The sequence below is a fragment of the Erythrolamprus reginae genome, chromosome 2 (assembly GCF_031021105.1).
Source record: "Erythrolamprus reginae isolate rEryReg1 chromosome 2, rEryReg1.hap1, whole genome shotgun sequence".
NCBI lineage: Eukaryota > Metazoa > Chordata > Lepidosauria > Squamata > Dipsadidae > Erythrolamprus > Erythrolamprus reginae.
Genome location: NC_091951.1, coordinates 239,294,347 through 239,582,704, shown reverse-complemented (window position 1 = coordinate 239,582,704; position 288,358 = coordinate 239,294,347). Strand labels below are relative to the sequence as shown.

At 43.0% G+C, this 288,358-nt stretch overlaps 4 protein-coding genes across 7 annotated transcripts in view; 1 reads left to right on the top strand and 3 right to left on the bottom strand.

The window, feature by feature from the left end:
- PIGG (phosphatidylinositol glycan anchor biosynthesis class G (EMM blood group)) overlaps positions 1 to 11,427 on the bottom strand; it is a 97,120-nt gene extending 85,693 nt beyond the window's left edge. For all 3 annotated transcript variants that reach the window (XM_070742319.1, XM_070742318.1, XM_070742320.1), the window contains exon 1: positions 11,110 to 11,427. In XM_070742319.1, coding sequence (XP_070598420.1) covers positions 11,110 to 11,263 — 154 coding nt within the window. In that variant the 5' untranslated portion in view covers positions 11,264 to 11,427. The remainder of the gene's footprint in view (positions 1 to 11,109) is intronic.
- A 37,832-nt stretch (positions 11,428 to 49,259) lies between these two features.
- Positions 49,260 to 159,820, bottom strand: LOC139162208 (cyclin-G-associated kinase-like). Of its 2 annotated transcripts, none has more exons than XM_070742316.1 (28): positions 159,380 to 159,820; positions 135,172 to 135,233; positions 133,091 to 133,150; positions 131,455 to 131,569; positions 129,583 to 129,725; positions 127,651 to 127,776; positions 124,784 to 124,873; positions 121,793 to 121,928; positions 121,059 to 121,171; positions 120,087 to 120,198; positions 112,944 to 113,067; positions 99,361 to 99,410; positions 99,102 to 99,250; positions 94,769 to 94,891; positions 92,757 to 92,890; positions 90,608 to 90,802; positions 87,610 to 87,727; positions 86,803 to 86,882; positions 83,604 to 83,797; positions 82,957 to 83,112; positions 80,257 to 80,745; positions 76,637 to 76,801; positions 66,135 to 66,257; positions 63,117 to 63,236; positions 58,315 to 58,551; positions 53,747 to 53,895; positions 52,318 to 52,494; positions 49,260 to 49,960 (listed from the first exon to the last, which is right to left on the bottom strand). In XM_070742316.1, the coding sequence occupies exons 1-28, from the start codon at positions 159,519 to 159,521 to the stop codon at positions 49,859 to 49,861; spliced, it is 3,984 nt and encodes a 1,327-aa protein (XP_070598417.1). In that variant the 5' UTR covers positions 159,522 to 159,820; the 3' UTR covers positions 49,260 to 49,858. The 2 variants fall into 2 exon arrangements, with proteins under 2 accessions (XP_070598417.1, XP_070598418.1); XM_070742317.1 differs by having other exon boundaries at positions 76,637 to 76,798; positions 159,380 to 159,645.
- Positions 159,821 to 180,951: 21,131 nt separating this feature from the next.
- On the top strand, positions 180,952 to 183,344 carry LOC139162204 (tigger transposable element-derived protein 1-like). Its single transcript, XM_070742310.1, has 3 exons — positions 180,952 to 181,038; positions 181,427 to 181,887; positions 182,231 to 183,344. The coding sequence occupies exon 3, from the start codon at positions 182,473 to 182,475 to the stop codon at positions 183,325 to 183,327; it is 855 nt and encodes a 284-aa protein (XP_070598411.1). The 5' UTR covers positions 180,952 to 181,038; positions 181,427 to 181,887; positions 182,231 to 182,472; the 3' UTR covers positions 183,328 to 183,344.
- A 39,935-nt stretch (positions 183,345 to 223,279) lies between these two features.
- Positions 223,280 to 264,954, bottom strand: LOC139158883 (cyclin-G-associated kinase-like). Its single transcript, XM_070736222.1, has 6 exons — positions 264,914 to 264,954; positions 242,560 to 242,621; positions 240,475 to 240,534; positions 233,002 to 233,116; positions 231,097 to 231,239; positions 223,280 to 223,306 (listed from the first exon to the last, which is right to left on the bottom strand). The coding sequence occupies exons 1-6, from the start codon at positions 264,945 to 264,947 to the stop codon at positions 223,280 to 223,282; spliced, it is 441 nt and encodes a 146-aa protein (XP_070592323.1). The 5' UTR covers positions 264,948 to 264,954.
- Positions 264,955 to 288,358: the final 23,404 nt, after the last annotated feature.

Sequence of the window (288,358 nt, the reverse complement as noted above, 5' to 3'; positions counted from 1 at the left end):
AATTTGTATCCTTGAATTTTTGGGAGGCTCCTAGCCTGGCAGAACACATCCCTATCTTACTATCCCCATTTATCTATATTGACTTCATTTGTTCATGTGTATGTTAATACCTACATTTGTCATCTTGCTCATGTCTGACAAACAAATGAATAAATAAACACAATTGTTACTCTATCCTGGAGTGGTTGAGCCACCATGATTACACCAAAAGCCAGGGTTGTAATACTCTAGAAATCTTAAAGAATTCTGGGATAATGTCAAAGGCTAAAAGCATTTCTTGCATTGGTGAATGCAAGTGTTCATGATTCCATCATGAAAAATATTGGACAACATAGTGTGTGCATGGCAGGGTTGAAAGGAGAAAGACATTTCTCTTCAAAAAGGCATTTGTCCATCTACTGTCTGTGAAAGACTACATAGATAAGATGGAATTGTATTGGGAGGACGTTCAGAAGATGGATGAGATTATAATAGAATTTTCAGCTTGAATGAAAAGTGTTGCACTGCACAAAAGGCAAAAACATTGCATTTCAGCTTTATTCCTCAACAAAAAGTGACAGAGGCAATATCATGGTTGGGCTTGCTTTGTCCTTCTAGACAAAGATAAGTAAACCATCACTGATATAACTATGAATTCTGAATTGTACCACTAAATCCCAGAAGAAAATGTCAGGGTATTTATCCCTGAACTGAAGCTCAAGAGAAAATGAATCACGCAGCAAGATAGTAAGCCACAATTGCAGGAGGTTCGTCCATCGTGTTTGGAGAGGACCTTGACATCTAACAGGTTGTGGGGCTGTCCACAGGTGGCTGGTAAGACCTATATGGGCACAGAATGTTCTGCCACATGTTGGGCAGACATGTGTGGGCACCATTGTCACAGCATTTGCAGCTCTGGCCTTGCAAAGTGCTCACTTCTCTTCTGCTATGATTGTTCTTCTGCCGTCAGATGTCTGCACGCCTTGGTGGATCAGCATACACAATGTTGATCGATCTTGTGCCAGGGCTTCCCAGGAGGTGATGTCAATATGAGGGACTTTGAGATGGCTTTGTATCATTTCCTTTATCCCCCGTGCAATCACTTTCCTTTAGACAGCTCATCATAGAGAAGCTGTTTAGGGATGCAATGGTCTGGCATCCTAATAACATGGCCTGCCCAGCGTGTGTGGGCTTTCGTCAGCAGGGTGGGAATTGATCACAGGCCTGCTCTGGAAGGACTTCTGTGTTTGGCCCCTTATTCTGCCAATGGATCCTCAGAATTCCAGTAGCAAGATAGTAAACGTAAATTGCATGACCATGTCATACATTTTGGATTGACAAGTCAAAGTTCTGACCTGAATCCTATAGGAATTTTGTAAAAGGACCTCAAGTGATCAGTTTATGTGAGGAAGCCCACCAACATCCCTGAGTTAAATATCAAGTTTTACGACTTGAACAAGTCGTGTTTTAGGTCATTTTTAAATTATTATTATTTATTAGATTTGTATGCCGCCTCTCTCCGTAGACTCGGGGCGGCTCACAACAATAACAAAGACAATATAAGAACAAATCTAATAATTTAAAAAACACTAAAAAACCCACTATTAAAAGCAAACATATACACAAGCATACCATGTGTAAACTGTATAGGCCCGGAGGAGATGTCTCAGTTCCCCCATGCCTGACGGCAGAGATGGGTCTTAAGAACTTTACGAAAGGCAAGGAGGGTGGGGGCAATTCTAATCTCCGGGGGAGCTGGTTCCAGAGGGTCGGGGTCGCCACAGAGAAGGCTCTTCTCCTGCGTCCTGACAAACGACATTGTTTAGTCGACAGGACCCAGAGAAGGCCAACTCTGTGGGACCTAACCAGTCACTGGGATTTGTGCGGCAGAAGGAGGTCCCGGAGATATTCTGGTCCGATGCCATGAAGGGCTTTATAGGTCATAACCAACACTTTGAATTGTGACCGGAAATTGATCGGCAACCAATGCAGACTGCAGAGTGTTGGTATAACATGGGCATACCTTGGGAAGCCCATGATTTATTTATTGGATTTATTGGATTTGTATGCTGCCCCTTTCCAGAGACTCGGGGCGGCTAACAGCGACAATAAAACAGTGTACAATAGTAATTTGGTATTGATGATTAAAAATCAATTAATATAAAAACCAAACATACATACATACATACCATGCATAGAATTGTAAAGGCCTAGGGGGAAAGAGGATCTCAATTCCCCCATGCCTGGCGGCAGAGGTGGGTTTTAAGTTGTTTACGAAAGGCAAGGAGGGTGGGGGCAGTTCTAATCTCTGGGGGGAGTTGGTTCCAGAGGGCCGGGGCCGCCACAGAGAAGGCTCTTCCCCTGGGTCCCGCCAGGCGACATTGCTTAGTTGACGGGACCCGGAGAAGATCCACTCTGTGGGACCTAACTGGTCGCTGGGATTCGTGCAGCAGAAGGCGGTCCCTGAGGTAATCTGGTCCGGTGCCATGAAGGGCTTTATAGGTCATAACCAACACTTTGAATTGTGACCGGAAACTGATCGGCAACCAATGCAGATTGCGGAGTGTTGGTGTAACATGGGCATATTTGGGAAAGCCCATGATTGCTCTCGCAGCTGCATTCTGCACGATCTGAAGTTTCCGAACATTTTTCAGAGGTAGCCCCATGTAGAGAGCGTCACAGTAGTCAAGCCTCGAGGTGATGAGGGCATGAGTGACCGTGAGCAGTGACTCCCGGTCCAAGTAGGGTCGCAACTGGTGCACCAGGCGAACCTGGGCAAACGTCCCCCTCGCCACAGCTGAAAGATGTTTCTCTAATGTGAGCTGTGGATCGAGGAGGACGCCCAAGTTGCGAACTTTCTCTGAGGGGGCCAGTGATTCTCCCCCCAGGGTAATGGACGGACAGATGGAGTTGTCCTTGGGAGGTAAGATCCACAGCCACTCCGTCTTATCCGGGTCATGCACCCTATATGCAGAAATATTGAAAATTCAAAAGAGTTCAGAAACTTTTAAAGGACCACTGTGAACTTTGACATTTAGCAGTAAGACTATTAAGATTTACCTAAATGGCAAGAAAAACAATATTCAGAACAATCCAGAGGATTTTCCCACCACCACCCAGATGGTTAATACGCAGTTCTTGAATGAAAAGGAACAAAAGGCCAGAATTAAGGTCAAGGGAAGGGAAGGGTTTTGCCTTCTCTTTCTGCTCAAGATCCCCATGGGCCACTGTGTGACACAGAATACTGGACTCAATGGGTTTTGGCCTGATTCAGTATGGTTCTTCTTATGTTCTTATGTTCTTATCTATCCAAGATTCTGCCATTATGACATGAGAAATTAAAATGTAACCCAGGGGTCGACAAAGTTGTTCAGAATCTAGGAGCCAGCCAAAAAATTTAGGAGCCAGAATTTTTTTTAAGCAAACTTGGTTTTTTGCCGAGTCTCCACCTGACATCGCTTTCACCCCCTCCCCCCCGGCGCAGGCCTGGCTCCGCCGAGCCGGCTCTGCTGTACTCCCGTCGGGATCCGAGGGGAGACCGTTAGTCAGAAACCGAAACAGAGAAGAAGGAAAGGGAGACCGGGCCGGGGACGCGGGGGAGGGGGGGAGGGGGGAGGAGGGGTTACTGGTCGGAAGTCACCGCGCACGCGGCCGGAGGAGGAATGAACAAAACCTCACGCCGGGAGGGGAGGGGCTTCCGCTTCTCTCCGAAGGCGGGTGAGCGGCCAAGATCGGAGCGTCTGTGTGCGGTGGGGGGGAGTGAAGGGGTTCGAGTAGGAGGCGGAATGGAGGCAAGGGGGGGAGGGAGAGACGCACGCAAGCGCAGGGGACGCTGGGAAAGCAGCTCGCTCCGAGGTTGATGGGCGGAGCTACGGAAGCCAAGATGTACCATTTCTGGGCGTAAACACAAGGCGGGAAAAATATACTGTATACATACAGTACAGCAGGCAACATTTTCTAGAGGTCCCCAACCTTTTTTGCACCAGGGACCGGCTTTAAGCTAGACCAGTTTTCCATGGCCCGGTGGGGGGGGGGGGAGCTAGCTGTCAGCGGCGCCGTAAAAGGGGCGATCAAGAGAGGAATGGGTGAATGAATGGACGGAGGGTGGGAAGGAAGGAAGGAAAGAGGGAAGGGACAGGAACAAAAGAAGGGTGCAAAGGAAGCAAGGAAAGGTGTGAAAGGGGAGAGTAAGAGAGGAAGGAGTGAAAGAAGGGAATGAGGGAGGAAAGAAGGGAGGAAGGAAAAGGAAAGCAAGAAATGGAGGGAGGAAAGGAAGGAAAGAAAGAAAGGGGGAAGGGACAGGAACAGAGGAAGGAAGCAAGGAAACTTATGAAAGGGGAGAGTAAGGGAAGAAGGTAGGAAGGAGAAAGAAAAGAAGAAATAGAGGAAGGGAAGGTAAAAGAGAGAAAGAAAAAGAGCAAGAAACAAAGCAAGAAAGAGAAAGAAAGAAAGGCAACTTCAAAGAAAGGCTCACTGAGCATCTCTCACTCTCTCTCTCTTTCTATCCCTCTTTCTTTCTTTCTCTTCCTTTCTCTCTCTCCTCTTCCTTTATCTCCTCTCTCTCTCCCTCTCTCTTTCTCTCCCCCCTCTCTCCCCCTTTTCCTCTCTCCCTTTCTTGCTATCTCTCCCCCCTCTCCCTCTCTCTTTCTCCCTCTCCCTCTCTTTCTCTCTCTCCCCCCTCTCTCTTTCTCTCTCTCTCCCCCTCTTTCTCTCTCTTCTTCTCACTTTCTCTCTCTTGTTTTCTTTCTGTCTCTTTTGCTTTCTCTCTCTCACACTCTTTCTTGTTTTCTTTCTCACGCTCTTTCTCTCTCTTGTTCTCTCTCTTGCTATCTCTTTCTCTCCCCCCCTTTCTCACTCTCTCTTTCTCACTTTCTCTCTATCTTGCTGTCTGTTGCTCTCACTCACTCTCGTTCTCCGTTCTTCTCAGCGATGACGCGCGCACGCCCTGCCCGCCTCACCTTTGCGAGAGCACTTTCGCCCCGGGCTCTCAGCAAGGGGGTTTGCAGGAGAGGCGGGGCCGGCGAAGGTGATATTGAATGTCGGGGGAGAACGAGCGGTTGCACGCGCTGCCTATCCCCCTGCTAGCCCACTCGGAATATTCAAAATAAGAAAAGCCTTCGCCGGCAAAGGCTTTTCTTATTTTGAATATTCCGAGTGGGCTAGCAGGGAGATAGGCAGCGCGTGCAACCGCTCGTTCTCCCCCGACATTCAATATCACCTTCGCCGGCCTCCGCTGAGGAAAGCCTTTGCCGGCATTTCCTCTCGGCGTCAAGGAGGCGCAGCGGCGGGCGGAGAGAGGGAAGGGGGGGGCAGCGGCGTCCCTCCTGGCCTTGGCGGGCCGCCCAACCCTCCCCACCTCCTGCAAACGCGGCGGGCGGCGGGGGGAGAGCGAGGAGCCGGTTCCGGCGGGCGCGGGGCTTGGCTGGCTGGCGGGGGGAGCGCTGCTGGTGGTGCGGAAAGGCCGAGGGGGCCCTTGCGCCGCGGACCGGCTGAAAAGCCCCAACGGCGCGCTCCCGGTCCGCGGACCGGCGGTTGGGGACCTAGGCGCCAGACAACATTTTCTAGGCGCCACTGGCGACCAGGCGCCTGGGTTTGTCGATCCTTGATGTAACCAATTCAGTAATTAATTCAGTGAAGGCTAAACACTTCCATTAATTGTTTTCTTACTTATTTTACTCTGAATTCCAAAGTCTCTTGAGGCAGAACTAGTATACCTTTGACTGTAGCACTGGGAATATGCTGAAACAGTATTATTAGTGGTTTATTCCCAGAGGTATTTCAAACATTTGCATTCTTCGACAGCTGCTGAAGCTCCATCATCTTTATGGAACTGTTGTTGATATGCAGTAGCCCTTGAAACGTGTGAGCTCCCACATGGCCCAACCCCACAGGACACACAGCATAAAAGAGGGATGCCTTTTACTCAGCTGAAAAGCAAGTTGTGATTGTCAGAAACAACGAATGCTTCCATTTGCTTATCTTCTCTGGCCCTTGTAAGATATAGTAACGAGCAGGTCCCTCTAGCTAAAAGATGACAGGTGAGTGAGTAAATGCTACCACCTCACTTTTGTTCTTGCCATTGCCCACTTAATTTAAGAGGCATGTAAGGCCAGGGAAAACATACAAGTAAGAAATAGTTTTTGCCTTGTAAAAGTTGCATTCTGGGTAACATAGTGATCCAAGCTTCTACAGAGAATACAACGGATGAGATAGGAAATAGAAGAACTGGCATTAGCGAGACAGTACAAAGGCAAATTAACCAACATGAAAAGTTATTTTTTTTAAAAAAAAATTCAGGACTAATATGTTTATAATTTGGCACGTATTCTCCATTTTCTGAATTGTTTTAAGAGCCTGATTCTTGAACCATTAGCAATTCTTGTTGGGAAATACTGAGACATCAATTTTATATTGAGTAATTCTGAGTATTATTTACGTATTTTTATCTGCTGATATTTTGACACTAAATATGTTTCAATGACTAAAGGTGGATTAGAACCTGAATGTCCCTATTCCTAATCAGCTTTACCACTACACCACACTAAGCTTTCATTCTTAAACTTTTCTTTAAAATATTTCTTTTAAAAAACAAATATACAGTAACTGAACATAATGGTATATATAACAATATGGCACTTGTTAATATAGGAGTGAGCAACAAATTATCAGACTCAACAACTGATTTTTCCCCCCTAAAATGTAAAGATAAAAAATGAATCAATGAATAAAGAATTTGACGTGATCCAGTATAATTTTAAAAAGTTGTATGATTGTTTTCCTCACAGATTAAGACAAAATATTTCAAATATCCACAACAATTAATTCCTACTACTGAATTCCTAATAATTTCCCAATAGGTATCTGCTTGGCCATTCCTGTTCCATTAAAATTAATCTGAATTAAAGTTGATAAAGTGCTTTTTAGGATATAGTAATACATACACACACAGTCACACAGAGAGAGAGAGAGAGAGGAAGGAAGGAAGGAAGGAAGGAGAAAAAAGAAAGAAAGAAAGAAAGAAAGAAAGAAAGAAAGAAAGAAAGAAAGAAAGAAAGAAAGAAAGCCTCTGCACAACATTTAAGTGTACCTGGATGTTGTTGTTATATTTTTTGCTTGGTAAATCACTTAAGATCAGTGTTCCTAAAAGCATTTTGAATAAATATGCTTCTAAAAGAAAGTCTTAGTACAGGTATTGAAAAGCATATATTCAGACTATTTCAAAGAAGATGTCAGGCCAAAACCATTTTAGTTGAGATCATTGGCCTGCCACATTTTATAGTACAGTATTTTAATATGGGAATTTGGGAGGGGGAATTGCATGAGGGCTGTCTGTATGTAGCCATAACAAACTCTTTCTAGACAGTCAAGGTCATTCTTTGTCTTCCCACTCCTGCACCTGTAATGAAGGAGATGGGTTGATTCTTGCCAGGTTTGGTAACTGACGATTGGTCAACGTGATGGACTTGGGGATGTAGGGACAAGGGCTTGAATTTTCAACAGGGTGGAGAAACCCTGGAGACTTCAGATTCGGATTTCTCCCAGATGTACCAACATGGCTCTTCTAATAAATTGGAACTTTGAGGAATACTTTGCCTCAGACTCTGATTTAGTTTTGGATGCTATTTGGAAACCTAACACAAGACTGCACTTTTATTAGAAATAATCATTATAGAAACTTCCAGGCTAGTGACTAAATTATAATCAAAATCTTTAAATTAAGCTTTTCTGACTAGCGACTTAAATACATCCTGCAGTAGATAACATTGACTAGTTTTAGCCTGGCTCCCGGAAGGCCTACATGGTTGCATTCACCAGCCTAACGGATAACTTTTGCAGGAAATCAAAAGAGGAAGTTTGAATTAGCAACACTTTATCTTTTTGCAGATTGTTTTTCAATAACTATTCAGGTAGTTCTCAACTTCCAACAGTTCATTTAGTGACCATCCAAAGTTACAACTGCACTAATGAAAGTGCGTTTGATCATTTTTCACACTTTTGACCGTTGCAGCATCCCCATGGTCACATGATCAAAATTCAAATGCTTGGCAACTGGCTCAAATTTATGGCTGCTGCAGTGTCCCAGGGTCCTGTGAGGAAGCCAGATTCACTAAACCACCATTGTACTAACTTAACAACTGCAATGATTCTTACCACAAATTGTGGTAAGAAAGGTTGTAGAATGGGATCAACTATACATTTCCAGAGCAGTAATAGATCTTATTTTAAACTAGATCATACTTTCTCAAAAAGACAAAGTATGTACAATGTTTCCCGATGTCTTATTTTGCGGGAAACAGGGTAGTAACCAAATTCTTCAGGTCTCCAGACAGAGGAAATGGCCCTCAGCCCTGTTCATCATCACTTTGGAGAGATAGACCATTTTTCTTTTCCCCAAGGAAAGTAACCACATATAGCAATATCAACATTTGAGTATTGTATCGTAATACGTTCCACAAACCTATTTTGGAATCTAAATAAGAAGTTTCCATTGGTATAGAACTCAACAGCTCAGCTAATCTTAGAATTCAGAGAGAGTACATTACACAAATATTAAAAAACATCATTTTGACTGCTGGATAGTTTCGAACTGAAATCAAAATGCTGGTTATTAATATTTAAGGCCTCTATGGATTTTGTTCAGGTGACTAGCAATAACCTATGTGAGGTTCATTTACATTTGTTACAGGCTCATCAAGCTCAAGTCATTTGGGTGAGGATTGTACCAACACTTCTAACGCACTTTCAAGCAAGACTTTTGTTGTTGATTTTTAGTATCACAGGCTTTATTAGTTAGTTAGTTATACAGTACTTTATTTTTATTTTTATTTATTTTATTCATTTTTCCAATACACAAATACATAGGAATAATAATAGATATGTAGTAATATACATAAGGGTAAAGTGAACTTAGAGGAGGGGATATATGAAAGAAAGAAAATATATATGATAAGTGAGAGAAAGGAAAGACAATTGGACAGGGGACGAAAGGCACACCAGTGCACTTATGTACGCCCCTTACTGGCCTCTTAGGAACCTAGAGAGGTCAATCATGGAGAGTCTAAGGGAGAAATGTTGGGGGTTAGGGGTTGACACAATTGAGTCCGGCAATGAGTTCCACGCTTCGATAACTCGATTGTTGAAATCATATTTTTTACAGTCCAACATATTTTTTAGGCGTCCAACTCCTTCCGGACTCTAGGCAGTGTATAACATATAAAAAACAATATAAAACAGTCTAAAACCCATTAAAAGAAATATTCATATCCTTAGTGGCTGGATCAAAATGGTCACCCCAAGCCTGCCGGCAAAGCCAGGTCTTCAGGGCCTTCTGGAAAGCCAATAAGGTGGGGACAACATGGACCTCAGGGGGCAACTGATTCATTTCCATGTTATTGTTTGTACTTTAAAATATGCCACAATCTGTACAGTTGGCAGTACAGTAAATTAACGAAATAGGCCGCTGCTCCCTGACCTTCTCTCTCCCAAGCCTGAATAATTTTTGAGGTTGTGCTGGTTTTCTCCAATCTCTACCACTGGCATGGCATATAACTCACATTCTACTTTTGGATTATAAACCCAAAGCCTAATGTTTCTTCTTCCTCATTTTGGCCCTATAATCCTACCCATCTTGTCCAAGAAAAGAAGGAAGACATTCTGCCAAGGCAGGGATCTCCAAACTTGGCAACTTTAACACTTGTGGGCTTCAACTTCCATAATTCTCCAGCCAGCTATGCTGGTTGGAGAATTTTGGGAGTTGAAGTCCACAAGTGTTAAAGTTGCCAAGTTTGAAGACCTCTGTGCCAAGGAAACCATCCAGGTTTTTGTTCTGGCAAAAGCCACCCTTTTTCCAATTGCTCACTTCACCTGCTGGGCAGGCAAGTTTCCTGATGCCTTTTCTTCTCTGAGCAGCACGGCAACCAAGGCAGACAAACAAACACTGCTAAAAGCCCAAGCAACCTGCAAGAGAAATTGGAGGGCAGGCAGAGGTTTCTCCCTGCAAGCTGATCTAAATGTAGTTCCTAAAATCACATACCAAAATGTCCTTCCTGTTAATGACTGCTTCACCTTTAACCGCAGCAATAAACAAACATGTTAATTCAAACTAAATGTAAACCATTCCAAACTCGACTGCAGAAAATACAACTTCAGCAACAGAGTGATCAATAAGTGGAATGCAATACCTGACTCTGTGGTTTGTTCTCCAAACTCCAAAAACTTTAACCTTAGACTGTCTGCACTTCGACCTCTCCCCATTTCTAAGTGCTCTGTAAGGGGAGTGCATAAGCGCACCACTGTGCCCACCGTTCCTGTCTTACTGTCCTATTGTCTTCTTTTATTGTTATTTTTTTATTTACAGTGGGGGGGTAGTATTTAGTCAGCCACCAATTGGACAAGTTCTCCCACTTAAAAAGATGAGAGAGGCCTGTAATTGACATAATAGGTAGACCTCAACTATGAAAGACAAAATGAGAAAACAAACCCAGAAAATCACATTGGATAAAATTTATTGGTGGCTGACTAAACACTTTCCCCCACTTATTACTTATTTATTTATTTATTTATTTTATTTATCTCTCTCTCTCTCTCTCTCTCTCTCTCTCTCTCTCTCTCTCTCTCTATCTGATTGGTTGATTGATTGATTGATTGATTGATTGATTTGTATGCCCCCTCTCTCCGAGGACTGGGGCGGCGCACAACTTAATAAAAATAAAAAAATAAAAAGTATACAATATGAAGTCTAAAACCCAATTTAACAAACTACTATTATCCTATACATGTTTGACAGCAAACAAACAAACAAAAATAAATAAGAGCAAATTCCTCAAAACCCCTTGCAAACAAGCTGGACGCCTCCTTTCTGAATTGCGGGAGCTGTCACGCCACAACCACTCCGCTAAATAATCCACATAGAGAAGTTTCAAGCTTGTTGGAGTATCTCATTCGTCCTTCTGCCTTGCTTGGAGGCTGGAGGGGCGATATGCCATGGAGAGAAGTGAGGAATGGTGTGTGTTTGTTCCCCACCCCACTTTGAAAGGGGCCTGCCTTATCTCTTCTGGGCAAACCCGGCACACACCTCGCCTTCCCTGGCGAGATCCCAAGAAAAACACGAGCGAGGGAGAGGCGCTGTACCTGTCTGGGGAGGCTCTGCAGGCACCTGGCCGAAGCTCCCGCTCGGAAGCAGCGATCTGACCGGCACCGGGAAGAAGCCTCTCAGGAAAAGCCCCACGCCCAAGGCCTGCACCAACAGGCAGAAAGAAGCAAAGACTCCGGAGCGCACCCGCATCCTTCAACTCCAGCACGGGCAGACAGGTGAATCCGGAAGGAAGCTAAGCAGGAGAGGGACACACCTGCGCGGCGGCGGCCGAAGCCCCTCCCTCCAGCAAGCCAAGTAGAAAAGCCAGGCAATCATAATAGGCCCAAAACGCTTCGCTTGCACTCGGATTGGTCAGGGGTTGACCAATCCGCGGGAATTTAGCCGCTCGGCAACCGCGCCGAATTGAGAACGCTTTGAAGAAGAGGAAGTTTGAAGCGGACTACATCTCCCAGAAAGCCTTTGCGGCATCGCCTTGGCGATCCAGGGAAGCCACTCGGCCGGTGTAAAGTCGTCAATTTACAGTTGGATATTTATTACAATTGCTTGGCTTTTTCTCGTGCATGCTGGTTTTTAGAAGTTGGAATAACTTTATAGTCACCTTGAATGTACCCTAATCGGCATACATTAAAATGAAATATCACTATTGAAAATAAGAAACAGGACTGCCACACATCGTCCAATGTTTTTATAATGTTTTGTTTATGTTTGTTTATGTATGTTTATAATGAAATATTTTTGTTAAAAAATGAAATTTCATTGCAAACAGCTCTAAAAGGGTCACCACCTCTAATATACGCTACACATACATACATACATACATACATACATACATACATACATATTCCAAACTTGCAAAGAACTGATAAATAAAGGGAGCCTAGCAGTGAAGGGCCGCTCGTTTTACCTCCTAATGGTGTTGATGTGTTGTAGATTAGCGGTGAGATCTTGAGTAGTTTTTACATTAAAACTAAAAAGTAGTTTTTAGGTTAAAAGGTGTTGTTGGGGGAACTTTGATCTTGGGGTGAAGGCTTTGAAACTAAACTCATAATCTCTGCCTTCCAGTCTCAATCGATTTTGAATTAGCAATTTTAAGCAAATTTAATTTGCTAAATTTACTGCACACCTGGAAAGAGGGTGGCAAAATCTAAGTTTCTTATCTTGATGAATCACTACAAGGCTGAAGAGGGAGGGAGGAAGGGAGGAATAGTGCTTTTACAGCCTCTCTAAGTAGTTTACAGAATGAGCAAATTGCCCCCAACAATCTGGGTCCCCATTTTACCCACCAGGGAAGGATGGAAGGCTGAGTCAACCTTGAACCGGTGGTGAGATTTGAACTGCTGGATTACAGCTACCGTGTTTCCCCGATAGTAAGACCCCCCCGATTGTAAGACATATGGGGGGTTTCAGGGGGGTTGGCTAATATAAGCCATACCCCGAAAGTAAGACATATGTCTTACTTTCGGGGAAACACGGGGGTATTGCCGGGGGGGGGGGAGCCCGATGACCAGCGCCGTCCTTCGCCACCGCCTCTTCCCCGGCTTGGCAAAGCGAAGGACGGCGCTGGTCCCCGCTAAGCCTTCTGCGCCTGACTCGGCGAGGCGAGAGGGAAGAAGGAGAAAGGTTTTGATGCCGAATGCTAATTCAGCAGTGGATTCGTCTGCTCAGCTATATAGGTTGGGTCTGTACAACCCAGTATTTCAAAAGAAAATCTCCCGATCCAAATTGCTTTTGAGCAGACCGGATTCGCGAGTGCCGGTGCATCCGCTCAGGTGGGGAAAAAATAAATAAATGTTAAGGTGCGGAAGGTAATCCGATCGGTTTGAGAGCCGGCTTCTCCTTCGCGCGCCCTGAATTCGCTTCGCCTGGCCTCGCCTCCCTCAGCCACCTGCGCTCTGCATATGCCTCCGAGGTGCAGACCCCCTTTGAGCACGCCGGGTTTCCCAGAGGCTGACAGCCCAGCCTCTCGTTAACCCGGCTGCCGACGGGAGGGCAGCCAGTTGCGAGCACAGTGGAGGGAGGCGGAGGGAGGGGAGAGGGAGCCCGCCTCCTCCTTCCCCGAGGTTGGACGGCGGTAGAGGTTCTGCAGGCGGCAGCGACGGGATCATTTCGGGACTGGGCGGGCTGCTCTGTTGCTTATTTCCCAGCCGCTACTGGAAGGGCCCGGGCAATGCCCCCAGCCGCAGGCGCAGAAGGCGCAGAAGGCTTAGCGGGGACCAGTGCCGTCCTTCGCTTTGCCAAGCCGGGGAAGAGGCGGTGGCAGCGAGGCGAAGGACGGCGCTCCCCTCCGCTCGGCTCGCTTCGGACCAGCGCCGTCCTTCGCCTTGCCGCGGCGCCACCGCCTCTTCCCCGGCTTGGCAAAGCGAAGGACGGCGCTGGTCCCCGCTAAGCCTTCTGTGCCTGACTCGGCGAGGCGAGAGGGAAGAAGGAGAAGCACAAGTGGATGTGGAGCGCCCGGGAGGCATTTATCCGCCCGGGAGGCATTTATCCGTCCTTCGCTTTGACGCCGCTGGTCCGCCCGCTCGGCTCGCTTCGGACCAGCGCCGTCAAAGCGAAGGACGGATAAATGCCTCCCGGGCGGATAAATGCCTCCCGGGCGCTCCGCATCCACTTGCGCTTCTCCTTCTTCCCTCTCGCCTCGCCGAGTCAGGCGCAGAAGGCTTAGCGGGGACCAGCGCCGTCCTTCGGTTTGAGAGCCGGCTTCTCCTTTGCGCGCCCTGAATTCGGGGCTGGGGGTGGGTGGACGCCTAACGCCGCCCGCCCGGAGGAGAAGAGGCCTCGCCCGGGCCAAAGCCCGAAGACGAGCCGGCCCCGGTGCCCAGGACAATATAAGACATACCCCCAAAGTAAGACACAGTGGGGCTTTTGGGGGTAAAAAGATAGTAAGACACTGCCTTACTATCGGGGAAACACGGTAGCAGTTAGCTGGTGTAAGTAAGTAGGTAGGTAGGTAGATAGGTAAGTAAGTAAAGTAAGTAACTAAGTAGAAGAAGGGAGGGAGGGAGGGAGGGAGGGAGGAAGGAAGGAAGGAAGGAAGGAAGGAAGGAAGGAAGGAAGGAAGGAAGGAAGGAAGGAAGGATTTTTTGCTCTGGCCCACTATTGATGAGATGTGATCACCAAAGGTTTATTTCTGTGGGACAATGTTCCTCATCAGAAAAATATTTAGCACTATGACTGTCAAGAACAATTATCCTTTGGGAAGCCTTTTGCTTCTTGACTGCTTGCCTTTAGGACCCAGCTTTGTTGGTGCATGGTGTTTATGCTGCCACTTTTTCTTTAAAATTGAACTTTATCTTCAGCTCTTCAAGGCAAACAAGCTGCAGAAAAATTTTCAGGAACAGCTATCGACTTTTGAATATCAAATGGCATCACAGCCCACCGCTCCAGCTTTACAAAGAGAGAAATTGAATTTGGTAGATTTTGGATCGAGAAGAATAGAAAAGTTAATTTTTAGGATGGGAAATAATATTTAGAGAGATTTTCAATCAGTCCATCAGAATAGAGTTGAACAGGACTTTCAGATCTTCATAGTCCAATCCTTTCTTCAACCAGGAGACCCCCCCCCCCTCTCTCTCTTTCTCTTACTCTTATATTTTGCTACTTGTGACAGAGTGCGGAAAGGTATTTCATAAGGGAATACGTATAAACATACCTGTTAATTTTTTGCAAATAGATATAGTGTGATACCAAACTAGACATTTCCTGGGTGGTTCGATGAAAATACTCTGCAGTTTGACATTTTATAAGAGGTTTTAAGGTGTAGGCTAAAGATAGATTGCTAACTACTGTATAACAAATGGGCTGATACAAATAGAAAATGATCTACTCTTATGCATATTTTCAGTACTGGCAGAGAATGTCAAATAGTTTCTTGCACATACATTATTCTTGCCTTTGTCTTGTAGATTGCTTAGACCTAATATATCTGGGTTGCATCTATGTTTAAGACCACTAGAAGGCAGAGTTAAACATTTTTCTTATTACCATGTACAGTAGTTGGCCTTCAGATACGATATGATGTGATATGATGATACACCAACAACTTCCTATATGGTAGGACTAGCAAGTAAGCTGAATTATGCCTAAGTATGGTTCATTGAATAACATAAATAGATTGGGTGAACTGATAAACAATATGGAAATCTATCAGCTTCTATAAAACCAGCATTTAATAAAATTTGTAATTGTTGTCATTTAACACCAATGAAAATTATGAAGATATATCAATAATTGTATATTGTAGAGGTCTGTAATCCCTTTTAGCATCCTGGAGTTCCACAGGCTACAGGGATGTGCCATTAAAAAGAAGTCCAGGAAAGATCCTTACAGACCCCACCATGTTCTTTACCTTTGAGTAAAGATTGAAACAAAAAGAAAAACATCAGACAACGAATATTTCTAAAATAAGGGGAGAAATCGCATACATATATAGAACCTATTGGCAAAATCTCAGTCCTGATGCATTCTGCTTCAGTGGCCTGTGCTTAAGAAAAATAACATGTTAACGAACAATAAAATAATTGCAAACATCACAACTTATGAACCCCACATTAACCTTTGTTAACCAGCGCAATTATAAATAAATGGAAAACATTTCACATATAACAAGATCGGAAAAAATCTCAATAAATGAAAGCCCAATACCAAGTTAATTAAAACATCTATAAATAGAGCCCATTGACACAATAAATGCAATTAAACACAGTCTGTATAATTAAACCCCCCCAAAGTTTAAAAAGTTGCATCCTGCATTCAACCTCCTATCGCTTCTGATTACACGTTGTACACAAGGACATAATTATGTGCCAAAGATAAATAGCATAACATTACCAAGATAAACCACTAATATATATATATTTATATATTTATATGTATATATAAAATCTTCATACTGTTACTGCACAAAGAACATGCGGAGATGTGGCTACATTCAAATTGTTAGCTTTAGTTAAAAAAAACCTCAATAAACAAACAAATCCCCCCCCCCAAATCAATTACATGTGGAGGAGGAAAACTGCAGGTGCAGAATGCTTAAAACTCAACAACTGTGTGAGTGAAAAGGCATTTAAGCTTAAGTGCTGCACTTAATTGTATATGTACTTGAAAATCCAACCACCAGATTCTAAATACCAAATATAAACATTTTGTCTAAAATTCAAACACATCTTAATCACAAAAACATGGAATAACAAAGTAATTGGAGTGATGTAATAAAATGAGGAACTTTACTAAGATCTTTTCAGGCTGTTTATTTTAATCTTATTATCCCATCTAGCCTCTATTTAAAAAAGAATCTTATCCTTATAAGCTGGGATGTATTTTAAATCTGCCAAGGAAGGTTCTAAAATAGTCCGCTATAACCACTCAAAGGGCTTCTGCATTCACAGGCATCCATTCCTAACCACCAATGGGACAAAGTTGTGAAATGTATGTCATGACATTGCAACACATCTTCTATTTTTTCTACTTGCATGTCATCATTTGTTCCCTCTTCCAGAAGAAGGTGACAGTATAGCAGTCTTCCAATGTTTGAGGGGCTACCACAAAGAAGGAGGAGTCAATCTATTTTCCAAAGCACCCAAAGGCAAGACGAGACAGAATGGATTGAAACTAATCAAGGAGAGAAGCAACCGAGAACTAAGGAGGAATTTCCTGTCAGTGAAAACAATAAACCAGTGGAATGGCTTGCTTTCAGAAGTTGTGGGTGCTTCATCACTGGAGACTTTTAAGAAGAGACTGGACAGCCACGTTGCGGACCCTCTCTGAGGGGGTCAATAATTCCCCCCCCCCAGGGTGATGGATGGACAGATGGAATTGTCCTTGGGAGGCAAAACCCACAGCCACTCCGTCTTATCAGGGTTGAGTTTGAGTCTGTTGACACCCATCCAGACCCCAACAGCCTCCAGACACCGGCACATCACTTCCAACCTGTGAAGTCGTCACAGCTACTCTCCTTCAGACATTGTCCAACTCACACGTTTACGTTCAGAGTCCTGATATCAAAGCACAGAGTCCTTGGAGAATCCGGGGAGTCAAGCCACATCCACTATCACAAACAGATAACCTTCCACACAGAGAGGCTGGCCCGCTGCCCATTTAACAGCAGCCCTAATTAGTTGAACCACACCCAACCACAGGTGAACTCTCTTATCTCTTGTAATACCTACGTAGCTGCTCTCTTCTGTTCATGGCCCTTCGCATGCGTGCGTCTATAACTGCTTCTTCATCAGAGTCCAGCGAAGATGAGGAGGAGGATGAATTGCTTCCTAATTGGCTGTCTGCCATTTCACAGTCACTCCTTGCTTCCGACGATACTTTGCTGTCGGCAGTAAAACAGGCCTTTGACACTGGGAGCAATGTTCCCTCTCATTTTTTTTCGGTGTGGGCAGAAAAGTATAGTGTCTGAGCGGCAGTCCCTTTGGGACTGGGCGGCATAGAAGTATAAATAAATAAGTAAGTAAGTAAGTAAGTAAGTAAGTAAGTAAGTAAGTAAGTAAGTAAGTAAGTAAGTAAGTAAATAAGGAAAAAATTCCCTTCTTTTTTATTAAAAGAAATTAATAATAAAACAAAATCAAAATCTATTACTATTATTACTATCTTTTCCTCTTTTTCCATCCCTGTCTCCTCCCCCCTTGTGTGTGTGTGTGTGTGTGTGTGAACTCTTGAATCATTGCCAATAACAGGTGAGCTATTGGAAATGGTTCAAGAGTTCACACACACACACACACACACACACACACACACACAAACGGCTGGGTTTTTTTTTCTCTGTTATTATTTGGGTGCTTTTTACCATATGCTTTAAATCAAGAGTCATTTCTCTCTCTTTCTCCCTCCCCCTCTTGCTCTCTCTCTCTCTCTCTTTTTCTCATTTTCTCTCTCCCTCTCTTTCTCTCTCTCCCCCTCTTGCTCTCTCTCTTTCTCTTTCTATCCCTTTCTCTCTCTCTCTCTATTGCTTTCTATCTCTCTTGCTTTCTTTCTCTTCTCTCTCTTGCTATCTCTCTCCCCCCTTTCTCTCTCTCTCTCTTTCTCACTTACTTTCTCTCTCCCTCTCTCTCTCTCTCTCTCTCTGTGTCAGCGAGGGGGCTGCGAGAGCGTTTTCTCCGAGCGCTCTGGGAACGCCTGCCCTGCCTCTACTGCAGCCCCCTTGCTGAAAGTCCGGGATGAAAGCGCTCCCAGCGAGAGGGCTGTGAGAGGGGTGGGGTGGGCATTCCTGAAGCGCGGGGAGAAAACCCTCTCTCGCAGCCCCCTGGCTGGTAGCACGGAAGAGAAGGAGAAGAAGCCGCAGCCACCGCCGCGGGAGAAGTCGCGCCCCAAGGCAGGAGGCGGCGGAGGAGGAGAGGGGGCGGATCGGGGGGGTGGGGGGCAGCGCCGAGAGACCAAGGGCGCGAGGGGGCAGGAGGCACTGTGGGGAGGCAGCGGCAGCCCTGGCTCCCTTTCCTTTAACTGCCGGCGGGTTAGGCAGTGTGTCAGGTTTTGTGCAGGTAATTCTTAACTTACAACCACAACGGAAATAAACATTTCTGTTGCTGGCTGAGACAGTTGCTAAGTGAGTTTTGTCCCATTTTACAACTTTTATTGCCTCAGCGATTAAGTGAATTATTGCAGTTCAGTTAATAACATGGTTGTTAAGTGAATTCCCCATTGACTTTTCTTGTCAGAAGGTTGTAAAAGGAGACCACATGTCCCCGGGACACTCCAACTGATTAAATATGAATCAGTTGCTAAGCATCTGAATTTTGATCATGTGACCATGATGATGTTACAATGATCATGTGTGAAAAATGATCATAAATCACTATTTTTAATGCCGTAACTTCGAACGATCACTAAATTAACTGTTGTAAGTCAAGGACTATGCATGAGGAAAGAATAACTACATTAAGGCAGAAGCAGAGGGTGGAATGTGTCTGAGGGTTTTCTCCTCACTCATCCCTTTCCATTTGGAACCCAGTTTGAAGGCACCAGAGGTTCTCAATGTAGAAGATCAAAGATAGAAAAGAGGACCTATGTGCAGAACTAGACATGATGACAAAACGTTTGAATAATCAAGTTGAAACAGAATTTTACAAAATATGGGATAAAGTATATGAATGGTGGAATTTTAAAAATAGTATTAAAAATTAAATAAGTAAGAATTTATAACTATTTGAACTTATTATTTTGAAGTTTTATAAGATAGAGTGAAATAGTTTAAAAACAATATAAACTGTTGTGGTTCAGCCTGAGGCTGCTCAGGGACCAGCTGTGTCTCTGCTGGCTTCATGCCCGGAGGAGGAGGACAGCGAAGAGGAGGGGGCTGAGCAGTCGGACAGGGGAGAGGAAAGTCAGGAATGGGATGAAGGAGAACAGCATGAGAGCCCCGGGGGGAGGGGGCTCTCCCCAGCCAGTAGCTTGGAGTCATTAGGGGATGAAGCACAAGCCGTCATTGACTTGTGACAGAGACATTCAGATCAAAGAAAGGAGCAATTAAAGAAGTATTATCAGCACTGAATTAGGAACAGCTGGGCTTGGGTGTGGTCCTCCTTAGCAGGGTTTAAAAGGCAGGCAAGCCCTTGAAGCCATGTGGAGTGTTATCAGTTGGAGTTATTGTGACCTGCTTTGTTCTCGGCGTCTCTGTTCCTGGCTTATGGCCCAGCAGTTTGGAAGACCCGTGGGAGGTGTAGGTCTGCTATCTACAGCCTCGTCTTGGCAGCAAGAATCCTGTATTGCTGCATGTACTTTTGCCTTCATGGATATATTTGAAGATACAGCATTTTCCTGTTTGTAAGGACATTTTCTGTTACCTATGTTTTTCTTGAATATTATAAACTGCCTTTGCCTTTTACCGGTGCGTCTGGCTTCTCTTTTTGGGTTGGTCTTGGCTTCCGGAGTGACCCAGACAGAACAATAAACATAGAGTTTTTGTTCTCTTTTCTCTTTTTTCTTTATATTATGATAAAGTTAGAAGTGTTATTTTCTATATTTTATTTTTTGAATAAATATTTGATATTTTATAGATAAAGAAATTTAATTAACATAAAGAATATAGAGTTAAACTTAACAAGAATGTAATGTGCACGTGTGACATTTCTGTATTGATCTGACTATAGTTAGGGGGGGGGTCTGTATTAGTTAGACTTCTATGACAAGCGGAGCAATGGTAGCTCCTTAAATGTTTAATGTTGTTTGTTTTAGTCTGTCTTTTGAAAAACAATAAAAAATATTTTTTTTTAAAGAAAAAGAAAAGAGGACCTACCGTGTTTCCCCGAAAGTAAGACAGTGTCTTACTTTCTTTTTATCCCCAAAAGCCCCACTATGTCTTACTTTCGGGGTATGTCTTATATTGGGAAAAAAATGTCGAATTTTTTGTTTTAACCATAAAATTAACATTTATTAACAACCTGAACAGTATTGTATTCACCACAAAACAGCAGATGATACCCCAGTATGCCAGTGTGTATGTTTTACTGATGTATGATTAATAGTGTGCATTACCGTATTTTAAGCAGGAGGCGGCAGTGACAAGTGCAGGGGACGGCGCGGTGACGTATGGAGAGGCGGGCGGCGCGGTGACGTATGGAGAGGGGGGCGGCGCGGAAGTGGGCAGGAGGCGGCGCTCATTTGGATCAGACGGAGGTGGCAGATGCAGTGACGTATGGAGGGGGCGGCGCGGAAGAGGGCAGAAGGCGGTGCTCATTAAGATCAGACGGAGGTGGCAGACGCGGCGACGTATGGAGAGGGGGATGGGCAGGAGGCGGCGCGCAGCTAGATGAGAGGGAGGCGGCAATACCCCCGTGTTTCCCCGAAAGTAAGACACATGTCTTACTTTCGGGGTACGGCTTATATTAGCCGACCCCCCCTGAAACCCCCGATACATCTTACAATCGGGGGTGTCTTACTATCGGGGAAACAGGGTATCAATTGATCTACAGGTAGATAAATTCCATGAGTTTCAAAAGGAAAGGACAACAAACCTTCTGTTCACAGGAAACATGACCTTGAAGGGGATTTCATCCAAATACAGAAATGGTGTGTTCCATGAGAACAGAAGATTTTTTTATAACCCAATATGAGAAATATTCTTAGTGCAGCTGAAAGCAATTATCAATTTGAATTAGGCACCTAGGAATATTCTGAACCAAGTCCCAGTATTTGAAAATAACTTTAATGAACCTAGTAATTCTGTGATTACATGGTAAACTGAATACTGTATTAACTCTATGATGTATGTCTGGACTTGATTACTTCTTTAGTACTATCTCCCACTGCTGATTAGTAGTTTTAGCTCTTAGCAGACAAGGGATAACTTCTGCATATTAAGTCCGTCTGTAATTTATCTAATTCTGCCACTTAGAAGACCAGTGCCTGAAGGAGTCAGGAAATGATTTCATTGCATTTTGACAGTAGTGGTTTAGAGTTAATCCAGTGACTCTATCAAAGGAATTTGAAGATGGCTTTCACCTTGAGATGTCAAGTTGGTCAAAATACTCTGTAGTATTCTGAACATTGCAGCAGTCCTCTAAGGCAGTGTTTCCCAACCATGGCAACTTGGAGATATTTGGACTTCAACTCCCAGAATTCCCCAGCCAGCGAATGCTGGCTGGGGAATTCTGGGAGTTGAAGTCCAGATATCTCCAAGTTGCCAAGGTTGGGAAACACTGCTCTAAGGTACAGAGAAGAAACACAACTTAATTTAGAAATGTGACTGATTATCTGGGCCTGTTTGAGCCTTCTGCCCCACTTCATCCCACTCCTTGCCTTGCTGAAATTATCTGAATGTTCTGTACTAAAATAAGCACAGTTGAGTTCCGATACTGAGAGACAGAAGGCTGGTATGGCCCTGGGTCCTCTTACTTCTCTTTTCTGCTCCATTTTGAAAACCTCTTCTTCTTGTTCCACAACACCTTTATTCTGGTGGCTCAGTGTTGGCATCACTTGTAATCTCATGCCTTCAGCACTCATTTTGCCAGGGGCTGAAGTGGCCTTCTGGCAATCAGGGGTCTAGAAACCAAAACGGGAACTGTGCATGGATAGCCTAGAGAAAAGGAGGGCCAGAGCGGACATGACAGCAGTCTACAGGTTTACGAGGGGTTGCCATAGAGAGGAGGGGATCACTTTATTCTCCAGGGCACCGGAGGGCCGGACAAGGAACAATGGCTGGAAGCTGACCAAGGATAGATTCAACCTGGAAATATGGAAGAACGTCCTGACAGTCAGAACGATCAACCAGTGGAACAACCTACCAGCGGACGTTGTGAACTCCAATACTCTGGACATTTTTAAGAGGAAATTGGACTGCCATTTGGCTGGGATGCTATAGGGTTCCTGCTTAGGCAGGGGGTTGGACTTGATGACCCGCATGGTTCCTTCCAACTTTAACAATAAACAAATAAACAAATAAACAAATAAGCAAATAAGCAAATGAACAAATGAACAAATAAACAAACAAACAAATAAACAAATAAATAAATGAAGGGCTACCAAAAATTTTACTATCATACTGTGGGCGTGGCTTATGCAGGATGCCCTGCATTTTCTTTCAACAAGTGCAAATTAGGTGCTTTGGGGTGGAGCTCCATTTTCACTACCCCACTGCATCCCCCCCTGGTCCGGGTAGTAGCCCACCCCTGCCTTCCGATAGAGAACCTCAGCAGCCTTGTTTGAGTTTTTTGCTGCCCTGGCCTCATTTTTCAGCCTCAGGTCAGCTCTGGATAACAACTTCTTTTGCAAACTCATATCACGACCCCCCAAATGAATTGGCTCAATAGTGCATCATCCAGGAAAGTGTTGAATTGGTCGCCGCTCACTTCAAGGCCGTCTCGTAGTCTAAATGCTCTCTCCTTCTTGTTGCACTCTCTCACTGTATTGATAGCAGCTGACCCCCTTTGAAGGGGCTGGGTCAAAATGCTTCTATAAGCACTCCTTTGGTACCACCCAGGTGTTGTGTTTGGCCTTGGGCCGGCTGCTGCTCCCACGTCTGTGAGAGATGCGTCACAGAGTGATTGCAAAAGCATGGCTGACAGCCAGGAAAACGTGGCAGACAGCTCAGAGGATGTAGCAGATGGTTCAGAGGAGTTGGCAGACAGCTCAAAGAAACTGGCAGATAGTCCAGGGGACTTGGCAGGCAGCCCATCGGATAGCCTCTCTTCTCTGGATTCGGATGCCGAACAGATAATTAATATGCGTAGCCAGAGAGCAATGCAACGCAGGGCTCAATTAAGGGATTATCAACGGTGATTCTGGTGTCACCTGTGTTTGGGTGTGGTTCACAGAATGAGGGCTGGGTGTGGTTCCCATAATGAGAGTTACAGTTACAAAAGGGAATAGAGGCAGAGGCAAACTGTGGATGTTTATCTGTGTGGTTTGTGTGGCTTTGTGGTTCCTGCTTTGAAGTCTCTGCTCTGGCCTTTGGATTTCAACCCAGCATTGTCAGGCAAGTGGGAGTTGAAAACTCTGGGACTAGCTGCTGCTCTCGTGCTTTGAAAATTCAGAGAACTCTTGGAACATCTCTGCTACTTGAATTTTGTATTTGTTTGCTTTTTCATGAACTTTGTATCTAGCTGAATTTTCACCTCGAACTGTGTTTTACTCCTGACAATAAGGACAGTTTTCTTTAGCCTTTTCTTTTATGTTTAATACAAGTTGGCTGATTAGCAATGCAAGTGTGTGTCTGACCTTCTTTCCTGGACCGTTAATTAACGCCTGAGCCCAGTCAGGCAGAACACCAGGCAATGGTACTGGTGGAGTCAGGTTGAGCTAGGGCTACCGCAACCTCAAAAAACTTTGGCCTGCAGTGACTTAAAAACATCGCTCTTGTTTGGTTGTCTGGGAGGTCCAGGAAATTATTGGTTTAACAGTTGAACTTCGCCATGTAACTTTCCCAAGTTTCTTCTTGCTTGGTTGAAAGAAGACAGGTGAAGGAAGGAAAGTGACATGGCAGTTAGCACAACAGTCTTTGTTCGATTTTTGAATCTGGCGCCTCGCGTGCCACACTTCCAGCTGGGCTGGGTTGCTATTATTTGTTCCAAAATGCTTTCAGTATCCCATCCTTGTCACCAATGTTGAGTTCCGATACTGAGACACAGGAAGCTGGAGGAGCGACTTCAGCTCTTTATTTGGTTACAATGAGCAAACCTTGCGCTGGCTTAATTTGAAACAGAAGAAACTTACAGATCATTATATTATTTATTATTTATTTTTTATTTATTTATTTTGTCCAATACACAATGAGGGTTTTAGTGGGTATATATCTATAAACACATAGTAAAATACATGATGAAGGTTATAGAGGAGATACTCATAGTAAAATATATCTAAGAAATAATAGAAAAGAAGATATAGTAATAGAACATATCAATGAAAGAATAGAAGAAGAGATATAGGAATAGAAGAAAGGTATAGGAGATATAGGAGAGCAATAGGACAGGGGACAGAAGGCACTCTAGTGCACTTGTACTCGCCCCTTACTTACCTCTTAGGAATCTGGATAGGTCAACCGTAGATAATCTAAGGGTAAAGTGTTGGGGGTTTGGGGATGACACTATGGAGTCCGGTAATGAGTTCCACGCTTCGACAACTCAGTTACTGAAGTCATATTTTTTACAGTCAAGTTTGGAGCGGTTAATATTAAGTTTAAATCTGTTGTGTGCTCTTGTGTCATTGTGGTTGAAGCTGAAGTAGTCGCTGACAGGCAGGACGTTGCAGCATATGATCTTGTGGGCAATACTTAGATCTTGTTTAAGGTGTCTTAGTTCTAAACTTTCTAGGCCCAGGATTGAAAGTCTAGTCTCGTAGGGTATTCTATTTCGAGTTCTATCAACAAAATAAAAAACATTAAAAAAATAATGAGTGGGTTGTGAGGTAAATTATCATTTAGATAGCATTTGGGGTTTTGTCAAGTTTATGTGTAATGATTTTAGGGATAGCAAGAGCCAAAGATGTCAGAATTCTCTGCCAGGCAACATTTCACATCAAGAAGGCTGTCACTGACTACTCTCATTTCCAAGCTGTTTGTGACACACCTGGAACACTCCATGAGCAGATAATAACTTTATTTCTGGAACGGAGATGCAGCAATTACCTGCAAACACAATTTCTCCTGGGGCATCACTGAGCACAGAAAGCAATAATGCCAGCAAGGTGGGGGCGCAGTTTAGTGAAATTTGGAGTACAGTAGTTGCAACTTCATTGCTTGTTGATATCAGCAAAGGCTGGGTTCACACATTGCACTACTAAGCCGTTGTCTCATGAATAACTTTAAACTGGCTGTGTCTGCATATTGTGTGAAAATTATAAAGCCAGATTTATAGACTACGCTTGCTGGATTCACACTATATAGTAAGACAAAAGCAAACAAATTATGTTATGGTTTATATCTATGAAGCCAGCTGATTGTTAACCCAACTAAGCCATCTACTAATTCATGGATTACATAATTCATCTCCAGGTTCTCTCTCACACACACACACATATACACATAAACATCTTGTTTCAATGGCAATAAAAATTCACAGGTTGCTGCAAAATAAATGTTGACATTATATTAAATATTATATTACTGTTACTTTTGCTGTTGTGGCTGAATTTATTTTGGTTCAGGTGATCAGCCCTTTGCCCTGTATTCATTACTTTTTCTGCCTTAAAGAATATTTTGAAATTTTAGTTGGCGCCAAATTCACTGTATGTGAATGCAGTAGGAGGTGCTGTTATGTTTGTTTCTGGTAGAAGACATGTTATATTTTGCTCCATTGATTACCAATAATAAAAATTATGCGTACCAAAAATATTATAACAAATGATGAATGTCTCATTCACACTGACATTACCAGTTTGTTTATTCACCCAATTCAAGATGCTGGCATTATTAAATATAGATAGGAAAGTTTATAATTACTTATAGACCTGCTATGTAAGGAGAGGAGAATCTGAGATTTCTGATATATTTTTCAACGTTCAACCAAGGTGGACTTTTAATATCGGTGTGAATGAGACATCACCCAATTCAAGATGCTGGCATTATTAAATATAGATAGGAAAGTTTATAATTATTTATAGACCTGCTATGTAAGGAGAGGAGAACCTGAGATTTCTGATCTATTTTTCAATATTCAACCAGGGTGGACTTTTAATATCGGTGTGAATGAGACATTCGTCATTTGTTATAATATTTTCGGTACGCATAATTTTTTTATTTTTATTATTAGTTTCTGGTAGTTATTAGTTCGCTTCCTCTTCTATATTTTAATTTTGGACTAAAATAAAATAATAAAATAAACCAAAAAAAGTAAAAGAAAGAGATCCTAGTATTGACCCTGGGGGACTCATATAATATGGGAACAGGTTATTTGAGGTACTGCATCTCCCATATTTCATCTATTTATCCTATCTGATGTAACAGAATGGGCATGTTATGGGTTCTGTTATCTAGGAAGCTACATTTGGTGGGCTGTAGACAACAGGCTGCCTCTGCTGCAGCCTCACCCTGTGGAATCTCCTCCCCTCAAAACCTAGTTATACCAGAAAGGTCTGGGAATCCCAGGGATGGGTGAATTAATGAGGCAATTCCATTACTACCATATTAACATCTCTTTATCATTCTTGTTTTAGCTGTTTCTATGTTTTCTTGATATTTTTAATATTTGTCATTGATAATGATTTTAGATATTGTTTTATTTTTGTTGTATGCCAGACCAAATTGCCTTCTTGTGAGATGGGTTGCTATATAAATGAGAGAAATAGATAGATAAATAAAAAAATATTCATGTGGGGTTTCCCCCAAAAAGTGAGGTCATACCAAAAAGTTCCATAGCAGGATGGGCAGAATATAAATTATTATTATTATTTTATTATTTATTGGATTTGTATGCCGCCCCTCTCCATGGACTCGGGGCGACTAACAACAGTGATAAAAACAGTATGTAGCAATCGAATAATAAAACAACTAAAAAACCCTTATTATAAAAACCAGACATACATACAGACATACCATGCATAAACTGTAGAGGCCCAGGGGGGAAGAATATCTCAGTTCCCCCATGCCTGACGGCAGAGATGGGTTTTAAGGAGCTTACGAAAGGCAAGGAGGGTGGGGGCAATTCTGATCTCTGGAGGGAGTTGGTTCCAGAGGGCCGGGGCCGCCACAGAGAAGGCTCTTCCCCTGGGTCCCGCCAAACGACATTGTTTAGTTGATGGGACCCGGAGAAGGCCCACTCTGTGGGACCTAATCGGTCGCTGGGATTCATTTATGTAATAAATGTAATAAATAAATGTGCCATTTTTTAAAAAAATGTGATTAATGAAGTAATATCTATTTCATTCAATGATCGTTCTAATTACAATATTGATAAGACAGGAAAAAGGCTTGAGTCATTCAAGGTGCAGTCACATTTCAAATTTATACACAACCGTTATATCTTAGGAATTGTAACCTGGGAAATGTATTCTTCAAATTGAAATGAAAATTGCATTGATTAAAATTCCATTACAATATTACAGCTCTCAGGAAAACTTAGAGTATTCGTTTGTCTACCTGTGGTGTAAAAATATGTACTGTACATTATTTTGAGTTTCATAAATTCAAACCATCTAGATTCTGAATTGAATATGTAATTATTTCAACCCTAGGACAAAAGCATAAATCTGTAAATCCCCAACTGTCTCGATGAAAGATGTTTCATTTTTCCAACACATCCTAAGATCCATATCATTTTGTCATTTCCATTTCATTTCAATGATTGCTTTGTAAACAGTTTGACAGCAGATTTCAGGATAATGTAGAACAAGCTCTTCCTGTTCACTGCCACCCAGTTTTATTCCACAGATGGCAATGCAGTTTTGCTGCTTTTCTGAAAGAATGGAAGTCCTTTGAATAATGGAGGCCCATATTCCCTCAAATGGTGCCGTCCTTGTGATTAAACAACAAGTTTCTCAGTGCAAGTTTGCAGTGCAAAGTAAAACTTGTTTATAGAAAGGGCAAGGCAGTTGAGCTAATAGAAGAATTGCACTAAAATGCTTGGTTTTGATACTGACATCCTCCTTCCCAGTCAACCAAAGGTGCTTTTTCAAGAGGCATCTGGACCACTGGCCCCTCTTCCTTCCTTCCTTCCTTCCTTCCTTCCTTCCTTCCTTCTTTTTCTTCTTTCCTTCCTTCCTTCTTTTTCGTCTTTCCTTCCTTCCTTCCTTCCTTCCTTCCTTCCTTCCTTCTTTTTCTTCTTTCTTTCCTTCCTTCCTTCTTTTTCTTCCTTCCTTCCTTCCTTCTTTTTCTTCCTTCCTTCCTTCCTTCTTTTTCTTCTTTCCTTCCTTTCTTCCTTCCTTCTTTTTCTTCTTTCCTTCCTTCCTTCCTTCCTTCTTTTTCTTCTTTCCTTCCTTCCTTCCTTCCTTCTTTTTCTTCTTTCCTTAATTCTTTCCTCGGGCTTCTATCCCTTATTCAGATGGTTGCTGTGAGATAATAGAGTTCTTGAGTTTACATATCACAGCTAAGCCCTAGAATGGCTCATTTGGTTTGGGTGTAGCATATGTAAATTAACTCTAGTTAGGTTTAAAAAAATAATGTAAAGCAAACTGTAGTTTCATGCTATGTGCAAACTAGGCCATTGCATTGAAGTGATAGTATGAATTATTTTGTAGTGCTGTATGAAAGAAAATGATTAATGGATGACAATCATTAACCTTTTGAAGGCTTTGGTGCCCTTCAAAATTTCCAGAAATAACATTTGCAGTGAAATTGAAAACAATTGCTTTTCCTCCTCTCTCTGCTAGCCCCATTCGCATTATCCTTGATATCAAGAGGGTTCATTTCCAAGGCATGGCTAATTGTGTTTACTGAGGGTTTTAATGAGTTTTAGATCAATTCAGCCATCAAATACTGAAAAGAAGAAACCGGACATCCGACTCAACTGTTAACCCTTTTATTCCTCAATATCTCCCATACCTACTACCAAATACATAACTCTACTTAACCTGATTTACTGGTTTTTATGTGGCAATTTTGTTTTCAGTTGATATGGTCCCCTGACTAATCAGTAAAAACTTACATCTGCTATTACGTCAACCAAGTAACATCAGTTGTGAGTAAATGACAGCAGCAATGTTTTTCTTTCAGAAATAGTCTATCTTCTCATGGAGTAATCAAGTAAAAATCAGCACCACTCAATAGATGTTTGAATGTAGCATATTTTATAATTGAATTTACCATTTCACTGATTGCTTACTGTCTAAGGGTTTAGCAGCCATATAATAGGAAAATTTTATCCAGCAATCTATAACTACTCCACTGCAAAAACATATGGGCCTCAAAACTTGACCAGGGCAAAACAATAGAGGCAAATTGTACAGACTTCTGTAAAGCCTTCAACTCAGTGATTCATGATAAACTACTACTGAAACTGAAATCCTACAGCATCTCTGGACCCCTACATGACTGGATAACTGTGTTCCTGTCAAACAGACAACAAGTGGTCAAAATAGGGAGCGCCCTATCTAATCCCGTTCCTATTAACAGTGGGGTACCCCAAGGCAGTGTACCAGGACCAACACTCTTTATACTCTATATAAATGACCTTTGTGATCACAAGCAACTGCGCTCTCTTCACTGATGATGTAAGACTCTTCAACACCACTGCTACCTTCCAAAAAGACCTTGACTCAGTGTCAGAATGGTCAAACCCTTGACAACAACAAATCTCAACCAACAAATGCTCTGTCCTACACATTGGCAAAAAGAATCAGAACACCAAATACAAGCTGAATAAACAAGACCTTGCAGATGGCCCTCACTCTGGCAAAGACCTTGGAATAGTCATATCAAATGACCTAAGTGCCAAAGCCCTCTGCAACAACATTGCCAAAAAGGCTTCAAGAGTTGTTAACCTAATTTTACATAGCTTCTTCTCCAGTAATATTACACTACTAACCAGAGCATACAAAACATTCAACAGACCAATCCTTGAATATAGCTCATCAGTCTGGAACCCACATCACATATCGGACATAAATACATTACAAAGTGTCTAGAGCAGTGTTTTTCAACCAGTGTGCCATGGCACACTAATGTGCCGTGAGACATGGTCAGGTGTGCCGTGGGGAAATTAAACATGGGTCTCCAAACTACAGCCCACGTGCCGGATACGGCCCACCGAGGCCATTTATCCGGCCCGCCGCCAGCCACCTCCATCCGAACATAAACATTCCCCTCACAATCCCTCCAGCTATCAGCGACAGGAAGAGTGGAGGCACAGGGAATGCTCACTGACCAATCACCTTCTAGGATTCATCCCGACCACTAGCAATGAACCAATAGCAGGCCGCCTCTCATCCACACCCAGGAAGGTTGCCGCTCAGGCTGCCATTCTGGTCAATAAAGCTATTTTGACATTGCTCCCATTTTCAACCACATATCTATGTGAGCTGAGTTTCTCAAGCTTGACTGCGATAAAAACTAAAAACAGAGAGAGACTGAGAACTGTTGAGGAAGAGCTTCGTGTGTGTCTTTCTACCATTCCTGCCAGGATATTCCTTTCGTGTTCATCGAAACAGGCCCAGGTTTCACACTAAGTGAGTATAAATACATTTAGAAACTATATTATTAACTATATGTATAATATGTACTTTATTACATTTTGTGTCATTTTGGTTGGTGGTGTGCCCCAGGATTTTGTAAATGTAAAAAAAATGTTCCGCAGCTCAAAAAAGGTTGAAACTGGTCTAGAGATACTTTACTAGAAGAGCCCTCCATTCCCCTACTCACAATGGAATACCTTTCGCAACCAGACTTGAAATCCTGATTTAGAAAGTTTAGAACTACATCACTTTCGGCATGTGCTACAATGTCCTACCTGTCAGTGACTTCTTCAGCTTCAACCACAACAATGTAAAAGCACAGAGCAGATACAGACTCAAAGTGAACTGCCCCAAACTTGACTGTAGAAAATACGACCCCAATATCAAATTTAGAAGTAACAAACTCAAATACTATTTATATACACCAATATACCATAGCACCATTATACCATTGAAACAAGAAGGATATACGATTGATAAAATGATATGAAAAATTGGAAATGTATTTATGTAACCGATGTATAACAAAGCAGTAAAAGGAAGATTTTCCTTTGCAGATCAGACATAAGCTGCACACCAAATTCACTACTCCTAGAGTAGTTTCAATTGTAAATAACGATATCAAATATGTAATACATAAAGCAGAGTGCTTTATTTTCTCTCTTTTCTCTCTTTTCATAACTATCTCTTTTTCTACTCACCTTCCCTTTTTTCTTTATTTAAATCTTTGTGTATATACTGTTGTATTGTTGTTTGTTGTGTGATTTTAATGTAAATACTTAATAAACTTTTTCTAAAAAAAAAAAGAACTACATCACTTTCGGCATCTGCTACAATGTCCTACCTGTCAGTGACTTCTTCAGCTTCAACCACAACAATGTAAAAGCACAGAGCAGATACAGACTCAAAGTGAACTGCCCCAAACTTGACTGTAGAAAATACGACTTTAGTAAGAGTGGTTAATGCCTGGAACTCGGTACCTGACTCTGTGGTTTCGTCACCAAACCCCCAAAAGTTTACCCTTATACTGACCACTGTTGACCTTACCTGATTCCTAAGAGGTCAGTAAGGGGTATGCATAAGTGCACCAGCGTGCCTACCGTCCCTGTCCAATTGTTCCCTCTTATCACTACACATCTTATGTACGTAAACAATGCTATATCTACGTATTTATATTACAAATACAGTGATACCTCGTCTTACAAACGCCTCGTCATACAAACTTTTCAAGATACAAACCTGGGGTTTAAGATTTTGTTGCCTCTTCTTACAAACTATTTTCACCTTACAAACCCACCACCGCCACTGGGATGCCCCGCCTCCGGACTTCCGTTGCCAGCAAAGCACTTGTTTTTGCGCTGCTGGGATTCCCCTGCTGGGATTCCCCTGCAGCATCGCAAAAACACAGAAGTCTGAAGGTGGGGTTTCCTATGCAGAGGAACCTCAAGGGAATCCCAGCAGTGCAAAAACGGGCACTTCGGCTGGCAAAAGGGGTGAATTTTGGGCTTGCACGCATTAATCGCTTTTCCATTGATTCCAATGGGATACATTGTTTCATCTTACAAACTTTTCACCTTAAGAACCTCGTCCCGGAACCAATTAAGTTTGTAAGACAAGGTATCACTGTACATACTTGACAAAATAAATAAAATAAAAGTAAAATAAAAACTATGAATAGAAATTTGTGAGTTATAGATGACTTCCCTTTCGTATCAAAATGCCCCCATTTAAAAAAAGAAAACTACCTCCTGATAAGTGTTCGTGCAATGTTCATATTACATATCATGTAATCCTATGCAGATTTACTCAGAAGTCACAATTTACAATTCAAGGAGAAACCTCTACCACATGTATATGCATAACTCTAAAATCAGACGTCGTAGACCACTGAGGTGGTTTTTGTGATCTTCGAATGAATGATGGTTAGGCCTGGATTGTTTTTGTATTGTAGGTTACCAAATCTTTGGTGTGGAGGCTAAACTGGGAAGCTGAGAAGACAATCCCCCACCCCAAAAAATGACAATAGCAAGCCACTTCCCCATTGCTGTCAAAAAAAACAACCCAACAGGGATGTCCCTACAAAGCCCCTGGAACGAGACTTAGCTTTAAATAAGGTGAATAGATAGCAGATGCAGTTTAATTATCATGTAAGGCACCACTGAGGTAAAAAAAAAAAATCACATCTATTCCTATCAGGTCTGAGTTCTTGGTGATTGAGCAGGAAAAATAGATCTGAGGTTAATACTGGGTAGACCAATTAAATGTCAGCTTTGCTAGGAGAAATGCAAATTTTGTATTAATTATGGAAGAGGTCAAAAATAAACTGAAGAGAATGGCCTCCAACAAATGAATGGGACAGCAATGGCGTGTGCAGTTCTAGTTGTGCCTTCTGCAGGAAGGATAATTAAAATAATCCGCAACCAGGAGCAAACTGAACAGACAAAAACAGACAATGTATAGTTAAATTGTGAGATTGGAAGATGTAGCACAGCTGCTGATATGGACAACCTGAAGTGGACTTGGACAAATTCATGGCAGACAAAGCTATCACTGACTACGAGTCATAATATCTATTCCATACCTTGGATCAGAAGTATCCTTTCTCTTAAACCAAGGATCCCCAAACCTGGCAACTTTAAGACTTGTGGACCAACTTGTAGCTGCCATAACATCTTAGGATAGGATTACACTATATCTGGACTTCTAACGTAAATGCCTTATATGATTCCATTAGCCAGGACAGGACTGCACGTAGGTCACATATTGAGTCTGCACTTCTGGTGAAATCTGCTTAAGGAAATGACTGGCCATAAAAACGGTTCAAGCAACTCTCCTCGGATAACAAGAATGTGTCAACAGGAAAAGAACTGTGTGATCAAAAGACGCAATTTACATTGCCTGGAGTAAACAGGACGAAGGCTGTTAGATTTGTATGCCGCCCCGAGTCTTCGGAGAGGGGCGGCATACAAATCTAAGTAATAAAAAATAATAATAATAATAATAAATAATAAAAATCCTTGCTTTGTGGTAAACAGGAGATAGCTGTGTTAAACAACAAAAGGTCCAAGGAAATTGGCCATGAGAGACATTTGCTTAGTAGAAACTAGTTACGTGCCATATGGAGATAGGAAGGACTCGGAAGTTGTGTCATATCTTAGAGTTACATTATTGGCTGTTTGTATATAACTTGACATATACGTGTAATCATTCCCATTTGCATATCCCCCCAATAAAAGGAGGTGCACAGCTCAATACTGTGTCATTTCACCCAGAGAGAGATGTGTCCAAGTCTTCTTTCTAGGATTGGCGTTCGTGAGTGACCCCCCATGGCTGGGTTGCTCTAAGTCCCTCTGAAGACATCGTTCCCCTCAGGGACTTTGCAGCACCTCACCAGCTCCCAGAATTTACCAGGAGCTGGTTGGAGAATTTTGGGAGTCGAAGTCCACAAGACTTAAAGTTGCCAAATTTGAAGACCTCTGTCTTAAACAGCCACAATAGGATTTTACACAGTCTTCTGAGTCAAGCCATCATTATTTTCTTTTTATATATATAATTTGAGGATTTCAGCTGGAGGTGGTATTGATTATGTTACAGCTTTATTGGTTTTATACTTTATACAAGCTGCTGTGTATCTCTATTACAACATCTGGCAACAAACAACACGCAATATTTGATGACAAAGTATACTTCTTCAAAATCTCTGGAAAGACAAGAGTTGCTATTTTTGTTTTCATCTTGATGGTTACAACTTCACCTTAAATTTCACAATTAAAATATGCTAAGTTTTCTTTTCCTGGTATGATTTTTTTCCAGGTATAAGATTATTTCCTTGAACATTAGCTTTTATGCAGCTATGCTGGAGTTGTTTTGTGTTAATATTTTCTTCACCTCCTACTAGTCGGTTTCTGCTGTTTTGTTTGTGAATGTTATGGAGTAATTTTTGAGTATATGGCTGGGTATTTTAAGGATGTGAACAGTAAGCCTCCAATTCCCACTGTGAAGAAAAAGCTACATACAATTGTTTGCTCTCTATCATGTGGGGATATAATTCCATCAACCTTAAGATTCTGCAGCCTACCTAATTGTCAAAAAGTAATAGACTCAGAAATAGTCTATTTGGTTTAGAAAAGAACTTTAAAAAAAGCATATGGCTTGAAAAGCTCGCCTTGGTAAAAGCTGTTCAACTTTTCTGTTTGGTTTTTCAAATAGACATGACAATGCCAAGGACTGAACATTGACTGAATGTTGACTCATCTACATGTAGGCCACCACTGGCCCATAACCTTTTCCTTATTCTTAGTGCTGGGGCAGAAGTCCAAGCTATTAAATTATATCTTGCTTAAGACTACTTTGTTGAGAAAAATCACAATTAGCTGGTTTCACCATCACAATAAACACAAATGCATATACATTATGAATTAACATACACTGCTCAAAAAAAATAAAGGGAAAACTCAAAGAACACATCCTAGATCTGAATGAATGAAATATTCTCATTGAATACTTTGTTCTGTACGAAGTTGAATGTGCTGACAACATATAAAATTGATTGTCAATCAGTGTTGTTTCCTAAGTGGACAGTTTGATTTCACAGAAGTTTGATTTACTTGGGAGTTATATTGTGTTGTTTAAGCGTTCCCTTTATTTTTTTGAGCAGTATATAATGTTAATACTCAGGGCTAAGTAAGATTCCAGCTATCTGCTTTTCATGGATCTGTCTTATTTTATGCTTACCAAGGTGAGCAAGCTGTGGTTTTTGAGACAGAAGAATGAGATGTGTTATCAAAGGAAGGAAAGCTAAGAACCAATGGGGGATTCAATTTTTTTACTACCGGTTCTGTGGGCGTGGCTTGGTGGGCATGGCAGAGGAAGGTTACTGCAAAAACCCCATTTTCTTCCCAATCAGCTGGGACTCTGGAAGCAGAGAATAGTTGTGGGCGGAGCCAGTCAGAGGTGGTATTTACCGGTTTTCCAAACTATTCAAAATTTCCACTGCCAGTTCTCCAGAACTGGTCAGAACCTGCTGAAACACACCCCTGCTAAGAACCAGGAATGCTGGTTCCTTTGAATAATACTGAGCATGGGGAGAAGATAGCTAGTTCTGGTATAATAGTTAAGGATTCAAATTCCAGATAATTATGGATCACATCATAAATTTTGGCTCCGTAATCTCTCAGCCTAGCCTATTTGATATTGGTCATGAGCACAGCATTAGTCAAAATGGAGCTGGATTCCTAGCATATGGTTAAATCAAACCAAGCTAACTATGTTATGACTTAGCCTGAGTAATGTGCAAACACAGCCATTAAATCCTTAATTTGCCATACATAACTGAAAATGCCTGACAACATATTGATTTTTAAGTGCCAATTTAGAGACAGAGAAGTTAAGTTAAAGCCCAATTATAAAAAGCTGGATAAAAGCACTCATTATGGTGACGGACATTAAACGGTTATCCCTTCCATATTATTTCACAATCTGCATCTGCTGCAGACCAACAGGTTGGGAATTCCTGGGATTCACATCCATCTTCAAAATTAAGCCAATAGAATCTGAACTTACAAGAAACAACAGTTTGGGGTTTTTTTTAATTTTGGTTCATAAATCTGCCCAACTCTTATCTGCATGGTTTTCTATACATCCTCAAGGTCAGTTTTGAAATGGAGAAACCACTGCCTCTCTTCTCTCCATCCATTAAAAAAAAAACAGCAGTGAAAAAGATAGACAGATGGAACCTGCAGCCAGAGATGATCAACCTGAAGTCAAATAACCTATTAGCTGCTGCCAGAGAGGATGCCAACATCACTTAATGTTACAGAAATTCATAGTGAAATTGACAGGATCCAACTAATGGGCATTAACATGAGAGATTAGAAATGAGTATTGGAAGCCTGGCTAAGGCACCATGAAATGACAGGAAAAGGAAGGCAAGGACTGGTTTTGAATGAAATTAGTTGAATCCAAGTGAGGTTTGTAACAAAATGTTGCAGATGGAAGGCATCCAGTTCAGTTGTTTCAATGTCATTCTACTCTTCCATTGATCTCCTTGATGTTATCAACATTTTGTGACCCTTGGATACTTTTGTGTATCCTCTCTTACTCCATTAAGTGCTCTCTCCCACCCCATTTCTCATTTTTGGTACTTGTGAACTTTAGGATTCAGATAAATTTGCACTTTAAAAAAAGTCCTTTTCTGTAATTTTTTAAGCATCATCTTGTATGGACACGTTGCAATAATGAATGACATTTGATTTTGCCTTAACCTGCATCGTGCTGTTCTGGTAGATGTATAATATGACATCATCATCATCATTTATTTATTTATTTATTTGATTTTTATGCCGCCCCTCTCGTTAGACTCAGGGCGGCTTACAACATGTTAGCAATAGCACTTTTTTAACAGAGCTAGGGTATTGCCCCCACAATCCGGGTCCTCATTTTACCCACCTCGTAAGGATGGAAGGCTGAGTCAACCTTGAGTTGGTGATGAGATTTTTAACCGCTGACCTTCAGATCTACAAGTCAGCTTCAGTGGCCTGTAGTATAGCACTCTACCTGCTGCGCCAATTATTATTATTATTATTATTATTATTATTATTATTAATTAATTAATTAATTAATTAGATTTGTATGCCGCCCCTCTCCGTAGACTCGGGACGGCTTACAACAGTGATAAAAACAACACATAATGACAAATCTAATAATTAGAATCTAAGATAGCAATTATACATATAAAATCTAAAAGAGAAACCCCAGTAAATAGAAGCATACATACAGTCATATTGTGCACAGAAACTACATAGGCAAGGGGAAAGTGTCTCAGTTCCCCCAAGCTTGACGACAGAGATGGGTTGAGGAGTTTACGAAAGGCAAGGAGGGTGGGGGCAGTCCTAATCTCCAGGGGGAGCTGATTCCAGAGGGTTGGAGCCGCCACAGAGAAGTCTCTTCTCCTGGGTCCCGCCAGACAGCATTGTTTAGTCGACGGGACCCGGAGAAGACCAACTCTGTGGGACCTAACCGGTCGCTGGGATTCGTGCGGCAGAAAGCGGTCTCACAGATACTTTGTTCCAGTGCCATGAAGGGCTTTATAGGTCATAACGAACACTTTGAATTGTAACCGGAAACTGATCGGCAACCAATGCAGACTGCAGTGTGTTGGAGTAACATAAGCATATTTGGGAAAGCCCATGATTGCTCTCGCAGCTGCATTCTGCACGATCTGAAGACATCACATTTACAAGAATATATAGATACCAATAAAAGAGATTTGTAGCTCATGGTTGAAGTGAAGCTCTCTGAGCTTGTTTTCTTATAGACATTTCATTACCCAAATGGAGTAACACCATCAGTGCTAGTTTGGGTAACGAAAAATCTGTAGAAAACAACTAAGCGCACAGAGCACCAAGGACCCACCTCCCATAGAAGATAGAAATCAGTGCAATTTCCAATTTCAGAATTGCTGAGCTGTAGTTCCCATCCTCTTTCATCATATGGGAATCTCAAAACCCTGACCCTTGTGTAGGGTCACCAGATACAAAAGGAGGCGGCTTCAATTGCAGGACCCCTCACTCTGCAAATTTTGACAGCGCTGCCTTTTCATCAGCGTGCCATGATTATATGGAATTATAACATTCCAGATGTTGAGTTGCCTGTTCTCTACTTTCTGGAGTAGAAAAATAAATTCTTGAGGTATATAATTACAGTGGTCCCTTGACTTTCGCGGGTCCGACTTTCGCGGAAGGTCTATACCACAGGTTTTCAAAAAATATTAATGGAAAAAATACTCTGCGGGTTTTTTTGAACATTACAGGTTTTCCCCCGTCTGTCCGATATAGATATTTTATGAATATTGCATTAAAAAATTACAAATATTGCATTAAAAAATCACAAAATTTATAAAAAAATATTACAAATATTAATTATAACACTAAAATATGTAAAATATCAGATATCTGAAAAGTATTGGTGGAAAAAAACTTAATACGTCATCGTCAAACTTTCGTCCACCATTACTTGAGTGGAGTGATACATCCTTTGGTGACATCTGGATGCTGATTGGCCAAAATAGCCGTTTAACACATCAACTGGTTGAATACGCGCTAGGTAATAGTACCAAACAAGGAATCCTTCTCACATACCTACCAACCTTCGTCCCGCTAGTACGTACATTAAATTAAATAATGCGTCTCCACTTCGCGGAAATTTGACTTTCGCAGGCGGTCTTGGAACGTATCCCCCGCGAAAGTCAAGGGAACACTGTATTTCTTTACAGTTCAGTCTGATCAACTCCTGAAATTTTCTTCATCTTTGTTTGTATATGGGGTGCAGTCAGTTCCATCAATGAAATACCTTTGACCCGTTTACTTTGAGTTAAGAAAAAGATCATAATCAATCTTCTAGGCCAGTATTTCTCAACTTTGGCAAAACTTTGGCAAATCTCCCAGGTACAGAACAAAGTCGCCAATGTTGAGAAACATTGGACTAGGCAGCATATCTTTTGGGAAAGAAGCAAATTATAATCTGCTTCTCTCAACCTTTTGGAGAGCTTTTAGGAGGAAGACTAGAGAGCAAAGCAAGAATACTTCTGAACGATCTGCTCACCATTATATTTTTAAAATTATTTTACAATCCATAGCTGTGTGTACCAACTTAACTGAAGCTTTATGTTTTGATGAATCTGAGACTACTAAATAAAGAGAATGAGATGCCATGATAGATTTCTCTTCTAATAATTTAGATATGTTCACTATACATTGTGGTAAACTATTCCAAAAATGTACTGTGTCTTGCATTACATACATGCTTTGGTCTTAGGATATCACTATCCACCTTCTTTAGAAGATCTCCAATATTTATATTAGAAAGCAACAGGAAGAACATTTCCTTATTGAGAGTTGGATTTCGCTTATGTCTATTATTCCTTTCCTTGCCTTAGATCAGTGATGGTGAACCTTTTTTCCCTCGGGTGCCAAAAGAGCATGCAGTGCCCACGCCCGTAATTCAATGCCTGGGGAGGGCAAGAACAACTTCCTCCACCCCCTGGAGGCCCTAGAGGTCGGATAATGGCCTGTTTCCCAACTTCTGATGGGAAGGTAGGCTCATGTTTTGCCTCTCCAGGCTCCAAAGGCTTCCCTGGACCTGGGGGAGGGTAAAAGGCCCTCGCCCATCCTTCCGGAAGCTCTCTGGAAGCCAAAAACACACTCCCAGAGCTTCGGTTCGAGCCACAAATCAGCTGGCCAGCACACACATGAATGTTGGAGCTGGGCTAGGGCAACAGCTACCATGCCAGCAGACATGGCTCTGCGTGGCACCTATGGCCTATCACTGCCTTAGATCAATTCTGAAAGTACAAACCTTGCCCCAGTCTTCAGATAGGAGTGGGTCCAAAGGCAGTGATTCTTTATTGAGGAATGTGAAATAAACAAACCATGTAGACACCTATATGAACGGGAAGGGTCTGAACAAAGTTTCCAGTTCAAAATGGGATGGTCTGACCATTCTGGAATGGCTCCAAGCTTGCAATGTTCTATTTTGAGTTTAAATAGGAATTGTGAACCTTGGCAGGCCTGGTTTTGAATACTTTCAGAAAAATCAGAACAGAAGAAGGTTGGAACAGCTGTTTTTAACTCAACGTGTTTATCATGCCAGTAATGAACAAGGGCTTTGAGTCTTCCAATGCAAGGTTACAGTGTGATTTTATTAAAGGGCAGCACCTGGGGTCCTCCTACTAGAGAAACAGCCAAGCATGTGGCAATGCGACTGGATTACAAAAAAATGAGCCATCTACTCTTTGTGACTATGAAAAAGGAAAAGCTATATTTGATTTTTTTTTTTAAATGACGGAAACATGGCCATTTCAAAACAGAAGACTTTGATTCGGTACATTATGAGCAAAACATTCACATAGATTATCCACCCACAATTGTTTTACAAAGTATGACCTTAAAACAATGCTCGGTTTATGTATGTACACATTTATACATTTTTTTTCATTTGAACTATTACCAAAGGTACTTGGACCACAGTGAAAATAAACAAACAACAATCTCTCCATCACTTTTATCTAAATTCAACACCATCCAATCCCCATCCCCATGCATATGAACAGCAAAACAGACAATTTAAGACACAAAAATCTGGTATGTGTTTTAAAAAAAAAATCATGGAATGAGCAGGATCTTCATTTGTTGTTCTTCAGTTCCATAATATACAGTACATTCACCAAAAGTTTAGGAAAACAAATAATGTTCACAATGCCTCTAAGTTCCCTTTTTTTAAAAGTTAACAAATGTAAATGCATCCTTCATTGAAAACAGTTCCATCGATCATTTTAAGATTTTATTCTGAGGTTTCTGGTGCAAAAGCCATATGGAAGTTTAAGGTATCTGAGAGGATACAGAAATCAGCTCCCTAAATTAGGCTGCCAGACCTACTCTAATTTTTATTGCTGTAGGCTTGATCCCCCCTCCCCACTTTTAAAAATCTCATTGCTGTTACTTCCTATCTGGGTTACGCTCAAATCTGGAATGGAGGATTAAATTCTACAGCAATGTTTCTCAACCTTGGTTACTCTAAGATGGCTGTACTTCAACTCCTAGAATTCCCCAGCCGCCCACCTTAAAATTGCCAACTTGGGAAACACTGCTTTAGAGGAATTATTTGCAAATTGCAATATAGGAAAAAGAAAAAAGGAAAAGTTATTTTGATTGCTACTTGAGCAACATATTTATGAGCATTATACCTAAAATAGAATTGGCTAAAGAAGAATGCAATAAATCATTGGTTGAAGCATGGGGGAAAAACCAAGCACCATATTTTCACAGGATATTCCCAGCCATGCTTCCACGATTATGTGAGTTACAAAAGCATCTCTATGTCACAAAAAGAAAATGCTACTATTATTGTGTGGGAAAGCAAGCATTTCTTTCCCCCAGAGGAAAAATGTTATAGAATTGCTGCAATAAATCTGTCAAATAATGTGCTGAATACTGCTGCCTTTCAAAACATCGAAATATCTTCTAAAGAAAATGGGGCAGGGGAGGTAAGGAATGGAATTTCTAAAGCAGTTAGCAGAACCAGCCAACTGGCATTATTTTTCTGAACACTTAAATCCTCTTTGGGGATAGCATGGTTTCCATTGATTTCAATTGATGCTAGAGGGGTAGGAAAAAATACCCAATAAAGAAAGGCTTATAGAGGTATCCATTCACTTGAATTAAAGCACAGCTTTGATATTCGAGCTAGAATTCTTTGGCCAAAATGCTAAAATTCCAACTGAGCAAGAGCCCCGCAAGTTCACAGCCAACAATCTGCTAAAACTCTTCTCGAATTGGAAGTTTTCCATAGAATATCAGAAACAAGCTAGTGAAACATATACTCAGTGGAAGAGTACATACGTACTCTTTGTATAAAGTTCCGGTTTTGCTATCCCTTGGAACAGCTGAGGACAAACCTGCCTAAAATCTTACGAAGTTGATTTTTGAGATAAATAATATTACATATTAACAACTATGTTTTTAAGCTCAGTTTCCGGTTAAGAAGAGATCATCAAGTTGGGGGAAATCTGATGCCACTGAGTAACAGTTGAAATGGACTGCCAAATTGAGTTGGTGTGGGGTAGATTTCTTATGTTTCCCTTAAAATATCCACAGCAGGTATATATCCTAAATACCTGAAGGTAACCATAGAATAGCAGCTGCATCAAAGAAACTAAATTGAATTTCAGCAATAATCTGGAAAAAAAAACCTTAATTCACATAAAAAATTATATCTGTATTATATATACACACACACTGTACACCTATTATATACCAGGGTGATCCAACAGAAAGAACATATAGCCCCTCCCTGGTACAAAGCTGAAGGGATCAGATCTGGAGGCCTAGAGGTTAATTCTCTGCCTTACAAGGCAAAAGCTGCCGGATCAAATCCCAGTAAGGGTATGGCTAGCTGATGAGGCCATAATAAGGCCGAAATAGATCTATCCTAGTCTCCTTTAATTTTCAAATTCAGCAAAAAACAATACACACACACACACACACACTTCTCAAAAAAATAAAAGGAATACTTAAACAACACAATATAACTCCAAGTAAATCAAATGTCTGTGAAATCAAACTGTCCACTTAGGAAGCAACACTGATTGACAATCAATTTCACATGCTGTTGTGCATATTCAACTTTGTACAGAACAAAGTATTCAATGAGAATATTTCATTCATTCAGATCTACGATGTGTTATTTCATTGTTCCCTTTATTTTTTGAGAATATATATATATATATACACACACACACACACACACACACACAATGTGTGAGTACAGATCACATAATGTACTACCATTTTACCACTTTACAATTTACACATTGTAAAGCAATCAAGTAGCCTGCAAGTTCCAACTACTCAGGATATCACGCCTAATCTACAATCATTAACTAATCAGCATACCTCAGCTACATCAACGACCCCAATTGTTACCCCACTGACTCACCAGGAAGTTTCTACACAGCAGGCAATTGCTGAGCCATCAAACCACACCCAGCCACCAGTATTTATAGAAGGAAGGCAGCTCAGGTCTCGCAGTGTTCGCCTGAGAACAAAGACAGAAGCACCAGCCTGAAGATGACGAGTGGGACCTCGTCGAAACGTCGCCAGAAATTTCCAAATTCTACACGGGAAGAAACCCGAATACAGTGATCCCTCGATTTTCGCGATCTCGTTCTTAGCGAAACGCTATATCGTGATTTTTCCCACCCGATGACATCACTCTCTTCCTTCCTTTCTCATCTTTCTTTCTCTCTCTCTTTATCTTGCTTCTTCCTCTCTCACACTCTCTTCCTCCCTCTCTCATCTCTTTCTTTCCTTCTCTCTCTTTCTCTATCTCTCCCCCTCTTGCTGGTGGGCGGCGGGCGGCGGGCGAGCGGGGGCATCAGCGAGGAAGACCCAGGGAAGGTTCCTTCGGCCGCCCAGCAGCTGATCTGCTCGGCAGCGCAGCAGCAGCGAGGAGCCGAATCGGGGTTTCCCCTTTGCGTGGGCGGTGGGGAAACCCCGATCTTCGTCTGCTCGCTGCTGCTGCGCTGCCGAGCAGATCAGCTGCTGGGCGGCCGAAGGAACCTTCCCTGGGTCTTCCCCGCCGCCCACGCAAACTCCACCATCTGCGCATGTGCGGCCATGAAAAAAAGGGCGCGCATGCGCAGATGGTGTTTTTACTTCCGCAACCCTACATCGCGAAAAATCGATTATCGCGAGGGATCTTGGAACGGAACCCTCGCGATAATCGAGGGATCACTGTATATGTACACACACACAGTAAATGTTATCCCCAGTTACCAAACTATTAAAATCTTTTTCAATGTTGTTGGTTTAACACTGATTCAAATTTGCATTTTTCTGAACTTCAGTACTAAGTACCTCTAAAAAGAAATGATTGTAGGTTAAAGTTGCTTGAAATGTAATTTTTAAAAAAATCACCAGGCATTTGTTTCCAGGCATCTACTATTATAATGACCTTATAATTCATCAGAGAGGGAAAATATCATGAAAGAAAACACCACTACCATCCAAATTAAAACTGGCTTACACTTAACCTATGCAAGGTTTCTACCCCAACTGTTAACTCAGATACCTTTCTTGAAATACAGACTGCAAATTATTCTAGGCAAAGCCATGAATAATTTTTTTCCTTATGTTTGATGGTAAAGTATCATCAACATTGACAGAACTACAGCAAATTGTTATCTAAAACATCACAAACTGCTCTCTCGCTCTCTCTCCCTCTCTCTGGAGATCACAGCAACTTAATTTAAAGGATTTATTTGTGAGGAATCTGACTCTGGGAATCTGATACTTTCTGATCACTGTAGCAAAAAACGAAGGATCTTAGAGCAGTACATTATGTGATCTGTACTCTATGTAGCTTGAATGTTTGCCCTAAAGATATGCAGTAGAACCTGTCTATACACAACCATTTTACCACTTTGTGGTCAGAAGGAATATTTATTAAAGAGGATGCTGAGTCCCAACAAGATCCTGGAAGAGTCATAAAAGCTGACGTTTTATCTGGAGTGGGTTATGCTAAGACGTTTGCAGTTTTCACTCTTAACGGCACATCTAAAAACATATTGGAAATTCCACTGAGTGGGCCACACCTAAGCTGAAGGTGGCTTATAGCTAAGTGTGATTCAATAGAAATAGAATTTCAGAGAGGGAGAGAGAAACGGTAGAAAGGTACCAGTATTTCCATTATTTCCAATACATTCCTGAGACTTTAAATTGGGTCCCTTCCCTGGATAGGATATACACATCCATGCAGATATTCCTCCTATGTCATTTGTCCATAAAAAAATTCCTAGGAGGACATGGTTTTACTATATCTTATGACCTGAACATAGAAGTATATTTTGAATGGCAAGCTAAAAACCAAAGTTTCTTCCAACAAGGGAGTGCCAAACAGTAGCAAAACATCCCACATAGGTTTCTTATGAAAGGCTTCAAAAAGGACAAAAGCCCTTTGAATCCAATGCAACTCTGTGTTATGACTAAAATACATGTTGAGGTTTGACCAAAAAAATATATCCTGGATACTATGAGTACGTTGGCCAGCAGATTAATTTGCAGTTCAGGGTGGGGAATTTGTAGTGGGTGGGACATTTTATTCTATTTTTTTATTCTATTTTTTAATTTTATGTATGGTGGGACTGGTCTCTGGGTGTCACACAACTTTAGTTGCCAATGACAATTAGTTGTTTTGACAATGACAATAAATTTATTATTATTATGTATATAAAATGTGCCACCAGCATATGGCAGAAACCATAGGGCTTCAGGTCCTTTTTCTAGATTAATTCTAGTATAGATCTAGACTAGCAAATTTAAGGGGCAGACAGATGTTCTTGACTTCCATTAGACCTGTCTTTGTGTTTTAGGAATGGCCCAGACTGTACAGCAAGATATATTCTAAGAGTTAAGAGACAGCATGTGCTCTATAATCTGGCAATTACAGTACAGTGATCCCCCGTTTATTGCGTCCCCAACCATTGCGAACAGGGTACTTCGCTATTTTTCAACCCGGAAGTCAAAAATACCATCTACGCATGCGTGCCGGGCACGCATGCGTAGATGGCAGCGGCTTCCCTGGGTCTTCCCCCTCTTGCTGGCGTCAGCGAGGAGTTTCCCCACCGCCCACGCAAACTCCTCGCTGCCGCTCGCCCGCCCTTCGCCTGCCCACGCTGTTCGCTCCCCCCCTCTTGCTGTCGGGAGGGCGAGAAGCCCTCCCCAGCACCCGCTCGCCCGCCCTTCGCCCTGGCGGAGAAATTCCAGCCCCCACCTGGTCCCGCCCGATCCTCCTCCCTGAGGCAGCTCGCCCTCCCATGGCCGCTTCCTCCACCCTCTATTGCAAGCCTCTCTCCTCCCATATTCTGCCCCCCTCCCAGCTTCCAAGCCGCATTCGCCTTCCTCCGCCACCACCAGCATCCAGCTCCCGGCCAAGCAGCCAGGAAAGCCGAGCCGGGCGTGGCGGGAAACATCGGCGCGGGAGGCAGGAGACGGCCGCCGTCACCGCCATATGCGGCTCGGCTTCCCTGGCTGCTGCTCCGGTCGCCCGATCGTCTCCTGCCTCCCGTGCCGATGTTCCCTGCCAAGCCTGGCTCGGATTCCCTGGCTGCTTGGCCGGGGGGGGGGGGGCCCTCGGCCGAAAGGAGCTGGAGACGCAGAGCTGAACACACCCCTTCATCCCCAAAGGCCGGCCTTTTTGTCTGGGAGGGAAGATGACGTGCCGGTGGCACAGGGGCGAGGGGCGGGAGGCAAATCGCTGCGTCTCCAGCCCCTTTTGGCCGAGCCCCCCCCCTCCGGCCAAGCAGCCAGGGAAGCCGAACTGGGCTTGGCGGGGAACATCGGCACGGGAGGCAGCTTCTGCCGGACATGGGCAATGGGCGGGACAGAGAAGCGGGGAGAATCAGGAGGCTCCTTTGGCAGCTGGGGGCTGCCTGGCTTTGTTGTTTTGGCTGCAGCGGGTGCCAGGCAGCCTCCAGCCGCCAAAGGAACCTCCTGATTCTTCCCGCTTCTCTGTCCCGCCCATTGCCCGTGTCCGGCAGAAGCTGCTGCCTTATTGCTCTTTGCCGGCGGGATGCAAAGTGCTGGGGTGGGAGGGTGTCCTGACAGCCCCCCCACCCATATGCTTCGCCTCCCGCCGGGCAAGAGCGCTCGGGTGGCAACTTCTTCTAGATACGGGCGATGTCCACGCTCTCTCTCGGCGCTTTCGAGCCGAGTCCGTGAGCGAGTTCGCTCCCGGACTCGGCTCGAAGGCGGCGAGAGACAGCGCCAAGGAACGGGCCTGTCCACGCTCTCTCTCGGCGCTTTCGAGCCGAGTCCGTGAGCGAGTTCGCTCCCGGACTCGGCTCGAAGGCAGCGAGAGACAGCGCCAAGGAACGGGCCTGTCCACGCTCTCTCTCGGCGCTTTCGAGCCGAGTCCGTGAGCGAGTTCGCTCCCGGACTCGGCTCGAAGGCGGCGAGAGACAGCGCCAAGGAACGGGCCTGTCCACGCTCTCTCTCGGCGCTTTCGAGCCGAGTCCGTGAGCGAGTTCGCTCCCGGACTCGGCTCGAAGGCGGCGAGAGACAGCGCCAAGGAACGGGCCTGTCCACGCTCTCTCTCGGCGCTTTCGAGCCGAGTCCGTGAGCGAGTTCGCTCCCGGACTCGGCTCGAAAGCGCCGAGAGACAGCGCCCCCCGGACCCCCAACCCGGGTTTGGGGGGCTGCTAGGAAGCCCTCCATGCCGGCGGCAAACAGCCGCGCCGCCCCCAATCTTCGGCTCCTCGCTAGCGCTGTGGGAGTAAAAACACCATCTGCACATGCGCAGACGGTGTTTTTACTTCCGCATCGCTACTTCGCGAAAACCCGCTCGTTGCGGGGGCTCCTGGAACGGAACCCTCGCAACGAGCGGGGGATCACTGTACTTCTAGGAATTGCTTCATCTCCTTTCAACCATTTATTCAAGCTGGGGTTTCTGGTGCACCAAACCAGGGCAACAGTAATGTTGGTGCATTATACACCAATACCTCTCAACTCAGAGAGTAAAGTAAAACAGCGAAGTATCCATTTGGGGGATGGGAAATATCACCTCTGAATTTATCCTGCCTTTCTTTAAAAATGGCTGACCATCTGTTTCCTGTTGTTAAAGATTAAATTGCAAGCAGCTCTATTTAGAAGCATAGGGATTTACAGGAGGGCTTTGTTTTACTCTAATTCTGCATTTTGTCCTAATTTTTACAGATTTACAGAATGCTGTAAATGTTGCTGAACTACAACTTCCATCAACCTTAGCTAATCATTCAAGAGGCTTCAAAACTATAATCTAGGGGTCCCCAAACTTGGCAACTTTAAGACTTGTGGACTTCAACTTTCAGAATTTTCCAGCCAGTTATGGGAGTTGAAATCCACAAGCCTTAAAGTTGCAGAATTTGAAGACCTATAATCCAACAACACGGAAAGAGTCTAGGTTCCCCTGTTTGTTCCTGCCTCATACATTACTAAGTTCAGACTAATATTATCATCTCTAAAAGCCCTTTTAGGAAGTCAATTGCATTTTCTTTGGGGGGAAGGGAAGAGTTTCAAGTAGTTGTAAGAATTTAAAACTTTTTCACACTTTCTTGTTTTGACTTTGTATATCATTCTCTGGTTGACACCAACTTGGAGGTATTTTATTTAAAAATAGGACCTCTCATGAACACTTCTGCTCTTTCCCCCCAAAAATAGAGTTGGTTCTCTAAAGGGAAAAAGACACAGCATTCTGAATTAAATTTGTTCAGGAGTTGCTCACATATAAAGCAGCCCTTCAGTGATTTGGTCAAACATCGCCCAACCAGAAAAAACAATCCATAAGACCATAAAACGGTGAATAAATCTGAATGGCAAATTAGAGTCTCTATTGGGAGCTACTAATGCAACTCCGAGACCAAATGTTGATTGATCGTGTTGCTAATCAGATACGTTGAACTACATTACAGTATTCAATTAAGAAGTTACATCCAAAAATGGATTTTTCTCCCCAGTTTTAGAACAAAGTGTTCTAATCAAAAGGACACATCAAGTAGGGGGATTGTCTTTAAAATAATACCCGTCTATCTATCCATCTAATTTAATTATACATATTGAGTCTTGAAGAAGTTACATATCCATACATGCAAACCTCCAGACTCTGCAGACTTTATAAATAATGAACAAAAGTTAGCAATGGCTAGCAAAAGTATGCACACTCCTTCAAAATTGCCATTAAAGAGGCAACGTTTACGCAATTTCATCAAATGCAACCCAAAACAGTAACCAAATGGACTTCTGCTTCCATCTGTGCATGGGTCAACCTGCCTGCAAATTGCGTGTCGATCATCCAGTGCAGCCAAGAGGGAGAAGTCACAAGTGCTATCTTTCTGATTGAACACATTAACATTAACTGTCTTGCCTCCAACAGTATTATAATAAATAAGGCAAGACTACACAGCCATTGAGCTCTGCTTCTTTGTTTATAGTTTACAAGTTGTTTTTTTTTTAAGTAGTAGTAGTAGTACAAACCCAAGATTCGCCCAAGCCAAGTTCTTTCTCCAATTGGAAGAGCTTTTGGCTAAGCAATTGTTGATGCAGGGGAAGGGACACAGGTGTTGTCAGAAAACTATTTTAATTATTTACAGAATGATCATTGGAAGGATTACATAAAATACAGAAGAAAAATGTACACCTCTAACAGAAATGAGAAAAAAAATGATGTCGAGCAAATTCACAGACTATAGGGTAACAAAAGCACTTAAATAAGGCAAACAAGGAACAAAAGGGGGGAATCACAAAGACTATATGGGAAATAAAACAGAAATGCAAATTGAGGTTTTGTGTCTTTCAAATGGGAAAAAAAAATGAAGATTTGAAACAGATGATGTTCCCACTAGCAAAATTTTGCTCACGCCAGCAGCCATTATTAGAATTACTGGTGCACTCAACCTTCTCTAACATAGCCTGAAACTTGCCACTTCCACCACACAAACTTCCCAGCACTGATGGGAATGCCATCTTTGTGAAGTTTCACATTTTATCTCCTACAATACACACTTGTGCGGCTGCGTGTACAGTTTTCAATTGTGCAAGAACAGGGAAAGTTGTTTCGCCTCCCTCCTCCAACTAAGGAGGCTACACTACAGCACTCGAGATCCAGTTTTGCTGCCAATGCATTTTGAAATCAATTCCCTTGCAGGAGGGGCTTTCTGTGTTAAAAAAGGGACTTTGAGCCTTGGTTTTCAAATTCTGACCACGCATCGTTCAGCTCCATGAAGATCATTTTGGCATAGTGCTCATAAGGCTGCCCCGTAGCCTGTAAACAAACAAACAAACAAAAAACTGAATTACAATGCAACTGCACCAGAAGCAATTAGCTTTATTTCTGAAGCTAAGAAGAAATCCCCTATAAGTATTACTATCTGCACGCTGAGTTCCTATATTCATAACTTATAAAAGAAGGATGAGTGCACTGAATGAGCTCTGAACTGGGTTTTTTCTCAGTGGGACATGATCGACCAATTTGCCCATCAGAGAAGAACAAGAATGGTTTTGAGTTCAGATGTCAATAAGGGACTACGTGCCAATGAGGACTGAATGATGTTCCCTTCCTGTTCCAGAAATATTTATTTTTTATTTACTTATTAGATTTGTACGCTGCCCCTCTCCGAAGACTCGAGGCGGCTCACAGGATACAATACAAAACAGTGAATACAAAACAAATCTAATGAATTAAAAGATTACGTAAACTAAAAACCCAGCATATTAAAATCAATCTAATAAATACAAATACAATCGCAGTGTACAATGGCCAGGGGGTTCTAGATCTTATTATTATTATTATTATTATTATTATTATTATTATTATTATTATTATTATTATTTAGATTTGCATGCCGCCCTTCTCCGGAGACTCGGAGCGGCTCACAACAATAAAACAGTACAAATCCAATAGTAAAAGCAGTTTAAAACCCTTAATATAAAAAGCAATGATACATCTTATACAAGCCATACATAAAACAAAGTGGTCCAGGGGAATCAATTTCCCCATGTCTGACGACAGAGGTGGGTTTTAAGGAGTTTGCCCCAAGCCTGGTGACATAAGTGAATCTTGAGACTCTTGCGAAAGGCAAGAACGGTGGGGGCAGTGTGAATCTCTCGTGGGAGCTGATTCCAGAGGGCAGGGCCCCCAACAGAGAAAGCTCTTCCCCTAGGCACCGCCAAACAACATTGTCTGGTTGATGGGATCTGGAGAAGGCCGACTTTGTGGGACCTAACCGGCTGCTGGGATTCATACGGCAGAAGGCGGTCGCGTAAGTAATCTGGCCTGATGGGCTTTGCATAATTAATTAATAATTAATAAATAATTTATTTATTTATATAAATAATTAGCAGGTAGTCCTTGACTTACAACCCTTTGAAGTTATGGCAGGACTCTCCCCAGAAAAAGTTACTTATGATCCAGTTCCAAAGTTCTGACAGCTGCGCCCCACCAGTCATATGACCGGATTTTGGATCCTTGGCAACTAACTCACTTTTGTGGCATTTTTGCCCCAAACTGGCATTTACATCCGGGGTGGGAAAGTTGGAATGAGCAGGTTGCCTTTAAGGTTCTCAAGTCAAGGCCTACGTATAGTCAGAAACCTTACTCCCTGAAGCAATCACCACAAGAAGGATGATAACAACTTGCCTATCCTTGTGTATATTCCATAAACCAGGAAGATTTTAGGAGGCACTCCCACGATCTGCTATATATAGTTTCTGTGGCAGCAAACTATGCTTGTTTTTAAATACAGTGATACCTCGTCTTACGAACTGAATTGGTTCCGGGATGAGGTTTGTAAGGTGAAAAGTTTGTAAGACGAAACAATGTTTCCCATAGGAATCAATGGAAAAGTGATTAATGTGTGCAAGCCCAAAACTCACCCCTTTTGCCAGCCGAAGCGCCCGTTTTTGCTCTGCTAGGATTCCCCTGAGGCTCCCCTCCATGGGAAACCCCACCTCCGGACTTCTGTGTTTTTGTGGTGCTGCATGGGAATCACAGCAGGGGAATCACAGCAGCACAAAAATGGGTGCTTCGCTGGCAACGGAAGTTCGGAGGTGGGGTTTCCCATCTCCGGACTTCCATGTTTTTGTTATGCTGCGATTTCGCTGAGGCTCCCCTCGCTGGGAAACCCCACCACCGGACTTCCGTTGCCAACGAAGCACGCGTTTTTGCGCTGCCGGGATTCCCCTGCAGCATCGCAAAAAAACACAGAAGTCCAGAGCCTCAGGGGAATCCCAGCAGTGCAAAATAGGCATTTCGCTGGCAACAGAAGTCCGGAGGTGGGGTTTCCCAGTGGTGGCGGCTTGGGTTTGTAAAGTGAAAATAGTTTGGAAGAAGAGGCAAAAAAATCTTAAACCTCGGGTTTGTATCTCAAAAAGTTTGTAAGACGAGGTATCACTGTACTTCACACCCAAAGCAAGGAGAGTTAGCAGAGAGCACGGTGCAGTTTAACTTTTTGACAACAGCAAAGTGCATGTGTGTGAGGGGGAGGGGTTTAGTCATAATCCTAAATAAGTCATTATTACCTTTTTTTGAAGAGAGCCATTGTAAGTTAAGGTCAACCTGTAATTAGCATCCATGGGAATGATTTTACTCTATCTGTTTGTGAGTATTTACCAGGCACTCACCTTATCTGGATGAACGATGAGCACTGCTTTTCTATAGTACTTTTTGACCTGGTCAGGGGTAACCAGGTCTGCCATCCCAACTGGCTTCCATTTGTTTTCACCTTCCCAAAGAACGGTGTGAAGAGTAGATAATAAAGCTCTTATATTCCTCTCTTTTCCATCAATCCAGTCTAGAAGCTGGCAGGGAAGGAATGGGAATTTGTCTGAGCCAAATGCTGCACAACGTTTCATGGACATAATTTGCTTCTTTTAATCGTTACCCGTAGCAATATTTGTTATCCGACAATGTCGATATGTAATGATTTAATACACTCTAACAGCCACTGACCCACTTTGCTCGTGATGAATTCACTGCTGCTTCTGCTCAACTATTATAGCACTGAGCTAATCTCCGCTTAAGCTCACCACGTCTTAATATACAGAAGCATTTACACATTTGATTTTTCCTATCGATGCACCTATTGGTTCTCAACCCCAACTGTGCAACTCCTCGACTTGTTACATTATTATTATTATTATTATTATTATTATTATTATTATTATTATTATTATTATATTTGTATGCCGTCCCTCTCCGAAGACTCGGAGCGGCTCACAACAGTAATAGAAGCAATATAACAGTGAAACAAATCTAATATTAAAATAAAACATATCTAAAACCCCAGCAATTTAAAACCATACAACACATACATACCAAACATAAAATATAAAAGCCTGGGGGAGGATGTCTCAGTTCCCCCATGCCTGGCGATAAAGGTGGGTCTTGAGTAATTCTCAGTCCCTTGTCTCACAAGAGATATTCCTTACATTAATAGGCATGTTTTTCAGGATCTTTTCTGGCTCTGCTACTTGACTTCCTTTTAAATGGAAATGCCAAAGACAGAACCTGAGATTTCTTACTTACGCCCACTAAGGCAGGGGTGTCAAACTCAGGGCCTGGAGATCAGATCCACCCCATGGAGATCTGGCCCATGGGGCCACCCTCCAAACAGCAAAGGATTGGCCCACAGTGCCTCTGTCAATGAAAACAGAGCTCAGGAGGGCTGCAGGAAGCCCCACCACCCCAGTTTTGTTTTCTCTGGTAGAGGGTTGCAGGAGGCAATTGCAACCAAAAACGGAGCTCGGGAGCTAGTTTTCACTGGCAGAGCGCTTGGGCCACTACAGGCACCCCTGACACAAGTGACATCAAGCTGGCCATGCCCACCCTGGCCCCCTGAGCTCAAACGCAACCCTGATGTGGCCCTCAGTGAAATTGAGTTTGACAACCCTGCAATAAGACATCCACCTTCTTCCTATTGCACTTTATTTTGTAGCCCTTGCCTCTTATAATACTGCAAATTCTTTTTGCACTGCATGCAGTCCACTTCCTGGTCGAAAACACAGCAAGAACCTGAAGCAAGGGGAAATGTCCATCCTAAATGCTACAAACCTTTAATTTTAGAGGGTCCATATCTTTAGATAATTCTTGCTTTCTCATCTCAGCAATGGTTCTGGGTCCTTTTTTGTCACACTTCGCTGAAAAGCCTTGATTTGACAAAAGGTCTTCAAAATCATTTTCTGAAACTTTGGGTTTTTGTCCTGGCAAAGAAGAAAAAAAGTAGCTAGGCATTTTCTTGGTAGAAAATTTACACAGAAAGGACAGATTCGTTATTCATTACTCATGAAAGAGTCGTGGTGGTGCAGCAGGTAGAGTGCAGCACTGCAGGCTACTGAAACTGACTGTAGATCTGTAGGTCAGCAGTTTAAATCTCATCACCGGCTCAAGGTTGACTCAGCCTTCCATCCTTCTGAGGTGGGTAAAATGAGGACCCGGATTGTGGGGGTAATATGCTGGCTCTGTTAAAAAGTGCTATTGCTAACATGTTGTAAGCCGCCCTGAATCTAAGGAGAAGGGTGGCATAAAAATCGAATAAATGAATGAAATGAAATGAATGAATGTTGGTCAATACCGAGCCATTATCTTTTACGAAACTGTTACATCTCCTTGCTCAGAAACAAATCCAACTTTTTTCAATGGGGCTTATTCCTGAATTAGACTCCTAACTTCATTATAAGGCCACGTGGTGTAACAAATCAATTCAATCAGTTACTTGTTATTTACACGTTTCCAGTTAAGAATCTCAGCATAGCCCTGAAATTAATGGTGAGATCTGAGAAAATCTTGGTTGAAGAATTTCATCATGGCCACACAATGATTAGGTAGCATCACTTGAGTAAACATTCCTATTCATTTTCTTCTCTCACATTAACAGTTGCACATTAGTGCAATTATTAGCAGAATTCAACCCTTTATTATATTCAGACTATATAATTCAGTGACCTTGGATTAACCATAATGGAAGAATAGGCAACTTGTAGTACTCCAGCTATTGTTGAATTACAACTGTCAACAATCCTCACCAACATTGAGCAAGGGTGAAGGATGATGGAAGAATTCCCACCCAAAGAAAATGTTTCATTTTCCTGGCTGGAAAAGATTCTACAGGCATCTACCCTCCTGGGGCTACCTCTGCCCAACAGGTACCGGACCAGAATATCTCAGGGACCGCCTTCTGCCGCACGAATCCCAGCGGCCGGTTAGGTCCCACAGAGTTGGCCTTCTCCGGGTCCCGTCGACTAAACAATGTTGTCTGGCAGGACCCAGGGGAAGAGCCTTCTCTGTGGCGGCCCCAACCCTCTGGAACCAGCTCCCCCAGAAATTAGGATTGCCCCCACCCTCCTTGCCTTTCATAAACTCCTAAAAACCCACCTCTGCCGTCAGGCAGGGGGGAACTAAGATGTCTCTCCTTGCCTATGTAGTTTTATGTATGATATGATTGTGTGTTTGTTTTTATATACTGATTTTTTTTAGATTTTTAATGAAAAATTGCTATTTTAGATTTTAAATTTATTTATTTATTTATTTATTCATTCATTCATTCATTCATTCATTCATTCATTCATTCGATTTTTATGCCGTCCTTCTTCTTAGACTCAGGCGGATTACAACATGTTAGCAATAGCACTTTTTAACAGAGCTAGGCTATTGACCCACAATCCGGGTCCTCATTTGACCCACCTCAGAAGGATGGAAGGCTGAGTCAACCTTGAGCCGGTGATGAGATATTAGATATGTTATCATGTATTGTTCTTTATCAGTGCTGTGAGCCGCCCCGAGTCTGCGGAGAGGGGCGGCATACAAATTTAATAAATAAATAATAAACAAACAAATAAACAAATGATCATGGAGATAAAGAGTATCCCTTATACAGTAGTTTCTTTAAACGATTCTTTCTTTAAGCCCCCCTGAGTCTACGGAGAAGGGTAGCATACATGCATTTTAATGAAAAGGGGGGGGGGAGGAATGTTCATAAATTTAGATGCACACTCCTTAAATTGTGAAAGCGAGAGAGCTACATAAATCAATTTGATAGTAGTAGGATTGCCTTCCTGGGCCTAAACCCAACTCCCTGCCCACCTTGTAGAGTCAATCATATTATTAAATTAAATTTAAATTCCAAAGCCAGAGCAACTTAGAACATCTCATAGCAACATAATACAAGCACAAAATATAGTATCAGTATCAGTATCAGCATCTGTGTAGAAACATAGAAGATTGACGGCAGAAAAAAAACCTCATGGTCCATCTAGTCTGCCCTTATACTATTTCCTGCACTTTATCTTAGGATGGATATGTTTATCCCAGGCATGTTTAAATTCAGTTACGTACTGTGGATTTACCAACCACATCTGCTGGAAGTTTGTTCCAAGCATCTACTACTCTTTCAGTAAAATATTTTCTCACGTTGGTTCTGATCTTTCCCCCAACTAACCTCAGATTGTGCCCCCTTGTTCCTGTGTTCACTTTCCTATTAAAAACACTTCCCTCCTGAACCTTATTTAACCCTTTAATATAGTTAAATGTTTCAATCATGTCCCACCTTTCCCTTCTGTCCTCCAGACTATACAGATTGAGTTCATTAAGTCTTTCCTGATACGTTTTATGCTTAAGACCTTCCATCCAGTGTTCCCTCTAATTTTTTGGGGGGGTGGGCGGAAAAGTAAAGTGTCTGAGCGGCCGTCCCTTCGGGACTGGGCGGCACAGAAATATTAAATAAACAAACAAACAAACAAACAAATAAAAAACCCACCCTGTTTTTCCTCAGAGAATTTCAAAATAAAATACTGTACTGTGTGTCTATAACAGTGAGTTCATAATAGGGCAACTCTATCAATATCAAAATGCCACTTAAATAGTTGAGCTAGTTTCAAACTAGATTTTGATTTTCTTTCTCTCTTCCTTACTCCCATTCTTTTTCTTTCTCTTTTCCTTCCTCTCTTCCTCTCTCTCTCCTTCCCTCTCATTCTTTCCCTCTCGGCTTCTGGGCAGGTTTGAAAAACTCTGAGTTGATGATGATTTTTAAGTGAGCGATTGCTCACTGCTCAGCTTAGAGGGAACTATGCTTCCATCATTTTTGTAACCTGTCTTTGGATCTGTTCAATTTTATCAATATCTTTTTGTAGGTGAGGTCTCCAGAACTGAACACAGTATTCCAAATGTGGTCTCACCAGCACTCTATATATAGCGGGATCACAATCTCCCTCCTCCTGCTTGTTATACCTCTAGCTATGCAGCCAAGCATTCTACTTGCTTTCCCTACCGCCTGACCGCACTGTTGACCCATTATGAGACTGTCAGAAATCAATACCCCTAAATCCTTCTCTTCTGAAGTTTTTGCTAACACTATAGACAACTCATTACACACACACACACACAAACACAAAGAGAGAGAGAGAGAGACAGACGGAGAGGGAAATAAAATCTAACAAGTTCTAACATCCACTCACTTTCATTTTACCATACAGAAGCATGGAGCAAACCTGCCCTGTGCAAATCAAGCAGCTCACATTCAGCCAGAAAGGAGGGCTGCCCCTCTCTGATATAAATTTAAAAACAGAAAAAGGAAATTAATTGAGGAATTTGGAAGTAAGTACAGTGATCCCTCGTTTTTCACTGGGAATGCGTTCCAAGACCACCTGTGAAAAATGAATTTCCGTGAAGTAGAGGAAATATATTTTTTAATGTACTTAATGAGTATTTGGACTTTTAAAACCCACCCTTTGCATTAAACAGTCATTCTATAATGTTTCTCAGCTGGAACTACATGTGATACCCTACCAGTTTCTTTTATAGAGTACAGTAGTACTGTAGAAGAATTTTATGAATTTTTCATGGATTTAAAATTTTCAATGGATTTATTATTATTATTATTTATTAGATTTGTATGCCGCCCCTCTCCGCAGACTCGAGGCGGCTCACAACAGTGATAAAAACAATACATGGTAACGAATCTAATAATTAAAATCTAAAATCTTTTTACATTAAAAAGTCTAAAAAGAAAAAGACCCCAATATATAAAAACATACACACAGTCATATCATACACAAAACTACATAGGCAAGGGGAGATGACTAAGTTCCCCCATGCCTGACGGCAGAGATGGGTTTTTAAGAAGTTTACGAAAGGCAAGGAGGGTGGGGGCAATCCTAATCTCTGGGGGGAGCTGATTCCAGAGGGTCGGAGCTGCCACAGAGAAGGCTCTTTCCCTAGGTCCCACCAGACGACATTGTTTAGTCAACGGGACCCGGAGTAGACCAACTCTGTGGGACCTAACTGGCTGCTGGAATTCGTGCGGCAGAAGGCGGTCTCGCAGATTACCTTTAATTTAATTTAATGGATTTAAGCCCCCTTTGAAAAACCGTGAAGTAGCAAATCCACAAAAGATGAACCATGAAGTAGTGAGGGATTACTGTACCTCTATTTCAAAGGATACTACACTTTGACTATGTGAACACCGTACAAAAAACATATATCTTGGAATCAGGAATTTAACTATGCTGTCTCAGCTAGATAGTCAGAAAAACCTATGCCCATAAAGTTAATGGGGATTTGCTGCCAATTGAAACGTGCCGGGTTAAAGATTATGGACTAATGCAAGTCTGATGTCATGTACTTACCAAAGCCAGGGGCTCGGATGCCTCTCTCCTCCCGCCCTCCGATTACACTAAAATTCACAGTGTAGTTGGGTTTGGGTTGTGTGCCCAACTTGGCTGGTTCTGGAGGCTTGGGCTGGGGTGTGGGTTGCCATGAAGTGCCGGTGGTTTGTGGCTTGCTTGCGTGCCACGGAGCCCCCGCTGATTTTTGAGCTGACTTGCCCGCAAAACCGCCAGCTGAGAATGCTCCACTAGATGTTCCTAGGTAAGAAACAATTGGGCATTTTAATAAACCAAAAAATGCTTCAGTCGGAAGGGAAACTTTTCCAAGAGCAATTCTATTGCAACATAGAAACATAGAAGACTGACGGCAGGAAAAGACCTCATGGTCCATCTAGTCTGCCCTTATACTATTTCCTGTATTTTATCTTACAATGGATATATGTTTATCCCAGGCATGTTTAAATTCAGTTACTGTGGATTTACCAGCCACGTCTGCTGGAAGTTTGTTCCAAGGATCTACTACTCTTTCAGTGAAATAATATTTTCTCACGTTGCTTCTGATCTTTCCCCCAACTAACTTCAGATTGTGTCCCCTTGTTCTTGTGTTCACTTTCCTATTAAAAACACTTCCTTCCTGAACATTATTAGTACATTAGTAAGAACGGTGTTCTTAAATGCAATTCAAAATCCGCACCCTGAGCCAAAGCCATTAGTAAAAAGTATGGCAAGAACTTTCAACAGTCCAAACTGCAAACACCAGTGACTGCAAGTACTGATGTGCTATACAGGTAATCCTGAACCTACGACGACAACTGAGCCTAAAATTTCTCTTGCTAAGTGAGAAGGTTGTTTTGCCCCATTTTATGACTTTTCTTCTTCGCAGTCGTTAAGTGAATCACTGCCATTGTTAAGTGAGTCACAGGGTTGTTAAGTGATTCTGGCTTCCCCATTGACATTACGTGTCAATAGGTCGCCATGACCCTGGGACACTGCAATTGTCATAAATAGGAACCAGGTGGCAAGTGTTCCAAATTTTTATCATGGCGATGCTGGTAATGGCCATAAAAGTGTGAAAAAACAGCCAGGAATCACTTTTTTCCAGTGTGTTGTAACTTTGAAGAGTCATTAAATGAATGGTTGTAAATCAAGGGCCACCTGTGGTCTAAGCTGGCCTGTACAGGCACAACATAAAGGCTTGCAATAACTCTTAGTGCTGATCTTAAATCGAAGTTAAATGGTGGAAAGCATATAAACTTCTTTCTGTGAGAGGCAAGGGGAAGGGAAAACAGATGGCCAGATGCTTGAGGAGCTCAAATTGGGAAAACTTACTGACATCACACCTGTTTGTGAATACAACCTCCAATACCACCAGCATCCCAACAAGAAACTGAAAAAAATTATGGCACACACCAAAACACATGGCCATATTTGGGAAATTGCAAGCTGCCTGAATCAAAAGAATAAATAAAGGGTATTCGTTTTTCAAAATGAAGGATGACTTTTATCACTGGCATCAAATTTTTTCTAAGTGAGGGTTGCATACGTACATGTTTAAACAGCCCATTTAGAAGTAGGGGTAGCCCCCTTCCAATGTTTGGATTACAGCTATTTCAGCCGCAGCCAACATGGCCAATGCAAGGGAATGTGAGAGGTGCTGCTCTCAACAGCTGAAAAATGCCAGTCCACCCACCCTCGTGGAATAATAATCCTTGTTTATTTTATTATATCCTTATGAGGATAAACATGAGGATATAATAAAAGGGCCAATGATTGCTTGGCAAAAATTTTCAGCCGCAATGTACACCTGCCTGACTGGGAGCAAATTTGGACTAGAAATATTAATTCAACTAAATCAACAGCTTACAAAGAGAATCAATATAAAATGTTTTATCAGTGGCATTAGGCCCTGAAAAGATTGGTGAAGATATACCCAAGTGGCACCTTCTTCCATTTAGGGTGGGTATTGTTCTGGTTTCTGGTAGAAATTTAGCAATTACAAATAACTCTTATTAAATGCATCTTTCATGAATAAAGAAACTCCATTTATTTCTCTGCTCTCCTGTAATTCAAACACATTCCATACAGGCACTCGGTCCGTTATCTCTCTTAGCTGCATTCCCCACATTCCTTCTCCTGCTCCACTTAACAAGATTTATTTTCCTAACAGCATGACTTTGAAAAACAGCAGAACTGACTGTTAACAACACAAAATACTTTTGCTTACTTGAGAGCGGCAAGAAACACATTCATTTTTTCCCTACGGCAACGTTGAAACTCCACCCTTCTTCCCACTGACCCCCTGATGTGCCAAATACATCACTACAGTATTTAACCCATTCCTCTCCTTAATATCTTCTTCCAGACCTCTGTTCTCTACGTTTTTGGGCCCTTCTGAATTTAGGGTTAACCCAGCGAGCGTCTGATTCTCCATCGCTAGATCCTGAACTCATAGCCCCATCCTGTGGTTGGCCTCCCACCTGTTCTACTACTTGTAACCCCCCCACACACACTAATTCATAAACACTATCTGAATCCGAGTGCTCAATATCTTCATCATCCTCCAACTGATCAGGAGTATGTACAACAGGTAAGTCCTGAAGCGAAAAAGTATTGGAGATAACTCCAAAAATGGCTACAAGAAATAACAGACACTGTAATTGAATTCATACCAGAATTCTTTTTGTTAGGCATTATTAGAAAACCATATTCTAAAAATATGAAATATTTATTATTACATATAGTAACAGCCGTAAGAATTGCCTATGCACAAAGATGGAAAGACCCACAGATACCTGCTGAAAATGAGATAATAATAAAAAAATGACTGTGCAGAAATGGACCGATTAACGATGGAACTAAACGATCAAAAGAACTCGGACTACTACTCTACTTGGACAAAATGGTCTAAATGGATACAAAAAGGAAATGCAAAACAACAGTAAGAGATGGACAGAAAAACAAAATATTAAAAATGATTGTGTATATAATATATAAATATATAATACATTGTATGAATGGAAATATATGGATGTCAACCCACCTGAAAACATTAAGATGTAAATATTTTTTTAAAAATCAATAAAAAATATGTGCACTGGAATAATAATCCTTATGCTAGTATTCTATTTTTATTACTTTTTCCAGAAAGGAAAAAATGCATGTTTGCACGAAGAGAACAACAGTCTCTAATAACAAAACCATCAGGAGTCCTGTGCTGAGTTGGCAGAATACAAATGTTACTAACTAGTAAGTAAGTAAGTAAAGATTAAATTAAATGGTGCAAAAGAAACCAAAAACAGCTTTCTGTGCAGAAATTGCTCATCTAATAATCTGGCCCCAATTCTTCTGACTGTCGAGAGTTATTTGGAGAGGCAACTCTTTTTGTATCTCCTTGAAATCTGCTTTTATGTGTTCCAAATCTTTCCTGAAATATGAACAAGGAAGATGGAAAAGAGAACTGGGGACTTCACTGGGCAAGTAATTCCAACCTGCAGATTATCACCCACAGGCCATACAGGTAGTCCTCAATTTAGTGATCGCCAAAAGTTACAACTGCACTGGGGAAAAGTGACTTAGGACCGTTTTTCACACTTACGCACACTGCAGCATTCCCCATGGTCATGTGATAAAAAAAAAATCAAAATTCTTGGCAACTGACACAAATTTATGATGGTTGCAGTGTCCCAAGGTAACGTGATCACCTTTTGTGACCTTCTGGCAAGCAAAGTCAATGGGGAAACTAGGTTTATTTATTATTTATTGGATTTGTACGCCGCCCCTCTCCGGAGACTCGGGGCGGCTAACAACAGTAATAAAACAATGTACAATAATAATCCAATAAATACTAAAAATGATTAAAAAACCCATTAATATAAAAACCCAAACATACATACAGACATACCACACATGAAATTGTAAAGGCCCAGGGAGAAAGAGCATCTCAATTCCCCCCATGCCTGGCAGCAGAGGTGGGTTTTAAGGAGCTTACAAAAGGCAAGGAGGATGGGGGCAATTCTAATCTCTGGGGGGAGTTGGTTCCAGAGGGCCGGGGCTGCCACAGAGAAGGCTCTTCCCCTGGGTCCCGCCAAGCAGCATTGTTTAGTTGACGGGACCCGGAGAAGAACCACTCTGTGGGACCTATTCAACTGTGTTACTAACGTAAAAGCTGAAGTTGATTCACCTAACAACTGTGCGAAGAAAGGTCGTAAAATGGGACAAAACGCGCTTAGCAAGATGTCTCACTTAGCAACATACATTTTGTAAAACCGTAGTCCTACGCTGAGGACTATCTGCGTACCATTGATTTTGTGGCCTTTCTAGAGACGCTACAACGCTCCTGATGTAAGTTAGCCTGCACAGTTTCACTGAGGACACCGGAGGGCTTTCATCCAATTACGTTTCAAATAACCCTGTTCCCCTGCCAAGCAGCCACAATGACAGCTCAGGCTGCTCTCTCTCCTAACTCAATTTCAGGTCTGTCCCACCTGTCTGCCAGGTTGACCCTCTCCATATCTTTCAGCACAGGCTCCGGTTCAAAAGGTGGACTAGACTCAGGTCTCAATTTTTTGAAATCAAAGGGCAAGATGGGTCTCAAAGGAGCAGCAAGGGATGGAAAACAACAGCACCGAATTATTTCACTGAGCCGGGGGAAACTCCTCTGGCAGAGAATCGGAGCAAAGGCTACAAACCATAGTAGCAGGTGTCTGAACTCCCTGAAGCGGCAGGTGGCTCAATTCAAATGGAAAAAGCACCCTTAAGATTTAAAAAAAACGAGTGATGAGTAATGACTATATGCCTTTTGTAAGTTTTATACCAACACTTACCTGGAAGGCCACTTCTCAAGTTTGCGAGGTCAGCAAAAGGGTCAAGATTTTGTGATTTTGCTTGATTGGAGGAATGACCCATGGAGCCACTGGTTGACCCTCCTGTTGTGAAAGTTGGCCCTGTGTGGTAGTAATTGCAAACACTTGTTGTTGTTGTTTCTTTTTAACAGCAACTATTCATTTTTCGGCCTGTTTGATACCTTTTCCAAACACAGCCAGCATCCACTGGATTTTCTATAGCTTCCCCCCACTGTAAGTATGTTGGATTGTTGCTGTTGTTGTAATCCGTGTTAATAAGCAGTTATAAGATTGAATATGCTGTATTAGTGGATGCGTAGTATAGAAATAAACATGCAGAGAGAGAGAGAGATGTCCTATGATTTTGCGGAAAGGTCCAAAGTTGCCAGTAAGAGAAATGAAGTATGTGAGACCCACCTAAACAAGCGTCAAACCCAGAAGAATCTGTCTAGTACAGTGATGGCAAACCTTTTTTTCCCTTGGGTGCCCTAAGAGCGTGCTCGCATGCTATTGCACGTGCCCGAGTGCTCACACCCATAATTCAATGCCTGGGGAGGGCAAAAACAGCTTCTTCCACCCCCTGGAGGCCCTCTGGAGGCCTGAAATGGTCTGTTTCCCAACTTCTGGTGGGCCCATGTTCATGCTTCACCCTTTCCGGACCGCAAAATACCCTTCCCCCATCCCCCTGGAGGCTCTCTAGAAGCTAAAACCGCCCTCCCAGAGCTTCTGTGCAAGCCAAAAATCAGCTGGCCAACATAGACATGCATGTTGGAGCTGAGCTAAGGCAACAGCTCATGGGCCAGCAGATATGGTTCCACGTGCTGCCTGTGGCACCCGTGCCACACGTTCAGCATCACTGGTCTAGTAGATAACAGCACATCCAGAAGCATTAGAATGAAAGTTTTTATAAAGACAGAACAAGATAATTAAAACAAGACACAGTATTCCCAACAAGAGATAACTTCCATGTGTGTATATATATAAGAACCGTATCGTGATAGCATTTGCCAAATCTTGTTGGAAGTTAGTAAATGTATGGAAACTGCTGTCCTCCAAGCAATCCCTTGGATACCATGAACAATAGTTGTGCCATCTTCAACCTTAGGAAACTTAAAGATAATCTCAGCTAGACTTCTGAAACTGGTATATAGGGATAATATATTATTATTATTATTATTATTATTATTAATAATAATAATAATAATAATAATAATACATTGCAATCCCAGGGGACAGCAGAATTGAGGAGAAGCAGCTAGAGAAATTAGTGAAATACGAAGATCTAAAAATCGAGCTGCAACGACTCTGGCATAAGCCAGTGAAAGTGATCCCAGTGGTACTTGGCACACTGGGCGCAGTGCCAAAGGATCTCAGCGGACATTTGAAAACCATTGGAATTGACAAAATCTCCATCTGTCAATTGCAAAAGGCCGCTTTACTGGGATCGGCAAACATAATTCGCTGCTACATCACGCAGTCCTAGGTGCTTGGGAAGTGCCCGACTGGTGATGAAATACGAAATCCAGCATAGTGATCTCGTTTGCTGTGTTGTATTGGCATAATAATAATAATAATAATAATAATAATAATAATAATAATAATAATAATAAATTAAAAGACTACGTAAACTAAAAACCCAGTATATTAAAATCAATCAAACAATTCAATCGCAGCCATGCATTACATCTATTGGCCAGGGGGTCTAGATCTAATTATTATTATTATTATTATTATTATTATTATTATTATTAGTATTAGTATTTAGATTTGTATGCTGCCCCTCTCCAAGGACTCGGAGCGGCTCACAACAACAATACACCATGTACAAATCTAATGTTAAAAACAATTTAAAACCCTTATTATAAAAAGAAAACAATCACACAACCTAGCAGACCATGCATAAACCATGGTAGTTAGGGGTATATCAGTTTTCCCATGGCCCATGTGTATGTGTGTGTAAGTGAAGGTATTAATTCAGAAAGTTAATGTTAATAGTTAATGTGCATTTATTTCTGGGTGGCCCAATTCTTTGTACAAAAAAGAATAACAAGACCAGAATTGTTATTAGCACTCCTTTTTGTGAAAAAGGCAGCAATTCCCCAAATCCCCAGATAGTATCCAGAAGCAGAAACACTCTTAACATTATGTGATTCATTAATCCATGATTGCTGTGGAAGCAATTCTGGCAACAGATTTAGTGATATAATTGGCGAAAATCAACCATGTTTTTATAACGCAGGAGAAGGGAAAATGCAAGCCAGAGTAAAGCATCTCAGTTCAGAAAGAGCCTTGCTCATGTAACTTTGATTGACATTGAACAAATCCGATTGGCACATTGGATTAATTTGCTTCCTAGCATCAAGGGATTAACCGAGATGCTTCACAAGGGCAATTGCTCAGTTTATTCTTTAGGATGCAGGTAGGGAAGCTGTAGAAACCAACGTCTTTTATTGACTATGAATTTAATGACCAAAATAAGATGATCTTTGATTTTTCTGCATGCTGCTGGTTTTATCTTGAAATTGCAGCAGCAGTTTAAAATTTAAAAAACAACAACAACTCCAAACTGTCTTCTATTAAGACCAAAATGAGAAAGCAAACTTGGCAGGGCATGAGATATGGACCACGATAGCCAATTGACCCTTACAGCTTATGCATGAAATTTTCTCCATCCACATATAAAAGAAGTTTCATTTTCAGCATACAACTCTAGGTGAAGGCTGTTGCCAATTCTCCTTTTATTATGCAACCACCATTTAGGTCTGAATATATTCTACAAATTGCAACAGAACCCAATCTTGGCAACTGCAAATGTTAGCACTTACTGTCCCTTGCTATTGCTTTTCGAAAACAAAATCCCAACTGGCCATACAACTAAGTGTTTCTTGCAGATATATTTTAAAGGCACTGCATTATAAAGCTGTCAAGTTTCGCGGTGCTATCTCACGTTACTATTAGCTTTTAGTGGCCAAAAATAAAAGCGACATCCTCATACCATACCTTCCAAAGTTGATTTCTTAGGTGCTGTGGGGACAGTGCAGTCAGTCCAAGAATCCCAGCCACCTAAAAGATCTGGCTGGCTTGCTGAGGAAGTTATTTTAGGTGGTTCTGGGGCCAAATTGCCTAAAAGGACATAAATCAGAAGACATGCGTTAGGATAAAGGCGTGCAAAAAGTTGCATAAACCTAACATCCTGCAAATCAAGAGCTGGTGCATTCATCATTATCCTTTAATGACCTCATAATCTCTTGCAGGATGGAGTCTGGGAACTGAATGGAGCTAGCATTGAGTGTTTACTGGCCGGATGCCCTTCCTGTCACCAATGAGAAGTTTTGTTCAGCGGATATATTCTCACTGCGCTCAGGGAGAGAAATGTCTGCCTTTATCTAGGATTGAACTCACAGCCTCCCGATTGTCAGGCAAGAGCTTCACCTCTAGGCCACCACACCACTCCAAGTGGTTAGAAGTGCATTATTGCAGACTAACTATGCTGACTGCTGGCAGTTCAATCTGAATGGCTCAATACTGACTCAGTCTTCTGGTCCTTCTGAGGTCGGTAAAATGAGGAGCCATAGGGGCAATAAGCTGACTTTGTAAACTGCTTAGAGCAGTGTTTCCCAACCTTGGCAACTCGCTGGCTGGGGAATTCTGGGAGTTGAAGTCCAAATATCTTCAAGTTGCCAAGGTTGGGAAACACTGGCTTAGAGAGTGCTATAAAGCACTATATAAATCTAACTGCTGTTGCTATGAAAATACGGTTAGGACCTTGGATTTTTCTCCCTTAAATCTGAACTCAACTGGCACTGTTGCTCTCCATCTATTTGTAAACGGGAACTCAGAACGAAAGAAAAAAACCACCTCAATATTTTCACTGCCTGGAAGGGTTAAAATCTCATATGTGGTGATCAGCAACAGATAACGTTTTCTAATGACATGTGATTCCTATCCAAGGCATGCATGGAGGAATCTCTGAATAAGGACATGAAGCCCTTATTCATACATTATCTGCTTGCCTCCCAAATTCACAAACCAGGTTACATCAAATGACTTTATTAGTATTAGCTGCTGTATCAAACAGGAGAGTGAATTGTGAATAAAGAAGCATGAACAAGAGTGGGATAGGGAATAACAAATTAAATATTAAAATACTAATTAGCCATGCCAATGAATACTCAAAAGCATAGAATAGAATAGAACAGAATAGAATATAGAATTTTATTGGCCAAATGTGATTGGACACACAGCGAATTTGTCTTGGTGCATATGCTCTCAGTGTACATAAAAGAAAAGATAAGTCCTTCAAGAATCATAAGGTACAAAACTGAATGACAGTCTGGGTACAAATAAACAATGAAATCATTTTAGGAACCTGTCAATATAAATCGTAAGGAGAAAAGCAACAAAGTTATAGTCATACAGTCATTTGTGGGAGGAGATGGGTGATGGGAACGATGAGAAGATTAATAGTAGTGCCGACTTAGTTATTTATAATCTCCCAGAAAGGTTCGCTGCATTGTAAAATAAACAAACAAACACTGCAACGGGATTTAGGATGTTGCTAACTGAAATCAGGATATTAACTATATATTAAAACAAATCATAGTATCACTTTAGTAGTTATGGTAATAATTGTCACAGTGCTATTCAATTGTGCTATTTTGATACAGGAATATTAAATTAGAAATGGACAATCTGGTGCAATACACACACTCTATAATCATCCAGCTAATGATATTAGTCCAAAATAGCTAGCTTGCCTTCCTGTGTATGAAATAATGATCATTTAGAGTGCAGACCTAAATATACTCATAGAGTAGTTATTGATATATTTAGATCTCCGTTCTAAAAGAACAGGGTTTTTCTCATAAAAGTTTACTGAATGTCAAAAAAAGGAACTTTTCCCCTTCATTTCTGAGTAGGCATTAAAATAGCAATGCAGGCATGAGCTCCTTCATGTTACCAGTTTAAACGTCTCTCTGAATATTTGAAACTTTATAATATCTTATCAAATTACTTTTGATAAGGGGCTTAAGCACCTCCACATTACCAGGTGAAAAGCTCTGTTTTAAGGCAACTGTAGAACTTTAAACTCACCATGAACACTGCGTAGCCCAGCCTTACCCTGTGCTCACACTACAAATAAACCTCCTCCAAATAGTTGTAACTACCATTTCCAGAAGTCCTGTAAATCTGGAATACGTATGCCAAGATGGAAAAAGTTTCAACAGGGAGGTAGACATAATGTCACAGTATTCCCATGTCACACTCAATACTAGGTTTCAATTTATTTTTTTGCCATAATAATGGCTGGAAACAAGGGGTCCCCGTCCTTCACTTGAGCAACTGTGAAAGAGCGAGGCAGAGAATATCAAATGGTATCCAATACAATTGGATCCACACTGGGTCTTACAAGGATAATACTTAGCAGTCAAGACAAGAGCAGAAAAGCGTATTTCATGGAGAAAGATGGACATTTTATATTACGAGATTTTGAGAACTCCACTGCCTTTTACCCCACTGTTTTTTAGTTTTTGTTTTTGAAATGATGATTACAGTGATACCTCATCTTACAAATGTCTCGTCATACAAACTTTTCGAGATACAAACCCGGGGTTTAAGATTTGTTTTGCCTCTTCTTACAAACTATTTTCACCTTACAAACCCACCGCCGCTGGTGGGATGCCCCGCCTCCGGACTTCTGTTGCCAGCGAAGCACCTGTTTTTGCACTGCTGGGATTCCCCTGAGGCTCCCCTCCATAGGAAACCCCAACTCCAGACTTCCGTGTTTTTATTATGCTGCAGGGGAATCCCAGCAGGAGAATCCCAGCAGCGCAAAAATGGGCGCTTTGCTGGCAACGGAAGTCCGGAGGTGGGGTTTCCCAGCGAGGGGAGCCTCAGTGAAATCGCAGCATTGCAAAAACACAGAGGTCCGGAGGTGGGGTTTCGAGGACTTCGGTGTTTTTGCGATGCTGAGATTTTACTGATGCTCCCTTCGCTGGGAAACCCCACCTCCAGACTTCCGTTGCCAGCGAAGCGCTCATTTTTGTGATGCTGGGATCCCCTTGCTGGGATTCCCCTGCAGCATCGCAAAAACACAGAAGTCCGGAGGTGGGGTTTCCCATGGAGGGGAGCCTCAGGGGAATCCCAGCAGTGCAAAAACGGGTGCTTCAGCTGGCAAAAGGGGTGAATTTTGGGCTTGCACACATTAATTGCTTTTCCATTGATTCCTATGGGACATTGTTTCGTCTTACAAACTTTTCACCTAAAGAACCTCGTCCTGGACCAATTAAGTTTGTAAGACAAGGTATAACTGTATTTGGAGAGTGCAGAGTTTCAGATTTGGTCTCCGAAGATCAGATTCTAGAAAACACCAGATATTATGTCTATATTATTAACCTCAACTGTCAAACCTCTTGTTGCTACTATAGAACAGATTGTCTTCTGCACTCAGAAGATCCTTTAATTCTATAACTAAGGATGGCAGTCAAGATTTCCTCAAAATAAGACACAGGTTTGACATGACATCAGATTTAAGCTTGCCTCAGATCCATGTTTAGCATCTCTTAATTAGCCAGAAAAGTCATCAGAATTCAATTGCAGAGTTGCCTACTTGCATTAAATCACTATCACCTTTTGATTCCTTAAGCCCCTTGTACGGATCACAGGGCCTCTCTTTTTAGAAACTTCACTGTCAAGATCTTTCCTAAAACTTTTCCAAGTCAAACGGGCAGGTTCACAAAATGCCTTGTTTTGAAAGTCTAACGTCTCGCATTTGAATAAAGACTCCATAAAACAAAACAAAACAACTTAGCCAGTGCCTCAGTCATATAAAACAACAACCCCCCCCTCCCAACCATAGTCTACGGCCCTTTTGGAAGCCATACTATAGCCCTTTTGGAACCAGGCCATAGAAGTGGTGTGTGTGTGTGCGTGCGTGCGTGCGTGCATGCATGCATGTGTGCAGCTGCATTCGTGAAAGTGGCACAAGCACGCATCTAAAAACATCCCCTCTCCTCCCAACTCTCTGCTACCACTGTTTATACTGGTCTGTTGCGCCGAAAAGGATGGGGAACGCTGATACAGAACAATATGAGAACAAAAAGAGGCTTCATTAATCAGTGACAGAAGCAACAGTTTTGCACCCAAGTTCAACATACATAATTGTCTCATTTAAGGATTACAGATTTAGTCTGTAACTGAAAGCTTTCTAACTTTGAAAAATGTATAAATATACAGTTTACACTTTTTAAAGAAGGGAATACTGGGAATATATTGCCGGTCAAGTACATGAATGTGTAAAATTAAAGCTAGAGGCATCTTATTAGGGATACTTTGCTCTTACAGTGTTCCCTCAATTTTCGCGGGGGATGCGTTCCGAGACCGCCCGCGAAAGTCGAATTTCCGCGAAGTAGAGATGCGGAAGTAAATACACTATTTTTGGCTATGAACAGTATCACAAGCCTTCCCTTAACACTTTAAACCCCTAAACTGCAATTTCTCATTCCCTTAGCAACCATTTAGATTATTGCTCACCATGTTTATTTATTAAAGTTTATTTTAAAAAATACTTATTAAAGGCGGACGAAAGTTTGGCGATGACGTATGACGTCATTGGGCGGGAAAAACCGTGATATAGGGGGAAAAACACGAAGTATTTTTTAATTAATATTTTTGAAAAACCGTGGTATAGCCGTTTCGCGAAGTTCGAACCCGTGAAAATCAAGGGACCACTGTATTGCTATACCTTATTGCTATACCTTATTGCTATAAATTGAATATAGATTCCTTCTAGTTCTCAGTTGCACCAACTTTTATGTCACCCACATTCTTGGCAATTTTTCAATTGCTTAATTTCTCTCATCACCTCTGTAAACTAAGGAAACCACATAGGGCCGGCAACTATGAAGGGGCCTAACAGTAGCAATCTCAGTGTCCACAGAGCTCTGTAAGGACAGGTAGTAGGTCACTTTTTTCAGTGCTGTCATTAAACAAAGCACTAAACGTACGATCATAAGTTGAGGATTACCTACAGATCTGAATTTGGCTATAGCAGCACACTTCGAGTTATGTAATCCTTGGGAATAGCAGGATTTTTTAAGGAAATGCTATTGTTGCTTCTGGTCTCTTCCCCATCAACACCCCCCCCCCCCCCCCGGCAAAAAAAGTCTCACTTGAGCTCAAGCAATAGACATCTACCCCACTGCATATACAAAGAAAACCACACACATTGTTTTTGTGGTTGGCTTCTTTTGTTTTAAATGATTTTCTAACATGGAGGGGGGAATATGATGAGGTTTAATTTCCTTATACAATTTCACTTAAATGTTAGTCTGGCTTCCAAAAAACTTTATTTTGTTCCACTCACAGGAAATTTTTATCTTGGTTGCCAATCTGTGTTTATTGTGCTACTATTATGAGTTTATGTAAGTTAACTGATATTTGCTATCCAGAGTCATGAGACGGAGACTCTGGGCAGCATCTTACAAGTCATATTTTAATTCAGACAACTCATAAAAAGTACTTTAAGCTGCCTCTTTGACAATTTCCTTTTACAGTTGCTCTCTGTTCAGCAACAATTCCAAGCCACGATTTAAAGTTAAACTGAATTTGTCAATTTTTGGATTTGTATCTACAGCTACACTTGAGTTTCATTCCAAGCAACCATCACAATCTGGTGGATGGTGGATAAATTGGACTAAAAAAATCTGCTTTATTCTCTTTCAGCATGAATAAAACTACAGTGTCACAATGTTATCCACAATAAAAGAACTATAACAGGAGTATAAGAGGTTGCTACTGCAACTGTTCTACTGGTAAAGTTCTACAATTGCCAGCATTCTATTCAGGTCAATTAAGCTAACTTATTTGAGGTCTCTGCATGTTCCACTTTTCTCAATTTAACATTCGAACATTAAGTTCTGACTTTTAATAGTACTAATTTGCATTTTAAAAATGCAAATAGATTTCTGGTTGGGCTGTATAATGTTTTCAATTTACTTTCCAAATTTAGCATAAATCAGGTTTACTACTAATTCTCAGATTTTGTGTCTAGAAGGCCTCATTTTCTGAGAATGAACAGAGTGAATTTTGGAAAAAAATAACTCAATTGCTCTAGATGTTAAATGATTACTAGAGCCAAAACCAGACATAACATAAACCTTCATTAGTTGGTGCACTTTCATATACAATAGATGAGCACTCCCAATATTCCCAATTTTAAGAGTTTAATTCAAGAAATCTAAGTGATGAAAGCCTATGTCAACTTGAGGATAGCTTCAACAGTAAGATAATAATACATTCCTTAATCCATTCCAGAAAAAGACAACTGCATTGGAGGCTATTTTTATTTCCTTATATGCTTCTATGCAAGGTTACTGTGAAAGTTATTTCACCATTAAAGTGAAGTATTTTGTAACACATCCTTTACATACCCAACTCAGGGTTGTACAAGACCCTGGTTTAACAGTTACAGATTAACAGACCAAAATCTTTTGGTTCCAGAAGGTACCTTTTTTTTGCAAGTGGAAAATCCCCGTTCATCAACTTATGCAAGTATGTAATGCCCATTTAAAATTTAATGGACATTTTGACTTTATTGCTGTTTCTTTTTCCCCCCCTCAGGCTGTTACACTAAAAGATTTGTTGTAAATATCCAGGCAGAAGGGGCTTGCTGTTTTAACAGTAATGGGAATGGTTTCTTTCTTTAAAAATAATAATAATCATGTGCATGTAATTGAAAAAAAACTGACAGCAACAAAAGTTTAAATTATTATATTGGTTACACAAGATTTCACTGAGGTCAAAAAGCCATTGTCCAACCCAGTCTTACAGCAAGCCTACTAAAGCCCTCTAACAGATGACGCAATCATTTTAGAAAAGCTCTCAGCATCTTTATCCATAGCATGGAGCAGATGTGCTATTAAGCCGGCAAGAGAGATCTTTTCCGGACTCTACAAACTGTTATTTATAGATTTCATCAGGAGAGGAGCCTGAATAACAACTGCGTGTGATGCCATCTCAGTTCAGACTTAATACAAAAAGGGAATACAGTACATTAGACTTTCTGTATTTGCGTTTCTTCCTCTGCCTATTTAAACAGATACCCATCCAATGAGAAGCACTCCTACATATAGTTATAGAGACCGAATGTTTTTATACACAAGACATTTTTAGATACATACGAGTGTTGTGAACTAGCCAAGAAAAAGGAAAATATATTTCTATCAGCCCTCTCACTGTTTGATGGACAGTCTATGCAAATGAGCAATAACCATGTCATATGTTTTTTTCTGAATTATTTTTTTTTAGAATGAAAAAATACAGCACAGTTTACCAGAAAATAAATGCACTAGAACATTGAGTTAGGTAAAGATCAGAATTTATTGTGCTATTGTCAACATGGGAAGAAAGGATATAGATAGAACCATAGCCACCACAGTAGTCTACACCTACTTCTCTAGCACTTATTTTTCCTTATAAATAAATGAACAAAGTAACTCTCTAGATACCTAACACTGAGAATAAACTTATAGTTTAATACAGTGAGCTGTTTGTTATTCATTTAGTCTGTCTTCTTTTTAGGCTCCAGAGAATTTGAACTCAAATGAGATTCTGAGTATAATTAAATACTTTGTATCCTTGGTTCTCATAGGTTAGATATCAAATCTAACAGAAATAATCTGTATTGTTATTATTTTTCTGTATACTGCCTCTTGCATCTCTAAAATGGTTTTAACACAAGCCTACGTAGCAGCAATGTAATGTGGTTGCAAACAGGGTTGGGTTTTTGGCTGTATTAATGCATGTTTTTTAAAAATGGAAGAATTCCATACTGGCCGGATATCATCTCAGGTGTTACATCTAATTCTATGCACCATATTTTTTAAAAGTTTGAAACAAATTGGAATGAAGGGCAATGAGAATGATAAAAGGACCAAAAATTAGATCTGACAAAGAGAGATTGAGAGAAACGGCAATATAAATTCTTGAAAAGAGAACGTAAAAAGCAATGCTCCAAGATTCATCAAATACCTCATGAGATATCATGCAGAAAGGTAGCTGAGATAATAATTTTCTATACCAGCATGGAATAAAAATATCCTATTGTGCAGAATATGGAAATAATGATTGTAAATTAAAAGACAATGTAGTGAGATCAGTCAAAAAACAGAATCAGTTTCCTAGCAAAGCAGTGTGGTTTGTTTATTTATTTGTCTGTCTGTCTGTTTGTCTGTCTATGTATCTACCTACCTACCCACCCATCCATCCCACCTATTATGTCTTCTTCACTTAATATATGTAAAAAATACACAGACATACTGACAATGGTTTAATTTGGATTAGTGCACTGAATAAGGGAGTTGGATCAATGCCATAAAATGTGTCTTCCAACTCAGCGATTCTATGATTAAAATTTTAGTTGGCTGAGAGTGGGTGGAAAAGCACCAAGATTATCAGAAGTACAAAATACTTGACAGGAAGTAAACACCATTGGGGGCAGGGGGTGGTGGAAAAGAGACATAGAATTCTGACTAGCAGCTGAAAAGGGAGAGAAAACAAAAAAATCAAGGACAATGAAGTTTACTATCACCCTGGTAGAGATCTGGATTCCAGCTCAGGAGCCATCAACATAAAAACTCCACAATTCTTTATTATTATTTATACCACTATATTCTAATTGTCTAACATTGCACATTTAAATTAGAGAAAAGTTACAGGGACTGTTTTATCACTTTTCAGAATATCATAAGCATTAATTGGTTTATCTCAAGAGTGCACATCAGCTTTAAGCAGCAATGGTACAAGAAGCTGATTGTTATAAGCCACTGGTAGAGTGTTCAAAACAAGCCTGCTCTATCTTTTCCATCATCTTATTGGCTATGGAGAAGTTTCACAGCTAACAACCAATCAGAAGCCCCTTAAGAATGTCTGAGGAGGCAAAGGCCTTCAGAAATGGGCTTATAAAAAACTTTAAAATAGAATAGAATAGAATTTTATTGGCCAAGTGTGATTGGACACACAAGGAATTTGTCTTGGTGCATATGCTCTCAGTGTACATAAAATAAAATATACATTTGTCAAGAATCATGTGGTACAACACTTAATGATTGTCATAGGGGACAAATAAGCAATGAAGAAGCAATATTAATAAAAATCTTAGGATATAAGCAACAAGTTACAGTCATACAATCAACATGGGAGGAAATGGGTGAAGGGAATGATGAGAAAAACTAGTAGAATAGAAGTGCAGATTTAGTAGAAAGTCTGACAGTGTTGAGGGAATTATTTGTTTAGTAGAGTGATGGCGTTCAGAAAAAAACTGTTCTTGTGTCTAGTTGTCTTGGTGTGCAGTGCTCTGTAGCGACGTTATGAGGGTAGGAGTTGAAACAATTTGTGTCCAGGATGTGAGGGGTCAGTAAATATTTTCCCCGCCCTCTTTTTGACTCGTGCAGTATGTCTTTATCGTATGTCTTTAGTTCTTAGTTTCACTCTTAAGCAAAAATGGACAATACTAACCCCTCCCTCCTTTTTGGCAAAGGTTGTGGAAAGGTTGGCTGCTCCCATTTTTAAGGCAAAATGACAGTATTTCTAAGTGACACAAAACAGAACATCGAGAACCATGAAGGCTGTTACTTAAAGATGGCACCAACTTTATATTATACCTGACCAGTTATGTGTCAAGAGAGGATTCCTTGCCAAAGGACTGAGTCAAAAGAGGGGAATCTAGGCAACATAGCAGATAGGTCAAAAGTCAAACTCGGTCCTTATGGGCTGAAGAGACAGTGTCATTCCCATTCTTGGAGATTAGCTCCACCCACTATCGATACTATATATATAATCCCAGTGAAGGTATGGCTAGCTGATGAGGCCAGAACAAGGCCGAAATAGATCTATTCTAGTCTCCCTTAATTTTCAAATTGATACACACACGCACACACACAAACATGAGAGAGAGAGACAGACAGACAGACTGCTGGAGTGCCTTTTTATATTTTAAAATTTTGTACTACGGGATGGTTTTTCCCAATGCAGCTCTGCCTTTGTACCCCAAAAGAATCTGAAGGTAAAAGACGACATCAGTTTGCAAAACATACCCCATATTATATTGGGTGTTAGAATAGAATAGAATAGAATTTTATTGGCCAAGTGTGATTGGACACACAAGGAATTTGTCTTGGTGCATATGCTCTCAGCGTACATAAAAGAAAAAGATACATTTGTCAAGAATCATGTGGTACAACACTTAATGATTGTCATAGGGGTCAAATAAGCAATGAGGAAATAATCATATTAATAAAAAGTTTATATTACAAGTTTATATCAACAACAGAAGGCTTGTCCATAGCAATGCCACCACAACGCTTGTTTGACATTAATCCAATTTAACTAATCTAAGTTAGCAGGTTTCATTCAAGAGGCCATGTGATTTTTTTTGGAGGGGGGGGGAGGGAGGGAAGGAAAGAGAGAAGGAAGGCAGGACACTAGGTGATACATCCACTTACCCAAATTAAGGACGTCTGTGCTAGAGGAAGGAGGCGGTGCACTGTGGGTGGAAGGAAACATAGCAGGGACAGTTGGTGCATTTGAACTAAGAAAGTCTCCAAAGAGATCAGGACCGGTAAGAGTTGGACTGCCTGCATTGACCGTGAATGGGTCAAACTGGTCTGCTAAAGATAAAACAAAACACAACACAAAATTGCTGGTGTTATTTGTGATGCTTTCAGAAATAAGGCAAGCAAAAAGTTAAAAGATTCTGCTCTGGAAAATATAGCAAGTCTTAGGAATGGCCAACACAAGGCATATAAATTCTTTCTAGAAGTTAAGACTGAGCTTTACACAAACCCGAACTATTATTAGGGCTTAATTGCTACCTTATATCACAAAAGGATTTCTAATCATCAGAAAGAGCAACTGTCTTAGAAACATAGAAGACTGACGGCAGAAAAAGACCTCATGGTCCATCTAGTCTGCCCTTATACTATTTCCTGTATTTTATCTTACAATGGATATATGTTTATCCCAGGCATGTTTAAATTCAGTTACTGTGGATTTACCAACCACGTCTGCTGGAAGTTTGTTCCAAGGATCTACTACTCTTTCAGTGAAATAATATTTTCTCATGTTGCCTTTGATCTTTCCCCCAACTAACTTCAGATTGTGTCCCCTTGGTCTTGTGTTCACTTTCCTATTAAAAACACTTCCCTCCTGAACCTTATTTAACCCTTTAACATATTTAAATGTTTCGATCATGTCCCCCCTTTTCCTTCTGTCCTCCAGACTATACAGATTGAGTTCCTTAAGTCTTTCCTGATACGTCTTCTGTAATAATGCCTCAGATTATCTGTATCCATTAAGCCTCCTACAAGTCTCTTGACTCTCAATAAAGAAAAAGCTGCAACCTCTGAAACCCAGAAAAAAGCCAACTAAATTTTATACTAAATGAAAGCCGGGCCAGCAAACTGAAATCAGCAAAAAGCTCATCAGTAGAAGGAAACCTAACAGGGCTTCCTTTACAAAAAAAAGAACCTCAAACGAACTCCTGTGGCCTAGTGACCCCAATGGAAGGAGAAAAGTCATACTGTACCGGTCAGAAGGGAAGGCATTATTGATTTGTTGTTGGGTTTTTCTTTTTCCAAAAGTAAAGGGGAAGAAAAACAAACTGAACTCCCAGCCTGAAGGTATTTCACTGCCTACTGTCAAGCAAAAACTGACTGCAACTGCTCAGGAACCATATTTATATCCAGCAGGGAACGCCACACTGTGGCCAGAGGGATATCTGACAGATGCTCCACCTTGCCACTTAAAGGTTTTAAGAATCAAAGCTCCTAGAAACTAAGATGCACTCGTGTTTGTTGGAAACACTAACAGCAAAGTTGCCCGTGTTAGCAGCCCGCTCCAACCCCATCTTATCATTTCAGGCAAAACTAACTTGCTTGTGTCTGACTGTTCTATCATCACACACCAGTAGATGAATATAATAACAAACGAGGCATTTTTCATAAACACACAACATGCTTTCCTGTTCCAAACAATTGCAGCATAGTTGCCCTCGTCTGATGTCAAGATGTACAGTGGTACCTCTACTTAAGAACTTAATTCGTTCCGTGACCCGGTTCTTAAGTAGAAAAGTTTGTAAGTAAAAGCAATTTTTCCCACAGGGATCAATGTAAAACCAAATAATGCGTGCAAACCCATTGAGAAAGAAATAAAAGCTCAGAATTTGGGTGGGAGGAGGAGGAGGAAGAAGAGGAGGAGGACAGTCGCTGCCGAAGGAAGAAGGTGAGGTGAGGGGAATCAAAAAAATGCAAAACTTTAAGGCTTAAAAAAAAAAAAGAGGGACTCTGCGGCGGCGCCCAGAGAAAGGAAAACACTCCGTTTGCTCTGCGCTGCCCAGAGCAAACAGAGCATTTCTTTTTTCTGGGCGTTGGAAGAGGTTTATTCCATCTCCAAGCGCCCACAAAAAAGAAAATGCTTTGTTCACTCTGGACTGCCAAAGCCTCCTTATGCACCACCGAAATGCTCCTCTGGCAGCCCAGAAAAGCCCGAGATGGCCGAGATTAAAGGCGGAATGGCAGGAAACTGGCTGGGCCTTTGTGCTACTCTCAAACTCCCTGGGAACTTTTTCCGGGCTCAGGTTCTTAAGTAGAAAATGGTTCTTAAGTAGAGGCAAAAAAATCTTGAACACTCGGTTCTTATCTAGAAAAGTTCTTAAGTAGAGGTGTTCTTAAGTAGAGGGACCACTGTATTGCAATCATTAGAACCAGCCTGCTTCCTCTCGAGGGCAAACTTTCATTTATAACAGATGGAGGAGGCAGGAGCTCAACAGGTAACACCATACCACACACAAACTTCATGGGGTTTGAATGAAAGTTCCCACTGTTTTTCTAGCCATTAGGAAAGTCCATCCTTAATTTTACATCATGCTGAAATTTTGAGGCAGGGAGCATATAAGGTGGCTAAACTTGGCAGCGGATACAAACCACAAGGGTGAACACACCATTTCTATAGTTTCTAGGAATGTGCAACTAATCACATCTCTCTCCACGCAGATTCTAAAAGCAAATGCAGTGATTGAGTGATTGAGAATTCAGAAAGGAGACAGACAGAACCAAATGACTTGGGAAAATGGGACTGGCTTAAATGTCTCGCCTGACATACAGGCACTCCTTGGTTTCCAAATTCTAAACAAATCATATACAGGTGAAACTTGAAAAAATAGAATATTGTGCAAAAGTTCATTTATTTCAGTAATGCAACTAAAAAGGTGAAATGTAATATATTACATGCAAGGCAAGATAGTTCAAGCTATGATTTGTCATCATTGAGATGATTATGGGGTACCGCTCATGAAAACACCAAATCCACCATCTCAGAAAATTGGAATATTACATGTGATCAATAAAACAAGGATTGTACATAAAACTGGACCTCTGAAAAGCATGCAGTACTCAGTACTTGGTTTGGCCCTCGTGGTAATGGCTAACATTGATAATACCAAAGAATAAAGCTAATACTGATTCCATTATTGGATTATATTAAACATGTACACACCTCTTAAGATTTAGCTATTAAACCAAATTTTAACCATTCTTTTCAGCTCCTCGCTTGTCTTTAAGATAAGGTAACAAGATGTAATAACAACAGGAACAACTGATAGATTAAACCAAACAATCACTATATTAACGATCAGTGTAATCTGTTTTCATTTCTTTCCTCCTCCATAAACCTCCTAATAAACTTATATAAGATTTGTTGCGATGTAAATACAAAGGCTAGAACTGCACCATTAAAAAAAATCAAATTAAAAAAGCTGATTAACCACCTATTTCATTTTATACTCTAGAGCAGATTTTTCTTTTTAAAAACAAAACCAAAACTGGGTTCTGTGGAAAGACTAAAGGAAGAAACAACTCTTCACAAGTATTTGGGTGTTGGTGTTGGAATTCTCTATAAGGGACGAAAGAACAACAGGGAAGGCGGGCTTGTCACATGACATTCAGAAGCCCCGCCCTCTTAATCAGATTTGAAACAAATGTCAAAAGAAACACACAAAAAATGTTTATCTTTACTCCGCTACTCTTCAGCCCTGAGTTGTAATGAAAAGGAAATTCAAGGTACTTACCTCTAGAAGAAGAGGTAGCTGTTGTCGAGGAACTGTTGCCCTGGGAATTTGCTGAGGCCTGAGGCTGGCCACCAAAAAAGAATTCTGCTCCTCCACCCAGGAGGTCTGCAGTTGAATCTTCTGAAATTTCCGGAGTGCTACCAACAAAGAGTCCATTCAGCAAGTCTGCATTGCTGGAAGAACTCTTCATCTCTGTTGGAGGTTGGAGAAGTTCAGGTGTAGCCTCTGAATCCAGCCCAAGCAAGTCAATGCTCTGTTCTTCAGGATCCTCTTCTGACTGAGAAGCTGGGATATCAAAGCCAGCTTCAAAAAAATGCTTGCCATCTTTCTGTTCCAGGAGGTGCATCTCTCTATCCTCAGAAGGTCTAACGTCATTGGGAAAAGCCGAGAATTCCTCATTGGAAGGTTCATTCTCCTTTTCTTCCTCAACGTGATCAAGACTCTCTTGAGAAAAGGAATCTTCAGGAGTGGTTTCAGATTGTTTTCCTTCTGTTTATTTTTATTTTTTTATAAAAAGAGAAGTTTATTAATATTCATATGCCTTTCCCCAAAGAATTCAATGCAAAGCATATGGGATTCTGTTCTCTTACCAACATAACAATTCATCCAAAGGCACCTGCTGAACTCAAGCGGCTGATTTCAGAGGAATATAACTTTATATGTCAACAACCACTTTTCCCAAGGGGCATTTTTATAAAGCTCCGAGCAACACTCCTCAAATTGCCATGGCTGCCAAGTCTTAGCACAGCCTTGAGAAATGTGGCTTGCGTGGTTAGGATGTTGGGTTGGAGGTTAGCAAGACTCAAGTGATACCATGCTGTGGGATGAGCTCCCAATCCTTTGCTCCAGCTCCTGCCAAGGGCATGAAAGGAACCACCAACTGGGCGTTCTCTGGGAAATAGTGATGTTACTGGCTAGTCCTTTTCAACCCAGAAGTGCCTGGGTGCTTTTGTCACAAGTACAAACTTGTAGAACCTCCTAGTTAGCATGAATGCTGCTGATATTCATTCATTCATTCATTCATTCATTCATTCATTCGATTTTTATGCTGTCCTTCTCCTTAGACTCAGGGCGGCTTACAAATGTCAGCAATAGCACTTTTTAACAGAGCCAGCATATTGCCCCCACAATCCGGGTCCTCATTTTACCTCGGAAGGATGGAAGGTTGAGTCAACCTTGAGCCAGTAATGAGATTTGAATCGCTGGCCTACAGATCTACAGTCAGCTTCAGTGGCCCGCAGTACAGCACTCTACCTGCTGTGCCACCCCGGCTCACTCACTTATTTAATTTGTTTGTTTGTTTATTATTTATTTATTGCATTTATATGCCGCTCACGCCAAACGGACTCTGCGCGGCTAACAAGTATAAATACAATATAAGTAAAAAAACAATACAAAACATTACTAAAATCACATGTATTATAAAACCATACTTGCGCAATCAATCTTAATTCCAGGATAATTCTGAGGAATTACAGCCCATCATTTTGAGGAAGAGTGTTTAAGAGTTTAAGGAAGAGTGCCTTAGTGAAACCTCTTTTTTGGCCTCTGCAAAGGCTACAGAAGTAAATGGTCTGGCCCAGTGAAATGGTCAGACACAGTAGCGGAAGCCTCTCCATCTTGAAAAAGAAATTACCATATTTTTTAGAGTACAAGACACCCCCCCACTAAAAGAGGCTGAAAATTTGGGTGCGTCTTATATTCTGCATGTAGCTTTTACTAAGCTTTTTTTTTTTAGCCCTAGAACGATGCTAACGCAATCTTCCAAGCTAAGCGATCTTTCCTTTGCTTGCTTCTTTCATCGCTACTTCCTCCGACAATCAGCCGGAGCCTTTTTTCTCATTGCTGCTCTCGGAAGAGAAAGAGAAGTGAAGTGTTTTAGAAACTGTTTTTTATCCCCAACCAGGGGATAAAAAGAAAGCAGGTGGGCTCAAAACCAGCAAGCTAATGTTCTGAAGCTGACCAGACTAAAGACTAGCCAGACCTGGTAGGCAGATTATTTTTTCCCTATTTTTCTCCCCCAAAACTAAGGTACGTCTTATACTCTGGTGCGTCTTATACTCTGAAAAATACGGTAAGTAAGAACTTTGGCCAAGGACATTATTGAGAGAAACTGCTTCAGAAAATCGTATCCATCGTAATCAGGAGGAACCCGGATTGTGGGGGCAATAGGCTGGCTCTGTTAAAAAGTGCCATTGCCAAAATGTTGTAAGCCGCCCTGAGTCTAAGGAGAAGGGCGGCATAAAAATCGAATAAATAAATAAATAAACCAAGGAAGCAAAAATGCTTTGCTTTCTTTATGTAACTATAATAAATCTATAATTAAAACTATAATTTAAAAAAAAATTGAATAAATAAATAAATAAATAATGGATGAAGGAAAGCAGGTGTGGTTAAAACAAAGCAGAGCTCTTCCATTAGCTATGTTTAAAGACCAGTTTGGGGTTTTTATGCTGACTTGGTTAGATTTAAAAATAAAGGACTCAGCACAGATGGAGTTGCGAGGGTTTTTTTCCTGCTTTTACCCCCTCTCACTCTCCTGCCTGAATTTGGATTATAAGGTTATGGGGAAGGGTGAGATCAATCATCCATAAGACGCTCTAAGAAACTTTGAGGCTAAGAGAAGGATAAAAGGGGGAGTTTAGCATAAACGAAGAGCGACAACACAGCTTTTGCTACTAACAGATCCTTTCCCTTTACCTTCCCAGTCGAGTGTATGAAAGAAATTTGCCTCGGCGCTGCCGCTGTCTGTGGAGTCTGGCTCCACAGGTGGACCTTCAGAAGAAGCTTCTGATGTCGATGCTTCCGCTTCGTATTGCGCAATTGATCCTGGCTGCCTAGGCAGTTCAGGCTTACCTATCCGATTAAAGAAAAAAAATTTAAACCCAAGGAATATAAAAACATCCTATTTAAGTCCCCACCCCACCCCGCCTCTTTCGGAACTGGCTTTCTCTTTAAGTCAGTGGTTCTCAACCTTTCTAATGCCGCGGCCCCTTAATACAGTTCCTCATCTTGTGGTGACCCCCAACTATAGCGCCAATTCTTCCAACAGATCTTTAAGCTGATTGGCAAGAGGTCAGAGGGACACCCCCCTCTAAACGCCTTATTGGTTGGATTGTAAAAATATGTTCCGAGATGCCAGAATAGAAGCTTTAGTTGCTAACACCATTGGAAATTTGTCTTTTCCCATGGTCTTAGGCGACCCCTGTGAAATGGTCATTCGACCCCCAAAGGGGTCCCGACCCCAAGGTTGAGAACCATGGCTTTAAGTGCTTAAAAAAGGGAAAAGCTACTCAAGTAGAGGGTGAAAAGGAAGAGTTTAAGCGGGCATTCTTTCTTTCTCTTACCAAATTTCGATAATATCTCTTGCTGTTCTTCGCGGCTGGAAAAAAGGATCTTGGGATTTAGACCCTTGATGTTCAAGTTGTCCCAGGGAGCTCGCTCCGTGATGGGCTTATTTCGTGGCTCTACTTCTACGTCTAGATTCACTTGAAACAAGTCAGGATACTTCTCTTGAATATCACAGGCATCCAGATCATACCTGTAGCAATATGGCATTAGTTAGAAGCACTTCTTTTGTTTTTCTTAAAGAAATCGCAGAGGGAAACCTCTTGAAGCAAGATGATACAGCCTTTAAAACAAACGTCATTTGCTTCTGTAAGGCTTGCAAAGGCAGCCCACCCATGCATTGTGACTTTAGCTCAGAGGTCATTAAACTTGACAATTTTAAAACTTGTGGACTTCCAACTTGTGGACCAGGGTATCTACGAGACCGCCTTCTGCCGCACGAATCCCAGCGACCAGTTAGGTCCCACAGAGTGGGCCTTCTCCGGGTCCCGTCAATAAAACAATGTCGGTTGGCGGGGCCCAGGGGAAAAGCCTTCTCTGTGGCGGCCCCGACCCTCTGGAATCAACTCCCCCCAGAGATTAGAATTGCCCCCACCCTCCTTGCCTTTCGTAAGCTCCTTAAAACCCACCTCTGTCGTCAGGCATGGGGGAATTGAGACATTCTTTCCCCCTAAACCTTTATAATTTATGCATGGTATGTTTGTTATATGGATGTTTAGTTTTATAATAAGGGTATTTTAGTTGTTTTTAGTATTGGATTTGCATGATGTTTTTTATTACTGTTGTTAGCCGCCCCGAGTCTACGGAGAGGGGCGGCATACAAATCCAATAAATAATAATAATAATAATAATAATAATAATAATAATAATAATAACAATAACAACAACAACAACAACAACTACCAGAATTCTGGGAGTTGAAGCCCACAAGACTTAAAGTTGCCAAGTTTGGGGACTCCTGCTTTAGCTGTTCTAGTCCTTAATTAAAAATCCATTATATGAAATACAGGACAAAGAACCTGACTTTCCATAAAATAAGAAGAGGATTTCCCCATCCCACCTCTTAAATGTTGAAGAAAAATAAGATCTTAAATCATCACTTAAAAAGGGCAAAATCGGGGTAATTGGGCTAAATGATATTGAAACCACATCCAGAAAACAAGTAGAAATAATATGAATTAGAGAAAAGAGCTGCAAATTAGGTCTCAGGATTATTTACTTCCCGCCTTAGTTCTCCCTGTTATGCATAAGATTTCAGCTCTGCTTCCGTTTGACAATGGGTAGTTCTCACAACCACAACTGAGCCCAACATTTATGTTGCTTTGTGAGAAATTGGTTAAGTACGTTTGGCTCCATTTTATGACTTTTTTGTGCCAGTAAATCCCTGGCGCTGTTAAATTAGCAACACAGTGGTTAAGACAGTCTGATTTCCGCATTGACTTTGCTTGTCAGAAGGTCAGAAAAGGAGATCACATGGCAAATGTAAATCACATGACCCTGGGGATGTTACAATGGCCATAAGTGTGCAAAAAAGGCCGTAAGTCACTTTTTCCAGTGATGTTGCATCTTCGAAAAGTCACTAAACGAACTGTTGGAAATCTAGACCTACCTGTATTATGTCTGGCAAAACCTAGAAGAACTCAAATTTTGCTTCTATTTGGTTTCCATTTTATCTTCACTCTGAAGTGATCAGAAGCCACACTAAATGCCAGTCAGAAGCGTGTAAGTAGAAATTCAAGCTGTGGCTGAAGCAGAAAAGCCTGGTGTTCTCCAGTACTTTGGTCACTTAAGTCAGTGTTTCCCAACCTTGGCAACTTGAAGATATTTGGACTTCAACTCCCAGAATCCCCCAGCCAGCATTCGCTGGCTGGGGGATTCTGGGAGTTGAAGTCCAAATATCTTCATGTTGCCAAGGTTGCGAAACACTGACTTAAGTAGCAATTATGTTGTTCACTGGGTTGAAAAATGGGCTGAAAAAATTGTATTGGAGGTTGCTATACAGGTAGTCCTCTACTTATAACCACAGTGGAGCCAGTGGTGGTTTCCACTTACCTTCGCCGCTGGCTCGCATCAAGTTGTTTCGCGTGCGTGTCCCCTAATTCAAAATCACTTCCACACATGCTCAGAACGTGTTCTCAGTCCAAAACACAGCTGAGGAGCTGCTCAGCTATGCTTCAGGCGAAGAAATAAAGGTCGGTATTAACTCGGGGGTGGGCAGGTGGGCTTTTTTCAAAGCAGAGGACGAGGAGAACAAACACTGAAAAAAAAATCACCAAAAATCCCCCCCCCCCTAAAATGGCGGCACTCACGGACTGGCATAGATAGAACTGGATCTATGACGCCATCTTCAGGTCACCAGCAAGTCACTAACGATTTGGGCAATCTGGAACCCACCCCTGAATGGAGCCTAACATTTCTGATCCTAAGCTATACAGTTAAATAAATTTTGCCTCATTTTATGACCTTTCTTGCCACAGCTGTTAAGTGAATTGCTGTAGCTGCTGAGTTAGTCACAATGGTTGTTATGTGAAATCTGACTTCCCGGTTGGCCTTTTCTTGTCAGAGGGTCACAAAAGGAGGCCACATGACTCCGGGATACTACAACCATCATAAAATATAAATCGGTTGCCAAGCATCTGAATTTTGATCATGTGACCCTGGGAAGGCTTCATAGAAACATAGAAGACTGATGGCAGAAAAAGACCTCATGGTCCATCTAGTCTGCCCTTATACTATTTCCTGTATTTTATCTTAGGATGGATATATGTTTATCCCAGGCATGTTTAAATTCAGCTACTGTGGATTTACCAACCACGCCTGCTGGAAGTTTGTTCCAAGGATCTACTACTCTTTCAGTAAAATAATATTTTCTCATGTTGCTTTTGATCTTTCCCCCAACTAACTTCAGATTGTGTCCCCTTGTTCTTGTGTTCACTTTCCTATTGAAAACACTTCCCTCCTGAACCGTATTTAACCCTTTAACATATTTAAATGTTTCGATCATGTCCCCCCTTCAATGGTCATAAGTGTGAAAAACAGTCCTAATTTGCTTTTTTCCCCAGCGCCGCTGTAATTTTAAACAGTCACTAAATGAACTGTTGTAAGTGGAGGGCTATCTGTATTTAAAAAACAAACAGACACAAATGCAAAACGAAGAACTGTTGTGAAGCATTTCCTATAGAGACGTGATCAACATACTTTGCAAATTTCACAGTAGTGGCATTGCGAGGTACAAATCCTGTATGAAACTGAATCTGGAACATCTTCATTGATGCCACCTTGAAAAGGAACAACAACAACAAGGGAATTAAGATGTGCTAGTGAAACAACATGCCCTGAAGACACAAATCCTCATCTGACCACTTTCAGAGTTTCATTACATATATTTTCTGACTGGCAATCTTGTGTTAAAAGGCCTTTGGCCCTGAAACATTTTATCTTGCATCCCAATGACTTCCTGCTGTCAATACATTTATTCATAGCATTTGAAAGCATGCCTCCTCCTCCACCCCCACCCCCTAGGCTCAGAACAGCTAGAATCAAAGTCAGCCAGAACTATCTTGGCCAACAAATAAACTGAATTATTAGCTGTGTTATTGTGAATAAATCTCAAGTGTTACAATTGCTGTAGATACAGAACAATCTGAATTTTCGGCAGCAATCTGCAGGAAATGCATATTTATATTTCTCTTTTTTTTAAAAAAAAGACAGTTCTCAAAAATCAAACCACAGCACCTAACTCTAAAGTTTCACTTTAATTTTTGACATTTTCCTGCAGTTGTTTCAATTACATAATGTCCAATAATTCTTTATTTTTTATACTTATATAACTGTTTAGAAAAATTGCTTGAACTCATGAAAGCCGCAAAGTGAAAATGAGGAAACAGTTTCCTATTTATAGAATATTAAAAAGGAGAAAAAAAATTCCAACCAACTGGTAAGGATAACGCTCTACCTTGAAGTGCACAACATTACAAGCACAGAAGTCCCTAGCTTGAGTGTTACCTTGGCTTGGAGTCTGCCACCTAAAGTGGACCTGGCATGATATATCACAATGAGGACATCTCCTTGCACGGTGATGCCTAATGGGATGACTGCTTTCCCATCTTCCATTTTGAAATCCCTAAGGAGGATAAGCATAGTCCTGATTTTAAGATTTGAATGCAATCGTAATTCATTCTGCCAAATTTTTAGTTCATTGCTTCCCATTTTAAAGTACCAATTTATTTATTTATTTATTTATTATTTAGATTTGTATGCCACCCCTCTCCGCAGACTCGGGGCGGCTCACAGCAAAATAAAACAATTCATGACAAATCTAAATTATAATTTAAAATATTTTTAAAAACCCATTTACTAAACAAACATACATACAAACATACCATGCATAAATTGTATATGCCCGGGGGAGATGTCTCAGTTCCCCCATGCCTGACGACAAAGGTGGGTTTTAAGGAGCTTACGAAAGGCAAGGAGAGTAGGGGCAGTTCTAATCACTGGGGGGAGCTGGTTCCAGAGAGTCGGGGCCGCCACAGAGAAGGCTCTTCCCCTGGGGCCTGCCAACCGACATTGTTTAGTTGATGGGACCCGGAGACGGCCCACTCTGTGGGACCTAATCGGTCGCTGGGATTCGTGTGGCAGAAGGCGGTCTCGGAGATATTCTGGTCCAATGCCATGAAGGGCTTTAAAGGTCATAACCAACACTTTGAATTGTGACCGGAAATTGATCGGCAACCAATGCAGACTGCGGAGTGTTGGTGAAACATAGGCATACCTAGGTAAGCCCATGACTCCTCTCGCAGCTGCATTCTGCACGATCCGAAGTTTCCGAACACTTTTCAAAGGTAGCCCCATGTAGAGAGCATTACAGTAGTCGAACCTCGAGGTGATGAGGGCATGAGTGACTGTGAGCAGTGAGTCCCGGTCCAGATAGGGCCGCAACTGGTGCACCAGGCGAACCTGGGCAAACGCCCCCCTCGCCACAGCTGAAAGACGGTTCTCTAATGTGAGCTGTGGATAGAGGTATTCCAACACATCTCCCTTCTTAAACCTGGACTGAGGGGCAATCATGCACATCATACAGAAGTCAAAATAATACTCCATAATTTGATTCTATAGATGTGCAAAGACAAAATGAATTCATCATTTTAGTTTATTAAAAGATATGGTCATCAACTAAAAACAATATACCCTATTTTTTGAGTATAGGACGCACCCTTCTCCCCCCAAAAAGGGAGTGAAAATGTGGGTGTTTCTTATACACCAAATGTAGCCCCGCCCACCCTTCGGCCTCTGCACATCACATTTTATACCTGTTCCAGGCTGCAGAGATTGCCACAAACCATCCTGCCAGAAACAGAGCTTTTGGGACAAATGGACTTTTGGAAGTTGCAAAGGCAGCCCCTCCCAAGCAGAGCTTTCCTCTCAAAGGCTGGTCATGGGTGCTGGTAGGCAGAATTCTTTTTTTCCCTCTTATTTTCCTCCCAAAAAAACCTGAGGTGAGTCTTATACTCTGGAGTGTCTCATACTCCGAAAAATATGATGGTTAAGTTTTACTTAAAGCTGGACTGTATGTGTTTGTCTGCTTTCAAGTGAGTTTTGCAAGTTTTTTGGCAAGATTTTTTTGAAGTGGGTTGTCAATGCTTTCTTCCTAAGGCTAAGAGAGGGGAACTAAGCCAATGGCTGGCTTCATCCATTAAGGGGGACTAGAACTCATGGTTTCCTGGTTTCTGGTCTGGTATTTTAACCACTGCAACAACAAACAGGCTCTGAAAAAATGTTTGCTTGTACAGCTATAGTGTTAAAAGCTAAGATTAGTAAAAGCAAATCCATCTTTGTCTACCTACATTTATGACAAATCTAGACTTTTGGGGTCTTTCCACCTGTCTTGCAAAAAGTAAACCAGAAAGAAGATTAGCCATATCCCAAAACTTTATTCTGGTGTGATCATTAAATAACAGAGTTTTCTCTCTCTAAACCCAAAATCAGATCATGAATTGATCTGGGAACTCCCATATTACGTGGCCAATTGTTTCTATGAAAGTCTGGCTAAGTACCTGGTGAACTGATTAACAAAGCACAAGCACATTTCAGGGGACTCCTGTTCTAATATTACGTGTCAATATTTTCAGCAAGTAATTACAACTTTTGGTTGCGTTACTAACACTGGATTCTAGTTGTAAACATGCCAAGATGAAAGGGGGTGGTGGTGGTTGAGAGCCATTTCATACCATGCTGCAGGATAATCTTCTCAAATCACATGGCCCTCCATGTGTTTCTTTGAAGTCTCTTAGTTCTCTTTGTTTAACTAATATCGCTATTTCTTTTGTAATTATCCACTTAATATTTAACATTTTATTTATTTCATTCTGCGCTTCCTTCCAAAATTTCTGAACTTCAACACACTCCCAGAACATATGCATGAAGATTCCTTTCTTTTGGCAACCATGCCAACAATTACCTTTCCCTTTCCTCTGGAAGTGTGAAAGTTGTGCTGGTGTATAGTACCATTTATGTAAAATACCAGATATGAACATATCTGAACTCCAAAGAGAACAAAATTCAGGCAAATCTGCCTTTACTTTAAAGGAATGCCTAAAACTTGAAAGACAGACCACCTCTGGCTTTTTTAAATCTGATGTCCAGCTTAGCCTCTGGGTTAAAGCAGGGGGAGGCAGTCAACAAAGCCACTCCATCAGGCTTGATAAAATTCCAACTTCTCCTTTTCTTTCTAACCTTCAGAACTCTGGGGTTTCTATTTTTATTTCCCCATATCCCTTTTATGTTCATCTTTTACTCCATAAATTGAAGAGACGGATGCATTTAATATGAATCAATCCAGGGAGCCTTTCTGCACAATAATCAAATAAAACATCTAATAAAATAGCCATTGCATGAATTGGTACAAACTGTGTTAGATATTAAGGCACCAATGGAGGCCTTGCCCACCCATACTACATCACTGCAAGAGACAAAATGGTGGCTGTCAGAATATCCCACTTACTTCATTTTATCATATTCTTGTGAGGTAGTAGTTATTCTTTCATCTCCAACATAAACTTCACAGAAAGGCCTACAGCCATTGCGCTGCTTGTTGAAGAGAGGGACTGGGGTCATGATGATTGACTTTATGAGAATTGGCTTGCTGTGAGGAATAATGGGCTCGTCTGCCATCATGTCACACATATATTCAATATATCTGAGAGCACACAAAAACATAGTCAATGTATACAGTCGAAGAAGGCTGCGTGACCCAAGTCAATGCAATACAGCTTCAAACATAAATATAAGAGTAGTCAATCTCATCACCAAGTGTGCAAAGGTATGTATTCTTTCTCCTACTACTCTTAAGCTGTTAATTGGTAAACAGTATTGTAACACAGAGATACTCTGAGAAGAATGAAGCCATCTTCTTTCAGTTTGTATAACCCCATAATTGGGAGACATGCTTGCCATAGACCAAGGGTAGACAAAGTTGGCTTTTCTATGACTTGTGGACTTCAGCTCCCAGAATTCCTGAGCCAATCATGTTAGCTCAGGAATTCTGGGAGCTGAAGTCCACATGTCATAGAAGAGCTACCCTTGCCATAGACCAATATTTCCTCAACCTAGGTATGTATGCATGTATGTATTGATTTGATTTGATTTGATTTGTATGCCGCCCCTCTCCAAAGACTCGGGGCGGCTAACAGCAATGATAAGACAGCATATAATAATAATCCAATACTAAAAACAATTAAAAACCCATTATAATAAAAACCAAACAGACATACAGATATACCATGAATAAAATTGTAACGGCCTAGGGGGAAAGAGTATCTCAGTTCCCCTATGCCTGGCGGCAGAGGTGGGTTTTAAGGAGCTTACGAAAAGCAAGGAGGGTGGGGGCAATTCTAATTTCTGGGGGGAGTTGGTTCCAGAGGGCCGGGGCCGCCACAGAGAAGGCTCTTCCCCTGGGTCCCGCCAAGCAGCATTGTTTAGTTGACGGGACCCGGAGAAGACCCACTCTGTGGGACCTAACTGGTCGCTGGGATTCGTGCAGCAGAAGGCGGTCCCGGAGATAATCTGGTCCGGTGCCATGAAGGGCTTAGATCATAACCAACACTTTGAATTGTGACTAGAAACTGATCGGCAACCAATGCAGACTGCGGAGTGTTGGTGTAACATGGGCATATTTGGAAAAGCCCATGATTGCTCCCGCAGCTGCATTCTGCACGATCTGAAGTTTCCGAACACTTTTCAAAGGTAACCCCAGGTAACTTGAAGATGTGCAGACTTCAACTCCCAGAATTCTCTAGCCAAAATGGCTGGAAGGAAATTCTGGAAGTCCACACATCTTTAGGTTGCCAAGTTGAGAAACATTGCTATAGATCAATGGCTGGACCACAAGAATGTTTTTTGCATGTTTAGTTTAAGTGTGGTTAAGTTTAGCATGCTGAATGAGCGCAGAGTAAAGTTATATTGTTGTTAAGGAAAAGTGTCTTAACTACAGGCCAATAAAACCAATTTATCAGGAATTAAATTGCCTTAACCATCGTTTGGTTTGTTGTATGAATCTGAAACTAACAGTCAGCTGCTGCCAGTTAAGTCATTATTCCTGCAGAAAATGACATGACAGACACCATGTTTAAAACCCAAATTTATTTCTTTATTAGATTTGTATGCTGCCCCTCTCCGTAGACTCAGGGCAGCATACAAATGAGTTAGGGTCATCTTTCTTCCTCTCTGCATACAACAGCTTTGACCATTGTGCCATATTTCTATTTTTTAAAATTAAAATAAACAAGTAAAATGTTAGAAAATGATAGGCAATGAAAAGGTTGGCAGGATATTAAACTAAAAAGTAGAGAAAATGAAAAAAAAAATCCAGTAAAGTTTGGCACCTATGCTGGATTGGCAGGAATGCTTTAATTGGAAAGTGACCTAATCATAGTTTAATACTAACACCAATACTAAATTACAAAAACATCTCACTGTGCACCGTATGAACAGGACAGAACCCCAAGGAACCAAATGCCTTGTAAGAAGAAACACTCCACCAATCTGCTTACGCTACACCACTTTGAAAATTTTACAAAAAATAAATAAAATAAAAAAATAACAAGGGTTGTCTTTAAGCCAACATTTGTTGGTTGTTTCTGCAAACAACGTACCTCTTATGCGATGGCCAAATGCCCGGAGGACAACGTTTCATACTAAACATATAAACAGCAGCTTCAGCTGTGGTGAAGAGGCGACAGAAACATAAGAAAGAACAAACCACGACTGCAGATGCTGCTCTTCCGTCCTATGAAAAAACAGACCCATCAAAGAGGGGAAATGAGTGAAAAAATCAAACAAAATGTGCTTTGACTATTAGCAAGAAAGTGTCCTCTTTTCTGGGAACTGCTCATCTAGCCATATCCCACTCCCTACTCACTCCCCCCCCCCATCAAATCGTTGCTGAATTGCACCTACCAGTGTTCCCTCTAATTTTTGGGGGTGGTGGGCGGAAAAGTATAGTGTCTGAGCGGCAGTCCCTTTGGGACTGGGCGGCACAGAAATAAAAATAAATAAATAAATAAACAAACAAACAAACAAATAAACAAATAAATAAACAAACAAACAAAAAAATCACCGTTTTGCCTCAGAGAATTTCAAAATAAAATACTGTACTGTGTGTCTATAACAGTGAGCTCATAATAGGGCAACGCTATCAATATCAAAATGCCACTTAAATAGTTGAGCTAGTTTCAAACTAGATTTTGATTTTCTTTCTCTCTTCCTTACTCCCATTCTTTTTCTTTTTCTTTTCCTTCCTCTCTTTTTTCTATCTGTTTCTCTCTCTTCCTCTCTCTCCTTCCCTCTCACTCTTTCCCTCTCAGCTTCTGGGCAGGTTTGGAAAACTCTGAGTTGATGATGATTTTTAAGTGAGCGATTGCTCACTGCTCAGCTTAGAGGGAACTATGGCACCTACTACTGATCGTTGTCTGCAACAAAAGATTTGACTTGATTTAATATAGATGAGAAAAGGACTATCAATCTCCTCATCTTCCGATTGAGAAAATAAGGACTGTGATCTCAAGATCAAACCCACTACTAAAGCTAGGATTGCCTTACAGAAATGCATTTATATATGAAAATCTGAGTTAGATGCAAGACTTATTATGGGGAAGAACATTCTCTCAGCCAGCTTTCTCTCCTGAACAAATTCCTTGTGTGTCCAATCACACTGGGCCAATAAATATTCTATTCTATTCTATTCTATTCTATTCTTTCATTCATTCATTCATTCATTTATTAGATTTGTATGCCGCCCCTCTCCGAAGACTCGGGGCGACTCACAACAATAATAAAAACAATATAGTAGTAGAACAAATCTAATATTAAAAAACATATAAAACTCTATCATTATTTTTAAAAAACCAAACAGCACATTCATACCAAACATAAATATATATCATGGTATATAGATCTTCCCAATATATACTGCTCAAAAAAATAAAGCGAACACTGAAAACACATCCTAGATCTGAATGAATGAAATGTTCTCATTGAATACTTTGTTCTGTACAAAGTTGAATGTGCACAACAGCATGTGAAATTGATTGTCAATCAGTGTTGCTTCCTAAGTGGACAGTTTGATTTCACAGAAGTTTGATTTACTTGGAGTTATACTGTGTTGTTTAAGTGGTCCCTTTATTTTTTTGAGCCGTGTATATTGCTTTATGGTTTTAGGGCATTCCAAGTTATTCATGGTGAATTTTAAAAGAGGACACAATTGAAGCCAACATTTCTGTTGCTAAATAAGACATTTGTTAAGTGAATTTTGCCCCATTTTACAACCTTTCCTTCCACAGTTGTTAAGTGAATCACTTCAGTTGTTAAGTTAGGAACAGGGCTGTTAAGTGAATCTGGCTTTCCCATTGATTGTGCTTGCCAGTAGGTCGCAAAAGGGAATCACATGATCCCAGGACACTGCAATGGTCATAAATATGAGCATCTGAATTTTGATCGCGTGACGATGGGGATGCTGCAATGGTTATAACTGTGAAAAACGGTCACAGTTCACTTTTTTCCAGAGTAGTTTTAACTTTGAACAATTACTAAATGAACTCTTGCAAATCAAGGACTATCTGTAATTTATTTTAGACCAGTGTGCACAGCAAAGCTCAATGTTACTTACAAGGCAGTGCACAATGCAAACGTTCTTGGGATCTTGCTTCAGCCATGAATGCATGTTCTTGCAGATGCTATAAAGGTTTTGAAGGTTTGGCGTACGCCTTGCCGGCCAACCACATTCAGATACCTGTTAAGGAAACATTTTGATTTATTAAATATAATATACTGCCAAGTACTATCTATTTTTTTTTTATATAAAAAGGCCAAATCTTCAATTTAACCTGTCCCATAGAAGTAATCAAGCTCTAAAGTTAGAAGTGGTATTTTTTCTCTGCATTACTAATATTTCGTTTTTTCGAATAAGTATACAATATTTTATAGATAAAGAAATTTAATTAACATGATTAATATAAAAAATATAGAGTTAAATTCAATAAAAATGTAATGTACACATGTGATATTTCTGTATTGATCTGACAAGTTAGGGTTTTATATTTTTGTAGTAGTTAGACTTCTACGACAAGCGGAGCAGTGGTAGCTCCGTAAATGTTTAATGTTGTTTGTCTTTGTTTGTCTTTTTGAAACATAATAAAAATATTTAAAAGAAGAAGAAGAAGTAATCAAGCTCTTTTTTCCTCCCTGGAAACAACTGGGGCATGATCTCATTCAATAATGCTAAACTAGTACAACTAGTACTTATTTTTCCCCATAACAAATTGCACATTGGGTCCACTATTCATCGTTTTGGAAACCTCTGAATGAAAGAATTAAAGGGGAAAAAATAAGAAAGGGTGATATTGCAAGAATATTAATTGTGTCTGCAAAATCATAGAAAGAGAGTCATTCTAGGTCCTTTAGGATAAAGGTTAAAAAAGGATGTAAGCTAAGTTTTATCTACTTCTCCTGGAATTGTTTTTTTTAAACATAATTAACTTGCTTTACTAAAATTGGCTTTTTGAAATCTCCTTCAGATTTTGTTTACAATACTGTACTGCGCTAAATTCACTGCCGACTATTTTCAAACACTAAAAGTGAAGCTTCAGGGCAAGAAGGCAGAAGGAGTACTACCAGGGCAGAATACAACTTCATCTAGTCCCGGGGTCAGCAACCCGTGGCTCTGGAGCCGCATGTGGCTCTTTCAACCCTCTGCTGTGGCTCCCTATCGCTCAAAATACACACCACAACCACCAATGTTTTATACCCGTTGGCATGCGATTTACTGACTCCCTGACAGGCCAACTATGGATAAATCCAAGAAAAGTTTCAGAAGAAAATAGAACATTTAATTCAACTTGTACGCTTTGCTTCTATATTTATTCTGTGAGCCGCCCTGAGTTTTCGGAGAAGGCGGCATACAAATCTAATTAATTAATTAATTAATTAATTAATTAATTAATTAATTACTACTACTACTACTACATATGCTAGTTCTGTAGCAGCTCAGGAAATAATCAGGCAAGGGAAGGGTTTTGTGGCTCCCCATGTTCTCTTTCCTGTACGAAATGAGTCCAAGTGGTTCTTTTAGTGCATAAGATTGATGACCCCTGATCTAGTCCATCACAGGGCTAGCAGCCAATTGAAATGTGTAAACAGGATATGATGGCAATACACTTCCTCCTATGGATTCCTGGTGCACGATGATTTGGGTTCTGCAAAATTGCATCTGAAATCTTTACTTCCAAGAAAACAATAAAAAATAGCAACGTCATCTCCAGAAGAGCCAGATCAGCATAGTCTGGAGCAGGGAGAGGCAAAGTTAGCTCTTTTATGACATGTGGACTTCAACTCCCAGAATTCCTGAGCCAATCATTATAGCTCAGGAATTCTGGGAGCTGAAGTCCACATGTCATAGAAGAGCCAACTTTGCCTACCCCTGGTCTGCAGGAACATCAACCTGTCTTCAGTGTTCCTTGGAATGTTTCATCTCTGAAAGGGAATATTCTGCAAATTCCTAATTCAGAGAATACTTTCTGAGAGCCTGGTAGAAATACTACATGGCATTGCATTTTCTTGCAGCAAGTTTCAATATTATGAAGAGCTTATCCAATAGGGAGGGGAGTTAACAGCCTCCATGTGCTTCCACCTTACCACCCCAAGGCTTCAGAACAACCCTATCGCTTCATTCATCACTAAAATTCAGTAGGATAGAATGGGACAGAAATAACTTGGAAGTTGTTGTAATTCAGAATTAAGAAGCATATATACAGTGATACCTTGTCTTACAAACTTAATTGGTTCCGGAACGAGGTTCTTAAGGTGAAATGTTTGTAAGACGAAACAATGTTTCCCATAAGAATAAATGGAAAAGCTATTAATTTGTGCAAGCCCAAAATTCACCCCTTTTGCCAGCCGAAGCGCCTGTTTTTGCGCTGCTGGGATTCCCCTGAGGTTCCCCTCCATAGGAAACCCCACTTCCGGACTTCCATGTTTTTGCGATGCTGCAGGGGCATCCCAGCAGGGGAATCTCAGCATCGCAAAAATGAGCGCTTCGCTGGCAACGGAATTCTGGAGGTGGGGTTTCCCAGCGAAGGGAGCATCATTGAAATCGCAACATCGCAAAAAAGCCGAAGTCCTCGAAACCCCATCTCCGGACCTCTGTGTTTTTGCGATATGCAATTTCACTCAGGCTCCCCTCGCTGGGAAACCCCACCTCCGGACTTCCATTGCCAGCAAAGCACCCATTTTTGCGCTGCTGGGATTCCCCTGCAGCATCACAAAAACACGGAAGTCCAGAGGTAGGGTTTCCCATGGAGGGGAGCCTCAGGGGAATCCCAGCAGCACCAAAAAGGGTGCTTCGCTGGCAACGGAAATCCTTAGGCAGGGCATCCTAGCAGCAGCAGTGGGTTTGTACGGTGAAAATAGTTTGTAAGAAGAGGCAAAAAAATCTTAAACCCCGGGTTTGTATCTCGAAAAGTTTGTATGATGAGGCGTTTGTAAGATGAGGTATCACTGTACTGCATTTTTCAGAGTATAAGAAGCACCTTAGTTTTGGGGGAGGAAAACAAGGAAAAAAGGCCTCTGCCTCCCAGCAATTTGCCAAACAGCAAACAGCACAGAAGATACACACAGTTTGCTGTGTATTTCTGTGCATGTGTGCCTGACCCATAGAAATAGCAAAGAATTGGAGAAATATACATTATGGCAGTATATTAATCCCAGAAAGTTTTCTTAAATGTGATTACACTAACTCCTCCTAATTATTTAAATAGATCTACTCCAAACATGACTAAGTCAGAATTGAACTCATCTGCCTTACCTAAATACTAATACTTATTACTAAAACAGGACATTTCAGATTATACTTTTGCAGATCTTTAAAATTAATGTGGCTTTCTGGAAGTATTCTCTGCTATTTAAAAGAAGATACAATAGCACTGGGCCTCTTCAGATCACGCATTTATTTTAAAAAGCTTCTTCATTTTGTTAAGTTCTCTAGAACAATAATAAAGCAGTCCTTAAAAAATAAGTCTAATAATTTGAACATTCTATAGACATTTATAGCTATTGACTTACCTCCTTGCAGCAAAAAAACCCCCAAACAGCCAATTTCAGCCTTTGCCTCTTCCTGCAGCAATTTGCCTCTATGCAGCTTTAGTTTCACTTTCATTTTAGCCTGTGGGCTTGCAGGCAACTTAAATTAAACAGCTGTGGCTTGTGCTAATCAGGCTCTGCTGCTGTTTGCTGCAAGGAGGTAAATTATTGACAGGGAGAGACCAAAGTGAGGGTGGCTGGGTGGGGCTACATTTGGTGTATAAGACACACACAAGTTTTCACCCTTTTTGGGGGAGGTAAAAAGGTGCATCCTATACTCCGAAAAATACGGTAAAATGATATGCGCTTAGAACCCATCTCTAACTTATATAAAATCAAACCTATTAACATTTTGAAACAGATTTCCTGTTATTTAGAATGTTATTTTACTAATTTTAAAGCATTAAAACTGGTAGAATACAAACGTACACAAATTCCTGCAAAGGGGTTTTTTATAGGAAATGCTACTTCTAGAGGTGAAAATACAGTATATGTGATGCTGTATGTCGTTCTGTCTGTAAATGATTTCATATCCTGCGCAATAGATCTTCTGGAGACATCTAGCGGTAACTATGATATCCACTATCCCTATCTATTTATGTGTTTATGAAATATTCTTTTCTTCTTTCAAGCCAGCCCCGTTTTACTGACAATCCCTTCTTCCTTTTGTAGTCTCTTAGTATTGAATGAAGCCTTCAGGCTAAAAAAAAGTTTTGGCTTTATTGAAGATTGGAAGTCAGGATGAAGATTCTTCTTTGATGCAATGAACACTATTTCCCCCGCCAAAGTGAGGAAGGTGTACAATGAGACGTGCAATACTATCATGCACAAAACACAACGGAGTGACGTAATACCACTTTACAAACCCTATTGTGAAATCTGGAAGGCCGATACGATCTTGGAGACAGATTGTAGACAGCATAGCGCCCGGGATGTTTTGAGTCCAGAAACAGCCGCACATCTTCAATGTTATTTTTTATAGCAGACTCAACACCTTCCGCTGGAAATGACATCACTAGAGAAGGAAGGACGGAAGGAAGAAAAAAAAAATAGCCGGGGTTGAACTCAATATATTTCATCTACTTTTAAAGAAAACCATGCTTAATAAAATGTATGTAATCGTACCAGCAATTCTGGATGTAATGTAGGATATATCCAAATCTCCTTTTGCGTAACTGAAATATATATTAAAAAAACAAATAAAACTCAAGTTAAAAGTTAAAATGTAAGTCGTTCAATACATTATTACTTTCAAGTGGCTTATTAAATTTGACTAGCTTTTTTGTTCATCAAACAAGACCTCCCTTTCCCCAAGAAGTAGCCCTAAAAGTGATTCTCAAATATCTGAACTATAGGAGATAAACTAAAGAACCTAGAATATCCCTGGTTAATCTACACTGCGGAAAGAAGTTAACACTCACCCCTCTCCTAGAAAATGTAATATTTTAGAAAATATTAAAAAGACAGAATATTATATTTCCCTGGATGGGAGAAGCCTATTTTTAGGCAGGATAAAATAGACTCTCTTAATAGTCACCAACCACCTTTCTCAATTCACCATTAAAGCCACAGCCCAGCCCTGCCCACTTTTGTCAATGGGCAGTCTATTCTACATAACAAAGATCTACAGGCAGACCTGTAAACAGAAACTCAGCAATGTCACCTGGAAAATTACATCAGTCAGCACTCAAACAAGCTCAAACAAGCTAAGACCCCACCACCTGGGAATCAGACCACCAATCAGAGTGAATTTCTTACATAGGAACAGGAAAGTGGGATCCAACACATGGTATAAAAACTCAAAGGACACTCAGCAAGACCCTTCTTTTTCTTCTTCAACATCTTTGAGGCATGTGATTCCCCTTTTCCCCAGGACCTCAGACCATCTGCTCCTGCTGTCCACCATTAAACTATCTTTCCAAGCAGTCACCATGTTTCCAGTGTCTTTTTCCCCACTTGGAACTGATCCCAGAAGGACATGGTTTCCAACATTGTAAATGGCAGCTTAAATGCCTGAACCATTATTAAAGGATTTCTCTTTCATTTAATTAAACAATTATCTCAAAGCTGAAGGATTCTGATCACTGTCTTAGAGAATAGGCTTTACAAAATTAATTCTTTTTAGGCGGTGCGTGGGGGAGATATTCTCTTCAGGAACAAACAACACTAAATAGCTACAGAGGGAAAAAGAAGGAACAGGAAGAAGAAGTAGAATAGTACAGATAGTTCTCAACTTACGACCTTTCGTTTAGTAACTGTCTGGGGTTATAAAAGCACTGGGAGAAAAAAAGACTTATGATTATTTTTCACACTTACATTGCAGCATCCCTATGTCACATGATCAAAATTAGGATGCTTGTCAACCAGCTCGTATTTTTGAAGGTTGAAGTGTGTCATGTGAATCTTTTTTGCGACCTTCTGACATGCAAAATCAATGGGAAAGCAACCATTCACAACAACCGTGTTGCTAACTTAACAACTGCAGTGATTCACTTAACAACTGTGGCAAGAAAACTCGTAAAATGGGGCAAAGCTCATCCGTCTCAATTAGCAATGGAAATTTTGAGGTCAATGGTGGGTCATAAGTTGAGGACTATCTGTAGTGAACCTCCAGTGGTTCTCAACCTGGGGGTCAGGACCCCTTTGGGGGGTCAAACGACCATTTCACAGGGAATCACCTAAGTCCCATGGTGTTAGGAACTAAAGCTTCTATTCTGGAGCATTGTAACATATTTTTACAATCTGACCAACCAGGCATTTACAGTGGGGGTGTCCCCCTGACCTTCCTGCCAATCAGCTTAAAGCTCTGTTGGAAAGAACTGGCGCTAGACTTATGGTTGGGGGTCACCACAATATGAGGAACTGTATTAAGGGTTGCGGTATTCGAAAGATTGAGAACCACTGTTAGGCTATGCAATACACAGATTACCTTTAATGAAGTAGAGTCTACCAAACATTGATTCTGAATAATTATGCAGAATGGTAAATCAGTCTCAAGCAGTGAAGAGGAAGATAACTAATATTATATGCAGGGGGGAAAAGTTAGCTTAAGTCGGCACTGATGATTTTAAGATTCCTTAAGTGGATAGCATTTTTAGGTTTGAAAATCAGATTTAGTAAGGTGGAGAACTTAAACAAAACACCCACATCCACACAGAAAGGTGACAAATTCTTTAGCCTGCTATTTCAAGTCTGCCTTCCACATTTATGCTCAGGATTTCCATCTTCCTTTAATAGGTTGACTCAGCCTTCCATCCTTCTGAGGTGGGTAAAATGAGGACTCAGATTGTGGGGGCAATATGCTGGCTCTGTTAAAGTGCTATTGCTAACATGTTGTAAGCCGCCCTGAGTCTAAGGAGAAGGGAGGCATAAAAATTGATCGATCGATCGATCGATCGATCAAACAAACAAACAAACAAACAAACATGGTCTACCAATTGAGATGGGATCTCCATGCCAGTTTTGCTTCACTGCAAAGCTATGAACTGAGCAAAATTCTTCCCGAACAGTGGCACGGACTATATAGGTGAAGGATAGAGGAAATGTCTGGGAATTATGGGCATTGCAATTGAAACTATTTGGAAGTACTCCTAGAGCACCTTAATTAGCACTTTTTTGAGATGCCAATAATTGCAATAGCATTTGCACTTGTATACCGCTTTGCAGTGCTTTGCACTAAGCAGTTTACAGAGTCAGCATATTGCCCCCTAAAATATGACTCCTCATTTTACTCACCTCGGAAGAACGGAAGGCTAGGTCAATCATGAGCTGGGGAGACTCAAACTGCCAAACTGCTGACATCCAGCAGTTAGCAGAATTAGCTGCAGTACTGCACCACCATTTTTTTTTTTTACCAATTTTGTGAATCTCCCTAACAGTGGTGTATGAGGATCCAATTTGTCCAATCAGTGGATTCTTACTTTGGTGTGAATAGAACTGTGTGCAAAATAGGGCAAGAACCCAGCAAGCCTTTGGAGTATTAATTTTCCTTCTCTATCGTATGAAACAAAGATGGTAAGTTAAATGGGAGTTTTGATATTCATGCACTAGCTTAAATGTTTTGTTGGGCCTGGATACCAAGCCAGAGTTTTATACATGGAATCATTTTTATCTATTTTTTTAAATGTTTGCAATAATTTTCTCCCCTTTTGGGAATATCTGACCCCATGGAGATCATTAAACAGTGTGTGTATATTTCAATTTAGTTTTTCCAATATATTTACTGGCATTACACCTTTCAGATAACTATTTTAGTTTGAATGGGTTAATTCAACTTAACATGGTTCACAGATGTTATTTTATCTGGCTACATATACTCCTAAAAATACAGCCCCATTCTTTCAAAAATAACAAGAAATTAAGAAATCAAAGATTTCAATGACAATAATTGGCAATAATCTGTTTCCTACTATCTGTGTCAAATAGCAATTTAGTGGGATGATGAAAAAAAGAAGCTCTAAATATATACATGTACCTAGAATAAGATACTAAAAATAAATGTAACTGAAATTTAATTGAGAACTAATGGCAATGTCTTAATTCATAAGGTTATAGATTTACATACATGTTTTATGCATGTGTTGAAAAATAAGCAGAGCACAAGGCACAGATAAAACCTGAGAGTTCAGAAAACATTTTGTAGTTTGATATTGGCTGCTACATGCATTGCACACAGTATGAATACTAACATACTAAAGAAATATTTACCTTGGGCTGTTAAGGAACGTGAGTATGGAATGACGAAAAGCAATGGGGAAAAATGGGAAAGGAAAGAAGTATCAAACACAAAATCAAAATGTAAAATAAAACAAAACAAAACAAAACAGAAGTCACCCAAAAACCAAAGGAAAGATTAAAAAAAACGGAACTCTCCAAATAATATTTTGCTTTTCTTTTTCTTTGTCTCAAATGCTTTAGCCCACATTAAGTTGGATGGATACCATTATGAATAACAAGAACCACAGATGTGGGTGAGAGTCAATGCTCACAATTGTTCCCAAACTTAGTTGACTATTTTCACAAATACTGCTCATATTCTGAGAGATACAGTAATTTTTCATATATTTATTTGTATTTCTACCAATGAAAAGACTGCTTATTTCCAGCTAACAATGTTTGGCTCAAGTTACAAATGTTCAGAAGATACAAAAATAAAATAAATAAATACAAACCCTATTCCAATCCAATAATTTATGTTATCTCTCATTATATACTACAAATTTCCTCAGCCTTATGCTTTCTTGTTATGTTAAGAAGTACTACTTATAGATTTCCCAGCCAGCATATGTTCCAAAACGTCTGATCATTATCTTAACAAATCAAATTATTTTCAGAGAAGTCCATTTTTAGGGGTTCAAAATACAGGTTAATATATAATATTCAAGTGGACTTTGCTCTATTGTATAATAGAACAGCCATTAAGAAAGCACAGGCCACTAATTCTGCTGGATACATGTGACTCTTTGGTTTTTGAATAAACATAAAAGATACCCTGGAACAGTGGAAATAACATCTCTCTGTTGGGATAACTATGCACATGTATTCCCGTGTGAGCAATAAAGAAGTTAACATGATCATTTTGTCACTTTAGCAAAATCCTTGATTGTGTTTCCTAATTTTTTTTTTTGGTAAGAATTGATTTCACTATATTGGAGTGAATTAGGTGGTGAATATTTAAAAATCCATGACTTTTGAGTTCTGGCACTGTCAAATCTTATCTGTGGCTCACTCCCCCCCCCCCAAGTGGAATGTTTTTCCCCCCACTGTCACTACCCAAATGCCACTACTGTAAGAGCCAGAACCATCAGAGACATCAACCCATGAAATGTGACAAAATATCTCCTGAGGTCCTTCACCTTGCCCGGGAAAGGCCCCGTTTGAAAGAAACAGTTCCAGTCCATCCCAATGAGAATTCCCTCTGACAGTATACAGCTGCTAGCATTCAAGCACTGAGTGACTAGCAAAAAGAAAAATCTAAAAAAATAAGTGAGTTATTTTGAGGTCTCGGTGACACTGAACCATTGTCTTGGTTCCAGGTCACCAACAGAATGACATCAATGGAACAGTATATGGGTTAACTGATTTATGATTGGCTAGCCTAATCATGATGTCATAATCCCTCCAGAATACTAGACCTGAATCTCTCTAGACATCCGATTCATAATTTTTTTATCAGATTAGGCTGCTGAACAGCAGAGGAAGAAGTATTTACTTCCTCTAACTAGTTTCTTGTAAAAATGCACGAAAATTTTGAATTATGTGAAAACTGTTCCTATCCATTAACCCTGGAGGTGGAGGGCTGTGTCTTTGTCCCATCAATCTCTTCAATTCAGTGGTTACCCTTCAAAAGCTACCAGTCACATACTGGACTACCAAAGATTCAAAAAAGTCCACAAGGCTCTTTGAACCTATGATGAATACTTTATCCTTCATGATTCCCAAATAAGTTATATTATTTCATTCCAAGTTTGCAATTGTACATTTGAGATAAAACCATATCAAGAGATTGATAAAACTGAAAATATGTTAAATAGATTTCTTTGCTGATATCTAAATAACAGAAGTTTCCATCCTTTTCTTTTAAGCAGACTATTATACTATCAGCAAAACTTATATCAATGAGCCTATATAAACAAACCTTTTCTCTTGAGCAATGAGGTCATAACCATTGATCTGACCATCAAATGTGCAAAGAGTAACTGATTTATATTGACGTCACACTAAGCAACAGTACTTCAGTTCAGAGAATGCAGCATAGCACAAGGATCTTTCTGAATCAATTATAACTTTACATAATAAGAATAAGAATAAAAATAATAAGAGGAAGAGGAGGAAGACGAGGAGAAAGAAGAGGGAGGAGGAGGAGAAGGAGGAGGAAGAGGAAGAGGAGGAGAAAGAAGAGGGAGGAGGAGGAGGAGGAGATACTTGGTTGATAACTAGGATGCTGGCAGCAACCCGCATCACCCATTAGCACCAGTCAATGGTATTTATGACACAAATGTTCAGTCAATGTTATTTATGACACATCTTTAAATGTTCAGTTGACTGAGTTTCATGTTTAATGAATAAAAGAAATAATAATGTTATAGATAAATAATAATAAAAATGTGACATTTTAAAATGTTCAGTTAATAAAAGAGATGATAACAACAACAACAAGATGGCACTCAAGAATATGTTATTAGAATATAATTTTCCTTCATTCAATTATTTGTAGGGGCATCAATGATCTACAGATCACAGTAACTTTGGTCTAAAACCTGGTCCCCAATGTGCTCTCTAAAATTAAAGAGTGACAGTGTGCCACCTATAGTTCGTCCAGCATTTTGTCCAGTTTTTTCCCCTTCATTTAAATAAAATGGAAAATTAACATGTAGCAAAGCAAATCACTCTAAGCATAATTTACAGTTCCTCTGGTCAGATTTAGAAAATAAAACAGTGAGTAATTCCAATCCTGGGGTCTGTTTACGATCTGTCAGCGAGGCTTCTGTGATTGGCCAGATTTACAGTGTCAACCATTACAGGTATTCGAAATCTCAAATGAGCGCAACTCACACACACACACACACACCAATGAAAATCCTGGTCTAGAGCAAGTTCAAAAATGTATGTAAAAGAAAGAATCTTACTCAGCTTTAACCAAAAACAAACTAACACAATCACAAATTCAATTAATTCAAATTTCATTTGTAAACGGGCTATTGTATTTTTTTAAAATTATTGTAATAAGACAAAAGCAAAAAAGCAAGGCTTGCTTCTCACATCAGCTGTTCCCATCCCACACCTCTTCCCAGACAATAACTGAAAGAAAGAATGATTGACATAGCCTCACGTGATTTAGAAACGACGAGTTGCTAAGGCGACGCAGAACAGAGCAGCCCTTGAAAGGTTACTACTGTCTTATCTAACATCTAGCACGTGAGCTAGATTCAAACTAGATTAGAAACAAAGAATAGCTTCACTGCATAAATGAATGAGTGTTTGGGACCATTAATAATGGGGTTTTTAAAATGTTTTTAAAGTACAGTGATGCCTCGTCTTACAAACGCTTCGTCATACAAACTTTTCAAGATACAAACCCGGGGTTTAAGATTTTTTTGCCTCTTCTTACAAACTATTTTCACCTTACAAACCCACCGCCGCCGCTGGGATGCCCCGCCTCCGGATTTCCGTTGCCAGCGAAGCACCCGTTTTCCCCCTCCCAGTGAGGGGAGCCTCAGTGAAATCGCAGCATCGCAAAAACACAGAGGTCTGGAGTTGGGGTTTTGAGGAGTTCAGTGTTTTTCTGATGCTGCGATTTCACTGAGGCTCCCTTGGCTGGAAAACCCCACCTCCAGACTTCCATTGCCAGCAAAGCGCGCGTTTTTGCGATGCTGGGATTCCCCTGCAGCATCGCAAAAACACAGAAGTCCGGAAGTGGGGAATCCCAGCAGCGCAAAAATGGGCGCTTCGGCTGGCAAAAGGGGTGAATTTTGGGCTTGCATGCATTAATTGCTTTTCCATTGATTCCTATGGGAAACATTGTTTCGTCTCACAAACTTTTCACCTTAAGAACCTCGTCCCGGAACCAATTAAGTTTGTAAGACGAGGTATCACTGTATTAGATTTGTCATGAATTGTTTTATTGTTGTTGTGAACCGCCCCGAATTTACGGAGAGTAGTGGCATACAAATCTAATAAATAAATAATAAATAAACAAATTATGTTATATTGAGCCTTAGTAGGCTTCTATAGCTTTAGTAACGGGAAAATGATTCTAACTGAAAAGCCAGCTAGCTTGAGAGTCATTTTCAGCAAATCTCAGCTATGATTCTTCATATTCCTGCCACCTTGAACACACCATTGGTGATGTAATTTGCAATGCACAAGGGAACAATTTGACTGGATTCTAGTTGCTTTTCACATGTAAATTAGGTGTACTCGTTTAAAGTATATTTAACAGATTTTCAGCATTAAGGATAATTCCAAAATGACAACTAAACTTGCAGTAAAAAGTGGAAGACAAGAAATATTTTAAAAAAGAATTCCACTGTGTTGTGGTTAGCTCTGGCCCAGCTCCTGCCCCAAGGACTGTGGATGTGGGGGAGACATCCACATGCTGCAGGCCTGTTTTGCTCCCAGTGGAATCTGCTGATGAAGGCTCCTCTGACCAAGAAGACATGAGTGACAGGGAGGAGTAGAGTGTGGCAGACAGCTCAGAAGGAGATCAATTATCTAGCTCCTCCTTGGATTCAGAACAAGAGTTAATGATACAGCCATGCATGCGGAGAGCGATGCATAGGCAACAACAACTGAGAGATTAATATCAAAGAAAATGAGGCCACCTGTGGTTGGGTGGGGCTGTGGTAATTAGTGAGGCTGCTATAAAGAGCAGCCTGTGGGTTTGGCCATTGTGGAGGATTATCTGATCCTTGTGTTTCGTGCCTGCTTTGCTGACTTTGACCTTTGTGTGCTGATTTTTCCCCGCTTTGAAACTAAACCAGAGCAAACTGTGTTTCACTTTGTGAAAGAAGAAGGACTGTGAATTGCCTCACAGCTGCAAGCTAAGTATCACAGAACTGATAAGGGACTTGTACAAATTACCAGCTTGTTTGGAGAGGAGTGCTCTTTGCTATACAAAAAGAGCGCTTAGTTTATTTGAATTTTCAGTATAAAGAACATTGTTTTGAATTTTGAAACGTATCTGTGTCTGAAATTGTATCTGTGCATTTTCGGGAGGATTCTATCAGAGAGCTCGACAGAACACACTGTAACTGGAAAAAAGTAATGTAATGCAATATACAAGAAAAAGTGTTTTAATTTTTTTTTCAGATTATGAAATTCAAAGAGAGTAGCCCGTGTCACCTGTCCATGCTAAGATTTTGCTGCCAAAATTTGGAAATATTTAATGAATGGGAAGTCACTGCTTTCCACAATCTAAAATTTAGACTTTTGGGGGCTAAATTTGGCTATTTCCTAGTGTATGTTTTTTAAACTATTCAAAGCAAAGGCCACATTTGAAATATTTATTTATTTATTTATTTTTATTAATTTATTGGATTTGTATGCCGCCCCTCTCCAGAGACTCGGGGCGGCTAACAGCAACAATAAAACAGTGTACAATAGTAATTTGGTATTGATGATTAAAAATCAATTAATATAAAAACCAAACATACATACATACATACATACCATGCATAGAATTGTAAAGGCCTAGGGGGAAAGAGGATCTCAATTCCCCCATGCCTGGCGGCAGAGGTGGGTTTTAAGTTGTTTACGAAAGGCAAGGAGGGTGGGGGCAGTTCTAATCTCTGGGGGGAGTTGGTTCCAGAGGGCTGGGGCCGCCACAGAGAAGGCTCTTCCCCTGGGTCCCGCCAGGCGACATTGCTTAGTTGACGGGACCCAGAGAAGATCCACTCTGTGGGACCTAACTGGTCGCTGGGATTCATGCAGCAGAAGGAGGTCCCTGAGGTAATCTGGTCCGGTGCCATGAAGGGCTTTATAGGTCAGTGATGGCGAACCTATGACACGCGTGTCAGCACTGACACGCGGAGCCATTTTAGGTGACACGCGGCCGCCGGAGAAACAGGGAGCTTAGAGTGGTGAAGATGCAAATCTCCCCGCTTTCCAATTTCCCACCGACTGCAAGTACAGCAACTTCAATTATTATTATTATTTTTCCTCTCCCCTTAATTTTGTTTTGCACCAATTTTTAAAAAAATTACGCCGGTTGCAATTTTAATTTCACTCCCAGGGCTATTTACCCGGGGTCCTACTTTGCTTACATTAAACTGCTCATCCCATATCGCTCCGCCAGGAAATCTACTCCAACCTCCCCTCCTTCGCTTCTTTCCCTCCACAAGCAGCGCATGGTGTCTCCTCACCTTGGGTCGATCGCATCGGGGAGGGCTGAATAACTTAATTGCCGTTTCTCTTATAGCTGTTACAGGTAAACCCTTACCGGGTTATTAATTTGTAATTTTAAAAAATCATGCCGGGCTCGCAAAAAAGAGAGTGAAAAAAAAACCCTGCGTGGACATCGCGCCATTTGCTTCCTCCTTTGGCGGCTCATAACTAGATTTTCACAACCCCCCCACCCCCCTTGATAAGCTTTTTCTTGAGTCTGAACAGTTTGGGGGGTTCACCAAAGAGAAAAGTGAAAGAGAGGGAGAGAGGAAGAGAGGAAGGAAGGGTTAAATATAAAGGGAGAGAGGGAGAAAAAGAGGGAGGGGAAGAGGGGAAGGATGAGGGGTTATTATTAATTTGTAATTTAAAAAAATCATGCCGGGCTCGCAAAAAAGAGAGTCTGAAAAAAAAAACCTGCGTAGACGTCGCGCCATTTGCACCCCCCACCGCGGAGGGAAAGCATTTGGCATCGGCACCGCCAACCCCCCCCTCCACGAGCAGCAAAAGCCTGGACGGAGCCGAAAGGCAAACGGTGCACCCCCCCCCAGAAGCAGCAAAAGCCTAAGCGGCGGGGCGCGCCGTTTGCCTTTCGGCTCCGTCGTTCAGGCTTTTGCTGCTCATGGAAGGGGGGTTGGCGGTGCCGAAAGGCAAACGGTGCACCCCGCCGCTTAGGCTGTTGCTGCTTCTGGAGGGATGCACCGTTTGCCTTTCGGCTCCGTCGTTCAGGCTTTTGCTGCTGGTGGAGGGGGGTTGGCGGTGCCGAAAGGCAAACGGTGCACCCTGCCGCTTAGGCTTTTGCTGCATCGGCGCAAAAGAGAGAGAAAGGGAGGGAGAGAAGGAAAGAGTGAGAGATAGAAAGGATAGATAGAAAGAGGGAATGAGAGAAAGGAAAGAGAGATGAGAGAGGAAGGAGGAGAGAGAAAGAGAGAGAGGAGGGGTAGCGAATAATGGGTGTCAGAACTCACGCATGCGTAGTAGCGTGCGCCCACACTTTTTTAAAAATTTTAAAAGAACAAGAGAAAGCATGAGAGAGAGAGTGAGAGAAAATAAGAGAGAGAACGAGAGAGAGGAACAGAGAGAGAGAAAGAACAAGAGAGAGAAAGCATGAGAGAGAAAGAACGAGAGAGAGAAAGAAAATAAGAGAGAACGAGAGAGAGAGAGAAGGAAAGCAAGAGAGAAAAAAAGATAGCAAGAGAGAGAGAAAGCAAGACAGATAGGGAGAGGAAAGGAGAGCGAGAGAAATGAGAACAAAAAGGGGAGAAAAAAGGAGAAATGAGAAAATGATTGAGGCAGAGAATGAGAGGAGAGAGAAACAAAAGAGAGAGAGAGAGGTGATTCTTGAAGCATATGGTAAAAAGCATCCAAATAATAAGAACCCCCCCCAGCCCACACCTGTTTTTGAAAAGAATAAAAGATAAAAAAAAACCAGCCCTCAACTGGTTTTGGAAATGGTTCGAGTGTATACACACACACACACATAAGGGGGGGAGAGAGACAGGGATGGAAAAAGAGGAGAAGTGAGAGGGAGAAGGAATGAGGGGAAAAGGGAGGAAGAGAGAGAAATGAGAAACATGAGAGAGAAAAGGGGGAAAGACAGGAGAAGTACCCAGAAATGAGACAGTGGTATAAATTTCAGGAGGGATGATTGATGATTGACTGTATTTATAAGGGGATGTTACATGGGATTGTATATATGAGGGGGTTATTTATGTATGTATGTATGTATGTATGTATGTATGTATGTATGTATTTATTTATTTATTTATTTATTAGATTTGTGTCATTTTGGTTGGTGGTGTGCCCCAGGATTTTGTAAATGTAAAAAATGTGCCGCGGCTCAAAAAAGGTTGAAAATCACTGATTTAAAGCATATGGTAAAAGCACTTAAATAATAACAGAGAAAGAAAAACCCCAACCCTCACCTGTTTTTATTAATAGTTATGTTTTTGAATTTGCTGGTTGTTTTAGTTTTAATAGTAATAGAGTTTGGTTTTGTTTTATTATTAATTTCTTTTAATAAAAAAGAAGGGATTTATTATTTATTTATATTTATATTTATTTTTTGTTTGTTTATCTGTCTATCTACCTACCTGCCTACCTATCTACCTATATATCTACCTACCTATATATCTACCTACCTACCTATATATATATATATATATACTTCTATGCCGCCCAGTTTTTTTCTCAAGGTGACACACCACCCGAGTTATGCTCAGTTTTTTGGCGAATTTTGACACACCAAGCTCAAAAGGTTGCCCATCACTGTTATAGGTCATAACCAACACTTTGAATTGTCACTGGAAACTGATCGGCAACCAATGCAGACTGCGGAGTGTTGGTGTAACATGGGCATATTTGGGAAAGCCCATGATTGCTCTCGCAGCTGCATTCTGCACGATCTGAAGTTTCCGAACATTTTTCAAAGGTAGCCCCATGTAGAGAGCGTTACAGTAGTCAAGCCTCGAGGTGATGAGGGCATGAGTGACTGTGAGCAGTGACTTCCGGTCCAAGTAGGGTCGCAACTGGTGCACAAGGCGAACCTGGGCAAACGTCCCCCTCGCCACAGCTGAAAGATGTTTCTCTAATGTGAGCTGTGGGTCGAGGAGGACGCCCAAGTTGCGAACCTTCTCTGAGGGGGCCAGTGATTCTCCCCCCAGGGTAATGGATGGACAGATGGAGTTGTCCTTGGGAGGTAAGATCCACAGCCACTCCATCTTATCAATTCTACCTCAAGATTTAGAGTTCCTAGTAATAATTTACAGTTATCACTTTCTTTCAATTGCTTGTTCATTTCCTAAAGTTACTGGTAAAAATAACACAGGAGGGATATAACTTTTTTTAAAAAATCAAGAAAATATGGCTACTGTATTAATGGGCAAACCACAATTATCCTGTATATATACAGGACATCCAAAAAGTCAATCCCCAGACCAATTACAATACGTATATCTTATTAAGGTTTTTCAGAGAAAATGTTACTGTACTTAGGAATGTTCAGAGATCAGGTATCAAATGAGTAAGGAAGTACTTACAAGCAAATTTGCAAACAGTTTGAACACTGAATGTAATTTAGACAATAAATTATATAGAGAGCTTGAGTTTAATGGCATAGGGGAATTGAGATCCTCTTTCCCCCTAGGCCTTTACAATTCTATGCATGGTATGTATGTATGTATGTCTGGTTTTTATATTAATGGGTTTTTAATCGTTTTTAGTATTAGATTACTATTGTACACTGTTTTATTGTTGCTGTTAGCCGCTCCGAGTCTCCGGAGAGGGGCGGCATACAAATCAAATCAAATCAAATCAAATAAATAAGTAAATAAATATAAATAAATATAAATAAATAAATAAATAAAAATAAATGAATGTATTTTGAAATTTATTGTCTTGGTATTAGACCACAAATAAGTAAGTTTAAACAAATTAAATTAATTTGCATATTTGACCTGACTTTTAGAACTTTATTGTTATATTATTATTTCTTGGGTGAATAAGGTTCATTGTGGCTGTATGATTTTTCAGAATTGGAATTCCAATTTTCCCCCAATATCAATATGAATCAATATTAATCTGATTAAGGAACAATTCTATTCTCCCAATCAAGCAACGGAAACAATAGGGTTCAGATCAGAGATTCATTCCTTGATCTTAGTAGAATTCCGAGTGTTCCTCTCCACAAGACTGTAAATGGGTTGTAACTTCTAAAATAAAAACTCCCAAAGGAAAATAATGGTACCACGTAAAATATCTTTTGCCCTGAGAATGGCGAACAGCAATACAGTGAATGGAAATATCAATAGAGCCACATTTCTACTTACTTGGCTACAGACTGAATAACTTTTGAAGATGTATCTTTGATATTTGTGAAAAATCTTTCAGTCCCACCTCGAAGGATGTCAAAAAACCCACCAGCAGACTGGTCACATTCTGCTACTATCAACCCTAAAAGCCAAAAACACAGCATTATAACCTAAGTAGGCAATCAGCATTATTCTTTCTAAACAGACTTACATTTCCATTAGAAATTGCATTAAATTGTACTTCCATTTAAAAACAAATTCAGCAGGGCACTTTAGCTGCCGTCTTTATTTATGTATTATTACCTTAGTCTGTGCCTTTTAATTAAAGCAATATTTTTCTACACAAAGAAGAGCGGCCAGCTGTAATAATTCAACTGAAAAGCAGCAAATGGTTCCTCTTCTAAGATAGTCCACACACTCCGAAGCAAACACAGTCCTGCAAAACTATTAGCTGCAATAAGCATTCAATTTCAGATGGCAGCCAGCTGCTATTACCTCCAGGGATCAGAGGGCTGCTGTATGTTTTAAATGCTCACACAAACGATAAGTCTATACAATGAGAAGAAGTACAAGGATCATCTAATAGAGAGAGCACTTAGACTTATATATTGTACTGCTCCAAGCAGTTTACATATTGCCCCTAACAATCTGGGTCCTCATTTTACCCATCTCAGAAGGATGAAAGGCTGAGTCAACCTTGAGCCTGGTGAGATCTGAATTGCCAAATTTCAGGCAGCTGGCAGTCAATAGAAGTAGCCTGCAGTACTGCACTCTAACCACACTGTGGCTCATAACCCAACTCTCTACAGCAGAGTTCCCCAATGTTTCCGGCTGTGCAGACCAGGAGGGTATGGTTCATCCAAGCGGCTGGCAAGCAGGCGCACACACGAAGCTCCATTTCCACACGCGGCATGTGTGCACGCCTGCTGCTTACAAAAATAGAGCATGTGTACATGTACTTTCCCACTACAGTGGAACCCCGACTTACGAGTTTAATTGGTTCTGGAAGGAGGCTCGCACGTCGAACAGCTCGTATGTCGAAACATTGTTTCCCATAGGAAACAATGTAAAAGCGATTAATGCGTGCAAGCCCGAGGGCTGAGGGGAAAAGACGTCGGCTGAAGCGGGGAAGTTCGCCAGGAGTCAGCAAAGAAGCCGCGCGTGTGTTTTAAAACATCGGAGCCGGCATGGGGAGGCTTTTAATCAGCCCCCGAGCCCCCAACCCGGACTCGGGGGTTGATTGAGAGCCTCCCCATGCCGGCTCCGATGTTTTAAAACACACGCGCGGCTTTTCCGCTGACTCCTAAAGCGGGGAAGTTCGCCAGGAGGCAGCAGAAAAGCCGCGCGTGTGTTTTAAAACATCGGAGCCGGCATGGGGAGGCTCTCAATCAACCCCCGAGTCCGGGTTGGGGGCTCGGGGGCTGATTAAAAGCCTCCCCATGCCGGCTCCGATGTTTTAAAACACACGCGCGGCTTTTCTGCTGCCTCCTGGCGAACTTCCCCGCTTTAGGAGTCAGCGGAAAAGCCGCGCGTGTGTTTTAAAACATCGGAGCCGGCATGGGGAGGCTCTCAATCAACCCCCGAGTCCGGGTTGGGGGCTCGGGGGCTGATTAAAAGCCTCCCCATGCCGGCTCCGATGTTTTAAAACACACGCACGGCTTTTCCGCTGCCTCCTGGCGAACTTCCCCGCTTTAGGAGTCAGCGGAAAAGCCGCGTGTGTGTTTTAAAACATCGGAGCCGGCATGGGGAGGCTCTCAATCAACCCCCGAGTCCGGGTTGGGGGCTCGGGGGCTGATTAAAAGCCTCCCCATGCCGGCTCCGATGTTTTAAAACACACGCACGGCTTTTCCGCTCGGAAGCAAAGCAAGCCAGCCCGGGTCTTCTCGGCTCGTATCTCGAATGTGAGCTCGTGAGTCGAGCAAAAATTTCTCTAATCTCGCAGCTCGTATCTCGAGTAGCTCGTAAGTAGAGCTGCTCGTATGTCGGGGTTCCACTGTACTCACATAAGTGAGGGTGCATGTGTGCACTCGCTGGCCATTTCCACAGCCCAGCTGCAAACCCCTAGTGACCCAATAGTGTGCCGCAGCCCACAGATTAGAGACCGCTGCTACAAAACTAACTTTGAAGACCTGGCTTTGCAGATTGGCCTGGGGGCCATAAATTTAGAAACATAGAAGATTGACGGCAGGAAAAGACCTCACGGTTCATCTAGTCTGCCCTTATACTATTTCTTGAATTTTATCTTAGGATGGATATATGTTTATCCCAGGCATGTTTAAATTCAGTTACTGTGGATTTACCAACCACGTCTGCTGGAAGTTTGTTCCAAGGATCTACTACTCTTTCAGTAAAATAATATTTTCTCATATTACTTCTAATCTTTCCCCCAACTAACCTCAGATTGTGTCCCCTTGTTCTTGTGTTCACTTTCCTATTGAAAACACTTCCCTCCTGAACCTTATTTAACCCTTTAACATATTTAAATGTTTCAATCATGTCCCCCCTTTCCCTTCTGTCCTCCAGACCATACAGATGGAGTTCATGAAGTCTTTCCTGATAAGTTTTATGCTTAAGACCTTCCACCATTTTTGTAGCCCGTCTTTGGACCCGTTCAATTTTGTCAATATCTTTTTGTAGGTGTGGTCTCCAGAACTGAACACATTATTCTAAATGTGGTCTCACCAGCGCTCTATACAGCGGGTGAGACCACATTTACAGCTTGATGGGCAACTGTAAGAATGGTGTGTATGTATATGAGTGTGTTTTTCTTTTTTTATATAATAACTTTTTATGGGTTTTTTAGTTTGTTATGTTTTAAACTCAGGCAACTATTCGACTTCTTTTACTGTTTTGTATTCATTCTTATATTTGTACCGCTGTTGTAAGTTGCCCCGAGTCTTTCGGGATTGGGCGGCATAGAAGTCGAATAAACAAACAAACAAACAAATAACTTAACCATTCACTAGAGCAGTGCTTCTCAAAAAGTGGAGCGATGCCAGGGGGACATGTGTCAGCCCATTGAACATGTGAGCCGGGATGGCGCAGCAGGTAGAATGCTGTACTGCAGGCCACTGAAGCTGACTTGTAGATCTGAAGGTCAGCGGTTCAAATCTCATCACCGGCTCAAGGTTGACTCAGCCTTCCATCCTTCCGAAGTGGGTAAAATGAGGACCCGGATTGTGGGGGCAATAGCCTAGCTCTGTTAAAAAAGTGCTATTGCTAACATGTTGTAAGCCGCCCTGAGTCTAAGGGGAAGGGCGGCATAAAAATCAATCAAACAAACAAACAAACGAATGAATGAATGAATGTGTGGTCAAGTTTCAAGTTTTATTGGATTTATATGCCACGCCTCTCCGAAAACTCGGGGCGGCTAACAACAATCATGAACAATATACAATAATAATCCAATACTAAAAGCAAATTAAAACCCCTTAATATATAAAACCGAACATACATACAAACATACCATGCATACAATTGTAACGGCCTAGGGGGAGAAGAAGCCTTAATTCCCCCATGCCTGGTGGCAGAGGTGGGTTTTAAGTAGCTTACGAAAGGCAAGGAGGGTGGGGGCAATTCTAATCTCTGGGGGGAGTTGGTTCCAGAGGGCCGGGGCCGCCACAGAGAAGGCTCTTCTCCTGGGTCCCGCCAAGTGGCATTGTTTAGTTGACAGGATCCGGAGAAGACCCACTCTGTGGGACCTAACTGGGTCCCTCTCAATCGATTCTCCCAGAGGAGGAAGGTTTTCCCAGTTGCACGTTGCTCCCAGCCCGGAAGAAAAGGCAACCAGGCCGGGCAAAGCGGCTGTGTGGGTTCTTGCTGTTCTCGATGGTGCCGTGGTAGCCATGAACAGCATGGGGAAGCTGCTGCTGGACAAGGAATAACATCCTCTGCAGCTAAGCAAATGCTTCGAACAGAACCTTAAAGCCTCCTTCCACACCATTCGCTGTGAGGTGGCGTTTACGGGCCAGGCCTTTGATCCCAAAACATTGACTTGATTAAGCTGGCCTGGCTCTGTGTCAAAAAAGGGCCCTAACCACAGTAGCCTATGACTGCCTAACTGAAAACAGGCTCCACTGAGTTCAGTGTGCCTTACTCCCAGGTAAGTGGGTAGAGGAGCCTTCCATAGCCAATAATTTGCTTATAATAAGTAAAATAATAAATATTAACACTAAAATTCCATTCAGGCTCAGATCGGAGAGTTAGGGGCACACAAAATGTTTACTTCTTCCTGGGTGGGTGGGTGGGTAACAGAAAATAATTGACAAGCACTGCACTAGAGATAACTATCCAGGGTCTGCTTAAAAAACCTCCAGAATTAGAGAACCAATCTTCCATTGGCAGTTGTAACAACTATGGCATTTCAACTAACTTCACAAAATGTCACTCATTTCATCTGCAGACACTATTGGTTTTTAGATTCCATACTATTTGACTAAACTTTCCATCAAAAGGTATACAGTGATCCCCCGGTTATTGCGTCCCCGACCATTGCGAACAGGGTAATTTGCGATTTTTGAACCCGGAAGTCAAAACACCATCTGCGCATGCGTGCCCTTTTTTCTATGGGCACGCATGCGTAGATGGCGCCGGGCAGATCAGCTGCTGGGTGGCTTCCCTGGGTCTTCCCCCTCTTGCTGGCGGGAGGGCGAAGCCCCCCCCAGCACCCGCTGCCCGCCCTTCGCCCTTCGCCCGGGAAGTTCGCCAGGAGTCAGCGGAGAACGGCCGGCTCCAATCGTTTTAAAACAGGCGCGCCGTTCTCCGCTGACTCCTAAAGCGGGGAAGTTCGCCAGGAGTCAGCGGAGAACGGCGGGCCTGTTTTAAAACGATCGGAGCTTTCCAATGAGTCCCGAAGACAAACGTCAAACTTCCACGTTTGTCTTCGGGACTCATTGGAAAGCCGCGCGGGTGTTTTAAAACGTCGCCGCCGACATGGGGGGCTTGCTAGCACCCCCCAAACCCGGGTTGGGGGTTCGGGGGGGTGCTAGCGAGCCCCCCATGTCGGCGGCGACGTTTTAAAACACCCGCGCCGCCCCCAATCTTCGGCTCCTCGCTAGCGCTGCGGAAGTTAAAAACACCATCTGCACATGCGCAGATGGTGTTTTTACTTCCGCAGCGCTACTTCGCGAAAACCCGCTCATTGCGGGGGGTCCTGGAACGGAACCCTCGCAACGAGCGGGGGATCACTGTATACATCTGTTCCAGTGAAGTGACTGTAATTCACAAATTCACACATTTTTTCCTGGTCTCTAAAGTGCCCTGTTGTTTAAGTATACATATCATCTGCTCTGTAGAAAGATTGTAAAGATGGTCAGATTTTACTAGTATAATTAATATATTCCTAATGTTAATTAAAATATTGTAATTATTCTGAAGGTCCATTAGGGCACAGATAGAAACCTGTCTAAAGTTTATTTATTTATTTATTCATTTATTCATTCATTCATTCATTCATTCATTCATTCATTCAATTTTTATGCCGCCCTTCTCTTTAGACTCAGGGCGGCTTACAACATGTTAGCAATAGCACTTTTTAAACAGAGCTAGGCTATTGCCCCCACAATCCGGGTCCTCATTTTACCCACCTCGGAAGGATGGAAGGCTGAGTCAACCTTGAGCCGGTGATGAGATTAGAACCGCTGACCTTCAGATCTATAAGTCAGCTTCAGTGACCTGCAGTACAGCACCCTACCTGCTGCGCCACCCCGGCTCAAGTTCCTATGTTTGGCTTAAAAATCAGGTAACAACATTTTTCCTTTTTAATAGTTTATGTTCCAGGAATCATTTCTCAAATTCATACTGTCAATAAATCTTCAAAAACCCACATATGATTTTTACTCTTCATCAGAGAAGGCTAACTATACAATTGGACTGAATTCTCTACATCCTACAGAATCACTTTCCTCCCTTTTACTCCAACATCCCAAATTACTGGGCTTTGTTATGATTCCGTGGTTTATTCCAAACCTGAAGTTTGTTATATTACATATAAGCTCAAGGTGGGACTCATAATGCTTCCCTTTCCTTTTTCCCTTGGGTGGAGTTTGGCATGTGAGAGAGTGACTGGCCCAAAATTACCCAGTCAACATCCATGTCTGAGAATAAACTATGAATTGGTCTCCTTGTCTAACACTTTAATTGTAAATAAGATGTTATCAATAACAGAAGGTAAGGAACTCATCATTCTGTTCAAGCTTGATTACTATTATTTTTTACTGTAAATATGCTGTTATCAATAAGAGAAAGTAAGGAATTCATCATTCTGTTCAAGCTTGATTACTATTATTTTTTACCAGGATTTCTAAGTTTGGGGAAAAAATTTAAATTCTAAATCAGTGATGGCGAATCTATGGTACATGTGCCACAGGTGTCACATGGAGCTATATCTGAGGGCACACGAGGTGTTGCCCTATGTCAGCTACAGTGTGTATTTGCATGCTAGCCAGCTGATTTTCAGCCTTGGGAAAGGCTGTTTTGCCCTTCAGCTTCCCTGAAGTCCCAGAGTGCAAAACAGAGTCCAATGAGCAAACTGGAAGTTCAGAAAAACACACTTCCGGTTTGCCTGTTGTGCTAGTTTTTTTTGCACTCTGGAGGCTTCAGGGAAGCTCCCTGAAGTCCTGGAGTGCAAAAAACAGTACAATGGCAAACTGGAAGTTTGGAAGATGGACTTCCGGTTTGCCCGTTGTGCTGTTTTTCACACTCCAGGGATTCAAGAAGCTTCCCTGAAGCCTACCGAGTGCGAAAAACAGCACAACGGTCAAACCAAAAGTCAGCTTTTCTGAACTTCCAGTTTCTTCATTTGTCCATTTTTTTCACCATCCTAGGCTTCAGTGAGGCCCGTGGCATGCACAAGGGTGTAGAGATGTGCACATGTACAGAGGCAGCATGTGGGAGGGGGGGGTCTGCATATGTGGGGGGGACGAAATAGTTGTGGTCCCATAAGTGCGCACTAGTGTACATGCACACTCCCTTTTGGCACGCAAACCAAAAAATGATTCACCATCACTGGTCTAAACATAAAGCTTTAGTGCAATAATAAAATAAGTAAGAATTGAGATGGTCAAATACTGCGAAAAAGGCTATATAAAAAAGATGCCAGAATGTTAAATGAAACAGTAAGAATTAGACAGTACATGAAGAAAGTTCCATTAAGCATCATACCTGCATTATATATATTGTTAAGCTGACCAGCAGGTTTTGAGTTCTGTGGCACCAAGGCTAAAGATGTCTTAGGCTGAGCATAATTCCCGTAGCCCCCATTTTGTTCAAGAAGCTGGGAGGGAAAAAGCATCACAGCAGGAGTAAACACAAATATACTCCCACTCTTCCCAGCCCACAGCCCATCTGCACTAACAAAAAAGGAATTGTCACTTTAATTATGTTAGGTTGATTGTAAAAATAGAACACAAGGATCGCTGCAAATTTTGATTTTATCATAAAGCTCTAAATGAAGCATTCAAGAAGCAATAATCTATGGAATGTGGACAAACACTAAGTCAAATTATTAAAAATGGAGGACTGGCTTATATAATCTGCTTTATCTTCACTGTCAACTATCATTTTCTCCTTCATTTTTCAAAACATAGCCTGGAAGAGCAGAAAGAGAGCAGAATAAATGGATGATTTGGGGAGGAATTATGCAACTTCCATTCCCAAAAGCCAATCAGAGTATTTATCCCTTCTGCAGTTCCGAATAGCTCTCTTAAACAGATGTTTTCAAACTTGGCAAGTTTAAGACTTGTGGACTTCTGGGAGTTGAAGTCTATAAGTCTTAAACTTGCCAACTTTGGGGACCCCTGCTCTAAAATGATTATCATCTATACTCAACGTTTTGCAATCCTCCCAATAATATTAAAAGCTGGCCACTGATTCTGTCCCATCCAATGACATTGTTATTTCCTTCTTCTTGTCCTGCCTTCAGAATAGGTTGTTCCTTGCTGCCATAGGTTTTACTAAAGCTAAATATCAAGTTCAATTCCTGATGATACATCTATGATATTTTCTTAGCAGAAATAAATGAATGATATGATATAGATCTCGTCCCAATCATACCTATACTGCTGGGGTTCTACCACGTGATACACAGTTCTGCCACATAGCAGAGAATTGGTTTCACCATACGGGATCTATTACCTCTGTGATAGGGGACTTTGGATTCACATTTCTAGCAGCCGCAATCTCCTGCAGCTGATTGACCATCTCAGTGATGGACAGCCTCTCTCCTGGGTTCACCCTCAAAGCAGAACCTAAAGACAATTCAAGAAAGAGATCAGCATATGTTAAAAGCCTGCCGATAGGACTTGTGATCATTGCTATAGCTAGAATGAAGCCACACATTTAAATTATTCTGAAATAATAAAAAGTCAATCTTATTGCATGCATTAATCTTTTTCCTGAATTAAGAGTAGGCCAAGTCTTCCAATTTATCCTCTTCAAATGAGTTGTACTTGTAATGGCTCCCATTACTACTCTCTAGCTTGGACACAGAGAAGCAGGAACTATGAGAATGTCTGTGTTTCTTATAGAACAAATATTGCTGAAGCCCCACCCACATACTGGCCTTTTTTTGGCCTCCACATGCCCATTTCTGGGCCTTTTTCAAGCCTGTTTTTGAGTCTTTTGGGGCCTGTTTTCAAGGCTTCTGGGGCTCGTTTTCAAGGCTTTTTTTCAACCAATTTTGAGGATTTTTTCAGTCCATTTTTGAAGCTTTTTTCAGCCTTTATAAAAAAATACAGACTGAAAAAAGCCTTGAAAATAGGCAGAAAAAAGTCTGCAAAAGGCAAAAACCTTTTTTTCTCCCTTCTAGATTTAGGTGTGTCTTATAGTCTGAAAAAATATGGTATGTAATGTCCTTGTCTGAAACTTACGTATAAGATCATGAAACACAGTATATTTTGTGTCAGTCTGTGGAATGGAGTATTTTCCATTGACTATTCGAAGCTTAGCTCCATCTTCAAATGGGTGTTGTCTAAAACACAACAAATAGAGGATGCAACCCAAGGCCTGCATGGAAATAACAAAGAGTTGACAAAAAGAAACTGAACAAGACTAAATCATTCAAAGTTTAGCCAAATCAATTGTAATAATGATTATCCTTCCTTTTAAGTTGCTGTTGTTGATTTGACAGGCAATTCAGCATTTGATAAAGAGATTTAAATGCTTCATCAACAAGCATGATTATCCAATAGCTGCCTAAAACTAGGATACTGTTTTGTAAAATGTTACTATGTTTTGGAGTCTTTTGAAAGAATTAAACTTACTATTGGGACCATCGTGTTTTACAGGCAATTGTTAAAACACACGGAGGAAATGGACTATCAAATGAGTAAAAGTGTAGAAGGGCCCTTATTTTTATCCTCTGCTTCTTGCATTTTCAGATAACTTACTTTGTGGCTTTGAATCATCAAAAAGAAGCTATTGTGGTAGCATTGAGCGGAACTTTATCATGTGAGGTAGTCCTTTTGTCTATAGTTATATGGTATTATAGTTGAAAAAAGTTTTGCTTATGGAAGCTTTTCATGGAATACATATATTCTCTTCTATCAGAATGTTTTCAGCTGACCCTAAGGAAAAATCTTGTCACCCCCAGATCCATTTGCATTTTTCTTTTGTTGACAATTTCGTGTTGGTGCTTCCTAGGGAGATTTTTAACTAAACATCTTTCTTGAAACTTAAGAGAGAGACATACTGCCTTCTCCGAGTCCCGTCGACTAAACAATGCCGTTTGGCGGGACCCAGGGGAAGAGCCTTCTCTGTGGTGGCCCCAACCCTCTGGAACCAACTCCCCCCAGATATCAGAGTTGCCCCCACCCTCCTTGCCTTTCGTAAGCTCCTTAAAACCCACCTCTGTCGTCAGGCATGGGGGAATTGAGATATTCCCTTCCCCCTAGGCTTATAAAATTTATGCATGGCATGTCTGTATGTGTGATTGGTTTCTTAAATTGGGGTTTTTTACATTACTTTTAATATTAGATTTGTTCATATTGTCTTTTTACTGTTGTTAGCCGCCCCGAGTCTACGGAGAGGGGCGGCATACAAATCTAATTAATAAATAAATAAATAAATAAATAAATAAACAAACAAACAAACAAATAAATAAATAAATAATACTTGAAATGGAAATTTAATATACTGAAATGTCTTGCTTTAATGAAAAGAAGCACTAGCATGACACAATAGCAGTGTTCTAATATCTAAGGTGTTGCCGAAGAATGCAAAATTGGTACCGGTACATGGTGGATAAAAGGATGAATTTGGTTAATGAAACTGATTTGCGACAACTGATGGGACAATGGGACAAGGTAAGACGATATATGGCGAGTAGAATCCGAGACCAAGCTACAAGAAACAAATTGGAATCACTTTATAATATGTAAATAGATACTTTGCTCTTGGGTTAAAATGGTTTATACAAGAAACACCCCCGATTTGGTGGTGGGGTATGAATGTTTGTCTGGTGGCGGGCACAATTCACAAAGCCCTTGTTTTATGTTGTGTGTGTGTTTATATTGTAAAAATCAATAAAAATATTTTTTTTAAAAAAAGGTGTTGCGGAAGAAGAGGGAGTCAACCTCTTCTGAAGGCAGGACAAGAAGCAGTGGATGGGAAGCATCCCAGACCTAAGGAGACATTTCCTGACAGTTAGAGCAATTAATCAATGGAACAACTTGCCTCCAGAAGTGGTGAATACTCCAACACTGAAAGTTTTTTAAAGAACATATTGGACATCAATTTGTCTGAAATGTTATAGGGTTTTCTGCCTGAGCAGGAAGCAAGACTTCTAAAGGTTCCTTACAACTCCTTTACATTGAAAGAAGGCCACTGGGTCCGATCCCACAATGAAATACATGGGGTTTCATTTATTGTTTTAATAACAAATCAGTTCCAGACAAATTAGAAAGCAGAAACAAACATGAGTTGGCATGGTCCATTGTATTCAGAACTGTGAGTGCTTCTTTCCATTCAATTACCTTTAAAAGCAATGCTGAGCTTGTTTTCCCATTCCTCCTCCCTCATCTCTTTTTTCCTTCTATGTCAAATTATTTAGTTTAAACCTTCAGTTAGAAAATGTCCTAAATTGTTTCTGAATTGTGCAAAATCTTAGGAAAGGTTAAGCAGCTTCATTGATGAGGAGCACTAAGACAACGTAATAAGTCTTAAAGAAACAGAATTGAGAGGTCTAGTTAGAACATTACTATTTCTAAGAGTATTTACTGCTTCCCTATTTCCCTAAGGTTCTGCCCAAGTTACTTCCATCACACTAATGGGCTTTTCCTTTTTTTTTTTTTTTGAGATGCCAATTTCAGATTTTGCAGTACTTTATTTTAGTTTTAACATCTACACTGAATGGTGTTCATACATTGTAACAGATTAGAATTAGCTGCCTGGTGGAGTATTAGACAAAAGAAGGAGTAGAAACCTCTCTAAATTATTATTATTATTATTATTATTATTATTATTATTATTTATTAAATTTGTATGCCGCCCCTCTCCGTAGACTCGGGGCGGCTCACAACAATAGTAGCAAAACAATATGTAATACAAATCTAATAATTTAAACTAAAAACCCATAATTTAAAAACATGCACACAACACACCATACATAAACAATATAGGCCTGGGGAAGTTATTTAAGTTTCCCCATGCCTGACGGCAGAGGTGGATTTTAAGGAGTTTACGAAAGGCAAGGAGGGTGGGGGCAATTCTAATCTCAGGGGGGAGCTGGTTCCAGAGGGTCAGGGCCGCCACAGAGAAGGCTCTTCCCCTGGGACCCGCCAGACGACATAAATGAGAAAGCCTAATCAATAGGGACAAATCACAACTCCCAAAATTTATCTAGGTAGAAAGAAAATGCATACCCATATATCTTGCTTTTCGTCAATTGGAAAGTTTGAATATAAATCTATAATTTCAGGAGTTCTATACATTGGCGTAGTGTTTCTTGTGACCTGTGCACAGAAAATAAGAGATTTAGTTAATCCACAAAGGTATTAATATTTTTAATCAAAATCACTTATTTGTTAAAGTTCGGCCTTATGCTGTTTAACATTCAGCCTTTTCATAAATTATCCTAGCTTTTACAGCAAGCATATCTATTTACAAGATCAAAGAGCTTACTTAGATAACATATACCGGTAATAATGAAACTCCTTAGTTAGTTACATTCAGTTATTTTATTTATTTGTCCAATTTATCTAGCCACCCATCTCAAAAAACAAGCGACTTTCCTGTAGTCTTTGGAGAAAACAAATAATTTCCTCACCACTATCAAACTATTCACTAAGGCTGCAATACTATTACCATTAGTTTTCTTGTCATTCCTCTCAGTCATCTCCTCCCACTTATGAATGTTTGACTGTAACTTGTTTGTATCCTTATATTTTATACTAATATTGTTTCCTGATTGCTTATTTATACCCTATGATGATCATTATGTGTTGTACCTCATGATTCTTGACAAATATATCTTTTCTTTTACGTACACTGAGAGCATATGCACCAAAGATAAATCCCTGGGCCAATAAAGAATTCTATTCCATTGCATTCCATTCTATTCTAAAAGTTATCTAGTCTCCAGTAATTAAGCATTTTGAGAAAAAAAGCTATACTTCTGTAGTAGAAAAGATCACCGTTAAACCAGAGATACATTTTGGTGCTCTCCATCTCTCCAACGAAATTAAATTTGTTTAGCTTTTGTCCTGACCCAGAGAAAAAATTTTAGCCACACACAATCTTCAGCTGTAATAGGATTATGTAACTCTCCCTGAAAGCAACAGAGAGCTGCTACATCAAAGTGAGTAATGTGACTCTTCACAAATTACTCAGCTAAAGAATCAAAGAAATATTGTAGGGAAACAGAACTTCCGTACACACTCCTATATGTTTGAGCAGTTTTTTACAAGTAAGCAAAATACACTCTAACGATAAGGAAAAAGAGGCTTGGCTCTAACCAAAGCTCTTTGATTTCCCCCTCTGCATCTCCTGTTCCTAACCTCAATTTCCTGTTCTTTTTCTATCAGTCGTTGGAAAAACAGACAAGCTCTTTGAAAAGCTGTTCTCGGAAACAAAACTGTGCAAAGAGAAGACAATATATGCAGCTTGGCTGGGAATACGTTTTGAAAACCCAGCGTGGAGTTTTGGCACAGGGCTTATTCAAATGGAATATATCCGTCTGTTTTGCTGAGTAAGCATAAATGAAACAAAAAAGCAGAGTGTTTAATAGCATGGTTCAGAGAGTGGAATTTCAAACAATGCAACTGAAGCTAAGCCACCTACACGTTGGCAATTCTTTGAAAAGACCAATGAATAAACCCCACAAAAGTAAGATTCTCATACAAATGATACGCAACTAATTTTTTAAAGTAACAATTATTTTCAATATAATAAAGTTTTCAAATGTGGGGAGCGATGGCTCAGCAGCTGAAGGAGTTGAGCTTGTCACCTGCAAAGTTGAGATCTCAGGTTTGGGACCCAAGCCCTGCATGACGGGGTGAACGCCCATCCTCACCCCAGCTTCTGCCCACCTAGTTTGAAAGAATGCACATTCAAGTAGATAAATAGGTCGCACTTCAGAAGGAAGGTGACCATATTCTGTGTGCTTCAGTCTGTAGCCATGCTCACCACATAACCCTGGAAATAGTCATCATAGTCAGTCATAGAATTTATTGGCCAAGTGTGATTGGACACACAAGGAATTTGTCTTGGTGCATATGCTCTCAGCGTACATAAAAGAAAAAGATACATTTGTCAAGAATCATCTGGTACAACACTTAATGATTGTCATAGGGGTCAAATAAGCAATGAAGAAACAATCAATATTAATAAAAATCTTAGGATACAAGCAACAAGTTGCAGTCATACAGTCCTAAGTAGGAGGAAAAGGATGATAGGAATGATGAGAAAAACTAGTAGAAATAGAAGTGCAGATTTAGTAAAAAGTCTGACAGTGTTGAGGGAATTATTTGTTTAGTAGAGTGATGGCGTTTGGGAAAAAACTGGTCTTGTGTCTAGCTATCTTGGTGTGCAATGCTCTGTAGCGACGTTTTGAGGGTAGGAGTTAAAACAGTTTGTGTCCAGGATGCGAGGGGTCAGTAAATATTTTCACAATCCTCTTTTTGACTCGTGCATATACAGGTCCTCAATGGAAGGCAGGTTGGCAGCAATTGTTTTTTCTGCAGTTCTGATTATCCTCTGAAGTCTGTGTCGGTCCTGTTGGGTTGCAGCACCAAACCAGACAGTTATAGAGGTGCAGAGGACAGACTCAATGATTCCTCTGTAGAACTGTATCAGCAGCTCCTTGGGCAGTTTGAGCTTCCTGAGCTGGCTCAGAAAGATCATTCTTTGTTGTGCTTTTTTAATGATGTTTTTGATGTTAGGTGACCATTTTAGGTCTTGAGATATGATAGAACCTAGAAATTTGAAGGTCTCTACTGTTGATACTGTGTTGTCTAGTATTGTGAAAGGTGGAAGGGTTTCTCTTAAAGTCTACCACCATTTCTACAGTTTTGAGTGTGTTCAGTTCTAGATTGTTCTAATCACACCACAAGGATAGTTGTTCAACCTCCTGTCTGTATGCGCATTCATCATTGTCTTCAGATAATACTGTCTCCCTTAGCTAAGACATGGAGATAGTCAGACACATCTGGACAGGGGAAACCTTTACCCTTACTGTTTTCAAAAGGGAATACAACATGTTGAAAATAAAATATAGTGCTGGATGTCTTACCTCATCTTCAACAGTTGCCCGTCTTTGTGCAGACCAGCTATAATCAGGATAATGTGTCACAACTGTTGCACTACCAAAATCACACAATTTAATGGTTCCTTGATTACTTATCAGCGTATTTTCAATCTGCAGAGACAAGTTGCACACATTTACATTTAAAGAGTCTCTATGTATGCATATTTGTGTTCTCATCACCTAGGTAGGCACAGATCATCAAGGTTCTCATTAAACTAAAAAAAATTTTAAGGTTCAATAGCTTGCTTTGACATTCAAAAGTTCTGTACAGTTCTTGGAAAGTTACTGAGAACAAATTTTAAATGCTTAAGGCAGTGTTTTCCAACCTTGGCATATTGAAGGTATTTGGACTTCAACTCCCAGAATTCCCCAGCCAGCAAACACGGGCTGGGGAATTCTGGGAGTTGAAGTCCAGATATCTTCAAGTTGCCAAGGTTGGGAAACACTGGCTTAAGGCACTGATGGGTAACTTTTTCCGGATCGAGTGCCCAAAGTGTACATATGCATGTTCCCCGCCCCAACACGTGCACCCACACACACCCTCAGCTACATGTGCATATGTGGCAGACTAGGGCAATAGTTTGTGTGCCATTAGAAACATAGAAAAATAGAAGATTGATGGCAGAAAAAAACCTCATAATCCATCTAGTCTGCCCTTATACCATTTCCTGTATTTTATCTTAGGATGGATATATGTTTATCCCATGCATGTTTCAATTCAGTCACTGTGGATTTACCAACCACGTCTCCTGGAAGTTTGTTCCAAGGATCTACTACTCTTTCAGTGAAATAATATTTTCTCACGTTGCTTCTGATCTAACCAACTAACCTCAGATTATGCTCCCTAGTTCTTGTGTTCACTTTCCAATTAAAAACACTTCCATCCTGAACCTTATTTAACCCTTTAACATATTTAAATGTTTCGATCATGTCCCCCCTTTCCCTTCTGTCCTCCAGACTAAACAGATTGAGTTCATTAAGTCTTTCCTGATATGTTTTATGCTTAAGACCTTCCACCTGCGTGCCATAGGTTTGCCATGATGGGCTTAAGCAATGAGACTCAAGACATCACACCTTTTCACCCACATGTGTATACTCTTCAACCCACATGTAACATAAAGAACACCACAGATTTATGATTCTCTGCAGCTTCATGTCATTCTAATAATATAACATCACTAAACAATTCAGGTATGTTTTAACCTGACATCAATCCAGTTAAATTCTTAAAAGAAAAACCAAAACCACCATTCAAAAATTCTTTAAGCATCGATTTCTATCTGCTCACTATCCAATCAAGGGGAAAAATTAAATCCAGGTCTCATTTCAGTCCTGGTCAACACTACTGTATATAATGTTAACAAATAAGATATACTGGCAATTATTTTCCAGGTAGGCTTTCCAGCCTGGTTCTGCTGATGTGCTAGGATAACTTCCAGAAAGTGGTCAGATTGCCTGGGAATCAGGGAACTAGAAGGTGTCAAAAGGACAAAGGAAGTCACCTGTTCCTTGTAGTATAATCATATTGCAATTAAAATCCCTTGGAACTCCACAGGTTATACAAAATATGGCAGTATTTACTATCTGTAGTCAGCTTCTGCACTGTTTCTTTCTGCAGTGAACTTTATACATAAGACCAACTCTCAAAGTTTTTCCACTTTTTAGTTCTGAAATAGGTGTACGGTTTTGTCTCCTCTCCTTTAAAAAAAAATTAAGTATTGACTCTTTTGAAGTTGCTCATGAAGAATGTCCAGGTTTGGGGAAACTTTCAGCAAAAAATGAGCTTAAACTTCTCAGGCAACCTCTACTTTTTACTCTTTTTACCTTTCAGATTGCTACAGCCAAATTCAAGCCCATTGTAACTCAAAGTGTCACTGCTTCAATCTCATAAGGAGTAGAGAAACATGGGTTCCTTACCTTTAAATCTCTGTGGATAATAGGGGGTTTCTGTTTGTGCATATGTTGCACAGCACGGCAAGTCTGATAAAATATCTTCAAAACTGTATCGCACGAGAGGGGGCCTTTCGATTCCACTTTCTTTAAAAATTCCACCAGCTGCCCTATGAACATAAAATCCATGAATCACACACACATTAGGGAAAAGGCAACGGGAATGCTAATATTGATGACAGACAACAGAGGCAGATAAATACCCTCTACAACCCCCAGATCCCTTTACTTTTTTGCTATATTCTAGGTAAGAGTTGAAGCTCAGGTGATTTGGATCATTCTGAGATTGTGTGATGAGCACAGCGTTAATGGCAAGTGAATACATTGTATGCTGCTCCATGTGCCATTAGAAAGGGAAGAGAAAAATGTGCAAATCGGTCCAGCTCTGGGATTTTGCTGGGCAGAAATAAGTCTCCAGCAATGTATCCTCCACCATGCAACAACACCTCAGCTATATTTTTCGGAGTATAAGACACACCTTTCCCCCCTAAAAGAAGCTAAAAATTTGGGTGCGTCTTATACTCCAAATGTTGCATTTTTTTCTCCAGCCCTAACGAGATGCTAATGATCTTCCCAGCTTGCAGGATTGTTTCATTGCTACTCTGAAGAAGTTTTTTTCCCAGCCTTGTCTTTGCAGGCTTTTTTTTCATTGCTACTCCCTCCAAAAAAGGGTTTTTTTTCAGCCCTAACCAAGGGATAAAATAATGTGCTGACCAGATTTAGGATGCTAGCCAGATGAATACCTGGTAGATGGATTCCCCCACCAATTTTCCTCCCCCAAAACTAAGGTGCGTCTCATACTCCAAAACACAGTACTTCTTTTCTTCAATGCACTCTATCATTATTTTGTATGATAATAGACTGCAAACAAGTACTGCAGTACATTCCAATCATTACTCAGCCTTTGTAAAGGTTTGGTGCAGTGAGGTTTGGTGTAGTAGTGAAGGTGCTGATCTAGTAACCAGGAGTTCTACCTTAGGCTGTAAAGCCTGGTGGGTGACTTTAGGCCAATTATTCTCTCTCTTAATCCGACCTACCTCACAGGGTAGTTGTGGGGGAAATAGGAGAAAGTAGAGGACTAGATGTGTTTGCCAGTTTGATTTACTTATAAAGTAAAGGATAAAAATCTCATAAACAAAGGGGAAACAGGGAAGACCAAATATTGAACAATTTTGGTTCATTAGCCTATTGTTCTTTTGGCAAGAAAAATGGCAGGTTTTGAAATGTAAAACATTTCTAAAAGTTTTTCTTTTCTTATTTGTACTCGGGTGAGAACTTTTTTAAAAAAAAAGTCATTTTATTTCTTTTTAAAGGTATTTTTATTGGGGGTTTTTTAAGACAAAAAGAAAACACACTGACAACAAAAAACAAAAAAGTAATTTTAATTTTGCATTTGTTTCATGTCTGACACTAGGACAAAGAGGAGGAGATAAACATATTCATCAATCTTAGTCAAACCAAATAATTAGTCAGAAAATTTTAATAGGCAATGAAAACATTAATTAAAATCCAGAGTCCTGAAATGGGGAAGAGTCACTTGATTATTCCTCTGTGACCCTTAAAATAATGTTTTTGTTCATTCTGTTTCTAAAATATTGCTTGAATCAAGAAATGTCAGAAATGAAAAGGAAGGAATTAAGTTTCAAATTCCAGATACTGAAGACTATAGATTTTGTTCAAAATACGTAGCAGCCCTAGAACCCTTTGCTGATACTAAACATTTTTGTTCTAAAAAACATTGCCTGAGTCTCAATAGAGCCAGCCTGGCTGAGTCAGTGAATGAGGCTGTCAAGCCAAGGTGATTCCACAAAAAGACAACAACAACAACAACAACTTTACCTTTACAAAGTTCTGTGAGCAGAAGAAACTCCCCTTGCCCAGTATCCGATTCTTCTTTTCCAATGGAGGCAGCAGAACAGAACTGGACAATGTTTGGATGCCCAGATAGTTTTTTCTGGATCAAGTGTCTATTAAGGTTTCAAAGTTTCTTGTTTATTTGGAAAACCTCTTTGCAGGCATGCAGTAGAATTACAGTTTACTCAGGTGGATTATAATTCCAATTCTGAACAAGAGACCATGGTCAGGAACACCCAGCCCAGGATGTTGAAAACTCAATGGATTTTGCATTCCACTATTATTGGCAAAGTTTGGCAAGTGTGCTTCCTGCCTCCAATGCGATTAAGAATGGCTTACATTGAATTTATCCAATTAACATTAGTATGCAACTTTTAACCACATTCTATGCATAATTTAAAGCAGGAGAGAAAAAAGGACAGAAAAAAGCATTTCTGATGTAACAATAATATTTCAAAAGAATGTAAGAGTTTTAAACAAGGATTAATTTACACAAATTAGGAGGGAGGTAGAACTGAGGCAACTACAACTTCAAACAAATTTGCTATTCTATATATTTAATCAAAGATCCCATTTAGAGTAGCTGTTCTGTCCTCTGCCTCTTCTGCTTTTCTTGTCATATGAGCAGCAAAACAATCTGGAATACAATCGTTAACTGATATTTTAGCTGCAGACAAACCTGGGTTTCAAATTCTGAGCTGTTTGAAAGACATTCAGATAGTAAATATAAAACAGACGTTTTGCTCTGATGAAGAAGCATAGAAACATAGAAGACTGATGGCAGAAAAAGACCTCATGGTCCATCTAGTCTGCCCTTATACTATTTTCTGTATTTTATCTTAGGATGGATATATGTTTATCCCAGGCATGTTTAAATTCACTTACTGTGGATTTATCTACCACGTCTACTGGAAGTTTGTTCCAAGGATCTACTTACTACTCTTTCAGTAAAATAATATTTTCTCATGTTGCTTTTGATCTTTCCCCCAACTAACTTCAGATTGTGCCCCCTTGTTCTTGTGTTCACTTTCCTATTAAAAATACTTCCTTCCTGGACCTTATTTAACCCTTTAACATATTTAAATGTTTCGATCATGTCCCCACTTTTCCTTCTGTCCTCCAGACTATACAGATTGAGTTCATTAAGTCTTTTCTAATACGTTTTGTGCTTAAGACCCTCCACCCTTCTTGTAGCCCGTCTTTGGACCCGTTCAAATTTTTTTTAAAATTTATTTATTTTATTTACTTATTAAATTTGTATGCCGCCCCTCTCTGTAGACTCGTCAATATCTTTTTGTAGCAGAGGTCTCCAGAACTGAACACAGTATTCCAAATGTGGTCTCACCAGCACTCTATATAGCGGGATCATAATCTCCCTCTTCCTGCTTGTTATACCTCTAGCTATGCAGCCAAGCATCCTACTTGCTTTCCCTACTGCCTGACTGCACTGTTCACCCATTTTGAGACTGTCAGAAATCACTACCCTTAAATCCTTCTGAAGTTTTTGCTAACACAGAACTGCCAATACGATAGAAAAGAAGCCACTTTTATATCCTAACGTATTAAACCAGGATTTGACAGTCCAAGCATAATATAATTTCACCTGTCTCCAGAAGGATACCATGAAGCAGACTTCTTGAATGATGGCTTTGTTCTTTTCCTCTTCATTGGACAATAATCTCTGCCAGGGAAAAAAAAGAGATCACAAAGAGAAACATTTTGGTTTCTTTTCTCTTTTGTTGGTGTGTTTGTTTTGTTTCCAAACAATAGTAATTGTACCCTTCTCTTATAATTATATTAAAATAAATTATCAGCTCACACAAACTTTGCATGTAAATACATTCTGCGAAACAAATAATTCCCTCACCACTGTCAAACTATTCACTAAGGTTGCATTACTATTACTATTAGTCTTCTCATCGCTCCTATCACCCATCCCCTCCCACTTATGACTTGTTGTTTGTATCCTTGCAATTTATATTAACATTAATTATTTCATGATTGCTTATTTGTACCGTGTGACAAACATTAAGTGTTGTATCTCATGATTCTTGAGAAATGTATCTTTTCTTTTATGTTCACTGAAAGCATATGCACCAAAGACAAATTCCTTGTGTGCCCAATCACCCTTGGCCAATAAAGAATTCTATCTATCTATCTCATATCACTGATTTCAAGAATTGTGGTGGCGCAGTGCTCAGAATGCATTGTTGTAATTCTGCCCACAGCCTGGAGTTTGATCCTGACTGGCTCAAGGTTGACTCAACCTTCCATCCTTCTGAGATCAATAAAATGAAGATCCAAACTATTTTGGGCAACATGGTGACTCTGTTAATTACTTGGAGAAGGCTGTAAAGTGGTATATAATTGCTAAGTGCTATCATGCATGACCTCCAGGTTTAGATGAAATCAAGTGTGGAAATTAATCCACACGTTTTGGTTGGATCCTGGCTTCACTGTGCAAATTCACAGGAATCTTAATTTTCAGCTGAAAATCATCTGGGTTATTGCTAAAAATACCTCAATACATGAAACTGTATGCTATCAGAAATCAAAATGTGGTAACTAGGTTCAATTACTGGTTATTATTTCTTTATTAGTAGGAAAGGCTCAAGTATGCAGGTAACGGTATTTAACATTCATACACAATCCTTTAGGGACTGTAGGCTCAAGGTTGACACAGCTTCCATCCTTCCAAGGTCACTAAAATGAGGACCCAGATTGTTGGGGGCAATATGCTTACTCTCTATAAACTGCTTAGAGACAGCTGTAAAGCACTGTGAAGCGCTATATAAGTCTAAATTCTATTGCTAATGCAATTGCTATATTTATTCTTGCTTTCCTCTCCTCAAATAAGAGTTTAATCTTATATTTACCTTGCAAGCTCTTTCAATGTTACTCTCTGCAAAGAATGTTTTCCAAGCCCTAAGACTTTCCAGGGCTTTTTTTCTTTGCTCTAACTTGCTCCAAATAAGTTTCTTTCCAGCCCTAAACCAGGGCTAACAATGTTCCCATCTCTTACTGGCTTGCAAGTTTTAGGGAGGAAAAAGGTGCATCTTTCATTGTTACTCTTTCCGAATAAAGTTTTTTTAAAGCCCTAACCTGGACATAAAATAATATGCTAAAGATGCTGAATAACTGGTAAGCAGATTCTTTCCCCTATTTTGCTCCCAAAAAACTAGAGTGCGTCTTATGCTCCAAAAAATACGGTAGTCAATTCTGGAACTGATTTGTTCTTAACTGCTGTACTGGCAGTCCTCAACTTACAACTACAATTCAGCCCAGAATTTCTGCTGCTGAGAAATTTGTCAAATGAGATTTGCAACTTTTCTTGCCACATTTATTAAGCGAATCACCACAGTTGTTAAATTAGCAACACAGTTGTTAAGTGAACCTGGTTTCCTCATTGACTTTGTCAGAATGTCGCTATGATGAACACCGGACTCTGCAACCATCATAAATATGAATCATTTGTAAAGCATCCTAATGTAAATCACCTGATCATGGGAAGGCTGCAATGGTTGTGTGAAAAAAGATCATAAGTCATTTTTTTCAATGCCGTTGTAAGTTTGAATGGCCACTAAATGAACTATTGTAAAATCAAGGACTAACCGTATTTGCTATTCACAGTGTTACCATCAATAAAGTCAACAATAAATAAAATAGCAGATAAATAAAAATCCTCCAAAATAAGATAATTACCTTTAAAGCATAATCCTTGCCACTTCCAAGATCCTGAGCTTCATATACAAAAGCAAAGCCACCTAAAAAGAAAATGAGATGATTAAAAAACCTTTCAGGCCCAAACCCCAGAGACGATGAGATCCACTCAAATCCAGATCCTTATTTGATTACAACTAATAGACAGAATCTTGCCGGACTAAAACTATAACCATGTAACCTAATACAGTAGTTATGGCTTGGGAGACTCTAGGGCAGTGATGGTGAACCTTTTCCCTTCGGGTGCCAAAAGCACATATGTGCATAATTCAATGCCCCTCATGCACCCTATGCATGTGCATGAGACCCTCCACTTCTGGTCCGCCCCCCATGCTCACATTTCCCAATTTCCAGTGAGCCCAATGGGTCCGCTTTTAACCCTCCCCAGGCTCCAAAGCTTTCCTGGAGCCTGGGGAAGGTGAAAACGGCACCCCCCGCCCCCGGAAACTCTCTGGAAGTCAAAAACGCCCTTCCAGACCTTCCACGCAAGCCAAAAATCAGCTAGCCAGAGCACACATGCTGTTAAAAAAAGTGTAAAAATGTAGGGAGGGATTGGGCTGAAGTGCCCTGTGGAAGAGTGAGCTGGAGCAGTGGTGTTATCAGGGCTCTGCTCAATGCCCAGGATCAGTGTTGTGTGGCTCCAGCTGGTTGGCACTTCCAGGCACAACCCGCAGCCTTGGGGAAAGGAGACGGTTGGAGTTGCACCAAAGAGAAAAAAAGAGGAGGAGGGGGAGAAACGGAGAGAAAGAAAAATACAACAGGGAAAAACAAGGGGACGGAGAAAGAGAGACGGAAGAGAGGAGAGGCTTCTCTGAGACAAGCAGAGGGAGAGAAGAGCATAGAACAGTGCAAATATTAATGTCAGAGAAACAGGCACCTGTTTCCCATTAAAAGTGTGGTTAAATGGATGCACAGATATCCTGTTTCCCCAAAAATAAGTCACCCCTGAAAGTAAGACATAAGAGAGATTTCGTAGAATTGCCTAATATAAGGCATCCCCTTAGGAGACGTTTTGTTTCTCAGCATTCCCAAACAGAACATATAGAATAGAATAGAATAGAATTTTATTGGCCAAGTGTGATTGGACACACAAGGAATTTGTCTTGGTGCATATGCTCTCAGCGTACATAAAAGAAAAAGATACATTTGTCAAGAATAACATTGCTGTCCATAAATTGCATCCCAAAATGCTGCATCAATCAGATTTGAAACACATCCAACATGCATCCAAAATGAGGCTGCGTGTTTGGATGCATTTTTTCTGCAGCGGGACACAGGATACAATTCATTGGGAAAAAATAAGACATCCCCTGAAAATAAGACATAGCACATCTTTGGGAGCTGTCTTATTTTCGGGGAAACACTGTAGTCCTCAACCTACGACCACAATTGAGCCCAAAATTTATGAAGCTAAGTGAATAATTTGTTAAATGAGTTTTGTCCCATTTCACGAGTTTTCTTGCCAAGTGAATCACCGCAGTTGTTAAATTAGCAACGTGGTTGTTAAGTGAATCTGCTTTCTCCTTTGACTTTGCTTGTCAGAAGGTTGCAAAAGGGGATCACAGGACCCCAGGATACTGCAACCATCATAAATGTGAATCAGTTACCAAGCATCCAAATGTAAAACAACTGACCCTGAGATGCTTCAATGGTCATATATGTGAAAAATGGTCATAATCACTTTTTTCAGTAACTTTAAAAAAAGGATTTCAAGCAGCTCGAAATCTTTTTTTAGGTACAGTTACAGCAAACCAGAATCTTTTTGTGGCCCTTTAAAGACTCCCAGAAAGAGAGGAGTAACTTTGAAGGAACCTGGTCTCCCTATTCCTAGTCCATTACCTTAACCACTACAGCCATGGTGGCAGTTTATAAATCTCATAATTCAGACAGCATGGATGTAGGGCTAAGGAAATAGACTAGGAATACGGACACTTCGGGTTGAAACCCATCATTGGCTAAGGGAGCTCCTTATTTGGGTGACTTGGGGCCAGTCATATTTTCTCACCTTACCTGATGATTGTGGTGAGGAAGAAGCCCTGCATATGTCAATTAAGACACAATAAAATGGAGAGTATAAATCTAACAACCAAATGCTGCCATAATCACCAAGGACATCCAATAAGTCAACATCATAAAACAAAATATACTGTGCAACACACAACTATGCCCCAACCTGTAAAATACATAACAAATACACACACACACACCAAAGAGGCTGAAAATTTGGATACATCTTATACTCTGAATGTAGCTTTTTGAAGCTTTCTTTTCAGCCTTAATGAGGTACTAACAATCTTCCTGGCTCTTATCGGCTTGGCTTGCATTGCTACTCTCTCCGAAGGGTTTATTTTTTAATTTTTTAATTTATTGTTAGAGTTGAAAGGGACCATGCAGGTCATCAAGTCCAACCCCCTGTCTGAGCAGGAATCCTAGAGCACCCCAGCCAAGTGGCAGTCCAATCTCCTCTAGTTGGGGAGTTCACAACCTCCGTAGGCAGGTTGTTCCAATGGCTGATCGCTCTGAAACTAAGTCTTTATGTCTAAATCTAAGTCCAATGGTTGATCGCTCTAGCCCTAAGTCTTTGCAGGCTTTTTTTTTCATTGCTACTCGCTCCAAATAAGGTTTGTTTAAAGCCCTAACAACGGGATAAAATAATGTGCTGAAGCTGACCAGACTAAGGACGCTAGCCAGATGAATAGCTGGTAGGCAGATTTTTTTTCTCCTATTTTCCTCCCCCAAAACTAAGGTGTGTCTTATACTCCGGTGCTTCTTATTCTCATAAAAATACAGTAATCACTGACAAAACAATGCAACATATACACCCAAACATTCTCCTGAAAAGGGTTAAGAGGCCAACTGAAGGTTTTAAGCAACCCACCACATGATTGCTGACCACACTTGCTGTGAGCATCCAATTCTCAAAACATGCTGAGCAGACCAAGCGCAGCCCTTATGCCAAGAGACATTGCACTCTCGTTTCGATATATGGATCACTAACTGTTCTGTCAAGCTCTCTGGTAGAATCCTCCCCAAAATGCACACATACAATTTCAGACACACACACGTTTGAAAATTCAAAACAATGTTCTTTATATACCGAAAATGCAAATAAACAGAGCACTCTTTTTGTAAAGCAAAGAGCACTTGTCTCCAAACAAATTGGTAATTTGTACAAGTCCCTTATCAGTTCTGTGATACTTAGCTTGCAGCTGTGAGGCAACTCACAGTCCTTCTTCTTTCACAAAGTGAAACACTTTGCTCTGGGTTAGTTTCAAAGCGGGGGAAAATCAGCACACAAAGATCAAAGTCAGTAAAGCAGTCATGAAACATAACTATCAGATAATCCTCCACAATGGCCAAACCCACAGGCTGCTACTTATAGCAGCCTCACTAATGACCACAGCCCCACCCAGCCACAGGTGGCCTCATTTTCTTTGATAATAATCTCTCAGTTGTTGTTGCCTATGCATCGCTCTCCGCATGCGTGGCTGTATCATTAACTCTTGTTCCGAATCCAAGGAGGAGCTAGATAATTGATCTCCTTCTGAGCTGTCTGCCACACTCTCCTCCTCCCTGTCACTCATGTCTTCTTGGTCAGAGGAGCCTTCATCAGCAGATTCCACCAGGGGTGGGGGGGCAAAACAGGCCTGCAGCATGTGGATGTCTCCCCCACATCCACAGTCCTTGGGACAGGAGCTGGGCCAGAGCTAACCACAACACTAACCATGATATTTTCTAGCAGCAACAGCGAGTGTTTGAGGCCCTCTTAGAAAACCAAGACGACCAACCCTGGCTCCCCTAATCCTGTTCAATGACCCACTAGCCATTCTCTGGATGTTGAGAGTATACAGTACATTCCACTGCAGGTACAGAATATTGTGTTATTTTCACAATAAGGTTTCAATGCAGTAGGAACACTATTATGTGCCTACAGTTAAGTACATCACTTGCTACTGATTTGGCAAAACAACTAGCTCTCAACTTTAGGCAGAGAGTCTGCAATTCTTTAAAAGAGATACCCCGGGCATAACCAACAGAAGCTATGTTTTGAGAAATGTATATATGTTCATGAACAAGGTTGACAAGGCCTGTAGGCTGTTTGTTATTACAGGCGTGTAATTTGTGCCCTCAGAAACCAATCAGATTGTTTAATGGTTGGACGAGAAATAAATTGCTCTCTGCAAAAGATTGCTTCTTGTTTAACAGGAAACCCTAGGGCGTTGAGTCATGGGTGTGAGTAGTTCCTTTGCAAGCTGCATGTAAGTCCTCGTTATACCATGCTTCATCTGAAAAACAGCTGCCTTGCTCCTCTACTTTCCATGTATCATTGCTTAGAGCATAAATTAAAAATAATTCAAAATTTGACTGATCCTCTGCTTTTCAGCTGCCTGTATGAAGTTTATGGATGGTTTGTTAGATTTTAAGGTAGAGCAAGTAAAGAAGAGTAAAGAAGCTTACTCGAGGCTGGAAAACTAGAAATTGAAAACACCCCATATTTGGGGAAGGGGACTGGTGGCAAGTTAGGGCAGCCCGGCTGAAAGAACTTTACCTACCTTTCTTCTTTCTTTCTCAAAGTCAACATGGGGTTAACATACTATTTCCCTGCATTTATGCCTTGCATTATTTATTATTTGCCTCATGTTGTCTTATCCAATCATTTTGGCATAAACAGATTCACATAAAAGTAAAGTACAAAGAGCAAACGGCAATAGCGCTAATGCATATGTCAGATGTGTATGTACGTGTATGTATTTGTGTGTGCTATTCATTTCTATTTCATATTTCTAAACTGCCTATTTTCCACAAAGAGGGGCTCTACCAAGAGGCTCTTTGTGTTCCAATTTGCAAGTAGCAATTCACAAAGGATAACCAAAAGGTCAACAGGCAGCCATCTATGGATAAAAGAACTTATAAAACATAATTTTAATGTATCTCAAGCAGAGGAAGAAAAAGTTAACATTATTTGATAAAGGTGTTGGTTATCACCTATAAAGCCCTACATGACTTAGGGCCAGACTATATTTGGAACCGCCTCCTGCCACATAGCTCCCAGCGATCGATAAGGGCCCAGAGGGTTGGCCTTCTCCATATCCCAGAGGGACCACAGAGGAGGGTCTTCTCTGTGGTGGCTCTGCCTCTCTCAAGCCAGCTGCCCCGAGGTCCGTGTTGCCCCCCACCCAACTGGCCTTCCAGAAGGCTGTTAAAACCTGGCTTTGCTGGCAGGCCTGGGGCCGAGGATAGTTTGACACCATTGTGTCCTGGCCATTTAAGGATGAATGTATTTTTAATGTGTTTTTTGATTCTTTATATTGTTTTTTTTAATGTTGTATACCACCCAGAGTCCGAGAGGAGTTGGGCAGCCTATAAGTACAAAGAATGAATGAATGAATGAATGAATGAATGAATGAATGAATGAATGAATGAATGAATGAATGAATGAATGAATGAAGTGGCTTTAAAATGTTGGTTGTAATATACAGATGAATCAATTGGAAAATATGTGGTTAAAAGGGATGAGATTTATATTGTGTTACAATCTCAAAACAAATATTTATAAAATGATTCATTTTTGGTACATGATGCCAGAGAAATCATCTAGGACAGTGATAGCAAACCTATGGCATAGGTGCCACAGGTGGCACGCAGAGCCATATCTGCTGGCAAGCGAGCCGTTGCCCTAGCTCAGCTCCAATGTGCATGTGTGAGCCTGCCAGCTGATTTTTGGCTTGCACAGAGGCTCTGGGAGGGTGTTTTTGGCTTCCAGAGAGCCTCCGGGGGATAGGGAGGGCGCTTTTACCCTCCCTCAGCTCCAGGGAAGCCTTTGGAGCCTAGGGAGAGTGAAACACGAGCCTACTGGGCCCACCAGAAGTTGGGAAACAGTCCGTTACCGGCCTCCAGAGGGCCTCAGGGGAGGTGGGGAAAGCTGTTTTAACCCTCCCCAGGTATTGAACTATGGGTGTGGGCACTCGCACATTCACGACAGTGCATGTGCATGCTATTTCGGCACCAGAGGGAAAAAAGGTTTGCCATCACTGATCTAGGATGTATAAAAGCACTTCAAATGAATGTTGGAAATGCGAGCAATGCAAAGAGGCATTTAATCATGTTTAGTGGCCATGTAATATAGCTAAATAATTTCACAGCATCGCATCACACTCATGTTGGAAGCATCAAGGTGCTTCAAGGTTGGAAGGATTAGCTGGTGACAGCACTGTTGTTCGGCTCAGAGCTGATTTCATGTGCCCAGCAGGAGCTGGGCCACAGGACTGGAGCTCACCCTGCCCCATGCTAGCACTTGGGTCTCAAACACGAGTTTGTTGCTTGTCAAGTCAGCATCCTAACCACATGAGTTTTGGATGAAATACATACTTTGATACAGAGGATTTTAAAGGTCATTATTAAACTGAAGCCAGAACTTTCATTTAGGATTAATAGATAAATACTTAACAAAAACCATGGAAGGTTATTTTAACATGTGATTACTATGGTGAGATTACTACATAGACAGAGATTGAAAGAGACGACACTATCCACTACGAAGGAATGATTGATGAAGTTGACCGATTTTGCTGAAATGGATACACTCACATCTTTGATTAGAGAAAAGAAATCTAAATTTAGAGGTGACTGGAAGCCTCTTACGGACTTTTTGTGTTAAAAAATGAAAAAGTGAACATGATTCATGGCTCTAATTAGAAAACATAGACCACAGAATGAATAACATGATGTAACTTTAGAAAGATAGATTAAAATATATTTGTACTTATAATTGCTACGAAGGCATTTCTTTAGATCATTCATCTTTTCTTCTGTTCCACCTCCCAACCTTTTTCATGCACTTTTTGTTTTCTCTTTTATTTATTTTCCATTTTTCTTCCTTACTTCATATTACTTTCTATTAGTTTTCCTCTTGTTTAAAAGTTTCGATAAAGATCATACAAGTGGTCAAAATAGGAAGCACCATATCCACCCCCATCCCAGTTAAAAGCGGTGTTCCCCAAGGAACTGTACTGGGACCAACGCTCTTCATTCTCTACAGCAGTGTTTCCCAACCTTTTTTGAGCCGCGGCACATTATTAATATTTTCAAAATTCTGGGGAACACTGAAGGGGGGCGGGGGGCGGGGCTAAAGAAAAGTTTGGACAAAAAAAAATCTCTTCCTCCATTTCACTCTATTTCTCCCTCCCTCTTTCTCTCTCTTCCTTCCCTTCTTTCTCTCTCTCCATCCCTCTTTATTCCTCTTTTTTGCTCTTTCTCTCTCTTCCTTCCCTTCTTTCTCTCTCTCCATCCCTCTTTCTTTCTTCCTCTTTTTTGCTCTTTCTCTCTCCCTCCTTCCCTCCCTCCATATCTTTCCCTCTCCCTCCTTCCCCCCTCTCTTTCTCTCTCTTGCTTTCTTTCCCTCTCTTTCTCTTGCTTTCTTTCTCTCTCATTCTCTCTCCCCTCCTTTTTCTCTCTCTCTCTTTCTCTCTCGTTCACCATGCCGGCAACAGAGAGAAAAAGAAAGAGAGAGAGAGAGCTGGAGAGAGAATGGAGGGCGCCGTTGTCTTCGCCTCCGCCCGCCGGCTCTGCAGCTAAGAGGCAACAGCAGCCATCAGCCTCCTCGCCCTCCCAGACGTTCCCAGCGCCCGGCCACGCGCCGCCTCCCGTTAGCCCAGCTGACCTTTCCCTGCTGCCGTTTTCTCTTCATGGCGCAAAGCCACACAGTCCCGGACTCCCAGATCGCTCGCTTTTCCGGCCAGCAAGCGCGGCGCGGCGCTTTCCTGGGCAGATGGCTTTGCTGACCGGAGAAGCGAGCGATCCGGGAGTCCGGGACTGTGTGGCTTTGCGCCATGAAGAGAAAACGGCAGCAGGGAAAGGTCGGCTGGGCTAACGGGAGGCGGCGCGTGGCCGGGCGCTGGGGACGTCTGGGACGGCAAGGGGAGCCGGCGGGCAGAGACGAAGACAACGGCGCCTTCCATTCTCTCTCCGGCAGCGAAGGAGAGGGGGCGGATCACGCCCCAAGACAGGAGGCGGCGGCGGAGGAGGAGGAGAGTGGGCGGATCGGGCGGGCAATGGGGCAGGGCAGAGAAGCCAGGGGCGCGTTTGGCCAGAGGCACCGTGGGGAGGCAGGGGCGGCCGCGGCTCCCTTTACTCCTACTGCCGGACCTCCCCGCCCCTGCCTCCTTTTTCCCGCCTTCCTTCTTTGGGGCCCAGCCAGAAACAGCTGAATCGGGCAGAGTGGGAGCTCCAGGTCGGAGGCACTGGCGGGCCGGCACTGGCAGTGCCCCGCCCACCTGGAGCTTCCTGCGGCACACCTGACCGTGTCTCGCGGCACACTACTGTGCCGCGGCACACCGGTTGGGAAACGCTGCTCTACATCAATGACCTTTGCGATTACATCACAAGCAACTGTGTCCCCTTCGCCGATGATGTAAAACTCCTCAACGCCACCGATAACACAACTACTCTCCTAAAAGACCTTGACGCTGTTTCTGAGTGGTCAAACACATGGCAACTCCAAATCTCAACTAGCAAATGCTCTGCCCTACACATTGGGAAGAAGAATCTGAACTCCAAATACGAACTGAATAATCAAATTATCACAGATAATCCCCACTCGGTTAAAGAACTTGGTATACTAATAACAAAAGATTTAAGTGCCAAAGCCCACTGCAACAATATAGCCAAGAAGGCTTCAAGAGTTGTAAACCTAATCCTACGTAGCTTCTGCTCTGGCAATATCACACTACTTACCAGAGCTTACAATACTTTTGCCAGACACATCCTCGAATACAGCTCATCTGTTTGGAACCCATATCTCAGACATTAACACCCTTGAAAATGTCCAAAGATACTTCACCAGAAGAGCCCTTCACTCCTCCACTCGAAATAGAATACCCTATGAGACTAGACTTTCAATCCTGGGCCTAGAAAGTTTAGAACGCCTTAAACAAGATCTAAGTATTGCCCACAAGATCATATGCTGCAACGTCCTGCCTGTTGGCGACTACTTCAGCTTCAACCACAACAACACAAGAGCACACAACAGATTTAAACTTAATATTAACCGCTCCAAACTTGACTGTAAAAAATATGACTTCAGTAACCAAGTTGTCGAAGCGTGGAACTCATTACCGGACTCCATAGTGTCATCCCCAAACCCCCAACACTTTACCCTTAGATTATCTACGGTTGACCTATCCAGATTCCTAAGAGGTCAGTAAGGGGCGAGTACAAGTGCATTAGAGTACCTTCCGTCCCCTGTACTATTGCTCTCCTATATCTCCTATAACTTTCTTCTATTCCTATACTGTATCTCTTTTTCTATTCTTTCATTGATATGTTCTATTATTATATCTTCTTTTCTATTCTTTCTTAGATATATTTTACTATGAGTATCTCCTCTATAACATTCATCATGTATTTTACTATGTGTATATAGATATATACCCACTAAAACCCTCATTGTGTATTGGACAAAATAAATAAATAAAATAAAAACAGAGCAAGCAGCCATTGCTTGTAAGTTACCTGATCAATTGTTTCACCTTTTCTAAAGAGAATGCATGTATTCAAGGCAATTTACCTCCTCCCTCAAAGACCTCTGCTTGCTAAAGCAACCTGCCAATTCAATTAGCATCTTTTTTTTTCAACAGCAAAGAAAATTTTGAATGCCTGCAACAGAACCTAGAGAAACACAACCTTACTCATTGTCCTTGCATTTATAATATTAGTTGTAGATTAGTTCATATCCTGTATGTATTTCTGGGTACCATACTATATAGTAATTGAAGAACATAATGAGACTAAGGCACTTTCTTGCTTTCTTTTAGCAGCATTCTCTAGGGCCCAGTTAAAATTCAGACAATTCAAATGTTAGCTATAACATTATTTCTGAGGGAATAATACCCACCATCATGAGTATTTGTTTTGCATCTGAGAAATTACCACATTCCTTCGGACTATAACATCAAACACGCTCTTTCTGAGAGTAAATACGTTAATACAGTGGATGCGACACCACAAAATTCTGAATGCTACTTGCCAGTGAAAGGAAATATTAACTACATGAAAGCATTTTTACAATTCTGTGCCAAGTGATGCAGAAAGTTATTTTATACAGTATTCAGAAACACCACATTCCACTGCCAGACAATAGTTTTAAGTCTTTCAACAGCCCATTCAAAAGCCTCTCGTAAGCTACATAATTCTCATGCCTAAGACTATATTGTAGCTTGATATGTAATATGCACTGTATTTTAAAAAGGAAACAAATTCCTTGTGTGTATAAACACACTTAGTGTCAGGGCTCCAAGTAACAAGCCCAAAGCTATCAAAATTGTGAGGCCTAGAGTTTCCTCAAAGCATAATTTTAGTTGGGATGTCATATTGACATAGCTGGTGAAAGGCCAACTCTGAAGAACCCAAACATTTCCCCACCCAATCAAAATCCAAAGCTCCCCCCCCCTCCCCAGGTCACATGTCCAATCAGGTTGCAGTCCCAACTGTGGCTGGCTTTTGTCTACGCCCCTCCAACCCCTGGTAGAGCATCCTCGGCTCCCACAGGAAAGAATGCTAATTTGGCTATACTGTACATCTCCCAGCTATCTCTATATCCCCCCCCCCCTTAGGTTCCTATAGCTCCACCCTGCCTTGCTGTGGAAACCCTGAAGATGCTCCCAAAATAGCTTCAGGGCTGACACTTGCCCAATTAAGTAGCCCACCCCATCCCAACGAAATTGAGTGACGTTTGTAAAAATATATATCTCATTACTTGCCATGCTAGTACTGTAGAAAAGGCAGGTAAATAAAAATGAATGATTTTTAAAATCAGATTTTTAAAAAAATTTAAGACAGGTTTTGTTTATTTAAATCAGATTTTTTTAATTTAAATCAGATTTTTTTAATTTAAATCAAATTTATTTTAATAAAATGCTTTTGGACTTCACATTAATAATTTAGTTTATTCAGCATGAAATGGAGCTTAGTTCTGTAACATGAGGCTGCATAGTCTTCACTATTGGGACTGTCGGTGAGTCAACAGCAGGTCAGAGGAGCTGCTTCTGTAGGACAGACATGACAGTTGCTTTTAAAAAAATTATCAAGTTGATTTAAATCAAGCCTTTTTGGAACAGGGGGTGTCAAACTGGTGGCCGCGGGCCAGATACGTCACATGCAGGCCATACCCACCACAGCTCAGTGAATGGGAAAAACATTGTGAAACGTCACATGACAGCAACGTAATGATGCAAGTTTGACACCCGTGCTGTACAAGCAAAAAATTGGAAATGACTAGTTCAGAGGTGGGTAATGTTGGCTCTTCTATGACATGTGAACTTCAACTCCCAGAATCCCTGAGGTTGTGACTTGCACTTTTCTACGCAGCATTTCCTTATTTCAGGTGACCATGGGGAAATTGCAACATAGGTGTGAAAAATAGTCATGTCACTTTTTTCAGTGACTTCGTTGTAACTTTGAATGGACACTAAATGAACCTGTGTTGAATTGGCAGTCTAATGTCTAAAGAGTGAATGGGATACCTCGCAAAGGGTGTTTAAGGCTAGGAAGGCATCAGCTCATGGCTGGTGGAGGTAATTAAGTGGTGTGTCAAGGTCCAGGTAGCATCCAAACTAAATCAGAGTCCAAGTCAATGTATTCCTCAAAGTTCCAATTTATTGCCAGAGCCATTTTGGCACCTACGCTGGGAAACCTAAATCTGAGTTTTCCACCCAGTTGAAAGTTCACATCCCTTGTCTCCCACCCCCAAACTGTCACGTTGCCCACTCAGATTGTGCCAGCATGGCAAGCCCTCCTTCCGCTTCCGCCCAGGTGGGTGGGCATAGGATGGCCTTGACCCACTCGAAAGAATGCTTTGTGACTGCATCTCTTCCCTCATGGAAATCACCCCTCCCAAGTTCCCATAAACATCAGGCTTTCTATAGTATAGCCATCTATAGCCATTAATTTATCACTATCTTCTACACCGGCTTGACATGGTGAATATGTACCATTAGGGAGAAGGATGGGCTGGCTGGAGTAGCTGTTGATTCTTTTTTTAAAATTATTATTATTATTTGTTTTGTTTTGTTTTATTATTTTATTTATTTTATTTTATTTTATTATTTTATTTATTTTATTTATTTATTTTGTCCAATACCTAATACACATTGACGAGAAAGATATGTAATAATATAAGTAAAGAAAAGAATAGAAGAAAAGATATAAAAGTATAGGTGAACATATTTGAAAGGAAGAAAAGATGAGATAAGGAGAGACAATTGGATTTCTATGCAGCCCCTCTCTGAGAACTCGGGGCAGCTCACAACATATAAAATATACAATATAAAATATCTTAATCCAATTAACTAATTAAAAATCTTATTTAAAAACCCCAATTAGGTGGTTTTAAGATTAGATTAGATGGTTGCTTCACTGAAGGCTGGCATTACTGGGTCAAGGGAGAATAATAAGGCTGCTGCTCATTGCCAAGTTGGCTAGAGGTTAAGTTAGAGAAAGGTTCAGCAATTCCATGAAGGTAAGATACAAGCAACTAAATGGAAGAGGAAAACAAGATAAAAGAGAAAGATAAGAACAGTAACCGGCAAAATGGTGCCGGTACCAAATGCCTCTATTCTGGAGTTTGAAGTCAGACTGTTAGCACTCTTAGCTTCGGGTTGGCTGTTGGTGAATAACAAACCACTAAGTAATAAGACCGTATTATTTTTCGTGACCTCATTGGGAATGAACCGGTGAACCTTGCATGCGTGACTGGGAGAACTGGTTGAACAGGAGAGAGATGTTGCTCTGTCCAATTTGGGTTTCAGCGGCTGTGATTTCAAAGCTGGAGGCGGGGCGTAATGTCCCTGAGGGGCTTTGGCTATAAGCCTGGACTGTGTTCCAAAGACAAACGCTATGAATTTCAGCCTTTGACAATAAAGCCGGTACATCACCCAACCTGCCAGCTAACAGTAGCCCTTCCTGAATTCCTAGACCTTGTCACAGGCCTAGTGGTAAATTTTCCCTGAGGGAACGGTACTGGGGAACTTCCAAAATTCACAGCCTCCATGGACCTGGCCTATGTAATTAACAGATTCACACTCTTATGGAGTGTGTACGGAGTTCACACTCACTGCCATGCCAATGACTGGCATCTGTGATCTCTACAAAAGGGGGGGCAGGCACCTTATGTATCTGTTTTCCAAAGGATCTAGGACAGGGGTCCCCAAATTTTGCAACTTTAAGACTTGTGGACTTCAACTCCCAGGATTCTCCAGCCAACCATGCTGGCTGGAGAATTCTGGGAGTTGAAGTCCACAAGTCTTAAAGTTGCCATGTTTGAAGACCTCTCATCTAGGGATTTTCCAGTTACATTGCAAGAGTTCTACTAAGCATTTCAGAGACTTCTGGAATTCACAAACAACAGTGTTGAATGTAATTGCTTGGGATTTGTCGCTCCTTGCTCTTTAATCCCATAAAATGAAATACCTGAAGGGATGCCTGCAGCACCAACAGAGGAAGACAAGGAGCTTCACTAAGCAGGAGCATGAACTCATCTTCAGGCCTTTCTTGTGGCAACAAAAGTAGTAAAGTCGTTCTTTGTTCTTACTATCTTGGTAGAACATTATCTAACCTCTCCTACTGGACAGCACTGGACTGGACAACTTTCGTGCAACCCACTGGGAGTACTGGCTGGACTTTTGCAGTTAAAATTACTTAAGATTTCAAAGCCATATGAATAGACGCAAATTAGGTGGGAATAAAAATTTGCAAAGTATGCTAGGAATTGTCCCAGTGTTAGAATTAACCTCCTTGAAGGATGCAGTCATACACCCGTTCCTGAACAAACTATTTGTATTGCCGCCCCGAGTTTTCGGAGAAGGGCAGCATACAAATCTAATAAATAATAATAAAAATAATAATCTCTCAAGCTGGCAATTTTTCTAGAAGGTAAGATACAGTATATTTATTACAGATTTCAATCAGAGATAGGCAGAATCTGAAGGATTTTCCAACTCTTTTGGGGGGGGGGGAAGTATACTTCTCATAAAGTTGTTAATTCTTTAGGTGACCAGCCAGTTACTTGACAATAGAAATCCTTAAACTTCTTGACAACAACCCAGAATAGTCTCTGCTTATGGCCAGAGTCCAAATTCAGATTCAGTAATAGAAGACATGCTCTGCTATTATTTTATCTCTTCTTCCATTGCAGTTCTTGAAGCACTGCAAGTCATCATCATAAAACTAAATACCCTATCATTTGGTATTAATTAGTACTCTAGACACATTTTAATAATTAGTGTCACATCCTCTTTAGGATGAGCCTCTATACATTAGCATAGAAATCATCCTTAAAACTTCAGGGTTGTTGTTTTTCTTTTAAATCTACCAATGAATTTGCTACCCATCTCTCCTAAAATTGTGAAAATTTCTACTCATCAATTACTGGAAGCAATAATACTATAGGTTTCCTGGGATAAACACACTTTCTCCATCCCTTGCAATTTAGCACTTTGGAAGAACTTTATAAACAGTAATGGTGACATTTCTATCCATCTTAATGCATACTAGACTCTCAATTATTGTTTTCCAGTGTATACATTTTGGTTTCTTTTAAAAATAATTTTCAAAAAAGTAATGTCCAAGCATATAATTATGCCTACTACAGTTGTAATGCAAACCCCAATATTTCCCTATCACTCATCTAAGTTATATATCTATTGGCCTTAACGGGGGTTATGGTTATCCATTACTTGCAAGGAGTAGGGTTAGAGGTTGATTTGCAAACAATTATCTACAACTAATTCACTTTTTTGTCGTGACTGACATTAACCTTAGGGTAAACAGTGGAAATCTCATATGATGAGAAGTTGCTGGAAAGAAAATGCACAAACCCAATAGCTGCTATTAATAAAAGTGTAAGAGCTAGTGTATCTGCATTCATTGTGTTCATAAAACGGTTAAGCTATAACTACAGTTAACAAAATGTAACATATGATTTCATACCACATGCTGAGCCAAAATAAACTCATTATAGTTTTACATGATTGGCTGGTTCATATTTCACAGTGCTATGAAAAGTAACTTTTGACATACTAGCAGGTTTCTTAAGTGTATTTTGTGTCTCAAATTTCCAAGTCAAGCAAAACCCAACGATCATCAGCATAGGAAAGATGTAGGGGGGAAATGATACACTTCTGATGTACCTCCATGCATTTTAAAAACATATAAAATTAAACGTACAGTCTTCTAAACCAGTGTTTTCCAACCTTGGCCACTTGAAGGTATCTGGACTTCAACTCCCAGAATTCCCCAGCCAGCATTCGCTGGCTGGGGAATTCTGGGAGTTGAAGTCCAAATATCTTCAAGTGGTCAAGGTTGGGAAACACTGCTCTAAACTATAGTCCAACTCATAATACTAAAACTCAAATTGAGGAGTAAAATTTTCAAGTTACAAAAGTCAAAGGTAGAATTCTTTTAAAAATTAAAAACATTTTTGCATAATATGTGGCTTATGGTTCTATACATACAAAAAAGCATATTTCAAGTGGTTTGATAATACCACTAAGATAATAGTGTCTACAACAAAACTATAGCACAGTGATGGAGAATCTTTTTTCCCTTGGGTGCCGAAAGCGTGCGCCAATGCGCTATAGCACTTGTCTGTGTGCGCACACCCATAATTCAATGCCCCCACACCGCACACCCCACGCATGCATGCATGACCCACACACACTGCCTTGCCCCTGTGAAGAGTGCCCCCTGCTCCCGTTTCCCGACTTCCAGTGGGCTCAGTAGACCTGTTTTTCACCCTCTCCAGGTACGAGAGGCTTTCTTGAAGCCTGGGAAGGGCAAAAACAGCCTCCCTCCGCCCCCTTGCAGTTTCCCCAGAGGCCAAAATCCCCCTCCCAGAGCCTCAGCACAAGCCAAAAATCAGCTGGAGCTGAACTAAGGCAACAGTTCATGTGCTGGCAGATATGGCTCTATGTGCCACCTGTGGCACACATGACATAGGTTAGCCATCAACGGCTACCGCAGGTTACATTGTTCGACCACAACTTATTTTTATTTTCTGCTTCAAAATTTGTCATTTACATTTAAATTTTTCACATACGACAACTCATGCCGCACGAATCTCAGCGACCGATTAGGTCCCACAGAGTTGGCCTTCTTCGGGTCCTGTTGATGAAACAATGTCGTCTGGCAGGGCTCAGGGGAAGAGCCTTCTCCGTGGTGGCCCCAACCCTCTGGAACCAACTCCCCCTGGAGATCAGGACTGCCCCCACCCTCCTTGCCTTTCGCAAACTTCTTAAAACCCACCTCTGCCGTCAGGCATGGGGAAATTGATTCATTTTATGCATGGTATGTTTGGGATGCTTGATTGTTTTTACATTAAGGGTTTTAAACTGTTTGAATAAATTGGATTTGTACTATGCTTTATTGTTGTGAGCCGCTCCGAGTCTTCAGAGAGGGGTGGCATACAAATCTAATAAATAAATAAATAAATAAACCACTCAATCAATCCACATGCAAGCAACACAGGTAAATGAATGTTACAGTGCCATATTGTAGCACCTGTAGGAACAATCTTTGTCTTATGTTCATTCACCCATCATGTTAATGTGGTTTAATTTTGTTTTAGTACGTTATGCATCATATGCATTGTGATTTGTAAATAATGGCAAAGGCCTTAGTGTACACCCCAGCCAATTGTTTTTTTATTCATTAAACTTGTTGGAAGGCCTGAAAGACAGGATTTAGGGACAGATCATCATGGAGAAAATCTATCTAGATGGTTGCCAAGAATTGGCACTAATTCGCTAGCATATAATCAATCAATCAATCAATCAATCAATCATGAAACATGATTAAGCATCACTATTCAATATAATATATAAACTACTTCAAATAAAAAGCTTTTAACCCTGCTGTTCTGTTCGGGTCTGTGAGACCCGAAATCAAGGTTTGAGACCCTGTAAAAAATTTTCCCTGCATATCTGAAACTTGAAATTTCATGACTTTTCATCATTTCAGGGGTTCTCTCTATGAGAATTTTTTTGGGGGGGTGGGAGGTTTCTTTCTTGCTGAAAAAAAAAACCTCCCTAATGTTATGTTCCCGGGTCACCCTGACCCGGACCGAAAACTCTTCATTTGCAGTGCTTATGTTTGGTCTTTTTGAAAGCTTTTTTCACTTGGAAAGTAGTCTGAACATTTCTTCACACAATGGAATGAAAATTGAACTGAAAAAATTAATCCTTATTGGTTTATTTTGCCCATAAATGTGCCTCCCCCCCCGTTTTTGTGAAAGTTTTTTCAATTTATGGATAGTTTTGCTTGCAAAATGCAGTCTATTTTACTGGAGTTGGTGTGGGAATGGTACCTTGAACATTTCTGAATATAAAAAAAATATAAAGGAACTGAAAAAAATGATTCTTACTGTTTTTTTAACATCAGAAATAAGGCCTCCCCCCCCCCCCCCCTGGCTGCTTGCAACAATTTTCACTTTTTATTTTTTTATGCTCCAAATCCGAAATATTCTTTAAAATCTTACGCATTCATTTACTCAATTTAACAATGCTGATCATCAAAAAAATATTTGTGGGGGTGGGGGAAAAATTTTTTTCTTGGCAAAAAAAAAGTCACATTTACTCTGTTCGGGTCATATAGACCCGGATCAAAATGATTTTTTTTAGGTACTTGAATTTGGTCTTTTTGAAAACTTTTTCCACTGGAAAACTAGTTTGAACATTTATGAACATAATGATATGAAAATTGAACTGGAAAAATTGAGACTTATATTTTTATTTTGATCAAAAAGCCCCTCCCCCCATCCTTTTTGAATTTCGTGTCAATTTATATTTTTTAAGGCTACAAATCCCTAAGGAATTTTCCCCCAAAAGGTTTGATATACTAAATTGAACAATCCTGAACATAAGAAAAATATAAATGAACTGAAAAAAATGACTCTTATTGGTTTATTGTTTTATACTCGAGTATAAGCCTACTCGAGTATAAGCCTATTTGAGTATAAGCATGGGGGCCCATTTATGAGCAAAATAAACCAATAAGGATCATTTTTTCAGTTTAATTTTCATATCATTATGTTCAGAAAGGTTCAAGCTACCAATCCCACACCAAAATAGAATAGTAAAATAGAATGCATTTTGCAGGCAAAATTATCAATAAACTCAAAAGTTTTGATATACTAAATTGAACAATCCTAAACATAAGAAAAATAGAAATGAACTGAAAAAAAATGATTCTTATTGGTTTATTTTTGAATATAAGACCATATCATTTTATACTCGAGTATAAGCCTACTCGAGTATAAGCCTATTTGAGTATAAGCATGGGGGCCCATTTATGAGCAAAATAAACCAATAAGGATTAATTTTCTCAGTTCAATTTTCATATCATTGTGTGCAGAAATGTTCAAGCTACCAATCCCACACCAACTTTAGTAAAATAGAATGGATTTTGCAAGCAAAACTATCCATAAATTGAAAAAACTTTCACAAAAACGGGGGGGGGGAGGCACATTTATGTGCAAAATAAACCAATAAGGATTAATTTTTTCAGTTCAATTTTCATTCCATTGTGTGCAGAAATGTTCAAACATGTTTCCAGGTGAAAAAAGCTTTCAAAAAGACCAAACATAAGCACTGCAAATGAAGAGTTTTCGGTCCGGGTCAGGGTGACCCGGGAACATAACATTAGGAACTTTTTTCGAACAGAACAGCAGGGTTAAATCAATCAGAGGATTAACCTCCATTAATCTTTCCCCTGTCCTGGAATATTTGAAGCATTAAATTCCTACATACGATTTTTGACTAAGCAATGGTGACTGAAGATGGATCTGCCGAGAGCAGAACTAATCACAGTGGCAGGACAAGGAGTTGGCAAGTATCAGCTCCTTGGAATTCCTCCCCAGATAAAGGAGAAGATCACCTGCACTCCATACGGTGGGTTCCAGCAGACTGTAAGACAGCAGTCTGCTGTGGAGAGTTTTAGAGCTCTGGAAGCTGATCGAAAGGCATTTTTGCTGAAGCCGCGGTTTGGGTTTGCATACACTTTTTCTTAATCACTTCTGGAAATTGCTCAACAGCTTTTGGGTAACAAGAATTGTCAAAAAGACAAAGTTTCATTACACCAGGAAAATAAACCCTTAACAAAATGATTTTAATGAAAGCTTAAAGACTTAAAAAAATTCTGATTATAGAGTAAAAAGCAAAAGGGTGATTAAAACACGGATCATGCAAAGTTATAAATGGACTAAGAGGTGGGATGGATTAGAAATTAGATTTTGAAATTAAATTCACTACCTCCACATGCCCTATTTTCAGCTTCAATGTGTCCCGTTTTTGCCCTCCTCCAGGCGATGGAGATCGCTATCCCCACTGCCTGGAATGGGCCAAAAATGGGGTACATGGAGGCAACGATAGGTGATTGTGCCAATGGGCAGCGATGGTACCAATAGACAGCAGTGATCCCCACAGCTTGGAACAAGTGATTGGTGGTATTCCGGGAGCCCTATCCAATTGCCAACCAGCTGCTCATGTTAAATCAGGCTGTGCTGACCAGGCTATTTGCTATTTGTTCCAAGGAGGCAAATTGTTGAGTGGTAGAGGCAGATTTTGTTTCCTTGTTTTCCTCCCCAAAAGCTAGGTGATTTTATAATCCGGAGGGTTTTATAGTCTGAAAAATACAATAAGAAATATTCCCATGGAAAGATATTCTGGATTAGAGGAAAGCATAAGAGTAGAAGGAATAAAAAAGAATTAAAGATTATAGTTAAAAGAGAAGAGAACCGTTAGTATAGAATAGAGCAAAATATTTACATTTGGAGAAAAAATTAAGGATATTTGCGGACAATGCAATTAGAGATTACTTTTAAGATTGCATGCCACTATAAAAAGGGTCCAAAAGATTTGATGGAAGTCGATAAATGAGTGGGGGATGTGGATTTAAAAATGACAAGCTACAAGAATGATATGGAAAGTTACACTGAATATACAAATGAAACCAGTTGGTCTTCATAACTAAAACGGACACAAATAATAAAACAGAAGAATTACTTGGACAACATTGTTATCTTGGACTTTCAAAGCATGTATGTTAAATTTATGAAGGAGTTCCTGAGAAAAAGGCAAAGAAAAATGAAAAGAAATACACTTTGGGGATACTATTTAAAGGGATTAAAGAACATTTTTTAAAATAAAGGGAAGGAATATAAAGTTGGCTTAGCTGATCAAGGTTAAAATACATACAGCATTTCTGGTAGTTTTTAATGGATTTTCTAGAATAGGATTGAATGATAAGATTTTAAAGATTGCTTTATATAAAATAGAAGATTCCATATCTTATCTTTTATATAGAGCAATCTTTAATCTTTATTAAAAATTTATAATCTTCCAACCTTTACTTTGGAAGAAGAAAAATTATGTTATATTTTGAAATAAGGAACACAAAGTTGGTTTTTTAAGGTTAAGATACAAACCCACACAAATACACATGCATTATTTTTTGCAACTCGTAATGAAGTTTTGCTGATTAGGACTGATGAGGCTTTAACATTTGTTTTTGACAAAATATGAGATGAAAAATTATTTGGTTATAATATCAGAGGAGATGATACATTATTGAAATTGTATTTGCCTTGATGAAGGGGGAAATAAGTTTCTTATATAGTTTTTCTTCCTTTTTTATCTGTACTTTTTTCTTTTATTATTTTCCTTCTTAATTTATTGGAAACTAATTTATATATTTTCCTTAGGTTTTTTTTATCTTTGTATCTGTAAAATTCAGTAACAATTATTAAAAATGAAACTCCATGTAGGAGAGCATTTAAACAGTAAATTACCATAGTATCCTGATGAAAACAATCCACTTTACCAATCATGTTTAAGAAGAAAATAAATCAAAAGAGCTTTTGTATTAAGGCATAAAAACTGAGCCTATTTCTAGAGATTTCTTTGTACTGCCTTGAGCATTACACAAATATATGTAACCAGATCTGTTAAATGTTAAAATTCATCTCATTTTAAAATATTATCATTCAAGACATAAAAATGTCCTAGCTAAGATTTCATATCATATTTGTATGTTGTTTATTTAACCATAGTTGATAGAATTCAGAAAAATATCTCAAACTGCCTGATATACAAAGCCATAAATCATGTTTTACAAATCAGAGTACCCTGCTACACACTATTATACTAAGCAAAAAACAAATCACTTGTGGGATAGCTGATGCTGGATAAAGCACAACTGAACAGTTATCGGTCAACATTTTGACATATTTCAGATAAAATCTAGAAGGGTGCATTTCACCTGTAAAAGTCAGATCATAAAACAAGATGACCATTTGCTTTGCTTTATTTTTGGAATAGGGAAATCATGCAGGTGCAATAGCACCCCAGCTTACTAAGCCTCACCTCCACAACCTCTCAGGTGACTATGCATTTTCTAATGCCCTAAAAATGTATATACAATAATAACTAAAAATGAAATATTTTAGTTTTAACAGCAGGGTGGTTGAAAAAATAATTCTGGAGAAAAGAATGCTTGAAAGCTCAAGACCTCACCAAAATAAATATTTAGTGTAAGAACAGAAAATTTACACCATTCAATTTTATTCTCTTTCATTTTAGCCCAGGGCAGGGACTGTATCTTTTACCAACAGAGGACTTTCAAAGTCTAGCTTTATAAACCCTGCAGCACAGCATAAATATTGTCCATATATGTATTCAAATGATTTCTGGGTGATATCTATATTAAAGTGTTCATCTGAGACTTGCTTAATAGTTTGAATGGGGCAATTTTTCTGGAGTGGAACAACATGTCCAATGAGGAATACAAGGAAGAAATCAGAACTCTTGGTTTGGACATATGAGTCACCAAGGTACATTCCCTTTCAATACCTTTAATAGTTAACTTGACCAAACTCCATTAACATTCTGCTTAAGGATTTTGGTCACATGAAACAATATGCTTTCACAGTTAGCACTTCACAAATCTAGTAACTCTATCCTCAAATGAACAGCAGCACAGGTAATGCCTTTGAATCTTATCCTGTAGACCAGGGGTCAGCAATCCCCGGTTCTGGAGCCGCATATGGCTCTTTAATCCCACTGCTGCAGCTCCTTGTCGCTGGTCAGCTCTATAATTGATAGAGCTTTTGGTTAGGACAGGTAGAGGAAAAAGGATGCCACGCTAGAAGGAGACTATGATGGGGGAGACGGATTTTTAGTCGGCTCCAGAACTGAACCAGGGGCTTCCAGTTAGGGCCTTTGTGGCTCTGTGAGTGTTTAAAGTTGCTGACCTCTGCGGTAGACCAAGGAATATTTTAGATTCTGATGGCAATTTTTTGAGTAGTAAAAAAGTTAATAGTGTGTCATGAGTGTCATTTTCTCCAAAAGATGGAAGAGGGAGGGAGGGAGAAGGAAATAAAAAAATATTTTTTTGAATATTGGAAAGGGAGAGCACTTCCTAAGATGACAACCTTAGGCAAAAAGTAATATGCCTTAAACCCAAATACTGTATTACATTTGTAAGATGTACAGCATTACAGACTAGTTAGACAAATATAAAGACAGAGATGAAGGTAGAAGAGTTAAAACTGTCATAAAATCTCTGCTAAGCAGATTCATAATTATTCAAAACAAATCTAGAAACAACAGAGCTGTACAGGACTCTGTGATGATATGATTTCAACTAGGGACAAAATACAAATGTGGCATTCGCTGCCATCAAAATTTGGGAAAATACATAACTAATCATTTGTCAATATTATTCATGTAACACATGAAGCCACAACATGCACTTACACTTGCAGTTATGCAATACCATTCCCAGTTCACCAGGAATATACACTGCTCAAAAAAATAAAGGAAACACTCAAATAACACACCCTAGATCTGAATGAAATATTCTCATTGAATGCTTTGTTCTGTACAAAGTTGAATGTGCTGACAGCATATGAAATTGATTGTCAATCAATGTTGCCTCCTAAGTGGAAAGTTTGATTTCACAGAAGTTTGATTTACTTGGAATTATATTGCGTTGTTTAACTGTTCCCTTTATTTTTTTGAGCAGTATGTGTTTGAGATGGTTCTGATTGCTAGTCCTGTGGAATCTAATATCCTGTAAATACATTTGGAAACTCTTGCATGTTGAGACTTCTAGCATCTTGTAAATGCTCCATCTGCTATAACCCCCCACTTCCAGGTTGATTCTTCTTTTTTGTATTTATTTCATGGGAAGAAATGAAGAAATCTCTTCTCAGAAACATTATTCTGAATATGCCCAGCCAGCACTGTGAGACATAGCAAAACTGCCTTTGCTGAACATTAGACCTTGAACTGATCTTAAAAAGATCCAATGCCCCAAAGTCAAATGCCTAAAATGTATAATTCTTCAGACAGCTATGGAAAAAGATTAACATTTTACTGACAACAGAATGGGAAAAATCCTAAATTGTGGGGGGGAGGTCACTCATATCTGCCAAATCCGATGAAAGCTATTATTTTATTTATTCCTATTTCTTCCTCTTTGATCACAGCTTGTTAAGGAACATTTTATTAACACTGCCATATCTTTTATGTACGCTGAGAGCATATGCACCAAGACAAATTCCTTGTGTGTCCAATCACACTTGGCCAATAAAATTCTATTCTATTCTATTCTACCAGGAAGACTCTTTCCCATAAATGTCACACTTGTCACACACAAAAATGCTCCTGCTGGCCTTGTTACACCCTTACAGACCCTTCTTCCGCCTTCCTTTTTCTTCCTAATCTCTCTTGACAAATTTAACAATTCACCTTTACACACACACACATACACACACACACCTCTGAAGGCCAATTATACAGTATTTCCCATTCCGATGCAATGCCAGAGGGGGTTATTTGGTTCAATCGTTAAAAAATAATAAAAATGGGAAACAGGAATTTTAAAAAAATTCGTATATTGGGGATTATAAGCATCCTGACTCCCAGGGATGTCTTGTATGGAGTCTGTTTCCCGGGACTGAAATAGAAAAGGCAGAAGGCGGAAAAAGGGAAAGGAAAAGGGGGAAGGGGGAGACTGGAGAGGGAAGGAGGAAGAAGGGAAGAGTAGCCTGACCCCACCGGTTCGCGCCCTTCCACACGATCGGAGGTGGGGGGACCCCATCCGGTGCTCCCTCCGCCCCGCTCACGCCCCTCCCGCGCACCTTCGGCGATGACCTTCTTGATCCGCAGCTTCATGTCGCCCATCTCCACCACCTGCCCCACGAAATCGTTCTGATCCCGGCTGGCGGCTCCTAAGGAGCCGGGCCCGGCCAAGAACTCCAACGCCGACTGCAACAGCGACATGGCGGCTCAAGCCGAGGCCGGCGGGGGATCAAGCGCCGGGCGGGGGTGGGAGAGCGCCGCCGAACCCGGCCGGTTCTGCCTGCCGCCGCCAATGACACCCTCGTTCAGCGCGCCGGTCTCGCCCGCTCCTCCAGCCCGCACCGAGCCCACTTCCGCCAACGTTGTTCGTCAGAGCAGGAAGGCGGGGCCCCGCCCACTTGCTCGGGTCGCCCCGCCCTCCAGCCAGCCGTTCGCCAAGGGGGAAGAGGAAGGCGAGAGGCTCTACACTTCGGGTGCCTCCTCGAAAGCCGCCCTGCGCTGACGTCGCTTTTGAACTTTGGCCCTTCCCGACGGCGGAAAAGATTTTAAAGGGCGAGCAGCAATCCGTCCCGCTGCTCTTTGCTTTTTAGCACGGGCATTGCATACCTGGACTCGGAAGCCAGAAATTCAACTTGACTTTAGGCCTGTGTATGCTGTGCACATACATACTATAGAGATGTTTTAGGTCAGAGGTAGGCAAAGTTGGCTCTTCCATGATTTATGGACTTCAACTCCCAGAATTCCTGAGCTAGCATGATTGGCTAAGGAATTCTGGGAACTGAAGTCCACATGTCATAGAAGTGCCAACATTGCCTACCCATGTATTACACGGATAGACACTAAAAGCGGATTGTGTGGTTATATTATTTCTCCGCTCGCCTTTTAGTTTGAGAAAGCTTAATACTGGACCCTCGTCCACTATATAGAATTGTCTTGTGCCAATGTCGCTCTTTGGCAGGACTGTTTATTTTGTGTGTGTGTATATATAGGTAGGTAGGTAGGTAGGTAGGTAGATGATAGAGATGGATGGATGGATGGATGGATGGATAGATTAGATAGATAGAGATGGGTGGATGGATGGACGGGCAGACAGACGATAGATGAAGGGAGGGAGGAAAGAAAGAAAGAGAAAGAAAGAAAGAAAGAAAAGAAAGACTTTGTATTCCAGATTTGAGTGGGAGTTTAAAAAAGCATTATGTCTTTGCTCTCATAAAATACAGGAAGAGAACACTTGTCAAAGTAGGAAAAAAGTTTTGGGGTTTCCCGTTGTCTTCTTTAGGATGTTGTTTCATAAAACTTGCTAAAAAGCACACAGAAACCACCGAAAGCACCTCTTCCCTTATGGCAGGTGCCTAATTTCGGGCCACGCCCACCGAGGGCTCCGTCCCGCCCTGCTCAACATTCTAGGCCCCGCCTTCTTCCTCCTCCTCCCGCCCCCCCTTTTCCGGTGTGCTTGGTCCGCTTCTTATCTCTCCTGCCGGCTGGCCAGAATGTTCGCCGCGCCCACGTCGGCTTCCGCGAAGTGGCTTGGACCCTTGTGACGTCACCTCGATGACTTTCGCCGCTCCGAGAACTATTGCAATTGATGCCGCCCTACCTGGTTTCGACAGGAGAGAGGCTCGTACGTCTCGTACGTTATGCATAGAGTACAGTCATTTCAGTCAGAATAAACTGAGGTTTCATCTGTTTCCCTCTCTGTTAGTTCAGTTAGTTAGTTAGTTACTTAGTTAGTTCTGTCTGTGTGTGCGTGTGTATTTATTTATTTACTTATTTACTTACTTACTTACTTACTTACTTATTTATTTATTAGATTTCTATGCTGCCCTTCTTCGGACGACTCAGGGCCACGTACAACATTATAAATGCAACAGTATATATAAAGAAATCTACATTACTTTAAAAAGAATTATACAAAACTACTAAAAATGTTAGGAAAACCCCATGTACAGCCATGCACATTAATTCAATCTTTCATAATATCGGCCAGAGACAATGTCGACACTCATGGTCCCCATGCCCACCGGCAGAGGTGGGTCTTCAAAGCTTTACAAAAGACCAGGAGGGAGAGGGCAGTATGTATTTCGGGGGGGGGGAGTTTGTTACAGAGGGGTGGGGCCACCACAGAGAAGGCTCTTCCCCTAGGTCCCGCCAGTCGACATTGTCTGGCCGACGAGACCCTGAGAAAGCTGACTCACTGGGACCTAACCGGCTGCTGGGATGCATGAGGCATTACTGTTAACTGGCTTCAACACTAGTCTAGAGTCCAGGGGTCTCCAAACTTGGTGACTTTAAGACTTTGTGGGCTGGGTGTTGCAGCCCACAAGTCTTAAAGTCGCCAATGTTGGAGTACCCGGCCTAGGCTGAAACAAGATTTGGAGAGGAGATATGTCTTGCAAATACTCTCATGGTTTTATTTTTTAGTACAGGATCAAAATTTAGAGCTTCCAGTGGCTGGCTCTAGTACAGACATTTAAGTGCAAAACGGGCAGATTTTACTCAGGATAATATTGGTTGTGTGTGGAGGGGTAGCTAGAAAGTTAGACAATGGTTGATTTCTTCATCAGTTCTGTTTTGTACAGTCCCAATTAAGGTTGCTAAGTGAATCCCAAACAGCTGCAGGGTCTCAGGATCATCTGATCAACTTTTGTGACCACCCGCTCTTCACTGAGTTTGCTTGTTGGGAGCCAGCAGAGAAGACTGCAAATGGGTTTAAGTTGTGGGAGCTTTTATCACTGGAAGCTTTCAAGAAGAGACTTGACTGCCATCTGTTAGAAATGGTATAGAGCAGTGAGGGCGAACCTATGGCACGAGTTCCACAGGTGGCACATGGAGCCATATCTGCTGGCACGCAAGCAATTTCCCTAGCTCAGCTCCAACGTGTATGTGTGTGCCAGCAAGCTTATTTTTGGCCCACACAGAGGCTCTGGGGGGGCACTTTTGGCTTCCAGAGAACCTCCAGGGGGATGGGGGAGGGTGTTTGTATCCTCCCCCACCTCCAGGGAAGCCTTTGGAGCCTGGGGAGGAAGAAACACGACCAGAATACTTCCGAGATCGCCTTCTGCCGCACGAATCCCAGCGACCGATAAGGTCCCAGAGTTGGCCTTCTCTGGGTCCCGTCGATTAAACAATGTCTGGCAGGACACAGGGGAAGAGCCTTCTCTGTGGCGGCCCCGGCCCTATGGAATCAACTCCCCCCAGAGATCAGAACTGCCTCCACCCTCCTTGTCTTTCGTAAATTGCTTAAGACCCATCTTTTTCGCCAGGCATGGGGGAATTGAGACATCTCCCCCAGGCTTATATAGTTTTACGTATGGTATGCTTGTGTTGTATGTTTTTAAAATAATGGGGTTTTAGATATTTTCTTTTAAATATTAGATTTGTTCATTGTACACTGTTTTATTATTGTTGTGAGCAGCCCCGAGTGTGCGGAGAGGGGCGGCATACAAAATTTGATAAATTATTATTATTTAAATTATTAAATTATTAATTATTACTACTGGGCCCACCAGAAGTTGGGAAACAGACCATTTCTGCCCTCCAGAGAGCCTCCAGGGGGCAGGGGAGCTGTTTTCGCCCTCCCCGGCATTGAATTATGGGTGTGGGCACACACGCATGCGCAATAGTGCACGCCCACGCTCTTTTGGCACCTGAGGAAAAAAATATGGTAAAAAATGGTATAGAGCCATCATGGCGAACCTATGGCCATACTGAAGAGCACGTGAGACTTTGCCCTGTGTCAGCGCACTCTGGCCAGCTGATTTTCGGCCTTGGGAAAGGCCGTTTCACCCTCCGGACACTTTAAGGCAAACCAGAGGTGTGCTTTACGTTGTGCTTTTTTTTGCACTCCAGAGCTTCAGAAAGCTTTCCTCAGCCCTCTTGAGAGCAAAGAATAGCATAACGGCAAACTAAAAGTGCGTTTTCCAAACTTCCATCTTGCCTATTGTTCTGTCTGGGTCCCTCCAGAGGCAAACACCAACCCAAAAAGAGAAGCCAGACACACTGGTAAAAATCAAAGGCAGTTTATAGAATTCAAAGCAAACACAGGTAACAGAAAATGTCCTTACACACAGGAACACGCTGAAACTTCAAAAATGTTTCACGAAGGCCATGAAGTAAAACAGGATTCTTGCTGTCAAAAACAACGCTGGAGATAACAAACATACGCCTCCCCCAAGTCTTCCAGTCTTCTAGGCCACAAGCCAAGATCAGAGACGCCGAGAAGCAAAGCAGGGTCACAGAACTTCCAGTTGATAACGCTCCACATGGCTGAAAAGGGTTGCCTGCCTTTTAAACCCTGCTGAGGAGAACCACACCCAAACCCAGCTGTTGCCAATTCAGTGATGCCAATACCTTTCTAATTGGTCCCGTCTCTGAGCTGCACGTCGCTGTCTCATGTCAATTATAGCCTGTGCTTCCTCATCCAATGAGTCCAGGCTACTGGCTGGGGAGAGGGCCCCCCCAGGGCTCTCAGGCTGCTGCCCCTCATCCTCTTCCTGACTTTCCTCTCCCCCGTCTGCCTGGTCCTCCCCCTCCTGTTCACTGTCCTCCTCCTCCAGGCCTGGATCCAGCAGAGACGCAGCCGGTCCCTGAGCAGCCTCAGGCTGAATCACAACCCCTATTGTGCTGCTTTTTGCACTCCGGAGCTTCAGAAAGCTTTCCTCAACCCTCCGGAGTGCGAAAATCAGCACAACAGCAAACCGGATGTGTGTTTTCCCGAACTTCCGATTTGAATATTTGGGCATTTTTTTCACCTACCAGCCTTCAGTAAGGGCTGTGCACATGCACAGGAAGGGGCAGTGCGTGTGTGTGTGGGGAGTGTATGTGTATGGGGGGAAAGGTGTGGGCACGGGCATGCACGCTAGGATACACCCTTTTGGAACACAAATCAAAAAAGGTTCACTGGTGTAGGGTCTCCTGCTTGGGCAGGGGTGGTGTGGTGTTGGACTACATGACCTTACAACAGTGTTTCCCAACCTTGGAATCTTGAAGGTATTTGGACTTCAACTCCCAGAATTCCCCAGCCAGCAAATGCTGGCTGGGGAATTCTGGGAGTTGAAGTCCAAATACCTTCAATATTCCAAGGTTGGGAAACACTGCCTTACAAGATGGCTTCTGTTAACTTCTAGATTAGATTAGATTTATTGGATTTATATGCCGCCCCTCTCCGCAAACTTCTAACTCTGAATCTGGTAATCATGTGACGACAGAACACTGCAACACCACCTTAATTGCAAGCCCTTTGCCAAGGGTCTAAATCATGGTCACGTGATCCCTGGGGTGCTGTGATAGCCACAACCAATCAGGACCCATTGGTTGCGGCTTGTAAAATCCCCCTGGTTCAGTAACATCATCACTTCAAATGGTTGCTGAATCAGTAGATTTAAAGCAAGGATCACCCTCACCCAAACTAAAGGCAACCTGCATTTTAGCAGTTCTATAGGGCGCTTAAGAGAGTCTCGCTATGCTGGTCTTGAGGAAACTAGCTGATCAGCTGACATTTCCCAGGCTCCCACGACATCTCTCACATTTTTCAAATCTGGCTCAATATACGCGGGCCCAAGCATGATTAGAATCAGGGCAAAGAAAGCCGAGGAAGGATTTCCCTCACTACAATGTCATTGGGTTCCTTGTTTAATAGAATAGAAACCTGAGAGAGAAATCCAGCTTAGTGTAATGATTAAGGCGTTTGGCTAGAAATCGGGAGACTGTGAGTTCTAGTCCTACCTTAGATATAAAGTCAATACAGGTAGTCCTCAACCTATGACCAAACTGAGCCCAGCATTTCTGTTGCTAAGCGAGACATTGAATTGATTTTTGCCCCATTTTCTGACCTTTCTTGCCACGGTTGTTAGTTGAATCATGGGAATTGTTAGTAATCGGGTTGTTAAGTGAATCGGTCTTCCCAATTGACGTTTCTTATTAGAAAGTCGCAAACGTGATGATGGGATACTGCAGCCATCATAAATATCATCTAGGTGCCAAGCGTCTGAATTTTGATCATATGATTGTGGAGATGCTGCAGTGGCCAAGTGTGTGTGAAAAAACAGTCATATCCTAAGTCAATTTTTTCACTGCTGTTGTAACTTTCAACAGTCACTAAATGAACTGTTGTAAATTGAGGACTACCTGTATACATACATACATACATACATACATACATACATACATACATACTTACTTACTTACTTACTTATGTACCTTCAAGTCAATTTTGACTACCGACTACTTCCTAGACTAGTCCCTGAGCATCTCGGTAAACAAATATTAATGCTAAAAGTAAAACAAGGAAGTATTTAAAACAATGCCTTGGAGTAGGGCCAAACATCTATACATCTATTAACCTAGAACTTTCAGATAAGTAAGAGCAACATGGAGCAGCCAAATCTATGAAAACCCCTAATGAAATACAGTGGTACCTCGGTACTCGAACGCTTTGGTTCTTGTACAATTCGGATAACGAACAAAATTTTCGGCAAAAATTTGCTTCTGAACAAAAATTCGGATACCGAACAGCCACAGAAAATTTTGTTCATTATCCGAAATGTTACCGCCGGGGGCTGCTGCAATCCCAGCAGCTTCAGGGGGCTGAGGAGCTCTATAAGAGCTCCAAGCTGCAGGAAGGGTGGGGGCGGCTGCAATCCCGGCAGCTTTGGGGGGCTCCTTTCCTCATTGCTTCCTCTTATTACCTGTAAGCAGCTGCAAAAACTTTCTCCTTCACGGCGGCAGCTTCCCTTCTAGTAGCAACAGCGAAGGGTGATGAAGGGAAGCAGCTGGAGCCATCTCAGCAGTTGCCGCCACTCCAGCAGCTTCCCTTCGTTACGTGACGTTCCCAGCGCTGTTGCTCCTCGAAGGGAAGCCGCCGCCGTTGCCGCTGCCGGGAAGGAGAAAGTTTTTGCAGCTGCTTACAGGTAAAAATACGAAGCATTGAGGAAAGGAGCCCCCCAAAGCTGCTGGGATTGCAGCCGCCCCCACCCTTCCTGCAGCTTGGAATACCGAATTTATTTATCCCATAGGAAATAAAGAAAATAGATTTAATTGGTTCCCAGCGAGTTAACGGGCTGGGAACCAATTAAATCCATTTCCATTATTTCCTATGGGATAAATAAATTCGGTACTCGACCAAATCGGTTCTCGACCACATTTCTGGAACGAATTGTGGTCGAGAACCGAGGTACCACTGTATATGGTCTTTAAATGTATGGTCTTTTAAGCCCATCAAATTTTCATAGAAACTATCTTTTAAAAGACGTTGACTTCTAAGCCCATATAATATGAAAAATCAAAGTTAAGGTAAGAAAATTCATAACTTTGTATTGAGAATCTGCATTTGTATGTCAAACTGGGTCTAACTCTAATCTAGCATCATGTGATGCTACAGGTGAAAGTCGAAAAATTAGAATATCCATGTATATGCCATAGGGCAAGCTAAATAAATAAAATTTGCTCCCAAATGGCAAATAATGTATCTGATATAACTATTCTTTCCTGTTACTTTGCCTTGTGTTCCCCTGGTATTTTATCACCACCATAAACCTATTCATAGTTATTTACTGTGTTTTGTGTACAACATCGCCAAGAAGGCCTCAAGAGTTGTTAATCTAATCCTACGTAGCTTCTGTTCTGGAAATCACACACTACGTACCAGAGCATACAAAACTTTTGCCAGACCCATCCTAGAATACAGCTCATCTGTTTGGAACCCATACCGCATCTCAGACATTAACACCCTCGAAAATGTCCAGAGATATTTCACCAGAAGAGTCCTGCATTCCTCCTCCCGTAACAGAATACTGTACGAAACTAGGCTTAAAATCCTGGTCCTAGAAAGCTTAGAACTAAAATACCTTAAACATGATCTAAGTATTGCCCAGAAGATTATATGATGCAACGTCCTACCTGCCAATGACTACTTCAGCTTCAACCACAACAACACAAGAGCACATAACAGATTCAAGCTCAATATTAACCGCTCCAAACCTGACTGTAAAAAATACGACTTTAGTAATAGAGTTGTTGAAGCGTGGAATTCGTTACCGGAATCTGTAGTATCATCCCCTAACCCCCAACATTTTACCCTTAGACTATCCATGGTTGACCTCTCCAGATTCCTAAGAGGTCAGTAAGGGGCGTGCATAAGTGCACTAGAGTGGCTTCCGACCCCTGTCCTATTGTCTCTCCTATATCTCCTATATCTTCTCTTCTATCCCTATATCTTTCTTCTATTCTCTCATCGATTTATTTTATCCTATATTCTCTCTTCTATTCTTTCTCTAATTCTATTTCCTTGAAGATGACCTCTGTTACCTTCATTGTGTATTATTGTGTATTGGACAAAATAAATAAATAAAATAAATTACTATTTCATGGTAAAATCACACTCTTTATTGACAAAAGCAGCACAAAGCAAAAAGCAGATTGAACGGCAAGAAGGAGTAATTTTTCTCTCCAAAGTGAAAGATAAACAAAATCTGGGAAATACGCCAACTCCGCCTAATTGCATTCCTTATTGATAATACAGGGAATTTATCATTCAAGGGAATAAAACAGCACCAGAATCTAAAACAAACATCATCCAGCAAAGATTTTTTTTTTTAGCAAGGCAGGAATCGACTTTTTGAAACCTTTTTTGGGCACCCTGCCCACTAGAATACCTCTACTATGAACAGTGGTGCAACCCCACACCCAATTACCCAAATCCTTTGATTTTATACTGCCTGGAAGTGATATCACACCCCAAAGAGGTAAAGCTGTAAGCCTATTTCCTTTTACTGTGCATGTCCTGTTCCCTTCTCAGAAATCTCCTATATCTAGCATCTAATAACAGATTGTCCACTCTAATGTCTTCCTCATCCTCCGACTGGGACCACTCCCCCATTGACATAACAGTCCACTCCAGTGATTCCTCAGGCTCACTCAGGTCACTTTCTCCCTCACTCTCACTCTGCATCAGCTGGCAACCCCCCTGGCCCTGGGTATCCAGAGGGGCCTGGCTCATCCTCTTCAGAATCTGACATGGAGCTCTCACAACAGTCTGTCTTCACTGAAAAAAGTGTAAAACAGAGGTGGGTTCCTCCAAGTTCGGACCGGTTCACTGTCTCAGCCTCGGGAGAACTACGAGAGGACAAACAGCAGGGAGTGCAGACTTCTCTCATCTCAGGCCTGATTTGGAGGCCTTGTGTTGGGAAAAGGCATTTCCTATTGTCCACAAATTCCGTGAGTGCTGGTTGGATCTTAGAATCATCAATCAACAACACAGGGTTCCTCCTTCTGGTTTATATTCTTGGAGGGAAGAGAAGTTAGAAATTTAGGAGCTGGGAGTGGAAGGACAGATGGGAGGAAAGCCTGGAATCTTTAGCCCTAGGAAAGCTAATGTGAGCTATAAAGGTGGTTCTCGACATGACCAGAATTGAAGCCAATATTTTGGTTGTTAAGTGAGACATTTGTTAAGTGAGTTTTGCCCCATTTTACTACCTTTTTTGCCATTGTTGTTAACTGTAGGTGATAAGTTATTAACATGGTTGTTAAATGAATTTGGCTTCTGCATTGAATTTGCTTTTCAAACTTTTTAAATAGATGATTAGATGACCTTGGGACACAGCAGTGGTCATGAGTATGAATCAATACTTACAAGTATCAGTCAAACATCTGAATGTGATTACATGATCAAGGACTGCAACAAAGATCGTAAGTTTGAAAAGAGGACATAAATTCCTTTTTTTCACTTCCATTGTAACTTCCAAGTCACTAAATGAACTCTAAATGAACCCTAATGACTACATGCCCTATGTCTACCTAATCCTGTTTCCAATACTTTGAATCCTTCCATTGCAGGAAGAAAGAAAATTATACCTATATGAAACAATGGGTATTTTAGGACTAAAAATGCAAAATGGGATTTAAAAGAAAATAAGAAATTGTTTGGTTTCTGTGCAGCATGTGGTTTCATATTTCATTGTATCAGACTATGTACAAGTGGTGAAGCTAGTTACTTTGAACTTGGTGTCTATTTTTATTTTGTTCCTAGTGTATACAGTGATCCCCCGTTTATTGCGTCCCCAACCATTGCGAAGAGGGTACTTCGCTATTTTTCAACCCGGAAGTCAAAAATACCATCTACGCATGCGTGCCGGGCACGCATGCGTAGATGGCAGCGGCTTCCCTGGGTCTTCCCCCTCTTGCTGGCGTCAGCGAGGAGTTTCCCCACCGCCCACGCAAACTCCTCGCTGCCGCTCGCCCGCCCTTCGCCTGCCCACGCCGTTCGCTCCCCCCTCTTGCTGTCGGGAGGGCGAGAAGCCCTCCCCAGCACCCGCTCGCCCGCCCTTCGCCCTGGCGGAGAAATTCCAGCCCCCACCTGGTCCCGCCCGCGGCTCGGCTTCCCTGGCTGCTGCTCCGGTCGCCCGATCGTCTCCTGCCTCCCGTGCCGATGTTCCCTGCCAAGCCTGGCTCGGATTCCCTGGCTGCTTGGCCGGGGGGGGGGGCTCGGCCGAAAGGAGCTGGAGACGCAGAGCTGAACACACCCCTTCATCCCCAAAGGCCGGCCTTTTTGTCTGGGAGGGAAGATGACGTGCCGGTGGCACAGGGGCGAGGGGCGGGAGGCAAATCGCTGCGTCTCCAGCCCCTTTTGGCCGAGCCCCCCCCCTCCGGCCAAGCAGCCAGGGAAGCCGAACTGGGCTTGGCGGGGAACATCGGCACGGGAGGCAGCTTCTGCCGGACATGGGCAATGGGCGGGACAGAGAAGCGGGGAGAATCAGGAGGCTCCTTTGGCAGCTGGGGGCTGCCTGGCTTTGTTGTTTTGGCCGCAGCGGGTGCCAGGCAGCCTCCAGCCGCCAAAGGAACCTCCTGATTCTTCCCGCTTCTCTGTCCCGCCCATTGCCCGTGTCCGGCAGAAGCTGCTGCCTTATTGCTCTTTGCCGGCGGGATGCAAAGTGCTGGGGTGGGAGGGTGTCCTGACAGCCCCCCCACCCATATGCTTCGTCTCCCGCCGGGCAAGAGCGCTCGGGTGGCAACTTCTTCTAGATACGGGCGATGTCCACGCTGTCTCTCGGCGCTTTCGAGCCGAGTCCGTGAGCGAGTTCGCTCCCGGACTCGGCTCGAAGGCGGCGAGAGACAGCGCCAAGGAACGGGCCTGTCCACGCTGTCTCTCGGCGCTTGCGAGCCGAGTCCGTGAGCGAGTTCGCTCCCGGACTCGGCTCGAAGGCGGCGAGAGACAGCGCCAAGGAACGGGCCTGTCCACGCTCTCTCTCGGCGCTTTCGAGCTGAGTCCGGGAGCGAACTCGCTCACGGACTCGGCTCGAAAGCGCCGAGAGACAGCGTGGACAGGCCCGTTCCTTGGCGCTGTCTCTCGGCGCTTTCGAGCCGAGTCCGTGAGCGAGTTTGCTCCCGGACTCGGCTCGAAGGCGGTGAGAGACAGCGCCAAGGAACGGGCCTGTCCACGCTGTCTCTCGGCGCTTGCGAGCCGAGTCCGTGAGCGAGTTCGCTCCCGGACTCGGCTCGAAGGCGGCGAGAGACAGCGCCAAGGAACGGGCCTGTCCACGCTCTCTCTCGGCGCTTTCGAGCCGAGTCCGGGAGCGAACTCGCTCACGGACTCGGGTCGAAAGCGCGAGAGACAGCGTGGACAGGCCCGTTCCTTGGCGCTGTCTCTCGCCGCCTTCGAGCCGAGTCCGGGAGCGAACTCGCTCACGGACTCGGCTCGCAAGCGCCGAGAGACAGCGTGGACAGGCCCGTTCCTTGGCGCTGTCTCTCGCCGCCTTCGAGCCGAGTCCGGGAGCGAACTCGCTCACGGACTCGGCTCGAAAGCGCCGAGAGACAGCGTGGACAGGCCCGTTCCTTGGCGCTGTCTCTCGGCGCTTTCGAGCCGAGTCCGTGAGCGAGTTCGCTCCCGGACTCGGCTCGAAGGCGGCGAGAGACAGCGCCAAGGAACGGGCCTGTCCACGCTGTCTCTCGGCGCTTGCGAGCCGAGTCCGTGAGCGAGTTCGCTCCCGGACTCGGCTCGAAGGCGGCGAGAGACAGCGCCAAGGAACGGGCCTGTCCACGCTCTCTCTCGGCGCTTTCGAGCCGAGTCCGGGAGCGAACTCGCTCACGGACTCGGCTCGAAAGCGCCGAGAGACAGCGTGGACAGGCCCGTTCCTTGGCGCTGTCTCTCGGCGCTTTCGAGCCGAGTCCGGGAGCGAGTTCGCTCCCGGACTCGGCTCGAAGGCGGCGAGAGACAGCGCCAAGGAACGGGCCTGTCCACGCTCTCTCTCGGCGCTTTCGAGCCAAGTCCGTGAGCGAGTTCGCTCCCGGACTCGGCTCGAAGGCGGCGAGAGACAGCGCCAAGGAACGGGCCTGTCCACGCTCTCTCTCGGCGCTTTCGAGCCGAGTCCGTGAGCGAGTTCGCTCCCGGACTCGGCTCGAAAGCGCCGAGAGACAGCGCCCCCCGGACCCCCAACCCGGGTTTGGGGGGCTGCTAGGAAGCCCTCCATGCCGGCGGCAAACAGCCGCGCCGCCCCAAATCTTCGGCTCCTCGCTAGCGCTGTGGGAGTAAAAACACCATCTGCACATGCGCAGACGGTGTTTTTACTTCCGCATCGCTACTTCGCGAAAACCCGCTCGTTGCGGGGGCTCCTGGAACGGAACCCTCGCAACGAGCGGGGGATCACTGTATTTGGAAAATTAAAATAGAATATATTTACTACTACAAAGCCCATTCCTGAAGAAAGAATAAATGTCTATATTTATTAGGTCAATGAATGCTTCAAAATTTATTTAGAAGATATTTCAGTACAGCAACTCTCTAATGTGAGGTCACATTATCAGTACGCGTAGTCCTCAACTTAAGACTGCAATTGAAGCCAGAATTCTAGTTGCAACATGTTCACAAATAAGGCATTTACCTGAGTCTGAGCAAGAAAAATGGCATGAGGCAATGGAAATTGAACTGGACTGTTTAAAAGAAACTTAAAGTGTTTACACATGTTGAGCCTCCAACGAACAAGAAGATTATTGGTACATGATGGGTCTACAGAATTAAACAAAAACCAAATGATGAGAAAATATACAAAGCGAGATTAGTAGCACAAGGTTACTCCCAAGTTTATCCTGAAGATTACACAGATACATTTTCACCTACAGTTAAAAATGGAAGTGTTAAAATTGCTTTAACCACAGCTATTGCTTTGAATTTAGAAGTATTCCAATTTGATGTTGAGACTGCTTATCTGAACGCTGATTTAAATGAAGAGATCTACGTCAAAGGTGCACCGGGTTTCCAGGATCGAGAAGGAGATGTCTGGTTCCTGAAGAAAAGTCTTTATGGTTTGAAACAATCTGCTCTATTGTGGCATAGATGTCTCATCGACAAACTAAATTCAATGGGCTTTATTAAGTCCGATTCTGATAAATGAGTGTTTACAAAAAGGCAAGGTAATATTTATGAAATCATACTAATGTACGTTGATGACGTAGTGTACATTGGTCCAAACAAACACATGAGTGAAGTTTTGCAAAAGGTTTAGAGAGACACTTTACATTGAAAAGCTTAGGACACATTCATGATTACCTAGGTGTTCAGATTGAAAAAACTCAGAAGGGGTTCAGCCTCTCACAAGAAAACAAAATTGATCAACTTTTGCAAAATTGCAACATGACTGACGCACACCCATGTCGCTCTCCAATGCAAACAGATTTTTACAAGTTGACACAACCGAGTAGTTCTGATTTTGAAGATCAAGCACTTTAGCATTCAGTCATTGGGTCACTGTTATACATTAGCAGTTGGACAAGACCCGACATTTCACTTAGTGTTAATCTTTTGTCACGGTATGTTGGCAAAGCAACTAAATTTCATTGGACATGCATAAAAAGATTGCTGAGATACGTGAAGCACACAAAAGACGTGAAATTTTTCTTAGAACCAAAACACAACAAGTTTCCTGAGTTAATTTGCTACACAGACTCTGATTGGGCAGGTCACAAAGAAACACGAAAAGGTAATTCAGGTTACATAATGTTTTTAAATGGTTGTCCAATTTATTGGAAAGTTAGAAAGCAGAACTTTATCTCTTGTTCTTCTACTGAGTCAGAATATGCCTGCGTTTCTGACTGTTGCAATGCTTTAACCTGTGTTTCTGCTCTTGTTGATAGTACAGTGATCCCTCGATTTTCGCGATCTCGATCTTCGTGAAACTCTATATCGCGATTTTTAAAAAAATAATAATTTAAAATACGTGCACGGTTTTTTTCCTACACCACGGTTTTTCCCGCCCGATGACGTCATCACCAAACTGACGTCTACCATTGCTGGTTGGCCGAAATCTCGGCCAATCAGCTTTGCCATCGCAATAAGTTTGCCCGGCAATGGTGATACAGCAAAATTTCAGCCAATCAGCGTTGTCATTGCAAACATTTCGCCCGACAATACTGATGGACAGAAATCTCGGCCAATCAGTGTTGTTTGCTCAGCGTACTTTGCTTTGAAACTTTTGGAACTTTTGGAACTGTTGGAGCTGTTGGAACTTGTGAAGACTTCTTGGAAGTTGGCTCCTAAATGTTGCACGCGGAGTGGAGGCGACGACGCTAAAAACCCGAGTCTGCGTAGAGGGGCGGCATACAAATCTAAATAAATAAATAAATAAATAAAATAAAAAGAGCAGGAAGATGCTGACAATTAAGGAGAAGATTGAACTTTTGGACATGCTGAAAGCGGGACCTAATGTAGATGTTGGTCAGCATTATGGGATCAACGAATCGACTGTGTGATACATTCGGAAAGACGAAAAGAATATAAGGCAAACTTCTCTGATAACATTCAACAAGGCTGCAAAAAGAATGGTGACGCCTAGAAACAAACGCCTTATGAAGATGGAAGCTGCTTTGTCCGTGTGGGTACAAGACTGCCGCAAAAAGAGCATTGCTTTGGATACGAACACTATACGAACCAAGGCGCAGCAACTGTACAACCGTCTTGCAGACACAGAAGGAGGCGATGCAGATGAGGGAAACCCAGGTGAGGGCTGGTTTTTTTTATTCTGTCATTATTTAAGTGCTTTTTAAGGAAGGAGGGAAGGAAGGAGGGAAGGAAGGAGGGAAGGAGGGAGGGAAGGAAGGAGGGATGGAAGGAGGGAGGGATGGAAGGAAGGAGGGAAGGAAGGAAGGAGGGAAGGAGGGAAGGAAGGAAGGAAGGAGGGAAGGAGTGAGGGAAGGAAGGAAGGAGGGATGGAAGGAGGGAGGGATGGAAGGAAGGAGGGAAGGAGGGAGGGAAGGAGGGAAGGAGGGAAGGAGGGAGGGAAGGAGGGAAGGAAGGAAGGACTGTATGCTTTCATTCAAGTCACTTCTCTCTCCCTTTCCTGTCATTCTCTGTAGATGAAGGTGCTGGTGACTCTGAAGACCCCCAGCCATCAACATCTTCTGCTTCTTCAGCCCCAGCCACATTCACAGCAAGCAAAGGGTGGTTTGAGAAATTTCAACAGCGCTATGGCCTGAAGAGTGTGTCATTGCATGGAAAAGCTGCCTCAGCAGATACAGGTGCAGCCGAAAACTTCGTCCAGCGCACGTTTAAAGACCTAATGGCAGAAGGGGGCTACCTTCCAGAACAGGTGTTCAACATGGACGAAACAGGCCGCGCGGCTTCCCAACTGAGTCCCGAAGCCAAACGCGGAAGACGTTTGGCTTCGGGACTCAGTTGGGAAGCCGCGCGGCTGTTTTAAAACATCGCCGCCGGCATGGGGGGCTTCCTAGCAGCCCCCCAAACCCGGGTTGGGGGTCCGGGGGGTGCTGGCAAGCCCCCCATGCCGGCAGCGACGTTTTAAAACAGCCGCGCGGCTTCCCAACTGAGTCCCGAAGCCAAACGTCTTCCGCGTTTGGCTTCGGGACTCAGTTGGGAAGCCGCGCGGCTGTTTTAAAATGTCGCCGCCGGCATGGGGGGCTTGGCAGCACCCCCCCGAACCCGGGTGGCCGGGCGAGCAGCGAGCGAACGGCGGATGGCCGGGCGAAGGGCGGGTGAGCGGCAAAGGACGGGCGAGCGGGTGCTGGGGGGGGCTTCTCGCCCTCCCGCCAGCAAGAGGGAGAAGACCCAGGGAAGCCGCCCAGCAGCTGATCTGCCCGGCGCCATCTACGCATGCGTGGCCATAGAAAAAAGGGCACGCATGCGCAGATGGTGTTGTGAATTCCGGGTTGAAAAATCACGATTTAGCCCGTTCGCAATTATCGGGATCGCGATACCCGGGGGATCACTGTATATATAATAATATACCTGCCAAGAAATTATGCCAATAGATATAATATTTGCATTCTCATTTCAGGAGCCATCAGAGGGACTAACTGGCCATTGTTCAGGGTAGGTAACATCTCCCAGAGTAAAAAACTTGCAGAGGGGAGATATCTCTGCTTCTGCTTGTGTCAAAAGACAAATGACACAGGGCAGTCCCACTGGGAGGCCAACCCCCTTGGCAGGCCAGCTGGGAGGGTTCTTGGCCACTTTTGCAAAACGGGCCATGGCTGATTTTGATCTTTGTCCCCTTTGTTCCCCCCCTTCCCCCACCAGAGAGAAGACATCTTATATTTGGCTTCAAAAGCCCTCGGAGGTAAGAAAGTTTTGGCAGTGGGGCAGAGTGTTAGCGTTACTTCTGATGGGAGGGGGAGAAATTATGGTAGATATCTTTCTAACCTTAAGGCTTGCAAAAGCTTTCTCAACCTCCCATTAGGAGTCAAGGCATCGCCCTAACCTTAAGGCTTGCTGTTGACCCACAGGGCCTGATGCACCCTATCCTTTCGCAATCTTATTGGGAGGCAGAAAGCTTAGGATTTAGCCTCCGTATCTTCATTTGCAGGATTCAATGTCAGCACAAATGGGGTCAGGGAGCAGTAGTAGCCTAGACCTGGCCTCATTGGAGGGATCTTCCAGCCCTTTGGTAAGTAAGACAAAGTCTTCTCAGTTGGGGAGGGATGGAGTCCCCTTAGTTAGTTCTCCTAACCTGAGCGAGCTGTGCTGGAGCACTCTGGGCAGCGGAGCAAGGGGACACCCGGCCCTTGGGAGAAGGTACATAGTCAAGCCACATGCCCCCAAGCTCTGGTGCCACTGGTTCCTTTGCCACAAAGCAGCAGGGACTGGTGTCCTAAATGGGGAATGTGATCACTGTCGTTCACAGGATTCTCCAGTGGACACTCTGGAAGACATTAGCAAATTGGAGGAGGACACCCCAGACAGCTTAGAGCGCCTCCTCCAGGAATTAGAGGTATGTATTTCACCCTCTTCAGGGATCAATGCTTTGCCTTGTGAAGTTCAATGAAGCAATGAGCTATGCTGTGCAGGGCCACCCAAGTCAGACAGGTCATAGTGGAGAAAGCTGACACAATGTGTTCTACTGGAGAAGGAAATGGCAGCCCTCTCCAGTACCCTTAGGAAGAAAACCCCACGAAAAGGATCAAAGCGATGCCAGAAGATGAGCCCCTCAGATAGGTAGGAGTCCAATGTGCTTCCTGAGAAGAGCATAAGGCAAGTACATGTAGCTCCAGAAAGAGCAAAGTGGTTCTAATAATTGCCTTTCATTCCTCCCCCAGGAACTGCATCAGAATCCTCTGCCAGGGTCAGCCTGGAGGAGGAACCAGCCCATACGGCCTGATGCACCCTATCCTTTAGCAATCTTATTGGGACGCAGAAAGCTTAGGATTTAGCCTCTGTATCTTCATTTGCAGGATTTGCTGTCAGTCCAGATGGGCTCAGGGAGCAGCAGTGTCGCAGACCTGGCCTCCCAAGATTCCTTTCTGGAGGAGAGATCCTCCAGTCCATGAATGAGAAAGACAGTTCGTTCTCCTAACTGTAGCGAGCTTCGCTTCAGCGCTCTGGGCAGCAGAGAAAGGGGACACCCAGCCCTTGGGAGATGGTATTTAGGCTAGCCACATGCCCCCAAGCTCTGGTGCCACTGTGATGTTTCAGTACAACATCTCTGTAATGTGACGTCACATTATCAGTAACACTAGTCCTCAAGACTGCAATTGAGGCCTGGATTACAGTTGTAAGATGTTGCAGTCCTAAGTCGAGGCATTACATGAATTCCAGGATGCTGCAAAGAATGACAAATTGCTGAGCATCCGATTGCGATAATGTAACCATAGAAGTAGGAATATGCAGCCACCATAACTCATAAAATAGATGGAGGAAGAGAGTTGGATTAAAAGTCGCTTCTGGCCTATGATGCCATGATTCCCTCTGTGCTTTGTTTGATAATCATGCTGCTTCTCTGCTGTTCATGAACAGACAACTACCCACAGGAAACGCAGAGGCCAAAGGCCATCAAGAGAGTCAGCCATCGGCCACTCCTAGACCCAGGTAAGCTGCCCTAATTGTGTAGGTATCAACAATGGCCAATGTCAGTTGCCCTGAAAAGTCACTAGCCAGAGCATCGCTGCCCATTGTACAGTCCTCAGACTACCACCTTTCCCTTATGATGGCAGTGAGAAAGATATTTAGGGTAAGCGTGGCTATCTCAGATGCGAAGAATCTGGCAGTTGGGGAGAAGGTTCATGCTTCCCAACTTTTCTGTCTGACTTATATCTATTTTTCTTCACAGACCTTTTGGAAAAGATTCCAGCAAGTATGTTGTTGCTGCATGACCAATGGGGATGACATACCTGGGATTCCTGACAGTTACCCCTGTCCTGCTCCTTCAATTTAAACTCTGGGCATGGTGGGGCACCACTGATGGACTGAAGAGTCTGCAAGAGCCTCTCCCCCAAATTGCTTTCTGTCCAGAGGGGCCATAAGGGACAAAAAGATGGGTAGGCTGACTGATGGGGCTGAGAAAGGAGAGGCTCAGCTAGAGATGGATGTTTTTGACATGCCATCTTCTTCTTTTGGTCAGGACAGAAGACCAGCAAGGAGAAAGGAACAAACATGTGTCTGAGAGTAGCAAATCTCCCCTTCCTGGGGAAAGGACGCTTCTGCAACATGGCCAGTGGGTGGTCTTTCTCCAATATTGGGTGGGGGAAGGGTGGAATTCCTACTGGGGGTGGGGTGTGCAGTCGAGAAATCCAAAGAAGAGCTCCTTGTATTGTTTTACTTGCAGATATCGATGGCTGGGGCCGCCAGGACCCGAAATCTATTCAAGGCTGGCAGGGATCTGACCTTCATGAGATGAGTGTTCTCAGTACCCAAGAAGTCCCCAAGAAGGCGGCTAGGAGTAAAGTTTGCAAGAGGGGTGGCATCTCTATTTGGCTAAGAGAAGAATGACACTTCTCTCCCCAGGGTGGAGATTCCTCCAAGATGGACTCCAGGGCTCACGTCTATAGTAGAGTCCACTATAGAACTGGTAAGGCCAGACCACCCCTTCCCTACTGTAATGGCAGAAATCCTGACTTTGTGGGTGGGTTAATATACCAATAGATAGAATATTTGCATTCTCATTTCAGGAGCCATCGGAGGGACAAACTGGCCATTGTTCAGGGTAGGTAACATCTCCCAGAGTAAAAAACTTGCAGAGGGGAGATATCTCTGCTTCTGCTTGTGTCAAAAGACAGATGACACAGGGCAGTTCCACTGGGAGACCAAACCCCTTGGCAGGCCAGCTGGGAGGTTCTTGGAGCCTCCACATGGCCACTTTTGCAGAACCGGCCATGGCTGCTTTTGATTTTCTCCCCTTTGTTCCCCCCCCCCCCAACAGAGAGAAGACATCTTATATTTGGCTTCAAAAGCCCTCGGAGGTAAGAAAGTTTTGGCAGTGGGGCAGCGGGTTAGCGTTAGGGTTATGGCGATGCCTTGACTCCTGATGGGAGGGGGAGAAATTATGGTAGATATCTTTCTAAGCTTAAGGCTTGCAAAAGCTTTCTCCCCCTCCCATCAGGACTGAAGGCATCTCCCTAACCTTAAGGCTTGCTGTTGGCCCACGGGGCCTGATGCACCCTATCCTTTAGCAATCTTATTGGGAGGCAGAAAGCTTAGGATATAGACTCCATATCTTCATTTGCAGGATTCAATGTCAGCACAAATGGGGTCAGGGAGCAGTAGCAGCATAGACCTGGCTTCATTGGAGGGATCCTCCAGCAACACAATGTCTTCTCAGTTGGGGAGGGATGGAGTCCCCTCAGTTAGTTCTCCTAACCTGGGCGAGCTGTGCTGGAGCGCTCTGGGCAGCGGAGCAAGGGGACACCCGGCCCTTGGGAGGAGGTACTTAGGCAAGCCACATGCCCCCAAGCTCTGGTGCCACTGGTTCCTTTGCCACAAAGCATCAGGGACTGGTGTCCTAAATGGGGAATGTGATCATTGTTGTTCACAGGATTCTCCAGAGGACACTCTGGAAGACGTTAGCAACTTGGAGTAGGACACCCAGGACAGCTTAGAGCGCCTCCTCCAGGAATTAGAGGTATGTATTTCACCCTCTTCAGGGATCAATGCTTTGCCTTGCGAAGTTCAATGAAGCAATGAGCTATGCTGTGCAGGGCCACCCAAGTCAGACAGGTCATAGTGGAGGAAGCTGACACAACGTGGTCTTCTGGAGAAGGAAATGGCAGCTCTCTCCTTTCTGCCAGGATCTGATATCCGTTTAAGGCTGGCAGGGATCTGGCATTCATGGGGTGAGTGTTCTCTCAGCTGAGGGACTCTGAAGTCCCCAAGAAGTTGGCTAGGAGTAAGGTTTCCCCAAGAAGTTGGCTAGGAGTAAGGTTTGCAAATGGGGAGGCATCTCTACCCTCTGCCTCTACTTTGGCTAACAGAAGAATGACTCAGGCCCTTCGTTCTCTCCCCAGGATGGAGATCCCCACAAGATGGACTCCAGGGCTCTCCCCTATTTTGGAGTCCACTACAGAACTGGTAAGGCCCCCTCCCCACTGTAATGGCAGACACCCTGCCAAGAAATTATGCCAATAGATATAATATTTGCATTCTCATCTCAGGAGCCATCAGAGGAAGAAAGTGCCAGTGTTCAGGGTTGGTAACATCTCCCAGATTAAAAAACTTGCAGAGGGAAGATATCTCTGCTTCTGCATCTGCTTGTGTCAAAGGATAGATGACCCAGAGCAGTCCCACTGGGAGGCCAAACCCCTTGGCAGGCCAGCTGGGAGGGTTCTTGGAGCCTCCACATGGCCCCTTTTGAAAAATAGGTCATGGCGGCTTTTGATCTTTGTCCCCTTTGTTTTCTCCCCCCCAGAGAGAAAACACCAGAAATTTGGTTACGAAAGCCCTCGGAGGTAAGAAATTATGGTAGATATCCTTCTCAGCTTAAGGCTTGCAAAAGCTTTCTCCCCCTCCCATCAGGAGTCAAGGCATTGCCCTAACCCTAACCCTAACCCTCTGTCCCACTGCCAAAACTTTCTTACCTCCGAGGGCTTTCACCATTAGCACAGATGGGCTCAGGGAGCAGCAGTGGCGCAGACCTGGCTTCATTTGAGTCACCGATTGAGAAGGGATCTTCTTCCAGCCCTTGGGTAAGTAAGACAAAGTCTTCTCAGTTGGGGAGGGATGGAGTCCCCCTAGTTAGTTCTCCTAACCTGAGCGAGCTGTGCTGGAGCGCTCTGGGCAGCGGAGCAAAGGGGACACCCGGCCCTTTGGAGAAGGTACTTAGGCAAGCCACATGCCCCAAAGCTCTGGTGCCACTGTTTCCTTTGCCACAAAGCAGCAGGGACTGGTGTCCTAAATGAGAAATGTGATCACTGTCGTTCACAGGATTCTCCAGAGGACACTCTGGAAGACGTTAGCAACTTGGAGTAGGACACCGTAGACAGCCTGGAGCGCCTCCTCCAGGAATTAAAGGTATGTACAGTGATCCCCCGGGTATCGCGATCCCGATCATTGCGAACGGGCTAAATCGCGATTTTTCAGCAATTGATACCATCTCGATCGTTGCGAAACGCTATACAGGCTGTATCGCGATTTTTCCAAAAAAAAATAAATTAAAAATACGTGCGTGGTTTTTCCCGCCAGATGACGTCACGCGTCATCACCAAACTGACGTGTAGCATTGCTGGTTGGCCGAAATCTCGGCCAATCAGCTTTGCCATTGCAATAAGTTTGCCCGGCAATGGTGATACAGCAAAATTTCAGCCAATCACCGTTGTCATTGCTGATGGACAGAAATCTCGGCCAATCAGTGTTGTTTGCTCAGCTTTGCTTTGCTTTGAAACTTTTGCAACTTTTGCAGCCGTTTCTTGGAGCTTGCGTGTCTTGCATCTGTGTCTTGGATCTGTTCCTTGGATCTGTTTCTTGGAGCTCTTTGTGAAGACTTCGTGGAAGATGGCACCTAAACGTTGCACCCGGAGTGGAGCCGGCGATGCTAAAAAGACCCGGAAGATGCTGACAATCAAGGAGAAGATTGTACTTTTGGACATGCTGAAAGCGGGACGTTCTAATGTAGAGGTTGGTCGGCATTATGGGATCAATGAATCGACTGTGCGATACATTAGGAAAGATGAGAAGAAGATAAGGCAAACTTCTCTGATATCATTCAACAAGGCTGCAAAAAGAATAGTGACGCCTAGAACCAAACGCCTTATGAAGATGGAAGCTGCTTTGTCTGTGTGGGTACAAGACTACCGAAAAAAGAGCATTGCTTTGGATACGAACACTATACGAACCAAGGCGATGCAGATGAGGGAAACGCAGGTAAGGGCTGGGGTTTTTTATTCTGCCATTACATACTGTATTTAAGTGTTTTTTAAGGAAGGAGGGAGGGAGGGAGGGAGGGAAGGAGGGAGGGATGGAAGGAAGGAAGGAAGGAGGGAGGGAGAGAAGGGAAGGATGGAAGGAGGGAGGGATGGATGGAAGGAGGGAGGGAGGGATGGAAGGAGGGAGGGATGTTAGGAGGGAGGGAGAGAAGGGAAGGAAGGAGGGAGGGAGGGAGAGAAGGATGCAAGGTGGGAGGGATGGGTGGAAGGAGGGAGTTATGGAAGGACTGTATGCTTTCATTCAAGTCACTTCTCTCTCCCCTTCCTGTCATTCTCTGTAGATGAAGGTGTTGTTGACTCTGATGACCCCCAGCCATCAACATCTTCTGCTTCTTCAGCCCCAGCCACATTCACAGCAAGCAAAGGGTGGTTTGACAGATTTCAACGGCGCTATGGCTTGAAGAGTGTGTCATTGCATGGAGAAGCTGCCTCAGCAGATACAGGTGCAGCTGAAAACTTAGTCCGGCGCACGTTTAAAGATCTAATTGCAGAAGGGGGCTACCTTCCAGAACAGGTGTTCAACATGGACGAAACAGGCCTGTTCTGGAAGAGGATGCCTTCACGGACTTTCTTGATGCAAGATGAAGCCAAAGCCCCTGGCTTTAAGGCCATGAAAGATCGGGTGACTTTGATCATGTGTGGGAATGCAGCAGGCTTTTTGATGAAGCCAGGGCTAATTTATAAGTCACGAAATCCAAGAGCCGTCAAGAACAGAAATAAGAATGCATTGCCAGTGTACTGGATGCATAATCCTAAAGCATGGATTACAAAACCCCTCACGCAGGACTGGTTTCATCAGTGCTTCATCCCACAGGTGAAGGATTATTTGGCTGCCAAAGGACTCAATTTCAAAGTGCTTCTCCTAATGGACAATGCTGGAGGCCATGATGACCTGGCACATGAACATGATGGGGTGCAAGTCGAATTCTTGCCACCAAACACCACATCGCTTATCCAGCCGATGGATCAAGGTATTATCCGCGCATTTAAGGCACTGTACACGCACAATTCTCTTGGAAGCATCGTGGAAGCAATGGATGCTGATCAAAACTTCACATTGAAGGCCTACTGGCGTCAGTACACAATTGCATCTTGTCTGAAGAACATTCAGAGTGCCTTAATGGATATGAAGTCACAGACAATGAATGCCTGCTGGAGGAAATTGTGGCCAGAAGTGGTGAATTATCACAGGGGATTTGCTCCCGAAGAAATTCAAGATGCTGCAGTCCAGAACTCTGTGAAGCTGGCACAGGCACTGGGTGGAGAAGGCTTCGTTGACATGACACCAGAGGAAGTCAATGGTTTGCTTGATGAGCATGGCCTACCGCTGACAGACAAAGATCTGGAGAAGCTGACCAGGTCAGCGAGTGAAGAATAAATATTGTTATTGTTTCTATCAGGATGACTAAGTGTGTTATTCAATGTGTACAGTACAGGTACAGGTAGAGGTACAGTACAGTACAGTACATTAAGGGGATGGGAAATGGTAATTTGTGGGTTGAAAGTGTTGGGACTGAGTGGCATAGAGAAGAATGAATGAATGACTGAGTCAATGAATGAAATTCAAACACAGGTGAGGGCTGGGGTTTTTTATTCTGTCATTGTTTAGGTGCTTTTTACGAAAGGAAGGAGGGATGGAAGGAGGGAGGGATGGAAGGAGGACATGAGGGCAAAAAAACCTGGTTCAAATTGGACTGGGAAATCAGAAGTGTGGAAAGTGTTCTCACTGAGAGCTAGCAACTTGGGAGGGCCAAAAAACCTGGTTCAAATTGGACTTGAAAATCAGAAGTGACAGAAGTGTTCTCACTGAGAGCTAGCAGCTTGAGAGGGCAAAAGAAACCAGGTTCAAATCTGAATGGGAAATCATAAGTGACAAGAGTTCTCACTGAGAGCTAGCAGCTTGAGAGGGCAAAAAAAACCAGGTTCAAATCTGAATGGGAAATCATAAGTGACAAGTGTTCTCACTGAGAGCTAGCAGCTTGAGAGGGCAAAAAAAAACCAGGTTCAAATCGGAATGGGAAATCATAAGTGACAAGTGTTCTCACTGAGAGCTAGCAGCTTGAGAGGGCAAAAAAAACCAGGTTCAAATGTGAATGGGAAATCATAAGTGACAAGTGTTCTCACTGAGAGCTAGCAGCTTGAGAGGGCAAAAAAACCCAGGTTCAAATTGGAATGGGAAATCATAAGTGACAAGTGTTCTCACTGAGAGCTAGCAGCTTGAGAGGGCAAAAAACCCCAGGTTCAAATTGGAATGGGAAATCAGAAGTGGCAAGTGTCCTCACTAAGAGCTAGCAACTTGAAGCACAAAAAAACCAGGTTAAAATTGGACTGGAGGGGATGGCCGGCATGAAAAATAACCATTGCCAGCCTCCGAACTGCCGTCGCCCTACCATCTGCGCATGCGCGGCCTTAAAAAAAAAAAAAAAGATCGCGCATGCGCAGATGGTGTTTTTACTTCCGCAGCGCTACTTCGCGAAAAACCGATCATTGCGAGGGGTCCTGGAACGGAACCCTCGCAATAATCGGGGGATCACTGTATTTCACCCTCTTCAGGGATCAATGCTTTGCTTTGTGAAGTTCAATGAAGCAATGACTTATGCTGTGCAGGGCCACCCAAGTCAGACAGGTCATAATGGAGGAAGCTGACACAATGGAGAAGGAAGTGGCAGCCCTCTCCAGTACCCTTAGGGAGAAAACCCCAGGAAAACAATGCCAGAAGATGAGCCCCTCAGATAGGAAGGAGTCCAATGTGCTACCTGGGAAGAGTGTAAAACCATTACATGTAGCTCTAGAAAGAGCAAAGCGGTACCAGTAATAGCCTTTCATTCCTCCCACGGGAGCTGCATCAGAATGCCGAGGTCAGCTTGGAGGAGGAACCAGCCCTAGGCACCTCCAGAGGTGAGTTGTCAGTGGCTGAGAGCAGCCTGCCAAGAAGGATCTGGCTGAAACAAGAGCTGGAGCAGGGCAGCCCTGAGGGTTCACGTGGGGAGGCACACATATATAGATGCCAGCTGGTTAGTGATGATGATGAGGAACTGCCTTCTGCCCATGAACCAGGGGTGAAATGCTCGTGGTTTGGACCAGTTCGGATGTACCGGTAGGTCTGTATGCCCCTTCCTCCCATGTCCACTCAATCACCCGCTTGCCATTTTTCTCACTCACTACTTTTCCTTTAAAAAAAAAAAAGCCTGCTTTTCCCGCTACTCAGGTCAGCATTTCTGGCCCACCTAACCCACCTCCAGCCTATACAGATTGTTTCTCTTTGCACAGGTGATGTTCGTCCATCGCGTTCGAGGAGGACCTTGACTTCTAATGGGTTGTGGGTTGTATACAATGTGTCCAGCTAATAAGGCCTATATGGGCACGAGATGTTCTGCCACATTTTGGGCAGATATGTGTGGGCACCACTGTCACAGCTTTTTCCTTTGCAGCCCTGGCTTTGCAGAGTGCTCGCTTCTCTGCTGCTCTCAATGTTCTTCTGGCCTCAGATGTCTGGCCGCCTGGGTGGATCAGCATGCGCCCCGTTGGTTGACCTTGTGCCAGGGCTTCCCAGGAGGTTGGTGTCAATATCGAGGGACTTGAAGGGGGCTTTCAACATGTCTTTGTAACGCTTCCTTTGTCCCCCAGGTGACCGCTTTCCTTTAGACAGCTCACCATAAAGGAGCACACTGTGGTTGATATCCACCTGGGGCATTCTGCCGATCGTCTCATTGTTGATGGAAGATGGGCGGTTCAATACAGGTTGGAAGTGCTGGGCCCAACACTATAGAATCAGGGTCGATTCAGTGATGAGAGCTGAACCGGCTGTGTCCAGTACAGGGGAGCTCCCTGAGCGCTGAGGTCCATGCATGGATCTGAGGGCTTCATAGAATCGTTTAACATCATTTCTCTGGAACCTCTGGATTTCTTCTGCTTTGGTACTCAACCAGGAGTCCTACATCTTGCAAAGCTTGCTATGTACGATCCTGCAAGTGTTGTTGAAAGCATTTTGATGCACCACCGACCTTCATGAGTGACAGTGTCAGATGCCTTAGTGAAGTGGTGTACAGTTCACGATTCTGCTCTTGACACTTCTCTTGGAACAGGAACAGGTACTTGCTTTGCCTCGCCTCGCCCGGACACCTTGTTCCTTCAACTGGGTAAGTAACTTTTTTTTTCCTTTAGAAAAATAGTAAATTGGGTTTTTTTCCCTTGGCGGTTTTTTTTTGGAAATTTTTTTGGGTTAGACATAGTTATCTAAAAGATTTTGCAGCCTAGCTAACCACCTACCTTCCCCCCCCCCCCACCCCAGCCTCCACCTTGCTTAGTTTTGCTCTTCAGACCGAATTGTGAGCTACCACTTGCAACGCCTTCCTTGCTTTATTTGGATTACAGCCTGCAATCTATCTCCCAGGAAAGAGGAATGGATTCTGCCTGCCTTGTTCCTTCAATTTGGCAAGTAACATTTTTTCTTTTTCCTTTAGAAAATTAGTAAATTGGGTGGGGGATTTTCTTGGTGATTTTTAAAGGATATTTTTTTTGGGGGGGGGGTTGTTAGACATAGCCATTTAAAAGCATTCGCAGCCTAACAAACCACCTACCTTCCCTCTAACTTCCAGCTTGCTTACCTTCACTCTTCAGGCTGAATCCTGAGCCGCTGGTCAAAACACCTGCCTTTTGTCTGGATTGCAGCCTGCAATCCATCTCCTCGTAGAGCAACTGTACAATCCATCTTCTTGGAGAGGAATTGAATCTGCCTGCCTTGTTCCTTCAGTTGGGCAAGTAACTTTTTATTTTTTGCTCTAAAAAATAGAAAATAGGGCAGGGTCTTTTTTCTTGGAGTTTTGTTTAGGATTTCTTTTGTTAGGCATAGCCATTTAAAGCTTTTGCAATACTGCTAGGCAGGGGGCTGGACTAGATGACCTTGCAAGGTCCCTTCTTCCAACTGTTAAATCTGTTCAATGTGTTAATTTGGTTGCAGGAATGAGTAAGTTGTGTTCTTGGGTGTGTTTAAAGTTGTATTTTCAGCTTTTTGAGCTTTTTGTGTGCTTTAATATTGTGTCCTCAGTTAACAAAGCTCCTTTTTTCCCTTTTGCAGTAATAGCTTTTACTGGGAAGGATGAAAAGGCAACAGACAGTGATAGGTTTCTTGGCCAAGAAACCCAAACTGGCACAACAACACCATCAGAAGTGCCACTCTTGGGTGATCCATTCCAAGCAGAATATTAGTAAGTTGGGAGGGGTTTCTACTTGGATTTTTAAGGAATTTTTTTGTGTGTTAACATAGCCATCTAAAATCTATTGCAGCCTAGCTAACCATCCTCCTTTCCCCCCAGCCTCCACCTTCGCTTACCTTGCTCTTTGGATCGAATCCTGAACCCCTTGCAACAGGTATCTTCCTCTGTATCAATTGCAGCCTGCAATCCATCTTCTCAGCGATCAACTGTGCAATCCATCTCATCAGAGAGTAACAGAATCTGCCTGCCTTGTTCCTTCAGTTGGGCAAGTAACCTTTTTTTTTGCTTTAAAAAAAGAGTAAATTGGGGAAGGGGGGGTGTTAGGAATTATTTTTTTTGGTTACACATAGTCCTCTAAAAGCTTTTACAGCCTAGCTAATCACCTACTTTACCTCTCAGCTGAGGGACTCTGAAGTCCCCAAGAAGTTGGCTAGGAGTAAGGTTTGCAAATGGGGAGGCATCTCTACCCTCTGCCTCTACTTTGGCTAACAGAAGAATGACTCAGGCCCTTCGTTCTCTCCCCAGGATGGAGATCCCCACAAGATGGACTCCAGGGCTCTCCCCTATTTTGGAGTCCACTACAGAACTGGTAACGCCCCCTCCCCACTGTAGTGGCAGACACCCTGCCAAGAAATTATGCCAATAGATATAATATTTGCATTCTCATCTCAGGAGCCATCAGAGGAAGAAAGTGCCAGTGTTCAGGGTAGGTAACATCTCCCAGATTAAAAAACTTGCAGAGGGAAGATATCTCTGCTTCTGCATCTGCTTGTGTCAAAGGATAGATGACCTAGAGCAGTCCCACTGGGAGGCCAAACCCCTTGGCAGGCCAGCTGGGAAGGTTCTTGGAGCCTCCACATGGCCCCTTTTGCAAAATGGGTCATGGCGGCTTTTGATCTTTGTCCCCTTTGTTTTCTCCCCCCCAGAGAGAAAACACCAGACATTTGGTTACGAAAGCCCTCGGAGGTAAGAAATTATGGTAGATATCCTTCTCAGCTTAAGGCTTGCAAAAGCTTTCTTCCTGGCTTCATTTGAGTCACCGATTGAGAAGGGATCTTCTTCCAGCCCATGGGTAAGTAAGACAAAGTCTTCTCAGTTGGGGAGGGATGGAGTCCCCCCTAGTTAGTTCTCCTAACCTGAGCGAGCTGTGCTGGAGCGCTCTGGGCAGCAGAGCAAAGGGGACACCCGGCCCTTGGTTGAAGGTACTTAGGCAAGCCACATGCCCCAAAGCTCTGGAGCCACTGGTTCCTTTGCCACAAAGCAGCAGGGACTGGTGTCCTAAATGAGAAGTGTGATCATTGTCCTGAGCCGCTGGTCAAAACAACTGCCTTTTGTCTGGATTGCAGCCTGCAAATCATCTCCTCGTAGAGCAACTGCATAATCCATCTTCTTGGAGAGCAATGGAATCTGCCTGCCTTGTTCCTTCAGTTGGGCAAGTAACTTTTTTTTTGCTTTAAAAAAAGAGTAAATTGGGGAAGGGGGGGGGTGTTAGGATTTTATATATTTTTTGGTTACACATAGTCCTCTAAAAGCTTTTACAGCCTAGCTAATCACCTACTTTACCTCCAGCCTCCAGCTTGCTTAGCTTCACTCTTCGGACTGAATCCTGAGCTGCTGGTCGAAACCCCTGCCCTTTCTTTGTCTGGAGTGTAGCCTGAAATCCATCTCCGTGTCCAGCAATTGTATAATCCATCTCCTTGGAGAGGAATTGAATCTGCCTGTCTTGTTCCTTCAACTGGGCAAGTAACTTTTTATTTTTTGCTCTAAAAATAGAAAATAGGGCAGGGTCTTTTTTCTTGGAGTTTTGTTTAGGATTTCTTTTGTTAGGCATAGCCATTTAAAGCTTTTGCAATACTGCTAGGCAGGGGGCTGGACTAGATGGCCTTGCAAGGTCCCTTCTTCCAACTGTTAAATCTGTTCAATGTGTTAATTTGGTTGCAGGAATGAGTAAGTTGTGTTCTTGGGTGTGTTTAAAGTTATATTTTGAGCTTTTTGAGCTTTTTGTGTGCTTTAATATTGTGTCCTCAGTTAACAAAGCTCCTTTTTTTCCCTTTTGCAGTAATAGCTTTTACTGGGAAGGATGAAAAGGCAACAGAGAGTGATAGGTTTCTTGGCCAAGAAACCCAAACTGGCACAACAACACCATCAGAAGTGCCACTCTTGGATGATCCATTCCAAGCAGAATATTAGTAAGTTGGGAGGGGTTTCTACTTGGATTTTTAAGGAATTTTTTTTGTGTTAACATAGCCATCTAAAATCTATTGCAGCCTAGCTAACCATCCTCCTTTCCCCCCAGCCTCCACCTTCGCTTACCTTGCTCTTTGGATCGAATCCTGAACCCATTGCAATAGGTATCTGTATCAATTGCAGCCTTCAATCCATCTTCTCAGCGATCAACTGTGCAATCCATCTCATCAGAGAGTAACAGAATCTGCCTGCCTTGTTCCTTCAGTTGGGCAAGTAACTGTTTTTTTGCTTTAAAAAAAGAGTAAATTGGGGAAGGGGGTGTTAGGAATTTTTTTTTTTTGGTTACACATAGTCCTCTAAAAGCTTTTACAGCCTAGCTAATCACCTACTTTACCTCTCAGCTGAGGGACTCTGAAGTCCCCAAGAAGTTGGCTAGGAGTAAGGTTTGCAAATGGGGAGGCATCTCTACCCTCTGCCTCTACTTTGGCTAACAGAAGAATGACTCAGGCCCTTTGTTCTCTCCCCAGGATGGAGATCCCCACAAGATGGACTCCAGGGCTCTCCCCTATTTTGGAGTCCACTACAGAACTGGTAAGGCCCCCTCCCCACTGTAATGGCAGACACCCTGCCAAGAAATTATGCCAATAGATATAATATTTGCATTCTCATCTCAGGAGCCATCAGAGGAAGAAAGTGCCAGTGTTCAGGGTTGGTAACATCTCCCAGATTAAAAAACTTGCAGAGGGAAGATATCTCTGCTTCTGCATCTGCTTGTGTCAAAGGATAGATGACCCAGAGCAGTCCCACTGGGAGGCCAAACCCATTGGCAGGCCAGCTGGGAGGGTTCTTGGAGCCTCCACATGGCCCCTTTTGCAAAATAGGTCATGGCGGCTTTTGATCTTTGTCCCCTTTGTTTTCTCCCCCCCAGAGAGAAAACACCAGACATTTGGTTACGAAAGCCCTCGGAGGTAAGAAATTATGGTAGATATCCTTCTCAGCTTAAGGCTTGCAAAAGCTTTCTCCCCCTCCCATCAGGAGTCAAGGCATTGCCCTAACCCTAACCCTCTGTCCCACTGCCAAAACTTTCTTACCTCCGAGGGCTTTCACCATTAGCACAGATGGGCTCAGGGAGCAGCAGTGGCGCAGACCTGGCTTCATTTGAGTCACCGATTGAGAAGGGATCTTCTTCCAGCCCTTGGGTAAGTAAGACAAAGTCTTCTGAGTTGGGGAGGGATGGAGTCCCCCTAGTTAGTTCTCCTAACCTGAGCGAGCTGTGCTGGAGCGCTCTGGGCAGCGGAGCAAAGGGGACACCCGGCCCTTTGGAGAAGGTACTTAGGCAAGCCACATGCCCCAAAGCTCTGGTGCCACTGGTTCCTTTGCCACAAAGCAGCAGGGATATATTAAATATTAAAAATACGTGCGTGGTTTTTCCCGCCCGATGATGTCACGCGTCATCACCAAACTGACGTGTAGCATTGCTGGTTGGCCGAAATCTCGGCCAATTCAGCTTTGCCATTGCAATAAGTTTGCCCGGCAATGGTGATACAGCAAAATTTCAGCCAATCACCGTTGTCATTGCTGATGGACAGAAATCTCGGCCAATCAGTGTTGTTTGCTCAGCTTTGCTTTGCTTTGAAACTTTTGCAACTTTTGCAGCCGTTTCTTGGAGCTTGCGTGTCTTGCATCTGTGTCTTGGATCTGTTCCTTGGATCTGTTTCTTGGAGCTCTTTGTGAAGACTTCGTGGAAGATGGTACCTAAACGTTGCACCCGGAGTGGAGCCGGCGATGCTAAAAAGACCCGGAAGATGCTGACAATCAAGGAGAAGATTGTACTTTTGGACATGCTGAAAGCGGGACGTTCTAATGTAGAGGTTGGTCGGCATTATGGGGTCAACGAATCGACTGTGCGATACATTAGGAAAGATGAGAAGAAGATAAGGCAAACTTCTCTGATATCATTCAACAAGGCTGCAAAAAGAATAGTGACGCCTAGAACCAAACGCCTTATGAAGATGGAAGCTGCTTTGTCTGTGTGGGTACAAGACTGCCGAAAAAAGAGCATTGCTTTGGATACGAACACTATACGAACCAAGGCGCAGCAATTGTACAACCGTCTTGAACACACAGAAGGAGGCGATGCAGATGAGGGAAATGCAGGTAAGGGCTGGGGTTTTTTATTCTGTCATTACATACTGTATTTAAGTGTTTTTTAAGGAAGGAGGGAGGGAGGGAGGGAAGGAGGGATGGAAGGAAGGAAGGAAGGAGGGAGGGAGAGAAGGGAAGGATGGAAGGAGGGAGGGATGGATGGAAGGAGGGAGGGATGGAAGGAGGGAGGGATGTTAGGAGGGAGGGAGAGAAGGGAAGGAAGGAGGGAGGGAGGGAGGGAGGGAGAGAAGGATGGAAGGAGGGAGGGATGGGTGGAAGGAGGGAGTTATGGAAGGACTGTATGCTTTCATTCAAGTCACTTCTCTCTCCCTTTCCTGTCATTCTCTGTAGATGAAGGTGTTGTTGACTCTGATGACCCCCAGCCATCAACATCTTCTGCTTCTTCAGCCCCAGCCACATTCACAGCAAGCAAAGGGTGGTTTGACAGATTTCAACGGCGCTGTGGCCTGAAGAGTGTGTCATTGCATGGAGAAGCTGCCTCAGCAGATACAGGTGCAGCTGAAAACTTTGTCCGGCGCACGTTTAAAGATCTAATTGCAGAAGGGGGCTACCTTCCAGAACAGGTGTTCAACATGGACGAAACAGGCCTGTTCTGGAAGAGGATGCCTTCACGGACTTTCTTGATGCAAGATGAAGCCAAAGCCCCTGGCTTTAAGGCCATGAAAGATCGGGTGACTTTGATCATGTGTGGGAATGCAGCAGGCTTTTTGATGAACCCAGGGCTAATTTATAAGTCACGAAATCCAAGAGCCCTCAAGAACAGAAATAAGAATGCATTGCCAGTGTACTGGATGCATAATCCTAAAGCATGGATTACAAAACCCCTCACGCGGGACTGGTTTCATCAGTGCTTCATCCCACAGGTGAAGGATTATTTGGCTGCCAAAGGACTCAATTTCAAAGTGCTTCTCCTAATGGACAATGCTGGAGGCCATGATGACCTGGCACATGAACATGATGGGGTGCAAGTCGAATTCTTGCCACCAAACACCACATCGCTTATCCAGCCGATGGATCAAGGTATTATCCGCGCATTTAAGGCACTGTACACGCGCAATTCTCTTGGAAGCATCATGGAAGCAATGGATGCTGATCAAAACTTCACATTGAAGGCCTACTGGCGTCAGTACACAATTGCATCTTGTCTGAAGAACATTCAGAGTGCCTTAATGGATATGAAGTCACAGACAATGAATGCCTGCTGGAGGAAATTGTGGCCAGAAGTGGTGAATTATAGAAACATAGAAACATAGAAGTCTGACGGCAGAAAAAGACCTCATGGTCCATCTAGTCTGCCCTTATACTATTTTCTGTATTTTATCTTAGGATGGATATATGTTTATCCCAGGCATGTTTAAATTCAGTTACTGTGGATTTATCTACCACATCTGCTGGAAGTTTGTTCCAAGGATCTACTACTCTTTCAGTAAAATAATATTTTCTCATGTTGCTTTTGATCTTTCCCCCAACTAACTTCAGATTGTGTCCCCTTGTTCTTGTGTTCACTTTCCTATTAAAAACACTTCCCTCCTGGACCTTATTTAACCCTTTAATATATTTAAATGTTTCGATCATGTCCCCCCTTTTCCTTCTGTCCTCCAGACTATACAAATTGAGTTCATTAAGTCTTTCCTGATACGTTTTATGCTTAAGACCTTCCACCATTCTTGTAGCCCGTCTTTGGACCCGTTCAATTTTGTCAATATCTTTTTGTAGGTGAGGTCTCCAGAACTGAACACAGTATTCCAAATGTGGTCTCACCAGCATTCTATACAGTGGGATCATAATCTCCCTCTTCCTGCTTGTTATACCTCTAGCTATGCAGCCAAGCATCCTACTTGCTTTCCCTACCGCCTGACTGCACTGTTCACCCATTTTGAGACTGTCAGAAATCACTACCCCTAAATCCTTTTCTTTTGAAGTATTTGCCAACACTGAACTGCCAATACAATACTCAGATTGAGGATTCCTTTTCCCCAAGTGCATTATTTTACATTTGGAAACATTAAACTGCAGTTTCCATTGCTTAGACCATTTATCTAGTAAAGCTAAATCATTTACCATATTACAGACGCCTCCAGGAATATCAACCCTATTGCACACTTTAGAGTCATCGGCAAATAGGCAAACCTTCCCTACCAAACCTTCCCCTATGTCACTCACAAATATGTTAAAAAGAATAGGACCCAGAACAGATCCTTGTGGCACACCGCTTGTAACCTGACTCTGCTCAGAATACTCGCCATTAACAATAACTCTCTGATGTCTACGCTTCAGCCAGCTGCAAATCCATTGAACTATCCAGGGATTAAGTCCAATCTTCACTAATTTATCTATCAGCTCTTTATGTGGAACCGTATCAAAGGCTTTGCTGAAGTCCAGGTAGGCAATATCCACGGCACCACCTTCATCCAACACCTTTGTGACATAGTCAAAGAAATCAATGAGATTAGTCTGACATGATTTGCCTTCAGTAAAGCCATGCTGATTTGGGTCTAATAAGTTATTGTTTTTTAGGTGCTGATTTATCCTCTTTTTGAGTAGAGTCTCCATCATTTTAACTACAACTGATGTCAAGCTAACTGGCAGGGGATCACAGGGGATTTGCTCCCGAAGAAATTCAAGATGCTGCAGTCCAGAACTCTGTGAAGCTGGCACAGGCACTGGGTGGAGAAGGCTTCGTTGACATGACACCAGAGGAAGTCAATGGTTTGCTTGATGAGCATGGCCTACCGCTGACAGACAAAGATCTGGAGGAGCTGACCAGGTCAGCAAGTGAAGAAGAGGAGGGAGCTGAAGAATCTGACGAAGAAGAAGATGTTGGCCTAACGCTTGAGCGGCTTGCAGAAATGAACAGAACTGCTGCACATCTTCAACGCATGGCGGATCTTTGGGATCCCAACATGACTCGCTCTATACACTTTAAGGCCTCCCTTGACAACACCATTGCACCATACAGAGCCATGTTAGCCAAGCAAAAGAAAACGCGCCAACAACTGCCCATAACTATGTTTGTCACGAAAACCAAGAGGTCTGCCACACCATCACCTGCAGCATCCATTGTAGACATGGTGATAGAAGAAGATCCCGATTTATCCTAGTTATGCTAACCCCCCCCAAAAAATGTAAAAATGTAAATAAATATTGTTATTGTTTCTATCAGGATGACTAAGTGTGTTATTCAATGTGTACAGTACAGGTACAGGTAGAGGTACAGTACAGTACAGTACATTAAGGGGATGGGAAATGGTAATTTGTGGGTTGAAAGTGTTGGGACTGAGTGGCATAGAGAAGAATGAATGAATGACTGAGTGAATGAATGAAATTCAAACACAGGTGAGGGCTGGGGGTTTTTATTCTGTCATTGTTTAGGTGCTTTTTACGAAAGGAAGGAGGGATGGAAGGAGGGAGGGATGGAAGGAGGGAGAAATGGAAGGAGGACATGAGGGCCAAAAAACCTGGTTCAAATTGGACTGGGAAATCAGAAGTGTGGAAAGTGTTCTCACTGAGAGCTAGCAACTTGGGAGGGCCAAAAAACCTGGTTCAAATTGGACTTGAAAATCAGAAGTGACAGAAGTGTTCTCACTGAGAGCTAGCAGCTTGAGAGGGCAAAAAAACCCAGGTTCAAATCGGAATGGGAAATCATAAGTGACAAGTGTTCTCACTGAGAGCTAGCAGCTTGAGAGGGCAAAAAAAACCAGGTTCAAATTGGAATGGGAAATCATAAGTGACAAGTGTTCTCACTGAGAGCTAGCAGCTTGAGAGGGCAAAAAAAACCAGGTTCAAATTGGAATGGGAAATCATAAGTGACAAGTGTTCTCACTGAGAGCTAGCAGCTTGAGAGGGCAAAAAAACCAGGTTCAAATTGGAATGGGAAATCAGAAGTGGCAAGTGTCCTCACTGAGAGCTAGCAACTTGAAGCACAAAAAAACCAGGTTAAAATTGGACTGGAGGGGATGGCCGGCATGAAAAATAACCATTGCCAGCCTCCGAACTGCCGTCGCCCTACCATCTGCGCATGTGCGGCCTTAAAAAAAAAAAAAGAAGATCGCGCATGCGCAGATGGTGTTTTTACTTCCGCAGCGCTACTTCGCGAAAAACCGATCATTGCGAGGGGTCCTGGAACGGAACCCTCGCAATAATCGGGGGATCACTGTATTTCACCCTCTTCAGGGATCAATGCTTTGCTTTGTGAAGTTCAATGAAGCAATGACCTATGCTGTGCAGGGCCACCCAAGTCAGACAGGTCATAATGGAGGAAGCTGACACAATGGAGAAGGAAGTGGCAGCCCTCTCCAGTACCCTTAGGGAGAAAACCCCAGGAAAACAATGCCAGAAGATGAGCCCCTCAGATAGGAAGGAGTCCAATGTGCTACCTGGGAAGAGTGTAAAACCATTACATGTAGCTCCAGAAAGAGCAAAGCGGTACCAGTAATAGCCTTTCATTCCTCCCACGGGAGCTGCATCAGAATGCCGAGGTCAGCTTGGAGGAGGAACCAGCCCTAGGCACCTCCAGAGGTGAGTTGTCAGTGGCTGAGAGCAGCCTGCCAAGAAGGATCTGGCTGAAACAACAGCTGGAGCAGGGCAGCCCTGAGGGTTCCTGTGGGGAGGTACACATATATAGATGCCAGCTGGTTAGTGATGATGATGAGGAACTGCCTTCTGCCCATGAACCAGGGGTGAAATGCTCGTGGTTTGGACCAGTTCGGATGTACCGGTAGGTCTGTATGCCCCTTCCTCCCATGTCCACTCAATCACCCGCTTGCCATTTTTCTCACTACTTTTCCTTAAAAAAAAAAAAAGCCTGCTTTTCCCGCTACTCAGGTCAGCATTTCTGGCCCACCTACCCCACCTCCAGCCTATACAGATTGTTTCTCTTTGCACAGGTGATGTTCGTCCATCGCGTTCGAGGAGGACCTTGACTTCTAATGGGTTGTGGGTTGTATACAATGTGTCCAGCTAATAAGGCCTATATGGGCACGAGATGTTCTGCCACATGTTGGGCAGATATGTGTGGGCACCACTGTCACAGCTTTTTCCTTTGCAGCCCTGGCTTTGCAGAGTGCTCGCTTCTCTACTGCTCTCAATGTTCTTCTGGCCTCAGATGTCTGGCCGCCTGGGTGGATCAGCATGCGCCCCGTTGGTTGACCTTGTGCCAGGGCTTCCCAGGAGGTTGGTGTCAATATTGAGGGACTTGAAGGGGGCTTTCAACATGTCTTTGTAACGCTTCCTTTGTCCCCCAGGTGACCGCTTTCCTTTAGACAGCTCACCATAAAGGAGCACACTGTGGTTGATATCCACCTGGGGCATTCTGCCGATCGTCTCATTGTTGATGGAAGATGGGCGGTTCAATACAGGTTGGAAGTGCTGGGCCCAACACTATAGAATCAGGGTCGATTCAGTGATGAGAGCTGAACCGGCTGTGTCCAGTACAGGGGAGCTCCCTGAGCGCTGAGGTCCATACATGGATCTGAGGGCTTCATAGAATCGTTTAACATCATTTCTCTGGAACCTCTGGATTTCTTCTGCTTTGGTACTCAACCAGGAGTCCTACATCTTGCAAAGCTTGCTATGTACGATCCTGCAAGTGTTGTTGAAAGCATTTTGATGCACCACCGACCTTCATGAGTGACAGTGTCAGATGCCTTAGTGAAGTGGTGTACAGTTCACGATTCTGCTCTTGACACTTCTCTTGGAACAGGAACAGGTACTTGCTTTGCCTCGCCTCGCCCGGACACCTTGTTCCTTCAACTGGGTAAGTAACTTTTTTTTTCCTTTAGAAAAAGAGTAAATTGGGTTTTTTTCCCTTGGCGTTTTTTTTGGAAAAATTTTTGGGGTTAGACATAGTTATCTAAAAGATTTTGCAGCCTAGCTAACCACCTACCTTCCCCCCCCCCCCCAGCCTCCACCTTGCTTAGCTTCACTCTTGGGACTGAATCCTGAGCCGCTGGTCAAAACACCTGCCTTTTGTCTGGATTGCAGCCTGCAATCCATCTCCTCGTAGAGCAACTGTACAATCCATCTTCTTGGAGAGCAATGGAATCTGCCTGCCTTGTTCCTTCAGTTGGGCAAGTAACTTTTTATTTTTTGCTCTAAAAAATAGAAAATAGGGCAGGGTCTTTTTTCTTGGAGTTTTGTTTAGGATTTCTTTTGTTAGGCATAGCCATTTAAAGCTTTTGCAATACTGCTAGGCAGGGGGCTGGACTAGATGACCTTGCAAGGTCCCTTCTTCCAACTGTTAAATCTGTTCAATGTGTTAATTTGGTTGCAGGAATGAGTAAGTTGTGTTCTTGGGTGTGTTTAAAGTTGTATTTTGAGCTTTTTGAGCTTTTTGTGTGCTTTAATATTGTGTCCTCAGTTAACAAAGCTCCTTTTTCCCCTTTTGCAGTAATAGCTTTTACTGGGAAGGATGAAAAGGCAACAGACAGTGATAGGTTTCTTGGCCAAGAAACCCAAACTGGCACAACAACACCATCAGAAGTGCCACTCTTGGATGATCCATTCCAAGCAGAATATTAGTAAGTTGGGAGGGGTTTCTACTTGGATTTTTAAGGAATTTTTTTGTGTGTTAACATAGCCATCTAAAATCTATTGCAGCCTAGCTAACCATCCTCCTTTCCCCCCAGCCTCCACCTTCGCTTACCTTGCTCTTTGGATCGAATCCTGAACCCCTTGCAACAGGTATCTTCCTCTGTATCAATTGCAGCCTGCAATCCATCTTCTCAGCGATCAACTGTGCAATCCATCTCATCAGAGAGTACCCAATCTGCCTGCCTTGTTCCTTCAGTTGGGCAAGTAACTGTTTTTTTGCTTTAAAAAAAGAATAAATTGGGGCAGGGGGGGTGTTAGGAATTATTTTTTTTGGTTACACATAGTCCTCTAAAAGCTTTTACAGCCTAGCTAATCACCTACTTTACCTCTCAGCTGAGGGACTCTGAAGTCCCCAAGAAGTTGGCTAGGAGTAAGGTTTGCAAATGGGGAGGCATCTCTACCCTCTGCCTCTACTTTGGCTAACAGAAGAATGACTCAGGCCCTTCGTTCTCTCCCCAGGATGGAGATCCCCACAAGATGGACTCCAGGGCTCTCCCCTATTTTGGAGTCCACTACAGAACTGGTAACGCCCCCTCCCCACTGTAATGGCAGACACCCTGCCAAGAAATTATGCCAATAGATATAATATTTGCATTCTCATCTCAGGAGCCATCAGAGGAAGAAAGTGCCAGTGTTCAGGGTAGGTAACATCTCCCAGATTAAAAAACTTGCAGAGGGAAGATATCTCTGCTTCTGCATCTGCTTGTGTCAAAGGATAGATGACCTAGAGCAGTCCCACTGGGAGGCCAAACCCCTTGGCAGGCCAGCTGGGAGGGTTCTTGGAGCCTCCACATGGCCCCTTTTGCAAAATGGGTCATGGCGGCTTTTGATCTTTGTCCCCTTTGTTTTCTCCCCCCCCAGAGAGAAAACACCAGACATTTGGTTACGAAAGCCCTCGGAGGTAAGAAATTATGGTAGATATCCTTCTCAGCTTAAGGCTTGCAAAAGCTTTCTTCCTGGCTTCATTTGAGTCACCGATTGAGAAGGGATCTTCTTCCAGCCCATGGGTAAGTAAGACAAAGTCTTCTCAGTTGGGGAGGGATGGAGTCCCCCTAGTTAGTTCTCCTAACCTGAGCGAGCTGTGCTGGAGCGCTCTGGGCAGCAGAGCAAAGGGGACACCCGGCCCTTGGTTGAAGGTACTTAGGCAAGCCACATGCCCCAAAGCTCTGGAGCCACTGGTTCCTTTGCCACAAAGCATCAGGGACTGGTGTCCTAAATGAGAAGTGTGATCATTGTCCTGAGCCGCTGGTCAAAACAACTGCCTTTTGTCTGGATTGCAGCCTGCAAATCATCTCCTCGTAGAGCAACTGCATAATCCATCTTCTTGGAGAGCAATGGAATCTGCCTGCCTTGTTCCTTCAGTTGGGCAAGTAACTTTTTTTTTTGCTTTAAAAAAAGAGTAAATTGGGGAAGGGGGGGTGTTAGGATTTTATATTTTTTTTGGTTACACATAGTCCTCTAAAAGCTTTTACAGCCTAGCTAATCACCTACTTTACCTCCAGCCTCCAGCTTGCTTAGCTTCACTCTTCGGACTGAATCCTGAGCTGCTGGTCGAAACACCTGCCCTTTCTTTGTCTGGAGTGTAGCCTGCAATCCATCTCCGTGTCCAGCAATTGTATAATCCATCTCCTTGGAGAGGAATTGAATCTGCCTGTCTTGTTCCTTCAACTGGGCAAGTAACTTTTTATTTTTTGCTCTAAAAAATAGAAAATAGGGCAGGGTCTTTTTTCTTGGAGTTTTGTTTAGGATTTCTTTTGTTAGGCATAGCCATTTAAAGCTTTTGCAATACTGCTAGGCAGGGGGCTGGACTAGATGACCTTGCAAGGTCCCTTCTTCCAACTGTTAAATCTGTTCAATGTGTTAATTTGGTTGCAGGAATGAGTAAGTTGTGTTCTTGGGTGTGTTTAAAGTTGTATTTTGAAACAGTTAACTGCCTTATTAGATCCTCCTCTTATGTCGTAATATCCCGCCAACCTCACTTCCTTCTTCTTTCTTCTTCTCTCTTCTGAATCTCCATGATATAAGACGTATATGTTATATTGTCCCTCCAGACAATCTTTTATTTGTTTATTTCTTTTTTTAAAATAAATATATCTTGCTTGAAATGATATTGGCTTCTATCCATCGACCTCCGTGGGGTTAAGGTCCTAACAGACCTTTAATAATATTTTCCTCCTCCCCGTGACACCCCCCCTTCTCCTTAAACTCTGGGCATGGTGGGGCACCTCTGATGGACTGAAGAGTCTGCAAGAGCCTCTCCCCCAAATTGCTTTCTGTCCAGAGGGGCCATCAGGGACAAAAAGATGGGTAGGCTGACTGATGGGGCTGAGAAAGGAGAGGCTCAGCTAGAGATGGATGTTTTTGACATGCCATCTTCTTCTTTTGGTCAGGACGGAAGACCAGCAGGGAGAAAGGGAGAAACATGTGTCTGAGAGTAGCAAATCTCCCCTTCCTGGGGAGAGGATGCTTCTGCAACATGGCCAGTGGGTGGTCATTCTCCAATATTGGGTGGGGGAAGGGTGGAATTCCTACTGGGGGTGGGATGTGCAGTCGAGAAATCCAAAGAAGAGCTCTTTGGATTGTTTTACTTGCAGATATCGATGGCTGGGGCCGCCAGGACCCGAAATCTCTTCAAGGCTGGCAGGGATCTGACCTTCATGAGATGAATGTTCTCAGTCCCCAAGAAGTCCCCAAGAAGGCGGCTAGGAGTAAAGTTTGCAAGAGGGGTGGCATCTCTATTTGGCTAAGAGAAGAATGACAGTTCTCTCCCCAGGGTGGAGATTCCTCCAAGATGGACTCCAGGGCTCACGCCTATAGTAGAGTCCACTATAGAACTGGTAAGGCCAGACCACCCCTTCCCTACTGTAATGGCGGAAATCCTGACTTTGTGGGTGGGTTAATATACCAATAGATAGAATATTTGCATTCTCATTTCAGGAGCCATCGGAGGGACAAACTGGCCATTGTTCAGGGTAGGTAACATCTCCCAGAGTAAAAAACTTGCAGAGGGGAGATATCTCTGCTTCTGCTTGTGTCAAAAGACAGATGACACAGGGCAGTCCCACTGGGAGACCAAACCCCTTGGCAGGCCAGCTGGGAGGTTCTTGGAGCCTCCACATGGCCACTTTTGCAGAACCGGCCATGGCTGCTTTTGATCTTTCTCCCCTTTGCCCCCCCCCCCCCCAACAGAGAGAAGACATCTTATATTTGGCTTCGAAAGCCCTCGGAGGTAAGAAAGTTTTGGCAGTGGGGCAGCGGGTTAGCGTTAGGGTTATGGCGATGCCTTGACTCCTGATGGGAGGGGGGAAATTATGGTAGATATCCTTCTAAGCTTAAGGCTTGCAAAAGCTTTCTCCCCCTCCCATCAGGACTGAAGGCATCTCCCTAACCTTAAGGCTTGCTGTTGGCCCACGGGGCCTGATGCACCCTATCCTTTAGCAATCTTACTGGGAGGCAGAAAGCTTAGGATATAGACTCCATATCTTCATTTGCAGGATTCAATGTCAGCACAAATGGGGTCAGGGAGCAGTAGCAGCATAGACCTGGCCTCATTGGAGGGATCTTCCAGCAACACAATGTCTTCTCAGTTGGGGAGGGATGGAGTTCCCTTAGTTAGTTCTCCTAACCTGAGCGAGCTGTGCTGGAGCGCTCTGGGCAGCGGAGCAAGGGGACACCCGGCCCTTGGGAGAAGGTACTTAGGCAAGCCACATGTCCCAAAGCTCTGGTGCCACTGGTTCCTTTGCCACAAAGCATCAGGGACTGGTGTCCTAAATGGGGAATGTGATCATTGTTGTTCACAGGATTCTCCAGAGGACACTCTGGAAGACGTTAGCAACTTGGAGTAGGACACCCCGGACAGCTTAGAGCGCCTCCTCCAGGAATTAGAGGTATGTATTTCACCCTCTTCAGGGATCAATGCTTTGCCTTGCGATGTTCAATGAAGCAATGAGCTATGCTGTGCAGGGCCACCCAAGTCAGACAGGTCATAGTGGAGGAAGCTGACACAACGTGGTCTTCTGGAGAAGGAAATGGCAGCCCTCTCCTTTCTGCCAGGATCTGATATCCGTTTAAGGCTGGCAGGGATTTTTTGGGGGTGGGGGGTTGTTAGACATAGCCATTTAAAAGCTTTTGCAGCCTAACAAACCACCTACCTTCCCTCTAACTTCCAGCTTGCTTACCTTCACTCTTCAGGTTGAATCCTGAGCCGCTGGTCAAAACACCTGCCTTTTGTCTGGATTGCAGCCTGCAATCCATCTCCTCGTAGAGCAACTGTACAATCCATCTTCTTGGAGAGCAATGGAATCTGCCTGCCTTGTTCCTACAGTTGGGCAAGTAACTTTTTTTTTTTTGCTCTAGGATTCAGTCCGAAGAGTGAAGCCATCTAAAATCTATTGCAGCCTAGCTAACCATCCTCCTTTCCCCCCAGCCTCCACCTTCGCTTACCTTGCTCTTTGGATCGAATCCTGAACCCCTTGCAATAGGTATCTTCCTCTGTATCAATTGCAGCCTGCAATCCATCTTCTCAGCGATCAACAGTGCAATCCATCTCATCAGAGAGTAACAGAATCTGCCTGCCTTGTTCCTTCAGTTGGGCAAGTAACTTTTTTTTTGCTTTAAAAAAAGAGTAAATTGGGGAAGGGGGGTGTTAGGAATTTTTTTTTTTGGTTACACATAGTCCTCTAAAAGCTTTTACAGCCTAGCTAATCACCTACTTTACCTCTCAGCTGAGGGACTCTGAAGTCCCCAAGAAGTTGGCTAGGAGTAAGGTTTGCAAATGGGGAGGCATCTCTACCCTCTGCCTCTACTTTGGCTAACAGAAGAATGACTCAGGCCCTTCGTTCTCTCCCCAGGATGGAGATCCCCACAAGATGGAATCCAGGGCTCTCCCCTATTTTGGAGTCCACTACAGAACTGGTAAGGCCCCCTCCCCACTGTAATGGCAGACACCCTGCCAAGAAATTATGCCAATAGATATAATATTTGCATTCTCATCTCAGGAGCCATCAGAGGAAGAAAGTGCCAGTGTTCAGGGTAGGTAACATCTCCCAGATTAAAAAACTTGCAGAGGGAAGATATCTCTGCTTCTGCATCTGCTTGTGTCAAAGGATAGATAACCCAAAGCAGTCCCACTGGGAGGCCAAACCCCTTGGCAGGCCAGCTGGGAGGGTTCTTGGAGCCTCCACATGCCCCCTTTTGCAAAATGGGTCATGGCGGCTTTTGATCTTTGTCCCCTTTGTTTTCTCCCCCCCAGAGAGAAAACACCAGACATTTGGTTACGAAAGCCCTCGGAGGTAAGAAATTATGGTAGATATCCTTCTCAGCTTAAGGCTTGCAAAAGCTTTCTCCCCCTCCCATCAGGAGTCAAGGCATTGCCCTAACCCTAACCCTAACCCTCTGTCCCACTGCCAAAACTTTCTTACCTCCGAGGGCTTTCACAGGTGATGTTCGTCCATCGCGTTCGAGGAGGACCTTGACTTCTAATGGGTTGTGGTTTGTATACAATGTGTCCAGCTAATAAGGCCTATATGGGCACGAGATGTTCTGCCACATATTGAGCAGATCTGTGTGGGCACCACTGTCACAGCTTTTTCCTTTGCAGCCCTGGCTTTGCAGAGTGCTCGCTTCTCTACTGCTCTCAATGTTCTTCTGGCCTCAGATGTCTGGCCGCCTGGGTGGATCAGCATGCGCCCCATTGGTTGACCTTGTGCCAGGGCTTCCCAGGAGGTTGGTGTCAATATCGAGGGACTTGAAGGGGGCTTTCAACATGTCTTTGTAACGCTTCCTTTGTCCCCCAGGTGACCGCTTTCCTTTAGACAGCTCACCATAAAGGAGCACACTGTGGTTGATATCTACCTGGGGCATTCTGCCGATCGTCTCATTGTTGATGGAAGATGGGCGGTTCAATACAGGTTGGAAGTGCTGGGCCCAACACTATAGAATCAGGGTCGATTCAGTGATGAGAGCTGAACCGGCTGTGTCCAGTACAGGGGAGCTCCCTGAGCGCTGAGGTCCATACATGGATCTGAGGGCTTCATAGAATCGTTTAACATCATTTCTCTGGAACCTCTGGATTTCTTCTGCTTTGGTACTCAATCAGGAGTCCTACATCTTGCAAAGCTTGCTATGTACGATCCTGCAAGTGTTGTTGAAAGCATTTTGATGCACCACCGACCTTCATGAGTGACAGTGTCAGATGCCTTAGTGAAGTGGTGTACAGTTCACGATTCTGCTCTTGACACTTCTCTTGGAACAGGAACAGGTACTTGCTTTGCCTCGCCTCGCCTGGACACCTTGTTCCTTCAACTGGGTAAGTAACTTTTTTTTCCTTTAGAAAAATAGTAAATTGGGTTTTTTTCCCTTGGCGTTTTTTTTGGAAATTTTTTGGGGTTAGACATAGTTATCTAAAAGATTTTGCAGCCTAGCTAACCACCTACCTTCCCCCCCCCCCCAGCCTCCACCTTGCTTAGTTTTGCTCTTCAGACCGAATTGTGAGCTACCACTTGCAACGCCTTCCTTGCTTTATTTGGATTACAGCCTGCAATCTATCTCCCAGGAAAGAGGAATGGATTCTGCCTGCCTTGTTCCTTCAATTTGGCAAGTAACATTTTTTCTTTTTCCTTTAGAAAATTAGTAAATTGGGTGGGGGATTTTCTTGGTGATTTTTAAAGGATATTTTTTTGGGGGGGGGGGGGTTGTTAGACATAGCCATTTAAAAGCTTTTGCAGCCTAACAAACCACCTACCTTCCCTCTAACTTCCAGCTTGCTTACCTTCACTCTTCAGGCTGAATCCTAAGCCGCTGGTCAAAACACCTGCCTTTTGTCTGGATTGCAGCCTGCAATCCATCTCCTCGTAGAGCAACTGTACAATCCATCTCCTTGGAGAGGAATTGAATCTGCCTGCCTTGTTCCTTCAGTTGGGCAAGTAACTTTTTATTTTTTGCTCTAAAAAATAGAAAATAGGGCAGGGTCTTTTTTCTTGGAGTTTTGTTTAGGATTTCTTTTGTTAGGCATAGCCATTTAAAGCTTTTGCAATACTGCTAGGCAGGGGGCTGGACTAGATGACCTTGCAAGGTCCCTTCTTCCAACTGTTAAATCTCTTCAATGTGTTAATTTGGTTGCAGGAATGAGTAAGTTGTGTTCTTGGGTGTGTTTAAAGTTATATTTTGAGCTTTTTGAGCTTTTTGTGTGCTTTAATATTGTGTCCTCAGTTAACAAAGCTCCTTTTTTTCCCTTTTGCAGTAATAGCTTTTACTGGGAAGGATGAAAAGGCAACAGACAGTGATATGTTTCTTGGCCAAGAAACCCAAAGTGGCACAACAACACCATCAGAAGTGCCACTCTTGGATGATCCATTCCAAGCAGAATATTAGTAAGTTGGGAGGGGTTTCTACTTGGATTTTTAAGGAATTTTTTTTGTGTTAACATAGCCATCTAAAATCTATTGCAGCCTAGCTAACCATCCTCCTTTCCCCCCAGCCTCCACCTTCACTTACCTTGCTCTTTGGATCGAATCCTGAACCCCTTGCAATAGGTATCTTCCTCTGTATCAATTGCAGCCTGCAATCCATCTTCTCAGCGATCAACTGTGTAATCCATCTCATCAGAGAGTAACAGAATCTGCCTGCCTTGTTCCTTCAGTTGGGCAAGTAACTGTTTTTTTCCTTAAAAAAAATAGTAAATTGGGGAAGGGGGGGTGTTAGGAATTTTTTTTTTTTGGTTACACATAGTCCTCTAAAAGCTTTTACAGCCTAGCTAATCACCTACTTTACCTCTCAGCTGAGGGACTCTGAAGTCCCCAAGAAGTTGGCTAGGAGTAAGGTTTGCAAATGGGGAGGCATCTCTACCCTCTGCCTCTACTTTGGCTAACAGAAGAATGACTCTCCCCAGGATGGAGATCCCCAGAAGATGGACTCCAGGGCTCTCCCCTATTTTGGAGTCCACTACAGAACTGGTAAGGCCCCCTCCCCACTGTAATGGCAGACACCCTGCCAAGAAATTATGCCAATAGATATAATATTTGCATTCTCATCTCAGGAGCCATCAGAGGAAGAAAGTGCCAGTGTTCAGGGTAGGTAACATCTCCCAGATTAAAAAACTTGCAGAGGGAAGATATCTCTGCTTCTGCATCTGCTTGTGTCAAAGGATAGATGACGTAGAGCAGTCCCACTGGGAGGCCAAACCCCTTGGTAGGCCAGCTGGGAGGGTTCTTGGAGCCTCCACATGGCCCCTTTTGCAAAATGGGTCATGGCGGCTTCTGATCTTTGTCCCCTTTTTTTTCTCCCCCCCAGAGAGAAAACACCAGACATTTGGTTACGAAAGCCCTCGGAGGTAAGAAATTATGGTAGATATCCTTCTCAGCTTAAGGCTTGCAAAAGCTTTCTCCCCCTCCCATCAGGAGTCAAGGCATTGCCCTAACCCTAACCCTAACCCTCTGTCCCACTGCCAAAACTTTCTTACCTCCGAGGGCTTTCACCATTAGCACAGATGGGCTCAGGGAGCAGCAGTGGCGCAGACCTGGCTTCATTTGAGTCACCGATTGAGAAGGGATCTTCTTCCAGCCCTTGGGTAAGTAAGACAAAGTCTTCTCAGTTGGGGAGGGATGGAGTCCCCCTAGTTAGCTCTCCTAGTTAGCCTTTCATTCCTCCCACGGGAGCTGCATCAGAATGCCGAGGTCAGCTTGGAGGAGGAACCAGCCCTAGGCACCTCCAGAGGTGAGTTGTCAGTGGCTGAGAGCAGCCTGCCAAGAAGGATCTGGCTGAAACAAGAGCTGGAGCAGGGCAGCCCTGAGGGTTCATGTGGGGAGGCACACATATATAGATGCCAGCTGGTTAGTGATGATGATGAGGAACTGCCTTCTGCCCATGAACCAGGGGTGAAATGCTCGTGGTTTGGACCAGTTCGGATGTACCGGTAGGTCTGTATGCCCCTTCCTCCCATGTCCACTCAATCACCCGCTTGCCATTTTTCTCACTCACTACTTTTCCTTTAAAAAAAAAAATGCCTGCTTTTCCCGCTACTCAGGTCAGCATTTCTGGCCCACCTACCCCACCTCCAGCCTATACAGATTTTTTCTCTTTGCACAGGTGATGTTCGTCCATCGCGTTCGAGGAGGACCTTGACTTCTAATGGGTTGTGGGTTGTATACAATGTGTCCAGCTAATAAGGCCTATATGGGCACGAGATGTTCTGCCACATGTTGGGCAGATATTTGTGGGCACCACTGTCACAGCTTTTTCCTTTGCAGCCCTGGCTTTGCAGAGTGCTCGCTTCTCTACTGCTCTCAATGTTCTTCTGGCCTCAGATGTCTGGCCGCCTGGGTGGATCAGCATGCGCCCCGTTGGTTGACCTTGTGCCAGGGCTTCCCAGGAGGTTGTTGTCAATATCGAGGGACTTGAAGGGGGCTTTCAACATGTCTTTGTAACGCTTCCTTTGTCCCCCAGGTGACCGCTTTCCTTTAGACAGCTCACCATAAAGGAGCACACTGTGGTTGATATCCACCTGGGGCATTCTGCCGATCGTCTCATTGTTGATGGAAGATGGGCGGTTCAATACAGGTTGGAAGTGCTGGGCCCAACACTATAGAATCAGGGTCGATTCAGTGATGAGAGCTGAACCGGCTGTGTCCAGTACAGGGGAGCTCCCTGAGCGCTGAGGTCCATACATGGATCTGAGGGCTTCATAGAATCGTTTAACATCATTTCTCTGGAACCTCTGTATTTCTTCTGCTTTGGTACTCAACCAGGAGTCCTACATCTTGCAAAGCTTGCTATGCACGATCCTGCAAGTGTTGTTGAAAGCATTTTGATGCACCACCGACCTTCATGAGTGACAGTGTCCGATGCCTTAGTGAAGTGGTGTACAGTTCACGATTCTGCTCTTGACACTTCTCTTGGAACAGGAACAGGTACTTGCTTTGCCTCGCCTCGCCCGGACACCTTGTTCCTTCAACTGGGTAAGTAACTTTTTTTTCCTTTAGAAAAATAGTAAATTGGGTTTTTTTCCCTTGGCGTTTTTTTTTGGAAATTTTTTTGGGTTAGACATAGTTATCTAAAAGATTTTGCAGCCTAGCTAACCACCTACCTTTCCCCCCCCCCCAGCCTCCACCTTGCTTAGTTTTGCTCTTCAGACCGAATTGTGAGCTACCACTTGCAACGCCTTCCTTGCTTTATTTGGATTACAGCCTGCAATCTATCTCCTAGGAAAGAGGAATGGATTCTGCCTGCCTTGTTCCTTCAATTTGGCAAGTAACATTTTTTCTTTTTCCTTTAGAAAATTAGTAAATAGGCGTTGATCTGAACGCCTCTTCTCGTGCGGTGAGCGGGTACAGCAGTCACGTGGGTTGCTCATGTCCAATCCGGTGGAACTGAGCCTTGTATTAAAAAAGCCTGCTGGATCCGCCCCTTCCCAGAATTCGCGAATCAGTAGACTTAGGCTCAGATGTGAAAGCTCAAGTATGTTCAACTCTCGTGAAAAGGAATAAGGTTAGGTTATAGAAGATAAGAAGAGGAAAACACATAAGGGAGGGAAGTGACTGCTGTACCCGCTCACCGCATGAGAAGAGGCGTTCAGGTAAGCGATCAACGCCTATTCTCCGTGCTAAAGGAGCGGGTCCAGCAGTCACGTGGGACATACCCAATAGATAGGTCCCTAGGGAGGGTTCAAGTTGTCATTGTGAGAAATAACGGATTGGAGAACCCTTCTACCGAAGGCCGCATCTGCTGAGGCATATGTATCGATTTTATAGTGTCTGATGAAGGAATTAGGTGAGGCCCAAGTGGCTGCTTTACACACTTCTTCCAACGGGGCTTGAGTCGCCCAAGCGGCCGAAGTGGCAGCACTTCTGGTAGAGTGTGCCGTAATATTCTTTGGAATGGGGAGAGAGGCTGACTCATAGGCTTTAGATATGGTTCCCCTGATCCAACGGCCTATCACTGTTGAAGACACTTTGGAGCCCATGGACCTGGGGTGATAGGCCACGAAGAGTGCTTCAGATCTCCGAATGTGGCCTGTGCGCTGGATGTAAATCTTCAGCGCTCTAGTCAAGTCCAGAGTGTGCCATCTAATAGCTAGGAGATGATCCCGTTGGGAGCAGAAGGAAGGTAAAACAATATCCTGGGATCTGTGGAACATGGAACTGACCTTGGGTAGGAAGGTGGGGTCCAAGCGTAGAACCACCTTGTCCTGATGGAACTGGCAGAGGTCCTGTCTGATTGAGAGAGCAGCCAATTCAGAAATGCGTCGGGCGGATGTAATCGCCACCAGGAATGCTACCTTGAAAGATAGGTACCTGAGAGACGCTGATTTCAGGGGTTCATATGGTGCTTGAGTAAGGGAGTGAAGAACCCGAGGCAAGTCCCAGGAAGGGTATCTGTGGACCTTAGACGGTCTGAGGTTGGCCATACCCTTGAGGAATTCTTGGATTTCCGGAAAGGAACGGAGCGGCTGTCTCCGAGGTCCTGCCAAAACCGTAGAGATGGCTGCTAAGTGCCGACGGATAGTGCTGGTGGAGAGACCTTGATGGAAACCTTTCATGAGAAAGGTAAGTATCTTGTGGATGGGAAGACACAGGGGGGATAAACCCTCCTGCGAGCACCACTGATGAAATTTTGACCAGGTATGGTCGTATATCCTATTGGTCGATCCCCTTCTGGCCTTCAGGATGATTTCCACTGTATCCGGATCGTACCCTCGAAGGTCTAAGTCTCTCCGGATAACAGCCAGGCGGTGAGGTGGAACCACTCCGGGTCTGGATGGAATGAGGCCCCCTGCCGTAACATATCCTCCAAAACGGGGAGTCGCCAAGGGTCCTGGACGGATAGTTGTTGAAGGTCTGCGAACCAGGGCCGGCGAGGCCAGTGGGGGGCGATCAAGATCACTCGAGCTCTTTCTAGGATGATTTTGTGAATCACCTCCGGTAAGATCGGAATTGGAGGAAAGGCATAAAGGAGGCCTGGAGGCCAGGGGCTCCTGAGGACATTGGTTGCCTCCGCTCCCGGGGCTGGAAATCTGGAGATGAAGCGAGGGAGCTGGGTATTGGTTACGGTCGCAAATAGATCCAGTACTGGAAACCCGAACCTGAGGCAAATTTGGTGGAACAGTGTCTGATGGAGGTTCCACTCTCCTGGATCTATGGTCGCTCGTGAGAGCCAGTCCGCCTGGACATTGAGGCTTCCCGAGATGTGATCGGCTAAGAGCGACTGGAGATGTTTCTCCGCCCAAAGGCCTAACTTTAGGGCCTCCCTCATGAGAGCCTTGGACCTCGTGCCTCCCTGTCTGCAAATATGGCTTTTGGTGGCTATGTTGTCGGTCAGGACCAGAACATGTTGGTTGGAGATGTGAGGATAGAATTGCTTTAATGCTAGAGAGACGGCCCTTAACTCCAGCCAGTTGATGGGCCTGGAGGCCTCCTCCAGCGACCAAGTGCCCTGGGCTATCAATCCTTGAGCATGGGCTCCCCAGCCCAGGAGACTGGCATCTGTGGTGACCACAAACTGGTCTGGGCACCTGAAGGGGGAGCCCCTGTCCATGGCTGGAGAAATCCACCATTTGAGAGATCTGCGAACTGCCGGTGGAATGGCGATACGCCGAGTCGAGTTGCTGCGTCCCGATCTCTGGAAAGGTAACAGAAGCCACTGTAGTTCCCTGGCGTGAAGGCGAGCCCAGGGAACAATCCCAATGCATGATACCATTTTCCCCAGCAAGGAAGATAGGGAAACTATGGGGACTGATTGATGGGACAACACACAGAAAATCAGGTCTTCTATGCTCTGCTTCCTCTCAGGAGAGAGAAATACCTGGGATATCTCAGTATTAATAATGGATCCCAGATGCAGAATGGTAGTAGATGGTCGAAGGTGACTTTTATCGAAGTTTATGGAAAAACCATGGTTCTGTAGAACTGACATGGTGATAGAAAGATCTGCGGCCACTCTATCTCTAGAGTTCCCATGAACTAAAATGTCATCTAAATAACATAATATGTGAATGGGCGTGGACCGGATGTGAGCCGCTAGAGCTCCCAAAAGCTTGGTAAAGACTCTTGGGGCTGAGGAGAGCCCAAAGGGCATAGCTCTATATTGAAAGTGTCTGCCCTGGAAGGCAAAACGTAAATATTTCCTGTGGTGTTTGGCAATGGGAATATGGAGATACGCCTCTGTGAGGTCCAGCGAGACCATGAAATCCCCCGGATGAATGGAAGCTAAAATGGATGCCAAGGAGTGCATCTTGAATTTTCTATACTTGATGAATAGATTCAACTTTTTGAGATCTAGAATGGCTCTCCAGCCTCCAGACGTCTTAGGGACCATAAAGAGGATGGAATAAAAACCCCGGCCCTTTTGGTCGGGGGGGACTGGTTGAATGGCTTTAATAGATAGAAAATGAGAAATAGCTTCCTCCATTCGGGAACTGGATGAGGAGGATCTAGGGGAGGGACATGAAATGTAACGTTTAGGGGGAAAAGAAATAAACTCTAAACAGAGACCCCTTTCTACAGTGTCAATGACCCAGGGGTCCTTGGAGGAGCGGCGCCAAGCGGAGGAGAAATGGACCAGGCGGCCGCCTATCGGATGTGAGGGGAGATTACCATCTGGGTTTCTTTGAAGCCCTATTGGAAGAGGCTCCTCTTTGGAACCGGAAGCCTCTGCCCCTGGCGCCTCTAGCTTGGGAACGAAAGCGGGGGGAATACTGACCTGGCTGTCTTTGAAAGGTAGACCCCTGCTCCTGTTGGCGCCCTGGGCGACGAAAAGGCTGTGTTTTGGACGCCTTCTTGATGGTGGGGCCCAAAATCTTCTTCTTGTCTGTGGTCTCCGTGAGCAGGGGGTCCAGGAGATCTCCGAAGAGGAGGTCACGTTTCAATGGCCCCATGGAAAGTTGCCACTTTTGGCATACTCCTGCCTGCCAAGGACGGAGCCATAGGAGTCTTCTGGCCGTTGTGGAGGCCGCTATAGATCTGGCTGCAAATCTGGAGGATTGAAGAGTGGCATCCGCCACGTACTGGGCAGCAGCAAAAACCTTGTTGAAGTCCTGTTGACCCCTCAGATCATCGGGAGGAATATGCTGTTGAAGTTGACGAAGCCAAAGAAGCATAGCCCTGGAGAAGAAGGATGCAGCTGCAGCACTCTTTATTGCCCAGGAGTCAGCGGTGAATCCCCTCTTGAGCATTTGCTCAAGTCGCTTATCTTCTGGGCGAAGCACCTCCTCTGCCTCACCAGGCATGGCTGCAGCAGAATGGAGAGTTTTGACAGGTTCATCAGGTTTAGGGCATGATAGAAGCTCTTCGTATGAAGGAGAGAGCTTGTACAATTTCTTGTCTTTGGTAGTGGGGTTGAGGCCAGAGGCTGGATGATCCCACTGTTTAAGTAAGGCATCCTTAAATAATTTTGGCATAGGAATTGCCTCATTATCTTCCTGCTCTTCTGAGAAGTATGGCAAATTTTCCTCTGGGGGGTCAGTGGAGGAAGCAGTCTGCTTCTCCTGTCCAGCTAAACCTGTGGATACTCTTGCCTTGAGAAGGAGAGATTTGAAAAGTTGAGAAGGAAAAATAGTAGCTGGAGTAGGTGTTTTGACTTGAGATTCTTCGTCCTCTGAGAGACCCTGAAAGGGGTCCTCCTCCTCTGCCGGGTATTCATCCTCATCTTCGTCCTGGGAGGAGTCTGAGACCTCCTCCATTGGAGCCCTAAAGGTTGAGGGAGGACCATGGGGGCGGGAAGGACGCACAGGTGGGTGAGACACAGATGGCACATTGATGGCTGAGAGCTTAGCATCAATGGCCTTGGATAAGACAGAGAAAATAGATCGAAATTCTGGTGGTAGAGAAGAAATATCAGCAGGAATGTTAGAAGAGTCCTTGGGAGCCTGAGAGGTTTCTGGCTAGGAGGAGTCTTCCACTAAATCTGGTTCCTCTGGCCCTAGACCCCACAGGTTAGGTTGGGGTAAGTTTAGGTTTGGCTCATCCAGAGATAAAAAAGCTGACCCAGGGGGAGGCAGGATAGATGCTTCTGAGGGGTCAGGATTAGGGTGCACTTGGGCCTGCACCTTTAAGCGTTTAGCTGATTTGTCATGAATTTTTTGGAGGGCTAGGTCCCTTCTCTTTTCAGCTCTGGTGGATTTAGCCACATGGTGAGCTCCAGCAGGAGAGGAAACAGAGGCCTGGGGTAAAATAGTAATCTCATCACCTGTAGGCCTGGCCTCTCTGGGACCTTTAGCTGTGCCTCTCTTGGGAAAAGAAGCCATAGTCTGAAATTAGCAGAAAACCAGGCTTGAGCCAAAGAACCTAGGAGGGAGAAGCACTTTAAAAGGGTTTATTCCCAAGAGGAATGGGGTCCTGCTCCTAGGCCTAGGAGCTGCTGCGACTTGAGAGCAATCTGGGCGAGACCAGAGTTTGTGTCCTCAAATGCAGCGCGGCTAGCCTCCCTAAAGATAATTAATTAACCAAGGCACACTGGTTAAAGGCTTAGCCGGTGGAGAATTTAGCCTGAGAGACTCAAAGCCCACTCCAGGGACCCAGCGGTGGACTGTAAGCACTAAACGGATGGCAGAAAGCCAAAAACGAAAGTGCGCAATTAAGGGGACACGAAGGCCTTCGCGCCAAAAAGAAAAAAGTTAACGCTCCGAAGTTTAAAGAAGCGATGACTAAGTCCAGGAGACTGACAAGAGAAACTTGAGAACGTCTCACACCGCAGGAGGTAAAGCCCTCAAAGTAAAAGCCTCTTGTTTACAAAGAAAAATAAAACCTCCAGGCCTAAAGGATTGAAGGGAAACAATCCAAGCCGGCAGCAGCGAAGGGAAAGCCGCGGGGGGCCGGGCTGCAGGCTTCTCTCTTAAAGGAGCCAAGCCGGTTACGGTTGGCTATATACTAAGTAAAAAATAGAGAAATATGCTTACTGTTCTAAGCAGAAGGAGTCAAGGGAAGGTGTTATGTTGAACGAGCGTTTCACCGTACCGTGGATATGAGAACTGAGCGAATTCTGGGAAGGGGCGGATCCAGCAGGCTTTTTTAATACAAGGCTCAGTTCCACCGGATTGGACATGAGCAACCCACGTGACTGCTGCACCCACTCCTTTAGCACGGAGAATTGGGTGGGGGATTTTCTTGGTGATTTTTAAAGGATTATTTTTTGGGGGGGGTTGTTAGACATAGCCATTTAAAAGCTTTTGCAGCCTAACAAACCACCTACCTTCCCTCTAACTTCCAGCTTGCTTACCTTCACTCTTCAGGCTGAATCCTGAGCCGCTGGTCAAAACACCTGCCTTTTGTCTGGATTGCAGCCTGCAATCCATCTCCTCGTAGAGCAACTGTACAATCCATCTTCTTGGAGAGCAATGGAATCTGCCTGCCTTGTTCCTTCAGTTGGGCAAGTAACTTTTTATTTTTTGCTCTAAAAAATAGAAAATAGGGCAGGGTCTTTTTTCTTGGAGTTTTGTTTAGAATTTCTTTTGTTAGGCATAGCCATTTAAAGCTTTTGCAATACTGCTAGGCAGGGGCTGGACTAGATGACCTTGCAAGGTCCCTTCTTCCAACTGTTAAATCTCTTCAATGTGTTAATTTGGTTGCAGGAATGAGTAAGTTGTGTTCTTGGGTGTGTTTAAAGTTGTATTTTGAAACAGTTAACTGCCTTATTAGATCCTCCTCTTATGTCGTAATATCCCGCCAACCTCACTTCCTTCTTCTTTCTTCTTCTCTCTTCTGAATCTCCATGATATAAGACGTATATGTTATATTGTCCCTCCAGACAATCTTTTATTTGTTTATTTCTGTTTTTAAAATAAATATATCTTGCTTGAAATGATATTGGCTTCTATCCATCGACCTCCGTGGGGTTAAGGTCCTAACAGACCTTTAGTAATATTTTCCTCCTCCCCGTGACACCCCCCCTTCTCCTTAAACTCTGGGCATGGTGGGGCACCACTGATGGACTGCAGAGTCTGTAAGAGCCTCTCCCCAAAATGGCTTTCTGTCCAGAGGGGCCATCAGGGACAAAAAGATGGGTAGGCAGACTGATGGGGCTGAGAAAGGAGAAGCTCAGCTAGAGATGGATGTTTTTGACATGCCATCTTCTTCTTTTGGTCAGGACAGAAGACCAGCAGGGAGAAAGGGAGAAACGTGTCTGAGGGTGGCAAATCTCCCAACCAGAAACAATCTGATTTAATGTGGCACAGATGTCTCATTGACAAGCTAAATTCAATGGGCTTTATTAAGTCCGACTCTGATCAATGCGTGTTTACAAAAGGGCAAGGTAATGTTTATGAAATTGTTCTTGTTTATGTTGATGATATTGTTTACATTGGCCCAAATCAACGTATGAGTGAGATTTTTGCAAAAGGTTTAGAAAAACACTTTACACTGAAAAGCTTAGGACACATTCATGATTACTTAGGAGTTCAGATTCAGAAAACTCAGAAGGGGTTTAGCCTCTCACAAGCAAACAAGATTGATCAACTTTTGCAACAATGCAACATGGCTGATGCACGCCCATGTCGGTCTCCAATGCAGACAGACCTTTACAAGTTGACATACCAAAACAATCCTTTGTTTAAGGACCAAACACTTTATCGCTCAGTCATTGGGTCTCTGTTATACATTAGCAGTTGGACAAGACCCGACATTTCACTTAGTGTGAATTTGCTGTCACGACACGTAGGCAACGCAACGACATTTCATTGGACATGCATAAAGAGATTGCTCAGATACACGAAGCACACGAGGAACACAAAATTGTTCCTGGAACCAGAACACAACAAGTATCCTGAATTGATTTGCTATGCAGATTCCGATTGGGCGAGCGACATTGAAACTCGTCAAAGTACTTCTGGTTTTATAATGTTTTTGAATGGTTGTCCAATTTATTGGAAAGTTAGAAAGCAGAAATTTATTTCTTGTTCTTCCACTGAGTCCGAATATGCTTGTGTTTCTGACGGTTGTAATGATTTAATCAATGTTTCTGCTCTCATTAATAGTATCTGGGCTGATCCAATGAAGCCAATTGTTATTATGGAGGACAATACTTCAGTAAAATTCATTGCTGAAGCTGAATATGTGGGAGCCTCAACATCCTGCTCCTTCAACTTAAACTCTGGGCATGGTGGGGCACCACTGATGGACTGAAGAGTCTGCAAGAGCCTCTCCCCCAAATTGCTTTCTGTCCAGAGGGGCCATCAGGGACAAAAAGGTGGGTAGGCTGACTGATGGGGCTGAGAAAGGAGAGGCTCAGCTAGAGATGGATGTTTTTGACATGCCATCTTCTTCTTTTGGTCAGGACGGAAGACCAGCAGGGAGAAAGGGAGAAACATGTGTCTGAGGGTGGCAAATCTCCCCTTCCTGGGGAGAGGATGCTTCTGCAACATGGCCAGTGGGTGGTCATTCTCCAATATTGGGTGGGGGAAGGGTGGAATTCCTACTGGGGGTGGGATGTGCAGTCGAGAAATCCAAATAAGAGCTCTTTGGATTGTTTTACTTGCAAATGTCGATGGCTAGGGCAGCCAGGACCCGAAATCTCTTCAAGGCTGGCAGGGATCTGACTTTCATGAGATGAGTGTTCTCAGCCAAGGGACTTTGAAGTCCCCAAGGAGGCGGCTAGGAGTAAAGTTTGCCAGAGGAGAGGCATCTCTACCCTCTGCCTCTATTTGGCTAAGAGAAGAATGACAGTTCTCTCCCCAGGATGGAGATTCCTCCAAGATGGACTCCATGGCTCACGCCTATAGTAGAGTCCACTATAGAACTGGTAAGGCCAGACCACCCCTTCCCCACTGTAATGGCAGAAATCCTGCCTCTGTGGGTGTGTTAATATACCAGTATATATAATAATATACCTGCCAAGAAATTATGCCAATAGATATAATATTTGCATTCTCATTTCAGGAGCCATCAGAGGGACTAACTGGCCATTGTTCAGGGTAGGTAACATCTCCCAGAGTAAAAAAACTTGCAGAGGGGAGATATCTCTGCTTCTGCTTGTGTCAAAAGACAGATGACACAGGGCAGTCCCACTGGGAGGCCAACCCCCTTGGCAGGCCAGCTGGGAGGGTTCTTGGCCACTTTTGCAAAACGGGCCATGGCTGATTTTGATCTTTGTCCCCTTTGTTCCCCCCCTTCCCCCACCAGAGAGAAGACATCTTATATTTGGCTTCAAAAGCCCTTGGAGGTAAGAAAGTTTTGGCAGTGGGGCAGAGTGTTAGCGTTACTTCTGATGGGAGGGGGAGAAATTATGGTAGATATCTTTCTAACCTTAAGGCTTGCAAAAGCTTTCTCAACCTCCCATTAGGAGTCAAGGCATCGCCCTAACCTTAAGGCTTGCTGTTGACCCACAGGGCCTGATGCACCCTATCCTTTCGCAATCTTATTGGGAGGCAGAAAGCTTGGGATTTAGCCTCCGTATCTTCATTTGCAGGATTCAATGTCAGCACAAATGGGGTCAGGGAGCAGTAGCAGCCTAGACCTGGCCTCATTGGAGGGATCTTCCAGCCCTTTGGTAAGTAAGACAAACTCTTACTTACCAGACACAGGTAAGCTGCCCTAATTGTGTAGGTATCAACAATGGCCAATGTCAGTTGCCCTGAAAAGTCACTAGCCAGAGCATAGCTGCCCATTCTCACTGTGTACAGTCCTCAGACTACCACCTTTCCCTTATGATGGCAGTGAGAAAGATATTTAGGGTAAGCGTGGCTATCTCAGATGCGAAGAATCTGGCAGTTGGGGAGAAGGTTCATGCTTCCCAACTCTTCTGTCTGACTTATATCTATTTTTCTTCACAGACCTTTTGGAAAAGATTCCAGCAAGTATTTTGTTGCTGCATGACCAATGGGGATGACATACCTGGGATTCCTGACAGTTACCCCTGTCCTGCTCCTTCAACTTAAACTCTGGGCATGGTGGGGCACCACTGATGGACTGAAGAGTCTGCAAGAGCCTCTCCCCCAAATTGCTTTCTGTCCAGAGGGGCCATCAGAGACAAAAAGATGGGTAGGCTGACTGATGGGGCTGAGAAAGGAGAGGCTCAGCTAGAGATGGATGTTTTTGACATGCCATCTTCTTCTTTTGGTCAGGAAGGAAGACCAGCAAGGAGAAAGGAACAAACATGTGTCTGAGAGTAGCAAATCTCCCCTTCCTGGGGAAAGGACGTTTCTGCAACATGGCCAGTGGGTGGTCATTCTCCAATATTGGGTGGGGGAAGGGTGGATTTCCTACTGGGGGTGGGGTGTGCAGTCGAGAAATCCAAAGAAGAGCTCCTTGGATTTTTTTACTTGCAGGTATCGATGGCTGGAGCCGCCAGGACCCGAAATCTCTTCAAGGCTGGCAGGGATCTGACCTTCATGAGATGAATGTTCTCAGTCCCCAAGAAGTCCCCAAGAAGGCGGCTAGGAGTAAAGTTTGCAAGAGGGGTGGCATCTCTATTTGGCTAAGAGAAGAATGACAGTTCTCTCCCCAGGGTGGAGATTCCTCCAAGATGGACTCCAGGGCTCACGCCTATAGTAGAGTCCACTATAGAACTGGTAAGGCCAGACCACCCCTTCCCTACTGTAATGGCGGAAATCCTGACTTTGTGGGTGGGTTAATATACCAATAGATAGAATATTTGCATTCTCATTTCAGGAGCCATCGGAGGGACAAACTGGCCATTGTTCAGGGTAGGTAACATCTCCCAGAGTAAAAAACTTGCAGAGGGGAGATATCTCTGCTTCTGCTTGTGTCAAAAGACAGATGACACAGGGCAGTCCCACTGGGAGACCAAACCCCTTGGCAGGCCAGCTGGGAGGTTCTTGGAGACTCCACATGGCCACTTTTGCAGAACCGGCCATGGCTGCTTTTGATCTTTCTCCCCTTTGTCCCCCCCCCAACAGAGAGAAGACATCTTATATTTGGCTTCGAAAGCCCTCGGAGGTAAGAAAGTTTTGGCAGTGGGGCAGCGGGTTAGCGTTAGGGTTATGGCGATGCCTTGACTCCTGATGGGAGGGGGGAAATTATGGTAGATATCCTTCTAAGCTTAAGGCTTGCAAAAGCTTTCTCCCCCTCCCATCAGGACTGAAGGCATCTCCCTAACCTTAAGGCTTGCTGTTGGCCCACGGGGCCTGATGCACCCTATCCTTTAGCAATCTTATTGGGAGGCAGAAAGCTTAGGATTTAGACTCCATATCTTCATTTGCAGGATTCAATGTCAGCACAAATGGGGTCAGGGAGCAGTAGCAGCATAGACCTGGCTTCATTGGAGGGATCCTCCAGCAACACAATGTCTTCTCAGTTGGGGAGGGATGCAGTTCCCTTAGTTAGTTCTCCTAACCTGAGCGAGCTGTGCTGGAGCGCTCTGGGCAGCGGAGCAAGGGGACACCCGGCCCTTGGGAGAAGATACTTAGGTTAGCCACATGCCCCCAAGCTCTGGTGCCACTGGTTCCTTTGCCACAAAGCATCAGGGACTGGTGTCCTAAATGGGGAATGTGATCATTGTTGTTCACAGGATTCTCCAGAGGACACTCTGGAAGACGTTAGCAACTTGGAGTAGGACACCCCAGACAGCTTAGAGCGCCTCCTCCAGGAATTAGAGGTATTTATTTCACCCTCTTCAGGGATCAATGCTTTGCCTTGCGAAGTTCAATGAAGCAATGAGCTATGCTGTGCAGGGCCACCCAAGTCAGACAGGTCATAGTGGAGGAAGCTGACACAACGTGGTCTTCTCGAGAAGGAAATGGCAGCCCTCTCCTTTCTGCCAGGATCTGATATCCGTTTAAGGCTGGCAGGGATCTGGCATTCATGGGGTGAGTGTTCTCTCAGCTGAGGGACTCTGAAGCCCCCAAGAAGGCGGCTACGAGTAAAGTTTGCAAATGGGGAGGCATCTCTACCCTCTGCCTCTACTTTGGCTAACAGAAGAATGACTCAGGCCCTTCGTTCTCTCCCCAGGATGGAGATCCCCACAAGATGGACTCCAGGGCTCTCCCCTATTTTGGAGTCCACTACAGAGCTGGTAAGGCCCCCTCCCCACTGTAATGGCAGACACCCTGCCAAGAAATTATGCCAATAGATATAATATTTGCATTCTCATCTCAGGAGCCATCACAGGAAGAAAGTGCCAGTGTTCAGGGTAGGTAACATCTCCCAGATTAAAAAACTTGCAGAGGGAAGATATCTCTGCTTCTGCATCTGCTTGTGTCAAAGGTTTTGATCTTTGTCCCCTTTGTTTTCTCCCCCCCAGAGAGAAAACACCAGACATTTGGTTACGAAAGCCCTCGGAGGTAAGAAATTATGGTAGATATCCTTCTCAGCTTAAGGCTTGCAAAAGCTTTCTCCCCCTCCCATCAGGAGTCAAGGCATCGCCCTAGCCCTAACCCTAACCCTCTGTCCCACTGCCAAAACTTTCTTACCTCCGAGGGCTTTCACAGGTGATGTTCGTCCATCGCGTTCGAGGAGGACCTTGACTTCTAATGGGTTGTGGGTTGTATACAATGTGTCCAGCTAATAAGGCCTATATGGGCACGAGATGTTCTGCCACATGTTGGGCAGATATGTGTGGGCACCACTGTCACAGCTTTTTCCTTTGCAGCCCTGGCTTTGCAGAGTGCTCGCTTCTCTACTGCTCTCAATGTTCTTCTGGCCTCAGATGTCTGGCCGCCTGGGTGGATCAGCATGCGCCCCGTTGGTTGACCTTGTGCCAGGGCTTCCCAGGAGGTTGGTGTCAATATCGAGGGACTTGAAGGGGGCTTTCAACATGTCTTTGTAACGCTTCCTTTGTCCCCCAGGTGACCGCTTTCCTTTAGACAGCTCACCATAAAGGAGCACACTGTGGTTGATATCCACCTGGGGCATTCTGCCGATCGTCTCATTGTTGATGGAAGATGGGCGGTTCAATACAGGTTGGAAGTGCTGGGCCCAACACTATAGAATCAGGGTCGATTCAGTGATGAGAGCTGAACCGGCTGTGTCCAGTACAGGGGAGCTCCCTGAGCGCTGAGGTCCATACATGGATCTGAGGGCTTCATAGAATCGTTTAACATCATTTCTCTGGAACCTCTGGATTTCTTCTGCTTTGGTACTCAACCAGGAGTCCTACATCTTGCAAAGCTTGCTATGTACGATCCTGCAAGTGTTGTTGAAAGCATTTTGATGCACCACCGACCTTCATGAGTGACAGTGTCAGATGCCTTAGTGAAGTGGTGTACAGTTCAGGATTCTGCTCTTGACACTTCTCTTGGAACAGGAACAGGTACTTGCTTTGCCTCGTCTCGCCCGGACACCTTGTTCCTTCAACTGGGTAAGTAACTTTTTTTTTCCTTTAGAAAAAGAGTAATTTGGGGTTTTTTCCCTTGGCGTTTTTTTTGGAAATTTTTTTGGGTTAGACATAGTTATCTAAAAGATTTTGCAGCCTAGCTAACCACCTACCTCCCCCCCCCCAGCCTCCACCTTGCTTAGTTTTGCTCTTCAGACCGAATTGTGAGCTACCACTTGCAACGCCTTCCTTGCTTTATTTGGATTACAGCCTGCAATCTATCTCCTAGGAAAGAGGAATGGATTCTGCCTGCCTTGTTCCTTCAATTTGGCAAGTAACATTTTTTCTTTTTCCTTTAGAAAATTAGAAAATTGGGTGGGGGATTTTCTTGGTGATTTTTAAAGGATATTTTTTGGGGGGGGGGAGTTGTTAGACATAGCCATTTAAAAGCTTTTGCAGCCTAACAAACCACCTACCTTCCCTCTAACTTCCAGCTTGCTTACCTTCACTCTTCAGGCTGAATCCTGAGCCGCTGGTCAAAACACCTGCCTTTTGTCTGGATTGCAGCCTGCAATCCATCTCCTCGTAGAGCAACTGTACAATCCATCTTCTTGGAGAGCAATGGAATCTGCCTGCCTTGTTCCTTCAGTTGGGCAAGTAACTTTTTTTTTTGCTTTAAAAAAAGAGTAAATTGGGGAAGGGGGGGTGTTAGGATTTTATATTTTTTTTGGTTACACATAGTCCTCTAAAAGCTTTTACAGCCTAGCTAATCACCTACTTTACCTCCAGCCTCCAGCTTGCTTAGCTTCACTCTTGGGACTGAATCCTGAGCCGCTGGTCAAAACAACTGCCTTTTGTCTGGATTGCAGCCTGCAATTCATCTCCTCGTAGAGCAAGTGCATAATCCATCTTCTTGGAGAGCAATGGAATCTGCCTGCCTTGTTCCTTCAGTTGGGCAAGTAACTTTTTTTTTTTGCTTTAAAAAAAGAGTAAATTGGGGAAGGGGGGGTGTTAGGATTTTATATATTTTTTGTTACACATAGTCCTCTAAAAGCTTTTACAGCCTAGCTAATCACCTACTTTACCTCCAGCCTCCAGCTTGCTTAGCTTCACTCTTCGGACTGAATCCTGAGCTGCTGGTCGAAACACCTGCCCTTTCTTTGTCTGGAGTGTAGCCTTCAATCCATCTCCGTGTCCAGCAATTGTATAATCCATCTCCTTGGAGAGGAATTGAATCTGCCTGTCTTGTTCCTTCAACTGGGCAAGTAACTTTTTATTTTTTGCTCTAAAAAATAGAAAATAGGGCAGGGTCTTTTTTCTTGGAGTTTTGTTTAGGATTTCTTTTGTTAGGCATAGCCATTTAAAGCTTTTGCAATACTGCTAGGCAGGGGGCTGGACTAGATGACCTTGCAAGGTCCCTTCTTCCAACTGTTAAATCTCTTCAATGTGTTAATTTGGTTGCAGGAATGAGTAAGTTGTGTTCTTGTGTGTGTTTAAAGTTGTATTTTGAGCTTTTTGAGCTTCTTGTGTGCTTTAATATTGTGTCCTCAGTTAACAAAGCTCCTTTTTTTCCCTTTTGCAGTAATAGCTTTTACTGGGAAGGATGAAAAGGCAACAGACAGTGATAGGTTTCTTGGCCAAGAAACCCAAACTGGCACAACAACACCATCAGAAGTGCCACTCTTGGATGATCAATTCCAAGCAGAATATTAGTAAGTTGGGAGGGGTTTCTACTTGGATTTTTAAGGAATTTTTTTTGTGTTAACATAGCCATCTAAAATCTATTGCAGCCTAGCTAACCATCCTCCTTTCCCCCCAGCCTCCACCTTCGCTTACCTTGCTCTTTGGATCGAATCCTGAACCCCTTGCAATAGGTATCTTCCTCTGTATCAATTGCAGCCTGCAATCCATCTTCTCAGCGATCAACTGTGCAATCCATCTCATCAGAGAGTAACAGAATCTGCCTGCCTTGTTCCTTCAGTTGGGCAAGTAACTGTTTTTTTGCTTTAAAAAAAGAGTAAATTGGGGAAGGGGGGGTGTTAGGATTTTTTTTTTTTTGGTTACACATAGTCCTCTAAAAGCTTTTACAGCCTAGCTAATCACCTACTTTACCTCTCAGCTGAGGGACTCTGAAGTCCCCAAGAAGTTGGCTAGGAGTAAGGTTTGCAAATGGGGAGGCATCTCTACCCTCTGCCTCTACTTTGGCTAACAGAAGAATGACTCAGGCCCTTCGTTCTCTCCCCAGGATGGAGATCCCCACAAGATGGACTCCAGGGCTCTCCCCTATTTTGGAGTCCACTACAGAACTGGTAACGCCCCCTCCCCACTGTAATGGCAGACACCCTGCCAAGAAATTATGCCAATAGATATAATATTTGCATTCTCATCTCAGGAGCCATCAGAGGAAGAAAGTGCCAGTGTTCAGGGTAGGTAACATCTCCCAGATTAAAAAACTTGCAGAGGGAAGATAGCTCTGCTTCTGCATCTGCTTGTGTCAAAGGATAGATGACCACTGTCACAGCTTTTTCCTTTGTAGCCCTGGCTTTGCAGAGTGCTCGCTTCTCTACTGCTCTCAATGTTCTTCTGGCCTCAGATGTCTGGCCGCCTGGGTGGATCAGCATGCGCCCCGTTGGTTGACCTTGTGCCAGGGCTTCCCAGGAGGTTGGTGTCAATATCGAGGGACTTGAATAGGGCTTTCAACATGTCTTTGTAACGCTTCCTTTGTCCCCCAGGTGACCGCTTTCCTTTAGACAGCTCACCATAAAGGAGCACACTGTGGTTGCTATCCACCTGGGGCATTCTGCCGATCGTCTCATTGTTGATGGAAGATGGGCGGTTCAATACAGGTTGGAAGTGCTGGGCCCAACACTATAGAATCAGGGTCGATTCAGTGATGAGAGCTGAACCGGCTGTGTCCAGTACAGGGGAGCTCCCTGAGCGCTGAGGTCCATACATGGATCTGAGGGCTTCATAGAATCGTTTAACATAATTTCTCTGGAACCTCTGGATTTCTTCTGCTTTGGTACTCAACCAGGAGTCCTACATCTTGCAAAGCTTGCTATGTACGATCCTGCAAGTGTTGTTGAAAGCATTTTGATGCACCACCGACCTTCATGAGTGACAGTGTCAGATGCCTTAGTGAAGTGGTGTACAGTTCACGATTCTGCTCTTGACACTTCTCTTGGAACAGGAACAGGTACTTGCTTTGCCTCGCCTCGCCTGGACACCTTGTTCCTTCAACTGGGTAAGTAACTTTTTTTTTCCTTTAGAAAAAGAGTAAATTGGGTTTTTTTCCCTTGGCGGTTTTTTTTGGAAATTTTTTTGGGTTAGACATAGTTATCTAAAAGATTTTGCAGCCTAGCTAAGCACCTACCTCCCCCCCCCCAGCCTCCACCTTGCTTAGTTTTGCTCTTCAGACCGAATTGTGAGCTACCACTTGCAACGCCTTCCTTGCTTTATTTGGATTACAGCCTGCAATCTATCTCCTAGGAAAGAGGAATGGATTCTGCCTGCCTTGTTCCTTCAGTTTGGCAAGTAACATTTTTTCTTTTTCCTTTAGAAAATTAGTAAAGTGGGTGGGGGATTTTCTTGGTGATTTTTAAAGGATTTTTTTTGGGGGGTGGGGGGTTGTTAGACATAGCCATTTAAAAGCTTTTGCAGCCTAACAAACCACCTACCTTCCCTCTAACTTCCAGCTTGCTTACCTTCACTCTTCAGGGTGAATCCTGAGCCGCTGGTCAAAACACCTGCCTTTTGTCTGGATTGCAGCCTGCAATTCATCTCCTCGTAGAGCAACTGCATAATCCATCTTCTTGGAGAGCAATGGAATCTGCCTGCCTTGTTCCTTCAGTTGGACAAGTAACTTTTTTTTTGCTTTAAAAAAAGAGTAAATTGGGGAAGGGGGGGTGTTAGGAATTTTTTTTTTTGGTTACACATAGTCCTCTAAAAGCTTTTACAGCCTAGCTAATCACCTACTTTACCTCCAGCCTCCAGCTTGCTTAGCTTCACTCTTCGGACTGAATCCTGAGCTGCTGATCGAAACACCTGCCCTTTCTTTGTCTGGAGTGTAGCCTGCAATCCATCTCCGTGTCCAGCAATTGTATAATCCATCTCCTTGGAGAGGAATTGAATCTGCCTGTCTTGTTCCTTCAACTGGGCAAGTAACTTTTTATTTTTTGCTCTAAAAAATAGAAAATAGGGCAGGGTCTTTTTTCTTGGAGTTTTGTTTAGGATTTATTTTGTTAGGCATAGCCATTTAAAGCTTTTGCAATACGGCTAGGCAGGGGCTGGACTAGATGACCTTGCAAGGTCCCTTCTTCCAACTGTTAAATCTCTTCAATGTGTTAATTTGGTTGCAGGAATGAGTAAGTTGTGTTCTTGGTTGTGTTGTATTTTGAGCTTTTTGAGCTTTTTGTGTGCTTTAATATTGTGTCCTCAGTTAACAAAGCTCCTTTTTTTCCCTTTTGCAGTAATAGCTTTTACTGGGAAGGATGAAAAGGCAACAGACAGTGATAGGTTTCTTGGCCAAGAAACCCAAACTGGCACAACAACACCATCAGAAGTGCCACTCTTGGATGATCCATTCCAAGCAGAATATTAGTAAGTTGGGAGGGGTTTCTACTTGGATTTTTAAGGATTTTTTTTGTGTTAACATAGCCATCTAAAATCTATTGCAGCCTAGCTAACCATCCTCCTTTCCCCCCAGCCTCCACCTTCGCTTACCTTGCTCTTTGGATCGAATCCTGAACCCCTTGCAATAGGTATCTTCCTCTGTATCAATTGCAGCCTGCAATCCATCTTCTCAGCGATCAACTGTGCAATCCATCTCATCCGAGAGTAACAGAATCTGCCTGCCTTGTTCCTTCAGTTGGGCAAGTGGTTTTTTTTTTGCTTTAAAAAAAGAGTAAATTGGGGTGGGGGGGTATGTTTAGGGTTTTCTTTTTCTTTTTGTTAGACAAAGCCTTCTAAAACATTTTGCAGCCCAGCTGACCACCCACATTCCCACAGGCTCCAGTTTGCTTATCTTCGCTCTTCAGACCGAATCCTGAGCCGCTGGTCGCAACACTTGCCTTGCTTTGTCTGGATTCCCACCTGCAATCCATCTCCTCGTTGAGCAACTGAATCTGCCTGCCTTGTTCCTTCAATTGGGTAATTAACTTTAAAAAAATCCCAAAATAATTAATTTATTGATTTATTGATTTATTGATTTATTGATTTATTGATTTATTGATTTATTGATTTAATTATTAGATTTGTATGCCGCCCCCTCTCTGGTTTTTTCTTGGAGTTTTTGTTTAGGGATTATTTGTTTTGTTGGACATCACTATTTATAGCTTTTGCAATACTGCTTAAGCAGGAGACTGGACTAAATGACCTTGCAAGGTCTCTTTTTCCAACTCTGTTAAATCTCTTCAATGTGTTACGTTGGTTGCAGGAATGAGCCATTTGTGTTTATTTATTTATTGGATTTGTATGCCGCCCCTCTAAAATTGTGTGTTTAGGTTTTTGAGCTTTTTGTGAGACTTTATATTTTGTGTCCTCAGCTAACAAAGTTCCTTTTTCCCCCTTTTGCAGTAGTGGCTTTAACCTGGAAGGATCAAAGGAAACAGACAACAAAGGTTTTATTGGCCAAGAAACCCAAACTGGCACAACACCACCATCAGAAGTGCCACCCTTGGATGATCCATCCCAAGAACCACAACATCCCAAGCACTACAGCCATCTCATTTGCACTTGGAGAAAGCAGCAAGTCCCTCGAGCCTGAAAAAGAAATCTTTCTTCCAGATTGGGTTTATGCAGGATTACCTGCAAAAAAAATGTAATCGCATTCTGCTCTAATGATCCCAGTGTTATGCTTTGGAATAAAATCTGGAGTGAGCACTAGAATAGCAAAAGAGCTTCCAAATATCATCAGCTCCATTTTTTTCATCAATCCAACAAGAACAAAATTAAACTTGACAAAATATCCAAAGAACTTGATATTGACATCGTAAGGATTAGTAGAATTTTTGGGCCAAGATGGGCTGCCTGTAGTTTAAGGGCAACCATAACTGTGTGGCGTGCTTATCCAGGGCTACATCAGTGTTTTCAGAAAAGCATTGATTTGTTGGACTTCACCAGGAAAGACTTTTAGGAAGTATCATAACCAATTTACAGAAATCACTGATGGACTATGAACATTTAATGGACTACCTTGACTGTGGTTTCTTCCCCAAACCCCCAAAATTTACAATCCAAGGTTTAGAAAGCTTAGAACTACATTGCCTTAAACACGACATATGCGTAGCCCATAAAATCATCTGCTACAATGTCCTTCCTGTCAACACTACTTCAGCTTCAACCACAACAACACACAAGCACACAACAGATACAAACTGAAAGTAAACCGCAACAGGAGAAACTATATAGGAGAAGCGGCAAAACGACTAAAAACTAGGGTGAACGAACACAAACTAGCGGTCCAACGCCAGGAACAGCGCTCCCAGATTTGGGCACATATGGAGGAGCAGGATCATGAGTTTAACTTCTAAGTGGTGGCTTGTGATAAAACAAAAGGAGGCCATCTCCTGAAAGAAGCCTGGTTTTCGAACAACAACTCGCTTAATAGACACATTGAGATACCACCAGCATACCAGGCATTAAGACACCGTCAAAGACTTAAAGGGAATGGATCATTAGAGTTGAATAGAGTTCCAGGAAAGTTTCTTCTTTATTTATTTATTCCCCAAAGGATAGAGATTAGCCCAATGAAGGTATAATAAACCTCAACGAAAAGAGCACACCAGGAGGGCAACAGAAAGAGGAAGACAGAGGGGGTGAAGAACAACGTAGACCCACCACAAGACCATGGGCAAAATGTGTTCGAAATGAGGGAGAAAATAGCAATAAATTAATTTATTTATTAGATTTGTGGCAGTTGGAATGTTGGAGACAGCCAACAGAAATCCCAACTGCCAGCATGAATAAGACAGAAAAAAACCAAGCTAATTATAGGAGGGAAGAAAAAGTGTGGGCCCCTTACGCACACAATGACCAGTTGAAGCAGCATCTGATGAAGTCAATAGGGATTGACGAAAGCTCAGTAATTTTTTAATAGTTTTAAATAAATTTTAAATATTCCAGAGATCGTGATGGTGATTGCCTCTTCATTTATAACTATACCTGGACCTCACATTTTTAGGACAATTCTCTTTTACATATATTTACATATAATATTAGCCATTAATCAAACAATTATCTTTGAACTTAGGTGGGTAAACCACATGATGGATGGTTTTGGGAACTGGGTATGTTTGGTTTCGAGAAGAGAGGAGAGGAAGAGAAGAGAATGAGAAAAGGATGTTGAGACTCTCGAAAGAGTACAGAGAAGAGCAACAAAGATGATTAGGGGACTGGGGGCTAAAACATATGAAGAACAGTTGCAGGAACTGGGTATGTCTAGCATAATGAAAAGAAGGACCAGGGGAGACATGATAGCAGTGTTCCAATATCTCAGGGGTTGCCACAAAGAAGTGGGAGTCAGGCTATTCTCCAAAGCACCTGAAGGCAGGACAAGAAGCAATGGGTGGAAACTAATCAAGGAGAGAAGTAACTTAGAACAAAGGAAAAAATTCCTTACAGTTACAACCATTAACCAGTGTAATAGCTTGCCTCCAGAAGTTGTGAATACTCCAACACTTAAAAGTTTTTAAGATGTTGGATAACAATTTGTCTGAAATAGTGTAGGTTTTCCTGCTTAAGCAAAGGGTTGGACTAGAAGACCTCCAAGGTCCCTTCCAACTCTGTTGTTGTTGTGAAGAGAAGAGAGGAGAGGAGAGGAGAGGAGAGAAAGAGAAGAATTATGGATGACAAAATAGCAATCTTCCAATATTTGAGGGCTGTCACAAAGAAGAGGCACTCAAGAGCAGGACAAGAAGTAACGGATGGAAGATTTTTAAAAATGATCCAACCTAGAACTAAGGAGAAATTTCTGACAGTGAGTTCAATTTATCAGTAGAATGGCTTCCTTCCAGAAGTTGTGGTTGCTCCATCATTGTAGGTTTTCAATAAAAGATAGAACAGCTATTTGTCCGGGATGCTAATAGGTGGTTGGGCTAGACGCCTCCAAAGTTCCTTCTAATTCTGTTACAGGTAGTGCTCAACTTACAACCACAACTGAGCCCAGAATTTATATTGTTAAGTGAGACATTTGTTAAGTGATTTTTTTCCCATTTTATGACTTTTCTTGCTTCATTTATTTATTTGATTTGATTTGATTTGTATACCGCCCCTCTCCGGAGACTCGGAGCGGCTCACAACAACAAAACAGTACAAATCTAATAGTTAAAAACAATTTAAAACCCTTAATATAAAAACAGTCATACATCTTATACAAGCCATACGTAAAGTGGAAATGGCCAAGGGGAATCAATTTCCCCATGTCTGACGGCAGAGGTGGGTTTTAAGGAGTTTGCGAAAGGCAAGGAGGGTGGGGGCAATCCTAATCTCAATGGGGAGTTGGTTCCAGAGGGTCGGGGGCCGCCACAGAAAAGGCCCTTCCCCTGGGTCCCGCCAGACGACATTGTTTCGTCGACGGAATCTGGAGAAGGCCAACTCTGTGGGACCTAACTGGTCGCTGGGATTCGTGTGGCAGAAGGCGGTCTCGGAGATATTCTGGTCCGATGCCATGAAGGCCTTTATAGGTCATAATCAATACTTTGAATTGTGACCGGAAACTGATCGGCAACCAATGCAGACTGTGGAGTGTTGGTGTAACATGGGCATACCTGGGGAAGCCCATGATTGCTCTCGCAGCTGCATTTTGCACAATCTGAAGTTTCCGAACACTCTTCCCCATGTAGAGAGTGTTACAGTAGTCGAACCTCGAGGTGATGAGGGCATTTGTCAATCAAATTGCTGCCTTTCTTAAATTAGCATAGTTGGTAAGAGAATCTGGCTTCCCCATGGATTTTGCTTGTCAGAAGGTTGCAAAATGTCCTAGGGACACTGCAATGATCATAAATATGAACCAGTGGTCAAGTGGTCGGAATATAAATCACGTGCCTATGGGCTACTGCAATGGTTATAAGTTTGAAAAATGATCATAAGTCACTTTTTCCAGTGCTGTTGTAACTCTGCGTGGTCACTAAATGAAACTCTTTAAGCATCGATTTCTATCTGCTCACTATCCAATCAAGGGGAAAAATTAAATCCAGGTCTCATTTCAGTTCTGGTCAACACTACTGTATATAATGTTAACAAATAAGATATACTGGCAATTATTTTCCAGGTAGGCTTTCCAGCCTGGTTCTGCTGATGTGCTAGGATAACTTCCAGAAAGTGGTCAGATTGCCTGGGAATCAGGGAACTAGAAGGTGTCAAAAGGACAAAGGAAGTCACCTGTTCCTTGTAGTATAATCATATTGCAATTAAAATCCCTTGGAACTCCACAAGTTATACAAAATATGGCAGTATTTACTATCTGTAGTCAGCTTCTGCACTGTTTCTTTCTGCAGTGAACTTTATACATAAGACCAACTCTCAAAGTTTTTCCACTTTTTAGTTCTGAAATAGGTGCACGGTTTTGTCTCCTCTCCTTTAAAAAAAAAATTAAGTATTGACTCTTTTGAAGTTGCTCATGAAGAATGTCCAGGTTTGGGGAAACTTTCAGCAAAAAATGAACTTAAACTTCTCAGGCAACCTCTACTTTTTACTCTTTTTACCTTTCAGATTGCTACAGCCAAATTCAAGCCCATTGTAACTCAAAGTGTCACTGCTTCAATCTCATAAGGAGTAGAGAAACATGGGTTCCTTACCTTTAAATCTCTGTGGATAATAGGGGGTTTCTGTTTGTGCATATGTTGCACAGCACGGCAAGTCTGATAAAATATCTTCAAAACTGTATCGCACGAGAGGGGGCCTTTCGATTCCACTTTCTTTAAAAATTCCACCAGCTGCCCTATGAACATAAAATCCATGAATCACACACACATTAGGGAAAAGGCAACGGGAATGCTAATTTTGATGACAGACAACAGAGGCAGATAAATACCCTCTCCCACCCCCAGATCCCTTTACTTTCTTAGCATATTCTAAGGTAAGAGTTGAAGCTCAGGTGTTTTGGATCATTCTGAGATTGTGTGATGAGCCCAGCGTTAATGGCAAGTGAATACATTGTATGCTGCTCCATGTGCCATTAGAAAGGGAGGAGAAAAATGTGCAAATCGGTCCAACTCTGGGATTTTGCTGGGCAGAAATAAGTCTCCTGCAATGTATCCTCCACCTTGCAACAACACCTTAGCTATATGCCATCTTTTTAGAAGTATAAGACACACCTTTCCGCCCTAAAAGAAACTGAAAATTTGGGTGCGTCTTATACTCCAAATGTTGCAATTTTATTTTTTTTTCTCCAGCCCTAACAAGATGCTAATGATCTTCCCAGCTTGCAGGATTGTTTCATTGCTACTCTGAAGAAGTTTTTTTTCCAGCCTTGTCTTTGCAGGCTTTATTTTCATTGCTACTCCCTCCAAAAAAGGGGTTTTTTTCAGCCCTAACCAGGGGATAAAATAATGTGCTGACCAGACTTAGGATGCTAGCCAGATGAATACCTGGTAGATGGATTCCCCCCACCATCAATTTTCCTCCCCCAAAACTAAGGTGCGTCTCATACTCCAAAAAACACAGTACTTCTTTTCTTCAATGCACTCTATCATTATTCTGTATGATAATAGACTGCAAACAAGTACTGCAGTACACTCCAATCATTATTCAGCCTTTGTAAAGGTTTGGTGCAGTGAGGTATGGTGTAGTAGTGAAGGTGCTGATCTAGTAACCAGGAGTTCTACCTTAGGCTGTAAAGCCTGGTGGGTGACTTTAGGCCAATCATTGTCTCTCTTAATCCGACCTACCTCACAGGGTAGTTGTGGGGGAAATAGGAGAAAGTAGGAGGACTAGATGTGTTTGCCAGTTTGATTTACTTATAAAGGATAAAAATCTCATAAACAAAGGGAAAACAGGGAAGACCAAATACTGAACAATTTTTGGTTCATTAGCCTATCGTTCTTTTGGCGAGAAAAATGGCAAGTTTTGAAATGTAAAATGTTTATAAAAGTTTTTCTTTTCTTTTTTGTACTCAGTTGAGAACTTTTTTTTTAAAAAAAGGTCATTTTATTTCTTTTTAAAGGTATTTTTATTGGGGGTTTTTTAACACAAAAAGAAAACACACTGACAACAAAAAACAAAAAAGTAATTTTAATTTTGCATTGGTTTCATGTCTGACACTAGGACAAAGAGGAGGAGGAGGAGATAAACATATTCATCAATCTTAGTCAAACCAAATAATTAGTCAGAAAATTTTAATAGGCAATGAAAACATTAATTAAAATCCAGAGTCCTGAAATGGGGAAGAGTCACTTGGTTATTCCTCTGTTACCCTTAAAATAATGTTTTTGTTCATTCTGTTTCTAAAATATTGCTTGAATCAAGAAATGTCAGAAATGAAAAGGAAGGAATTAAGTTTCAAATTCCAGATACTGAAGACTATAGATTTTGTTCAAAATACGTAGCAGCCCTAGAACCCTTTGCTGATACGAAACATTTTTGTTCTAAAAAACATTGCCTGAGTCTCAATAGAGTCAGCCTGGCTGAGTCAGTGAATGAGGCTGTCAAGCCAAGGTGATTCCACAAAAAGACAACAACAACAACAACAACAACAACTTTACCTTTACAAAGTTCTGTGAGCAGAAGAAACTCCCCTTGCCCAGTATCCGATTCTTCTTTTCCAATGGAGGCAGCAGAACAGAACTGGACAATGTTTGGATGCCCAGATAGTTTTTTCTGGATCAAGTGTCTATTAAGGTTTCAAAGTTTCTTGTTTATTTGGAAAACCTTTTTGCAGGCATGCAGTAGAATAGGCGTTGATTGCTTACCTGAACGCCTCTTCTCGTACGGTGAGCGGGTACAGCAGTCACATGGGTTGCTCATGTCCAATCCGGTGGAACTGAGCCTAGTGTTAAAAAAGCTTGCCGGATCCGCCCCTTCCCCAGAATTCGCGAATCCATAGACTAGGCTCAGCTGTGAAGCTCTGTAGTGTTCAACTCTTATTGTTAGAGGAAAAAAGGATTATAGAAAGGTAAGGAAGACACATACAAGGGCGGGAAGTGACTGCTGTACCCGCTCACCGTACGAGAAGAGGCGTTCAGGTAAGCAATCAACGCCTATTCTCCGTACTGAAGGAGCGGGTCCAGCAGTCACATGGGACATACCCAATAGATGGTCCCTAGGGTGGGATTAGATTGCTATCGTGTGAGATAACGGATTGGAGTACCCTTCTGCCGAAGGCAGCGTCCGCTGAAGCGTAAGCATCAATCTTGTAGTGCCTGATGAAGGAATTTGGCGAGGCCCAAGTGGCTGCTTTGCAGACCTCCTCCAACGGGGCTTGCGTCGCCCAAGCGGCCGAGGTGGCTGCGCTTCTGGTGGAATGCGCTGTGATGTTCCTTGGAACTGAGAGGGAGGCCGATTCATAGGCCTTAGATATAGTCCCTCTGATCCAACGGCCTATTACTGTTGAAGACACTTTGGTCCCCATGACTCTGGGGTGATAGGCTATAAACAGTGCTTCTGACCTCCGAAAGGGTCCTGTGCGTTGGATATAGATTCTCAGCGCTCTAATAAGATCCAGAGTGTGCCATCTAATTGCCAAGGGATGGTCTCGTTGGAGGCAGAAGGAAGGTAGGACAATATCCTGAGTTCTGTGGAACATGGAACTGACCTTGGGTAAGAAGGTAGGGTCCAGTCGCAAGACTACCTTGTCCTGATGGAACTGACAAAGGTCCTGCCTGATTGAGAGGGCAGCCAGCTCCGAAATGCGTCGAGCAGAGGTAATAGCCACCAGGAATGCTACCTTAAAAGATAAGTACCTTAGGGACGCTGATTTTAGGGGTTCGTATGGTGCCTGCGTGAGGGAATGGAGAACCCGAGGCAAATCCCAAGATGGATACCTGTGGACCTTGGAAGGTCTGAGGTTGGCTATGCCCTTGAGAAATTCCTGAACCTCTGGAAAGGATCGGAGAGGCTGTCTGCGGGGGCCCCCTAGGACAGATGAAATGGCTGCCAGATGACGCCGGAGGGTGCTGGTAGAAAGTCCTTTATGGAAGCCTTGCATAAGGAAGGAGATGATTCTGTGTATGGGAATGCACAGAGGGGAGAGGCCTTCCTGTAGGCACCACTGGTGAAACTTGGACCACGTGTGGTCGTAGATTCGATTGGTCGAACTCCTTCTGGCCTTTAAAATGACCTCCGCTGTATCGGGGTCATGACCACGCAGTTCTAAGTCTCTCCTGATAACAGCCAGGCGGTGAGGTGGAACCACTCCGGGTCTGGATGGAATGAGGCCCCCTGCCGCAGCATATCCCCCGAAACGGGGAGTCGCCAGGGGTCCTGAACGGACAGCTGTTGGAGATCCGCGAACCAGGGTCGGCGGGGCCAATGAGGGGCGATTAGGATCACTCGGGCCCTCTCGGTGAGGACCTTGTGGATCACGTCCGGGAGAATTGGAATTGGAGGAAAGGCGTAAAGAAGGCCTGGCGGCCATGGGCTCCGGAGGGCATTGATTGCTTCCGCTCCCGGGGATGGAAATCTGGAAAAGAAGCGAGGGAGTTGGGCGTTCGCATTGGTCGCGAAGAGATCCAGAATAGGTAGGCCGAATCTGAGGCAGATCTGATGGAACAGGTCCTGATGGAGGTTCCACTCTCCTGGGTCTATCGTTGCTCGAGATAGCCAATCCGCCTGGACGTTGAGGCTCCCCGAGATGTGGTCGGCTAGGAGCGACCGAAGATGTTTTTCCGCCCAAAGGCCTAACTTGAGGGCCTCCCTCATGAGAGCCTTGGATCTCGTGCCCCCCTGTCTGCAGATATGGCTTTTTGTGGCAATGTTGTCGGTGAGAATGAGAACGTGCCGGTTGGGAATGCGAGGAGAGAAATGTTTCAGAGCCAGAGAAACGGCTCTTAATTCTAGCCAATTGATTGGCCTGGAAGCTTCCTCCGGGGACCACGTGCCCTGGGCTATCATCCCCTGGGCGTGGGCGCCCCATCCCGATAGACTGGCATCTGTGGTGATGACAAATTGATCCGGGCACCTGAACGGGGATCCTTTGTCCATGGCCGGAGACTTCCACCACTTGAAGGATCTGCGAACACTTGGTGGAATGACAATACGACGATTTGAGTTGCTGTGCCCCGATCTCTGAAAGGGTAATAGGAGCCACTGAAGTTCCCTAGCATGAAGGCGAGCCCAGGGAATGATGCCTATGCATGACACCATCTTCCCCAAAAGGGAAGACAGAGTTACTATGGATACTGAAGGTTTGGATAAAATGTTGGAAATTAACTCCCCTATACTGAATTTTCTCTCGGGAGAGAGAAAAACCTGGGAGGATTCTGAATTAATAATGGAACCCAGGTGTAAAATGGATGTGGAAGGTTGGAGATGACTTTTATCAAAGTTGATGGAAAATCCATGGTCCTGAAGGACTGACATGGTGACAGACAGGTCTGAAATCACTTTCTCTAGGGAGTTCCCATGAATCAAAATATCATCAAGATAACATAAAATGTGGATGGGAGACGCCCGGATATAGGCCGCCAGGGACCCCAAGAGCTTTGTAAAGACCCGAGGGGCCGAGGAAAGGCCAAATGGCATTGCCCTATACTGGAAATGCCTACCTTGAAAAGAAAAACGTAAAAATTTTCTGTGGCACTTGGCTATAGGAATGTGAAGGTAGGCCTCAGTGAGGTCTAAAGAGACCATGAAATCTCCCGTGTGGATGGCGGCCAAAATAGAAGATAAGGAGTGCATCTTAAACTTCCTATATTTGATGAATAGGTTCAGCTTCTTTAAATCCAAAATAGCTCTCCAACCTCCGGAGGACTTTGGCACCATAAATAGGATGGAGTAAAATCCTAGGCCCTTCTGACCGGAAGGGACCGGTTGAATGGCTCTGATTGACAATAAATGAGAAATGGCCTCCTCCATACGGTTACAATCTGAGGATGACCTGGGAGAAGGGCAGGCAATAAAACGTTTCGGGGGAGGAGAAACAAATTCTAACAGAAGGCCTGTTTGAACGGTGTCAATGACCCAGGGGTCCTTGGAGGTGAGACGCCAATTAGAGGCGAAATGGGCTAGGCGACCCCCTATGGGAATTGAGGAAAAATTACCATCTAGGTTTTTTTGAAGCCCTGTTAGAGGACGCTCCCCTTTGGAAGCGAAAACCTCTGCCCCTGGAGTTCCTACCTTGGGAACGAAAGCGGGGGGAATACTGACCTGGAGATCTCTGATAGGAAGCCGCTTGATCTGGCTGGCGCCCTGGGCGACGAAAGGACTGCGTTTTGGTAGCCTTTTTGGTGGTTGGGCCCAAGACTTTCTTCTTGTCCGTGGTTTCCGTGAGGAGTGGATCCAGAAGATCACCGAAAAGAAGGTCGCGCTTTAAGGGACCCTGGGATAACTGCCACTTCTGGCGTACTCCCGCTTGCCAAGGGCGAATCCATAGGAGTCTTCTTGCCGTTGTAGAAGCTGCAATAGACTTAGCAGAAAATCTAGTAGATTGCAAGGTGGCATCAGCCACGTACTGGGCAGCTGCAAAGACCTTGTTGAAGTCTTGTTGACCTCTCAAGTCATCGGGAGGAATATGCTGTTGTAGTTGGCGAAGCCACAGAAGCATGGCTCTGGAGAAAAAGGAAGCTGCTGCAGAACTTTTAATGGCCCAGGAATCTGCGGTGAATCCTCTTTTGAGCATTTGTTCAATCCGCTTGTCCTCTGGGCGGAGGACTTCCTCTGCTTCGCCTGGCACAGCCGCTGCCGAGTGAAGGATCTTGACAGGTTCATCCGGTTTAGGAAAGGAGAGGAGCTCTTCATAGGAAGAGGAAAGTTTGTACAATTTTCTGTCCTTGGTGGAGGGATTAAGGCCAGAGGCTGGGAAATCCCACTGTTTAAGTAAGGCATCTTTAAACAATTTAGGCATAGGAATTACCTCGTTATCCTCCTGTTCCTCTGTGAAGTAAGGTAAGTTCTCCTCCGGGGGATCAGTGGAAGTGGAGGCTTGTTTCTCCTGGGCCGCTAATCCCGTAGAAATTCTAGCTTTGAGAAGGAGAGATTTGAACAATTGAGAAGGAAAAATAGTAATTGGAGAAGGAATCTTTATTTGGGATTCCTCATCATCTGAGAGGCCTTGAAAGGGATCCTCATCATCCTCCAAATCTTCATATTCGTCCTGAGAGGAATCTGAATCCTCCTGAATAGGAGCTCTAACCGCTGGGGAGGAACCCAAGGGGCGGGAGGGACGAGGAGGAGGAGGAGGTACGGAAAGCTCATTGATGGTGGAGAGTTTGGCATCAATGGCCTTGGACAACACAGAAAAAATAGATTGGAACTCAGGTAAACTAGAAATATCAGCAGGAATGGCAGAAGAATCCCTAAAGGCCTGGGAGGATCCTGGCTGGGGGGAATCTTCAATCATATCTGGTTCCTCTGGACCTATGCCCCATAGATTAGGTTGGGGTCTGTCTAGGTTAGGCTCATCCAGAGATAACACAGGGACCCCAGAAGGAGGTAGACTAGAAGCCTCTGGGGGGTCTTGGCTACTGAGTACTTGGGCCTGTACTTTCAAACGCTTGGCTGATTTATCATGGATTCTTTGTAGGGCTAGGTCCCTTCTCTTCTCGGCCCTGGTGACCTTGGTCGAGGGGCGGGCCCCTGGAGAAGAGGAGGAAGAGGCCTGGGGGATACTAGTAATTTCATCGCCTGTAGGCCTGGCCTCTCTGGGACCTTTAGTTGTGCCTCTCTTGGGAAAAGTAGCCATAGTCTGACAATTAACAGAAGACAAGGCTGAGCCAATAACTGAATAATTAAGGAGAAGAATTTCAAGTACTTCCCAAGAGGAATGGATCCTGCTTCGAGGCCTCGAAGCTGCTGAGACTTGAGGGCAATCTGGGCAAACCCAGAGTTCGTGTCCCCAGATCCAGCGGGGCCCAGCCTCCCTAAACTTTGTAATTAAGTAAACCAAGGCACTCTGGTTGGAGGCTTAGCCGGTGGAGAATTTAGCCTGGGCGTCCCAAGGCCCGCTCCGGGATCCACGCGGTGGACTGAGGCCTACGCGGCTGGCAGAAGGCCAACACGAGAGGCCTAAATTTAAAAATGGGCGCGAAGGCCTTCGCGCCGAAAAATCGCTCCGAGATAGGATTTTTAAAGGGGAAGCGATCGACTAAGTCCAGGAGACTAGAAAGGCGTCTCACTCCGCAGGAGGTATATTAAAGCCCTTTAATCATATTGCAATAATGAATCAATAAATCAATACTTGCACCGAAACCTCCAGGCCAAAGGATTAAAGGAATCCACAAGCGGCAGCGGGAATCGTACACGGCAAAACCGCCGGGGGAAAACGAAACCGCAACTTCTCCAAAGGAAAAAAGCCGAGCCTCAAACGGCTGGCGCTATCCGTGCAAGTAAATAATAATGGTAAAACAATTCTTACTACTTTTGAAGGAAAAGATCGAAGGGAAGGTGTTAGAATGTTGAACGAGCTATCACAATACAACCGCAGGATATGCGAACTGAGCGAATTCTGGGGAAGGGGCGGATCCGGCAAGCTTTTTTAACACTAGGCTCAGTTCCACCGGATTGGACATGAGCAACCCATGTGACTGCTGGACCCGCTCCTTCAGTACGGAGAATTACAGTTTACTCAGGTGGATTATAATTCCAATTCTGAACAAGAGACCATGGTCAGGAACACCCAGCCCAGGATGTTGAAAACTCAATGGATTTTGCATTCCACTATTATTGGCAAAGTTTGGCAAGTGTGCTTCCTGCCTCCAATGCGATTAAGAATGGCTTACATTGAATTTATCCAATTAACATTAGTATGCCACTTTTAACCACATTCTATGCATAATTTAAAGCAGGAGAGAGAAAAGGACAGAAAAAAGCATTTCTGATGTAACAATAATATTTCAAAAGAATGTAAGAGTTTTAAACAAGGATTAATTTACACAAATTAGGAGGGAGGTAGAACTGAGGCAACTACAACTTCAAACAAATTTGCTATTCTATATATTTAATCAAAGATCCCATTTAGAGTAGCTGTTCTGTCCTCTGCCTCTTCTGCTTTTCTTGTCATATGAGCAGCAAAACAATCTGGAATACAATCGTTAACTGATATTTTAGCTGCAGACAAACCTGGGTTTCAAATTCTGAGCTGTTTGAAAGACATTCAGATAGTAAATATAAAACAGACGTTTTGCTCTGATGAAGAAGCATAGAAACATAGAAGACTGATGGCAGAAAAAGACCTCATGGTCCATCTAGTCTGCCCTTATACTATTTTCTGTATTTTATCTTAGGATGGATATATGTTTATCCCAGGCATGTTTAAATTCAGTTACTGTGGATTTATCTACCACGTCTGCTGGAAGTTTGTTCCAAGGATTTACTTACTACTCTTTCAGTAAAATAATATTTTCTCATGTTGCTTTTGATCTTTCCCCCAACTAACTTCAGATTGTGCCCCCTTGTTCTTGTGTTCACTTTCCTATTGAAAACACTTCCTTCCTGGACCTTATTTAACCCTTTAACATATTTAAATGTTTCGATCATGTCCCCACTTTTCCTTCTGTCCTCCAGACTATACAGATTGAATTCATTAAGTCTTTTCTGATACGTTTTATGCTTAAGACCCTCCACCCTTCTTGTAGCCCGTCTTTGGACCCGTTCAATTTTATTTATTTATTTATTTATTTATTTATTTATTTATTTATTTTATTTACTTATTAAATTTGTATGCCGCCCCTCTCTGTAGACTAGTCAATATCTTTTTGTAGGAGAGGTCTCCAGAACTGAACACAGTATTCCAAATGTGGTCTCGCCAGCACTCTATATAGCGGGATCATAATCTCCCTCTTCCTGCTTGTTATACCTCTAGCTATGCAGCCAAGCATCCTACTTGCTTTCCCTATCGCCTGACTGCACTGTTCACCCATTTTGAGACTGTCAGAAATCACTACCCTTAAATCCTTCTGAAGTTTTTGCTAACACAGAACTGCCAATACAATAGAAAAGAAGCCACTTTTATATCCTAACGTATTAAACCAGGATTTGACAGTCCAAGCATAATATAATTTCACCTGTCTCCAAAAGGATACCATGAAGCAGACTTCTTGAATGATGGCTTTGTTCTTTTCCTCTTCATTGGACAATAATCTCTGCCAGGGAAAAAAAAGAGATCACAAAGAGAAACATTTTGGTTTCTTTTCTCTTTTGTTGGTGTGTTTGTTTTGTTTCCAAACAATAGTAATTGTACCCTTCTCTTATAATTATATTAAAATAAATTATCAGCTCACACAAACTTTGCATGTAAATACATTCTGCGAAACAAATAATTCCCTCACCACTGTCAAACTATTCACTAAGGTTGCATTACTATTACTATTAGTCTTCTCATCGCTCCTATCACCCATCCTCTCCCACTTATGACTTGTTGTTTGTATCCTTGCAATTTATATTAACATTAATTATTTCATGATTGCTTATTTGTACCGTATGACAAACATTAAGTGTTGTATCTCATGATTCTTGAGAAATGTATCTTTTCTTTTATGTTCACTGAAAGCATATGCACCAAAGACAAATTCCTTGTGTGCCCAATCACCCTTGGCCAATAAAGAATTCTATCTATCTATCTCATATCACTGATTTCAAGAATTGTGGTGGCGCAGTGCTCAGAATGCATTGTTGTAATTCTGCCCACAGCCTGGAGTTTGATCCTGACTGGCTCAAGGTTGACTCAACCTTCCATCCTTCTGAGATCAATAAAATGAAGATCCAAACTATTTTGGGCAACATGGTGACTCTGTTAATTACTTGGAGAAGGCTGTAAAGTGGTATATAATTGCTAAGTGCTATCATGCATGACCTCCAGGTTTAGATGAAATCAAGTGTGGAAATTAATCCACAGGTTTTGGTTGGATCCTGGCTTCACTGTGCAAATTCACAGGAATCTTAATTTTCAGCTGAAAATCATCTGGGTTATTGCTAAAAATACCTCAATACATGAAACTGTATGCTATCAGAAATCAAAATGTGGTGACTAGGTTCTATTACTGGTTATTATTTCTTTATTAGTAGGAAAGGCTCAAGTATGCAGGTAACGGTATTTAACATTCATACACAATCCTTTAGGGACTGTAGGCTCAAGGTTGACACAGCTTCCATCCTTCCAAGGTCACTAAAATGAGGACCCAGATTGTTGGGGGCAATATGCTTACTCTCTATAAACTGCTTAGAGACAGCTGTAAAGCACTGTGAAGCGCTATATAAGTCTAAATTCTATTGCTAATGCAATTGCTATATTTATTCTTGCTTTCCTCTCCTCAAATAAGAGTTTAATCTTATATTTACCTTGCAAGCTCTTTCAATGTTACTCTCTGCAAAGAATGTTTTCCAAGCCCTAAGACTTTCCAGGGCTTTTTTTCTTTGCACTAACTTGCTCCAAATAAGTTTCTTTCCAGCCCTAAACCAGGGCCAACAATGTTCCCATCTCTTACTGGCTTGCAAGTTTTAGGGAGGAAAAAGGTGCATCTTTCATTGTTACTCTTTCCGAATAAAGTTTTTTTAAAGCCCTAACCTGGACATAAAATAATATGCTAAAGATGCTGAATAACTGGTACGCAGATTCTTTCCCCTATTTTGCTCCCAAAAAACTAGAGTGCGTCTTATGCTCCAAAAAATACGGTAGTCAATTCTGGAACTGATTTGTTCTTAACTGCTGTACAGGCAGTCCTCAACTTACAACTACAATTCAGCCCAGAATTTCTGCTGCTAAATGAGAAATTTGTCAAATGAGATTTGCAACTTTTCTTGCCACATTTATTAAGCGAATCACCACAGTTGTTAAATTAGCAACACAGTTGTTAAGTGAACCTGGTTTCCTCATTGACTTTGTCAGAATGTCGCTATGATGAACACAGGACTCTGCAACCATCATAAATATGAATCATTTGTAAAGCATCCTAATGTAAATCACCTGATCATGGGAAGGCTGCAATGGTTGTGTGAAAAAAGATAATAAGTCACTTTTTTCAATGCCGTTGTAAGTTTGAATGGCCACTAAATGAACTATTGTAAAATCAAGGACTAACCGTATTTGCTATTCACAGTGTTACCATCAATAAAGTCAACAATAAATAAAATAGCAGATAAATAAAAATCCTCCAAAATAAGATAATTACCTTTAAAGCATAATCCTTGCCACTTCCAAGATCCTGAGCTTCATATACAAAAGCAAAGCCACCTAAAAAGAAAATGAGATGATTAAAAAACCTTTCAGTCCCAAACCCCAGAGACGATGAGATCCACTCAAATCCAGATCCTTATTTGATTACACCTAATAGACAGAATCTTGCCGGACTAAAACTATAACCATGTAACCTAATACAGTAGTTATGGCTTGGGAGACTCTAGGGCAGTGATGGTGAACCTTTTTCCCTTCGGGTGCCAAAAGCACATATGTGCATAATTCAATGCCCCTCATGCACCCTATGCATGTGCATGAGACCCTCCACTTCTGGTCCGCCCCCCATGCTCACATTTCCCAATTTCCAGTGAGCCCAATGGGTCCGCTTTTAACCCTCCCCAGGCTCCAAGGCTTTCCTGGAGCCTGGGGAAGGCGAAAACGGCATCCCCCGCCCCCGGAAGCTCTCTGGAAGCCAAAAACGCCCTTCCACGCAAGCCAAAAATCAGCTAGCCAGAGCACACATGCTGTTAAAAAAAGTGTAAAAATGTAGGGAGGGATTGAGCTGAAGTGCCCTGTGGAAGAGTGAGCTGGAGCAGTGGTGTTATCAGGGCTCTGCTCAATGCCCAGGATCAGTGTTATGTGGCTCCAGCTGGTTGGCACTTCCAGGCACAACCCGCAGCCTTGGGGAAAGGAGTCGGTTGCAGCTGCACCAAAGAGAAAAAAAGAGGAGGAGGGGGAGAAACGGAGAGAAAGAAAAATACAACAGGGAAAAACAAGGGGACGGAGAAAGAGAGACAGAAGAGAGGAGAGGCTTCTCTGAGACAAGCAGAGGGAGAAAAGAGCATAGAACAGTACAAATATTAATGTCAGAGAAACAGGCACCTGTTTCCCATTAAAAGTGTGGTTAAATGGATGCACAGATATCCTGTTTCCCCAAAAATAAGTCACCCCTGAAAGTAAGACATAAGAGAGATTTCGTAGAATTGCCTAATATAAGGCATCCCCCGAAAGTAAAACGTAGGAGACGTTTTGTTTCTCAGCATTCCCAAACAGAACATATAGAATAGAATAGAATAGAATTTTATTGGCCAAGTGTGATTGGACACACAAGGAATCTCTCCTGGTGCATATGCTCTCAGCGTACATAAAAGAAAAAGATACATTTGTCAAGAATAACACTGCTGTCCATAAATTGCATCCCAAAACGCTTCATCAATCAGATTTAAAACACATCCAACACACATCCAACATGCGGCTGCATGTTTGGATGCATTTTTTCTGCAGCAGGATACAGGATACAATTCATTGGAAAAAAATAAGACATCCCGTGAAAATAAGACATAGCACATCTTTGGGAGCAAAAATTAATATAAGACGCTGTCTTATTTTCGGGGAAACACAGTAGTCCTCAACCTACGACCACAATTGAGCCCAAAATTTATGAAGCCAAGTGAATAATTTGTTAAATGAGTTTTGTCCCATTTCACGAGTTTTCTTGCCAAGTGAATCACCGCAGTTGTTGAATTAGCAACGTGGTTGTTAAGTGAATCTGCTTTCTCCTTTGACTTTGCTTGTCAGAAAGTTGCAAAAGGGGATCACACGACCCCAGGATACTGCAACCATCATAAATGTGAATCAGTTACCAAGCATCCAAATGTAAAACAACTGACCCTGAGATGCTTCAATGGTCATATATGTGAAAAATGGTCATAATCACTTTTTTCAGTAACTTTAAAAAAAGGATTTCAAGCAGCTCGAAATCTTTTTTTAGGTACAGTTACAGCAAACCAGAATCTTTTTGTGGCCCTTTAAAGACTCCCAGAAAGAGAGGAGTAACTTTGAAGGAACCTGGTCTCCCTATTCCTAGTCCACTACCTTAACCACTACAGCCATGGTGGCAGTTTATAAATCTCATAATTCAGACAGCATGGATGTAGGGGCTAAGGGAATAGACTAGGAATACGGACACTTCGGGTTCAAACCCATCATTGGCTAAGGGAGCTCCTTGTTTGGGTGACTTGGGGCCAGTCATATTTGCTCACCTTGCCTGATGATTGTGGTGAGGAAGAAGCCCTGCATATGTCAATTAAGACACAATAAAAGGGAGAGTATAAATCTAACAACCAAATGCTGCCATAATCACCAAGGACATCCAATAAGTCAACATCATAAAACAAAATATACTGTGCAACACACAACTATGCCCCAACCTGTAAAATACATAACAAATACACACACACACACCAAAGAGGCTGAAAATTTGGATACATCTTATACTCTGAATGTAGCTTTTTGAAGCTTTCTTTTCAGCCTTAATGAGGTACTAACAATCTTCCTGGCTCTTATCGGCTTGGCTTGCATTGCTACTCTCTCCGAAGGGTTTATTTTTTTATTTTTTAATTTATTGTTAGAGTTGAAAGGGACCATGCAGGTCATCAAGTCCAACCCCCTGTCTGAGCAGGAATCCTAGAGCACCCCAGCCAAGTGGCAGTCCAATCTCCTCTAGTTGGGGAGTTCACAACCTCCGTAGGCAGGTTGTTCCAATGGCTGATCGCTCTGAAACTAAGTCTTTATGTCTAAATCTAAGTCCAATGGTTGATCGCTCTAGCCCTAAGTCTTTGCAGGCTTTTTTTTTCATTGCTACTCGCTCCAAATAAGGTTTGTTTAAAGCCCTAACAACGGGATAAAATAATGTGCTGAAGCTGACCAGACTAAGGACGCTAGCCAGATGAATAGCTGGTAGGCAGATTTTTTTTCTCCTATTTTCCTCCCCCAAAACTAAGGTGCGTCTTATACTCCGGTGCTTCTTATTCTCATAAAAATACAGTAATCACTGACAAAGCAATGCAACATATACACCCAAACATTCTCCTGAAAAGTGTTAAGAGGCCAACTGAAGGTTTTAAGCAACCCACCACATGATTGCTGACCACACTTGCTGTGAGCATCCAATTCTCAAAACATGCTGAGCAGACCAAGCGCAGCCCTTATGCCAAGAGACATTGCGCTCTCGTTTCGATATATGGATCACTAACTGTTCTGTCAAGCTCTCTGGTAGAATCCTCCCCAAAATGCACACATACAATTTCAGACACACACACGTTTGAAAATTCAAAACAATGTTCTTTATATACCGAAAATGCAAATAAACAGAGCACTCTTTTTGTATAGCAAAGAGCACTTGTCTCCAAACAAATTGGTAATTTGTACAAGTCCATTATCAGTTCTGTGATACTTAGCTTGCAGCTGCGAGGCAATTCACAGTCCTTCTTCTTTCACAAAGTGAAACACACTTTGCTCTGGGTTAGTTTCAAAGCGGGGGGAAATCAGCACACAAAGATCAAAGTCAGTAAAGCAGTCATGAAACATAACTATCAGATAATCCTCCACAATGGCCAAACCCACAGGCTGCTACTTATAGCAGCCTCACTAATGACCACAGCCCCACCCAGCCACAGGTGGCCTCATTTTCTTTGATAATAATCTCTCAGTTGTTGTTGCCTATGCATCGCTTTCCGCATGCATGGCTGTATCATTAACTCTTGTTCCGAATCCAAGGAGGAGCTAGATAATTGATCTCCTTCTGAGCTGTCTGCCACACTCTCCTCCTCCCTGTCACTCATGTCTTCTTGGTCAGAGGAGCCTTCATCAGCAGATTCCACCAGGGGTGGGGGGGCAAAACAAGCCTGCAGCATGTGGATGTCTCCCCCACATCCACAGTCCTTGGGGCAGGAGCTGGGCCAGAGTTAACCACAACACTAACCATGATGTTTTCTAGGAGCAACAGTGAGTGTTTGAGGCCCTCTTAGAAAACCAAGAAGACCAACCCTGGCTCCCCTAATCCTGTTCAATGACCCACTAGCCATTCTCTGGATGTTGAGAGTATACAGTACATTCCACTGCAGGTACAGAATATTGTGTTATTTTCACAATAAGGTTTCAATGCAGTAGGAACACTATTATGTGCCTACAGTTAAGTACATCACTTGCTACTGATTTGGCAAAACAACTAGCTCTCAACTTTAGGCAGAGAGTCTGCAATTCTTTAAAAGAGATACCCCGGGCATAACCAACAGAAGCTATGTTTTGAGAAATGTATATATGTTCATGAACAAGGTTGACAAGGCCTGTAGGCTGTTTGTTATTACAGGCGTGTAATTTGTGCCCTCAGAAACCAATCAGATTGTTCAATGGTTGGACGAGAAATAAATTGCTCTCTGCAAAATATTGCTTCTTGTTTAACAGGAAACCCTACGGCGTTGAGTCATGGGTGTGAGTAGTTCCTTTGCAAGCTGCATGTAAGTCCTCGTTATACCATGCTTCATCTGAAAAACAGCTGCCTTGCTCCTCTACTTTCCATGTATCATTGCTTAGAGCATAAATTAAAAATAATTCAAAATTTTACTGATCCTCTGCTTTTCAGCTGCCTGTATGAAGTTTATGGATGGTTTGTTAGATTTTAATGTAGAGCAAGTAAAGAAGAGTAAAGAAGCTTACTCGAGGCTGGAAAACTAGAAATTGAAAACACCCCATATTTGGGGAAGGGGACTGGTGGCAAGTTAGGGCAGCCCGGCTGAAAGAACTTTACCTACCTTTCTTCTTTCTTTCTCAAAGTCAACATGGGGTTAACATACTATTTCCCTGCATTTATGCCTTGCATTATTTATTATTTGCCTCATGTTGTCATATCCAATCATTTTGGCATAAACAGATTCACATAAAAGTAAAGTACAAAGAGCAAACGGCAATAGCACTAATGCATATGTCAGATGTGTATGTACGTGTATGTATTTGTGTGTGCTATTCATTTATATTTCATATTTCTAAACTGCCTATTTTCCACAAAGAGGGGCTCTACCGAGAGGCTCTTTGTGTTCCAATTTGCAAGTAGCAATTCACAAAGGATAACCAAAAGGTCAACAGGCAGCCATCTGTGGATAAAAGAACTTATAAAACATAATTTTAATGTATCTCAAGCAGAGGAAGAAAAAGTTAACATTATTTGATAAAGGTGTTGGTTATCACCTATAAAGCCCTACATGACTTAGGGCCAGACTATATTCGGAACCGCCTCCTGCCACATAGCTCCCAGCGATCGATAAGGGCCCAGAGGGTTGGCCTTCTCCATATCCCAGAGGGACCACAGAGGAGGGTCTTCTCTGTGGTGGCTCTGGCTCTCTCAAGCCAGCTGCCCCGAGGTCCGTGTTGCCCCCCACCCAACTGGCCTTCCAGAAGGCTGTTAAAACCTGGCTTTGCTGGCAGGCCTGGGGCAGAGGATAGTTTGACACCATTGTGTCCTGGCCATTTAAGGATGAATGTATTTTTAATGTGTTTTTTGATTCTTTATATTGTTTTTTTTTAATGTTGTATACCACCCAGAGTCCGAGAGGAGTTGGGCAGCCTATAAGTACAAAGAATGAATGAATGAATGAATGAATGAATGAATGAATGAATGAATGAATGAATGAATGAAGTGGCTTTAAAATGTTGGTTGTAATATACAGATGAATCAATTGGAAAATATGTGGTTAAAAGGGATGAGATTTATATTGTGTTACAATCTCAAAACAAATATTTATAAAATGATTCATTTTTGGTACATGATGCCAGAGAAATCATCTAGGACAGTGATAGCAAACCTATGGCATAGGTGCCACAGGTGGCACGCAGAGCCATATCTGCTGGCAAGCGAGCCGTTGCCCTAGCTCAGCTCCAATGTGCATGTGTGAGCCTGCCAGCTGATTTTTGGCTTGCACAGAGGCTCTGGGAGGGTGTTTTTGGCTTCCAGAGAGCCTCCGGGGGATAGGGAGGGCGCTTTTACCCTCCCTCAGCTCCAGGGAAGCCTTTGGAGCCTAGGGAGAGTGAAACACGAGCCTACTGGGCCCACCAGAAGTTGGGAAACAGTCCGTTACCGGCCTCCAGAGGGCCTCAGGGGAGGTGGGGAAAGCTGTTTTAACCGTCCCCAGGTATTGAACTACGGGTGTGGGCACTCGCACATTCACGATAGTGCATGTGCATGCTCTTTCGGCACCAGAGGGAAAAAAGGTTTGCCATCACTGATCTAGGATGTATAAAAGCACTTCAAATGAATGTTGGAAATGCGAGCAATGCAAAGAGGCATTTAATCATGTTTAGTGGCCATGTAATATAGCTAAATAATTTCACAGCATCGCATCACACTCATGTTGGAAGCATCAAGGTGCTTCAAGGTTGGAAGGATTAGCTGGTGACAGCACTGTTGTTCGGCTCGGAGCTGATTTCATGTGCCCAGCAGGAGCTGGGCCACAGGACTGGAGCTCACCCTGCCCCATGCTAGCACTTGGGTCTCAAACACGAGTTTGTTGCTTGTCAAGTCAGCATCCTAACCACATGAGTTTTGGATGAAATACATACTTTGATACAGAGGATTTTAAAGATCATTATTAAATTGAAGCCAGAACTTTCATTTAGGATTAATAGATAAATAGTTAACAAAAACCGTGGAAGGTTATTTTAACATGTGATTTCTATGGTGAGATTACTACATAGACAGAGATTGAAAGATACGACACTATCCACTACGAAGGAATGATTGATGAAGTTGACAGATTTTGCTGAAATGGATACACTCACATCTTTGATTAGAGAAAAGAAATCTAAATTTAGAGGTGACTGGAAGCCTCTTACGGACTTTTTGTGTTAAAAAATGAAAAAGTGAACAAGTGAAGATCATATGCTGCAACGTCCTGCCTGTTGGCGACTACTTCAGCTTCAACCACAACAACACAAGAGCACACAACAGATTTAAACTTAATATTAACCGCTCCAAACTTGACTGTAAAAAATATGACTTCAGTAACCGAGTTGTCGAAGCGTGGAACTCATTACCGGACTCCATAGTGTCATCCCCAAACCCCCAACACTTTACCCTTAGATTATCTACGGTTGACCTATCCAGATTCCTAAGAGGTCAGTAAGGGGCGAGTACAAGTGCATTAGAGTACCTTCCGTCCCCTGTACTATTGCTCTCCTATATCTCCTATAACTTTCTTCTATTCCTATACTGTATCTCTTCTTCTATTCTTTCATTGATATGTTCTATTATTATATCTTCTTTTCTATTCTTTCTTAGATATCTTTTACTATGAGTATCTCCTCTATAACATTCATCATGTATTTTACTATGTGTATATAGATATATACCCACTAAAACCCTCATTGTGTATTGGACAAAATAAATAAATACAATAAAAACAGAGCAAGCAGCCATTGCTTGCAAGTTACCTGATCAATTGTTTCACCTTTTCTAAAGAGAATGCATGTATTCAAGGCAATTTACCTCCTCCCTCAAAGACCTCTGCTTGCTAAAGCAAGCTGCCAATTCAATTAGCATCTTTTTTTTTCAACAGCAAAGAAAATTTTGAATGCCTGCAACAGAACCTAGAGAAACACAACCTTACTCATTGTCCTTGCATTTATAATATTAGTTGTAGATTAGTTCATATCCTGTATGTATTTCTGGGTACCATACTATATAGTAATTGAAGAACATAATGAGACTAAGGCACTTTCTTGCTTTCTTTTAGCAGCATTCTCTAGGGCCCAGCTAAAATTCAGACAATTCAAATGTTAGCTATAACATTATTTCTGAGGGAATAATACCCACCATCATGAGTATTTGTTTTGCATCTGAGAAATTACCACATTCCTTCAAACTATAACATCAAACACACTCCTTCTGAGAGTAAATACGTTAATACAGTGGATGCTACACCACAAAATTCTGAATGCTACTTGCCAGTGAAAGGAAATATTAACTACATGAAAGCATTTTTACAATTCTGTGCCAAGTCATGCAGAAAGTTATTTTATACAGTATTCAGAAACACCACATTCCACTGCCAGACAATAGCTTTAAGTCTTTCAACAGCCCATTCAAAAGCCTCTCGTAAGCTACATAATTCTCATGCCTAAGACTATATTGTAGCTTGATATGTAATATGCACTGTATTTTAAAAAGGAAACAAATTCCTTGTGTGTATAAACACACTTAGTGTCAGGGCTCCAAGTAACAAGCCCAAAGCTATCAAAATTGTGAGGCCTAGAGTTTCCTCAAAGCATAATTTTAGTTGGGATGTCATATTGACATAGCTGGTGAAAGGCCAACTCTGAAGAACCCAAACATTTCCCCACCCAATCAAAATCCAAAGCTCCCCCCCCTCCCCAGGTCACATGTCCAATCAGGTTGCAGTCCCAACTGTGGCTGGCTTTTGTCTACGCCCCTCCAACCCCTGGTAGAGCATCCTCGGCTCCCACAGGAAAGAATGCTAATTTGGCTATACTGTACATCTCCCAGCTATCTCTATATCTCCCCCCTTAAGTTCCTATAGCTCCACCCTGCCTTGCTGTGGAAACCCTGAAGATGCTCCCCAAATAGCTTCAGGGCTGACACTTGCCCAATTAAGTAGCCCACCCCATCCCAACAATATTGAGTGACGTTTGTAAAAATATATATCTCATTACTTGCCATGCTAGTACTGTAGAAAAGGCAGGTAAATAAAAATGAATGATTTTTAAAATCAGATTTTTTAAAAAATTTAAGACAGGTTTTGTTTATTTAAATCAGATTTTTTTAATTTAAATCAGATTTTTTTAATTTAAATCAAATTTATTTTAATAAAATGCTTTTGGACTTCACATTAATAATTCAGTTTATTCAGCATGAAATGGAGCTTAGTTCTGTAACATGAGGCTGCATAGTCTTCACTATTGGGACTGTCGGTGAGTCAACAGCAGGTCAGAGGAGCTGCTTCTGTGGGACAGACATGACAGTTGCTTTTAAAAAAATTATCAAGTTGATTTAAATCAAGCCTTTTTGGAACAGGGGGTGTCAAACTGGTGGCCGCGGGCCAGATACGTCACATGCAGGCCATACCCACCACAGCTCAGTGAATGGGAAAAACATTGTGAAACGTCACATGACAGCAACGTAATGATGCAAGTTTGACACCCGTGCTGTACAAGCAAAAAATTGGAAATGACTAGTTCAGAGGTGGGCAATGTTGGCTCTTCTATGACATGTGAACTTCAACTCCCAGAATCCCTGAGGTTGTGACTTGCACTTTTCTACGCAGCATTTCCTTATTTCAGGTGACCATGGGGAAATTGCAACATAGGTGTGAAAAATAGTCATGTCACTTTTTTCAGTGACTTCGTTGTGACTTTGAATGGACACTAAATGAACTGTTGTAAGACAAGGACTACCTGTGTTGAATTGGCACTGTCAAATGTCTAAAGAGTGAATGGGATACCTCGCAAAGAGCGTTTAAGGCTAGGAAGGCATCAGCTCATGGCTGGTGGAGGTAATTAAGTGGTGTGTCAGGGTCCAGGTAGCATCCAAACTAAATCAGAGTCCAAGTCAATGTATTCCTCAAAGTTCCAATTTATTGCCAGAGCCATCTTGGCACCTACACTGGGAAACCTGAATCTGAGTTTTCCACCCAGTTGAAAGTTCACATCCCTTGTCTCCCACCCACAAACCTGTTACGTTGCCCACTCAGATTGTGCCAGCATGGCAAGTCCTCCTTCTGCTTCCACCCAGGTGGGTGGGCATAGGATGGACTTGACCCACTCGAAAGAATGCTTTGTGGCTGCATCTGTTCCCTCATGGAAATCACCCCTCCCAAGTTCCCATAAACATCAGGCTTTCTATAGTGTGGCAAGCCATTAATTTATCACTATCTTCTACACCGGCTTGACATGGTGAATATGTTTATTACTTAGATTATTACTTACTTAGATTTGTATGCCGCCCCTCTCCGAAGACTCCGAATATGTACCATTAGGGAGAAGGATGGGCTGGCTGGAGTAGCTGTTGATTCTATTCTTTCTATCTATCTATCTATCTATCTATCTATCTATCTATCTATCTATCTATCTATCTATCTATCTATTTATTTATTTATTTATTATTAGATTTGTATGCCGCCCCTCTCCGAAGACTCGGGGCGGCTAACAACAATATAAAAAGACAATGTAAACAAATCTAATATTTAAAACAATCTAAAAAACCCCAATTTAAATAACCACTCATACATGCAAGCATACCATGTATAAATTCTATAAGCCCAGGGGGAAGGGAAATTTCAATTCCCCCATGCCTGACGACAGAGGTGGGTTTAAGGAGCTTGTGAAAGGCAAGGAGAGTGGGGGCAACTCTGATATCTGGGGGGAGCTGGTTCCAGAGGGTCGGGGCCGCCACAGAGAAGGCTCTTCTCCTGGGTCCTGCCAAACGACATTGCTTAGTCGACGGGACCCAGAGAAGGCCAACTCTGTGGGACCTAACCGGTCACTGGGATTCGTGCGGCAGAAGGCGGTCCCGGAGATATTCTGGTCCGATGCCATGAAGGGCTTTATAGGTCATAACCAACACTTTTAATTGTGACCGGAAATTGATCGGCAACCAATGCAGACTGCGGAGTGTTGGTGTAACATGGGCATACCTTGGGAAGCCCATAATTGCTCTCGCAGCTGCATTCTGCACGATCCGAAGTTTCCGAACACTTTTCAAAGGTAGCCCCATGTAGAGAGCGTTACACTATAGTAGTCGAACCTCGAGGTGATGAGGGCATGAGTGACTGTGAGCAGTGAGTCCCGGTCCAGATAGGGCCACAACTGGTGCACCAAGCGAACCTGGGCAAACGCCCCCCTCGCCACAGCTGAAAGATGGTTCTCTAATGTGAGCTGTTGCTTTGTTTGTTTGTTTTGTTTATTTATTTCATTTATTTATTTCATTTATTTATATTGTCCAATACATAATACACATTGAAGAAAAAGATATGTAATAATATAAGTAAACAAAAGAAGAAAAAATATAAATGTATAGGTGTATATTTGAAAGGAAGAAAAGATAAATGAGATAAGGAGAGACAATTGGATTTCTATGCCGCCTCTCTCTGAGAACTCGGGGCAGCTCACAACATATAAAATATACAATACAAAATATCTTAATCCAATTAACTAATTAAAAATCTTATTTAAAAACCCCAATTAGGTGGTTTTAGATTAGATTAGATGGTTGCTTCACTGGAGGCTGGCTTTACTGGGTCAAGGGAGAATAAGGCTGTTGCTCATTGCCAAGTTGGCTAGAGGTTAAGTTAGAGAAAGGTTCAGCAATTCCATGAAGGTGAGATACAAACAACTAAATGGAAGAGGAAAGAAAGCAAGATAAGAACAGTAACCAGCAAAATGGGGCCGGTACCAAATGCCTCTATTCTGGAGTTTGAAGTCAGACTGCTAGCACTCTTAGCTTCGTGTTGGCTGTTGGTGAATAACAAAACCACTAAGTAATAAGACCGTATTATTATTCGTGACCTCATTGGTAAATGAACCAGTGAACCTTGCATGCGTGACTGGGAGAACTGGTTGAACAGGAGTGAGATGTTGCTCTGTCCAATTTGGGTTTCGGCGGCTGTGATTTCAAAGCTGGAGGCGGGGCGTAATGTCCCTGAGGGGTTTTGGCTATAAGCCTGGGCTGTGTTCCAAAGACAAACGCTATGAATGTCAGCCTTTGACGATAAAGCTGGTACATCACCCATCCTGCCAACTAACAGTAGCCCTTCCTGAATTCCTAGACCTTGTCACAGGCCTAGTGGTAAATTTTTTCTGAGGGAACGGTACTGGGGAACCTCCAAAATTCACAGCCCCCATGGACCTGGCCTATGTAATTAACAGATTCACACTCTTATGGAGTGTGTATGGAGTTCACACTCACTGCCATGCCAATGACTGGCATCTGTGATCTCTACAAAATGGAGGAAGGGGGGGCAGCCACCTTATGTATATGTTTTCCAAAGGATCTAGGACAGGGGTCCCCAAATTTTGCAACTTTAAGACTTGTGGACTTCAACTCCCAGGATTCTCCAGCAAGCCATGCTGGCTGGAGAATTCTGGGAGTTGAAGTCCACAAATCTTAAAGTTGCCATGTTTGAAGACCTCTCATCTAGGGATTTTCCAGTTACATTGCAAAAGTTCTACCAAGCATTTCAGAGACTTCTGGAATTCACAAACAACAGTGTTGAATATAATTGCTTGAGATTTGTCTCTCCTTGCTCGTTAATCCCATAAAATGAAATACCTAAAGGGATGCCTGCAGCACCAATAGAGGAAGACAAGGAGCTTCACTAAGCAGGAGCATGAACTCATCTTCAGGCCTTTCTTGTGGCAACAAAAGTAGTAAAGTCATTCTTTGTTCTTACTATCTTGGTAGAATATTATCTACCCTCTCCTACTGGAGAGCACTGGACAGGACAACTTTCCTGCAACCTACTGGGAGTACTGGCTGGACTGGGGAGCATACAAATCTAATAAATAATAATAATAATAATAATAATAATAATAATAATAATAATAATAATCTCTCAAGCTGGCAATTTTAGATGACCCATCTAGTTTCCAATCTTCTCTTTTTGGAGGAGGTTTTAGGAAAAAGGATAGAACATCAGAGGCAGGAGATCCTAGTTAAATTTAATTATCTTATGTAAAGTGGTTCATCTAGACCTTTTTCAGTCGAGAGTTTAGATTTCGGCATGGGATGGAAAGAGCACTGGTCTCTTCATCAGGTCCTGGATGGAGGTAGCATGGCCTTCCTGTGGTAGCATTTAGTACCATCAGTTTTGGTGCTCTTCTAAGCTTCCTGTGAGAATTGGAGGTAGATGGCATTGCTTTATAATGGCTCTGCTTCTTCCTGAGGAAGAGTTTCCAATCAACCATATTGGAGGAAGAATAGTCCAGAGCAGGTCTTCAAATTTGGCAACTTTAAGACTTGTAGATTTCAATTCCCACAATTCTCCAGCCAATTTCCAGAATTTTGGAAGTTGAAGTCCACAAGTCTTAAAGTTGCCAGGTTTGGGAGGCCCTGCATTAGTCCCTCTTCTGTGGGGTACTACATAATGCTCAGTTATCTCTCTTCTGTTATTGAACACATTTATGAAACCACAGGGAATTTATTCTGTATGGATTGTGGGTAAGGTACATGTCTTCAGACAACAGTAGTTCCCTCAACCAAGAAATAAGAGATGAGCACCGTGCCCTAGACTCAGACGCCGGCAGACCTACAAGGGAAACCCTTACCATTTTTATAATTAATATGCATATGATACACCTGATGTATATAATATCCCAGACTAGCCTAGAGATTCCTGGAAGTTCGTCCCTAATGATTGGAGGATGCAAGTTCTTGGATGAAATAAACAATCTAAAGCTAAAACCCAGCAAGAGAAAGATTCTATTTGTTTGGAAAGCATTTAGCACAATGTCTTCCTCTTTGTTAGGTCAAAATGGCAATATGCTAGTTTAAAGGTTTAAAAAATGGTATGGGTGGGAGTAATGAAAATACCCATTCAACTGCATTTGGCTATTCTTTCTAGAAGGTGAGATACAGTATATTTATTACAGATTTCAATCAGAGATAGGCAGAATCTGAAAGATTTTCCAATTCTTTGGGGAGGGGTGAAGTACACTTCTCATAAAGTTGTGAATTATTTAGGTCAGTGTTTCCCAACCTTGGCAACTTTAAGATATGCTGGCTGGGGAATTCTGGGAGTTGAAGTCCAAATATCTTCACGTTGCCAAGGTTGGGAAACATTGCTTTAGGTGACCAGCCAGTTACTTGACAATATAAATCCTTAAACTTCTTGACAGCAACCTAGAATAGTCTCTGCTTATGGCCAGAGTCCAAATTCAGATTCAGTAATAGAAGACATGCTCTGCTATTATTTTATCTCTTCTTCCATTGCAGTTCTTGAAGCACTGCAAGTCATTATCATAAAACGAATATACCCTATCATTTGGTATTAATTAGTACACTAGACACATTTTAATAATTAGTGTCACATCCTCTTTAGGATGAGCCTCTATACATTAGCATAGAAATCATCCTAAAAACCTTGGGGTTGGTTTTTTTTAATCTACCAATGAATTTGCTACCCTTCTCTCTTAAAATTGTGAACATTTCCACTCATCAATTACTGGTAGCAATAAGTAATACTATAGGTTTCCTGGGACAAACACACTATCTCCATCCCTTGCAATTTAGCACTTTGGAAGAACTTTATAAACAGTAGTGGTGACATTTCTATCCATCTTAATGCATACTAGACTCTCAATTATTGTTTTCCAATGTATAAATTTTGGTTTCTTTTAAAAATAATTTTCAGAAAAGTAACATCCAAGCATATAATTATGCCTACTACAGTTGTAATGCGAACCCTAATATTTCCCTATCACTCATCTAAGTTATATATTTATTGGCCTTAACAGGGGTTATGGTTATCCATTACTTGCAAGGAGTAGGGTTAGAGGTTGATTTTCAAACAATTATCTACAACTAATTCACTTTTTTGTCGTGACTGACATTAACCTTAGGGAAAACAGTGGAAATCTCATATGATGATAAGTTGCTGGAAAGAAAATGCACAAACCCAATAGTTGCTATTAATAAAAGTGTAAGAGCTAGTGTATCTGCATTCATTGTGTTCATAACATGGTTAAACTATAACTACAGTTAACAAAATGTAACATATAATTTCACACCACATGCTGAGCCAAAATAAACTCATTATAGTTTTACATGATTGGCTGGTTCATATTTCACAGTGCTATGAAAAGTAACTTTTGACTTACTACCGTGTTTCCCCGAAAATAAGACACTGTCTTATATTAATTTTTGCTCCAAAAGTTGTGCTACGTCTTATTTTCAGGGGGTGCCTTATATTTCTCAAATAAGACAAATTCGCAGGCAGAAAAGCTGACACCCCCAAAGAAAGTGTACCGTACGGTACACTGATTACAGTACGGTACCTGTCAGTATGGCACCCACACACACAGACGGCACTTATATGGTACAACAGTATACTCCCACTATTGCAGCTTCCAGCCACCAGAGGAACTACAGTCTACGCACTGTAGTGGAGACTGTAATGGCGGTGAGACAGCAGCAGACTGTGTCTTCTGTACTGGATGGTACAAAGCGATTGAAGGGGCCAGCAGGGGACGCCACATTATTACGGTACTGCTATGAACAGCTTTGAATGGTACCGTATGTTTTTCCACCGTACCGTATGTAAACTTGACTACGCCTTATTTTCGGGGGGTGCCTTATATTAGCAAATTCTGCAAAACCTCCGACATGCCTTACTTTCGGGGTACATCTTATTTTCGGGGAAACAGGGTAGCAGGTTTCTTAGTGTATTTTGTGTCTCAAATTTCCAAGTCAAGCAAAACCCAACGATCATCAGCATAGGAAAGTTGTAGGTGGAAAATGATACACTTCTGATGTACCTCCATGCATTTTAAAAACATATAAAATTAATCGTACTGTCCTCTAAACTATAGTCCAACTCATAATACTAAAACTCAAATTGAGGAGTAAAATTTTCAAGTTACAAAAGTCAAAGGTAGAATTCTTTTAAAAATTAAAAACATTTTTGCATAATATGTGGCTTATGGTTCCGTACATACAAAAAAGCATTTTTCAAGTGGTTTGATTGACTAAGGTAATAGTGTCTACAACAAGACTATAGCACAGTGATGGCAAACATTTTTTCCCTTGGGTGCCGAAAGCGTGCGCCAATGCGCTATAGCACTTGTCTGTGTGCGCACACCCATAATTCAATGCCCCCACACCACACACCCCACGCATGCATGCATGACCCACACACACTGCCTTGCCCCTGTGAAGAGTGCCCCCTGCTCCCGTTTCCTGACTTCCAGTGGGCTCAGTAGACCTGTTTTTCACCCTCTCCAGGTACGAGAGGCTTTCTTGAAGCCTGGGAAGGGCAAAAACAGCCTCCCTCCGCCCCCTTGCAGTTTCCCCAGAGGCCAAAATCCCCCTCCCAGAGGCTCAGCACAAGCCAAAAATCAGCTGGAGCTGAACTAAGGCAACAGTTCATGTGCTGGCAGATATGGCTCTATGTGCCACCTGTGGCACACATGACATAGGTTAGCCATCAACGGCTACAGCAGGTTACATTGTTCGACCACAACTTATTTTTATTTTCTGCTTCAAAATTTGTCATTTACATTTAAATTTTTCACATACGATAACTCATGCCGCACGAATCTCAGCGGCCGATTAGGTCCCACAGAGTTGGCCTTCTTCGGGTCCTGTTGACGAAACAATGTCGTCTGGCAGGGCTCAGGGGAAGAGCCTTCTCCGTGGTGGCCCCAACACTCTGGAACCAACTCCCCCTGGAGATCAGGACTGCCCCCACCCTCCTTGCCTTTCGCAAACTTCTTAAAACCCACCCAGGCATGGGGAAATTGATTCCCCTGGGCCGGTCCGTTTTATGCATGGTATGTTTGGGATGCTTGATTGTTTTTACATTAAGGGTTTTAAACTGTTTGAATAAATTGGATTTGTACTATGCTTTATTGTTGTGAACCGCTCCGAGTCTTCAGAGAGGGGTGGCATACAAATCTAATAAATAAATAAATAAACCACTCAATCAATCCGCATGCAAGCAACACAGGTAAATGAATGTTACAGTGCCATATTGTAGCACCTGTAGGAACAATCTTTGTCTTATGTTCATTCACCCATCATGTTAATGTGGTTTAATTTTGTTTTAGTACGTTATGCATCATATGCATTGTGATTTGTAAATAATGGCAAAGGCCTTAGTGTACACCCCAGCCAATTGTTTTTTTATTCATTAAACTTGTTGGAAGGCCTGAAAGACAGGATTTAGGGACAGATCATCATGGAGAAAATCTATCTAGATGGTTGCCAAGAATTGGCACTAATTCGATAGCATATAATCAATCAATCAATCAATCAATCATGAAACATGATTAAGCATCACTATTCAATATAATATATAAACTACTTCAAATAAAAAGCTTTTAAATCAATCAGAGGATTAACCTCCATTAATCTTTCCCCTGTCCTGGAATATTTGAAGCATTAAATTCCTACATACGATTTTTGACTAAGCAATGGTGACTGAAGATGGATCTGTCGAGAGCAGAACTAATCACAGTGGCAGGACAAGGAGTTGGCAAGTATCAGCTCCTTGGAATTCCTCCCCAGATAAAGGAGAAGATCACCTGCACTCTATACGGTGGGTTCCAGCAGACTGTAAGACAGCAGTCTGCTGTGGTGAGTTTTAGAGCTCTGGAAGCTGATCGAAAGGCATTTTTGCTGAAGCCGCGGTTTGGGTTTGCATACACTTTTTCTTAATCACTTCTGGAAATTGCTTAACAGCCTTTTGGGTAACAAGAATTGTCAAAAAGACAAAGTTTCATTACACCAGGAAAATAAATCCTTAACAAAATGATTTTAATGAAAGCTTAAAGACTTTAAAAAAATTCTGATTATAGAGTAAAAAGCAAAAGGGTGATTAAAACACGGATCATGCAAAGTTATAAATGGACTAAGAGGTGGGATGGATTAGAAATTAGATTTTGAAATTAAATTCACTACCTCCACATGCCCTATTTTCAGCTTCCATGTGTCCCGTTTTTGGCCTCCTCCAGGCGATGGTGATCGCTATCCCCACTGCCTGGAATGGGCCAAAAATGGGGTACATGGAGGCAACGATAGGTGATTGTGCCAATGGGCAGCGATGGTACCAATAGACAGCAGTGATCCCCACAGCTTGGAACAAGTGATTGGTGGTATTCCGGGAGCCCTATCCAATTGCCAACCAGCTGCTCATGTTAAATCAGGCTGTGCTGAAGCTGACCAGGCTGTTTGCTATTTGTTCCAAGGAGGCAAATTGTTGAGTGGTAGAGGCAGATTTTGTTTCCTTGTTTTCCTCCCCAAAAGCTAGGTGATTTTATAATCCGGAGGGTCTTATAGTCTGAAAAATACAATAAGAAATATTCCCATGGGAAGATATGCTGGATTAGAGGAAAGCATAGGAGTAGAAGGAATAAAAAAGAATTAAAGATTATAGTTAGAAGAGAACTGTTAGTATAGAATAGAGCAAAATATTTACATTTGGAGGAAAAATTAAGGATATTTGGGGATAATGCAATTAGAGATTACTTTAAAGATTGCATGCCACTATAAAAAGATTTGATGGAAGTCGATAAATGAGTGGGGGATGTGGATTTAAAAATGACAAGCTACAAGAATGATATGGAAAGTTACACTGGATATACAAATGAAACCAGTTGGTCTTCATAACTAAAACGGACACACAAATAATAAAACAGAAGAATTACTTGGACAACATTGTTATCTTGGACTTTCAAAGCATGTATGTTAAATTTATGAAGGAGTTCCTGAGAAAAAGGCAAAGAAAAATGAAAAGAAATACACTTTGGGGATACTATTTAAAGGGATTAAAGAGCATTTTTTAAAATAAAGGGAAGGAATATAAAGTTGGCTTAGCTGATCAAGGTTAAAATACATAGGGCGTTTCTGGTAGTTTTTAATGGATTTTTTAGAATAGGATTGAATGATAAGATTTTAAAGATTGCTTTATATAAAATAGAAGATTCCATATCTTATCTTTTATATAGAGCAATCTTTAATCTTTATTAAAGATTTATAATCTTCCAATCTTTACTTTGGAAGAAGAAAAATTATGTTATATTTTGAAATAAGGAACACAAAGGGTTTTTTTTAAGGTTAAGATACAAATACACATGTATTATTTTTTGCAACTCGTAATGAAGTTTTGCTGATTAGGACTGATGAGGCTTTACCATTTGTTTTTGAGAAAATATGAGATGAAAATTTCTTTGGTTATAATATCAAAGGAGATGATACGTTATTGAAATTGTATTTGCCTTGATGAAGGGGGAAATAAGTTTCTTATATAGTTTTCTTTTTTCTTCCTTTTTTATGTGTACTTTTTTCTTTTATTTTTTTCCTTCTTAATTTATTGGAAACTAATTTATATATTTTCCTTAGGTTTTTTTTAATCTTTGTATCTGTAAAATTCAGTAACAATTATTAAAAAATGAAACTCCATGTAGGAGAGCATTTAAACAGTAAATTAATTACCAATAGTATCCTGATGAAAACAATCCACTTTACCAATCATGTTTAAGAAGAAAATAAATCAAAAGAGGTTTTGTATTAAGGCATAAAAATTGAGCCTATTTCTAGAGATTTCTTTGTACTGCCTTGAGCATTACACAAATATATGTAACCAGATCTGTTAAATGTTAAAATTCATCTCATTTTAAAATATTATCATTCAAGACATAAAAATGTCCTAGCTAAGATTTCATATCATATTTGTATGTTGTTTATTTAACCATAGTTGATAGAATTCAGAAAAATATCTCAAACTGCCTGATATACAAAGCCATAAATCATGTTTTACAAATCAGAGTACCCTGCTACACACTATTATACTAAGCAAAAAACAAATCACTTGTGGGATAGCTGATGCTGGATAAAGCACAACTGAACAGTTATCGGTCAACATTTTGACATATTTCAGATAAAATCTAGAAGGGTGCATTTCACCTGTAAAAGTCAGATCATAAAACAAGATGACCATTTGCTTTGCTTTATTTTTGTAATAGGGAAATCATGCAGGTGCAATAGCACCCCAGCTTACTAAGCCTCACCTCCACAACCTCTCAGGTGACTATGCATTTTCTAATGCCCTAAAAATGTATATACAATAATAACTAAAAATGAAATATTTTAGTTTTAACAGCAGGGTGGTTGAAAAAATAATTCTGGAGAAAAGAATGCTTGAAAGCTCAAGACCTCACCAAAATAAATATTTAGTGTAAGAACAGAAAATTTACACCATTCCATTTTATTCTCTTTCATTTTAGCCCAGGGCAGGGACTGTATCTTTTACCAACAGAGGACTTTCAAAGTCTAGCTTTATAAACCCTGCAGCACAGCATAAATATTGTCCATATATTCAAATGATTTCTGGGTGATATCTATATTAAAGTGTTCATCTGAGACTTGCTTAATAGTTTGAATGGGGCAAATTTTCTGGAGTGGAACAACATGTCCAATGAGGAATACAAGGAAGAAATCAGAACTCTTGGTTTGGACATATGAGTCACCAAGGTACATTCCCTTTCAATACCTTTAATAGTTAACTTGACCAAACTCCATTAACATTCTGCTTAAGGATTTTGGTCACATGAAACAATATGCTTTCACAGTTAGCACTTCACAAATCTAGTAACTCTATCCTCAAATGAACAGCAGCACAGGTAATGCCTTTGAATCTTATCCTGTAGACCAGGGGTCAGCAATCCCCGGTTCTGGAGCCGCATATGGCTCTTTAATCCCACTGCTGCAGCTCCTTGTCGCTGGTCAGCTCTATAATTGATAGAGCTTTTGGTTAGGACAGGTAGAGGAAAAAGGATGCCACGCTAGAAGGAGACTATGATGGGGGAGACGGATTTTTAGTCGGCTCCAGAACTGAACCAGGGGCTTCCAGTTAGGGCCTTTGTGGCTCTGTGAGTGTTTAAAGTTGCTGACCTCTGCGGTAGACCAAGGAATATTTTAGATTCTGATGGCAATTTTTTGAGTAGTAAAAAAGTTAATAGTGTGTCATGAGTGTCATTTTCTCCAAAAGATGGAAGAGGGAGGGAGGGAGAAGGAAATAAAAAAATATTTTTTTGAATATTGGAAAGGGAGAGCACTTCCTAAGATGACAACCTTAGGCAAAAAGTAATACTGTATGCCTTAAACCCAAAGATTACATTTGTAAGATGTACAGCATTACAGACTAGTTAGACAAATATAAAGACAGAGATGAAGGTAGAAGAGTTAAAACTGTCATAAAATCTCTGCTAAGCAGATTCATAATTATTCAAAACAAATCTAGAAACAACAGAGCTGTACAGGACTCTGTGATGATATGATTTCAACTAGGGACAAAATACAAATGTGGCATTCGCTGCCATCAAAATTTGGGAAAATACATAACTAATCATTTGTCAATATTATTCATGTAACACATGAAGCCACAACATGCAGTTACACTTGCAGTTATGCAATACCATTCCCAGTTCACCAGGAATATACACTGCTCAAAAAAATAAAGGAAACACTCAAATAACACATCCTAGATCTGAATGAAATATTCTCATTGAATGCTTTGTTCTGTACAAAGTTGAATGTGCTGACAGCATATGAAATTGATTGTCAATCAATGTTGCCTCCTAAGTGGAAAGTTTGATTTCACAGAAGTTTGATTTACTTGGAATTATATTGCGTTGTTTAACTGTTCCCCTTATTTTTTTGAGCAGTATGTGTTTGAGATGGTTCTGATTGCTAGTCCTCTGGAATCTAATATCCTGTAAATACATTTGGAAACTCTTGCATGTTGAGACTTCTAGCATCTTGTAAATGCTCCATCTGTTATAACCCCCCACTTCCAGGTTGATTCTTCTTTTTTGTATTTATTTCATGGGAAGAAATGAAGAAATCTCTTCTCAGAAACATTACTGTGAATATGCCCAGCCAGCACTGTGAGACATAGCAAAACTGCCTTTGCTGAACATTAGACCTTGAACTGATCTTAAAAAGATCCAATGCCCCAAAGTCAAATGCCTAAAATGTATAATTCTTCAGACAGCTATGGAAAAAGATTAACATTTTACTGACAACAGAATGGGAAAAATCCTAAATTGTGGGGGGGGGAGGTCACTCATATCTGCCAAATCCGATGAAAGCTATTATTTTATTTATTCCTACTTCTTCCTCTTTGATCACAGCTTGTTAAGGAACATTTTATTAACACTGCCATCTCTTTTATGTACGCTGAGAGCATATGCACCAAGACAAATTCCTTGTGTGTCCAATCACACTTGGCCAATAAAATCCTATTCTATTCTATTCTACCAGGAAGACTCTCTCCCATAAATGTCACACTTGTCACACACAAAAATGCTCCTGCTGGCCTTGCTACACCCTTACAGACCCTTCTTCCGCCTTCCTTTTTCTTCCTAATCTCTCTTGACAAATTTAACAATTCACCTTTACACACACACACACATACACACACACACCTCTGAAGGCCAATTACACAGTATTTCCCATTCCGATGCAATGCCAGAGGGGGTTATTTGGTTCAATCGTTAAAAAATAATAAAAATGGGAAACAGGAATTTTAAAAAAATTCTTATATTGGGGATTATAAGCATCCTGACTCCCAGGGATGTCTTGTATGGAGTCTGTTTCCCGGGACTGAAATGGAAAAGGCAGAAGGCGGAAAAAGGGAAAGGAAAAGGGGGAAGGGGGAGACTGGAGAGGGAAGGAGGAAGAAGGGAAGAGCAGCCTGACCCCACCGGTTCGCGCCCTTCCCCACGATCGGAGGTGGGGGGACCCCATCCGGAGCTCCCTCCGCCCCGCTCACGCCCCTCCCGCGCACCTTCGGCGATGACCTTCTTGATCCGCAGCTTCATGTCGCCCATCTCTAATAACTAATAACTAACATTAGCTAATAACTAACATTAAGATCTGATTTTAGGCCATTTTTATTATTTTATACTATTTTTACTATTAATTAACTATTAATTATTAATCTTGTGAATCTTTCTACTGTTATTTATATGTATTTATATTGTGTCACATTTTTATTAGTATTTTTATCTATTAATAATTTAATCCTTTTTTAATATTGGGGAGGTTTAATAATTAATGGATGATTGGAATGGATTCAATGTTGTGCATGGAATGAATGACTGGTATGAGTGCGAGGGTCGGGGTGGGTGGGAGTACGATATGGATGGGATGAGTGACAATAGTTTGAGTGATAGATTTGGCCCACCTGACGCTCGGGAGACAGGAGAGGAAGGGGCACTGATCTCTGGGGTGGCAGAGGGCCGGAATATCCCTGTGTTGCTGGGGAGAGGCAGATATGGCGGGGGCCACAGAGCTAGCCGTTCCAGGGGAACGAGAGACCGTTGCCTAATAACGGTCCCTTGTTCCGGCTCTGTGAGCCCAATCTTGGGTACTGGTGATGAGTGTAACTCTGGCCCTGGACTCAGGTTGCTGCTGCTCAATGCCAGGTCGGTGGTAAATAAAGCTCTCCTCATCCGGGATCTGATCCTGGATGAGGAGGCCGACCTGGCTTGTATTACTGAAACCTGGCTGGGCCCGGAGGGAGGTGTTCCTCTCTCTGAAATCTGCCCAGCCGGGTTTCAGATATGGCATCAACCTCGACCCCAGGGAAGGGGGGGAGGAGTGGCTATTATAGCCAGGGAGAGCCTTTGCCTGCGTAGACTCATTGCTCCGGAAATTGCAGGTTGTGAGTCTCTCTTGCTGAAGTTGGACTTAGGGGTTCAGGTGGGCTTATTTCTCACGTACCTGCCTCCCAGATACGTGTCAAAAGCCCTGCCTGTGCTACTCGAGGAGGTAGCCGGGTTGGCGGTGGAGTTCCCCAGACTCATTGTCTTGGGGGACTTCAATCTACCGTCACTCGGTGAAACCTCTGGGCTGGCACAGGAGTTCATGGCCACCATGACAGCCATGGACCTGACTCAAGTAATACAGGGTCCGACTCACGAGGGAGGGCACGCACCTGACATGGTATTCCTTTCCGAGCAATTGAGTAATGGTCCGAGATTAAGGGGCTTAGAAGTGTTGCCTTTGTCATGGTCTGACCATTTTCTGCTACGGCTTGACTTCCTGGCTCCAATCCTTCCCCGCAGGGAGGCGGAACCAATGAAGATGTTCCGCCCCAGACGCCTGATGGACCCAGAGGGCTTTCAGACGGCGCTTGGGGTTATTCCAGAGGCACTCGTCCACAGTTCGGCGGAGACCCTTGCTGAGGCCTGGAACAGGGCTGCGGCAGGGGCTCTCGACCGGATTGCGCCTTTGCGACCTCTCCGCGGCGCTAGACCCCGTAGAGCCCCATGGTTCAACGAGGAGCTCCGGGTGTTGAAACGCCAAAAGAGACGTCTAGAGAAGCGATGGAGGAAGAGTAAGTCAGAATCCGATCGAACACTTGTAAGAGCTTTTATTAAGACTTACAAAGTGGCGCTCAAGGCGGCAAGATGCGCGTACCATGCCGCCTTGATTGCATCAGCGGAATCCCGCCCGGCTGCTCTGTTTAGGGTGACCCGCTCCCTTCTTAATCAGGGGGGAGTTGGGGAGCCCTTGCAGAGTAGTGCCGAGGAGTTTAACACGTTTTTCGCTGATAAAGTCGCTCAGATCCGGGCCGACCTCGACTCCAATTGTAAAACAGAGTCGACTGACAACGAGTCAGTCGAGGTGACTGGGGCACGTACTTGTCCACCTGTCTGGGAAGAGTTTGATCTGGTGACACCTGATGAAGTGGACAAGGCCATCGGAGCTGTGAGTTCTGCCACCTGCTTACTGGATCCGTGTCCCTCCTGGTTGGTCTCGGCCGGCAGGGAGGTGACACGGAGCTGGGCCCAGGAGATTACCAACGCTTCCTTGGGGAGGGGAGTTTTTCCACCACTCTATAAAGAAGCGCTTGTGCGCCCCCTCCTCAAGAAGCCCTCCCTGGACCCAGCCGTACTTAACAGCTATCGTCCAGTCTCCAACCTTCCCTTTATGGGGAAGGTTGTCGAGAAGGTGGTAGCGCTCCAGCTCCAACGGTCCTTGGAAGAAGCTGATTATCTAGGTCCCCGACAGTCAGGCTTCAGGCCCGGTTACAGCACGGAAACCGCTTTGGTCGCGTTGATGGATGATCTCTGGCGGGCCCGGGACAGGGGTTTATCCTCTGTCCTGGTGCTCCTCGATCTCTCAGCGGCTTTCGATACCATCGACCATGGTATCCTTCTGCGCCGGTTGGAGGGGTTGGGGGTGGGAGGCACTGTTCTTCAGTGGTTCTCCTCCTACCTCTCTGGCCGGTCGCAGTCGGTGTTAGTGGGGGGTCAGAGGTCGGCTCCGAGGTCTCTCCCTTGTGGAGTGCCTCAGGGGTCGGTCCTCTCCCCCTTGCTATTTAACATCTACATGAAACCGCTGGGAGAGATCATCCAAGGACATGGGGTGAGGTATCATCAATATGCCGATGATACCCAGCTTTACATCTCCACCCCATGCCCAGTCAACGAAGCGGTGGAAGTGATGTGCCGGTGCCTGGAGGCTGTCGGGGCCTGGATGGGTGTCAACAGACTCAAACTCAACCCGGATAAGACGGAGTGGCTGTGGGTTCTGCCTCCCAAGGACAATCCCATCTGTCCGTCCATCACCCTGGGGGGGGAATTACTGACCCCCTCAGAGAGGGTCCGCAACTTGGGCGTCCTCCTCGATCCACAGCTCACATTAGAAAACCATCTTTCAGCTGTGGCGAGGGGGGCGTTTGCCCAGGTTCGCCTGGTGCACCAGTTGCGGCCCTATCTGGACCGGGACTCATTGCTCACAGTCACTCATGCCCTCATCACCTCGAGGTTCGACTACTGTAATGCTCTCTACATGGGGCTACCTTTGAAAAGTGTTCGGAAACTTCAGATCGTGCAGAATGCAGCTGCGAGAGCAGTCATGGGCTTACCTAGGTACGCCCATGTTTCACCAACACTCCGCAGTCTGCATTGGCTGCCGATCAATTTCCGGTCACAATTCAAAGTGTTGGTTATGACCTTTAAAGCCCTTCATGGCATCGGACCAGAATATCTCCGAGACCGCCTCCTGCCGCACGAATCCCAGCGACCGATTAGGTCCCACAGAGTGGGCCTTCTCCGGGTCCCGTCAACCAAACAATGCCGGTTGGCGGGTCCCAGGGGAAGAGCCTTCTCTGTGGCGGCACCGGCTCTCTGGAACCAGCTCCCCCCAGAGATTAGAACTGCCCCTACTCTTCCTGCCTTCCGAAAACTCCTCAAAACCCACCTTTGTCGTCAGGCATGGGGAAACTAAACATCTCCCCTGGGCACGTCAATTTATGCATGGTATGCTTGTGTGTGTGTCTGTTATCATATGGGGTTTCTTTTCTTAAATCGTTAAATTTTAATTAATTGGATTGTTGTGACTGTTTTTACATGTTGTGAGCCGCCCCGAGTCTTCGGAGAGGGGCGGCATACAAGTCCAACAAATAAATAAATAAATAAATCTCCACCACCTGCCCCACGAAATCGTTCTGATCCCGGCTGGCGGCTCCTAAGGAGCCGGGCCCGGCCAAGAACTCCAACGCCGACTGCAACAGCGACATGGCGGCTCAAGCCGGGGCCGGCGGGGGATCAAGCGCCGGGCGGGGGTGGGAGAGCGCCGCCGAACCCGGCCGGTTCTGCCTGCCGCCGCCAATGACACCCTCGTTCAGCGCGCCGGTCTCGCCCGCTCCTCCAGCCCGCACCGAGCCCACTTCCGCCAACGTTGTTCGTCAGAGCAGGAAGGCGGGGCCCCGCCCACTTGCTCGGGTCGCCCCGCCCTCCAGCCAGCCGTTCGCCAAGGGGGAAGAGGAAGGCGAGAGGTTCTACACTTCGGGTGCCTCCTCGAAAGCCGCCCTGCGCTGACGTCGCTTTTGAACTTTGGCCCTTCCCGACGGCGGAAAAGATTTTAAAGGGCGTGAAGTAGACCCAGAGGCAGGGTTCAAGCAATCGGTACTTTTATTCAGCTCAGAGAACAAGTGACAGCTCAGCAAGGCAAAGTGACAATTCAGCGAGTACCGACTGACTCTGCTTGGAGAAACCGCTCCTTTTATACATTTGCGGTTCCCGCCAAAGCTAGAGCCGGCCGCGTCTGAGCCAATCAGGAGCGACTTCCTGCTTCGGCTCAGACAGCGCTGGAAAGAGGAACAAACTATTTACAGGAATTACAAGGTAGCCATTTCAGGATACAACACCCCTCCCCTCATAGTTGGACACATCCATCACGAAAGCCATGTGACAAAGTCGTCCAATCGGTGGGGCCTCTGAGGAGCTCGCGCTGACCTGCGCAGTACAATTTCTCCTTCGACACCGACTGTGGAGGATGGCTCGCCGCTGTTCTCCCGGTGCGGTGGACTTTGTCTGGCAGGCCCAACGAAGGCTTCGGAGGACGAGGATGGCTCGGCGTCGCTGGATGGTTCCCCCTGGCCCGATAAGTCTCTTTGCATATTTCTTAACTCGAGCAATGTGCTAAAGTCTGTTGAAGGGGGAGAGTCCATGTCAGCGGTTTGTGTCAATTGATTTTCTGTTCGCTTCCGAATGTGGTCTATGTGTCGTTTCCACAAACGACCATCCTCTAATTTTACAATATAAGTCTTTGGTGCATTTTGCTTAACAACAATTCCTTTCATCCAGTTTACATTTCCATCAAAACTTTTTACATATACATTTTGTCCCAAATACATTTCTCTTTCAGGTTTTACACACATTTGGTTATTATTAACACAGAACCTTGGGTTCAACCTGTCTAGTGGTGACCTCAATTTCCTCCCCATCAGTAACTCTGCAGGGCTTACATGTGTGTGCGAGTTAGGGGTAATGTGTTGGGTGAGTAAGAATTGGTCCAAGTTTTGTTGTACATCCCCAGGGCCTGACCTGCGCAATGCCTCCTTTGCCACACGAACGTAACGTTCTGCCAATCCATTAGCCCAGGGCGAATAAGGCGAGATGAGGGCATGCCTGACCCCTAGGCCATCTAAGAACAATTCGAATTGCCTGGCTGTTAGCTGTGGCCCATTGTCAGACACTAAGATATCTGGGCAACCATGGGATGCAAACAGTCTACTCAATACCTTGATGGTGGCACTTGTGGTTATGTTGTTCATTGCTATTATTTCCACCCATTTGGAGAAAGCATCAACCACTATTAGAAAATACTGGGACCCCACTGGGCCAGCAAAGTCAATGTGGATTCTTGACCAAGGACCAGCAGGCTGCTCCCACTCAGCCGGAGTTGTTTTGGGGGGACTAGGCCGTGACTCTTGGCATGGTTCACACTTTGAGACCCAACTTTCAATGTCAGCATCCAGCCCTGGCCACCATAAATGCCCCCTTGCTAGGCTCTTCATCCTGACAATCCCAGGATGACCCACATGTAACATTTTGAGTACCTTTTCCCTCAGGCTTTTGGGGATGATCACTCTATCTCCCCACAACAGGCAACCCTTTACATAAGATAACTCAAGTCTTTTGTTTTTAAAATCACACAATTCAGGTTTCACAACATCATTTTGCCATCCCTTTAGTACACAGTTCACCACTTGTTTAAGGATTGGATCTTGCTGCGTGTGTGCAGCTACCTCTTTGGCCGTGGTTAGTGGGTTATCCTCGAGTTCTATCATTAACACATCTGTGGAAGGAACAGGGTCTTCCACTAAGTCTGTTATGGGGCACCTGCTGAGGCCGTCTGCGTGATTGATTTCCTTCCCCCCCTTGTGGGTGAGCTCATACTGGTACCCTGAGAGGAAAAGAGCCCATCTGATTAGTCTTGGAGACATAAAAGGTGGAGTGGGCTTGTTGGGGGCTAGCAGACCCAGTAGGGGCTTGTGGTCAGTGACTAGTTCAAAACTTCTTCCAAAAATATAATTGTGAAACTTCTTTACCCCTGCCACTAAAGCTAGAGCCTCCTTGTCTAACTGGCTATAATTCCTCTCTGTGCTGGTCATGGTTCTTGAGAAAAATGCTATTGGGGCCTCTGTCCTATTAGGTAGAACGTGAGCTAGAACTCCTCCTATGCCGTACGGCGAAGCGTCGCACGTGAGCCTAATTGGTAGTGAAGCACTATATTGGACTACTACACTTTTAGAAGTTAATAAATTCTTTATTTGAGAAAAAGCCTCACGTTCAGTTTCCCCCCATGTCCAGCGGGCTTCCTTCTGGAGTAAACGATGGAGAGGCTCTGCTACTGTTGCCTTCTGCTTTAAAAAAACGGAATAAAAATTAAGGAGGCCTAAAAATGCCTGCAGCTCATTCTTATCTCGTGGTTCTGGGGCTTCTCTAATCGCTCTCAGCTTTTCTGTTGTGGGGTGGATACCTTCTTTATCTATTTTATATCCTAGGAATTCTATACTGTTGGTTCCCCAGACACATTTATCAGGCTTGATTCTTAACCCTTTGTCCTGTAACCTCTTAAGTACTTCCCTTATTCTTTTGTTTACTTGTTCCTGGTTTTCCCCTGCAATTAAGATGTCATCAAAGTATGGAATGGCCCCATTTACCCCTGACAATAGGCGTTCCATAATGCTCTGGAATATTCCTGGGGCTATGCTTACCCCAAACTGTAACCTCGTGCATTTGAAAGCCCCCCTGTGCGTTACAATTGTTTGTGCGTTTGCTGTTTGTTCGTCGACCGGAAGTTGCTGGTAAGCTTGCGCCAGGTCGATCTTTGCGAACCTTTTCCCCTCCCCCAGGGAGTGTAGAAGTTGTTGCACAACCGGGATGGGGTAGGGGTGGTGTTGGAGTGCCTTATTCAGGGTCGATTTGTAATCAGCGCAAACTCTTAGGGATCCATCTGGCTTCAGAGGTGTAACTATGGGAGTTTCCCATGGCCCTTGTTCCACAGGGACCAAAATACCTTGGCTAATGAGTTTGTCCAGCTGTATGTCTAGTTTGGGGAGAAGCGGAAGGGGAACCCTGCGAGGTTTTAGTCTGATCGGTGGGACCTTGGGGTCAATAGAGAATGATATGGGGGGCCCCTTATACAATCCCAAGGAGGGGCTGAACACTTCAGGGAACTCTTTCACAAAGTTAGGCATATTATCACAGTTTACATTATACACACCCGAAATTTCGATCCCCAACGGTTCCATCCACGCTAAACCCAGAAGAGAGTGCTTGGCCCCCGTTACAATAAGCATGGGAAGGGTACATTTAACATTCTTGAATGCAATAGGTACATTTGCTGTTCCCAGGACCGAGATTACCCCCCCTTGAAAGTCTCTGATCACCAAAGAGGTTTGATTTAGATCAGCCTTAGACACATTAGGCATATACAGTTTAAACTTCTCCCAAGGCATGATAGTATATCTAGAGCCCGTATCCAGCTCCATTGAGCAAGGCTGGCTATTTAGTAACAGTGAGATAACAATTTTAGCCCCCTTTTTGGTTGCCGTGTTATTCACGGAAAATTGAGAGTTACCTCTATAGTAGTCGCGGTTAGCGGTTGGGTAGTTCCTTTGACCCGAGTTGCGGAACGGTCTCCTTTCTCGCGATTGAGGGGTCTGGTTTTGTGGTCGCTGGTATTGCGGTGTGGCGAATGTTTCTTCTGGTGCTGTTGCTCTGCATGCGATGGCGATGTGGCCTCTACGGTTGCAGTGGCGGCATGTAGCGTCTCGGAAAGGGCATCGATGGCGCTGGTGATTTCCCCGGCAGCCCGCGCAGGGGGCTGGGTGAGTAGCTCTAAGGTGTCTCGGCTGGTCTTGCACCAGGAGGCAGTTGTCCCCGCTGTGAGTTGGTTGGCCGAGGTCGTCTGTTTCCACGGCGCTGGGAGACGCGGAGTCAATTTTGGCAATGAGTTCTCGCCTTCCGTGCTCTTTCAATTCTCTAGCCGCTGCGTCGGCTGCTTCTGCGGTTTGCGCTAGTTTAATCACGGTTTGTAGAGTCGGCTCTTCTTCGGTGAGGAGTTTATTTCTCACTGTGGCGCTTTTCATGCCGAAAACCAGGGCGTCGGTGAGGCGAGCTTCCGGGTCTTTAAACTTGCATTGAGCAAGTACCGTTCGAAGCCGCGTTGTAAACTGGTTGATTGACTCGGTTTCCTTCTGAGCCATCATGGAAAATTGATGCCGAAAAACCATGGCCGGTTTGGTCGGTTTGAAATGGTTCGCTAGCTTTTCCTGTAGGACGTCCCACGCTACGGTTCTTGCTTGCTGCAGTTCGGTGAGAGTCTGGGCAAGTCCACGGATTTCTGGGCCGCAGTAATTAAGGAAAATAGCCCGTCTGCGATCGGCTTCGGCGTCCTCTATTCCCGCCGCCTCGAGGAAGATCTCGAAGGTGGCCATGTATTCGTCCCAGGTTGTTTTCTCGGGATCGAAGAGTTCCGGAGCCTGGCCGATCTGGACTTTGTTCATGTTGCACGCGATGTTTCTTCCGTCCGTTCGTCGCCAGTGAAGTAGACCCAGAGGCAGGGTTCAAGCAATCGGTACTTTTATTCAGCTCAGAGAACAAGTGACAGCTCAGCAAGGCAAAGTGACAATTCAGCGAGTACCGACTGACTCTGCTTGGAGAAACCGCTCCTTTTATACATTTGCGGTTCCCGCCAAAGCTAGAGCCGGCCGCGTCTGAGCCAATCAGGAGCGACTTCCTGCTTCGGCTCAGACAGCGCTGGAAAGAGGAACAAACTATTTACAGGAATTACAAGGTAGCCATTTCAGGATACAACAGGGCGAGCAGCAATCCGTCCCGCTGCTCTTTGCTTTTTAGCACGGGCATTGCATACCTGGACTCGGAAGCCAGAAATTCAACTTGACTTTAGGCCTGTGTATGCTGTGCACATACATATAGAGATGTTTTAGGGCAGAGGTAGGCAAAGTTGGCTCTTCCATGATTTATGGACTTCAACTCCCAGAATTCCTGAGCTAGCATGATTGGCTAAGGAATTCTGGGAACTGAAGTCTACATGTCATAGAAGAGCCAACTTTGCCTACCCATGTATTACACGGATAGACACTAAAAGCGGATTGCGTGGTTATATTATTTCTCCGCTCACCTTTTAGTTTGAGAAAACTTAATACTGGACCCTCGTCCACTATATAGAATTGTCTTGTGCCAATGTCGCTCTTTGGCAGGACTGTTTATTTTGTGTGTGTGTGTATAGAGGTAGGTAGATGATAGAGATGGATGGATGGATGGATGGATGGATGGATGGATAGATAGATAGATAGATAGATAGATAGATAGATAGATAGATAGACGGGCAGACAGACGATAGATGAAGGGAGGGAGGAAAGAAAGAAAGAAAGAAAGAAAAGAAAGACTTTGTATTCCAGATTTGAGTGGGAGTTTAAAAAAGCATTATGTCTTTGCTCTCATAAAATACAGGAAGAGAACACTTGTCAAAGTAGGAAAAAAGTTTTGGGTTTTCCCGTTGTCTTCTTTAGGATGTTGTTTCATAAAACTTGCTAAAAAGCACACAGAAACCACCGAAAGCACCTCTTCCCTTACGGCAGGTGCCTAATTTCGGGCCACGCCCACCGAGGGCTCCGTCCCGCCCTGCTCAACATTCTAGGCCCCGCCTTCTTCCTCCTCCTCCCGCCCCCCCTTTTCCGGTATGCTTGGTCCGCTTCTTATCTCTCCTGCCGGCTGGCCAGAATGTTCGCCGCGCCCACGTCGGCTTCCGCGAAGTGGCTTGGACCCTTGTGACGTCACCTCGATGACTTTCGCCGCTCCGAGAACTATTGCAATTGATGCCGCCCTACCTGGTTTCGACAGGAGAGAGGCTCGTACGTCTCGTACGTTATGCATAGAGTACAGTCATTTCAGTCAGAATAAACTGAGGTTTCATCTGTTTCCCTCTCTGTTAGTTCAGTTAGTTAGTTAGTTACTTAGTTAGTTCTGTCTGTGTGTGCGTGTGTATTTATTTATTTATTTATTTATTTACTTATTTACTTATTTATTTATTAGATTTCTATGCTGCCCTTCTTCGGACGACTCAGGGCCACGTACAACATTATAAATGCAACAGTATATATAAAGAAACCTACATTACTTTAAAAAGAATTATACAAAACTACTAAAAATGTTAGGAAAACCCCATGTACAGCCATGCACATTAATTCAATCTTTCATAATATCGGCCAGAGACAATGTCGACACTCATGGCCCCCATGCCCACCGGCAGAGGTGGGTCTTCAAAGCTTTACAAAAGACCAGGAGGGAGAGGGCAGTATGTATTTCGGGGGGGGGAGTTTGTTACAGAGGGGTGGGGCCGCCACAGAGAAGGCTCTTCCCCTAGGTCCCGCCAGTCGACATTGTCTGGCCGACGAGACCCGGAGAAAGCTGACTCACAAGTCTTAAAGTCGCCAATGTTGGAGTACCCGGCCTAGGCTGAAACAAGATTTGGCGAGGAGATGTGTCTTGCAAATACTCTCATGGTTTTATTTTTTAGTACAGGATCAAAATTTAGAGCTTCCAATGGCTGGCTCTAGTACAGACATTTAATTGCAAAACGGGCAGATTTTACTCAGGATAATATTGGGTGTGTGTGGAGGGGTAGCTAGAAAATTAGACAATGGTTGACTTGTTCATCAGTTCTGTTTTGTACAGTCCCAATTAAGGTTGCTAAGTGAATCCCAAACAGCTGCAGGGTCTCAGGATCATGTGATCAACTTTTGTGACCACCCGCTCTCCACTGAGTTTGCTTGTTGGGAGCCAGCAGAGAAGACTGCAAATGGGTTTAAGTTGTGGGAGCTTTTATCACTGGAAGCTTTCAAGAAGAGGCTGGACTGCCATCTGTTAGAAATGGTATAAAGCAGTGAGGGCGAACCTATGGCACGAGTTCCACAGGTGGCACGTGGAGCCATATCTGCTGGCACGCAAGCAGTTTCCCTAGCTCAGCTCCAACGTGTATGTGTGTGCCAGCAAGCTTATTTTTAGCCCACACAGAGGCTCTGGGAGGGCACTTTTGGCTTCCAGAGAACCTCCAGGGGGATGGGGGAGGGTGTTTGTATCCTCCCCCACCTCCAGGGAAGCCTTTGGAGCCTGGGGAGGAAGAAACACGACCAGAATACCTCCGAGATCGCCTTCTGCCGCACGAATCCCAGCGACCGATAAGGTCCCAGAGTTGGCCTTCTCTGGGTCCCGTCGATTAAACAATGTCTGGCAGGACCCAGGGGAAGAGCCTTCTCTGTGGCGGCCCAGGCCCTCTGGAATCAACTCCCCCCAGAGATCAGAACTGCCTCCACCCTCCTTGTCTTTCGTAAATTGCTTAAGACCCATCTTTTTCGCCAGGCATGGGGGAATTGAGACATCTCCCCCAGGCTTATATAGTTTTACGTATGGTATGCTTGTGTTGTATGTTTTTAAAATAATGGGGTTTTAGATATTTTCTTTTAAATATTAGATTTGTTCATTGTACACTGTTTTATTATTGTTGTGAGCAGCCCCGAGTGTGCGGAGAGGGGCGGCATACAAATTTGATAAATTATTATTATTTAAATTATTAAATTATTAATTATTACTACTGGGCCTACCAGAAGTTGGGAAACAGGCCATTTCTGCCCTCCATAGAGCCTCCAGGGGGCAGGGGAGCTGTTTTCGCCCTCCCCGGCATTGAATTATGGGTGTGGGCACACACGGATGCGCAATAGTGCACGCCCATGCTCTTTCGGCACCTGAGGAAAAAAATATGGTAAAAAATGGTATAGAGCCATCATGGCGAACCTATGGCCATACTGAAGAGCACGTGAGACTTTGCCCTGTGTCAGCGCACTCTGGCCAGCTGATTTTCGGCCTTGGGAAAGGCCGTTTCACCCTCCCGACACTTTAAGGCAAACCAGAGGTGTGCTTTCCGTTGTGCTTTTTTTTGCACTCCAGAGCTTCAGAAAGCTTTCCTCAGCCCTCTTGAGAGCAAAGAATAGCATAACGGCAAACTAAAAGTGCGTTTTCCAAACTTCCATCTTGCCTATTGTTCTGTCTGGGTCCCTCCAGAGGCAAACACCAACCCAAAAAGAGAAGCCAGACACACTGGTAAAAATCAAAGGCAGTTTATAGAATTCAAAGCAAACACAGGTAACAGAAAATGTCCTTACACACAGGAACACGCTGAAACTTCAAAGATGTTTCACGAAGGCCATGAAGTAAAACAGGATTCTTGCTGTCAAAAACAACGCTGGAGATAACAAACATACGCCTCCCCCAAGTCTTCCAGTCTTCTAGGCCACAAGCCAAGATCAGAGACGCCGAGAAGCAAAGCAGGGTCACAGAACTTCCAGTTGATAACGCTCCACATGGCTGAAAAGGGTTGCCTGCCTTTTAAACCCTGCTGAGGAGAACCACACCCAAACCCAGCTGTTGCCAATTCAGTGATGCCAATACCTTTCTAATTGGTCCCGTCTCTGAGCTGCACGTCGCTGTCTCATGTCAATTATAGCCTGTGCTTCCTCATCCAATGAGTCCAGGCTACTGGCTGGGGAGAGGGCCCCCCCAGGGCTCTCAGGCTGCTGCCCCTCATCCTCTTCCTGACTTTCCTCTCCCCCGTCTGCCTGGTCCTCCCCCTCCTGTTCACTGTCCTCCTCCTCCAGGCCTGGATCCAGCAGAGACGCAGCCGGTCCCTGAGCAGCCTCAGGCTGAATCACAACCCCTATTGTGCTGCTTTTTGCACTCCGGAGCTTCAGAAAGCTTTCCTCAACCCTCCGGAGTGCGAAAATCAGCACAACAGCAAACCGGATGTGTGTTTTCCCGAACTTCCGATTTGAATATTTGGGCATTTTTTTCACCTACCAGCCTTCAGTAAGGGCTGTGCACATGCACAGGAAGGGGCAGTGCGTGTGTGTGGGGGGAGTGTATGTGTATGGGGGGAAAGGTGTGGGCACGGGCATGCACGCTAGCATACACCCTTTTGGAACACAAACCAAAAAAGGTTCACTGGTGTAGGGTCTCCTGCTTGGGCAGGGGTGGTGTGGTGTTGGACTACATGACCTTACAACAGTGTTTCCCAACCTTGGAATCTTGAAGGTATTTGGACTTCAAATGCTGGCTGGGGAATTCTGGGAGTTGAAGTCCAAATACCTTCAATATTCCAAGGTTGGGAAACACTGCCTTACAAGATGGCTTCTGTTAACTTCTAGATTAGATTAGATTTATTGGATTTATATGCCGCCCCTCTCCGCAAACTTCTAACTCTGAATCTGGTAATCATGTGACGACAGAACACTGCAACACCACCTTAATTGCAAGCCCTTTGCCAAGGGTCTAAATCATGGTCACGTGATCCCTGGGGTGCTGTGATAGCCACAACCAATCAGGACCCATTGGTTGCGGCTTGTAAAATCCCCCTGGTTCAGTAACATCATAACTTCAAATGGTTGCTGAATCAGTAGATTTAAAGCAAGGATCACCCTCACCCAAACTAAAGGCAACCTGCATTTTAGCAGTTCTATAGGGCGCTTAAGAGAGTCTCGCTATGCTGGTCTTGAGGAAACTAGCTGATCAGCTGACATTTCCCAGGCTCCCACGACATCTCTCACATTTTTCAAATCTGGCTCAATATACGCGGGCCCAAGCATGATTAGAATCAGGGCAAAGAAAGCCGAGGAAGGATTTCCCTCACTACAATGTCATTGGGTTCCTTGTTTAATAGAATAGAAACCTGAGAGAGAAATCCAGTTTAGTGTAATGATTAAGGCGTTTGGCTAGAAATCGGGAGACTGTGAGTTCTAATCCTACCTTAGATATAAAGTCAATACAGGTAGTCCTCAACCTATGACCAAACTGAGCCCAGCATTTCTGTTGCTAAGCGAGACATTGAATTGATTTTTGCCCCATTTTCTCACCTTTCTTGCCACGGTTGTTAGTTGAATCATGGGAATTGTTAGTAATCGGGTTGTTAAGTGAATCGGTCTTCCCAATTGACTTTTCTTATTAGAAAGTCGCAAACGTGATGATGGGACACTGCAGCCATCATAAATATCATCTAGGTGCCAAGCGTCTGAATTTTGATCATATGATTGTGGAGATGCTGCAGTGGCCAAGTGTGTGTGAAAAAACAGTCATATCCTAAGTCAATTTTTTCACTGCTGTTGTAACTTTCAACAGTCACTAAATGAACTGTTGTAAATTGAGGACTACCTGTATACATACATACATACATACATACATACATACATACATACATACATACATACATACATACTTACTTACTTACTTACTTACTTACTTACTTACTTACTTACTTATGTACCTTCAAGTCAATTTTGACTACCGACTACTTCCTAGACTAGTCCCTGAGCATCTCGGTAAACAAATATTAATGCTAAAAGTAAAACAAGGAAGTATTTAAAACAATGCCTTGGAGTAGGACCAAACATCTATACATCTATTAACCTAGAACTAGGTGCCAAGCGTCTGAATTTTGATCATATGATTGTGGAGATGCTGCAGTGGCCAAGTGTGTGTGAAAAAACAGTCATATCCTAAGTCAATTTTTTCACTGCTGTTGTAACTTTCAACAGTCACTAAATGAACTGTTGTAAATTGAGGACTACCTGTATACATACATACATACATACATACATACATACATACATACTTACTTACTTACTTACTTACTTACTTACTTACTTACTTACTTACGTACCTTCAAGTCAATTTTGACTACCGACTACTTCCTAGACTAGTCCCTGAGCATCTCGGTAAACAAATATTAATGCTAAAAGTAAAACAAGGAAGTATTTAAAACAATGCCTTGGAGTAGGACCAAACATCTATACATCTATTAACCTAGAACTTTCAGATAAGTAAGAGCAACATGGAGCAGCCAAATCTATGAAAACCCCTAATGAAATACAGTGGTACCTCGGTACTCGAACGCTTTGGTTCTTGTACAATTCGGATAACGAACAAAATTTTCGGCAAAAATTTGCTTCTGAACAAAAATTCGGATACCGAACAGCCACAGAAAATTTTGTTCATTATCCGAAATGTTACCGCCGGGGGCTGCTGCAATCCCAGCAGCTTCAGGGGGCTGAGGAGCTCTATAAGAGCTCCAAGCTGCAGGAAGGGTGGGGGCGGCTGCAATCCCGGCAGCTTTGGGGGGCTCCTTTCCTCATTGCTTCCTCTTATTACCTGTAAGCAGCTGCAAAAACTTTCTCCTTCACGGCGGCAGCTTCCCTTCTAGTAGCAACAGCGAAGGGTGATGAAGGGAAGCAGCTGGAGCCATCTCAGCAGTTGCCGCCACTCCAGCAGCTTCCCTTCGTTACGTGACGTTCCCAGCGCTGTTGCTCCTCGAAGGGAAGCCGCCGCCGTTGCCGCTGCCGGGAAGGAGAAAGTTTTTGCAGCTGCTTACAGGTAAAAATACGAAGCATTGAGGAAAGGAGTCCCCCAAAGCTGCTGGGATTGCAGCCGCCCCCACCCTTCCTGCAGCTTGGAGTACCGAATTTATTTATCCCATAGGAAATAAAGAAAATAGATTTAATTGGTTCCCAGCGAGTTAACGGGCTGGGAACCAATTAAATCCATTTCCATTATTTCCTATGGGATAAATAAATTCGGTACTCGACCAAATCGGTTCTCGACCACATTTCTGGAACGAATTGTGGTCGAGAACCGAGGTACCACTGTATATGGTCTTTAAATGTATGGTCTTTTAAGCCCATCAAATTTTCATAGAAACTATCTTTTAAAAGACGTTGACTTCTAAGCCCATATAATATGAAAAATCAAAGTTAAGGTAAGAAAACTCATAACTTTGTATTGAGAATCTGCATTTGTATGTCAAGCTGGGTCTAACTCTAATCTAGCATCATGTGATGCTACAGGTGAAAGTCGAAAAATTAGAATATCCATGTATATGCCATAGGGCAAGCTAAATAAATAAAATTTGCTCCCAAATGGCAAATAATGTATCTGATATAACTATTCTTTCCTGTTACTTTGCCTTGTGTTCCCCTGGTATTTTATCACCACCATAAACCTATTCATAGTTATTTACTGTGTTTTGTGTACAACATCGCCAAGAAGGCCTCAAGAGTTGTTAATCTAATCCTACGTAGCTTCTGTTCTGGAAATCACACACTACTTACCAGAGCATACAAAACTTTTGCCAGACCCATCCTAGAATACAGCTCATCTGTACATACCGCATACATACTGCATCTCAGACATTAACACCCTCGAAAATGTCCAGAGATATTTCACCAGAAGAGTCCTGCATTCCTCCTCCCGTAACAGAATACTGTACGAAACTAGGCTTAAAATCCTGGTCCTAGAAAGCTTAGAACTAAAATGCCTTAAACATGATCTAAGTATTGCCCAGAAGATTATATGATGCAACGTCCTACCTGCCAATGACTACTTCAGCTTCAACCACAACAACACAAGAGCACATAACAGATTCAAGCTCAATATTAACCGCTCCAAACCTGACTGTAAAAAATACGACTTTAGTAATAGAGTTGTTGAAGCGTGGAATTCGTTACCGGAATCTGTAGTATCATCCCCTAACCCCCAACATTTTACCCTTAGACTATCCATGGTTGACCTCTCCAGATTCCTAAGAGGTCAGTAAGGGGCGTGCATAAGTGCACTAGAGTGGCTTTCGACCCCTGTCCTATTGTCTCTCTTATATCTCCTATATCTTCTCTTCTATCCCTATATCTTTCTTCTATTCTCTCATCGATTTATTTTATCCTATATTCTCTCTTCTATTCTTTCTCTACTTCTATTTCCTTGAAGATGACCTCTGTTACCTTCATTGTGTATTATTGTGTATTGGACAAAATAAATAAATAAATTACTATTTCATGGTAAAATCACACTCTTTATTGACAAAAGCAGCACAAAGCAAAAAGCAGATTGAACGGCAAGAAGGAGTAATTTTTCTCTCCGAAGTGAAAGATAAACAAAATCTGGGAAATACGCCAACTCCGCCTAATTGCATTCCTTACTGATAATACAGGGAATTTATCATTCAAGGGAATAAAACAGCACCAGAATCTAAAACAAACATCATCCAGCAAAGATTTTTTTTTTAGCAAGGCAGGAATCGACTTTTTGAAACCTTTTTTGGGCACCCTGCCCACTAGAATACCTCTACTATGAACAGTGGTGCAACCCCACACCCAATTACCCAAATCCTTTGATTTTATACTGCCTGGAAGTGATATCACACCCCAAAGAGGTAAAGCTGTAAGCCTATTTCCTTTTACTGTGCATGTCCTGTTGCCTTCTCAGAAATCTCCTATATCTAGCATCTAATGACAGATTGTCCACTCTATGGTCTTCCTCATCCTCCGACTGGGACCACTCCCCCATTGACATAACAGTCCACTCCAGTGATTCCTCAGGCTCACTCAGGTCACTTTCTCCCTCACTCTCACTCTGCATCAGCTGGCAACCCCCCTGGCCCTGGGTATCCAGAGGGGCCTGGCTCATCCTCTTCAGAATCTGACATGGAGCTCTCACAACAGTCTGTCTTCACTGAAAAAAGTGTAAACCGGAGGTGGGTTCCTCCAAGTTCGGACCGGTTCACTGTCTCAGCCTCGGGAGAACTACGAGAGGACAAACAGCAGGGAGTGCAGACTTCTCTCATCTCAGGCCTGATTTGGAGGCCTTGTGTTGGGAAAAGGCATTTCCTATTGTCCACAAATTCCGTGAGTGCTGGTTGGATCTTAGAACCATCAATCAACAACACAGGGTTCCTCCTTCTGGTTTATATTCTTGGAGGGAAGAGAAGTTAGAAATTTAGGAGCTGGGAGTGGAAGGACAGATGGGAGGAAAGCCTGGAATCTTTAGCCCTAGGAAAGCTAATGTGAGCTATAAAGGTGGTTCTCGACATGACCAGAATTGAAGCCAATATTTTGGTTGTTAAGTGAGATATTTGTTAAGTGAGTTTTGCCCCATTTTACTACCTTTTTTGCCATTGTTGTTAACTGTAGGTGATAAGTTATTAACATGGTTGTTAAATGAATTTGGCTTCTGCATTGAATTTGCTGTTCAAACTTTTTAAATAGATGATTAGATGACCTTGGGACACAGCAGTGGTCATGAGTATGAATCAATACTTACAAGTATCAGTCAAACATCTGAATGTGATTACATGATCAAGGACTATGTCTACCTAATTCTGTTTCCAATACTTTGAATCCTTCCATTGCAGGAAGAAAGAAAATTATACCTATATGAAACAATGGGTATTTTAGGACTAAAAATGCAAAATGGGATTTAAAAGAAAATAAGAAATTGTTTGGTTTCTGTGCAGCATGTGGTTTCATATTTCATTGTATCAGACTATGTACAAGTGGTGAAGCTAGTTACTTTGAACTTGGTGTCTATTTTTATTTTGTTCCTAGTGTATATTTGGAAAATTAAAATAGAATATATTTGCTACTACCAAGCCCATTCCTGAAGAAAGAATAAATGTCTATATTTATTAGGTCAATGAATGCTTCAAAATTTATTTAGAAGATATTTCAGTACAGCAACTCTCTAATGTGAGGTCACATTATCAGTAAGCGTAGTCCTCAACTTAAGACTGCAATTGAAGCCAGAATTCTAGTTGCAACATGTTCACAAATAAGGCATTTACCTGAGTCTGAGCAAGAAAAATGGCATGAGGCAATGGAAATTGAACTGGACTGTTTAAAAGAAACTTAAAGTGTTTACACATGTTGAGCCTCCAACGAACAAGAAGATTATTGGTACATGATGGGTCTACAGAATTAAACAAAAACCAAATGATGAGAAAATATACAAAGCGAGATTAGTAGCACAAGGTTACTCCCAAGTTTATCCTGAAGATTACACAGATACATTTTCACCTACAGTTAAAAATGGAAGTGTTAAAATTGCTTTAACCACAGCTATTGCTTTGAATTTAGAAGTATTCCAATTTGATGTTGAGACTGCTTATCTGAACGCTGATTTAAATGAAGAGATCTACGTCAAAGGTGCACCGGGTTTCCAGGATCGAGAAGGAGATGTCTGGTTCCTGAAGAAAAGTCTTTATGGTTTGAAACAATCTGCTCTATTGTGGCATAGATGTCTCATCGACAAACTAAATTCAATGGGCTTTATTAAGTCCGATTCTGATAAATGAGTGTTTACAAAAAGGCAAGGTAATATTTATGAAATCATACTAATGTACGTTGATGACGTAGTGTACATTGGTCCAAACAAACACATGAGTGAAGTTTTGCAAAAGGTTTAGAGAGACACTTTACATTGAAAAGCTTAGGACACATTCATGATTACCTAGGTGTTCAGATTGAAAAAACTCAGAAGGGGTTCAGCCTCTCACAAGAAAACAAAATTGATCAACTTTTGCAAAATTGCAACATGACTGACGCACACCCATGTCGCTCTCCAATGCAAACAGATTTTTACAAGTTGACACAACCGAGTAGTTCTGATTTTGAAGATCAAGCACTTTAGCATTCAGTCATTGGGTCACTGTTATACATTAGCAGTTGGACAAGACCCGACATTTCACTTAGTGTTAATCTTTTGTCACGGTATGTTGGCAAAGCAACTAAATTTCATTGGACATGCATAAAAAGATTGCTGAGATACGTGAAGCACACAAAAGACGTGAAATTTTTCTTAGAACCAAAACACAACAAGTTTCCTGAGTTAATTTGCTACACAGACTCTGATTGGGCAGGTCACAAAGAAACACGAAAAGGTAATTCAGGTTACATAATGTTTTTAAATGGATGTCCAATTTATTGGAAAGTTAGAAAGCAGAACTTTATCTCTTGTTCTTCTACTGAGTCAGAATATGCCTGCGTTTCTGACTGTTGCAATGCTTTAACCTGTGTTTCTGCTCTTGTTGATAGTACAGTGATCCCTCGATTTTCGCGATCTCGATCTTCGTGAAACGCTATATCGCGATTTTTAAAAAAATAATAATTTAAAATACGTGCGCGGTTTTTTTCCTACACCACGGTTTTCCCCGCCCGATGACGTCATCACCAAACTGACGTCTACCATTGCTGGTTGGCCGAAATCTCGGCCAATCAGCTTTGCCATCGCAATAAGTTTGCCCGGCAATGGTGATACAGCAAAATTTCAGCCAATCAGCGTTGTCATTGCAAACATTTCGCCCGACAATACTGTTGGACAGAAATCTCGGCCAATCAGTGTTGTTTGCTCAGCGTGCTTTGCTTTGAAACTTTTGGAACTTTTGGAACTGTTGGAGCTGTTGGAGCTGTTGGAACTTGTGAAGACTTCTTGGAAGTTGGCTCCTAAATGTTGCACGCGGAGTGGAGGCGACGACGCTAAAAACCCGAGTCTGCGTAGAGGGGCGGCATACAAATCTAAATAAATAAATAAATAAATAAAATAAAAAGAGCAGGAAGATGCTGACAATTAAGGAGAAGATTGAACTTTTGGACATGCTGAAAGCGGGACCTAATGTAGATGTTGGTCAGCATTATGGGATCAACGAATCGACTGTGTGATACATTCGGAAAGACGAAAAGAATATAAGGCAAACTTCTCTGATAACATTCAACAAGGCTGCAAAAAGAATGGTGACGCCTAGAAACAAACGCCTTATGAAGATGGAAGCTGCTTTGTCTGTGTGGGTACAAGACTGCCGCAAAAAGAGCATTGCTTTGGATACGAACACTATACGAACCAAGGCGCAGCAACTGTACAACCGTCTTGCAGACACAGAAGGAGGCGATGCAGATGAGGGAAACCCAAGTGAGGGCTGGGGTTTTTTATTCTGTCATTATTGAAGTGCTTTTTAAGGAAGGAGGGAAGGAAGGAGGGAAGGAAGGAGGGAAGGAGGGAGGGAAGGAAGGAGGGATGGAAGGAGGGAGGGATGGAAGGAAGGAGGGAAGGAAGGAGGGAAGGAAGGAAGGAAGGAGGGAAGGAGTGAGGGAAGGAAGGAAGGAGGGATGGAAGAAGGGAGGGATGGAAGGAGGGAAGGAAGGAGGGAGGGAAGGAGGGAAGGAAGGAAGGAAGGAAGGACTGTATGCTTTCATTCAAGTCACTTCTCTCTCCCTTTCCTGTCATTCTCTGTAGATGAAGGTGCTGGTGACTCTGAAGACCCCCAGCCATCAACATCTTCTGCTTCTTCAGCCCCAGCCACATTCACAGCAAGCAAAGGGTGGTTTGAGAAATTTCAACGGCGCTATGGCCTGAAGAGTGTGTCATTGCATGGAGAAGCTGCCTCAGCAGATACAGGTGCAGCCGAAAACTTCGTCCAGCGCACGTTTAAAGACCTAATTGCAGAAGGGGGCTACCTTCCAGAACAGGTGTTCAACATGGACGAAACAGGCCGCGCGGCTTCCCAACTGAGTCTCGAAGCCAAACGCGGAAAACGTTTGGCTTCGGGACTCAATTGGGAAGCCGCGCGGCTGTTTTAAAACATCGCCGCCGGCATGGGGGGCTTCCTAGCAGCCCCCCAAACCCGGGTTGGGGGTCCGGGGGGTGCTGGCAAGCCCCCCATGCCGGCAGCGATGTTTTAAAACAGCCGCGCGGCTTCCCAACTGAGTCCCGAAGCCAAACGTCTTCCGCGTTTGGCTTCGGGACTCAGTTGGGAAGCCGCGCGGCTGTTTTAAAACGTCGCCGCCGGCATGGGGGGCTTGCCAGCACCCCCCCGAACCCGGGTGGCCGGGCGAGCAGCGAGCGAACGGCGGATGGCCGGGCGAAGGGCGGGCGAGCGGCGAAGGACGGGCGAGCGGGTGCTGGGGGGGGCTTCTCGCCCTCCCGCCAGCAAGAGGGGGAAGACTCAGGGAAGCCGCCCAGCAGCTGATCTGCCCGGCGCCATCTACGCATGCGTGGCCATAGAAAAAAGGGCACGCATGTGCAGATGGTGTTGTGAATTCCGGGTTGAAAAATCGCGATTTAGCCCGTTCGCAATGATCGGGATCGCGATACCCGAGGGATCACTGTATATATAATAATATACCTGCCAAGAAATTATGCCAATAGATATAATATTTGCATTCTCATTTCAGGAGCCATCAGAGGGACTAACTGGCCATTGTTCAGGGTAGGTAACATCTCCCAGAGTAAAAAACTTGCAGAGGGGAGATATCTCTTCTTCTGCTTGTGTCAAAAGACAAATGACACAGGGCAGTCCCACTGGGAGGCCAACCCCCTTGGCAGGCCAGCTGGGAGGGTTCTTGGCCACTTTTGCAAAACGGGCCATGGCTGATTTTGATCTTTGTCCCCTTTGTTCCCCCCCTTCCCCCACCAGAGAGAAGACATCTTATATTTGGCTTCAAAAGCCCTCGGAGGTAAGAAAGTTTTGGCAGTGGGGCAGAGTGTTAGCGTTACTTCTGATGGGAGGGGGAGAAATTATGGTAGATATCTTTCTAACCTTAAGGCTTGCAAAAGCTTTCTCAACCTCCCATTAGGAGTCAAGGCATCGCCCTAACCTTAAGGCTTGCTGTTGACCCACAGGGCCTGATGCACCCTATCCTTTCGCAATCTTATTGGGAGGCAGAAAGCTTAGGATTTAGCCTCCGTATCTTCATTTGCAGGATTCAATGTCAGCACAAATGGGGTCAGGGAGCAGTAGCAGCCTAGACCTGGCATCATTGGAGGGATCTTCCAGCCCTTTGGTAAGTAAGACAAAGTCTTCTCAGTTGGGGAGGGATGGAGTCCCCTTAGTTAGTTCTCCTAACCTGAGCGAGCTGTGCTGGAGCGCTCTGGGCAGCAGAGCAAGGGGACACCCGGCCCTTGGGAGAAGATACTTAGGTTAGCCCCCAAGCTCTGGTGCCACTGGTTCCTTTGCCACAAAGCATCAGGGACTGGTGTCCTAAATGGGGAATGTGATCATTGTTGTTCACAGGATTCTCCAGTGGACACTCTGGAAGACATTAGCAACTTGGAGGAGGACACCCCAGACAGCTTAGAGCGCCTCCTCCAGGAATTAGAGGTATGTATTTCACCCTCTTCAGGGATCAATGCTTTGCCTTGTGAAGTTCAATGAAGCAATGAGCTATGCTGTGCAGGGCCACCCAAGTCAGACAGGTCATAGTGGAGAAAGCTGACACAATGTGTTCTACTGGAGAAGGAAATGGCAGCCCTCTCCAGTACCCTTAGGAAGAAAACCCCACGAAAAGGATCAAAGCGATGCCAGAAGATGAGCCCCTCAGATAGGTAGGAGTCCAATGTGCTTCCTGAGAAGAGCATAAGGCAAGTACATGTAGCTCCAGAAAGAGCAAAGTGGTTCTAATAATTGCCTTTCATTCCTCCCCCAGGAACTGCATCAGAATCCTCTGCCAGGGTCAGCCTGGAGGAGGAACCAGCCCATACGGCCTGATGCATCCTATCCTTTAGCAATCTTATTGGGACGCAGAAAGCTTAGGATTTAGCCT

Coding starts and splice junctions, on each gene's coding strand:
- LOC139158883 (XM_070736222.1), bottom strand. CDS start 264,947: ATGAAGCTGCGGATCAAGAAGGTCATCGCCGAAG. Junction 242,622..264,913: donor CAAGAAGGTCATCGCCGAAG/GTGCGCGGGAGG, acceptor TTTTCTTTTTAG/GTGGCTTTGCTTTTGTATAT. Junction 240,535..242,559: donor GCAAGGATTATGCTTTAAAG/GTAATTATCTTA, acceptor TTTCCCTGGCAG/AGATTATTGTCCAATGAAGA.
- LOC139162204 (XM_070742310.1), top strand. CDS start 182,473: ATGGACGAAACAGGCCTGTTCTGGAAGAGGATGCCTTCACGGACTTTC.
- LOC139162208 (XM_070742316.1), bottom strand. CDS start 159,521: ATGTCGCTGTTGCAGTCGGCGTTGGAGTTCTTGGCCGGGCCCGGCTCC. Junction 127,777..129,582: donor TTATCCACAGAGATTTAAAG/GTAAGGAACCCA, acceptor TTGTCTCTGCAG/ATTGAAAATACGCTGATAAG. Junction 124,874..127,650: donor GGGCAACTGTTGAAGATGAG/GTAAGACATCCA, acceptor TTCTGTGCACAG/GTCACAAGAAACACTACGCC.